The following is a 231,867-nucleotide window of genomic DNA, read 5'->3' as shown; positions in this document are numbered from 1 at the left end:
TGTAAACAGTAGTGACTGCTTTCTGCATCTGTCCCCCTCTTTCTCCCTGTCATTATCACCCTCAGGCACTAGCCCTCCTATTTTGAAATATGCCCCTTCTTTACCTTTTCATGCTAAGTAGCTGACTGAGAAATAATTTAGCTCCCAGGACTCCAATAACCCTGTGCCCTAATCCCCTTATGATGCTAGTCACCATTTGCTCGGTGGGAAGGGGTGTGGGGCAGCGATGCAGAGTGGGGATGTGGCACTTTCTAACGAAGTTGCCTCCTTTACTCCCAGCTACCTGGGAGGTATGACGGCATCGGGGTGGCTTTAGCCCGCCCTTCTGGAAGAACAGGAAATGATCTTTTTGAAAACTAACCTTTTTTACACAACTTACCTGTTCATGCCACAAATTAAGAGCTCCATGGGCAGTTTTTGAATTCCAGCTCTGAGGATGGTGTTGAGAATGTTTCAGCTGAGAATCATTAAGGGTTGTATAAAGGTGGGCATAACTATCCACCTTTTACAGGGGAAACAGAGGCATGCAGCGATGAGACTGTTCTTGTTATGTGTTTATACAGCATCCAGCCTGACACACACCTTGGTCCCCTGGGTGCTACTGCTGTAGAAACACCATCATCCCCAGATCCTCAAAGGTATTTAGGCTTCTAACTCCGATTGCAGAGTCTGGGAGGCTGTCATCAGTCTCATCTTCACCTCAGCTGGCCTTCGCTGTACCCATCTTCCATTGATTTAAATTGGACTGAAGGTGGAGGATGGTGTCCAACATTGTGTTAATCAGGATTGCCAGGTAGCCTCGCAAGGCTGCCTGTCTCTAGGCATTCACCTCCTCCCATGTGAGTCTGGGAGGAGGTGAATGCCTAGAGAAACAGCCAGCAAAGAAAATAGAAGCAAACTCTTTCAACCCCTCACCTCCTCTCCACCTCATGAAGCACAGTAACACTATGGGCCTAATCTGCATCAAGCATCAGTCTAAACAGTTCCATTTAAATCACAGAGTCAAAAAGCTTAAAGCCAGACGGGACCACTAGCACATCTACTCTGACCTCCTATATAGCACAGGCCAACAATACCATCCAGCACCCACGCACTAAACCCAGCACACGAAATGAGACCAAAGTATTACAGCCCTACTATGATGTGCCACAGGCAGAGATGCACCAGTGCCAGAGACCAAGGTGCACCAGTGCCCAAGGCCCCTGCAATGGCAGGGAAATGATTAAGTGAGCTGTACCCAGATAATCCTGGCAAGTGAATTGCACCCACATGCTGCAGAGGGAGATGAAAACACCCCAAGGTCCCTGCTAATCTGACCTGGGGGAAAATTCCTTCCCAACCCCCTCTATGACTTTCAGTTAGACCCTGAGCGTGTGAGCAAGAACCAACCAGCCAAGCACCTGAGAGAGAGAGAGAGCTTGCTTGGTACCATCTCGGATCCCTGGCCCTCCCCACATTGTCCCATCTCCAACCATGGCCATCCCTATGGTGTCAGAGGAAGGGGATTTTTAAAAAACCCTCCCAGAATACCCAGGGGGAAAATCCCTTTCTTTCCCTGGACGGTGGCTAGCTGAAACCCTGACGTGTGCGTTACATAACATAATAGTGAGCCACAGGGCTATTGAGCCCTGCCCCCTACCATCAGATACACCACTATCAGCAACTGCACTCATAAATTTGTCCAGCTTGCTCTTAAAAGTGAGTTGTTTACTCCCAGAACACCTATTGGGAGACTGTTCCAGACCCTCAGCTTTAGAAACCTTTGTCTAATGTCCATCCTGGATTTGTTCATGGCCATCTTAGTTCTCATTTGGCCCTTAGCTTAAATAGCTCTTCACCCTCCCTGGTATTTATCATCCTAATTTATTGATAGCCACTCTCAGCCTGCTTTTTGCGAGACTAAACAAGCCAAGCTCTTCCAGTCTCCTCGCAGAAGACAAGCCCTCCATTCCCCTGATCATTATAATAGCTCTTCTCTGCATCTGCTCCAGTTTAAATTCATCGTTGAACACGGGTGACCAGAACTGTACACAGGATGCCAGATGAGGTCTTCCCAGTACCTTGCACAATGGCATTAATGCTTCATTACTGGAAATGCCTCGCCCTGATACATCCTAGGATTGTATTGGCCTTTTTCACAGCCGCATCGCATAGGTAGCTCAGAATCATCCTGTGATCATCCCACGCCCCTAGTTCTCTCTCCTCCTCCTGTTACTGCCAACTGGTGAATCCTCAGCTTGGAAATTCTTATTATTGACCTCAATAGACTTTGTACTATTGCATTTCATCCCATTTCTGTCACTCCAGTCTCCAAGGCCAGCCAGCTCTGCCAGTGTAATGTTCTGCTTCTCCTCTGTTTTGATGATGCCTCCCCAACTTAGTATCATCAGCAAATTTCATTAGCACCCTCCTACTTGTTGTGCCAAGGTCATTAATCAAAATGTGGAGTAAGATTCGTTCCAAGACTGATCACTAAGGGACTCCACTAGTAACCTCCCTCCACTCTGATAAGTTGATGGAGCTATGTCAGTTTACACCTGCTAAAGATCTGGCCCTATAATTTTATGTGGGTGTCTGTCTGTTGTTATTGTGCAGAGGCCAGAGGGTAACAAAAAGCCAACTCGGCTTCCATAGCATTGTTTATGAAAGTCAGTGAATGCTGGAAACAATCAGACTGGGGCAAGCTAGATTGTTTAAGTTAGAAAAACCTGTGATAAGGGCTATTCAAGGCCCCTGATAAAATCATTGGCTGGCATAACAAATAAGCTGAACAGTTCTAGAAATGGGAAGAAATGTGTAGAGTTAAAGTCAGCAAAATGTAGTTTGCTTGATTCTTTTTAATGGGCTGAGATTGTCCCCTCCCTTCTTGGATACTGTTTGTCCAGGTGTCACTAAATGGGATGTTTGGGCTGGAAGACGCAAGCTTTACCATAAGGACTGCACATGCACGGTCTCCTGGAACACCAGGATTCACCATGACACCCTTGGGCCTTCGTTATTCTGATCCTGAAAGGCATCTTTACCAGACCAGGCCAGCAAGAGGGAATCAGCTAATATCACCACCTCCACTGGTGGTGGAGCTAAATTCTGAACAACATCCAGGATGTGTGAGTCATAGGTCATAAGCCTTCCCTCATGTTGTTTTCCTTCGATAACTTATTTTGTCTCTTGCCTTGCTTGGGCCTTTTGTCTTATAAGAAGAGGCTGGCTTACCTGGCCAAGACAATCTTTGAAGATCTGCTGTAAGCCTGTGACCAGAAAGGCATTCAAGGTACACCTCTACCCCGATATAACACAAATTCTGATATTACACGGTAAAGCAGCGCTCCGGGGGGGGAGGGGGGGGGCTGTGCACTCTGGCGGAGATCAAAGCAAGTTCGATATAACGCGGTTTCACCTATAACGCGGTAAGATTTTGGCACCTGAGGACAGCGTTATATCGGGGTAGAGGTGTAATACCTTAAACAGCCCAATACTGATAAAAGTCTGCCAGGTCTGCTGTGCTGATAAGATTGTGTGCTGGGCCTGTGTGTCTCCAGCAGTGATGCTGCAAGTGAAAGCACAAGACACAGATGCTGCACTTTCTAATTTTGCTATTCTTTTCCCTCCCCTTGTGTGCGTTTGCCTCATTTTGAAGAATGGACAAAGAAAATAGGATACAACCACCACATCAGCTCTGGGCCAGCGCAACTAACTTTTTCTATTTCCTCCCCATAAAAGGCCAGGTAATACATGAAGAGTACATTAAAGGACATCTTTAATACCATCTAAAAACCTGTCAAACTGGGGGCGGGGGGCTGTTCCCCTGCAAAGACAGTACATGACCAAAGGGAATAGGGGATAGTGTTAAAATGAATGCCTTACTTAATGCATTTCAAATGCTTCAAATCTATTTTTGTGTATTTAATAAAAAGGTTAATAGATTTGGAATGGTGGCTGTTACAATCGAAGTAAGCCAGTGATAACATAAAGCCCAAACCACACTAAACTATTGAACAGTTGTAACAGTGAACAGGGGGTTTATTAACATCTTGTCCCGAGTTGTACCAGAGACAACCCACATGTCTACACCACAGCGTGACACTGACACCTCCCAGGGCCGGCTCTAGGCACCAGCAAAACAAGCTGGTGCTTGGGGTGGCACATTTTTAGGGGTGGCATTCTGGCGCGGGCCATGCCGCCCCTAAAAATGTGCCCCGGCCACCCTAACTCACCTCCGCTGCTGCCGCTCGCGGGCTGCTGCTCGCCCTCCCTCCCAGGCTCTCAAACCCGGGAGGGAGGGGGAGATCCCGAGTGGCCGCGGCGCGCGAATCAGCTGGTTCACGCGCTGCAGCCACTCGGGATCTCCCCCTCCTTCCCGGGTTTGAGAGCCTGGGAGGGAGGGGGAGCAGCGGCGCGTGAATCAGCTGTTTCGCGTGCCGTGGCCGCTCAGGATCTCCCCCCCCATCCCAGGTTTGAGAGCCTTGGAGGGAGGGGGAGACCCCGAGTGGCCGCGGCGCACGCACTGCTTCTCCCTCTCCCTCCCTCCCTCCTAGGCTTGAGAGCCTGGGGGGAGGAGGCAGGGCTGGGGATTTGGGGAAGGGGCTGAGTTGAAGCGGCGCCAGGGGTGGGGTAAGAAAAAAACGGGGGCGGCCAAAATTGTTTTTGCTTGGGGCGGCAAAAATCCTAGAGCCGGCCCTGACACCTCCCCCCCAGACTTGATGGAGTCAGAAAGTTGATTCAGTTCCCTTCCTGGGCCATTTTCAGACTTATAGTCTCTAATTCATTTCAGTCTGTGAGAGTTACAATGCTGTTTCACTTCCATGTTTCCTTATTTGAAAATCCCATCTTGTCACCGCTCTGTGTAACTGCAGATTAAAAATGCATTGCTTCAGCAGACACAGAGAGAATGCTAGAGCTGGCTTTGATGTGTGTTAAATAAACCAAGAGCAGGCGTGGGTCCCATTGTACCCAGCTCTTGGGAGAGTCTGGTAGTTAGTTCTACCAGGTCTACTCAGGACCTATTATCTCAGGCTCTGAGTAAACTTTCCAGACTATGGAAATACGTGCTGTATTTTATCTGCCCATGTCAGAACAACTATCGTTGCGAGACTAATAATCTCATGCCTTAAGCAACAGTATATGTAGAAAGAAAATAATATATTGTGCAGGTGTGGTGAGTCAATTCTCTGTTTTGGATAATAGTTCTGGGATAGCAACAAATAACAGACCTAACTGCACAGTGCCCTGGGATTCAGATATTATCTGTCCACGGTTGTGCATAGTAAATCTAGAAATTAGTGCAGGTTAGTCAGCATACAGACACACCTGCAGCTCATTATCCAGAAATTACATGTTCTTCCCCAGCATCGGCTTACCCATCCCGGAAGCCTTTGGCTCCCCTAGTTTATGTGCTGAGGCACCTTTACAAAGAGGAGCTGCAAAAGTAGGGGGCTTTGAAATGCCCATCTGTTTTACAATAAGCATTTAAAGGACAAAGAAAATATATTCTGCTCTAAATGGGCTGGATTCTGCTACCATTCTCACGCCTCCTGCTAAATAGTATCCTTGATTTCACTGGGGTACTTGCAGAGTAAGGTACTACTTTAACATTAGTAAAGGGGGGGGGGAGGTAGGAAGTGGCCTATTAGTGATGGCAGCAGTCACCAGGGAATGCTGTTATACATGTGTGCCTTAGCATGTGAGCAGTATACAATTGTTGAGGAAATGTGCGAATTGTTAGTTTTGTGATGTAGTTTCTTCTTAGGTGGCCTATGGCAAGGGAGTTTTGCTCTCTGCCTCAATCTCTAACTGGAGCCAATTCTGGGGAGAGAGTCATTCTCTGGGAACTGGGCATTCACATTTGGGCTGAGAGTCTTGAAAGGAGAGTTTGTGTGCATGTTGTCTGTGACCACCTCTGTTCCAGGACTGATGTAGTTAACATAAAATAAACTGCATTAAAAAAAGAATACCCATACTCCACATCACTGATGTCTCCAACAGGAAGTCAATCTGCAAGGCCCCAATATCTGCTACCACGCAGCAGAGTAGGAATGATATATTTAGACTTGCACATGGAGCTTGAACATTCTGTGGAAAAAAGGTCTCAGAAGTTACTCTTGTGGAGTTTTACCTGGAAGTGTCCCCTTTGGTGGGAGGAGTTAAGGGGGCTGTGGATTTTGGAGGCTATGTCCTTCAGCCCAGCAGTTGTGTGTGAAGGGACAGGAGCAATCCTGACAAGATGGCTGTTGCGTTAGTGCTCCCCCCCACCTCTTCCATCTATGGTGGTATGACATCAGCAGAAGCAGCAATACCACTGGATGGGTTCATCAGTGGCTGCTCTGCAGTGGCCATGAAGGGGATACAAAGGGAGATGAAACAGCTCTGGGCCCTTTTCAATGTCCTCCCATTCTGGTTTGGCCACGTGATGTCTATGGAGCCTCAATCCCCTGTCAGAAAACAGAGGGAAGACATTCCTGTGCTAAAGGGGGAAAGCCCCACACAGATACACTTGGGAGGATCTGGCTCATGTTCTCTCTGAAGTGTAGTGCTGGGCAGTGAGCCAGGAAGGTCGATAGGCACAATGTTGACTTCTTGAGTGGTTTAGCCAACAAGCTCCATTAATCAATATTTTGCCACCTAAGGACTGAAGAATGTAAAGGGGTACATTCCGACTTCACAATGCACATGCAAGTTCCCTAAAGGGGATTCACACACACAATGAGGGCAGAACACAGCATAGCTTGTGCACATGGCTTTAGATTTTTGGGCTGATTGGAAATAGGCTTTCAGCAAAGATGCCTATTATCATCTGTATTGTGATAGTGCCCAGAGGCGCTCGTTAGCAAGGGGTCCCATAGTGCTAGGTGCTCTACAAACATATGCAATGGCCTGGCCATTGCCCTAAAAGCGGACAACCTCAGGCAAGAAGTTTAGATGAGATGAGATTCTATTTCCTGTTTTTCCCTCCTCCATCTCTTTTTCTATCTATTCTGTAGCCCTAAGCCAATCGGATACATTTCCTCCAGGTATCTCCTAATACATAAACCTATCACTCGTAGTAATGTGTTTATTAACAGATTAATTGTTGATGATGTTGCTTAAGTATATACCAGCTGTTGCCATTTTCCCACAGGCAGCCTTTGATTGTTGTCCCATTTGCTATTTATTATGGACCAGATCCTGATACTTCTACTGAAGAGCACGCTCCTCTATAAGCAGTCCCATTGAAGTTAATGGTACTATTTGTGCAGTAAGGTGCTACTCAGCAGAGTAAGGGGGTAGAACACGATCCTAAGTAAAAGAATCCATTGGTGGGTTATCGTAGGACGTAGGCGAACCCCACCTGCTAGAACAAAACCAGACACAGTAGTTTGTTTTCTCACTTTTATATAAAATAGACATTTACATACATTTTCTTTTGGAAAGACTTCTCCGATCATAACTCCAGTAGGCAAAAATGTATCCCACAGTGAAAAAGCAAAGGTTTTTCAAAATACTGTACTACTGACATACCTCCAGCTGCTTAAAAGTGTGAATTTAATTTTCAAACATTTCTAATTGGTGGGCTTTTAAAAAATAAGATATGCATAATTGATACAAACAGAGGTACGGAAATAAGAACTATATGAACAACAGTCAATGCATATAACTCCCACATGACAGAAGGAGAAAGCAGCATGACAGCCACTTGAGGCAAAGAGATTTCTATAGTAATAAATTTGTAGAAGCTGTAACTTTCGCAGAGGATGCTGCTGGGGCAAATTTCCCAGAAGAAAAGTTTTCAGCAAGTCAGTATAAACATGGCAAGGAAGTTTTGCACACGGTTATAAAGGTCACCTTACGCAGCTTTGCCACATTAAAACACTATTGTAGACCAAGCAATTTTTCTTTTTGCTGCTCCGCTGAAGTGTACATGAAAGAAAACTCCTACATTATAAAACTATTGCATGAGTCCCCATAAAGCAAAAATCCCTTAGGGCTAGATTTTCAAAAGGTTGTCATTGTCACAAGTGAAAAGCAGGAATAGGGTGTGCAATAAAACGCACAGAGATTTCAAGCAGGTGCAAACACACACATTGACTTCAATAGAATTTCAGCATGCACGAAGTGCTGAACCAGGGGCTTATGGAGCATATATAAAACAGCTCAAAGTATGAGCTAGTAACTAAAACCCGTGTGTCTTAAATCACGGGAAAAATTGTTTACACAATATTGGCCTGATTTTCAAAGTTGCTGAGCAGCTACAGTTCCTGTTCATTTTAGGTAAAGTTGTAGGTGCTCAGAATCTCTGAATGTTGGAGTTTATATGCATGATAGCGGGCATGACTTTGCGTGGGCGTCTGTGTGGTCCCTCGCTCTCTCATCTTTTATTTGTGGTCTATTTCAGTCTGAAATGAAAGCCATTTTATCTGATGCACATACGTGTTGCTTGGCCAAAATGACGTCCCTACCCATTTTTATAAAAATCTAGCCCAAAATGTCCACGTGAAATATAAAAGTGTCCTTCCTAAATCCTTTCTTTTGAGAGACGGCAGTCGGGGAGGAGCAAAGAGTGCTGGATTTTAAATAAGTAAGATGTAATAAAAAAAAACTCCAAACTTCCAAAAGACCCATTAGTTCAGAACATTATTTTGGGTGAGAAAATACAACCAACCCCTCCCCCCAACAAAACATAATGACAGCTTTTTAGTTTGCCATTTGAGATTGAAATGTAGTTAGCACAAAAGTCCTATCTTTCCAGCTCTGGGTTAATTCTCCACTTTGGATTAAGCTGATGTGCATCTTTAGAGGTGTGTTTAGATAATGCCACTTCATAAGGGAAAGAGCTAGCCACCACCTGTTAAGGTTTTCAGCAAAATATGCATTCATAATTTGTAGTAAGCATGCTGAGTACAGCAGTAGGCAGAAACCAAAGTATTCATAGTTTATTTTATGAACTACATAAAACCAAAGGGAGAGGATGTTTTCTACTATTAATTCGAATAAGATCCATTTCATCACAGGTTAACTTGATCTATTTGTCTTCACAGTAAAATTTCCTTTTGGCTGAGGTAACCTATTGCATATTATTGGGCCATTATTGTTCCTTACCTACAGTAAGCCTTTCACAAGATAAATGCCTTGATCCAGCAAAGCACTTTACAGAAGTAGTCCCATTGAAGCCAATAGGATTACTCGTGGGCTTAGAGCTATGCACATACTTAACTGCTTTGCAGCATCAGGGCTTTAGTCAATTCCCCAAGAACTCTGCCAGGATGCAGAATACACAGTTTCTACACTATTATTTGGCATGGGTTTGGACCATAAAGTGCTGGTTAGGGAAAGAGGGATTATTTAAATGAGCTCCTCCTCTCCCAAAGGTTGCCTTAAACCTGTTTTATGACACAACCTTTCATAGCTGTGATAGGCTGGGGTTAAACCACTTTGCATATCAACATGTTGCCAGCCAAAGTTACAAGAGCATTATTCTTGTGCGTTGGCAGGCAACTGAAATTTACAAGACCAAAGACACGCAGAGATGACAATACAATGAGCACAAACATGCCCTCTAGCCAAACCAACCATCTCATGCTGGGCTGGTTTCCCTGGGCTGCCCATCTGAGAAGCTAGCATTGTAACAGTACTGCATGTCTCCTATTGGTCAGGGCCAATATCTTTTCCTGGATCAGGGAGGGATATGAGAAATCTATTCTACATTTACACAAGTACAAGTTTTAGCAGGATGGGATGGCCTTGATTGAATGCTATTGTGATAATGATACAGCCCTCCTATTAGGTCAATCAGAAAGGACACACAAAACTTTCAGCTAAACAAACTCCCTTCCCCTCTCAAAGTATTGTTTAAAAAAATAAACTTTTTTTTTTTTCATTTGAAAAATAATATAATTGGTCACATTTTAAAGCCACACATGTGCGGGGCATGGAGAATATATTGTCTTTATTTCTGTTTGGCTTACTTTTCTGAGGCTCAGTGTCTATTTTATACTATTTTTAAAAACAAAAGATTCTCCCATCCACCCTCCCCCTAACACCTTCCTGCCTGCATTCTCAGCTGTCTTCGGCTAGGTCTCAAAGTGCTGTTGGGCTACAGGAAACTCATCTCGGAAAGCTTTGGCTCATGGGATAGCTTGCAGCATTGATACAAGCATCTTTATAAACAATAGCTCTGCCAATGTGCAGTACGTGATACTGTTCAATAGTATCTTTCTCACTCAGGACCCTAGCATGCCACGCGCAAAGGGCCCCTCCTGTGAGATGCTGAGTACACTCCTTAATTTCAGTGGAAGTTAATTGAGGGTGCCAAACACCTCACAGGATTGGGCGCTAAGGCCCCAGTTCTACAAAGTTATCCACACAGCAGCCCATTGCCCCTCATCCTGAGCCCCAGTGACTTCAGTGAGTCTCTGTGTGGGCATAAGAATGGAAATACTGGGTCAGACCAATGGTCCATCTAGCCCAGTATACTGTCTTCTGACAGTGGCCAATGCCAGGTGCCCCAGAGGGAATAAACAGAACAGGTAATCATCAAGTGATCCATTCCCTGTTGCCCATTCCCAGCTTCTGGCAAACAGAGGCTAGGGACACCATCCCTGTCCATCCTGGTTAACAGCCATTGATGGACTTATCCTCCATGAACTTATCTAGTTCTTTTTGCAACCCTGTTATAGTCTTGGCCTTCACAACATCCTTTGGCAAGGAGTTCCACAGGTTGACTGTGTGTTGTGTGACAAAATACTTCCCTTTGTTTTAAACCTGCTGCCTATTAATTTCATTGGGTGACCCCTAGTGTGTGTGTATGAGAAGGAGTAAATAACACTTCCTTATTTACTTTCCACATCAGTCATGATTTTATAGACCTTTATCATTCCCCCCCTTAGTCGTTTCTTTTAAGGATCTGCCCTTTGCAGGATCAGGGCGTGATTGAGCTTGAAGGGGAGTTGAGTGGGTTAATCTCCGTGCTCTGCTTTGAAAAGTTGCACTTCTAACGGGAAACCTTGGTGCTGGTGCCAAGAAATTAGGTTCTGCAGGGCAAAGGGGAGAAAGCTTCACCTATATTATGCCTCCTGTTCAACTCTTTCACATACCCCCACTATAATGGAGTCACTCCTTCCATGGTACATATCGATGGAAAACCAGTGGTTCTCACTAAATGGTAATCTTCCAATGGTTTAAAGTACTATGGCCTTCTATGGGTATATGCACGTTGTCTGAGCTCTGAAACTTTGTTATGAACTAACTATAATTCTACTGTGGGAGAACTGGTAGGCCTCAAAGACCACTTTAGCACTCATTTTGCCTGCATAGCCTTCCATGGGGCTTTGCCAGCCTGATTCCCAGGCAGGCCAATTCTGACTTTGTACCAAAAATTTTGGCTGTCCCATGGCAACTCTAAGTCAGAGAGCCTGGCAATTCCTTCACTATGTTAGGGAAAGCCTGACACGCTGTAGCTACTTCATGCAAATAGCCTCAGAATAACAATTTCACTAGGAATTCACCATGTAGGCCTGCCTTGACATGAGTAACTGGATATGGGTGAGGCCTCATTTCTTGGGAGACAGGATTAGGGAGGTAAATGGATCAGCAGGATAGAAGCAGAATAAGCTAAGATAGGGAGCAACACCTAGGGAACCATCTACAATGGGCAAGATAAGCCTGGAAGATTAGGTAAAGAGTCAGTCGTGCATGGACAGTGCGTGGACAGCGCTTGGTTGTACACGTATTGGTTCCTACAAAGTGACCAAGTCAATCCCAAAATGTATAGTAAATGTATATAAAGGAAGAGGCTTGCTGTGTAACTTATTGGATGTGTGCTATGTCCTATACCCATGCCATACGCTTGAGTCTGATCAACTCAGCATAGCTTTGCTGCCAAATAAAGAAACCTGAGTGACAAGACTGGAGTCAGACTGAATTCTTGGGGAGCCAAGTGGAAGATGTCTTGGAGGAAACCCAGAGGTCACATGCTAAATGAGTCTACAGCCAGGACCAGGCTGGGGAGCAGAATCATCCAAGGATGAGTGACAAGAGAACTGCTGCTGATCCGTCCCTAAAAGACAAGTATGAGCAAGAACGCAGGTAGAGGAGATAGAATGGCAAAATTATATTATTACCAGGTGTGAATGGGTCCCCAAATGCGAACCCAGACACACACTTGCAGTTTACTTAGCCCTGCTTTAAACTGTTCAGTTTATAAAGTGAAGATGATCAGGAGGTAGAAGCACAGGAATGTGAAGTCTCTATCAGTCCCCATCCAGCTTTTAGAGGCAAGCCCCTGGACATCTCCACAGTCCGAATGAGCTCCTGGAAAAAATAAAAACGCTTACTGATCTTCCATAACTGTTGTTCTTCAAGATGTGTTACTCATGTCCATTCCATGTTAGCTGTGTGCATGCACCACATGTACTGTTGCCAGAGATTTTTCCCTCAGTGGGCTCTAGCATCATTTGGTGCTGGGGTAGCAGGGTGGGTTGTGGAACAGACATGAGCAACACATCTCGAAAAATAACAGTTACGGAATTATAATTAAGATCAGTAGCTGTTTTTTCTTCTTTGAGTGCTTACTCATGTCCATTCCACGTTACATGACTCACAAGCAGTACCCAAGGAGGTGGGCTCGGAGTTCATGGACACGCATTCTATAACATTGCTCTCCCAAACTTGATGTCATCTCAAGCCTGTTGGGTGATGGTATAGTGGGATCAAGTATCAGAGGGGTAGCCGTGTTAATCTGTATCCACAAAAACAATGAGGAGTCTGGTGGCACCTTAAAGATTTATTTGGGCATAAGCTTTCGTGGGTAAAAACCCACTTCTTCAGATGCATCCCAACTTCTTCCATGCATCTGAAGAAGTGGGTTTTTACCCACGAAAGCTTATGCTCACATAAATCTGTTCGTCTTTAAGGTGGCACCAGACTCCTCGTTGTTGGTATAGTGGGATGAAAAAGTATGCATTGACGACCAGGTTGCGACCCTGCAGATGTCTTGGATCGGAACCTGGGCCAGGAACGGGGCCTGAGCTCTCATGGAACGAGCTGTCAAAATGGCAAGCGGTGGAACATTCGCCTGCTCGTAGCATGCCTGAACACAGGAGGTTATCCAGGATGAGATTCTTTGGGCTGAAACCAGTAGGCCTTTCATCCTCTCTGCTAGTACCACAGAGTTGCGTGGAGCTGTGAAATGGTTTAGTCCTCTTGATGTAGAAGGTGAGGGCATGCCTAACATCCAATGAGTGAAGCCGCCACTCTTCTGAATTCTTGTGTGGCTTTGGGAAGAAGACTGCGAGGAAAATGGCTTATTTGGTAGGGAACTGCGAGACCACCTTTGGCAGGAAGGCTGGTTGGGGGCGTAGTTGAACCACGTCCTTGAAGAACACCGTGTACGGTGGTTCTGACGTAAGAGCCCGGATTTCAGAGACCCTTCTGGCTGAGGTAATCGCTATCAGGAAGGCGACTTTCCAGGAGAGAAACAGCACAGGACATGATGCTAGTGGCTCAAAGGGAGGGCCCGTGAGTTTCGATAGGACCAAGTTCAAATCCCATGGGGAAATTGGTTCACGAACTTGAGGGTAAAGTCTCTCTAAACCCTTAAGAAAGTGGATTGTCATCTTGTGAGAGAAAACTGGCTTACTGCCCACTGGCGGGTGGTAGGCTGAAATTGCTGTTAGGTGCACCTTGATAGATGCAAGGGCCAGACCTTGTTGTTTTAGGTGGAGCAAGTAGTCCAGAATAGACTGAGTTGGAGAAAGGCCTTGTTAGGACGACCATATTGATAAACGCTTCCATTTGGTGAGGTAGGTAGCCCTAGTGGATGGCTTCCTACTACCCAGCAAGACCTGTCAAACTTGTTCCAAAGAGGCTTGCTCCTCCGGGTTCAGCCATGGAGCTTGTATGCAGTCGATGAAGGGACTCGAAGTTTGGGAGGAATCAACAGCCATGGTCTTGTGAGATCAGGCCTGGGCGGAGTAGGAGCGATAGCGGGGTGCTACTGATAAGTCTAGCAGTGTGCCAAACAAGAGTTGGCGTGGCCATGCCAGGGCTATAATAACTCTCGCCTTGTCTCGCTTGATTTTTAGAAGGGCCTTGTGTACCAGAGGAACTGGAGGAAATGCATAGAATAGGAGCTCTGTCCATGGAGCAGGAAGATGTGTGGGCTATGCCGGCATAGTGAGCAAAACTGATGGCATTTCCTATTCTGCTTGGTCACGAACAGGTCCACCTGGGGAGATTCCCACCTTTGGAAGATGAAACTGGTGACCTCTGGGTGAAAGGACCATTCGTGATGAGAGGAAAAAGATCTGCTGAGGTGATCTGCCATGGTGTTCCACGCTCCTGGAAGATGGGAAGCCTTGAGGTGGATGTAGTGCTTCATGCAGAAGTCCCATAGATGGATGGCCTTCTGAGGGCTGGTCTACACTAACATTGTAAGTCAAATTAAATTACGCTAGTTCAGTTACGTAAGTTCCAGAACTGAAGTTGACATAACTTAGGTTGACTTACAGTGGTGTCTACACTGCGCTATATGAAGAGGAGATGCTCTCCCGTCGACACAGCTTCCACCTCTTGGGGAGGTGGAGTACAGATATCAACAGGAGAACGCTCTGCCATCGACTTAGTATGTCTTCACCAGACCCGCTAAATTTGACACCACTGCATTGATTGCAGCAGTGACGATTTATCCGGTAGTGTAGACATGGCCTGACATGGGGGGAGGAGCCTGCTTCTCCCTGCTTGTTGATGTAGAACATGGCCAAGGTGGTGTCTGTCAGTACTTGAACTACCTTGCCTATGATGTGGGGAAGAAACACTTGGTAAGCTAAGTGGACCACTCTGAGCTCCCTGACATTCATATGCAGGGAGAGTTCTTCTTGTGACCACAGGCCCTGTGTCCTGAGGGGATTGAGGTAGGCTCCCCAACCTAGGTCTGAAGCATCCAACACTAGGGACACTGATGGCTGGGGAGTGACAAAGGGAACACCTGCCATTGCTCCACCCCCACTCCACCCCAAGGCCCTGCCCCACTCCATCGCCTCCCCCGAAGCCCCACCCTCGCTCCACCTCTTTCTGTCCCTGCTCTGCCCCTTCCCTCAAGGTCTCATGCCAGCTGCCTAACAGCTGAATGGCAGCCCAGCTGAATGGATGTGGTTGGTGGATGCTGACCATCCCCACTATTTTTTTCCATGGGTGCTTGGAATCAGTGCCTCGCTTGATTGTCTCCTTACTTGTAGCTGTGTAAATCAGGAGCGACACCACTGAAATTGGTGGAGTTACACTGGTATAAAATTAATGAACCACAGGTGGGTCCCCAGCCTGGGAAGCAGTCTAATGGGTGGCGCTGTGGTTCACCAGCAGATGTAAACCCAATCTGACAAGCCAGAGAATGCACGTCAGACTGGCAGTGCCAGTAAGAATCTGAAACGCACTTCTTGAATTGAAAGGGTACTAAGCAAGGGTGAGTCTAGCTGGCATAGCTATACTGCCAAAGGCACTGTAGGGTAAACAAGGCCTGCATTAACCACGTTTTTGGGCAGTTCATTTCCCTTGTTTCTTGAGGAAGAAGTTTTAGTGAGGGGGCATGATTGGAGGGCACCTGTGGGAAGGGAATGATCTGCCACTTTAGCTACCAGCTCTCCTGGCCCCACCATGCCCCTGGTAGGGCTGGAAGGGACATGGGAAGAGAGGAGGATGGTAACTGATGGGCTGTGAGGAGCACATCTACCAGCTGGAGGCAGCAAGAAGAATAGCAGGGAGCCCCAGATTTTGTATCTACTTCAGGGAGCTAGTGTAAACGAAGGGGCTCTGCACACCCCTCTGCAGTACAGGAGTACTGTTCATGTGTGGAATGGACCATTCACCTCAGTGGGGTATACTCAGATGAATTAGGATTCTCCAAAGAGATGAATAGTCTAACACAATAGCTCTGGGTGTGTGAAATGACCCATTCCTCTCAATGGGAGTTCCACTCTACCTCAGTTTTGGTTGTGGAATACCATTGTTCAAGGTAATCTCACTATGCATGTCAATTTTAGAGCAACTGGAATATTAAAATCTTCTTCTTATTGGGAGGGGAGGGCGGACAGTATCTGAGTAATGCCTGAACCAAATTACTCCAAACTTGCACCATTGCCCCTGTTGTGGCGTACCAATATCTTAGATAATCTCATTATGCATGTGGATTTTAGAGTACTATGAAAATTAAAAGAAGCTCATAATGCAGGGGAGGGACATATATTGGGATCCTCTTGATCAAATGGCCTAAATTTGCACCCTAGTCCTTGAATAGATTTTTAATTATTGCTTCCCCAAAAGGGAAATGGGTGGTGGAAATTATCCACGATTGATCCCGAGAGAATAATATCAGCATCAGAGCCATAGTTTGAGCCCCACGTATGTGTAAAAAAAAAATAAAAAAAAAATGTGGATGTTACATTATTGTTTCAGTCAGACTGTATCTCACTTAAACGACCACAAAAATCTTGATTACTAAACCAACCCTGTGGCTATTTTCAAGACAAGGTTTTTTTTGAGGGCCTCTTTCCCCTAATCAGCTTTCTCTTACCCTAACCTATTCTGTTGTGCTCCCAGCTCTCTGTTCTATATGTACATGCAACAGTGGAAAGGGACAAATTTTCACACCCAGATCCAGTCTTTCAGCCCCACCTAGTTGGCAGTTACCCTGATTTGGGGGAATTAGGAATGTAAAGGATCATTTCATTTTTAAGGGTCATTTGTAAAGGGGCAATAATTGAAACTGTGCCTTTGTTTGATTTTCTTCTGATGTGTAAAGAAGGCATGACGATTTGGGGGCCTAGGTGTTTTTTGTTTGTTTATATGTTTGTTTGTTTTGGGGAGGGAAGATACATTTATGTTGCCTCCTTTTATATTAAAAATCCAGGTCCTGTCTAGCCTGGGGCTCATGCTTTGGCTTTGTCTAGACTAGACTTGGTTGTCCTCTTATAATTTGAGCTAATTGATCATAAATGCTAATTATGTTAACTGAGGCTCTCCAGAAATGTTTGTTCTGGAGCGCACAGTTCTGTGGCTTGCCTGAGGCTGAGCCCCCATGTTCTGATACTCTGCAAATATTTGCGTCTAGATTAGCATTTACAGTCACATAACGAGCAAATTGGCAATCAGTTAAACAGGAGGACAAATGCTAGTCCAGACAAAGCCTACGATAACAGGAGAACTAGTGAAATGATGACATCACAAGGGTCAAGAGACAGAAAACTGAGCAATGGAGAGGGGAAGGGATTTTAAATCAAACATGGAAAAACTCTGTTTTGGCTGATTTTGTCAATGCCAATTTAACTTTATCCAAAATACTCATTTGGCACTGAAAGATGCAAGGGAGGGATGAGAGAGACAAATTTGCCCCTGGATTTTTACTATCCTGGGGGGCCAGGACAGCCTCCCTTCCCTCCCACCCCCAAATGGCACCCCTGGGGACAGACACTTCCCCACCCAGGCAGAGCAGAGCAGCTCAGCACTGGCAGAAATGGGGGAAGGCAGTGGCAGTGACGCCACATGCCAGCCTACCCCCCAAACTGTGCCCATGGTGGACTTCCCTCCCCTCCCCCGACACTGCAGTGGGCCCCTCCCACCCCCAGCCAGGCTCCCTCTGCCTGAACTCACCTAGTGGAGCCAGCTGGGAGCTAGAACTTGCCCAGGAGATCTACGTAGGAGGCGGGGCGACCCAGATGAGCAGGGTCTCACCGCTGCTGATCAGGCTGGGCTTCTGCAGACCAGAGGGAGCCCTGTGCTCCCCACCCTCGTCCACCCCTAACCCTGGCTGGAGAAGCTCCCTGAGCCTGCTGGAGGAGGGGCCCCATCCTCCACTGAGGGCTGAAGTAGGACTGGGTCAGCCTCTGCTGCAGCCAGCCCAGGAGTCGCAGAACAGCTGATAGGCAGGGGAGCCTGCCAAACAGCTGATTAGTGCAGCAGCCTACCAGCTGATCGGTGGAGATGGGGCTGCTCAGGAACTGCTGATCCATGGCTGGGGCTGCAGCACCACTATTGCTGGTGGGTGCTAAGCACCCACTAATTTTTTTCCATGGGTATTCCACCCCTGGAGCACCCATGGAGTCGGCACCCCTGCCAGATCACATAAGTGAACATGGCCATGTGTCCCAGGAGCTTGAGGCAAATCCAGTTTGTTGTGATTGGGTGGGCCCTGACCTTGGATATCAATTCCAACACTCTCTGGAATTGAGCCTCTGGAAGGAAGGCTCTGGTCTGGGTTGAGTTGAGCACTGCCCCATATCAACTGTATTCTCTATACTGGAATGAGAGTTGGCTTTTGTTTGTTTATCAACAGGCCAAGTGCTCAACCTATGTATCTCAAACCAGCAAACCAGCTGTTCTTTATTTGGGCCTCTGAGCGACCTTTGATCAGCCAGTCCCGAGATACTGACTTGAATGTCTCGCCTTCTGAGGAAGGCTGCTCCCACCACCATACTTATCATAAAAACCCAGGGGGCTGCGGACAGGCCAAAAGGGAGAATGGTGAATTGGTAATGAGTTCGGTTTACTATAAACTTCAGGAATCTTCTGAGGACATGGAAGAAGGAAATGTGAAAGTAAGCATCTTTTAAGTCGAGGGGAGCATACCAGTCCCCTGAATCCAAGAAGGGGATGATGGAGGCAGACAGACAATGTGGAACCTCAGTTTCTTGAGATAATTGTTGAGGCGACGCAGGTCCAGGATGGGACGAAGGCCCCTTTGGCCTTTGGGATTAAGAAATATTGGGAGTAAAACTCTTTCCCTTTCAATTTTTGAGGTACCTCTTCCACAGCCCTCACCAGTAGGAGGGTCTGCACCTCCTGGGCTAGGAGTTGCTCGTGAGAAGGGTCCCTGAAGAGGGACAGGATAGGGGGCGGGAAGGAACGGTGAATGAAAACTGAAGAATATAACCATACACCAATGTATTTAACACCCACTGGTCTGATGTGATGCGGGACCACGCTGGGCTGAAGATGGAAAGTCAGTCCAAAAACAAAGGGTAGGAAGGATCCGAAAAGCGGGAACTGGTATAGCACCCTCGGGCACACCTTCAAAAGGCCTGCTTGGGTCCACTGGAGTACCTATGCAACCTTGGTATTGAGTGGATGAAAGCAGTTGATGGCATTTGTAACCTCTGTTCCTTCATTTGAACAAGTCCTGTGTCTTGGTGGTGGAACCAAAAAGTGGGCTGGCTGTTGAGGCCTGAAGTGCTTCCTTGAAGTAGACGGAGCATAGAGGCCCTGGGACCTGAGGGTAGCCCTTGAGTTGTTCAGGCCATGGAGCTTTCTGTCCATTTGCTCCGAAAAAAACAAGGAGCCTTCGAAAGGGAGGTCCTGAATCGACTGCTGGACCTCCTGAGGTAGCCTCGAGGACTGCAGCCAAGAGCGTCGCCTCATGGCCACTGCAGAGGCCATTGTCCCAGCCTCCAGTGGTTGTCCCATCAGAGTCAGCGGTACTGGGAATGATAAGTCCCTGGCCGCTGCAAAGGCCTCCTGGGTTGAAGTTACTGTGATTCTGCTGGTGCCACAATGACTTCTTGGTGTCGGTGGGGAGTCCCGTACTAGACTCAACCTTCTGCATGGAGTTGATGGTTCTGCCATGGAACCAGGAGTGGAGGAGTGGCCCGACCTGGGTCGCACTCCACTGCCTTCCCCTTGCTTGCCTTTCTTTGGCACTGGCAAACGCCCTCTCTTGGAGCACTGCTTTTTATGTTTCTTCCTTGGCACTGGAGATGGAGAATGTTGCCGGGATACACGCAGCACCAAGGCCAAAGTGGTTAGTGCCGAATCTGAGCAGCTTGGCTCCGAAGCCGGTCTTAGAGTGGCTTCCTTTAAGATAGTCCTCAGTCTAGCCTGTCTTTCTTCATACAAGGCTTAAAGTTCTGACAAATCTCTTATTTGAGCCTCTCCTAGACACTTCAGACAACTGAAGTGTGGGTTTCTCACAGGCATAGGCTTGCCACAGGATGCACAAGGTTTGAAGCCCAAGGACAGGAGCATGCTCGGGGCGAAGGGAGCCCCTCAACGATAAAGGAGCGGTTCTAACTATCTACATTAGTATTATTTATACTACAACTATACTAAGACTAATAAACAAGGATACAGAGAAGAAACCATTGAAAAATGCCTTGCCGAACAAGAGGAGTTGTTCCAGCAACCATCATGGGTGGTAAAAAGGAACTGAGAGGGTGTGGCACCGGAGGGGACTATAGCTGGCCCGACAGATACCACTGAGGGAAAAAATCTAACGTGGAATGTACATGAGCAAGATCTCAAAAAAGAATCACCTGGCTACGTGCAGAAACCAAATTAATACTCTTCAGCATCACCTGGGTACTGAATAGAACCCTATGTGGTTATGCTTCAATCCTGCCATTGGATCCACTGAACCCACCCACCCACTGTGCTTGAAAACTGTTGATTTCTAGACTCTTATTTTTTGTCTGTGATTTTACCTACAAAAAGTGGCAATTAGAAATCAACCCCCTTAAATAAATCAGACAGACCCACAACATCATCACATGATTATGCTTAACTATGGAGACTTCTTTAATTTACTCCTGTGTGCATTTAGAGTTCACGATAGTGACACCCTATTAACACTGGTTAAAGCCATGGGCCATTGCCATGCAAGATTTCCCTGACAGAGCTGTATCAATGCACTTCAGTCCCAACCTGAACCACCCGCTATTAATTCCATGACTTGGGCTTCTCTTCAGCAAAGACATGGCAATCAAACTGTATGATGGTCTCATGATGGGGGCTAAGATGAAAACAATAAACTTGAGAGATGAGCTGCTGTCCAGAGTGAAAGGGCAGGATATCACTACACTGCCCCATCCAACCTTCTCAGCTACCTCTACTATTGACAACAGATCAAATGCTCATCTCAGCTGAACTGGTGCAACCCTACATATCAATGGGCGCGGCATTGCTGTAATGAAAATTTGGTCCAACATCCAATTGCTTTAGAAACATCAGCAGGGAGAATTATTCAAACACAACCTTGTGGTGCCGTATTTTCTAACTTTATACAGTAAAAGCAACAATCACAGGCCACATTGCTAGCTGTGAGGGATGTTGTCCAACTCTTATAAACAGAGTAAAATATATTAAACATTTTATTATAAGTTAAAAATAAATAACACTCAAAAATAAATGTCCATATTCTGAAGCAAACTTGCCTTTCCACTCAATATTTAAAAATATAGATTTTTTTTTGGGGGGGGGGGGGGGAGAGGGAGATGGACCCATTAAAGAATTCCACATTTCCATTGGACAGTTCCAATTTTTTCATAGAAATTATAATTCTGATTGGGTGAAAAAAGTCATGTGATTTCTGACAATTCTGTGATATCATGAATTTGAATAGTTACAAAAATGATTATCTTCTGAGTAAAACATTCAACTGAGGTTTTTTCTCAAAGGACTAGCATCCCTAGTCAGAGAATCATCACTTTCAGAGACAGCCATGTCCAGACATAATTCTCCATTTCCTTGGGGTCATTTTCAAGTCATTGTTGGAGATCTAAAAATGGCCACCAGTTCTCCCAGCTTTAACCCTGTAACGGCTTTTGACTCTCTCTGCTGATCATTGTCACTATCATCCTGGCTGAGGAGGACTTTATGGGGCATGCTTTAGAGACCATTAATAGTACTCCTTAAGTGGGTGAATGTTGACTAACAAGAGGCACTGCTCCATCCCTTGCCAGTGGATGAGAACTTTGCCTCTACAGCCCACCCACTTGGGAAGTGAGAGACCAGGACATCAAAGGTGCATCTCCCATTTACAGCACTAATGGCAGTGATATGCATCCAACCCAAACATAAATCTTGATTAAAACAGGGTTTTCACTCATTCTTCAGCATACCCTATAGAAATGAAGGGTCTCCAGCAACTTTGGTGATGCACAAATGTGCGCCCCAAATTTGCCCTCCTTAATTCTGAGTCACGTCCCAGCTCCTTCTGTGTCACTTCTGCCAATGGGCTTCCACTTCTCTTTCTTCTGCAAGGGGCACGAAGCTCCTTCCACTAGCTACGTCTGATCTTTCTCCTGGACTTCCTGCAATCGTTTCTCTAAGCGATCCAGTTTAGCCAGATTCTCCTTCAGCAGCTTGCTGTTTGGAACCAGCTGTAAAGCTTTCTTGTAATAGCTACGTGCATTGATGTAGTCTCCCTATAAAAGGGGGAAAAAGAGTCATTCATATTCTCTGACATTGAAACATCATTGCCGGAGACCGGCAAGCTCCATAATGGATGGAGAAAGCAATTTATAAAGTGCGTTTGACATGTTTTGAAACAGCAACACTCCACTCATTATTAAATTGGTCAACTGGTATTTCAGAAGAACTCACTCTGTGCCTAAATTAGATCAACAGGGACATGGCAAGAAGCAGATTTAAACAAGGCTATAATGTCCAAGTAGAAGATATGTATAATATGAGTTAAACTAATATCTTTAGGACATTCAGAATAATTATGCTACAGTAATCATCAAGTATGAAATCACATGTCTTGTCACCATATTTCCATCAACTGGTGTCAGTATTATGCATTAGACACTATCATCAAGTGGATTAGGTAAGGCGGAATTTAAAGGGCTGATTCTCGACTGCATAGACTGGGAATACTTACCCACCAGTTTAAAAACACACATTGTAGATTATGGGCTAAGCACAGCTTCGCTAATGAAGGTGCACCCCTTTCAAAAGACAGACTATGCTCCCAGCCTTTCCACCGCCAACGTTTTCCTGACCACTTCTTGAACTATCAACCTTTCTTGAAGGGAGACAGCCCTTCAGGGTTCCATATTGCTGCTGCTTTTCCCTGTGATGTATTGCTCAGTCCAGGTGCCCCCACCCCGCATGTCGTGTCTAGATCCACTGGATACTTGTGTGATGACAGCCATTTTGACCAACACACTAGGGACTGAACTAGAGATTTCCAGAGTTAAAGGCACAAATCTCTACAACTTGAGTTAGAGCCAGGATCTCTAGCTGGGGCTGTAACAGACTCGCACCCTCTTTGGATCCAACTCAGCGGGCGACAAAAAAAGACACACTGAACACGCACTTCTTAGCTGCCTGAGGGCAAGTTCAGCAATGTATTCGAAGGACAGAAATAGTCCCTTTACTTGACAGCCTGCAGAAAAGCAAGAGATTTTCCTACCTTGATATGCTCAATCCCTCCCATGTTCATCCATGCCTGAGCTTGATCTGGATTCAGCTCCACAGCCACTTTATAGCTCTAAATAAATATGAAATGTCTTCAGGTTAAGATGCTTGTGTCCCTGACTAAAAGCCACATTAGGGAGGAAATGACTCCCCACACCAATCCCTTTAAAAGACTGTTGTCTTCTTTCTTGATTTTTCTTACATACAAAATGTGCGTTGTTTCAGAGTCTTAAGTGGAGACAAATGAAGTGACCATTTCCCCTATTTGGGCCTATTTGGGGGAATTTGCTTTGTCTGCAGAGTCCCGCAGGGAATCAAGGCAACTTCCAGGACAGTGCATTCTCTTCTGCTGATCCTGACCTTCCGGGGTGCTCTGAGCTTCACAGCTCCCTTCTGCACACAGTATTTACCTTGTAAGAAAAGCATCTCCATAACTCCACATCAGCATGTATGTGCAGGGAGGGAGAGAACATTGGCAAGGTTTTAACATCTGAATGGCTGCAGTCTTTCTTACAACATGGATACCTGTGTGCAGATTTAACAAGGACTGTAGGTCCCTCCTACCCCTTTATTTTGCTTCTACAAAGGTGGGGAAAAATCATTAAAAGAATTTCTGGACTCTGAGGATCACCTCTATTTTTGGGACATCATAACTGAGGAGGATTCAAAGAGCGTCTGGACATTTATATGGATAACAAGTATACTCAGACTTCTAATTAATTATAACAGAATATTTGGACAGGGTGTTAAACTTTATGATTCAGGACTTAAACTTATGATCTCGAATAGCTAGAGAGCTATCCCTGGTTCCATAAGTAAATCTACCAAATTGGAGAGAGATTTTTTGTGTAGGAGTATTTCAAAAAGGAAAGGAGGGGGAGAGAACACTGTTATAACTTTAACTATGGAATTGATACTACCCTTCCATAATCCCAGCTGTCCTATATGGTGACAAGATGAGCTATATAAGTGAACAAGCACCATGTATGCTCTCTGCAGATTATTAATTACAGCTAGTGAGCTCAGTTCTTGAACTATAAACATAGCCATGTGCTTTAGAGCGGTTACTTGTTATACCTCAAAAGCCTTGTCAAGAAGGTTCTGTTCTCTTAGCTGATTTCCTTTAGTAAAAAAGAGCTCCGATATGACTTTTGGATCCTTTGGTTTTAGCTGCAGAGCTTTATCTATAGCTTCAAGGGCCTGCAGAAAGAGAGAGAGAGGGGACACAATATTCTATTCTATCCAGGTTCTTATGCTGTGCCCATCACTATGATATTGGAGCACATGAGCCACTGAGCAATACACAGCATCACCACCCTGCTCCCCAAATTTCTGTTTGCTCGTGGACTTTTACCACGTTCAGAAACCTAAATTCTAGCACCTCGCAGCCTGATTTTCTGAGATGCTGACCAGATCCCAGCAGCTGGAGTCAATAGGAACTGAGTACTCAACACCTCTGAAAAAAAAAAAAAATCAAGCCTTTGGCCTTCAATCCTATTTCCTAGACCAGTGTTTCTCAACAACCCGTCTGTGGGTTGGCGCCGGTCCATGAGATTTTCCTGACACAGTTTAGAAAGGCAGCACGCCAGTCACTGGGATCAAAAAGTTTAAGAAACACTGACCTAGCTGAACGGAAGCATCATATAAAGCAATCCAGCTATTGTGCATGCACAAACTGTATCAGTCATGATGTGGCTACACGCCCCTTGCTACACACATCTCAGGACAGGATCTAGCCTTTGACTGTACAGAGATTAAAATTCATCCCAAGACCTTTCATTGTGTGTGTGTGTGGGACAGCAGCACACGGAGTTCATGGTACCTTGCTGTAACGCTCCTGCTTGCTGTAGATTGCTGATAAAAGGCGGTAGCATTCTAGGCACTCGGCCTCTTCTGTCACAATATGGTTAGTCATTTTTTCAGCTTCCTTTGATTGTCCCATCATTGCTAAAACCTGTGCCTAGAGATCAATGGTAAACAGAGTTTTCATCCCTTTTTATGACACTCCTCTCTCGTCACACACTGATGTCAAAAGAGCTGTGAAAACTTAGGCTAGCCTGCTTGGCTGGTAAGATCAGAGTCAATACAGTGGCCCAGCTAGCATGCACTACTAAGCCCGGGACCCAGCGTCTAGTCCTGGCATCCTGCTTTCTGGCAAGGCAGGAGGTGGGAGTGCTAACAGGCAATGATTCAGCAGCACCTGGAGGACAGAAGGAATGACTGGCTGGCTCTGGAGCAAGTCACTTCTGGTCCTCCTCAGCTAGAATGTGGGGCCTAACAGTTTGAGAAGAAAAAAGAGTTGGAGGCCAATTTTCTGGGCTTTGACACAGATGAGGAAGACCCCTTCCTGCCTCAGGACAAAATTAAAACCAAGACATGCTCAGTTGCCTGTTCTAGGGAAAGCTCACAGTAATTATCATCCACGTGGAAAGAAAGCCAGGCTGAGGCTGAACCCCCTCAAACCTCCACGCCTTGGATAATATTTCTAAATACTAACATACCCCTGCCACCAACGTTCTCGTCATACACTCACCAGGGCCAGTCGAATCTCCTTGTTTGAAGGCTGCAGTGCTGCGGCTTCCCTGTAAACCTGTAAAGCTTCTTCATACCGCCCCGTGTTGTAGTAGAGAGCTCCCAGTGGGGACAGAATTTCTGCCTTCCGCGATACTTTCAACGCTCTACATGTTGGGAAGAAGGAAACGTCTTCAGGTGATGCTGGGATCAGAGCGTAAGACAAGAGTGGGATTGGCTGTGGGATTTGCCTTGAAAGGTTAATGCTCTGCACTGCCAGACCAGAGCCTGAGGTCCCATTCTGACCTTTTGCTCCAAGCCAGCCCTGAAGGGAAGACGGTAGAGGCTGCATTCATAGTCCCTGATGGGAGGAGGGAGTGCCCCCAACAGCAATCCCGCTGGCCTGTTAATGAGCAGAAGGGACAGGCTCTGAAGGGAATGGAAATCTGCAGCTGTGGTGCTAGAACTAAGGGTGCTGCCAGAGCCCCTGGCTTGAAGTAGTGTTATCAACCCCAATACATGGTTTCCGCCTTCAGCACCCTTACTATAAAAATCGTTCCAGCACCACTGGCTGTGGGATGAGGGTGGCAATGCAGGTAAGAAAAGGGAGGCGTTCCAACAAGGAGGCAAAAGAAAGTCCATCCCCTCTGACGCATTGGGAGGAAAATCTCCAAGAAGCTGTTTGTTCAGCACACAGTGCAGTGCTGTATTGCAGAACAGGAGATTCCCTGAAGAGAGCCTGGATTCCTGGAGGTGTAGGATTGCCTGGCAGTGACATACTCTAATACAGATGTGACCGTCCCTCCCTGGAATGCTTTTAGTGTCATGTGAACGGCATTAACGGATTACTGACAACGACCAGAAACCACTGAGCTCATAAACAGAACATCCCTGCAGCTGAAGGTAGCAGAGGATGTCCTGGGGCTGGGCTCAAGAGGAGCATAGCAAGGCACTTGCTGAACAGTCCAGGCTGGCTGATCGTCAACTGAAATATAGGGCGGTGCGCACTCTCAAATACCAGCAAGACAGCAACAATGGTGAACATATTCACTCCCTCCAGCTGAGTGACAGAAGAACCCAACATTGCACTGGAAGAGTAAAAGGCTAACAAATCTTCGTAAGGTCTTGTAACAAAGACTGGATGTGGGTGGAGACGAGTGAGGAGTTAGCCTCCCGTCCTGAATCACGGACTCAAAGGGTACATCTACACTGCGATAAAATACCCGTAGCACCAAGTCTTAGAGCCTGGGGTCAGCTGGCTCGGACATGCAGGGTTGGGGCTGCGGGACCAAAAATAGCAGTGTAGATGTTAGGGCTTTGCCGGGAGCCCAGGATCTGAGACCCTCCCCATTCACAGGGTCTCAGAGCCCGGGCTCCAGCCTGAGCTCAAACCTCTACACTGCAATTGTATAGCTCTGCAACCCAAGTCACTTGACTCGGGCCAGCTGCGGCCATGCAGCAGGTCTTTTATCACAGTGTAGATGTACCCATAGACTTTAAGGCCAGAAGGGGCCATCGTATTCAACTAGTCTGACCTCCTGCACATGACAGGCCACAAAACCTCACTCACCCTCTCCTGTACTAGGTACCTAAACTTTGGCTGAGTTTCTGACGACCTCAAATCTTGATTTAAAGACTTCAAGATGCAGAGCATCCACCATTTACTCTAGTTCAAACCAGAAAGTGACCCATGCCTCATGCTGCAGACGAAGGTGAACCCCCCCCCAGGGTCTCTGCCAATCTGACCTGGGGAAAATTCCTTCCTGACCCCAAATATGGTGATCCGTTAGAACCTAAGCATGTGGGTGAGACCCACCACCAGACACCAAGGAACAAATTCTCTGTAGTAACTCAGCCCTCCCCCTCTAGTGTTCCATCTCCCGCCACTGGAGACATTTGCTAATAAATGTCATGGATGAGCCATATGCCATTTTAGGCAACCCCATCATATCATCCCCTCCATAAACTTATCAAGCTCAGTCTTAAAACAAGTTAGGTTTTTTGTCCCCACTGCTCCCCTTGGAAAGTTGCTCTAGAATTTCACTCACCTGATGGTTAAAAACCTTCACCTAATTTCAAGCCTAAACTTATTGATGGCCAATTTATATCCATTTGTACCTGGGCCAACAATGGCTCTTAATTTAAAGAACTCTCTCCCTTCCTAGTGTTTTCCCTTTGATGTTTATTTAGAGAGAGCAGTCATATCTCCCCTCAGCCTTTGGTTGGTTAGGCTAAACAAGCTAAGCTCCTTAAGTCTCCTCTCATAAGGTAGGTTTTCCATTCCTCAAATCATCCTAGTAGCCTTTCTCTGCACCTGCTCCAGTTTGAACTCATCTTTCATAAACATGGGAGACCAGAATTGCACCCAGTATTCCAGAGGAGGTCTCACCAGTGCCTTGTATTATGTCAATAACACTTCTCTGTCTCTACTGGAAATACCTCGCCTGATGCATCCTAGGACTGCATTAGTCTTTTTCATGGCCGCAGCACATTGGCAGCTCATAGTCATCCTGTGATCGCGCAGTACACCTAGGTCTTTTTCCTCCTCTGTTGCTTCCAACTGATACATCCCCAGCTTAAAGGGAAAATTCTTGTTGTTAGTCCCTAAGTGCATGACCACTTTGCACTATTAAGTTTCATCCTATTTCTATTACCTACCGTTTGTACCAAGCTTCAGTCTCTTTGTTCTGCCCCAGAGAGCGGTAGAGCCTGCCCAGGTTCACCATGGCCACGTAATGGTTTGGGCTGAGCCAGATGGCCTGCTGGTAGTGGGACACTGCTCTCTCAGGAGCCCCTGCAAAGCAAAAGGCTGTTAGGCTGGTGCCTTATGGAAGTCTCAAAAGTTTCAGCACTAAATCAGGCTTCTGATTCTTTAGAATCATCATCATCAGTTGCAAAATACTCCTTTCATCAGTCTTCAGTGTACTTGGAAGGTGGGAACCATCATGAGAGAGAAATCCTGTCTCATCTCTTCTTGAAATTATGCACAAAGGGAAATTGCCATTCAAATAAAAGAGTAAGGGAAAAATGAGATTTAGGAGTTAACTTTAGGCACAAATTTAGCCAGCTGTAAAAGACAGAGGCTGCAAACAAATGTAGACAGGACAAACAGCTCCAGTTTTAAAATGAATTTGGCTACTGAGGGAAATAATTTTTTTCTGATAGAAAGTGGGAGCAGCAAGTGGCTACTGGGTTACAAGCAGCAGTTGAAAGGACAGTTAGGCTCATAGGATGGGAACAGAGACAAGTCGTCTCTCAAATCCAGGTAATCTGGAAAAAGAAAAATAGTAACTAAAAACTAATTTGACAATAAATATAGTCAAAACTTAGAGGAAGGGTATTTCAATCCTTCCCCTAAAGTGTTATCGCTTCTTTCCACTCAGAATTACTGTTGTGAAGGCTACATGGGACAAACACACATTTTTAATATTTGGCAAAAAAGATTCAAATCCAGCAGCCATACACAAATAACAATAACCTACCCCGCAGTTTGCAACAACGGTAGGCTACTGATTCCCTTTTGGGTGGCTGAGGGCACGCACAGCCTTTGCACTCAGGACTCAAAAGGCACCTGAGGCAGACTCCAACAGATCACTAATCCTCATGCTGCTGCAGTTATTTCCAGGGTTTAGAATGTATTGGTAGAAAATGCTTGTTTTGTAGAATATCATCAAGATGTCTATGTTTCAGAGGAACCATTGGGTGGCACTGTGTCACTGTATTTTACCTATCTACACACGAAATAACAAATGCGATTCTGAAATCCACTAGATCAAACACAAATACAAAACAAAATATTGTGCAAGTTACTTGAAAAACTATAATCATTCTTCTGTGCCTTATGTTTAAAAAAAATGCTGAAGTTCATTTTGTGCTGAAGAAAGGTGCCAGATTGCTAGTCCTGGGGAGTGAATTTGTATTTATACTAATTTTATGTCTAGCCTTTCATAATGAAGGATCTCACCATACTTTATGTACATACACACTGCATATTAACTACAAAATAAGCATAAGCATAGTTGAAATCATCAACATCCCAGCAATGCAAATATGAAAACTTCAGTAGATGTTAACTCAGCTATGTTGCATATCTTGGGCCAGATTCTCAGCTAGTGTAAATCACCGTAGAGGGAACTATGTCTATTTGCAGCTGCTGAAGCTCTGTCCCTTCACATGTTTTATGACAAACCATTTCACAATGAACAGCACTTAATTAAACTGCATTTTTAGCCAGAAAAAAAACAGAAATCAAAAACAGCACACATGTGCAACAGGGCTAGAACCTAAACTTAGTCACAAAAAGGTAGGGAATACCTATCTGTACCACATAAAACTTACATTAACATTTTTTTCTGTTCTATTTCCCTGAATTTTTAAAGGAAAGCAAGAGAGAAATCCATAGTGAGAGTCATAAGCACTTAAAATACCTCAAAGCCAGAAGAGGACATAGCCCTTCAGGATAGAATATTCAGTGATGGCCTAGCTCTGCCCCCATTGATGACCATCTTCAAAGTGCCTTAATATTTACAGTGGCATAAGTACTTAAGCCACAGCTAGTGAGAGAACTTAAGTCTTTAAGGCCAATTAATGCCTACCTATTAGGTGCACATTTAATAGGTTTACACAGGAGGGAGGAGTGCATCTCATTATCGGTGTGCCCACTGAGGGCTTGTCTTCACTACAGAGATAATGTGAGTTTTAACTTTAGTGTTGTCCCTAACTTGAGCCCTACCCACACACAAAAACCTGTGGTTTAAGGCCAGTGGTGCTTCTAATTTGAATTGGCTGGCCCGAGAAGGAGAAGTCAAATTAGCGCATCTCATCAGCTGCTAATCCAATCACTCTATGCAGCTCACATGTTATTTGCAGCCTGGCTACTCTCACTCAAGGTAGGGTATTTGGAGAGGAGTAAACGTGAGAGTAGATTGCTCAAATTAACTCTCAGTGAGGACACAACCTGTGACTTAACACAATTTTCCATTGCATAAGTGCAGTAGCCATTTTTCAAACATTCATAACTTTATTGTGCAGTTGTCTTCAGACTTGGTCATATCCTCAACAGAATGGTGTGTGTGTGTGTGTGTGTGTGTGTGTGTGTGTGTGTGTGTGTGTGTGTGTGTGTGTACATGCAGAACAGGAACAAGTTACCCTTTCCCCTTGCAGAATGAACAAGTGCAAAGAGAAATGGATTTATGCTAAATTGAAATGGAACCTCAAGAATGGAATAGGGCATTTTGGCAGCTTCATACAACAGTTTAGGACTGGAAGGGAAGTTTGAACTTTGCCAAAACACAAGGGTAAAATCTCTACTTCTGCACCTAACACCCTGATTTCTTTCATGGCCCCACATACTCAGCACTTTTGTTTTCTACTGGCAGCAGCACAGTGCCCACTAACATCAGACAAGAGTGAGGAGTCAGTACTATCTCAGAGAGAAGAACGCCAGAATCACAAACACCACTTCTTGCCAGATCCTGGCTTTCCAAGGACTCCCTTCCAAGTATTAACTGAGTCTGCCCCTCTTTAACTTTGAGTTGTGAAAACAGCATAGCCTGAAGCACAGAGTGGGTATCGGCTATGCCAGCTTAGTCTGCAGTACTTCATCAATGTCTCAACCCGGGTTCTGCAGGGACCACCTCTAGTAGCGAGAGGGTAGTTTAGTCTCTGTGTCTGTCTAAACTTGGCCTTGCTTCTAAAACTGTCAATAAAAGATCCAGTTGGGGTGGTGATTTTTATTATGTGGATGCCAGGAACTGCCTGGGGCCATGGAAGCTGGATTTGAACCAATAGTGTAGAAGTGAAAGGCTCTGTATCCCATTACCAATCCGCTGAGAAATCCATTCTCCCCACAAGAGTCCTAAGTTTGCCAAATGACTGTAGTTTCAAAGCTTTGTTTATTTTACAGCAGTGGCATTCAGCTTCTTCTAGAGCAACTTTGTCACTGAGCAGAGTCACAAACAGCCATGAAAGTGACATGGGTGTGTCTGTCTGTCTCTCTTTGGCTTTGAGTGGTCATGCGTTCTTGGGGAAATTATCACACGGTCGTCAGGCCACTGTGTAATGCATTGCTCATCCTCGAGAATATAGCTGCAGGCACTGGTATGGTGAGACAAATGTGGCAGGAAACACACTGAGAAGCACTGCTGTACAGTGTTAGCATTTGTTACAAATCTCTTCAAACCGTAACACTGAGGTCAGTCTCAAGAGAGCAGGGACAGTCTGTATTTATTTATTTGGAGTTTTACAAACTACAATGTAAGTGTGTCCATCCTCTGCTCTGGGAGCCCTTGACAATCTCTAAAAAATACCCTACTAAATAAACCAGACCCACTCAACACAGCAAATAAGCCAGTAACATAAATCTGCCAGTTCCATCTCACTTACCAGTATCAACTAAGAAAACACCATAGTTATTATGCAGATCAGAGCTCTCTGGACAATTCTCTATCCCAGCCTGATAAACCTCCTGGGCTTCTTTAAATTGTTCCTTAAACAAACAAAGATTTGTTATTAGTGGTAATACCAGCTTTGTTACTGCATACAGATATTTCATGGAAATGCCTTGTTATCATCACACCGAATTTCAACAGTCCATGTCATTTCATCTCAGTATTCAGGGAGCTGTGCACATAGGGTGAACTCTTGTCCCCTATTAAAGGCAATGGAAGTTATTCCATTGACTTCAGTGGGGCTAGGATTTCACCCACAGAGTCAATGTTTCCCAACTGTTACCTCACAGGGGTACTAGCAATTACCTCCACTTCCCCATACAGTCACAACAAGAGGTAGTTGTGGTAAATGTTGCCAAAAATCAATTATTCACTCAGTTCCAGTCCTGAATGGTTTTCTGGTGTCAGGGGCATGCACAAAGGGGTGGGCGGGAGGGAACCAGGGGCACTGCCCCCAGGTGTTCCTGCAGCCCCGGGGAGGGAGGAAGCAACAGGGCAGCTGGCTGCCAGCGGAGCTCCTCCTCCCCCAACAGCTACAGCTTCTTCCCTGCTGTTGGGAGTCCCAGGTGTTGCCTCTGCCTCCAGCCTCTGACTCACCTCACCTGCAAAGCAGGCAGTAGCGCTGAGACTCCAGCAGTAGGGAAGGAGAAGCCGCAGGCTGCAGCTATAGGGTGGGGGGAGGACCCTGCAGCCAGCCACCCTGCTGCTTCCTCCGTTCCCTGGGCTGCAGGGGCATGGAGAGGGCAGCTGCCGGGGGAGTTGCTGCCTCCTTGCTGCTGGGTGTCCCCGCCAGAGGTCTCCAGAGAAATGGGGGTGGGGCACATGAAACTTTCATTTGTGTGTGTTTAACATGTCCCTCCGAAAGTATTCAGATTGAAATCCCTGCAGTGCCTGGTGTGGATTGTTGAATAAAATGGGTTCCAAGGTCTAAGGCAGTGATACTCCGACCTCAGTGGTTCAGGAGACAAATTAGCGATCAATATTACCCCAAAGAGCCACAATAGTGTGAATTAATTTACTACAGTACAATTCATATTTCAACAGCAGGACAGGGGAAATATTTAGTTTTTGTACATAGATAGAATTCTCACAGCAAATAAGTGAATAACTTAGTGCAAGTTGATAACTTAATTGGTTAATAACATAGTAAAAGCATCCTGGTTGGTTAATAACTTAGACTGGTTAATAATTAAATCACACACTGTTTTAATATCATGTGCTGCAAAGAGCCACAGGAGACACATTAAAGAGCCACTTGCGGCTTGTGAGTCGCAGTCTGAGTATCACTGGTCTAAGGCATGGTCTATGCCTCAAATGTAGGTCGCTGTAGCTACATTGCTCAGGGCTGTGAAACAATTCACACCCTGTGTGATGTAGTGAGGTCGACCTAACCTCCACTGTAGATGCAGCTAGATCGATGGAAGAATTTTTCCATCGACCTAGCTACTGCCTCTAGGAGAGTCAGACTACCTACATCAACTGAAAAACCCCTTCCATCGACGCAGGAAGTGTCTGCACTATAGTGGCACAACTAGAGCACCGTAGCTGCGCTGCTGCAGCCTCTGTATTGTAGGTAGATACACCCTAAGGCTGCTCTATGTCATTGTTGAATACATGCTGCTATTCCGTCTGCACACCCCTGTAACTACATTACCAATATCAAATGACCTGAAGGAATATTTGCAGCTCCCCATAGATTTCAATGGGATCTGTGGGTAGATATTCAGCATTTCTGGAAAATCAGGCTATAACTCTTTGTTTTGTAATGCACCTGGCGACATCCTGCGTACGAAAGGCACTCTATTGCCCACACTCTAGCTAGTGTGAATTTCATGAGTATGCAGCCAGACGCTATGAGGGGAATAAGGTCTTTAATTCTGATCGAACAGCAATTATAAGGTTTTCCACTTCCCACAGCAGTCCAGCTGGCATGAGAAAACTACCTGCTTGCTCATACATAAGAGTGTTAAAGAATTACTGTTTTTCTCTACCCTCTCAGTTCATACATTTGCTGTGGGTGATATTATTTAATGCTTGTGAAAGGGAGGTATTTTAATGGTGAGAGCCAAACATGGTGCAGGCAGATGCTGTGCAAATTTCTACCACCCAGCTCTGTTGCTGTTCCTGCACCTTAATGATCTGGAACAACACTGCAATGACAGACCACGGCCTTTTCCTGAGACTCCCAAATGAGATCAGCTGTTTGATAATCTTGTGAGACCACCAAGAGGGATTTTCACAACCAGGATTTGAATCCAAGTTTAAAATAGCAAAAGGCTATTAACCCATTGCACCACTTTAGTCCCAATTATATATATATATTGCAAATAACTGATTATGCTTTGTTACAAGGATCTTTAAACCAAGATACTCATAAGTGACCAGCTATTTTGGGTGCCCCAGTTGATACACTCTAAAAGGGGCCTCATTTTGGGTGCTCAGGACTTTTCAAAATGAGGCCACTGTAGAGTGCCAAGCTGGGCACTGAAAAATGTTGGCTGTAGTATCTTCTTACAGATGAATTTCTTAATACCTGGAGTGGACCAGAATGGTTTTGCTTCTTAACACAGATTCAAATTCTGCTCTCAGTCATTACATCAGTGAATCCCAGAGCTTATTCACTGGACTTACTCTGCATCTAGAGTGGTGTAACTGAGAGTAGAATATGGCCCATTAATTTTTTTTAAATGCACCAGCTCTCCTCTTCATATTCATTTAAGAAATGGGAAGCTGAAATTAATGGCATTTGAAAAAATATGACTTGATGAAAGCAAATGACTGTCATGGTTAAGTGCTTTCACATTTACATGATAAAGGTCAGCCAGCAGAAAAGATAGGTTGTGATAACACACAAACACTCTTAAAAATGTTCAGTTTGGACAGTTTGCATATCCCTATATGGAATTACCACCCCCTTGTATTCTACCAGGGAAAATAAGGAGCACAGTTAGAATCATGAATTCTTAACTAAAACAAAGGGCAACTTTTGGAGAAAATCCTGTGTCAGGGCTTGGGATTCTTCCGTCCTAAGTGCAGGACTCTGCACTTCTCCTTGTTGAACCTCATCAGGTTTCTTTTGGCCCAATCCTCTAATTTGTCTAGGTCCCTCTGTATCCTATCCCTCCCCTCCAGTGTATCTACCACTCCTCCCAGTTTAGTGTCAGTTCAGTATAGACACTCCTTACGCCAATGGGAGTGGTTCTCCGGCGGCACAGGTAACCCACTTCCTCCCAAGAGGCAAATTCTTTTGTTGACCTAGCACTGTCTACACAGGAATTTAGGTCAGCTTAACAGATTTTTTCATATCTCTGACCAACGTAGTTAAACCAACCAAATTTTCTAGTGCAGACCAGGCCTCAGAGAGACATGCTTGTTTTTTGTCTCAACTGACTATAACTTTTGTTTTCTTTTAGAGTGGGGCAAGTTTTCCTTGTTGAGTTTATTGATCATAGAAGCAGTGTTTAAACCAAGAAGCAGTTATGTTATGCTAGATTAATGGGGTCTCAAATCAATCAAACTCAATGACATATACGACTATGGGATGTTATCATGTCTGTACTACACAGGTATCCATAAAGCATTGACAACTCACAGAGTCCTGTCCCAGCGTGCGCTGGGTTCACTGCACAGTTCTCTGGTGAGACCTCTTTGGCAGTTCCAAAGTCCTGGTCAGGAATCTGGAAGGGTATTCCCAGGGCATTATGCAGAACTTTCTCCCACATCGCTTATCTTCTCCTAAATGGTACCGCAGTGCAGTCACAGTAGCCTGATTGTCCATATTGCCAACCCCAACCCTTCAAAAATCACGAGGTAGGCCCCCCAAACTCAGGAGATTAACTGATAAATTTGTCAAGATTTTTATGAGATTTAAACAAAAAATTTCTGGGAGCTTTTTGTTTGCCTTCTGAGCTTTTAGGGTACGTTCATGTCACATTTTCTGGCTTTTCTCTGCAACAACAAGAGCTACAAATCTCCTTGTAAAAAAGATAAAAGCTGAGATTCTCACAAAACAACTTGACTCCGGAAGCTGAAGTTTGAAGAAGAAACACCAAATACCATGAGTCACAGGATAAAACCCATGAGAGTTGGCCACCCTGCTCAGACTGGAGTAAATCAGGACATACTCCAGTGAAAGCAGTAGAGTTGCATCACTGTAAAACTGGTGATATCACACTTTCTGATATCACAACCATTTCCATGGCAACATATCATGGCACAAACACCGAGCTGCAACTGAGACCAAGCAGAGGGAGGAGTTGGGCTCCCAGTGAGAGAGACATCCTCGCTTTAAAGGCACAAATATCTTCATAAACAGCAAAGGGAACCTAGGAAGCTTTGATTGAGTGAAACTGTGTTGTAGAAGTGTTCTCTTATTTAGTCTGCTCTGGTTTGAAAGTCACCTTGCAAGGGACTAGAAGACATTGAATTACAGCAGTCTGTACTAATTCCCTTGAGCATGAAACTTTCTTCTTAAGAGCATCTTTTACAAAGCCAGGAGCAAAGGAACTTTAAGCCCTATTTCAGATTCATAGCTCTCAAATTACTGGGGAAGATACTGTGTAGGACCAAGGCAATCAAGATGCCATCTCTTCGTGTCACTCCCACCTGCTCTCTCCTTCTTTAGCCATCACACACAACCTCAGACACAGCAGTTTGTCATAAGCATGGTAACTTCATGAGAGCTAATTAAGTGTGCAACTTCTAGCAACTCCAGCCCCCTTTTCAGACATGTGCGAGATAAAATTCTTGAAATACTCGCTCCCCACAGCTACACACAGTGTTTTTTTAAAAAACTGTTACTGGGATAAGTTTTGCATATTGTGTGTTAAAAGTATCCAACAGTGCAAAAATGTGTGATCTAAACTATGCTCCAATAGAAAGAATAAAGGCCATGAACTTAATTCCTTTTAAGAACTACAAATAATACATTTCTTTAAAAGGAAGAAATCAGACTGCAACTGAAAAACGAGATCTAGTTTCTCCTTCCCACACATATATCATCAGGCCAATGCTGGCAGAATTTCCTGTAATGTATTCCTCAAGGAGCTTTGCACGTTTAGGGTCTGGCTCTGCAGCCCTTAATCATGTGGAATAGTGCTTACTTGCATGAGTGGTCCCATGGAAGTCAACAGGTCTGTTTGTGTAAGTGGTATGCAGTACAAGGGCTGCAGAGTCAACTATTAATCTTGTGTGGTTTGAAATGTGGAGGTGTTAAAAAGCTCAAGGAAGTTGTTACCATCTGGGGAAACTGTATAGACCATTTTTTCCCCCTCCACTTAGTCAACCCACAAGACGATGGACAAACTGTATGCGGAGTAGATCAATTATTAGTGGAGTTAACATTTCTAAGTCAAGGGAACTACAGCTAAGGACATTTCCTTTGGACATATGGCCTTACACCACTATACTGTTTAATTGTCCTGACAATCTTATGACCAGTACTTCTAATTATTGAAAATTAATTAATATTAAAACCAGCTGTCACCATAGAATCATAGGACTGGAAGGGACCTTGAGAGGTCATCTAGTCCAGTTCCCTGCACTCAAGGCAGGACTAAGTATTATCTAGTCCAGTTGTTTGTCTAACCTGCTCTTAAAAATCTCCAATGATGGAGATTTCACAACCTCCCTAGGCAAGCTATTCCAGTGCCTAACTATCCTATCAGTTAGAAAGTCTTTCCTAATGTCCAACCTAAACCGCCCTTACTGCAATTTAAGCCCATTGCTTCTTGTCCTATCCTCAGAGGTTAAGGAGAACAATTTTTCGCCCTCCTCCTTGTAACAACCTTTTATGTACTTGAAAACTGTTATCATGCCCCCTCTCAGTCTTCTCTTTTCTAGTCTAAACAAACCAATTGTTTTCAATCTTCCCTCATAGGTCATGTCTTCTAGACCCTTAAATCATTTTTGTTGCTCTTCTCTGGACTTTCTCCAATTTGTCCACATCTTTCCTGAAATGTGGTGGCCAGAACTGGACCCAGTACTCCAGTTGAGGCTTAATCAGCGTGGAGTGGAGCTGAAGAATTACTTCTTGTGTCTTGCTTACAACATTCCTGTTAATACATCCCAGAATGTTTCCGTTTTTTTTTTTTTTTTTTGCAACAGTGTTACACTGTTTCACTCATATTTAGCTTGTGATCCACTATGACCTGCAGACCCCTTTCCGCAGTACTCCTTCCTAGGCAGTCATTTCCCATTTTGTATGTGTGCAACTAATTGTTCCTTCCTAAGTGGAGTACTTTGCATTTGTCCTTATTGAATTTCATCCTGTTTACTTCAGACCATTTCTTCAGTTTGTCCAGATCATTTTGAATTTTAATCCTATCCTCCAAAGCATTTGCAACCCCTCCAACCTTGGTATCATCCACAAACTTTTTAAGTGTACTCTCTATGCCATTATGCAAATCATTACCTCAAAAGGTAATAACAAAATGTTTTTTAAGTACATCAGACGCAGGAAGCCTGCTAAACAACCAGTGGGGCCCCTGGACCATCGAGATACAAAAGGGGCACTTAAAGACGATAAAATAATTGCGGAGAAACTAAATGAATTCTTTGCTTCAGTCTACATGGCTGAGGATGTTAGGGAGATTCCCAAACGTGAACCATCCTTTGTAGGTGACAAATCTGAGGAATTGTCACAGATTGAAGTGTCACTAGAGGAGCTTTTGGAATTAATTGATAAACTTAACAGTAACAAGTCACCAGGACCAGATGGCATTCACACAAGAGTTCTGAAAGAACTGAAATGTGAAATTGCAGAACTATTAACTATGGTTTGTAACCTGTCCTTTAAATCAGCTTCTGTACCCAATGACTGGAAGATGGCTAATGTAATGCCAATATTTAAAAAGGGCTCTAGAGGTGATCCCGGCAATTACAGACCGGTAAGTCTAATGTCAGTACCGGGCAAATTAGTTGAAACAATAGTAAAGAATAAAATTGGCAGACACATAGAAGAACATAACTTGTTGAGCAAAAGTCAACATGGTTTCTGTAAAGGGAAATCATGTCTTACTAATCTATTAGAGTTCTTTGAAGGGGTCAAAAACATGTGGACAAGGGAGATCCAGTGGACATAGACTCATAGACTTTAAGGTCAGAAGGGACCATTATGATCATCTGGTCTGACCCCCTGCATGCTGCAGGCCACAAAACCGTCCCTACCCTTAGTCTAATTAGATTTCCAGAAAGCCTTTGACAAGGTCCCTCACCAAAGGCGCTTACGTAAATTAAGTTGTCATGGGATAAGAGAGAAGATCCTTTCATGGATTGAGAACTGGTTAAAAGACAGGGAACAAAGGGTAGGAATAAATGGTAAATTTTCAGAATGGAGAGGGGTAACTAGTGGTATTCCCCAAGGGTCAGTCCTAGGACCAATCCTATTCAACTTATTCATAAATGATCTGGAGAAAGGGGTAAACAGGGAGGTGGCAAAGTTTGCAGATGATACTAAACTGCTCAAGATAGTTAAGACCAAAGCAGACTGTGAAGAACTTCAAAAAGATCTCACAAAACTAAGTGATTGGGCAACAAAATGGCAAATGAAATTTAATGTGGATAAATGTAAAGTAAAGTAATGCGCACTGGAAAAAATAACCCCAACTATACATACAATATGATGGGGGCTTTAAATTTCGCTACAACTAATCAGGAAAGAGATCTTGGAGTCATCATGGATAGTTCTCTGAAGATGTCCATGCAGTGTGCAGCGGCAGTCAAAAAAGCAAACAGGATGTTAGGAATCATTAAAAAAGGGATAGAGAACAAGACAAAGAATATCTTATTGCCCTTATATATGCCAGCAGATCGAGGGACTGATCATTCCCCCTCTATTCGACATTGGTGAGGCCTCATCTGGACTACTGTGTCCAGTTTTGGGCCCCACACTACAAGAAGGTTGTGGAAAAATTGGAAAGAGTCCAGCGGAGGGCAACAAAAATGATTAGGGGGCTCGAGCACATGACTTATGAGGAGAGGTTGAGGGAACTGGGATTGTTTAGTCTGCAGAAGAGAAGAATGAGGGGGGATTTGATAGCTGCTTTCAAATATCTGAAAGGGGGTTCCAAAGAGGATGGATCTAGACTGTTCTCATTGGTAGCAGATGACAGAACAAGGAGTTGCAAGTCTCAAGTTGCAGTGGGGGAGGTTTAGGTTGGATATTAGGAAAAACTTTTTCACTAGAAGGGTGGTGAAGCACTGGAATGGGTTACCTAAGGAGGTGGTGGAATCTCCTTCCTTAGAGGTTTTTAAGGTCAGGCTTGACAAAGCCCTGGCTGGGATGATTTAGTTGGGAATTGGTCCTGCTTTGAGCAGAGGGTTGGACTAGATGACCTCCTGAGGTCTCTTCCAACCCTGATATTCTATGATTCTATGATCCACAGTACGCCCACATCTTGAATACTGAGTACAGATGTGGTCTCCTCATCGCAAAAAAGATATACTGGCATTAGAAAAAGTTTAGAAAAGGGCAACTAAAATGATTAGGGGTTTGGAACGGGTCCCATATGAGGAGAAATGAAAGAGGCTAGGACTTTTCAGCTTGGAAAAGAGGAGACTAAGGGGGGATATAATAGAGGTATATAAAATCATGAGTGGTGTGAAGAAAGTGAATAAAGAAAAGTTATTTATTTGTTCCCATAATATAAGAACTAGGGGCTACCAAATGAAATTAATGGGCAGCAGGTTTAAAACAAATAAAAGGAAGTTCTTCTTCACACAGCGCACAGTCAACCTGTGGAACTCCTTGCCTGAGGAGGTTGTGAAGGCTAGGACTATAATAGGGTTTAAAAGAGAACTAGATAAATTCATGGAGGTTAAGTCCATTAATGGCTATTAGCCAGGATGGGTAAGGAAGGGTGTCCCTAACCTCTGTTTGTCAGAGGGTGGAGATGGATGGCAGGAGAGAGATCACTTGATCATTACCTGTTAGATTCACTCCCTCTGGGAGGCCTGGCATTGGCCACTGTTGGTAGACAGGACACTGGGCTGGATGGACCTTTGGTCTGACCCAGTATGGCCATTCTTATGTTCTTATTGATGAAGATATTGTACAGAACCAGACCCAGAATTGATCCCTGTGGGACCTCTTTTGATGTGCCCTTCCTGGTGCTTGACTGTGAACCACTGATAACTACTCTCTGCGAATGGTTTTCTAATCAGTTATGCACCCACCTTATAGTAGCTCCATCTAGGAAGTATTTCCCTAGTTTGTTTATGAGAAGATCATGCGAGACAGTATCAAAAGCCTTATTAAAGTCAAGATATACCACATCTACCGCTCCCTCTCCATGCACAAGGCTTGTTACCCTGTCTAAGAAGCTATTAGGTTGGTTTGATATGATTTGTTCTTGATAAATCCATGCTGACTGTTACTTATCACCTTATTATCTTCTAGACGTTTGCAAATTGATTGCTCAATTATTTGCTCCATTATCTTTCTGGGTACTGAAGTTAAGGTGACTGGTCTGTAATTCCCCAAGTTGTTCTTATTCCCCCTTTTATAGATTGGCACTCTACTTTCCCTTTCCCAGTCCTCTGAAATCTCTCCCGTTTTCCACGACTTTTCAAAGATAATCAATAATGGCTCAGATATCTCCTCAGTCAGCTCCTTGAGTATTCTAGGATGCATATCATCAGGCCCTGGTGACTTGAAGAAATCTAATTTTTAACTTGTTCTTTCCCTATTTTAGCTTCTGATCCTACCTGGCATTCACTATGTTAAATGTCCAATCACTACTAACCTTTTCGGTGAAAACTAAAAGAAAAACGTCATTTAGCACTTCTGCCATTTCCACATTTTCTTGTTATTGTTTTTCTGCTCTGATTAAGTAATGGGCCTACCCTGTCCTTGGCCTGCCTCTTATTTCTAATGTATTTGTAGAATGTTTTCTTGTTGCTCTTTATGTCTCTAGCTAGTTTAATCTAATTTTGTGCCTTGACCCTTCTAATTTTGTCCCTAAATACTTGTGTTATTTGTTTATATTCATCATTTGTAATTTGACCTCGTTTCCACTTTTTGTAGGACTCTTTTTTGAATTTCAGATCATTGAAGATCTCCTGGTTAAGTCAGGGTGGTCTCTTGCCGTACTTCCTATTTTTCCTATGCAGTGGGATAGTTTGCTCTTGTGCCCATTGAGGGGCTTTTTCAAAACACAGTTTCAATGCAACAAACCCACTGTATGTGTGTATATGCAAATATATTACTGATAGAAATCTAAAGGCCATACCTTGAAATTCCTATCATATCAGACATAATAGAGATTTTCATCTACCTGAACATATCTGGTAACATTTTACTCTCACCCACAGATGGAAGGAGAAGAAAATAAAATAGCAAAATACATTTTAGCAACTGATATTTATTATTGACGGGGCTGGTAACAGCACATATTAAGACTGCCTGACCCTTCCCATTATAAGACCCTCTTTTTATTTGCTTTCAAACTTTAACCATTTGGGCTGAAATTTTCCATGCTGGATGTCTGCCTCAAGATGACTCTTTTTGGAAAATTTCAGCTAAAATGGTTCAGATGTTTTCAAGAACAAAACTAGTGAAAAATATATTTTTTGGCCCATGTTAAAAATTTTGGATGATCTTTTCTTCGAAAAGCTGTAGCGCCCCCATGCTTTGTCGCAGGTACTTGAAATTTGGCACGGGGTTGCTTTTGTGTCAGGGATGTGCCTTGTGCTGTGCCCAAGAAAATCCTCCCACATTTGTCCAAGTTATAAGCCTCTGTAAAAACAGTTTGCACATGCTCAGAACATGCTGCTGCTTGTATCTGCAGAGGGCTGAGTAGGACTTTCCCTGCAATTGCAGCTTTGGGCTGCTGTGGGACAGGTTGAGGCTGGGCACTGGAACTGAGAGAAGGGAATTTATATCTCCTGTGCTCTCAGTGATTCCCCCCCCCCCCACCCTCCCCACACCCAAGCCCAGGTAATGTGGAGGAGGAAGTTGCCTGATTCAAATGCAGAGAGGACAAGAGCCAATCCTGGAGGAGGGATGCAGGTGAAGTAGATTGGGTCAAGGAGCCTGGAGGAGACATGACTGGAACTGGAGGCTGCCAGGGCAAGGGGAGAGGGGAACAACTGGGACTGGGAGCTGTGGGGTGGGAGGGAGGGGGGAGTGGCTGGGCAAGAAGGCAGGGGCTGGGATCTGGGGTGTGTGTGTGGAGACTGGGAGCCAGGACAGGGGGGAGGATTTTTATAGACGCATAGATTTTAACACCAGAAGTGACCATTGGATCATCTAGTCCAGGTTTGGCAACCTTTCAGAAGTGGTGTGCCGAGTCTTCATTTATTCACTCTGATTTAAGGTTTCGCGTGCCAGTAATACATTTCACATTTTTAGAATGCCTCTTTCTATAAGTCTTTAATATATAACTAAACTATTGTTGTATGTAAAGTAAATAAGATTTTTTAAATGTTTAAGAAGCTTCATTTAAAACTAAATTAAAATACAGACCGGACCAGTGGCCAGGATCCGGGCAGTGTGAGTGCCGCTGAAAATCAGCTCGCGTGCTGCCTTTGGCACGTGTGCCATAGGTTGCCTAACCCTGATTTAGTCTGACCTCAAAGGAGACCAGCACTGGAAGAAAGAGAGGGAAAAGTGAGGGGGAGGGAGAGAAGAACCAGGAAAGGAGCTGGTGTGGGAGACTAGAACTGGGAACCAGTTGGGCAGGAGAAACAAAATGGAGGGAGGGGACAAATCTAATGAGAAGTTTGGAGGGACAGAGTTGGGTCTGACTGGGCAAAGAGACTGGGAGATAGAGCTGGTGGGAAACGGGAGCAGGGGGCACAGAGAGGAGACTAGACGAGCAGCCCAGGGAAGGAGACTGGGGCTGGAAATCAGTGAGGATGGGGAATGGAGGGAGGGGAGGAGAGGGCAACTGAAGACCTGAGACAGGGGGAAGAGACAGATCAGATAAGAGCCTGGAGGGGGTGAACTGAGACTGGATGGGCAAAGAGACTGGGGACAAGGTACTGGTGGGTGGGAATGGCTGGGCAAAGCTGGGAAAGGCTAGAGGGAACAAAGCAGACTGGGTCAAGCTCAGAGAGAATGAGCAGAAGAGACTGTACCCACTAGAGAACACTTCCTTCCAGAGAGGAACAGAACCCAAGATTCCTGAGTCTCACCATTCCTCTGCTGTCAGCAAATCTCTGCAAAACCCACTGACAAAGTGTGTGTTTCATTTCCCCCTATTCTTGGTCCACATCAAGGACAACAATATACTACTGCTATCAGTTACTCCATTAACTCAGATGGCGGAGCTCTGTTCTGTGGATGTAAAGTATCCAACAATGACAATGACCCAGGTGGGTGTCAATATGATGTCACATGCCAGAATTTTTGTTTTTTTCAGTTTGCTTTAAAAAACAAAAAAACCTAGAAAATTACACACAAAAAGCTCTGTTAAAAGAACATCATTAAGGCTGCAAAGTCAATCACTCAAAAGTCAGGAAATGCCTGAATTAAGGCTGCCCTTTCAACCTTAATTTGCCCCCCTTTTTTGTACGCATTATGAGACAGTCTTTAATTGCATGGTCACAGGCTACTTTTTCCACAGGACCCCTGCTTTATTCAGTGCACAGGATGGACCTGCCCTAGGGATGAATGAGGACTGTAGAGAGAAGGAAATTGTTGTCTATTGTACCCTTGCCTTATTTGTTGCAAAAGTTGGAAGGTGTGTAGTGAATGAGGCAGGGGATTCTAGGAAGACAAAGGACAAGCTCATAGTTAAGGCAGCTGAATGCTGCCGTGGGGAATTATATTCTAGTCCTGTCTCTGCCACAGAGTTCATATGTGATGCTGAAGTCACTGAAACTCAACTTTTCACAGATGGGCACTAATTGCGTGTTCTCATTTTCAGAGTGTCCAACTTAAGATCCTGGGATCTGATTTGCAGAAGCACTGAGCACTCTCAGTTGCAAGTGAAATCAATGGGAGCAGCATTTTGAACATATAAAGTGATATATGATGCTACGTTCTCTAAAAAATCAGGTACTGAAAGTCTCAGATTCGGCACCCAAAATTAGTGGATACTTTTGACCTTAATCTCTTTGTGCCTCAGCTCCCCATATGTAAAATGGGGATAAAACCCACTCATGTCATAGGAGTATTTTGCACAAAAAAAAAGTAAATATTTGTGAAGCACTCAGATATTATAGTGATGAGCGCAGTAGAAAAGCCCAGGAGGAAATTAATAATTCTGTCTTCGGAACGGGGTTTGAACAATGTGCAATAAGCAGGCCTAGGACCACGCATTGGGGAGAAAACAAAACACTGAACAGCTGTGCATTAAGTGAGGACCATGCACCCTGTGCATTGAGTGAGGCAGGGGTCTTGTGTAAAAACAGTACGTGATCATGTATTTAAAGACTGAATCATAATACAGATGAAGAAGGGGGATCGAATTAAGGTTGCCCAGACTACCTTAATTCTGGCACTTCCCAACTTTTGAGTGCTTGACTTTGCACCCTTAATAATGTTCTTTTAAATGCTGTGGTTTTTTGTATGTAATGTATTATATAGTTTGCCTATTATCACACTCTAGATGCACTATGTAATAGATCATGATTTCTCTATAACTTCAATAACTTGGAAAGCTTTCAAATTACATTAAAAGAGTTCACATTGTACTAACATAACCTCAAATCAGCTCAATCAAATTACTATCTCAAAGTGGGTTTGCCATACTGAAGCAATTTATTCTAGAATACACCAGCTGTCATACCCAGATATTCACAGAATTACATTTATTTTAAAATAGATATATGATAGGGATGGGACAGATCCGGGATGCAACCACATGCTCTGGATGTCCCTAAACCTTCAGCTGCCAGAATCTGGGACAGGATGACAGAGGATGGATCACTTGAAATTGCCCTGTTCTGTTCATTCCCTCTGAAGCATCTGGCATTGACCACCGTCAGAAGACAGGATGCTGGGCTGGATGGACCATTGGTCCGACCCAGAATGGCCGTTCTCATGTATTGGTGAGAGAGTTTTTATTGTATTCAGAGGAGAATTAGACATGTCAAAAGGTAACATCAATGCATCGTGCATAGAAGGAATGAGCTACCCAAGTCTAAATGTTACTGGTTACCTGTTCAGCCAACAGGGAAGCAAGGCTTGAGTAAGCATCTGCAAACTCTGGACCGTATTTAATGGAATCTCTCAATAAGAACACAGCTTCCTCTTTCTTCCCTTGGGACCTGCAAGTCATAAAAGAAACAAAGTTCTTTTAACAACATGTTTAGGTCACCTATTGATTAAATACTTTAAAGAGACTTGAAAGTCCCTGTCTTGTTCTTTTCAACAAAGACTAACTAATTAACTCTGGCTTCTAGCCACAGTCTCAGTAACCAGAATCTCCCGAGGCAATATAGAATTCCATAGCCTCTCTGTCAGTGGGAGGAGAAGTGAAGAACTGAAGTTATCGGCTACATGGTAAGTTTGTACCTTGGCACCTGCAGATTCCTTGTATGGATTTCTATAGCTTGCTGGGAAATATACAAGTTCAACACAAAGATTCTTCTCCGCCTACAGCCCTTCTCTATATATTTGGGGTGGGGGGAGGCAGGGGAGAAGGGGGGAGACAACTCGTACGTGCCGTTGGGGGTGGGGGGGCAGAATGAGGGCAGTGACTTCACAAGATGTTACTGAGCACGCTCAGTCTGTGTGAGCAGCAAAAGTGGGGGCACATGACCCCGCATGCCCCCCCCCCAAACACGTTGCCTTTAGTAGGGCCTGTTTTCACAGTAATTGCTGACATCAACTGGACAAACCTACCAGGAAACTCTCCGAGGGATTTGAGAAGAGAGAAGAGAATCCCTTTAAGAAATGGAAATATAGGGTCTCACCTCTGCAACAGCCCTTCACTGGCAACTCCTGCAGCATTCCAGCTCTGGAGTTGGCAGGGAGGGGCATGAGAGTTGGCTGAGCTCTTCTGGTTATTCCCCTTTTGACAGGTGTGGAGTAAACCAAAATACAGCATGATGCTTTGTTAATCTGTGCTGTTTCCCCTTCCATGGTATAAAACCGCCTTCTCTCTTTAGGTGGGGTGGCCAGGGAAGGTTCTAGAACCAGCCATGATTGAGGAAGCCACGCAAAACACGACTTTGACTCTTCAGGAGTCAGCTCTATAAGGGCCAATAAGCCAGTGAGGCCATGTGGTAGAGGGGAGGCAAGAGGCATCCACTCAGATATCCTTTACATCATGTGTATGTTTCAAGATCTTTAGGTTAAGGGAACCCAACCTCTGGTTTCTTCCGTGGGAGAAGAAAATCGGCCCACTATGGGCAAAAATATTCCCGGAAATTCTGAGAGTTTCAACTCACAGCGTCTCCTCTCTCTGATGCAGGTTACTCTCATATAAGGGAGTTTGGAGCCAACAGGATTTTCCTTAATGGATCAGACCTTTGGCTCCATTACTGTGGTAGTCTGGCTTACAGTGGTGGCCATTATCTGATGCTTCAGATGAAGGCAAAACAGATAAGTCATAATGCAGATAGCCAACCCTGCAGTACTCTACATGGCATGAAAACATTTCACTCGGTCTACACAGTGATCAGTACATGCCATATTCTCAACTTGCAAAACTACAAACATAATTGTTTATAAAATTATGGAACTCCAGCCACATTTGTCTTTAATTCTGGAGTCTATGAAGAGGACAAATCTGTGAAACTCTGACTCATCCAGCAGAACCCTGGTCATGAGTTAGATACAAGTCAAAGGCAAGCTAATGAAAATTTCATCAGAGCACAATGAACTACCCCTGACATGGGATTCTCCCACAGAAGCCATTAGGAAGTCACTTGCCTTATGGGAAGAAATGTCTAGGGTTAGAACAGTGGGCTGCTAGTCAGGACTCTTGGGATCTATTCCCATGTCTGTCGCTGACTCACCTGGAATAGGTCACTTATGGGAAACCTCTCTGCTTCTGTTTCCCCCATCCACAAAATGGGGACAATAAAACTTACATACTCCATAAGGGCTTTACGAACCTTAAAGCTGTTTGTGCTTTGAGATCCTTAGATAAAAATGTGTTATATGGGCACAGTGTCACGATTTAATTAAACAACGTATACATTTTAAGTGGAATATATTTTCATGTTTTTGACGGCCCAATATAACTAACTCCATTCTCAAGCATCTTAACCACTACTGGGCTGGGGAGAGTCCCTGACTCTGCTCTTAGGAAGGGCATGGCCAGAGATGGTTGTGGAAAGCCTAATGTTGCAGTGGAGGGGTTTACTGTATTTCTCACCTTGGAAAAGGGAGCAGCTTCCCTGGGCGAGTGCTATGGATGTTTATATGGACTGAGCCAACAAGCTTTCTTTGTGTTGGGTGCACAAAGTAATATGAACATCATAGCCTTTGAAAAGAAACAAAGGACTCTGCAGTATGGGAAATATGTGAAAAGCTTGCAACCTTAGCCTTGGATTTCATCTGGGCGACATGGCCAAGGAAACAGATCTTGTTTATAAGGTGCAAATTTCAGCTGATAGTATTTGTGGCTTTTCAGATTTTTTTCCCTTTCTAGTTATATAACTGAGAGAATATTTTCCCTGTGCTTTAAGTTAAGTAAAAACAGTTGGGCTAGTCTTTTCCTTCTTAAAGTGGTACTCAATCTAAATTACCCAAATAAGCAAAACCAAATAAAGAACCACTTTCCCTCTCACTAATTAAAGGCTAGGTAGTTTGTCAATTTAGAAAACTTTTGGATTCTTTGGCTGGAGTTTCATGACACATTTATATAAATTGAAAACAGACGACTGCTTTGTAAAGTTATCAACGGTTTGGCAGGAATGTAGGAAATGCCAGATACAGAAATAAAAGGATTAAGTGATCCACTTGACAGCAGTAAAAAGTCCCCATTAACCGCAAGCATGCACTCTTAATTACTCTTTTTTTCTGAATAGCCCTCTTTTGTTTGATCCCAGAACAATGCGTCTCCTTAAAGGGGAGGCGGAAAAGAGTACAGAATCTTTTTATTGTGACAGACCGAATTATATTGAAAGAACAGATACAACAACCTCTAACAGGGCTCAACCCTGCAAGAAGCAGAGTACTCTGGCCCCGATGTAGCCAAGCATTTACACCTGCTTAACTTTAAGCACATGAGTAGAAAGTCAATGATGTGTTGAAATGCTTTCCTGGCTCACAGCCAAAGTGCTCAGCCTCTTATAGGATGGAGGCCATATGAGTTTTTTAATTTTAAAAATGATTTGTTTAATCTCATGTTGTACGGTGCAAAGGGAGGATTTTTTGATATGCTTATTTTCTACGCATTCGTTATCTATCACGGCAAAAGCCTGATGAATGGACACCTTCACTGCTATACAGAGAGGGTGAAATTCATCCCACGCAGCGGCCGAGGTACCATGTAAACCCATAAGATCGAGGGTAAGTGATTCATAGGGCCTTGTGAGGGGTCTCTGCACTGGGATAAATTTCACCGGCAGAGAAAAGAATAGCAGAGGGTTTGGTTTTCTATAGCACTTTTTACTTTCAAAATATCCCAAATGACTTTATAAAGTAAAGCATTAGATACTGGTAGAACAATGTCTGCACAAACACTGGATCCATTGTGCGCTCAGTAGGGGCTCTCACACAACCTTAACAGAGTAACTGGTTTTCCTCAATAGAAAATATACCAGCCAAGCCACAGAGGTTATCCTCTTCTCACCAACAAAATGCCACGGAATCTTTTAACTTCTACTTGGATAGCTACCAAAAGCCAGGAGAAAGGCTCTTGGTTTAGCATCATAAGCAAAAGACATTTACTGTCTCTAGCTGTCCTCATCTGTAAATAAATAACTAAACAAATTGGACGATGTGTGTTAAAATGAATATGGACAACTTACTCCTTTGGCATCCATCTACAATACCGAATCTTCCTGTTTCCAGTTTTAAAATAGCTATATTTTTCTGAAAGGGGTAAAACTATGTACACAGTAGTGTAGCCAACAAGTAATATATGAAACTTGGTTCAAGAAGGATGGTTATAGTGTCAGCACTATGTATAGTTTCAAATCAGAGACCCTACCCAAACTCTGGACTGATGTCCCTAAGAGGTAGCAGCATTTTGTTTGGTTGTTTGTTGGGAAGGGGAAATGTTTTAGTCTCCAAAAGGTATTAATATTGCAAAGTTTCTGATGAGTTTAACTTTTCCATGATACTCTCTGCCTCTTTCAGACAAACACACAGAGCTATTTCAGCACATTCACACCTATGACCCACAGTCTGAATCTGAGAAGTTCAGAAGAGAGGGCAGACTGACATCTCTCCCTCCTCAGGATAGGTGGTCTTGGCAAACCTGGGCTAAATCATTGCAATAACTGTACTAGACATCTTGTATGCTCCTCTATGTACTGTGTAGTCTGACCTGGGAATAAACATTAGATTTCAGTTAACAGGCCTCAAGGCATTCAATCTTTTCTTTGAAAGTGTAGCCATAACATACTTACAGTGCACAGAGTATGGAAGTGTTTATTAGACAGAAGTGCCGTACTGCCTGTTATAAATCCTTACATTTGAAGGGATACAGCAAAGAGGACAATCTCTCCTATTCTTCCTGATGCAACAAACTCAGGTTATGTGTGCACACGTGTGCTCATGCATATTCACTTCTCTGATATATTTACCAATTTTTTATATCCTTTTTTATCTGAATTCTTCATAAAATCTGTATAAGAAATTCTGGTATGAATAATCCATACATATTATTTTGATTTTTCAAGTTATATCTCACCAGTTCTGAATCCATAGACACGAGTTAAATATTTACATGATGCAGAGCTTTAAAAGAAATATTAAGCCCAAAGGAAGAGGCATTTTGAGCTACAAAAGGATGGGGATGTGATTTTTTCATTGGAGGGGAGTCTATTAGTGATTGCTTTTTTACTGAGAAAGCTGTTTGCACGGTTTAGCTATCCTCTGTCTGATATTTATACAAGGCAAGAAAATGATGCCATTCAAGTTTCTTTTAGAGTATGTAAACAAAACCAGGGGTTCATTAACTCATTGTTATCATGCAGTGCTTCCTGTGAAAATTCATCTTCTGGCCAAAACGGAAAATGGAAAATTTTTTTTTAAATGGGACTACTGTGAAAAACCAAAAGATTCCATCTTGTGGATTCCAAAACAAATTTACTCAAGTCCAGGTCACTAGGAACAGCTGGAAATAACCTGTTTATCCAGACAAAGGGGAAAGGGAGGCAGATTCCCACATGTTAACAGCAAATTTATTCCTCCAAAATGCTGAAGTTCCCTTTTCTCAAAACTCCAGCGGGAGTGCAATCTAATGAAGTGCACAGCAGGATTCCTCCAAAACAAGTAGATATAAACTTAAGGAACTCTGCAGAATTGACTCGGACTTCCCCCAGAATCATTTTTCAAATGTCCTAGTGTAAATAATACTATTAACGGCCATGTTTTAAATATTGCAGGCCTGGTTCTCCACCGATCTTCCCTGGTGTAGTCATTTATGCCTGTGCACAGTGGGCAGAAAATGTTATCAAATCTGAGTTCTCCATTATGCCAGTGGCAGAGTTTTGTACCCACTTTGCACAGGTTTAAATGTCTGTACTTCGTGCAAGGCAGCAGAGAATCAGTCTGTGTATCTAAGTGCAACTTTATTACAGGCTGCAATATCTCTAAGGCTATGGTCTTAGTAATAATTGTCTTTTTATAGCACTTCTTAACCTGAAGGATTCAAAAGCACTTTACAGAACTCACACAACCACTGCTTTAAAGCAGCTGCCTTTGGTATGGAACACAGCACCTGTTTAACAGCCGCACAGTGCAATGGTTTTTAAGAGGGGACGTGAACCACAACAGAAAGAATGTAATTACCCATGTTAGAACTTGGTCAGGATATAGGAGATAATGGGCTGACTTAGGGCATTTGAGGGTGTGGGGGCAAATGTGGCTTTATGCACCCCCTTGATCTTAGAGGCTGATTTGCGTGTCTCTATGTTAGGATGTTTAGGAATGGTCCCCACTAATTGGGGATCAGAGAAGTTCAGGAGCACTTCAGCCAACTGTAATGAATAATGCAAGAACTGTTTTTGCCTTTTGGATCAAATTTGTGCTTTCTATGGTTCTATATAATATTGACCTACTCTTTTATTTCTCAGGAATGACTTGTTCTCCATATATCAGTCCAAAGCAATGGCACTGACTGGTAAGGTTATCCTAGTGAATTCTCCATTACCAATAACGTGTAGCCGGTACAAGGCAGAATTTAAGTACTGTAGCCTTTTGTTACCTTTGATACAGAGCCTTATTCAAAGAAACATTTAGAACAGTACAGCTAAAATACATTTTGGTAAGATGATGTTGTTTTGTAACCAACCCAATACTAAGACCAGGTCTACACTAGAAAAGGTTTGCTGGCATAGCTATACTGGCAAACCCTCAGACTGTAGATGCAACTTACACGGAGAAAAAAAATAATGCTTTTGCCACTATAGTTTATACTGGTTCCTCAAGTGACACAAGCTATACTGACAAAAGCACTTTTCTGCTAGTATAAACAACAGCCAAACCAGAGCTTTTGCTGGTATAGCAAAGTTAAAAAAGAGTCACACTATTAACTGACGTTACTATATTAGCAAAAGTTTCTAGTGTTGGCCTCTTGGTTCCTAGCCTGTGTTCTAACGTGTCGGAGAAAAACACACACAGTTCTCACTCTCTTTTTGGGTTATGTAAAACATAACAAGGGGCCAGACTCTGAGCTGTGGCTGAGGAGCATTTGGTGCAACAAATGGGGCAAAAAATGGCCTTAAGCCAACTTTGCTCCCTTGATTCTGGATTCCCAGTTCCCTGGTGCAATTTAGAACAGCCTAGGGGCTGTATTAAGTTGTACAAGCGGCTGATAGCCCTACTGAGCTGCCCCAGCAGCCAAGGATGTCCCAACCATGCCTCCTCCCACCAGTCATGTCCCCCACAACTTGCTGACCACAAGGATGAGAGTGGGGGGACTGAGTGACATACAGATCATGACTGTCACTCTGTCACCAGAGGATCCTGCCGATGGATGGAGACACTGGGTTTCGAGCACCTCTAGGCCAGCAGGCTGATGTAAAGGCGTCTTAACAGAGCTGAGGATCTGGCCTAATATCACTAACTTTCTTTCTTTGGCTAGCTTCTTTGCAAGACTGTCTGAGTCAAAGGGGTGTGTCTTCCCAAAAAGTAAACTTGCAGCTAGCAAAAAAAGTAACAAACAGCACATCAGAACCAAAAAACAGCCACCACCCTTGCCCTAAAACCCAAAGAGGTCCTGCCTGCTGGTGAGAACTTAACATCACTCTTCATTACCATTGGGTAGACAATCTGCTGCTGTAACAGGGCAGTAGGGAGAGGAGGGGGGAAGTATTTTAATTTTATTGAAGCCATTTGACCTCAATGTTAAACTTACTTGAGCAGATTTCCAAGATTGAAGAGAGCTCGATTATGCTGTGGGTTTAACTGAAGAGCTCTTCTATAGTATTCCTTTGCTTCCACCAAGTCTTTGGTCAACGTGCCGAGGTTGTTCAGAGCACTCGCATGACGAGGATACAATCTGGGAAAGGGGACAATTCAAATCACAGTCATTCAGATACTGACAAACAAAGCTATCAGCTTTAATACTCTCTCTTCCCAACACCAGACGAGTATACTGCAGTTATTCTTCTTTCTGTAAGTGAAAATAAACCTCTGAACCGTGCTGATGTATTTCTCCTCCCCTGCAGCAGCTGAGAAAGAATTGGGAGTCTTGGAGCAAAAACATCATGTGCAATTTAGTCATTCTAAAGAGAAGATGATGAAGGTGTAAGTTTATTAATTATTATTATTATTATTATTATGAAATAAACAAACACCCAGAGGCCCCAATCAACTTCAGGGCCCTGTTGTGCTGGGCACAGTTCTTCCAGATAGTTTTTTCCTCTCATCTCTGACTATTTTTTCTGCCTACCTCCTCTCACCTTTTTGCCTGAATTCATAAGAATCTGATTCGGGAGCTTTAATCCAGATAAATCGAAGTTTAGTTTAAACAATGCACAACTGCTACTCCAGCCCTGCCCTCTCTAGTTCTTTCACAACTGATTTTGCTAGTGGGGTATCACTTATGAACCAGGGTTTTCATATTTCAAGTTCCCAAATAGAGGACGCTGCTGGAGGGAGGGTGAGCGGGAAAGGAGAAGGTACAGCAATACCATACCATGCCACCCTTACTTCTGTGCTGCTGCTGGCAGTGGTGCTGCCTTCAGAGCTGGGTGGCTTGCCAGCAGACACCGCTCTCCAGCCACCCAGCTCAAAATCACAGACATTTGTTCATGTTTCAAAAATTCTCCTGGATGGAGATCAGAGAACCCAAAAAGAAATAATATCAGGGAAAACTCGGACATATGGTAACCCTATTATGAATCCTAAGGAGGAAGGATGGTCCAAGGGTGAGGATGCTGGCCTGGGACCCAGCTCGAATTCCAAGTTCCACCACAGACTTCCAACATGACCTTGGGCACAGTGGTTAGTCTCTTCGTGACTAAGTTCCCTATCTGTAAAATAGGGGTAATACTACTCTCTAACTTCACAGGAGTGCTGTGAAGATAAATACATTAAAGATGTAGGTGCTCAGATACCATTGTAATGAGGGTCATATAAGTGCCTGAGATAAACAGAACGTTAACTTAAAGTTTAAGACTTTATCTGTGAATTTCCCTATTTTTCACCTCATCTTTTCTCATGATGTAATGAATGACAGCCCAGGGATTTTCTTTTCTTGAGTACCAGGAACATTTTTGTATTTTGTCACTGATTTTATATTCTAGTTTTACACCAGTCTCTTTCTGGGTCTATGGCATATGAACAGTTCTGGCAAGGGGCCTGTTTGTGGGAGGATCTGGAAAGGTATGAGGGAACTCAAACAACTAGGGATACGGTTCTGGTGGAAAACACAGGTAACTTTCTACGAATAAGCATGATCAAATGTCTCAAAATCATTTTATTCCTTCACCACAATCCCTAATGTACAGGTACTAATAGCTGTGTAATTGATCTCTAAGTATTTCCTGGACGCAACCATATGCATTTCTAAAACGTAGTCTGTCATTTAACTGCCACCATACTATAACTGATGGCTAAATATTCTGTCACCATTCCTCATGTTCGGATCAGCATCTTGTGTTCATCCATGAGAGACTTTGGTTGCTGCAACTACTCAGTTGCGAAAGTTTACTTGACAGTTCATGGATGTATAAGCCCTTATATCTTGCACAGCTAAATAGTCCATCGGCACCACCATTCACCAACAGTACATTTATTTACCTCTCATTCAGTTGGCTTTTTCCCTAATGCTTCTTCTAACATACACCGCTACCTCGATATAACGCGACCCGATATAACACGAATTTGGATATAACACGGTAAAGCAGTGCTCCGGGGGGGGGGGGGGGGGGGGCTGCGCACTCTGGCAGATCAAAGCAAGTTCAATATAATGCGGTTTCACCTATAATTCGGTAAGATTTTTTGGCTCCCAAGGACAGCGTTATATCGAGGTAGAGGTGTATAAACAATGAGTTACAAATGAAGGACCTAATTGTGGCTGGCCCTAACACAGCTGCACTGGGGCATGAAAGCCCATCATCTCCCCACACAATCAGCCTGGAGTTCCCCTCTGGGTGTGGGAGGAAGGGCAGGCTCCACCGAGCTGCTACATCCACCCCATGAGCAGGTGGGCAGGGATGGGGGGGGAGGGGGAAAACGAGTGAAACCCTGAGTCCATCCCCCAAATGTACTGGCCAGCAGAACTGAACGGACACAAGATGATAGATGCTGTAGGAAATTCCTCGCACCAGGAACTATGGGGCAGTAGGGATGAATCAAGTCACAGCAATTTTCTTGGGCTGCTTCAGGGATGGCACAGCTATGCTGCTACTCCATACAGGGGGCTCTGGGATAAGGTTCAAGGTAGCCACCAAACAGACAGACATTTTAGAGCTCAGTTTTGTTTCCATACGGGTCCATGGGAATTTTGCCACTGATTTCATTGGAAAAAAGTTCAGGGACTTTCTGGGTCAATTTTTTTTTTTCCTATTTCTGCTTCAAAACAAACCTGTGCATTACTTTATAGTCAGTACTCACGAAGCATGAGGCAGTTTTAACGCCTGACACCAAGTTGTGTTTGAGTTATGAGTGGGAAAAAGCACTTAAGACAATTATTGGAAAAGTCAGAAATATATTAATATTTTACAGCCCTTTAACTAGTGTTTTTCCCTCAAACTTTCAGAAATAAATTCTCCTCTGGCCTAGGAGTGTTCACATGAAATTTTACCCCAAGGGAATTTTCTGGGGAAATTTAGAAGGGAATGAAAACCCAAGTTAAAAATACAGAGCTGGTTTCATCCTTAAACTCTTTAACTCCTACCAGCGGCTCCATAAATAAAGGACTTGAACTCTGCGTTAAAGCCTCTGCCATCAAATGAAGTAAATTACAGTATGCATACACTTCTTCCAGCTGTTCTATGCTGTACTTCATGTGTTTTAGATTTACTTATGGTCATATGACCCTTTACAAAAAATAATATACCCTAAAGACCAGCTCCTGAGCCAGTGTGAATTGATTTAGCCCCATTAAAGTCAATGGAGCTTTACCAATTTATACCAGGTGAAGATTTGGTCCTAAATTTAAAGCACTTTTGTCGAAGCCATTTGTAATGTTACCAGCAATAGAAAACAAGAACTGTCACACACACCACATGCAAACAAGCATTAGGAGAAAAGACAGCAGCAGAGAAAAACCAACGTGTAGTGAGATGACATGGTATTCAATGGGTTCATGAGAAAGGGTCTGATCCTGCCACTCTTAGTTATGTTGAATACCTTACTCTGCAAGTAGTGCCATTGAAGTCAAGGAGTAAGGTGCTACTCAATGCAATAAGGGGGCAGGGAGGGACACGATGAGGCCCTAAGGGGACCGTGGTCTCACTCCATCTGACTTCTGTGCATGAACTCCAATGTTGTCAGTATCAATGTTAGGGGAGTAAAAGAGAGGTTAGAACATAGCCCTGAGCTAGACTGACAGAACACAATAAGCCTGCACTCAGGTTACACCTTATGGCTTAATCGATTAAAGGCCTTTAAAAACATTCCCACAAAGTTTGCAAATCATTTGCATGTACAAAAGGGTTCTAGGTTGGGGTGTTGTTTTTTTTTTTAAATTAAACAGACACCTGCATTTCTTAAAAAAGAAGATTTTCAAAATGTAGCCTAATGTCACCCTTTGTCTGTCTGTCTTGTTTAGAATGTAAGTTCTTCATGGCAGCGGCTTTCTCGTCCCAGGTGTTTATACAAGGCCTACAATGGTTGTACGGTGCCTACTCTCAGTTGGGGCCTCTCAGTGCTCCAGTAGTAGTAATAATAACGCACAGAACACAGACTTTGTTTTATAAATAGCTATCACAGTTTGAGATGCAGAGAGTCACCGGTTCAAATTTAGACACTGTCCTATAGCTTCTTTTATGAAACGGAGCGTTCCATCTGGATGGGCCCCTCCACCCACACGTCATCTGCAGGCAACATCCCTCTTGCGATGTATCTGATTAGGCAGAAATTCCTCTAGGCTTCACATAATCAAATGCAAGTGCTGCATTATTTATGAAAGAAAGCTGATTTCATTAAACTTCTCCCTACAACAAGCAGCTCAAGTGAAAAATCAATTTCCCCCTTCTTTTAGAAACCCTAAGTATTTTCTTTAAGAATCTGCTTTCGTTGGCAATTACAGCAGAAGTCCTGAAACAGCACAATTCACTTAAAACCTTCCCCATAAAAGTATACTTTAAATAAGGTTGGGCTTTGATTTCTGAAGAAAAAACAAGTGGGATGTTTTCTTGTGGCAAAATGAATAATTCAGATAGCTCCTCCAGTGCTGCTGCTGCAATTGTCAGAATAAATTTAAGCAGCCGTGCCTTTAACTATTACAGGTATACACTACATAAAATTCCTGTTAGTAATTATCCTCCAGTTCTTTTAGGCTAGCAATATTCCCTCTAATACAGTCGAACAAAAGCCTCATTGACTGGCACAGACAAGAGATTTCTACTTTCACACAGAAGACACAGAGCATAAAACGCAAACAGATTTTCAATCTTTAAATACCAATGACCATTTAATTTTGATTTAATGTAGTTATTACCTAGCATATTATTAAAAACTGTTCAGTGGCTCACTTATTTCTGTGGTAAAAGGCAGTGCTGAAAGGGAAGGGGGAAAATGGAGTTTGTTATCATGGATACAATCTATAATCCACCAAGAATTTTGATTTAACTTTTAATTCGAATATTGGGAAACCAGTTAAACACATGACAAGTCCTGTTCATGGTACTGCATTAAGGCTCTTGATCTGGCACCAAAGGTATTAAAGGGGGAAAGGGCATTAGCTTGACGACTCCCTACCCGCTTCTACTGAGTTCTTTATATTTTTCCATGGCCATAAGCCTGAAAGGGCAGAAAACAAAAGGGAATGTGACTATTCACAATTGCCCAAGGAAACAGACAATGAGTTAAGGGCAGCTAGGGGAATGGTAAGGCAGAAGCACAAGGGTCTCAGTGATCTCACAGCTGCCAGTGGCCTCAAGTATAACAAAGAGACCTGTCATAGGAGATCAGAGTCCAAGATAATTTCAGTCCCAAACAATGCCCTGGCCCTGCAGTGCTGTTGCAATAGGGGACTGCAGTGCCTCTTCCAGGTGATCAGTGGTCCCAACTACCCAGTTAAGTGTCTTTCAGCTGCAACTCTAGCCATACCTCTCTGCTGGCCATCTCAGCTTTCTTCAGAAGCACCTGCTAATAGCCCTGTGGAGACCCTGGGGTCCACCCTTTCCTTTCAATATCTAACTGCCCCCCCCCCCCCAAGCTAAAATTCAATCGAGTTCACAGAAAACCTTCCGGGGCACCTGGAGTCCTAGTGCTTTTCCATTTACCAACTTATTTACAAAAAATATTTCTTGAAAACATTTTAAATTGTTGGCTGACATGGACCTGATGAGCCTACATGTGACTCTAGAGCAGTGGTGGGCAACCTGTGGCCTATCAGGGTAATCTGCTGGTGGGTGGTGAGACAATGTTTACATTGCGGGAAGCGGCGTGGGTCACAGGGACGTGCTGGCCACCATATCCCGCAGCTCCCATTGGCCGGGAACGCCACTGCGAGCGGCCATGCCTGCGGATGGTCAATGTAAACACTGTCTCATGGCCCGCTAGTGAATTACACTGATGGGCCGCGTGCAGCCCACAGGCCGAAGGTTGCCCACCACTGCTCTAGAGCACTAGTGATTGTGTGACACCTATTTGTGTTGTCACAAAAAATATTTCAGTGGATTTCAGATTCAGCCATTTATCATGATAGGCAGTGGGAGAAATCAGCAACTAATTTCATTGGCTAATTCTGGGTTGCCCTGTTTTATATGCTCCTTTTGACTAAGGAACTTAGCAAAAACTTGAACTTTTCAACTTCAAAACAGCCATGATTAATGGATCACCACAACACTCTTGCGAGGTAACTAAGTATTATTACCCTTATTTTACAGATAGGGAAACTGAGGTAGAGTTTAACGGACAGCCGGTGGCAGATCACGTCTTAGATTTGCAGGATGTCCCGTTGTATCCTCTCTCCCAGTTCACTGGACTGGATTCTTCCAATCCACACATAACCTCCTTGAAGTCAACACTCAGCACAAGTAAGAATGGAGGGAGTACCACTGACTTCAACGTGCTTTAGTGTGGTAGAATCAGGCCCTAGTTAAATAAGCAAAAACATTTGCTGGGAGGATGGCAAGTCTTTTTAAACATGCTTCCCCCCCCTCCCTATACTCACCTTAATATTTTATTGACATCATTGTGCCAACAAAAGTAAAAATGTTACATTAATATATCAGTCATGCCAAATTTTTACATTACACATTTATATACACACCAGCATATTATTTCAAACCAATTCTATTACATCACATTCACTTCCATGCACCTAAGTAATTTCTTATTAAAACTGTGTGACAGATTGATTTAAAACTATACTGGATAAAATCTGAGAAGCAAGGGTACTACATGGAACAATCCTGTTCTGGCAAGGAGATGCTATATGACTAAGGCTAAGATTTTGTCATGAATATTTTTAGGCAATGTTAGACATGTCATGAGCAATAAAGAAAAATTAATGGAATCTGTGACCTGTCCATGACTTTTACTAAAAATATCTGTGACAAAATGGGGATCTGCAGGTCCCCACACAGCCTGCAGTGGGGCAGTTGCGGGGTGACTAGGAGCTCCGGGAGCCCCCACCAGGGGTTGGGTGTTGGAGCTCCAGGGTCCCCCGCTGCCCACGGCTGGGAGCTGAGGGGGCCCCTGCTGCCTGCAGCTCCAGAGGTCCCCCACCAGCTGCATGGGCCAGGAACTGCTGGGTTCCCCCACGGTGCCTGGGAGCTGTGCAGTACCCCCTCTGACTGTAGGGGCCGGGAGCTGTGGGTCCACCAGAAGCGGCGGGGATACCTGACAGCTCCTGGCCCCCGCTGGCGGTGGGGGGACCCTGCAGCTCCCAACCTCCGCAGGCTGAAATCACGGAGGTCACTGGAAGGCACGGATTCCATGGCTTCCACAACCTCAATGACTAAATCGTAGCCTTAAGTATGACCTAACACCAGTATGGTCTCAACCCAACAGACTGTCACATGGGCACAGAGGTTTGCAATTCACAGGATCAGGGTCTTTTCCAAATTTGTCTTCTAGGAACATTTTAATATTTTTGTAAAGGACAAAGGCATATATTGAAATATTCAGAGGTATCTTCTGTCTCTTTAACTCCAGTGCATTAATGGTTTTCCAAATCTAGTTCCTTCCAGCTTTAAAAAAAAAATCACTGCAGACCAGTATTCTCAAAGGAGCCTAAGGGAATTAGGCACGCAAACCCCACTGATGATTGTTAGCTGGGTGTCTAAAGGCTCCTTTGGAAATTCCAGCCATAGTTCTTTTCAGTGGATGTATTAAATCTGTCAGATCCTTGGCTGCAGCAACTGTGTGTGCAAAGGTGGCCTGTCTGCTCGCCTGATCCTAAGCCACGCACTGGTCCAGTCTCAGGTGTAAGTTACACCAGCCGCTGGTAGTTGCAAGGGAAAAAGGCTCTGTAGGTAAGGAACTGAACTCAGCTAGTGCAGATCTCTCTTCAACTGCCACAGGTTTCCTGTGTGACCTTGGATAAGTCATTACTCTCTGTCTTGGTTCCTCATCTTTCTCCCACTTTTTGTCTCTCTATGTAGAGTTCAAGCTCTTCAGGGCAGGGATTGTCTGTGTATTGTACAGTGTCCAGTACAATGGGATTCTGATAGCAGTTGGGACTTCTATGTGCTGTTGTGTTAAATTTAATAAAGTGCCAACATGGTAGCCGGATAGGGTGACCAGATGTCCCGATTTTATAGGGACAGTCCCGATCATTGGGTTTTTTTCTTATATAGACTCCTATTACCCCCCAACCCATCCCGATTTTTCACATTTGCTGTCTGGTCACCCTATAGCCAGAGATCAGTGGGGTGTAGAGAAGCCATGGCCATGCTGCCTCCCTCCGCCCCCCCAACCATCCTCTGCTATGCCAGCAGCAGGAAGTGGGGGTGGTGTAGGAATATTTACACTGGCTCTATGCCACCAGAAAATTCTTCTTTTCCTGGAATGATCCTTTCATGTCTGGCTATACCACATTTATTGGCAGAGCCTGCTAGCAGCCAGCACAGAACAGCCATACTGCACCCCAATATCCAGGGGAATGTTTTTCCCAAAAGAAAGAAAAGAGAAGAAGAGAGAAGCAAAATAGATGTAATCTAAATTAGGCAGAAGCAGCATGATTCTTCAAGCTTGGCATCCATGACAAGCATATCCAAGAGCATTAAATTACACAAACAAGTTTGTACTACACTAAACCCCATTTCACTTTATGAATTTTCATGACATTCTAAGAACCTGCTGGGGAAAAAGAACTTGCAGACTGAGTACAGAGGAGATAAAAAAGAAGGATTTTACGTCAAACAGTACTGAGGCTAAAAATAAAAACTAATTTGCTAAACTCTAAGTTCCCAGTGATGCTGAGCTATTAGGTATGTGCTATAACAAGAACAGTTCTTCAGGTCATCTCATTTGTACATAAACGACAAGAATGCATGCACATTACACTTTCCCACTGAAAATCCTAGGAGCATGTCTAACTTTTTTCTAGCCCCCTTTTTAAACAAAGTAATCCACTAAATGAATGAAAATGCATTTTTGATCATTTCCAGCTCCTGAAGAATCCATACAAAACTTCTAAAAAATTGAGCTCTAACAAAAGGCTGTGCAGCCATGATATGCCTAGTACAAAGAGAGAACAGTTTAGGTATCACTATGTAATCCAAGAAAACTATACAAATACAATGAAGTGCAGGACATTATAGGCTCAGCTACACAGCCAAATTATTGGGGACTATATAACAAACTGTAAGAACATAAGAACGGCCATACTGGGTCAGAACAATGGTCTATCTAGCCCAGTATCCTGTCTTCTGACAGTGTCCAATGCCAGGTGCCCCAGAGGGAATGAACAGAACAGGTAATCATCAAATGGTCCTTTCCCTGTTGCCCATTCCCAGCTTCTGGCAAACAGAGGCTAGGGACACCATCCTGGCCCATCCTGGCTAATAGCCATTGATGGACCTGTCCTTCATGAATGTGTCTAGTTCTTTTCTTAACCCTGTTATAGTCTTGGCCTTCACAACATCCTCTGGCAAAGAGTTCCACAGGTTGACTGTGTGTTGTGTGAAAAAAGACTTCCTTTTGTTTGTTTTAAACCTGCTGCCTATTAATTTCATTGGGTGACCCCTAGTTCTTGTGTTATGAGAAAGAGTAAATAACATTTCCTTATTTACTTTCTCCACACCACTCATGATTTTATAGACTTCTATCATATCTTCCCTTAGTCATTTTTTTTCCAAGCTGAAAAGTCCGTCTTATTAATCTCTCCTCATATGGAAGCCATTCCATTCCCCTAATCATTTTTGTTGCCCTTCTCTGTACCTTTTCCCATTCCAATATACCTTTTTTGAGATGGGGCGACCACATCTGCACGCAGTATTCAAGATGTGGGTGTACCATGGATTTATATAGAGGCAATATGATATTTTCTGTCTTATTATCTTTTTCCTAATAATTCTCAACATTCTGTTAGCTTTTTTGACTGCTGCTGCACATTGAGTGGACGTTTTCAGAGAACTATCCACGACTCCAAGATCTCTTTCTTGAGTGGTAACAGCTAATGCATATCCCTTCATTTTGTCTGTATAGTTGGGATTATGTTTTCCAATATGCATTACTTTGCATTTATCTACATTGAATTTCATCTACCATTTTGTTGCCCAGTCACCTAGTTTTGTGAGATCCCTTTGTAACTCTTTGCAGTCTGTTTTGGACTTAACTATCTTGAGTAGTTTTGTATCATCTGCAACTTTTGCAACCTCACTGTTTACCCTTTTTTTCAGATCATTTATGAATATGTTGAATAGGACTGGTTCCAGTACTGACCTGTGGGGGACGCCACTATTTACCTCTCTCCATTCTGAAAACTGACCATTTATTCCTACCCTTTGTTTCCTATCTTTTAACCAGTAACTGATCCATGAGAGGACTTCCCTCTTATCCCATGACAGCTTACTTTGCTTAAGAGCCTTTGGTGAAAGCTTGTCAAAAGCTTTCTTAAAAACTAAGTACACTATATCCACTGGATCACCTTTATCCGCATGCTTGTTGACCCCCTCAAAGAATTCTAGTAGATTAGTGAGGCATGATTTCCCTTTACAAAAATCATTTTAACTCTTCCCCAACAAATCATGTTTATCTATGTGTCTGACAATTCTGTTCTTTACTATAGTTTCAACCAATTTGCTTGGTACTGAAGTTAGGCTTACCAGCCTGTAATGTCAGGATTGCCTCTGGAGCCTTTTTTTAAAAATTGGCTTTACATTAGCTATCCTCCAGTCAGCTGATTTAAATGATAATTATACTAACTGTGGTATGTAACCTATCTTCTGTCTCTTTAATCACAGTGCATTAATGGTTCCCCATCTGGTTCCCTTCGTTTGACCCTTTGACCGCACTCCTGCCCCTATTATTTCATTAGTTGTCCTCCGTAATCATTTGGTTTCCAGGTCCTGTGGGTCCCCACATTAGGCTGGGGTGGGGGGTCCTTTAGTATTAATGGATCCCAATAGGATTAATGGTTTTCCAAATCTAGCTCCTTGCATCTTGCCTGTGTAGACACAACCAAATCATGACTGTCATGTTATGAAACTCATGTGACTTCACATGATGAAGTCCTGGAAAGACTTGGACTGTAGCACAGTTTTGTAACTTTGGTTAGAACATAGCATAGTCCCATCCACACTCCTATTCTATCAGTTATTCTGCACCCACTTCATCTCTGTGGCGTTAGTGTGGGCATCCAACCTATCCGGCACTGGTCCAGCTCTTACACCAAACAGACCCAATAGGGTAGGAATCCTATACACAGACAGAATTAATTCAACTTGACAGACAAGTGGTCTGACAGTCAAGTGGTCCTGCCTATCTGTTCTGGCCAGCCTACAGTCAGTGCTGGAACAGAAGAGGAAGGAAGAGGAGAGAAAGGTAAGCCACTTATGCACCTTCCCATATTCTGGGGCTGACTGGGGTCCTCCCCAGCCTGCCTTAGCATGAGTTAGAATATGTTGGAGCAGCCCTGGGGCTACTCTATGATACATACATCTCCCTAACCCTAACCTGGAAATAGCCAGGGTTGCTGACTGAGCCAAGTATCTGCTTAATACTGCCAACAGTGTTCAAAAGTCCCGACCCCATGTCCTCACAAGACAAAAGCTGGACAGGAAGCAAGTCTTCCATTGTCCCTAGAGGAGCCTTGGTAAGATTGGAGGAAGCAAACTTCTTCTATGATGATATAGTATGAATCCATGGCCACCCAGTGACTCCTGAAGAGGGAGTGTCCACTCAAAGACGTTACTGGGGAGTGATCCAAAAAACTTCATAAGGTAAAACACAGAAGTCTCATGGATTGTTGAGGGGGGAAAATATGATTGTGGGGAGCAGGGGAAACGCATGTGAACCCAAAATCACAAATGAACTTGAGTCTCTCCAAAATAATTGTTATCCATTGGCAATAATCTTCAAGAACTCATGGATAACAGGTGCAGTTTCAGAGGACCGGAGAAGGACAGACATCCTATCTTTAAAAAGAGGAACAAAGAGAACCCTGGGGATTATAAATCAGTCAGCCTAATTTCAATACATACAAAGTTACTGGAACAAATTTTTAAACAATCCATTTGTAAGCACCTAGAGGATAATAGGGTGATAAGTAATAACCAACATGGATTTGTCAAAAACAAATCATGCCAAATCAACCTCATTTCCTTCTTTGACAGGCTTATTGGGCCTAGTGTATGATAGGGAAGCTGTAGACCTGTTTTATCTTGATTTTAATAAGGCTTTTGACATAGTCCCACATGACGTTCTCATAAGCAAACTAGGGAAATATGGTCCAGACAAAATTACTATAAGTAATTATGAAATAACTTGCAACAGGTTAAAAGACCATACTGAAATAGTAGTTATCAATGGTTCGCTGTCAAGACAGGAGGACAGGAGGACATACCCAGCGGGGCCTGCAGGGGTTTACCTTGGGTCCAGCACTATTTAACATTTTCATTAATGACTTGGATAAACGAGTGGAGAGTATGCTTACAAAAATCTGTGAACACCACCAACCTCAGAGGGGTTGTAAGCATTTTGGAGGACAGGATTAGAATTCAAAACGACCTTAATAAATTGGAGAATTGGTCTGAACACAACAAGATGAAATTCAATAAAGACAAGTGCAAACTACTACATATAGGAAGAAAAAAAATCAAATGCACAAATACAAAATGAGGAATAACTGGCAAAGTGGTAGTACTGCAGAAAAGGATGTGGGGGCTATAGTGGATCAGAAATTGAATATGAGCCAACAATGTGATCCAGCTACAAAAAGGGTTAATATCATTCTAGGGTGCATTAACAGGAGTGTCTCATCTATGCCCTGGGAGGCAATTGTCCCACTCTATTCAGCACTGGTGAGGCCTCAGCTGGAGTACTCTCTCTAGTTCTGGGCACCACACTTTAAGAAAGATGTGGATAAATTGGAGACAGTCCAGAAGAGAGCAACAAAAAGGATGAAAGGTTTAGAAAATCTGACCTATGAGGAAAAGTTAAAAAAACTGGACATCAGTCTTGAAAAACGATGACAGAAGGAGGACCGGATAACAGTCTTCTAATATGATAAGGGTTGTTATAAAGACAATGGGGTTCAATTGTTCTCTATATCTAATTAGATAGGACAAGTTTTAGAGTAGCAGCCGTGTTAGTCTGTATCCGCAAAAAGAAGAACAGGAGGACTTGTGGCACCTTAGAGACTAACAAATTTATTAGAGCATAAGCTTTCGTGGACTACAGCCCACTTCTTCGGATGCATATAGAATGGAACATATATTGAGGAGATATATTGAGTTGTAAGACAACTCCCACCTGTTTATGCTCTCTGTATGTGTGTATATATATCTCCTCAATATATGTTCCATTCTATATGCATCCGAAGAAGTGGGCTGTAGTCCACGAAAGCTTATGCTCTAATAAATTTGTTAGTCTCTAAGGTGCCACAAGTCCTCCTGTTCTTCTTTTTGTAGATAGGACAAGAAGCAATTGGCTTAATCTGCAGAAAGGGAGATTTAGGAAAAAACTTTCTAACCACACGGATAGTTAAATACTGGAACAGGTTTCCAAGGGAGGTTGTGGAATCCACCATCACTGTCAGGGATGGTCTAGGTATACTTGGTCGTGCCTCACAGCAGGGGGATGGACCAGATGACCTCTCGGGGTCCCTTTCAGCCCTACATTTCAATGATTCTCTTATTTCCCATTGCCTGCACCCTGTATTTAAAATCAAATTATTGCACAGAGAGAGACTGTTTTATAGTAAGACGCCAGGAGAATGGAATGGTCTTTAAGCACCAAGTCCTAATATGTAGAGATGTTTACTCCACTGAAAATAAAATCAATAGAGCAGTGACATTTTAGTTTTTATTGCACTGCCACAAGGCAACAGGCCATTCCTGTACCAGATGGGGCCTTGCCATAGCAGAGGTGTTTGGAACGCTACATATCCTCTTACAGGGCCCTGCAGAAGGATCTTCTGTGTTGTTGTTCATGGTCCCATGTATATCCCTTTGTTCTGAATAAATAAAACTATGGCCTTGCTTGATACTTGGCCAGTACGAAGCAGAGCAAGAGTGTGGGGGTAGAATATACTGTATTGCACGCTTTCCACAAAATACATTTTAAAATAAACTCCCTTGGTTAAAGCAATGTGCCTAACACTCCATTGCACTTTATTGTGACATCCGTTAAGTCTATGGCTCAGGTTTTTATCAGGCATCCTTTTCGGCCAGCAAATGTTATTACATCACTCAGCAATTATCTCAAGTTATCTACATTTACTAATGCAGTCTATTAGTTTATTCTGTTCAAATATGGCTTCATCAAACCCCAAACAAAAGGGATCGCCACAAGTGACTACTCTGGGTGTCATAAGGACATTCAAAGCATCAGGAGTGAACACAACCATGTCTATAACAGGGTAGCAGTGTAAATTCTAACTCATTGTAAAAACAAGCTAACAAACGGTGTTGATATTGTAAATCATTCCAAAAATAAAGCGCAGCTGGTGTTCCAGGCCACCTGCAGTTTGTGCTGAAAAGAGTTCTTCTATATACATATTATATTTAAAATAAAAGGTCATGCGAACAAGATTTTGTTTTAATACACAGAGAGTACAATTTAAACACCATTTAAACAACCCCAGATACTGTTGATTTAAATATATAAAAAGTCAGTCGGTAAGACTGTGGGAAAGCTTAGCTAAAAAAACAGTGTCATTAACACTCCCTAGGGTTTTATTTTTAAGTGGGGGAGGGAATAGAGTTGTGTGACTGGCTAATGTCAACCCATCACAAATGATGTTATGGCACAGCTTTTTCTCAACATGTGGCAGCAGGAAATGTGGCTATGGCACATATACCTATGCCCCCTTTGTTTGAGCTTCTCTCCTGCAAGATCTCCTGGTAATGCAAGTCAGTATTTCCACTGAAACTTCCAGCTTCCATTATGTGAATGAAGCCTTAAGTGACTGCACTTGTGTTCTGCAAGGCCCAGATTCTTCCTCCCCTCCAATACTAGTATTTCCAACCAGTAAACCAGCCTGTTTGCCTCCTAGCTCTTCCTCCGCCGGGAACTCTCCCCCCAGGGCAGACGTTCTCCCGAAGGCCTATGGGACAACTGCCTCAGGAGACCTCTTTGCTCCCCAGATGTTCCCTAGGTGCTCCACTTGATGGGAGGAGATCAGAAAAGAAAGCCCAAAAGGGCTGTCTGACTCTCTCTCTCTCTCGCTCTCTCACACACACACACACACACACCATATGTGTATGTGTGTATATTCCCCATTTTACATTTATGTATACACACACACCCCTTCCAGGAGGGGGACAAGCTTGCAATGATCTGCAAATGGACAAAAATAATTATTGTATACACACACACACACTATGTATATAGATATGAATACTTTATATTGCAGGGGTGGCCAAACTGTGGCTCGTGGAGTCCCCCCCGCTCCTCCCCTCCCCATTCTCCACCTATCAGACTGGAGGGGGAAGCTCAGGACCTCTGCCCTTCAGCAGGGGAGTGGGGTAAGGGGGTTTGCCCAGTGGAGAGGGGGTTTCTGGGCTTCGGCAGGAGCTGGGCTAAAGCCCCAAGCCCTGTCAGGCCCTCCTGCGGGGCTGATGCCCTGAGCACTGGCCCCTGGCAGGTGTGCCCTGGCTCTCAAACTTCTGAAGATTGTCAGATGCGGCTTGGAGGGCTAGTAAGTTTGGCCACCCTTGTTATGTTGTATTATATAATATCAAATACCAACTATTTCATATACATACATATATGTAAAATTAAAGTTCAGATTGGAAACAGGAACCAATTCACTTCCTTGTCCACGTTTCCCATGGGAGATAGCAGCTCTGGATTGCTTCAGGATGCCTAACTCCCTATGCCTGCTAATATCATCTCTGTCCCTCCCTCCCCATTTTCTTCCCCCATTTCATTTTTGTGAGTATTCACCCAGCAGCAAAAATTAGTTATAAATAATGCATTCAATTATAAATAAATAATTTTTGTCCATTTCCAGATCATTGTATCATCTCTGACCCAAAGATAACTCTCTCCTGTGTCTATAACTTAATTTGAAAACAACAATATACTCTGTTAAAAAAGGGTAAGGACCAAATTTCAGAGACAGCCTCCAAATCTGAATGCCCCAAAATTTTGGTGTTCAATTTTGGGTGCCAAAATTGTTGCCTACCTCAAAACTTAGCTTGGGCTGCACAAAATGTAATTTGTGCAACCAAATTGAGCAAAGCCTCTAATTACATAACAATTCCTTAACACAAATGTGTTGATACACAAAACCCGAAGATTCAGGGGAGGCAAAACTCAGCCAACAAAAACTTCATGCCTAAAAATGTGTCCACAATTTTAGCCCTGGAAATACAGAGGATGGGATGAGGCCACTTTGAAAATTTAGTTTTGAATTACCACAATTTTTCAAGTTTGCATTTTTTCCTCTGTTGCCAGAACGCATATTGAAGCGATAATACCACTTTGCTGGAATTGATTTTTAAAACTCTGCTATATTCATCCATGCGCATCAGCTTACATTCATTCCTGATGAATAATAAAAAGGTCTCCTCAGTAACACAAGGCTTAGGAAGAATGGAAAAACACCAAAATTCAACAGCCATCAACAACAACAAGAAATATTCATTAGCACATTGTAAATATTCATTACATCAGCATGAAATTAAGTGTCTTGATATTCTCTCTCTCTCACGCAGGTGATAAGACAAGATTTATTTCATGTAAGACTAATATTTTTTGATTTCTGTCAACAGGGGGTCTCAAGCAGAACTAGCGGAAGTAGAAAATCTGCAACAACAGCAAGCCTTTAAACTAGCCTTAAGAGATAATTTTCTCTACCCTATTACCATATAGCATTTTTATTAGCTTAATTCTTTTTATTTTGTGAAGCAACACGTTTCTTCTGGGGCCACTATGGCATGACTGAGAAACTACCAAAGAGGTCGATTACAGTGATGTGTTTATTGTTCCATTGCAGGTCAGCTAAAAGGTTTAACACCCATTACTACAATTCCAGAATGCCAACGATTCATGAAATCTGGTTTATACATATTTTAGTTTGCACCCCAAAAGGCTATGCTTCCAGTTTAGATTTAATGTTCATTTCCTAACCTGACATAAAGGAGAGACTTTTGCACACTTATGCACACACAGAGTTAAGCTTTTCTTTAAAATGATCATGTTCCTCTATATTTTTACATTTGGTCTCAGTTTTCATGTTTCCCAGCCCTAGCACTGTATATAATTAGACTACCCTCTAATTCACAAAGCCAAGATAAACCAGAACATTTCATGATTGGTTCCTCCACATTGAGTGCTTAATGAGTTTTCTAAAGGGTGATCTGCCACCATTTCAAACAAACATTCATTTTAAGAGGTGATCAATGGGACTTCTGTCCTTTGGAAATATATTGTCCTGCAGGTTTATTATCAGAAAATACATTCTTCTGGGTCATTGATTAGTTGCATTGAAATCAATGGAGCAACACCAATTTATGCCAGCTGAGGATCTGGGAATAATAGGAATGTAAACAAATGGTTAAAGCACTGAGAGCTAGGATTCCTGAGACCTAGTCCTGACTGCCATCAATTTACTGTATGTCCCAGGTCCCCTTCAATCAACTCATCTGTCTAACAGTTATAATATTACTTACCTCACCGGGGTATTATGGTACTTAACTAAATGGTTGCACGGTAATTAGACATTGACTGAAAGGTGTTGTAAGTGTCAAGTGTTAATTATTAATTATTATTATTATTAATAGTAATTTTGTGAGTAGTTAAGACAGCCAAGTACACTGTGACATCATGATAATTTTTGTTTAGCAAATTTTTATACTTAATTTCATATTCATTAGAAATGCAACAAAAACTACATCAATTACAATTTGCCATAAAACTTTGAAAGCAAGCTAAAATGATCAATGGGCCACCAACACTGCTCCTTATGCGAAGGAGCTGCTGTACAGCGAGGTGAGGCTCTCCTTTTCCTACCTCCAAACAACAGCATACACAACCTTTGCAGTGCTCCCCACCATCGCTGACACAGCAGGAAGGGACCATGATTGCTGATCTCTCACTCTTTATATGGTAGCCTGCTGTGCTACCACTAGTCTCCTCTGTCATTTTGGGAGTGTCACTGAAGTCCCATGATAGCCTCTCTAAACCTCCTTCACCGCACTTTCACACACTCTGTGGTACAGCAATCTTCCCTTCTAGTGGAGGCTGGTTCAATGAGGCTCCTTTCTGAACCCCTCAATGTTGCTCTTAAAGGAGATTATTTTAAAGTGGTGTAAATTACTGGTAATTTCTGAATACAGTGGTCCTACAGGGATAAAAGATCAGTAGATAAATTTAGATCCATATGTGGTAGGACAGTGGATTACCACTAGACTGCCAAACATAACATGAATGGTCCAAATTCTCTGCCAATGTAAATTGTAAGAAACTCATTGGCCTCCATGGGACTCCAATAATTTACACCAACAGAGAATTCGCCCCAGTATCATTAGTATTACGGTCACATTGAGAGAAAGTGCTGGTGCCATAGCTGGGATCAGCTTGGGTGCTTTTGCTAACATTCTCTACGCTGGAACCTTGGGGAGCAGGTTATACTCACTAGAGGAAGCCTGGCGCTGGAATTTGCGTGTATCTATGGCATGTATCTAGGATCCTATACTGCATCCATCACCATGTTATTTACTTGCATTTTCCACTGGTTTAACAGAGCTGACATTTGTAGAATTTCAATGCATGGTGCAAGACCTACCTACTGTGGGGGAATAGGCGTGGCTTGCCTCCCTTGCACCGAGCAGAACATCCGCGAAGACTCATCTTATAGGCCCGCCCTGCAGGCCACAAGCCTGAACTAGGCTAAATGACACAGCCTCCTGCCAAACTCAGTCAAGTGTCATGACCAGAGGAGGGAGGGGGGGCCAAGGAGGGAAAGAATAAAAAGCCCTAGAAGCAGCACTAATGAAATATGTTCATGGCTGTGGAAATATGATAACCGCTTGTGATGAAATATAATATCTGCTTGTGTGAAGAAATTAGTTCTAGCTAAATGTTAACTTCTCCTGTAATTCCAGCTAAATGCAAAACTAGCCAATTAGATACCTTCTTTGGGCATCCTGTCAACCCCTTCCCGGTACACTGACCATAACGCCCCGGAAGGTACCATGCACTCTTCCAAGAATGTACCCTAGCTGGTGCCAAGTTTTGACCGCATCAGGCTTCTCGAGAAGCCCCTCACCCAATATGCACCCAATTCTCGGAAGAATAATGAGGAAGGTACTGAAAAAAAGGGAACAGACCCCCAACTCTTTTATTTTCCTATTGACGTATAATTTGTACTATGTTTGCGGTTTGTAAGAATAAAAGCAGCCTGCGAGCTGTGATCGTGGGTGTAGTTTCTGACTGCAACCCTCAACGCGTTGGTATGTATTGCAATAAACTGGCCTCAGGCTTGAGTCCGTGAACTAAAATCAATGCGTGGGTGACACCTCGAAAGTACCATCGAATCTGTGGCCATAAAGGCACACGTAAAAGTGCGAACAATCGCAGTGCTCCTTCCAAGCATACAGGCTGGTTGGAAGAATGTGGGCTCCCGCATACCAAATGATGTAGGACTTTTCACAACTGGGAGTGATTGTGCAGAATTTATAGTATGGCATTCTTGGTGGAAGTAGCTTTACAATTTTGTACCTACACCGCTTTATATTTTAGTATATAGGCCCCCAACATTCTCTGACATACAGTCAGGGAGCGGGTACTGGGGCAGAAGAGACAACATGGAGGAAAAGGAGATAGGAGAAGAGAGAAGATGGACAGAGAAGTGGAGTAGGAGTGGCACTATATAGATAAATATTAATATCCCCATTTTACAGATGTGGAAAACTGAGGCACAGAGAGATTAAATGATTTGATCAAGGTCACATTTCTAGTCAGTGGGAAAATCAGAAGCAGAACCTATGAGAGGCTACTCTTAGTTTGAGCTCCGAGCACTAGACAACACTTGTTTTCCTATGTATCTTATTTAGCCGGATTAGAATGTTAACGCTTCAGGATGAGCACCCGCAGCTTGATTTTCTAAGGTGCCAAGCACTGAAGTCAAAGGGAGCTGAAGCTACCCAGCTCCTTTGAAAATCCAGTCTTTTACATGGCACAAGCACTACAGCGATCATCCTCATCACAGGCTACATATCTAATAACATTTAATAAACATGGTCTGCAATCAATTCTAAAATAGCCTCTGTCTAACTGAAATACTGCAGAGCAGAAGACAGCACCATAATTATGATAAATGGGTGCTGCTGAGCTAGAGACACAGCTGAGCAAAATCTAGTCAGCAAATACTATAAACTCTGAGTAACACACAAGCAGATGCCTGCACTCGTGGCAGTGTCAACGTGGGGAGGAAGGAGTGGCTAAGCAGCCATGGGTACTAGTAAGTTCACTTTTACAGATGGGTAGCGTTTGCTAATACTGTTTAAAAAAAACCTGTGATGTCCTCAGTATCCCTGTTCATACCCAAAATGTTGTCCAATGCCTCTCACATTCATTTTCCAGACATGGTGGGTGGCAGCAAACACCATCCTTCCAGCTAATCGTGACTGGATGGGGCTCCGTTTCAGAGCCATCAATATTATTCCTTAGTTGGCCAGAGGGTATTAGCACAGACACAGTCTAATTGGACTGAGGTAATTTCTGTCCTTCCCCCACATTTAGGGACTAAGCAAGCTGCAGATCAATAAGAAAAAGTTCCCAGCCATTTTTCTGTCAGAACCCCTAGTTTGCAAGGGATGATACCCTCTATATGCACATGTTCCCTTGCACCAAGCTATGTCCTACATGCCTTTCTTCTGTCCCTTTTTTCTGTCCACCTTTTCTCTTTTTCTGTCTTTGTCTCTTTCCTCTCTGGTGTGATTTTTTTTTTTTTTTTTGTATCTTTGGTTATTGCTTTCTGTTTTTCTCTTGGTATTTTATTGTTGTTCTTTTTCTTGTGTTCACTCCTCTAGGAGAGGCTCCCCTTCCCCATTTCTACAACTCAGAAGAAGGCTACATGCTACAAGAGTGCCCGTTCATTGAGCTGTAGGGCCAGGCTGCACTAGGCAACAGAAGGAAATTGTTTTGGGGAGTTCTGAAATTCAGGAACCCATTGATCAATTGACCCCAAATTTGGATCATGAACACTGCCCCAGGCCTCCACGGGGCACAACAAATTTCCAAGCAATCCAAGTAACCATTCAGATTTTAGAGCACTAACAACAGTCTAGCTTGACAAGAATGTAAAAATTGGTGGGAATGGAAGCCCTCTATCCATTTTTCTGGATTAGTGCACATGCACTGTAAAAACATACCTTTTCTTAAATACTGTTCTTAGTTTGGGTCCCCAAAAGATTTAGCGGGCTCCACACACTACCTTTGGTAAAACTTGACAGATTGAGACTATTCTGACCGTCATCTTATCAATAGCCTGATCTCTAGCTCTGAGCACAAAAAAAAAAAAACCTACATACACCTGAGAAACTTTTTGAAAATCGGCTATCTGGAGAAGGGGAAGCATATTTCCACAATCCCTAGCTCAAATGACCCCAAATTTGGGTCAATAACCCTATCCTTCACCCTCCTGAGTGTCTTGACCCACACAGGTCTCAATCCCAAGATGACTACAGTTCATGGGAGCAGCCACGCTCCAGCCCTCCACCTGGCAACCTGCTGACAATAGCTTACCTGGGATCCACAAAGCCCAGCCCCAGTGTGAGGCTCCACCCCCTGAGGTCCAATTGGTGGAATCCCAGAACAGCCGATTGGCCTGCTGGCCCTACTTAAGCCGGCAGCAGGTACAGGAAGCTGTCTGAATAGCTGGGCTCCACTTTGCTCTGTGTGCCTTCTGCTCCCTCACCAAGTCCTGCTACCTGCTCCGGCTTCACTCATGGCATCTGATTTGTCGTGATCTCCAGTTTGTCTCCTACTTCTAACCTCCTGGTATCTCGACTCTGCTGACTCCGGTCTCGTGACTGCAGAATCTGGTTCTGACTACTAGGTCTGGACACCCATGACGCAGCCATGATGCTGAGGCACACCAAATTTCAAAGGAATCTGATCAAGCATGCCAGTTTTAGAGGATTTAGAAAGATGAATCTTTAAACAGAATTCAGGATGCAACCTAAACCACAGTGATGCTGCGCTGCTGCACCCATACCTACGGGCAGCGTGGTCTGTAGGAGTAAGTGTTGGATTGGGTGTCATGAGGCCATGGGTTATAATCCTGGCTCTGATATAAATTTACTATGTGGCTTTGGCCAAGTCAACTCCTCTTGCTGTTTTAGTTTCTCCATCTGTAAAATGGGGATAATACTATTTACTCACCTATCAGGCTGGGATGTTCTGAGGATAAATTAATAGCGAGTGTTTGTATGGTGCTTTGAAGATGTAAAGCTTTGTATAAGTGTTAAGTATTATCATTATCTACTGTGGTGATTACAGACTTACAGATATTTTTCATACATGCACAATTAATAATTTATTAATATAAATGGCCTTAGCACCTGCAAATACAGCTATGGCAACTCCCTCCCATTTACCAGTGTACATTCAGCCGAGTAAATGACACTTCACTGCTCAATGTGTAGCTATGGAAACTTCTGAATGCCACATACTTAACTAACACACACACTGTGGGAGAGATGCCAAATTACCTCATTTAATGACATAGAAACACTAAGTCAAAGAGCTTTCAAGTTAAGCTATAACTGCTACCAGGGAGCTGTCTATTGTTAGGAAAAGAGAAAACAGAGCACTTCATGTGCCAGAAGAGGAAAGTTTAAGTAAACAGTCTTAGTAGGTGTTTCAAGGAACTTACTTGAGGGCAGTTTTGTAGTGATAGATGGCTTCACTGTTACGACCCTGGTCTTTCAGAAAATTGGCATAGTTGTAGTGCACCTTGGCATTATGGGGCAGAGTCTGCACACCTGAGCTACAAATGAGAAATAAAAAATGGAAAGAGGTTAACTGTTAAGACAGGTCCCCACAGATTCAGAGCTTCAAATCAGTCACAGTTTTGTATAGACATCAATGTGTAGACGCAACACCCTCATCATAGAATCATAGAATATCAGAGTTGGAAGGGACCTCAAGAGGTCATCTAGTCCAACCCTCATCACAGGCTAGCACCAGGGATTGAACATGGGGTTTCTAGCACCAAAGACCTCTGCTGCTGGAGCTGAAGGACTAATACTTACATTTTCAAAAATGACTAGTGATTTTAGGTGCACCAATTTTTGGATGCCCAATTTATAGCATCTGAAGGGGCCTGATTTGCAAAGGGCAGGCACTTAGCAACTTTTGAAAATTGGGCTTTAAGGCTTCTCAAGTTGGGCACCCAAAGACCGAGGCATCAAAATCACTAGTCACTTTTAAACATCTCGACCTAAGTCCATTAGCTGGAAGTGGCAGTAGGTAGGTAGTCTGTCTGAATCAGCCACTAGAGGGGGATGCATGACGCACACTGCACTGTGGGTTACACAGGTATTTATAAATAGCAGAAAAACTGAATGGAGGGTACATGGGGCTGAAAAGGACCTGAACTATTCGCATTATCACTTAGAACACAGGAAGAAAAACACACACAAATGCCCACCCATTGCCAAATCAATAAAATGCATGACTCAGCAGCTGTTTGATGACCAGATTTACATAAGAGAGTGCAAAACTGTGCGACTCTAAGGCTACACTACAGAAATAAGTCGACCTAAGTTACGCAACTCCAGCTACGTGAATAACGTAGTTGGAGTCGATGTACCTTAGATCGATTTATTGTGGTGTCTATACCACACTGGATCAACAGGAGAAACTCTCCTGTTGACTTACTTTATGTTTCTTGTTCCGGTGGAGTACCAGAGTCAACGGGTGAGCGATTGGCGGTCGATTTAGCAGGTCTTCACTAGGCCTGCTAAATCGATCCCTGGTGGATCAATTGCTGTGCGTCAATCCCCCGGTAAGTGGAGACATGCCCTAAGAGAAATGCTGTAATGATGCTGGACACTAAAAGAAATAACAGAAGATGCATCATACATCATTTCTCCTACAAAGAGCTAGAGACTTAGGCACACTCTCGTTGTCACATAAAGCAGAGAAACACAGCTTCCAGATATCCAGAGGATCTCTAAGGGTTATCAGGAGTAGAGATGGGCGAATTGGTTCATGTCATAAAGAATAAGAACTGGCTTAAACCTCAGCCCTATTTCTTTTCACACAATTTGGTTAAGGTACACTTGTTTCACTGTTGCTTCCTCCTTCCCATCCACCAGATCAGACCCTCCTATCTATAGTAAACAATTGCACAGATCAGCACACCAGCCTTTCTGCCAGGCTTTGGCTTGTTCCTCCTTTCCAATCTTAGAGCGTGCTGACATATTAGTTTCCAAAGAAGAAGCCAAGTCTTGGCCCATCTGAGAGACTAAAGAGCTACTTCTGAGACCCACACCGCTTTAAAAGGTAATGGGATTAGGCCAGGATGGGACTGGGAGAGGAGCAGATGTAGATGTCTCATAGGAGGCCTGGATAAGAAGGGGAAGAAGACATATTGGGCGTTGGTGGGAATGAGGATGCGGCAGTATGACATTAGCGTGTGTGGAGGTGAGAGAAGGAAAGGCAGACGGATGTGCATGCATGGTAGGAAGGAGAAACCTAGGTTTATCCACCGTAACTTAGTGTTCAGCACAACAGATCTGTGCTTTGCCTATAGGACTTAGAAATGACTACTTGTTTGTTTTCCTAACCATAAGGTATTTCTAAATTATTTACCAGGAGGCACTAGGGCACAAGCCATTCTGTGACTAATCATTGAACTAAATCAGTTAATTGATGCTATTCTTAAGAGAATGATTCTCTATACTAGTTTTTATAAAGATATTGGGAGGTGGTGAAGTCTCCTTCCTTGGAGGTTTTTAAGGCCCGGCTTGACAAAGCCCTGGCTGGGATGATTTAGCTGGGAATTGGTCCTGCTTTGAGCAGGGGGTTGGACTAGATGACCTCTTGAGGTCCCTTCCAACTCTGATATTCTATGATTCTATGATTCTATGATTCTATGATTGTACACCTGCAGCAAGTAATGTGTGAATGCTATGGCTGCATTAATTTCCATTAGCCTTGGAAGCTATTAATTACCCACTTACAATCCTCTGGGCATTACTGGAATATTAATTCTTATATGGTAATTGTATCATTACATCAATGACTATGTTTTATGTGAAAACATAGGTAGTGACTCAAAACTGTTACCATCTCAGAGCTATTCAGTGGCCTAACTCTAATGTGTTGTTGATCTCATTATAGTCCCAGCCCGAACACAACACAATGAGTAAGTGGTGAGAAGTCAGTGGTTTGAGCATTGGCCTGCTAAACCCAGGGTTGTGAGTTCAATCCTTGAAGGGGGCCATTTAGGGAACCGGGGTAAAAATCTGTCTGGGGATTGGTCCTGCTTTGAGCAGGGGTTTGGACTAGATGACCTCCTTCCAACCCTGCTATTCTATGATATTTCAGTTGTAATGAACCACAGTTTTCTTAGTGAAACAGGCATTTTTAAATAGTATTTTTCTTTTGACAGTTTCCCTTTAAATATAATTAATCAATCACTATAGTTCAATTTATTAAGACCTCCCTAAATAAACATTCTGTGTGTGTGTGTGTGTGTGTGTGTGTTGAATAGGAAGGAAGGAAGGATATTTGTATTGGTGCTGTTTTTTTTGTTCTTTATTCCTCTGTGCTCAGCCATTAATTCTTGTTGACCTATTTATTTTTCTCATATAGAAACTGATGGGCTGATCCTGCAAATACTTATGACACAGTATAAGTAGTTTCACTGAATGCCTCAAGAACAGACACTACATCAGGTACTTGTAGGATGAGAGCCTAGGTAAATAAATAACATTTCTGAAACATGGTTCTTGATTAGTTCTCTAACTGAAAGAGGAAACAATCATGTTCATAACCAAAGCCAAGTGGGAAAGGGTGGAGTATAAATAACAAAGCAGCACACAATGTTTTTCCATTTCTGTTCCCACCAAGCCCCTCTCCCACCACTGCACACACATTTTTCCAATATGCATTTCCAAACACTCTCTCTTTTTTTCCCCTTCTCAAAATTTATTGTAACCAAGCCAACTTCAGAAAGAAACAGATCCACTGAGCATGAAATTCACTTCTCAGGAGGATTTTCTTCCCTACTGACTACTCTGGTACCTTTAACTGTCATAAATAAAAGATAAATGTATGCAAGCCATTTTGCACATATTTCCTCTCTGAGATAAAGCTATAAGTCATCCTGGTGGGATACAACACCCTCTTAACTCCAGTAGCACTCCCAACTTCAAATATCATCGTTAGCCAAATCCTACTTGGCCAATGCTTGGAAACAACTTCCTCTCAGTAGCCTCCATTGTGTCCTAAAGCACAGGTTCTATTCTTACAAGTCAGTCTCTCTGGGGCACCATTTTAATGCTTTTCAGTGATGCCCACATCAATTGTGCTCAGTTTATAAGCAAAAAGATTTTCTACTATCAGTCCTGCACACCCAACCTGGGCTCTGGGAGGCAAGCTGTGCTGAGTTCTTTCTGCTTTGTGAATCGTCACCACTAATAAAGCATCTCCAGGCCAATTATTCCCTCAGTGACACATGTGCAGCCCTAGCCCATTGATTTTCACAAGCGTAAATGCTTGGAACTTAAAACATGCAGTTGATGATGCACAAATGGAACAGAAGCCAACTCACTCTTTGCAGAATTAACAGGAGTAAAATGAATTGCTTTGTCCTTCTTCTTCTTTTTTACCTGACTAAAGTGATTTAAAGATTTTCAAAATCTCAGGACAAAGATTTGCTTGTATAAAAAAAAGTGCCATTTTTACATAGATGCTTTTCAGGATAGACCTCCAATTTAAAGCACTGTCCCAAGTTGTGGATGATGTGGAAACACTTTCTAGAGCCGGGGTTCTCAACCTTTCTCTCTCTGAGGCCCCCCTCGACATGCTATAAAAACTCCAGGGTCCAGTGGGGGGGGACGACTCGGGACAGGGGCCTTGGGCATAGATGTAGTTTGACTTCTATTTGTGGGGGGGGGCAGAGGCCAGCGGGGTTCGCGCCAACTCTGCATGGTGGGGTCCAGGGAGAGAGTGCCACCTCCGCCCCCTGACTCACCTCAGAAGGCCACCCAGCCTGTCTGGGTTTTGGGGCAGTGGTGTGCAACCAAAAATTATAACTCAAAGGTGGGGGCTTAGCTCAAAAATTTTGAAAACAGCTTAGGGTGCAAGGAGGGGATGGCTAGGGGCTGTGTGCGGGCAGGGGGTAGCTCAAGGTGCAGGGAGGGCGGGATGCTGGGTCTGTGTGCGGGCAGGGGGTAGCTCAGGACTGTGTGCACTCAGGGGGTAGTTCAAGGTGCAGGGAGGGGGTTGCTGGGTCTGTGTGCGGGCAGCGGGTAGCTCAGGGCGCAGATGGGGTAGCTAGGGGCTGTGTGCGGGCATGAGTGCAGCTCAGGGTGCAAGAAAGAGGGTATCTAGGGGCTGTGTGCTGGGAATGCTCCCCTGAGGTCCGTTCCCAGAGGGCTCTTCCAGCCACAGTCTCCCCTTCACCTACCCTAGTCAAGAGTCCTTTCCCCCCTTTCTCCTAGGACAGAATTTCCCTGTCAATGCACCTTTCTCACTTCCCTCTCAGTGCCTGCTCCCTAAAAGCCCAATCTGAACTCTTATCCCAGAATTCCATTCCCTATTAATGCTACTGTGTGCCCCTGCTCACCAAGCCTCAGCACAAAGATATCCTTCCAGCACCCTAGCACCAGGGAGCAGCTACCAAACACCTCCAGCCCCAGAGTAGACCCCATATCCATAAGATTGCCTCCCACAGTATAAAGGGAGATGACGGAGGAGTTCTGGCAGGCAGCAGGGAGGGAGCCTTTGTTGTCTCAAACCTACTTGCTTTAGGGCTTGCTTATGCTGGCCTGCAGATTCAATAGGGAGGAAGAGGCACTGAGCCTGCTCCCTAGGCCACTGAGAGCAAGGGAAAGAGGCAACATAAATCACAAGAATTTAGGAGGCAGGAGACTTGATCTTCCACCTTCTCAGACTACAAAAACAGCATTTTCTTTGAGAATAAGATGGTAGGGGGCCAGGTCCCCATTATCTTAAGTTCTTCTGGTTTTCTTTGCCTCTTCCAAATGTTGCCAATGGTAGATCTGCTTTGGCACCCAAATCAAGGTTGGCAGTGTCTCTCCAGGACCAGCTATCTCTGCACATATGGTCATACTCATGATCACAATGAAAGAAAAGCCGAAACTCGTGCTTGCATTTCCACTCAAAGGGGTGCAGATGCCAGGAGCATGTGCACCACGGTCTACTCAGCAGATTGGAACAATGCAGTTTTGAAGAGAGAGTATATAAACCACAAGTCATCGGGCTGCTGAAACCACATTGATAGGATGGTTATATGTGTTCTATGAGCAAATATTACAAACTAGAAGACTGTCAGGCAGGAATAGATGTTTCAATGCTAATGTAACCCCAATGAGTTCAATCCAGTTAAACTAGGAATGAATTCAGCTCATTAACTCTGCATATGAAATAGTCCAGTTCTTTGTTTTTCAGAAGGGGCGGGGGGGAACTGTCTATCCAGTCAACAATATCTCTTGAATCCATCTCATGTGCAGTGGCTACCAGGTGTTTTTTGAGCACCAAACAAGCAATTACAATCTCCCCCGACCTTCAAAAGGAAGGGAGTCTTCCAAACTGCAAGGCCAGGGCTTTCTTTTGAATTGTTGGCATTAACCCTGGGAGGTTTGGACTGAAATCCAGCTCTTAAAATGAGTTGGCATCTGAGCCCAGGATCTCATCACCATGGTTTCCATTGTTTAAGAAGTAAACATGTTTTAGGAGATAGGCAATGAATTGTGTTATACTGAAGCAACTCCTATTCCATATCTTTCAAAAATATCTCTCTACCAGAGCTCCATCTGCTTCTATAGCATGGGACTGATTTAAAGGCATATATAAAAAGGCTTAGCAGTAATGTCATCCCCATTAATAATGAGAAAAGGAAACTTTGCTTTGGTGAATAGCTTTGAAAATCAAGTTAAACAATTGATGTACAAATCACCTGCATTACCCTGACGACCTCAACTAGACAATTGCTGAAAAAGCATCAGGAAATAAATTGAATAAGTTTGCCAACAAAACTGAATACAAACTGGTCTGTTTCAATGAAAAATATATAAATAAGGCTGTAAAAGAGACAGATTCGCAAACAGTAGTCAAGTAGAACATTAAGTCTTTGACACTTCATGTCATACAAATCCACTCCGTCCTACTTCTTGTTCAGCCAATCGCTCAGACAAACAAAAGTTTGTTTACATTTGCAGGAGATAATGCTGCCCGCTCCTTGTTTACAATGTCACTTGAAAGTAAACAGGCATTCACATGGCGCTGTTGTAGCCGGCATCACAAGATATTTATGTGCCAGATGCACTAAAGATTCATATGTCCCTTCATGTTTCAACCACCATTCCAGAGGACATGCATCCATGCTGATGATGGGTTCTGCTCGATAACGATCCAAAACAGTGCGGACCGACGTATGTTCATTTTCATCATCTGAGTCAGATGCCACCAGCAGAAGGATTTTCTTTTTTGGTAGTTCAGGTTCTGTAGTTTCCGCATCGGAGTGTTGCTCTTTTAAGACTTCTAAAAGCATGCTCTACACCTCGTCCCTCTCAGATTTTGGAAGGCACTTCAGATGCTTAAACCTTGGGTTGAGTGCTGTAGCTATCTTCAGAAATCTCACATGGGTACCTTCTTTGCATTTTGTCAAATCTGCAGTGAAAGGATTCTTAAAAGGAACAACATGTATTGGGTCATCATCCGAGACTGCTACAACATGAAATATATGGCTGAATGTGAGTAAACCAGAACAGGAGACATACAATACTCCCCCAAGGAGTTCGGCCACAAATTTAATTAATATATTTTTTTAAACGAGCATCATCAGCATGGAAGCATGTCCTCTAGAATGGTGGCTGAAGCATGAAGGGGCATACAGATGTTTAGCATATCTGGCATGTAAATACCTTGCAATGCCGGCTACAAAAGTGCCATGCGAAGACCTGTTCTCACTTTCAGGTGACATTGTAAATAGCGGGCAGCATTGTCTGCTGTAAATGTAAACAAACTTGTTTGTCTTAGCGACTGGCTGAACAAGAAGTAGGACTGAGTGGACTTGTAGGCTATAAAGTTTTACATAACTGCACTCAAACACAAAACAATGTAACAACATAAATAAATAAATAAATCTACATCTGTAAGCTGCACTTTCACCATAAAGAGATTGCACTACAGTACTTGTATGAGGTGAATTGAAAAATACTATTTCTTTTATCATTTTGACAGTGCAAATATTTGTAATAAAAAATAACAATATAAAGTATACTGTTATAATTCAAATCAATATATTTGAAAATGTAGAGAAGCATCCAAAAATATTTAATAAATTTCAATTGGTATTCTATTGTTTAACAGTGCAATTAAAACTGCGATTAATTGCAATTAATTTTTAAAATCATGATTAATTTTTTTAGAGTTAATTGAGTAAGTTAACTGCAATTAAATTGACAGTCCTAGTTTCTACCATTATAAAAATGTTGCTAAAATACATTCTACATCTTTCCAATTGTGCTACCATGTTTTGAATCATACCTATAGAATATGATAGTATTTTTTAAATAAAGGCACAGCAATAATTATCATTGAGTCAAAGATTTTTTTTTTTAACTAAAACTTCTAAAAAAATAGTCATATTGCCAAAATCAAAGTTTGTTCATATGCAGATACAGTGTTGGTATCCGTGTTTGCACAATGATTTCAGACATTAGGAGAGAAAATTAAGTCACTTTCTTCTTTTATAAAACCTTTCAGTCTCCTCAGCAGTGTTCCATTTACTTTATTTGAGAAACAAAAACAAAACAATCCCACAAGGACATATTTCTTTACCTGTGTTACTAAGAGAAATGTAGCCTACTTAACCAGAAAGAATGTTAAAGATCACATTTCCTTTTCAGTATTTCTTTTGTTTACATTTTGCATTTCACTCAGCTTGAAGAGTTCATGTCACTTTTATTTCCAGGCAGTTTCACCTTCTGGTTCTCACACCGTAGCACATTGGTTCTCAATATCTTCCGGCCTGCAACCTCATAACTGAAAAAAGTTTCAGGACACACACCTCCCAGACCTGGTTGAGACCCCCTGCTTTAACATAATCCAGTTTGAGGCATGGTGCTGCAGGGGAATGTTCAAATCTACCCACAAAAACGGCTTTGACTTTTTTTGTTGGTAATAATTTCATTAAAATATTGCTCTTTATGTTAGTTTTATGTAAAATTCCTCTATCCACCCTTCTCTTTTAAACACCTATTATGATATTTAAAATGTATAATCTGAACCACTGTACTAGATCCTCAGGGCAGGAACCTTGTCTTCCTTCTCTCTATAAAAAAGCATGCACTTTTTGGCACTATATAATGGCAAGCCACAACATAATAATACAATAATAGTACAATTATTCCTTTTACTTAATAAAAATGATTTGTTCCATGTGACAATAACATGCCATGTGTTTCTTGTTTCTTTACAAATAAATTTAAAGACAAAAATATAGCAAATATTTTCGTGTGGCTGATCATACCTGAAGAGGGATTCTCTTGACAACCAGATTTCATTCTGTTTCACAGTTTTCCAAGAGAACAGCAGCAGCAGCAGCAAAGCAGAGAGGGTCAGGGCAGTAGCTCCCCATCTATTTAACCAGGCACAGAGCTTTTTCAAACCATGGACAAAAAGGATAAGGTACCCCATACTGGAAAAACAAACAGGAGGGGGGGAAAGTTGCTATTTCCAGTATTGTACTTCATGTACAAGATTATCTCAGCATTTTTATCTCTTGCACAATAAGGTGTTAAGCTAACTTCATTTTTCAGGTAAACAAATTCAAACTCTTTCTCCTCCTGAAATCAATTTACAGCTTCTATGAATTGACAAGCTCTAAATTATACACCCATCTACTATAAATATAGTAGTAACCAGAGTACCATATAGCATAACAGTTCATATGTGTACATGGCACTGTATGTGAAAGGCAGGTTATTTTTCTTAACCAAAAATCTAAGAAAGCATAACATAATAATACTCAGCAAGAATACAGCCGATTACAACTGAAAAGTGCTTCACAAACTAATGAATTCTCAAAACACCACTGCTAGGTAGCTTTTTCATGCCCATTTTACAATTGAGCAAGAGAGACTGAGTAATTTATCCAAGGCCACTGCAGGATTAGAAGTCAGGAGTTCACAGTTTTTAGGTCCTGTGCACAGATTATTTCCCTCTTACATGTAGGAATTTAAATGTAATTATTATTTTGGAAGCTTACATAAATTACAGAAGTATAATGTGAGTGATACCGTAAGAGTGCTGTAACATTAATGATACCAGATTATGGTTGAAATTGAGAACAACAACATATATAAAGTCCATGCTGCCACTTTCACTCTCACTAAGGCCATGTCTACACTTACCAAGGATCGGCGTTGCTGCGATTGATGCAGCAGAAGTCGATTTAGCGGGTCTAGTGAAGACCCATTACATTAACCGCAGAGCTCTCTCTGATCGACTCGGGTACTCCAATGGAATTAGAAGAGTAAGGTAAGTCAATGGGAGAGCGTGGCGTAGACACTGCTGTAAGTCGACCTAAGCTACGTCGACTCCAGCTATGTTATTCACGTAGCTGAAGTAGCGTAATTTAGGTCGACTTACCCCTGTAGTATAGACAAGGCCTTAAGTAGTATCTTACTCTGTAAGATTCAGAGTAACTAAGGGCTAGTCTACACTGGCAACGCTAAAGCGCTGCCGCAGCAGTGCTTTAATGTGCCTTGTGTGGTCGCAGCGCAGCGCTCTGAAAAAACCCCACCTTCACAGGGGGCTTGCCCAGCGCTGGTGCACTGTCTACACTGGCGCTTTACAGTGCTGAAACTTGCTGCGCTCAGGGGAGTGTTTTTTCACACCCGAGTGATAAAGCTGCAGTGCTGTAAATTGCCAGTGTAGACAATCCCTAAGTAAGGTGCTATTCAGCCTAAAGATGGCAGAACCTGGAGGCAAAGACTGTCTCTTACTATGTGTTTGTATAGCCCCTAGCACAACAGTGCCCCAATCTTGACTGCAGCCTCTTCACACAAATAATGATAATAACTGGACCCATAATGTTTAGAATTGCTAAAAAAACTGCTAATTGCAAAAGTAGAGACGTGAGATATGCTTCATCATGCACATATATTAACAACAGTGTGGTTACACTGTATTTACAGTACAGTTCTCATTTTTTACATGTAATTACCACTCTTTTTTTTTTTTTAAAGAATCCTGGTACACAAACTCCATGGTAACACTAATGTAACAACTATGAAGATATACATATTTACTATAAAATCTGAGACTCTGAAGTTTAATGACATAGTTTATACTATAATATCTTTGAATTGCCTGACCACTGCTATCTCATGGAATTTTCAGGTTCACTTTCCTGTGTGCTTACATGGATTTGTATATGCAATGGTCAAATAGCTCCCATATTTTCAAGTGAACCCTTATTCCTGTGTACTACCAAACTGATTCAAGTACTTAAGTATGCAATTAGACTCTATTATGCTATATATTTCTGAGCTGGGAATGGAGCATCTTTAATTGCTTTCTTAACATTCTGGTGATTACATGGAATTTTCAGAAATTTCCCCCCCCTACATATATTCATGGACCTGCACATGTAATGACACATGAAAAGAAATAATTTAATAATGAAGACCCCTCTACTCTGTCCAAGCCCATGTAGCTTCTCAGAAGAGAAATCAAAGTAGAGCATTCTGGAACTATAGTTACAGTCTATCCATAAAGGGAAGTAAAGCTGTTCCCAGTAGCGACCACATCCTCACTCTCACCCATCACAATTAAGTATGTTTACCTGGGAACACAGGAAAACTACAGCTCTGAGAACTCTCCCCTTCTTGTTTTCCAGGCAGCCCAGAGAGCAATACCCACATGGATTGTGCCTAGAATGCTTAAGAGGAAAGGAGCATCCCTGTTAAACTGCTTTGTGGTGAGGGAAATCACGTAAAAAAATCATCCCTTGTAATCCCAGTGGAAGAAATAGGATGGCAAACATCAATATATAAATCAGAATGGAACATGCAGCTTTCTGAGGAGTTCCTAATGTGTTTCATTTCAGATTTCTCAAGCTCTGCCCTCTTGAGATGCCAGGCACCATACACTGTGCAGATGTCCTAAATATGACTACGTGTGATCTGCTGAGCTCTGTGGACTTGGCTCCCTTTCTGTGGGATTTGGATACACGTAAGAGCTCTGCTGAGTGCTTTGACTTAGTTCCCTTTTAGTGAGGCTTGAATGTCCAAGGGGCTGTCTCTCGGCTATCTGAATTCTGCTTTTTACAGGATGTGGAGGGCCCTCTCTCCTCTTCTCTGTGTTTTTTGGCATCTCCAGTGGGTGGAGCTTTATTTGTGAGTGAAGCAAGTTTGCCTCATCAGCACTCAGAAGTTACAAGTGTTTTTCTCTCTCCCGCTTCCCCCCTGCCAATGTATCCCTGGATCATTGTTATGGAGCAGTGCTGTGGGCTATGGGTACAAACAAAAAACCATCTCGAAATAGACACTCCTCATTATGCCAACTTACACTGCTAGGGCTTTTAGTATACAGGCGCCCATGTCATATCAGTAATGCTTACTCATGTGCATAGACCCATTAACATGACCGTGGGCTTGTCTACACTATAAGCATAACTGTGGCAGGGGATGCAATTACAATGTGATTGTTCCAATTTACCTTGGCGCTGCCAACACTTAGACACATGCTTAAATTGAAGTTTGGCCTCAGTGGGATTACTTCTGTGCTTAAAATTAAGCATGTGCACACTGTCTGCAGAATTCAAGCCTTACTGCACAGATATGAACTTCCCACGTTCCAGAATGAAAATAGCATGGTTTGGAAACATGGTTAAGGTCCTTTCTATAGAACAAACTAGAAAGATGCTTTAACTGTGTCTGAGAATGGACAAATGCATTATAGCCAGGTCTCCAGATATAATTTAACCTGTAGCATTGCGAGTAATAAAATCTTCAGGATCAGACTGTTAGCAACTGCAACAAATTTTTTTTTTCAAAAATTCACTTCTGAAATAAAATTACACAGACGTAGTCTAAAATAGCTTTTTGAATGTCAAACATTTCCTTAAAAAGTGAAAAACCCTGGAAAAGAATTTAGGAAACAGAATATTTAGCATTGAAATTCACAATGCAACTTTTTTCAGAAACCGAGAGAAAGAAAAAAGAAAGTACCTCCCCAAAGCACAAAATATAAGCACTGCAATAGCTCTGCGCAACCACTGCAAAACAAATAAAAACAAAAAGAATGCCAGCTGCAATATTAGCATTCAAGTATACCATGGATACAATATTTTTGTTATATCTACCCTTTTCAGAGGTGGATTTGAATGCTTAGTTTATGCCTCTAATTTGTTGTGATACATTACTGTTACTTTTCTTATTTTCGTTTTCCACAAACTTTTTGCACTATGTTTATTGAATTGACACTATTTCTGTTTGCATTAATTGCAAAAAGACATTTGCAGATACAAACTGAATATCTGGTGCTTCTATTGAGCCAAAACATCCAGTCCATATGGTGACTGAACTGCGTTTTCAAGTCTCTGAAAAGTTAATCTCAATAATCAGGCCAACAAGAAACTCCTCAAAAAACCTGCAGACAGTTTCCACTCTGATTGATATATTGGCTTTCAGCAGTTTAATCCTGCCCTGGGAATTACCTATTTAACGTGAGCATTATTTAGTTGAATTTCTTTATCACAAAGCAGTATCAAAAGGAAGATCCTTTCACCTTTGCAGTTTTAGGCACACACCTTCTCCAAACAGCCTACTGCACGTGCCCAGAGAACAAGTGGAAACATTTGGGAAATAGTCAGACAGTTCCCATAGCTCATATTACAGAAGGGGAGAAGCAAGACGGACCCAGTTCCCAGCTGTTGGGAATTGTTAATATACTCTTGTTCTCACCAGCAGTATTCAGTATGCTTGTGCTGACTACAGATACAGTTGTATTACAGTTTATACAGCTGCTGGGAAGAGGCTTTTTTATATACTTTTGATTAAGCTTCATGGTAGTTACATGGATAAATGTGGTATTACACAGAAATAAGAGTTCATTTCAAAATACAGTACACATCTGAGGGAACTATAGGGGTAGTTACATCATAACACCTCCAAGTAGTTCTTGAATAGTGCTTTTTATTCATAGATCTCAAAGTACATTACAAGGGAGGTCAGCATCATGATTTTCATTTTACAGATAGGAAGACTGAGGCACTGGGAAGGGAAGTGACTTGCCCAAGGTCATCTAGCACGCCAGTGGCAGAGCTTGTACTAGAAACCAAGTCTCCTGAGCCACAGCCAAGTGCCCTAATCACTACATAGAGAGTTCCAGAGACATACAGTGAACTTTCATCAGGACTTTGAATTATCTACCTAAAAATTCCTTGTAACTCCATGAAAATGCAGTCAGAAGGTAATTCAAAGCTACACTATAAATCAAGTGCACCCATATAATTTAACTTCTGATTGTAGCTTTTTGTAACAAATACATATATCACAAAATAGAACTTCATAGTAATTACACTATAACAACAATGTGGCTATGTACCAGAATTCTACAAAATAATACATGTATTAAGTATGAGACTAAAAGGGGTAATACTAAGTAATGTAAGCTTTAAGTATAGCTTCCAGTTAAATGAATTAGTGGCAACTGTAACAAACTAGGACTGTTCTGTAACTACACTGTCATTAATGTATCTGTGTTAGGAAGTGTATCCAAAAAAAAATATTATTTTTTTTAAACAGAGCACTTGAGGCTTTTATAGTACAAAAATCATAAGAGTTTGACATAAAATTACAGACAACAATGTTCTGTCTCTGTTCACCAAACAAACAACAACAAAAACGGCTGGAGAAAGATGAGCTCCCATTATCTTGTCACAGAGTTTTCATTGGAGCTGTCTGTTACAGTCACATCTCATCACACAGCTTTTCTTAGTGGTTATTTCATACCCAATATTGCTTATTTCAGGGGTTTGATTTAAAGTTTCTAACTCCAGGTTCTTTACAGAGCAATGAGTATGAAATACCTTTGAACACTAACAAATCCATTCTCGCCATAAGCAATTTTATATTTTCTCCCATGCCACCTTTTATTTGTGAAACATCCCTTCCGACTAATCCTTAACCCCACTACCTTTAGCCTTTTGCACATCCCTCCTTAAGATTAATTTCTACTGTGATGCCTACAGCACCCTGCCAGAAGTTAATAGGGAAGCAGGTGGGGAGCTGAGACTACTATTAATAATCTGGTTATTTGTCTCCATTAAAAACAAAACAAACAAACTTCTACAATCTGTGCACAGAGCTATCCTACCAAAAGCAATGCTTGTACTACTGTTAACCATTCTCCTCCCCCCCACGCCACCGCATTTCTCACAAACACATACTTGTTTGTTCCACCAGTTATGTCTCATCTTAAATTAAACCAAAAGCTCCTGGTGCTGGGGTTTGTTTTCATGTTTGTACAGTGCTAGCACAATGAATTCCCAACCTGGTTACTGTAATGGAAATAGAGGGACAAGATGAGTGAGGTAATAACTTCTGTTGGACCAACTTCTTGAAATATCTCTCTTTCGCTAACAGCTTATAAAGAGCTCATCTTTAGGCCACCTAAAATATATCACCTCACCCACCTTGCCTCTGTAATAGCCTGGGATCAACATGGCTACAATAACACTGCATACTGTAATGGAAATGAGCACTGATCGCTCATAATGAGATATCAAACCTGTCCCTAGTCCTGGATTGAATATTGCCTGTCTTGTACTTCAGGACAATGGAACCTGGGGAGGGTAGAGTGGGAATTCCAGTTAGTGAGGACAGAAGGAAACATTTTTCTGATTTTTTTTTAAAATGTATGGGAGTTGTTTGACAGTGCTCAGATTTTTGGAATGTTAGAAACTGTCCAGGCAGAGATGAATTGCTAAGCAGAGTACAGGTGAAGCGGCTTACGGTTCCTGATGAATATAATATATCAAGGGACTCTAATTTATTATGAGAGTAGCACCAGCATGAGCAGGTATGCTCCTACACCCACACAGACCCAACCTCTGGAAAAATACTTCAAACTTAGGTACGCACAGAAAAGCAATGAGACTTAAGCTCCTGTTTCACTTAAGTGCTTTTGAAAATTTTGCCCTTAAATCCAAAATTAGGCTCCTGATCCTGCTTAAAAGAGATGCTGAGCATTCCCGGCTCACATTATCTTCAGCTGGAGCTGAGAAAACATCAGGTTACTAATTCAGGCAACTGACGTTATACTTTCAAGTTGGAAAATTTTGCCCCTTATGTGCAAGACAGCACATATGGATATAACTTTCAGTTGTGCCTTAAGCACTATGGAGGAGCTCTGCCCTAATTCTGGCCTGGGGATGGGTGCTGAGGGGACAGTGAGAGGGTAAGTTAGTGGTTCCCTGTGCTCTTTCCCCCTCACATATACTAACCTGGCTCCTCACTCTGGCAGAGGGGATAATTTTGCCCTTAACATTAAAGCTGGTTGGGAATATTTTTTCCTCCCTCACAAAAATGTTTTGAGGGAAAAAGGGGACTTTTCACAAAAATCTCTTTCCTCAAAAAGACATTGGCAGAATTTATTTATTTATTTGAGTATTCCTGCTTCTGAAGAAAAAAAATCTCTCTCTTGACATGCACACACTTACAGGTACGATCCACCCCTCGCCGCCATTCTAATGTTTTTTGCCAGCTTTTGTCTTTATCTTAATGAATCTTTGTGCTGACCATAATCATTTGGATCAAACTGTGGTTTTCCAAAACAGTTATTTAAGAGAAAAGCACCAGCTGTTTTTATTTTGAAGGTAATTTCCCTTCTCCCACCCAGCCCTAGTTTCCAATCAGATTATTTAAAAACCAAACCAAAACAGATTTTGCTTTCTCTTTGGGATAATGGAACAGTGACCATTTCCAACTGTGAAAGCCCCACCACAATCCTGTACACAGACTCAAATGTGAAGCAGCCCTCTAAGTAGGAACACAATTTAATGTTTAATAGCTTTTCCACAGGTTCAGGATGAGAACATTCATTATGGGAGAACCAGCGGCTACACAAATTCCTCAGCCCTGCAGGGGGGTATACATACGAGCTTCCTATTTGGCACATGCATCAACATGTTGACAGTTTCCTGACGCCTAGCGCTGTGGTCTCTTGCTGTACAAAAGTAGTATCTTAGGAATGCCCTGAATTATAACAAAGTCAGGGCTACACTTAGTAGGCAACTGTTGTGCACCATTCACATGTGTATTTTGGCAGAATTCACTCAGAAGGATGTGGGATGAATGATTTTCTTCTATAATTTCTGCAATTTGTTAACAGCACTTCCCTTGTGAGCAAGTGCGCTGCAGTGAGGCACAAACAAGAGAGGAATGAGATGACAGGAAGGCCACATTTCCCAGGGTGTAACAGACAAATTGCAGGGTTTAAATAAGAGCCAGAGTGCAGATATGTAATATTTGCAGCCTACTTATTCAGTGTTCAGTAATTATATCTAATAACTCACAGTCTTTTCTTTAACCACTGTGTCTAATTTCAGAAGCCAGAGCTACTTACTACTGAAAACATTTTAAACATTTTTCCCCTATGTGTGGCATCCCACTGCACCAGTTTACATCAAACATTAGGAGTGGTTTTGCTGCACTGGTTTCTTGATTACGTTGCTTCCTTTGAGACAGGGTAGCTATTGCCCCACCCCAACGCTAGAGCGTCATTACATTCTGTTATAGCAAGCTGCACGTTTGTGAGTACCCTGTACGAGTTACCTCCTTTGTAAAGCACATTGAGATCTACTGATCTAAAGAGCTAGGTATTTAATAAATAATAAGTTTGAATATACTTCTATTAGTCTCGGCACATTGGTCAAAGGTGGTTCCATTAATATTAGAACTATTTGGGACACAAAATAAAAAAAACTTGGGGCAGGGGTAGGCAAGTCCCATCTTTCTGGACAATCTAGGAGAAGTATTGATATGCTTTTAACCAGTGGAGGCTGGGTTGTAAACGGAGTGGAAGAAACTATCTGTGAAAGATGACCCCTCTAGCCCCCCAAATTTTTTTTGAAAGAATTTTCAGGATCTTAAAATTGTTGTGTTTCTTTTCCTGTGGATTCTAATCTAGATTACATAGGTGTAAATCTGGAGTTAATCCACTGACTTTCAATGGAGTTACTCCAGATGTAAACCAGTGGAACTGAGATAAGAATTTTGACCCATACATATTAATTAGGAAAAGTTCCATCTGAAAACAGTATGTCAGGACATGTGAGGGCTACTGGATCAGTATAGTGTCTATAAGCCAGGGGTTGTCAAACTGGGGGTTTGGACCCTTCAGAAGGTTGGGAGGCTATTACATGGGGGGTCGCGAGCTGTCAACCTCCACCCCAAACCCCACTTGCCTCCAGCATTTATAATGGCGTTAAATATATTAAAAAGTGTGTTTAATTTATCAGCGGGGGTTGCACTCAGAAGCTTGCTGTGAGAAAGGGGTCGCCAGTAAAAAAGTTTGAGACCCATTGCTATAAACAGAACAAAGGGATTATTTTAAAATCATATTGAGAACAGAAACTGCAGTTAACATTGCCATTTCACCCAGGAGGATTTTTCTATGGCTACTAACCTTGTTGATTTTCAGCACTTAGTTTAGATGACTCCATTTTGTTCTATTAAACCTTGCTCTGAAGCTACTCCAAATGAAGTTTAACCACTTTATGCATCACATCAATTAACTACACATTTTTATTTTGCTACCCTTCAGAGAGTAGTGAGAATAGTATTGTGAAAGGATGGAGTCTGAGGTCAGTATTGACTGACAACATGAGCATGCGCAATTCTCTGCTTTTAAAAACTTATTACAAGTTTCCAAGTCTCAGCTGCACATATTCGTTGCCAGGCAACATATGTTTTCAGATTTCCTAGTTATTTGAGATTATTGCAGTTTTACTGGATTTTTATTAAGCACCTGTAACATGCATCAAGGTGCTGTACATATACATTATATTTTATTTTAAATACACAGGGTGCACACATCAGTCCTCCAAAAAGTCCCCCAAACCTCAAGCATTCACATGGCCTGCCCAGCCTAAGGAATAAGGCCCAAAATCCAATAAAGCACTTTAGTGTGTGCTTAACCTAAAGCCTTTGGGATGCTTACACTGCAAAGAAAAAACGGTGACAAAAAAATCTCAGAACCCAGGCTGCAGGGCTAAAACCAGCCGTGCAGATGTTCCTGCTCTGGCTGGAGCCTGGGCTCTCAAATCCAGCGAGAAAGGCGGGTCATGGAGCACTGCTAATTTTAGACTGCACCCTGCGAACCTGAGTCAATTGACCCGGGCTCTGAGAGTCAGTGCTGCAGGTTTGTCTTTGCAATGTAGATGTACCTGTTGAGTGGTGCCACTGAGATCAAGGAGATCAGTCAAAGACTTAAAGTGCTTTGCTGGATCAGGGCCTAACAGACTTGAGCACGGACATCAAGCCTACATTTGAGCCAGGGTCCACCAATCCCGGTCTTGAAAAAACCTCTTTGCTATTCCAAATACAACATAGATAAACTCCTCTCCTAGTTCTAGAGCCTGAGCTGACATTCTATGTAACACACACTGACAGGAAGAATCAAAATGATTTAAAACACTCTGTTCACAGGCACAGCAGCTGTGTGTGTGTGTGTGTGGGGGGGGGACCTTTAAAGTCACTTTATCCCTATTGACATAAATGACTGTACTATCACTTTTCTAATGGGAAGCAACTGATTGTAGAAAGAGGGCTTGGCATGTCTTTTGAACTACTTCTCCTTCAGTATGCACTAAGTCAGACACAGAAGGTGGAAGGACTGGGAAACAGAAGCACACCAAGGCCTGGTCTACACTAGGATTTTATATCTGTATAGTTAAAAATCCACACCACTGGAAGGCACAACTATACTGATCTAACCCCCAGTGCAGACACCACTAGGTGAACGAAGGCATTCTTCCGTCAACCTAGCTACCCCTCTCATCGGCGTAGGTAGTGTCTACAGTGAAGCGCTACAGCGATGCAGCTGTCGCATTTTAAGTGTAGACAAGCCCCAAGAATGGATTCACTCTGCTAGAGAGGCTTTGAAAACACCTGACTGGGAGCATGTCTGTACTACAGGGGCCAAAGCAGCACGCTGTAACCCCATAGCGTAGACATCCTATGGTGACGGGAAGGGTTTTTCCATCGCTGTAGGAACTCCCTGAGCAAAGGTCGCTAGATTGACAGAAGCATTCTTCCATCAACTTAGCTGCGTCTACATTGGGGTTAGTATGGCACAGTTTTGGCACACGGGGGTCTGAATTATCAACACCCTTGAGCAACGTAGTTATATCAATCTAAATTTTTAGTGTAGACCAGGCCTGGGTTGCTGAATTGTCATGAGCAGAAAGGTGGGCTGGAAAAACTAGAGTTCCATTTTGTGAAAAAAATTGAGGTTTTAAAATTTGTTTTCATTTCACGTCAGACCAAAACTTGACTTTTTGAATTTTTTTCACAAACAATGTGTGAGAAAGAGATCCACCCCAGAAGAACTCACTTGGGATGTAGCACAGTCAGGTTCAAGTCCCTGTTCTGAATCAGGGAGAGTAGGGACTTGAACATGGGTCTCCTATATCCCAGCTTGTCCTAACCACTTGGCACGCATGCGTGTGTGTATCACTCTCCCTCATGTTGACCAGAAATCCCATCCTGATATGAGAAACCTTCCTGACTGATTAAACTTCAAAACTAATATGTTTCCACAAAGAGTTTTGCCTTTGAAGTCAACAGGAGCAGTCCCTGAGTAAGAACTGCAGGGAGTAGTACAAAGAGAATCCCAAACTCCAGCAGGACAGACCTAATTTGAAAAGGGACCTTCTGAGCAGGTGATTGATGACATAATTGGTCTTTATTTCCAAATGAAAAGCTGGTTTCTTATTTCAGGCTACATTAAGGGACCCCCAAAGGCACTGGGTCAGGTTTATGAGCTAAGCCAATTTACATTAGCGAAGCATCTGGTTCTCTATTCACAATATGAGACAACTAGATAAAATTTAATGAGCTCAAAAATCTATTTTCTTTGACAGAAAATGTGTTAACTTTGAAATAAGTGATTCAGCTAATCATTCAATGGTTGGTTAACATTTGGGTCCATTTTCCTTCTCTCCCTTGCTGTCACCATAAAAATAATGTACTGTACAGATTCACTTCATTACACTTTTTGATTCCAAGACTTCATTTTGAGCAGATTCCTATCTGAAGTGCTTCCAGATAACATGGACTTTTGCATGCCTTCATTACAGATATTTTGGAAAGGAAACAGTTATGTGTTTATTATTTAGCATTATAAAGAAAAAAGGCCTACGGAATTTAATAGGGATTAAATCAGCAGGGTTTCATAGAAATTACCCTAAAATATTATATAATTTGGCAGATAATTATAATTTCTATATTTTTTTATAACCACCTTGTAGAATTCTATAGTAAGGATATAATTTTACATTAAATGTTATAAGAAGATTCAAAAATAAACAAAATGTAGATCATTCTATATTAATTTTATATTCCTTTACAAATAAAAATTCCAATTCCAATCAATTTGACTGAGGCTATGTCTACACTACAGCCTATATCACTCCGGGGCGTAAATAAACCACTCCCATAGCGAAATAAGTTACACCAACATAAGTGCTGGTGTGGACAGCGCTATATTGGTGAGAGAGCTTTTCCTGCTGACATAGCTACCACCTCTCGCAGAGATGGTTTTATTATGCCGATGGGAGAGCTCTCACGTGTCAGCATAGAGCAGGGGTGGGCAAACTACGGCCTGCAGGCCGAGGCGTTTTAAGCCGGCCCGCGAGCTGTACCATGCGGCTCGGCCGTGCTCCAGCGCTCCATCCGGTCGCAGGGTCGGGGGCCAGACCACGCGGCTGGGCCCCACTCTGGACGGGGCACAGGGTCGGGGGCTGCACCACACGGCGGGGCCCCACTACGGCCGGGGCACAGGGTCGGGGGCTGCATCATGAGACTCCTGGAAACCGCGGCATGGCCCCGCTCCACTCCTACGCGCTCCAATGGGAGCTGCAGAGGCAGTGCCTGTGGATGGGGCAGCATGAAGAGCCGCCTGGGGCGCGCCTCCGCATAGGAGCCAGAGAAGGGACATGCCACTGCTTCTGGGAGCCACTTGAGGTAAACACCACTTGGAGCCTGCACCCCCTGAGCCTCTCCCCACGCCCCAACCCCCTGCCCCAGTGCTGATCCTCCTCCCGTCCTCCAAACATCCTCGATTCCAGCCCGGAGCACCCTCCTGCACTCCAAACCTCTCATCCCCAGCCCCACCCCAGAGCCCACACTCCCAGCCGGTACCTGCACCCCTTCCCACACCCCTGGTCCCCCTCCCGTCCTCCAAATCCCTTGGTCCCAGCCAAGAGCACCCTTCTACACCCCAAACTCCTTATCCCCAGCCACACCCCAGACCCCACACCCCAACCCCAATTTTGTGAGAATTCAAGGCCTGCCATACAATTTCTATTCCCCGCTGTGACCCTCGGTCCAAAAAGTTTGCCCATTCCTGGCATAGAGTGTCTTCACCAGAAGCGCTGCAGCAGCACGGATGCATTGGTGCAGCTGCACCGCTGCAGCACTATACGTGTAGACAAGCCCTGAGTGGATTATTTCTATTAAATTACACTTTTTAAAAAAATTTCTGATTTTTTTCCCACCTCAGTTAAAATTTCCATACATAATTTGGACCTCCAGATTATTTTATTTAAAAATCATCTTTGATCACAATAAATGTTTTTTTAAGATTTGTTTCTTTAACCTAATTTAGCACAATAACAATAAAATAAAGCTTTTTAGCTTTCCCATTAAAGTTAACATGCAAGTGGTAGTAATCATAGTAAGTTCAGTCTTTCCCTGAAACCATCTGTGTGTGGCCAAAGTGCAATGTATTTTTCAAAGGCATGTTTCATATTCAGTTAAAGCAGCTAAGACTGCAGTCTAGACCAAAAGCACCATGAGCTAATCTTTTTCATCTTTGCAAAATTACTTGGCTCTTATTCCTATATATATATTGGCTTTCACCAAAATATTTGGCACTAGCATCTCATCATTTCTTGCTTGTGCTTATTTTGATTTCTCGTCAGAGTGTTTAATAGTAATGGGCAAACCCCGAAAGTTAGGAGTCCAGATTTGGACACACATCTGAAAGGTTGAATGCTTACAATATTTAGCATTTTATAGCACCTTATTCACCCAAAGCACTGTAAAGACGTGAAGTAATTAATACAACACCCTTTTGAGGTAGATGGTAAGTATTATCAACATCTGACAGATGGGGAAAATGAGAAAGAAAGCTGGAGTGACTTGCCCACAGCTACATACAGAGTCACTGGCAGAGTCAGGATTAGAATTCAGGACCACCAAAATCCCAACCCTGTGCGTATTCCTCCAGATCACAGCCTCCACTGAAATCCTGGAGCAGTTAGCATTGCTCCATTAAAGTCAATGGAGATACACCAATTGAGATGGAGGATCTGGCCCATTTTCAGATTACTTGCTTGTCAGTGACACCTGTGCAATGCCACTGCCTTCACACGGTATAGAGAGGTGTATCTGACTGGCCCTTGTAATCATGTTGACTGATGAATCACAAGGAATAGAATCCAGCTCACTCACTTTAACTTTATCAGCTCCGTACAGCTAACAGGAGCATAAAAGCACTAAAAACGTTTTTTTAAGTAAGTAAATTAAACAGATACAGTTGGGAATACACACTACCGTGGTAAATCGATCTAAGCTATGCTATATGTGCTGCCGAAGTAAGCACATATAGCATGGCTTAGATCAATTTACCGCGGTAGTGTGTATTCCCAACTGTATCTGTTTAATTTAAATTGATCTAAGCTATGCTACTCCAGTTACATGAACAACATAGCTGAAGTCGACAAGATCCACTTGTGTCTACACTGCGCTCTCCCGCCGACTTACCTTACGCTTCTCAGGGAGGTGAAGAACAGAAATCAACGGGCGAGTAGGCCTATTGAAGTCCATGGGACTACTTACAGGCATAAAATTAAGTAGAAACATGAGCCTTTGCAGGATCAGGACTACAGAGAATATTTTTCTCTTTAGGCACTGAAATGCTTAACTGCTTTGCTGAATCAGTTGGGTGAAACTCTGGCCCCACTGAAGTTAATGGGAATTTTGCCACTGATTTCATTGGGGCCAGGATTTGACTCTAATTGGGGGGGGGGAGGAAGATCTTCTATTAGCAGAAGTTATATCAACACACACAGTATCTGATCTAGTATTAAAGGAATGTGAGTCAGGTAAGTGGGAATTCAGATCCTCAAGCTTGAGTGACATATAGGTTTAAAAAAAAAGTGAAAAAGGGTGGCAGGGGGAGTGAAAATGCATAACATTACATCCAGTGAAAAATGAATAATGCCAAAGGCAGGCATATTATAAAACCCTCTCTTCAAATTATTGCTTTGTGGGGGAAGGTAAGTTCTCTTCAGAATTATTCAGGGTCACAATCTCACGAAAATTGCAGACTTCATTACCATAATATGGATCAGTTTCTAGTGTTTAATTAGTATATTGCAAATGTTAATGGATGGGGTTATATTAAGTGAAGTGGATACATTAGCAAGGATAGGCAGCAATTTGCTGTTTTGTTGTTTAAAGTACAGCATGTAAAAACAAAAGCTTCGTGGGGCACTTGGTCTTGTATGAATTTTTAAGAAGAAGCTGATACAAAGAGATTGATCCTTTTGAGAAACCTAGACCATTTTGTCTAGATACTGACTTTCTTACTGATTCCTATTTAGAAATCAAGTAAGGTGGCAGAGACATTTACAAGTATTGATCTTACAACTTACCATGGTGTACTTCTGATTCACTAAACAAACGTGGCTAAAAGCAATGCATAGGCTCTGGCAGAAACACGCAACCTGCAAGGCAGAGAGTGCTGCTCTTTAACAGACAGCATCATATTGATTCACCGCTACAGGGATAAGGGGGTATAGTTTACTCCCTGCTGGGCATTTATTTATAAGGGGGTAGTTTACTCCCTGCTGGGCCTAAGGTGGTATTTGCAATGGACGGAGGGACGCATAGAGGGATGCATAGTCAGATGGCAGTAATTCTGCCACTGTGCTGCTGGGGTTCAACCATTGGAGAGCAGCTTTTATTTTCATCTTGGGCTCCCTAGGACCCCAACACACAGAACTCCACTATCAAAAGTTGCCTGGGAATGTACTGAATCAGTGATGTAATCAAAATCTGCACACAGGACGCTGTTATTATAATTGATGCATCAGGTCATAGGACTTCTCCCTTTGATGTAAAAGGTCAGTTTCCTGTCCTATCATCTGCATTCCTCCTGACTGGCTATATGGTTTACTTCTAACAGAACTTTCACCACTTAAATTTCTGCAAATATATGTCTGAAAGCAAAGCACATATACAGGAACTAGTGGTGACCTGATTGACCCTTAGTTGATCATATCACACTCTCTGCAATAAATATGTGCAACTTTCATTTAATTTCATCTTTGTTTTTGTCAGTCATGGTTGCAAAATCCATGGACTGTTAAACTGGGAAGGTTTAAATAAGGTAAAAAGGTAAAAATAAGCAGTGACATAACTATCTGAGCCAGGAAGAATAACGGATTGCTTCTGGAGTTTAAACATTGTAATATTTAACACACAAGCACTCGATCCGGAAACTGTGCATGCACTTAGCAGGCTCAGGTGGTTGGCTATTTTTAGCAGGGTGGTTCTCTAAAAATCTGGAAGTAAATTAGAAAACAAATGCGTAGTAAATAAATAAAAAAACAAACCAACAGGCAGGAGCCACTGAAATGGGAGTTGTGCAAAAAGTTGAGCAAATCAGAGAAATAGCTCCTACAATAAGGGTCCAGTCTTGAGAGATCCAGAGAACCCCCAACTCCCATTACAGTAAATGGGAGGTCAGAGTGTTTAGCATTGCATCAGAGGTGGTCACCGTCACACTTTGTGTGTTTAACTGTTCCCCTGAGGAGCAATTGCAGTCAGGAGCTAAAGATCCAGGTTATGTTCAGTTAGGTTCTAAGAACAATGAGATTAACTGTTCTTTTCATTTGAAATGCAATTGTGATGTTTTGCACTAAGTGGACCAGATTTTCAAAGTGGCCAGCACCTGCAGTTAGAGCCAGATTTCCAAAAGAGGTCAGCATTCAGTGTCCTGAATCTTCTGAGAATCTGGGCACTTATTTTGGTGCCTAAATGGGAGCGGAGCTTTTTTGAAAATTTGTCCTATGAATTCTATCCTGCCCCAATCTCCACTTATGTTTACAGCTGGTTGGGAAACTATTATCCTGTGAAAATTTTTAACAAACATTTAAAAAATCTTTTTGATTTTTTTTCAGGCTTTTGAAGATGTACACAAAGTCCTGGAAGGCAGGGTCAAGTTCTACAACTAGTGCATGATCAAAAGGTTGTACAATTCCCTATTTTTCTAAGTCAAATTAAATTAATGTGGGGGTAAAAATCCTAAAACATTTCCTTTTTGGTTTACAAACCTTTTGCTTAAATCCTCAGGTCTTTATTCACTACACTTGAAATTTTGCCCATGTAAGGACTGAATAAAATGGAGTAAGGAGTTCAGGATGCGATCCACAGATTGCAATGTGCACAACTGTGACATGCACACAAATATTTATAAAAGGCTTTCATTTCAAAAGGGGGTGGAAGAGCACCTTTAAATATAACCAAGAATAACACAGTCATCAATGTGTTAAAGGGGGTGGAAGAGCACCTTTAAATATAACCAAGAATAACACAGTCATCAATGTGTTTTCCACACATTGAGTCAGCTTTCTCACCTCAAAAAAAATCTTTCAAATGGAGTGAAATATTCCAATTTAGTAATTGATGTTAGAGCAAAAATAGAACAAAACTCAAGAAAAGTATATTGCATTTGGCAAAATGCAAGCAATGAAACAGTTGCTAAAGAATGTTCCAAATAAAGAACACTGCCCCTCCTTCTCGTATATCCTCAATATCATGTGCCAAGTTCCTCAGGGGGGTGGAGATGGGTGGGAATAAAGAGATGTCATTGTGGTTTCACAATAGTTATGAATGCTCATGGAAGGCTAACACTCCCCCACCCAATCTGTTTTATAGAGAGAGACAGAAAGAGTGCTCATTGGTATTCAATAACTTTGCAAGCAGTAAATTTAGTTCTCAACACTCTTGTGTATATAATTTTTTGAGCATCCCTCCTTCTCCTACAAAGAACCTGGTGACAGAGAGTGAGAGCTGTCCACACTCTTTCTTTGACATGAGAATTAATGGCCATGTTAGTTTTTAATTTTAAATTTCAGTTCAGTGGCCTGCCACGCTGGGGTGAAAAAAGGTCATGAATGAGGAAATGAATGGTCTAGTGGTCTGAAAACAGAACAGGACCCAGGGACTCTGACACATAGTCACTCTTAGCATTTACCATTTAACCTCTCTGTCTCAGTATCTCCTCCTAAAAAAGGGAGTCACTTTAATTACCTATTTCACAGGTTGTATGTTTGTAAAGCCCATAGAAGGATGAAAAACATTATATAAGCAGTGTTCCTGTGCACATATTAAATATGTTAATATTCCTTCCACAAAGTCCTCCTGGAGCATTGCCCATTTTTCCTCCTTCATTACCACCAACTTCAAAAGGCACGTTGTGATATCAGTAACCTCATCTGGAGAAGAGCTAGATGCTGGCGTCTGCAGCATTCCAAGTCTTTGCTCTTTCCACAGCCAGAAAAGTGAGAGAACACCAAGCAGTGTGTTAGAAGCTGGGCTGGCTGTTTCTCAATATCTATTTTAACAGCTTTGATGTGTTTCTCCATTTAAAATGATGGACAGTAATGAGAAACACGAGCTGTGGTGATGAGTCTCAGAATAACTCAGAGGGCCAAATCTCACTCACCTTACTCACGTGAACAGTCTCATCGAACTCAAGGGGGTTGCTTCTGTGAATAAGGTAAGCAGGATTTGGTCCATAAAACAAACTGATATAATACGAGGCAGGAATACATCTCAGCTACATAAAACTATAGACTCTGGTCCCAGTCTAGCGAAGACCAGAGAGTAGGCCTATTGAAGTCCATGGGAATACTTACGGGCATAAAATTAAGTAGAAACATGAGCCTTTGCAGGATCAGGACTACAGAGAATATTTTTCTAGGTTTTCTGTTTTTGTTTGCTTTTTCAGCAATCTAATTTTAAAAAGTAGGGGGAATAGAGCAGTTATTTCAGACAGCATAAAGCAATTTGGGGTGAAGCGTAGGGCCATCAGCTCTAAGTTCAATCATCATGAAAGATAATGGGAACTGAGTATGCACCTGATGGCAAAACTTAGTTCTTAGAATGGAAACATGGCTACAGTGCTATGAAAATGTAATTATATTTATGGCTGGATCAAGCAGGCAATCACCAGTTGAATCTTGGATGGTTGGCCTTTCCTACTGCTTCAGCCTTAGAGCTGGATATGATGAAGATACAAGGAGCAGTTCAAAACTATGCTGCTTGCAAGAGCAGCAAGAAGCACCAGAACCCCCTAGAGGGCTAGTCAGTCTATAATGTAAATGGTATCTAGGTGAAAACTAGGGTGAACTCAAATTTAGAGTTACAGTTGAGGAATGTGTGGAAGTCTTTCCCCACCCCCACCAACTAGACTATAAACTCTTTCATAGGCCTTGATCCTGCAATTGATAGTGCACGGGCAATGGGACTGTGTGGGTGAAACAGTCCACTTGCAGAATCAGAGACTTGTCAACTTTTTAGGAGATGGACCTTGTCTTCCTTTGTGATTGTACTGAATCTAGCACAATGGGTCCCCCTTGGCTATTAATAATAGATAAACAGTAATAATAATGGTTAACCCTATAAATACTGTGCTTAAATTAGAGAACATGGACAATTTACGTTGACAATATTGCTTAGGGAAACAGCAAGATTCGTACAAACATGAAAGGACAACGTACAAGAAACAACACACTGCTTCCCTTTATACAGATACTTTCAACCATATTCAAAAAAATTCATAATAATGGAATGGAACTAGCTTTGATTCTGCCAAGTAGTCTGCCTTGACAAGCTATACATTTTCTGATGTTGCTGCTCAAAAATTCAAAGGCATATTGTGTTTGGACGAAAAATAAATAAAATATAATGTCTGAATCACAATAACAGACAAAAAATTAAAAAAATCTTACCTGCTTTTACAAAATGGGTGAGAGGGTCTCATTATAAAGGAATTCAATTGCAATAATTACCTTGGCATGTAAAGGACTCGCTCTGCCACCACAAACCCCACCCTGAAGAAGAGGTTGCTGGCTGGGATAAATGGGAAAACCAGGAACAACAAGCCAACTAAAACTTCTCTATGTTCCAGTTTCTGCAACAACACAATAGTGAAACGCATGTGAATGAAAAAGAAATCCAACTTCCAATCAACATTAAGTTGCCCCTCCTCCATTTTCAGATTTTTATTAATGAAATAAATTAATCAGATTAATGATTGATCAATATACTGCATTGAAAACAGGAATTATTCCACACTGCAGTTCCTCTGCATTTACATACTGTTTGTGTATTGTACATCTGACATACCCATAACACATGTTTATTGTTTGAATTACACAAGCATCAGATACAACATAGTGTGAATTACTCTTGGCAACTTTTCTGAGGTCAGTTTTACTATACATAGATACTTAAGATTGTAACTATCTGAGGTAATTTACAGGAAATCTGCAACTGAAGTATTATATATAAAAATAGTGTGGGTGTACACACAGACACACGTCTGTGTTCAGTCTCAAGTCTTTACAATTAAGAAGCAGCAGCTAAATCTGTGATGTTCTATATGAAGAAAATTAACTAAAAACTGCACATTAATATAGTCTTTTTATCCCTTTGTAGAAAAGATCTAAAATTTAAATTATACTTTATCACACAAGATACTTATGTCCAATACAGTGTTCAACATTTGAGGCATTCCGTACATTAATATATAATGTCTTTGGTCCATATTGCTGTTTATAATGTTTGCTTGCTATGAGAGGAGAAATGAAATTGTCACATGTGGTTTTGTCAAAACTATTGTGATTTGCACAGCTGCTCCAAATATTGCCAGACTGCAAAGGCCTCAGTCCTCATCTGGAGGGACCACAGCCTTTAGAGATGAAAGTTAATTCCATTTCTCTACTAGCTCCAGTCCAACTGGATGAATCGGTTTGTAATGTCTGCTGTTGCTCACTACAGATCAAATTAAGGTAATCAAACTCACCATTTAAAACCTGAGAATTTAGGTTTCTTTAGATGAAAGAACAGCATTTAGTTTGTTAAATCATCCAGCCTAGACATCTGTGCTTTCTTGTGCTGGCCAATAATACCCTAGTTTAATCAGTCGTTGTTTTACCATGCCTAAATGATGGGGAATTCATTTTGAGAGGTCTAGCTTTGTAACATTTAAAGGCAGATGCAAATTGACTCACTTAATCTTTTCGGCTTTTCTAATCATTTTGGTCTATTTCTCAGTGCTGGAGAGCCTATTTGCCTTACAAAGCTTTACATGAAGGGATCTAAAAATGGAAATATCAAACAAGGCATAGGTAGCAGCATGCAGCCCAGCAAAAGACGTAAGGCCAAATTCTGCTCTCACTTACACCAGTGCAATCTGCTTTGGCACTGCACTGGTGTAACAGACATTGGCCCACAGCATAACAATAACTGCTAGATTTCACCACATATGCATTATAAGTATCTTTATTGAGTGTATAACACTTGCAGAGCTACAAATAAATTGACTGCAACGGTTCCTTATGTTAAGTGCCTAAGCTCCCATATACAACAATACTAGCAAGTAGAAGTAAACACCATGTCAAGCACAATACTGATTACACTTCCCACAGACTCTACCTTTTACAAAAAAATTAGATTCATGAAATTTGCAGTTACTACACTTCGCAAAACTGGTGAGAAATCTCTGAAGAAAGAACTCCCACAGGACTAGCATGCATTGTGCAATGCAGGAGGAAAAAAATAAACACTGTCTAAATAAGTAACCCAGAGGAAGATGAGGAGTCTGAATTATACACTTTTCCTTGCCACAGATGCAAGAGAAAGCAGTACAATATCATTACTTTTTTTAAAAAAAAATCAAGTTTTGTAAAATTTTTCATATTAGAAAAAAGTCCATTTATCAACAATAAAACTTTTTGTTTGAAAAATGCTAACCAGCAGCAGTTGCCACAAGGATGTTGTACAATCACAAATGGGAGGGGAAGTGGTCTGTGCAGTTGTCCACAGGATGGAAGGTGGTCCATGAGAACCTCTCCATCAAGAGTTTTCAATTATGAAAAACATCGAGAACCACTGAATTAAGGTTCACAACTTCATTGTAGGGAAGGGAAATCTTGTTATCCTCATTGAACAGATAAGACACAGAGAGGTGAAGTGACTTGCCCAGGTTCAGAAAGGAAGCCAAAGGCAAATTTCAGAGTACAACTCATATCCCTGGCCTCAGCTGTAAAAATAATCTCTAAAAACTAAAGTGCACACTCATCTTACCCTCTCTTTAATACACTTAAACAGACACCACCACCATCCTGCAAGAACTTTGCATAGGACCCACAATAAAACATTATGAATTTTCTTTGCAGCCAAGCAGCAAAGTAAGATAGACTGTTCACAGAGCTCAGACTGAGATCAGTCCATAAAGTTGATGAACAAAGAGATGTATTGTAAGGACATGGAATTACAAGAACAATCAAATTCCATTCAAACCACAGGAAGAAGAAAACAAATAAATCAAACGTACGTTGAACCGAAAAGGTTAAGATACATAAATTGGTTAGGCTGAAGTGGGGGATCTAATCTCCTCACTTCTCTGTATAAAGTATCGCAGCACTATCCAGATGCCACAGAGCCTGGGACATTCAATCCCTCTGGCAGGGTTCACAAAGAGTGGCAAAACAAGCATCTACCATCACAGAGGGGCACAGCACATGTGCAAAAGAACCCAGTGACACTAGCATTAATATCATGAAAACACCATGATGCTAATTACTTCTAAAATAAACAACATTATTCGACAGCTGACAGTGCCCTTTTTAAGGAAGTCAGCTCAGGCTGAAGAGTTCATTGAGAGGCTGGTTCCTGAAGGCCTTCAGGTCTGAAAGTATCAGAGTCAATGTTATTTGACTCCATCTGAACACTCTCTTTACAAGGCAAAACATAGGGTCAAAACTCTTTTAAACTCTTCTACTCACTTGTTCTACCCTAGTGTTGTGGAATAACACCCCAAAGGCAGTAATGAATCAGTCTACTTTTCTGCAGAGGAACCGAAGAACATTTTTACTTCTCTGTCAGCATGGCACTAATTTAAAAAAAAAAACAACAAAAGCAAATAAGAGGAATAAGTCAGAGTAGACTTAAGGTGGTCTAATGGGCTACAGCACTGGCTTTTCACTTTTGGAAATTTTGGTTCAAATCCTGAATCAGGGTCCAAAGTTTGATGTGATGGTCCTGTCTAGAATACAGATTGCCAAATATTGGAATAGTTGGTATGGCAGCAAGCCGTCTGACATGCGTTAGCTTTGTGTGGGCTAAGCATAGGACTCATTGCCTGGCTGTACTCGGTCTATCTTAAAACAAACTCACCATTTAAAAGCTGAGAATTTAGGTGTCTTTAGATGACTTTAATGAGCACTAAAATTCTCTTACAGACTTAAGGAAAAATGAAAGAGGAAAGAGAAAGAGAAGGAACACAATAAATAGCTAAAGAACTTGAAAGGAACTTATGTACTATGGGTGATATCCTGGCCCTAATTAAGTTAATTGGAAAACTCTCACTGATTTCAACAGGGCCAGAATTTCAGCCTCTCTCTCTTTTCCAAGCAAGTTTATTTAGTATGCCCAGCCGTTATCCTCTCTTCCTCAGGAGAGGCTGCCAGATTTATTGGTGAATCAACAACTGAAGACAGAACTGAGTCAGAGGATTCAGAAATCAACACTGCAGATCTTTAGAAAGTAGGAAGAGAGGGACCTTATTTCAAGAACAGTTCTTAAGAAATTGCCCCCAAAACATAATGAATTGCAAAAGAACAAGGAATTTGTTACATTTCTGAGCTGGGAGACTTCAGATATTTAGACCATTTATTTGGCTGACGGTTTGTTTAGAACACACAGTTTTTATTACTCTGTAGCATGGGCCAATTTAGGGACAAGCTGGGCTGCAGAACATGGTAGAACCCCCAGCTTCACCCATGTCCCTAGAGCACTATTTGAAGCTTCAGAAAAGGGCAGATATGTGATCCTTTATTTTTCCTGTTTTCTTAAAATGCAAACTTTGGGCTGGACATTAGCGATCACTTCGTTCTAACAAGAGCCAGCTCTTTCTGCCTGGATAAAGACATTTCATCCGTTTGGAAATATAATGCCGAGGTCTTTATAGGCACTCCAAATTACTTTCTTTGCATGGAAGAGACCTTTGAATTAACCTTAGAACTCCCTGGTTTGTTGACAACACGCCAGATTTCTTTGAATGAAAGTAATATCATTTATCCAATGTGATTTATTATTCTTCATATGTCTGCCTATTATTGCTACTTGAAGGTTTGGTCTCCTTTACTCTAATCAAAAATCAATAAAGAAGGATTTTAAAAATCTGCAAAGCTTCACTCTCTTATCAAAGATTCAAAAGATTTAAGCTCTTTTCGTATAAGCGAGACAAGAATTAGTCACACTCTATCAAACAAAATTGAAGAGAATTCTCTGACTCATTCCGAGGCCAAAATATATGAAAGGAGAAATAAGTTTATTAAATTGCTAGTCTGGCAACTTTAAAAAAAAAAAAAAAAAGAGGGAGGGGCAGAAACTACTAGGTTTACTCCTGAGACTGAACTTCCAGAAGAATCTGAGGAACTGTCACGGATTGAAGTGTCACGAGAGGAGGTTTTGGAATTAATTGATAAACTTAACATTAACAAGTCACCGGGACCAGATGGCATTCACCCAAGAGTTCTGAAAGAACTCGGCTTCTGTACCCAATGACTGGAAGTTAGCTAATGTAATGCCAATATTTAAAAAGGGCTCTAGAGGTGATCCCGGCAATTACAGACCAGTAAGTCTAACGTCTGTACCGGGCAAATTAGTCGAAACAATAGTTAAGAATAAAATTGTCTGACACATAGAAAAACAAACTGTTGAGCAATAGTCAACATGGTTTCTGTAAAGGGAAATCGTGTCTTACTAATCTATTAGTAATTCTTTGAAGGGGTCAACAAACATGTGGACAAGGGGGATCCAGTGGACATAGTGTACTTAGATTTCCAGAAAGCCTTTGACAAGGTCCCTTACCAAAGGCTCTTATGTAAATTAAACTGCCATGGGATAAAAGGGAAGGTCCTTTCATGGATTGTGAACTGGTTAAAAGACAGGGAACAACGGGTAGGAATTAATGGTAAATTCTCAGAATGGAGAGGGGTAACTAGTGGTGTTCCCCAAGGGTCAGTCCTCGGACCGATCCTATTCAACTTATTCAAAAATGATCTGGAGAAAGGGGTAAACAGGGAGGTGGCAAAGTTTGCAGATGATACTAAACTGCTAAAGATAGTTAAGTCCAAAGCAGACTGAAGAACTTCAAAAAGATCTCACAAAACTAAGTGATTGGGCAACAAAATGGCAAATGAAATTTAATGTGGATAAATATAAAGTAATGCACATTGAAAAAAATAACCCCAACTACACATACAATATGATGGGGGCTAATTTAGCTACAAGTCAGGAAAAAGATCTTGGAGTCATCGTGGATAGTTCTCTGAAAATGTCCATGCAATGTGCAGAGGCGGTCAAAAAAGCAAACAGGATGTTAGGAATCATTAAAAAGACTGAGAAAATATTATTGCCCTTATATAAATCGATGGTACGCCCTCATCTCGAATACTGTATACAGATGTGGTCTCCTCATCTCAAAAAAGATATACTGGCACTAGAAAAGGTTCAGTAAAGAGCAACTAAAATGATTAAGGGTTTGGAACGGGTCCCATATGAGGAGAGATTAAAGAGGCTAGGACTCTTCAGCTTGGAAAAGAGGAGACTAAGGGGGGATATGATAGAGGTATATAAAATCATGAGTGATGTGGAGAAAGTGGATAAGGAAAAGTTATTTACTTATTCCTATAATACAAGAACTAGGGGTCATCAAATGAAATTAATAGGCAGCAGGTTTAAAACAAATAAAAGAAAGTTCTTCTTCACGCAGCGCACAGTCAACTTGTGGAACTCCTTACCTGCGGAGGTAGTGAAGGCTAGGACTATAACAGAGTTTAAAAGAGAACTGGATAAATTCATGGTGGTTAAGTCCATTAATGGCTATTAGCCAGGACGGGTAAGGAATGGTGTCCCTAGCCTCTGTCTGTCAGAGAGTGGAGATGGATGGCAGGAGAGAGATCACTTGATCATTGCCTGTTAGGTTCACTCCCTCTGGGGCACCTGGCATTGGCCACTGTCAGTAGACAGGATACTGGGCTAGATGGACCTTTGGTCTGACCCGGTATGGCCTTTCTTATGTTCTTATGTTCTTAAGGACATACTCTGTATCCTCAGATTCCTGAGCTATTAAATCACAATACTCTTCTCAACGCGAGACCTCAGAGGAAAAAAGTAGGGTCTCTCTAAACTGAGCTTGTGCTACCTGTCATAAGACACAGCATGATGAATCTGTGTCCTGGCGTAAGTATTGCACTTTGAAAGTCCACATCCCTTCACTGAGAAAACTCTTTAGAACCCCTTTCTGGGCATGCACAGCTAGAGTTGGCAATAAGAGAGCGGCTGGTTAGCAACTGCAAGAGGTTTTCCATTCTTTCTTTCTTCGAACATTTCCTGAGTTGTTTACCCATGTTTGCTTATTTGAAACTCAAGATTTGCCTGTGGCTATTAAATGGATGTCTCTTTCTCCACTCTATTACAGGGACAAGACAAGAACCATCTCACCTCCTTTTTAACAATCTGTGCCGTCTTAACAAAGACCTGAATCATTCTCTGTCAGTGAGTCTCAGATGACCCATGTTTCAAGCATCTGACTTCAGGCACAGAGAAGTTAGTACCATTAGGAGGATGGATGCATATGACTGTAGCAATAAATGCTATTCATCTTCAAAGTGCTTACAATCCTAGGAGGTAAGTAAATAATCTATCTATGAGCAGAGGGAGGTACAGAGAGGTTAAGTGACCACAAAAGGAATCAGTCAAAGACAGGACAGGATTACAACTCTGCAGTTTATTTTTGGCACCCATGGATGTGTTTAGACCTCTAAACCATATACAAACTCAGAAAGTAACTTCACATGTGCTTATAATACTGGTTGCCTCATCACAATTCTCAACAATCTTTTAACTTCACTATTCACCAGGCCTATACCAAGTCACTGTCAACATCACACTCCTTAACATTTCATCACACTGCATATTGCAAGGGGGCAAGATCTGCAAATGTCTAACTGCACCTTCCATATGCAACAGTAAAGAAAATTTTTCACTTGACCACTAGTACAATCCAGTTGAAACTGCAAGTGAAATTTTCAGTGAAAATGTAGTTACCCAAGTTAAGCTTGGTGTTCTAGCCAAGTTCTAACAGCCCTACATTTACAGAAAGCAGCATGAGTTCTTTAATCTCCGGTCAGGAACTCTGTTTTACTTTCCATCCAAAGAGCACAATGCCCCTTAAATATCAGTCCTCGATTCAGCAAGTCACTAGCAACACCCGCCTTCAATAATTAGGCTCTCTCTGACTAACTCCCTTCTAAGTACTAATAAAAACATCAGTATTTTTTATTGACTAGATGTGGGCAAATCTGACATGGAACCACTGAGAAACCATATGTATGGAACCACACAGTTGTCTTTTTACAGTTGCTATTCAGTGCACTTTAACTGCCTAGTAGTGTCTGTCCCTGTTCCTAGCATTCAGTAACATTGAGCAGCACCAAAAAACTACTTCCCTGTATTTCAGCAGAACAAGTACACATATAAAGCTGGAATCAATCCAGCATCATTGGCTACCTGACCAGGGAGTGCCCCTCAGGAAATCTTCAGCACTGATCACAGCCACTGGGAACTAGTCTGTTGCTATTCACTTTCTGCTTTAAGAAAGGGGAATTAATACGCCATAATGGAAACTAGGGCCTGATTTTCAGAAGTGCTAAGTAGGTACAACTGCTACTGAAGTAAATGGAAGATGTGGCTACATGGCACCTCTGAAAGTTAGGGTCTTCAGTATGGAACAAAACAGTATGCAGAGCATTTACAATTCAATGACCCAACAAAGAGGCAGAAATTTAACTTACTGAGATTTCTTTTTATTTTAATATTGTTTTTTCCCCCCAATAGGCTATATCTATCAGCTTCCCTTTCATGTTTACACAGCCAAATGTGTTTTCTTATAGCTAACTATAAAGGTACATTCAAACTCAGGGCAATCCATCACATCTGAGTCTTCATTATTAAGTCTTCCAATGGCTCTTTGAAGCAATGGGTTCATTTTATCTGCCTCAACCCCTATATCCTCGAGTTGCACACTTTATGGCCTTCTCTGACCAGGATGCAAGAGGGTGTGCATCCTTTAAATAGCCTGGAGCATTCTGAAAGGAAATACAAACGAATTTGGCTACAAGAATTAAAAAAAATAAAAAAATAAATGTTGACCTTTATGAATTTATTTTTTAATTCAGACCCCACGTTGCTATAGTAAATGAAGAAAGAAGGAAGGTAAAACTTAGCCTAGACAGTGTTTGTTATATGTATACAGGTAATCTGGTTTGGAGAACTGACACTGTTCTCAATATAGGGTGGAATGATTTTCCCCCTAAACAAGTGAGAAGGGGAATCCCAATAAAAATAATGAGACAGACCCTGAAACCCTATCGCAAACCAACTCAAAACGGGAAACATTATCCCATTAGCCTGGACATTTCTTAATCATTAATCCATCTGTTTTATTCATTTCATTCACTGTCTGAGGCCCTGATCCAAGGCCCACAGAAGTCAAGAGTAGTCTTTCCAGTCACTTTAAATGGACCTTGACAGTCTACATTTTTTTCCTTCAGGTTAATAAACAAAGAGAAGACCCCTAAAACATAATTCCTGAGTGCAAAAAAGGATGGAAATGCCAAAACTATTTACATGCATGAAAAAATCCTGCAGGAGGTAAGGATTCTGTGCTGTGACGTGCTGAGTATACTCATATGTATGAAAATTAATTTGGGCTATATCTACCTAGCACATGTCAAGCTTGCTTTTCCTTTCAACTAAAGCTACCACCATGCATAAAAGAACATGGACAGAAAGTATTTTTACAAGTTTGGCAGCTGCATACAGAGAGATTACAGTCATGTTCTTCTTTTGCTTGCATTTTCTGGTTGACATACCTATAACCTCAGGAAGGGTTCTATGGTATTTTCCATCAACAGCAAGGATACTTAGCTGATCAGCCTGCAGCTTTCCATACTCCTAGAAGTCAGACAGCAAGACATGCAGAGTTCCTCCAAGTGCTTTTTTTTCTTCCCTTTCCTTCATTTTTAGCTAAGCAGGGTCTTTATGGCTTATTGCTCCCTCCCTGAAGCAAAAGTTAACAACAGATGAGGCATAGAAAACCTCACTGCTAAACATTAAGAACATCAGTACTGACCTTAACTTGGTGTTACGAATTCATGGGGGCCCTCAGGAAAGTGAAAGCAAGATTTATTTAAATGGACCTTTTATGAAAACGACTGTGGTTTCCAGCTAGTCAGATATATGCAGTCGATAAATAGCCTTATTCACCTTGCAGTGTCTTTGAAGCACTTGGGAACAAAAGCATTGTTCTGGAGGGTTGAGGCAGAAGAATTTTGCTAGACATACTTTCAAAGACTGTGCTGTTAGCATTAGAGGATATTTTAAAAGGTAATTGCTCTGAGAAAGATCTGCAGACAGTGATTTACTAATGAGATGCCAAGCATGGGAAACCATGCAAAGGCCTCAAAACCTGTAGACTAAGATAAATAGCACAACAGAATATACTCAACAAGTGCCGGTGAAAACCATAGAAAATATATATATAAAATATGAAGTTATTAAACATTTAGAGCCAGGGAATTCATAGTTTGTGGGATGACTGAGGAATCTCCCTGGCTTTTCTCCCTACCTATAAACCACTGTGTAAAGGGCAATAACATGCAATTTACTGGAAGAAATAAATAATTCTGTATTAAATATCTTGCCATAACTAAGGAACATACATACAGAAATGTGAGAACCAGCTCTATTTTAAGATTAGATGTGAAGTAAAAGCCACCGGACAACTATATATAATAAAATGGTTTGATAATAATACTTTGCCTTAATTGCTTACAGTACTTACAATCTGAAAAGCATCAAGCCCTCCTGCGTCATATGTAGCTATATTACATATAGCAGCACTTCAAATACTCTAAAAGCAACACATAGACCATGAGAGATGTTTAGGTTTTAAAAACATAAATAATGCTTCCTTCTCAGCCAGGGACAAAAAAGGGGGTTTACTCTTTAGCTAATATTTATAACACTTTATGCTTGTTTGCAGCAGAAACTGCCATAAGGTGCTTTGGCAATGTTGTCATGAGTATAAAGGCCAAGGAGAATTCAGTGGTAAGGCAGAGAGAATAAAGTCAGTGACAAGGCACGTTAAATTCACCCTAAAATGACCGCCAACTCTTTCAGGTCTGGTATCCTCAGTTTTGTGATTCTGCTGTCCACATTCATTTTGTGAATGACGCCCCTACCCGGTTCTTCCCCCACATCAACATAGGCCCAATCCTAGACTTTATTCAGGCTAAGTACACAAGAGTTTTGCTTGCATAAGGAGCATGGAATCTGACCCATTGTATGCTCTGCAAATTTTACAGTTAGAAGTAGAGGACAAGTTGCAATTTAATCATACTACTAATAAAACAATGGCCTAAAAATGCCAAGGAGAGTGGCAGATCAACCATGTAAAGGGTATTCCTTTCATGCTCCCTGAATAATTGTGATACACCAATGAAAAAGTTGTCATCCTGAAGTATGCCAGGCTTCCTTTCTCCCCACTGTCTCAGCAGGTACAGTTCCCTTCTGCATGGAAAACCAGGAACTATAAGTAGTTGCTTTTGCTACTGACCATTTCTAGCATCAGAGGGACAGTATGCTTTGACTAATTTAGTTGGTAGCCAGAATTTAAAACTGGATAATTACTTTCAGTGACTCTCTTGTAATTCACCTAGCCCCAAATCTAGAAAAAATAGCAGGTCCTTTCTTTGTCGCTAAGGTTGGGTTTACAGTGTTCTATTCCTGCCTCTGTCTCTTTTCATTACGTTTTATATAAAATGTAGGAGTTAACAATAGTGTTTCTGTCTCTCTACCCTTCCCCTCTGCCTCTCCTCCCCTTCCCGTACACACAGACTTCAATCAGTTTCAATACCCTTTTTAATTAATCTGGTTGTTTATAGAAAGTTCTTCTCTCTAACAGCCACTCAGGACACTTCCACATTGGGGACTGGAGTTTGGGGCCAAGATTTTCAATAGTGACTAGCAATTCAGGGTGTCCAGTTTGAGACAGCTGAAAAGAGCCAGATTTTCAGAAAAAGTTGACCACCTCCCTTCTGAAAACTAGGCCTCATTAAGCAGTCTCAAACTGGGCACCCCCAAACAGATGCACCTCAAATCACTAGTCACTATTGAAAACCTTGGCCTGCGATTGTAGCTGAGTCTTTCTTCACTCGCAGTACAGGGGAATCCAGAAGTACTACAGGAGACAAGCCTATTAAATCCCATCAGGCATTATTTACTATAGTCATTGGCAGCTGAGTGTAATGGGACAGATTGTGACAGCTGAAAAATGAGCCTGCAGATATAAAGGGTATAGATGGAATGGCAAGTCTTACTTAGGTGGTGGTGCAGTTCTTTCTGTCCTTGGAGGCCTAGACAGCATGCTTTCCAGAAAGAGGAACTATGGTCAGTGTGTAACAGAGTCACCAGTAGGTTACAGATGCGCAGAAAACAGGAGACCTTATGTGAACCCATTTAATCAAGGCTATTAGACAAGTTATTAGGAAATAGAGTTTACTGATGCATTTCCTTGTTATGCAAGAAGAGTAGCAAAGTTGAAACCAACAGGAGCAAAGGAAAAGAGAAAGAAGCAGTGACACTCATTCTACTAAACAAACAAACACTGGACAGCTGCCTTTCCAATTCGTGCAGTTTTCATTGTAAAACTCTCTCCAATGAAATGCGTGGCCCTGTTCCAAGCTTGGCATATGCAAAACTAGTGAGAAGAAACCTTAGAGCTATCAGTCTATGCTCTTTCTGGGGTATAAATATAGAGCATTTATAAAATTAAATGGAACAATCAACCATCATGGCTTAGATGTCCTTTATCAGCAGTGCACATATATTCCAACAGTGTGATTACCCTAATCACAAGCATCAACAACAAATTAGTCCTGTTTAAAATTTAGTGGCAACAAAGCCATCAATCCAACACATGCATTCTGTAATTACAGTCCATGTAATATATTCTATAATTTTTCGTGTGTGCATGCCACATGAGCACGCACCCCTACAGACGCACACACACACACCCCAGCACCACCACGGAAAACAATTCAACATTTACTGTGCTGATATCTTTGATTCTGCCACAATCATTTGCACACCGGATTTTCTATTCTTAGTACCGCAGAACAGAAAATTCTACTGGCAACCAGAGTGTATATATGTGTGTTTGCACATGTGATAAGAGAATAGCAGCTTTCAGCATTGTTGTAGCCGTGTTGGTCCCAAGATATTAGAGAGACAAGGTGGGCGAGGTAATATCTTTTATTGGACCAATTTCTGTTGGTGTAAAAGACAAGCTTTTGAGCTTACACGGAGACTTGAAGAAGAGCTCTGTGTAAGCTTGAAAGCTTGTATTTTTCACCAACAAAAGTTGATCTAATAAAACATATTACCTCGCCCACCTTGTCTTTCTAGAGATTAATAGAGCATATATATAATCCTTGCCTTATTAACGTTAAACCCATTCCTTAGCAAAATTGTAAATTATCACTTTCAGGTTATACTATGTTATGGGAAGAGGAGAAAGGGCAACAGATAGTTCCATGAATTCACATTTTAATTATTTCAAAAACAAAGCCGAAGATTTGATTCAATGTGAAATAACTTGATATGCCTCATGCTAAATAGCGTAAGCAAACTAGTCAGGACAGCCTGCCACTTGTCTGGTAGAACGATGGTCTTTGCCTTTACAAGTGAGTAGTGTCATCTTAAAAAATCACTGATTTCTCATTTAGAAATGCGATTTTTTAAAGTCTAATAAAAAGAAATTGCGCCTGCAAGTCATGTTCTCTGTACTCCTTTCCCACCTCTCTGCCTTTACAAATAGTAACATACAAATGAAAACAGGGTAATTTGTTTCTACAAAATTCATCTGCTCTTATTGTTTGTTCCCCACCTTAACTCTTACTGCTTGGGACATCATAATCCTCTCCACAGCAGGTAATGATGCAAATTTTTGCGCAAAAGCCAGTAAAAAACCCGGGAAAATTGTTTATCAAAAAATCCTTTTTTCTTACTGAAATTCAGAATATTTCAGCCTTCTCTAATTATGACTAGAACTGTGTGAAGCATTCACAATAAAACAAATTCACATGTGGCGCCCCTTAATCCAGGATTCATTACTAATGCCAAGTTCAGAGCAGGTTTGCTATAAGGCTGGTAAACCTTGTTCCATGTCAAACCTCTGACATTTACAGTTTAACAGGGATTGGACATGAAACCAGATAGTTTGAGATGCATTTTACTTTGTGTTTTGTTGTTCATTTGAACCAGGAACTCCAAGCAAAAATAGGGGTACCGGGGGGGGTGGGGGGTTGGGGGTGGAAGGGGAACCAACTACACAAGGCTCAAAGTAGCAAATAAGCAAATTCCTGGGAAATGAAATCACTGCATTGCACACAACCCTAATTTTGACAACTGGTAAAAGATAAGAGGCTAGTGAAACCTCAAGGAATAAAGGGTGGGATTCCAGAAGTGCTCAGTGTTGAGCAAATGGGAAATTTTATTATTGCCTCCAATTGCAGCAGAGTTAGATCAAAGCAGAGCCCTTTTGAAAATCCTCTCCAAAGATTCTGATTTTACATCAAAGTAGCTAGCAATAAAAAATACACAAGACATATGACCTGTAGCCAGAACTACAGCATCACTAAATAGACTGATTTCCCATGTTTTCCATATGGCATCAGTTGACATTTTAAAGAATCCAAATTAAGAACTCAACAGTCCAAAAGTCTTTGTCATTTTTATCCTCTTATCAAGAGCACATACAGAACTCTTGGCATGCAGGCAGTATGTGCGGGACCCGCGCTTTTTAGCATAATTCAAGAGCTGTCTGGTACCATATAATGGTTTTTCGGCTTAGTTATCTATACACTTAAGGAAGGAACTCTTTTAAAAATTATCAACAAACCACTAGGTAATTATTTCTTCTCACTTTTATCACAAGATATGACTTCACTGGTTGTAACTACCCCTTATTACCGGGGGTGCCTCTTATTTTAGACATTTATTTCATCTCTGTCCCACACAAATCCAGTATAATCTCATTTACACATTTGCAGTGCAAGTAACGTGTATCTGCAATACTGATCTGTGAAAGTGGATTTAAATAACATTGTCCAGGGCCGGCTCCAGGCACCAGGCACCCAAGCACATGCTTGGGGCGGCACCTGGTAAGGGGCGGCGGGGGGGAGCGCCGCGCGGCATTCTGCGGGGGGGGGCGCTCCGGCGGCGCGGCGCTGCGGGGGGCGGGCTCCGGTTCCACGGGGCTCGGCGAGGGCACGGCGCTGGAAGGGGGTTCCGGCGGCGCTCGGCGGGGGGCGGGCTCCGGCAGCGCTGCGCGGGGCTCGGCGCTCGGGGGGGTGGGTTTCCGGCGCGCGGCGCTCAGTGGGGGTGCGGCGCGGGCGCAGCGCTGGAGGGGGGTTCCGGCGGCGCTTGGCAGGGGGCGGGCTCCGGCGTCGCGGCGCTCGGCGGGGGGGCGTCGCGGGGCTCGGCACTCGGGGGGGGGGTTCCGGCGGCGCTCAGCGCAGGGGGGGGTGGGCTCCGGCGCGCGGCGGGGGGGGCGACGCTCTGGGGGGGTTCTGGCGGCGCTCGGCGGGGGGTTGGGGGGCGGCGCTTTTTTTTGCTGCTTGGGGCAGCAAAAAAGCTAGAGCCGGCCCTGACATTGTCCACAATATGGTTGTGGTCATGTTGTCCCAGGATATTAGAGAGACAGAGGTGAGATAACATCTTTTATTGAACCAACTTGTATTTAAACATGTCATTTCCCAGATCATTTTCAACTTACTACACTCAAATTTGTCCCTCTTATTGTGTCTCATCTGTATGTTTTAGTTGGTTTAGAGGAATAGATAAAAACATCAACTTAACCCTCAAAAGCTAGTGACCGACACTTGAAGCCAATGGCAAAGATCCCATTGACTAATGGCGATTGAATTGGGCCCTTGGATCATGATCCAAAGCTCATGGAAATCAAGGAGAGCTTTTCAATTGACTTCAATGGGCTTTGGGTCATTAATAGTAATTCAATACAGCACTTTTGGCTAACTTCTGGTCTCAGACCAAATGAATGGGAGCAGCACGCATACATCCGATGGCAGCATTTAACCTTTTGGATTTGCCTGTGAGAGTTATAGGGAAGAATTTTTCCTCTTACTGTCTATTCTGTTTGGGGGGAAAAAAAACACCTCAATTGTTTTTATTGATCACTTCCTCAAAGATTAGGTAACAAAAATAGCATATAAACGATAAGATTTTAGTGTACTTTTTTAAAATTACCTTGAATGCTGTTATGCAATGTAAGCTGAGTAATATCATAACCACCACCAGGAGAACTGTAGCTAAATTCCTCACATCCCATATCGACTCAATTAAAGGAATACTCCCAACCTGCCAGTCATAGCACAGAGTAATTGGTGCTAGCAGAAGCCAGGAATTGAAGGCCAGGAGGTACGAATAAGTTAGAAATCTGAAAGATGAAATGGAAATACAATACTTAGAATGTTCTCGATTCCATGCAAGTTTCTTCTTATGTTGAGAGCAGAGTGAGTTCACGCTGATCCAGGATATAGTCAATTATTGTCCCTTATACTAGAGAAAAAAAAATATATATATATATATGAAGATAGCAACACATCGTTCTATAAATATAAGTTTTCAACATGTGTTATTTATAAACACCATAAAACTTTAAACCAATTATCTCTATATGAGAATTGTACATCAAGTTTTGAGTGGCTTGACTGTTCTGCATGTATTATTGGAATGTTATATTTTTGAGGTGATTAATTATTTTTTTACCTGCTTTAATTCTATGTAATGTTTTATTCCTACAAAAAAAGTAATTAAAAGTTAAAATTATATACATAAGAGAGACCCACCCATCAGTCTCTTACGGCAGTATTGCTGGACTCCTGTGATGCAATGCAACCCTAATTCTGGCTTAACCAGCCATTTGAAGATTCCCTCTGTGCAGAGGAATTCATGGGTAGCTTAGAGCTGCTGCAGCAGTCCCTACATCAGACCTCCTCCCTGCTCTCTGGCACAGGGGGCATGAAGCCCAGACCAAAGTTGGTGATTCCTGGCTCCCATCATAGCCCTTGGGGGGCACGAGCAGTTGGCATGAGGGGGCTGCAAAAGTGGAGGGGGAGAGAGTCTTCTAACTTTGTAATTTGGTATTTGTAATGCAGAGGGGATTGGGAGGTGGGCGCATGGGAAACATGCTACTTTTTGGGACACGTGAAAGCGTCTACGGACTGGAACAGGAGCAATATGAATGCATCCAAGTAAATAATTTGACCCTTAGCCACTTGGCAGCTACTTATTTTCAAACCTGAAAGCTGCTCTCTCAAACTATGTTTACAGAAGAGTTTAAATACATTTCTCTGTGAGCTGCTGAAATTGGTCGAGTGCTCACAAAGTTCATTGAGGGGAACTGTGAGATTCATAGACTATAAATTTTCATTGGTTAAAAAAAAAAAAGGCAAATATATAGAACCAGAAAGCACAGAGATTTGCATATAAATAATAAATGTATACAATACAGCACTTTTTCATCTGTGTCTGCCTCTGTTTTTGTATATTACACTCTGGTAGCTTACAGATTTATTAAAGTGATTCCAAAGGACTCCCAAGACATGTACAAACATATATAAAAGATCATTTCATCCACCATTTACTGTGAAAACAGAGCAATTACTCAGCAGTATGCAGAATACTATACAGAATTTTAGGACAGGAGGTACAGGACACTGTATCTAACAATGACCTTAGGCAGGCAGAATGGAATGACTCATTGGAATTTGGCTAAGTCCCAGGGACTAACAACCTTAACTTTTGTGTGGAAAAATATTTAATAACCACAAGTGGTTGGGATCTTGATTTTACTTCTCATCCCAAAGACACTATCTCCAGCAGCATAGTGTCCCAACACCTGAGCTGATCAAAAAGTCGTAAGGCTGTTTCACTGGGAAAATTTCCTTTTCAGGATAGTTTTTCAAAGTACTTTTTCCAATTTTGATATAAAAATTGTAAATCCCACAATTTTTAGGTTTTTCCCCCAATTGTTTTCCTCTTTTTTTCATTTTACCATTGTGGGTGCATAACTGGCTGGATAACCATACTCAGAGAGCTGTTGTTAATGGTTCCCAATCCTGCTGGAAAGGCATAACAAGTGGGGTACCGCAGGGGTCTGTTTTGGGACCAGCGCTGTTCAATATCTTCATCAACGACTTAGATATTGGCATAGAAAGTACGCTTATTAAGTTTGCGGATGATACCAAACTGGGAGGGATTGCAACTGCTTTGGAGGACAGGGTCATAATTCAAAATGATCTGGACAAATTGGAGAAATGGGCTGAGGTAAACAGGATGAAGTTTAACAAAGACAAATGCAAAGTGCTCCACCTAGGAAGGAAAAATCAGTTTCACACATACAGAATGGGAAGAGACTGTCTAGGAAGGAGTACGGCAGAAAGGGATCTAGGGGTTATAGTGGACCACAAGCTAAATATGAGTCAACAGTGTGATGCTGTTGCAAAAAAAGCAAACATGATTCTGGGATGTATTAACAGGTGTGTTGTGAGCAAGACACGAGAAGTCATTCTTCCGCTCTACTCTGCTCTGGTTAGGCCTCAGCTTGAGTATTGTGTCCAGTTCTGGGCACCACATTTTAAAAAAGATGTGGAGAAATTGGAAAGGGTCCAGAGAAGAGCAACAAGAATGATTAAAGGTCTTGAGAACATGACCTATGAAGGAAGGCTGAAAGAATTGGGTTTGTTTAGTTTGGAAAAGAGAAGACTGAGAGGGGACATGATAGCAGTTTTCAGGTATTTAAAAGGGTGTCATAAGGAGGAGGGAGAAAACTTGTTCACCTTAGCCTCTAAGGATAGAACCAGAAGCAATGGGTTTAAACTGCAGCAAGGGAGGTCTAGGTTGGACATTAGGAAAAAGTTCCTAACTGTCAGGGTGGTTAAACACTGGAATAAATTGCCTAGGGAGGTTGTGGAATCTCCATCTCTGGAGATATTTAAGAGTAGGTTAGATAAATGTCTATCAGGGATGGTCTAGACAGTATTTGGTCCTGCCATGCGGGCAGGGGACTGGACTCGATGACCTCTCAAGGTCCCTTCCAGTCCTAGAATCTATGAATCTATGTAAAGGGAAAGAAAAGGAAAGGAAAAGAGTATAAGGAAGGGGATTTTTTTCCTCCCATAGGAAAAACAATATGAAAAAGCCAGTTTTTCATTTGAAAAAGTTTTGAATAAAAAATGTTGATCAGTTCTACCCATCGTCACATTGGGCCATTGGCTCGTTACTCTAAATGAGGAATGCCACCTTCTAAGCCAGCAAAATCACTTCCTGCAGTATATGGGGATTCCTCAGAGATTCACCAATTCAAAAAATGATGTAGCTCAGCCTTGATCAGGATGCGGGAGCTGATGGGTTTATACAGCACAATGTCGTATGGCATGACTTGCCATATTTCCAAATGAAAACCATTCACATCACTCAGTGAATAGTGTCAGTCTGTAATACTGTTATAAACGTGGCTAAGATTTTCAGAAGTGAAGAGTAATTTTGGGTATCCAACTGGAAATGTCTTAAATTTTCAGAGAATGAGTTATCGGAGTTAATAAAAGGGCCCTTAGTGCAACTTGTGTATTGGTATGTTCAAAAAGCATCTCAACAGTCATCCCAGATGGAAGATGCATCAAATTACCAGGCAATTCTGAAGCCTCATCACACTTCGACTATTTATCTTCCAGAGAGGAAGAGAGAAACGACTTGATACAAACGAGCAAAATGCTAAAGGGTTTAGATAACAGACAGGTTGGCCTTCAGCATCCACTCTCCAGGATACAAGAGGTGATAAACTTTATGCAGCATGTAACAAATATGTGAAATTTGTTGTTACAGCAATTTAATGTGATTTAAAAAGGAATTCCAAAGACATATATAGGCAAGTGTAATACAAAGCTCTACACTCTGCTGGGAAGTTAGTTCAGTGCGGATGATGAAGGGTTTTATGAATGGATCTATTTCCCCCCTCACTGAAGTGTTTTTGCCTTCCCCATAACCCTCAGGCACAGTCCACTTCTGGAGGCAGGTTACCAAAGTAGGCAGACAATTATTCCGTTCAGTTATGGCAACACTCAGGTTCCTTAAATGCAATCTGCCAACAGCAGTGAACTATTTCAAAGCCTACAAAAAACATTATGTACCATACATAGTTGACTGGTCCACGTCTCCGTACATCAGAATAGAAACCCGTTGGCCATTTCTCCTGTTGTCAGTCCTGAGAGCTCTCACTTAACTTACTTAGTTTAGAATGCATGCACCACGTATCCCAGAATGGCAAAACAGAAAAAAACTGATTGATTTTCCAGCAAGTCTTTTCGAATTGTAAAAATTCTACTAGTGATGTTTCTTATCACCAACAATTTGGACAGTCTTTCAATTTTGGTAATCTTGAATGTTCTGTCAGTTGTGTACCTAAAAATGTTGGTGGTTTTCAATTTTTATATCAAAACTGGAAAATTTATACAGTTTTAGCAAAACTGCAGAATATCCATGAAACCCTACATGAATATGCATGAAACTCTGCAGAATATCCAGGCCTAAAAGATTTGTTTTCCACAAACAGTGGATAGCTGTTTTATCATCTATACTTCAATGTCATCTCTCAGACTGATAAAAGCAAATGTTTCTGTAAGAGCAATGTAGGATTCAAAACTTTTCTCCAAAGCCTGCAGACAGACCAATGAGGCGAGAGAATTATCAAGATAGAAAGGAACAGTGCAGCATTCTCTGTTATGTTAAGCAAACAAATTTTACAATGTATGAACCTGTACCCCAGCAAAATGTATTGGAAGGTAGGGACTAAATATGCTACGGGTCTTAGATAAAACATAAATCTCTTGAACTGATTTTGAATTTTCTTATATTTAAATAATGGAAGCAAAAAATAGAGGGGATGGGCAGGAGCCACATTCAGGCACCCATATGATTTCCTGTAAATCCAGCATTGCATCTCTTACCTTGCATGCTTGAATAAAGACAAAAGTTCAGTGCAGGCACAACCTTTCAAAAATATTATTTCAAAAGCTGACATAGGATAGAAATAATTTGCAATTTTAAACAGAAATGAAACCTCCTGGAATTATTCCAAGAGCTAGTTACATTTTAGGAGCCAAGCCATAGTCAGCAACTAAAGTATTTCCTTTTAATTAGCTGACTGACAATAAATTACATTTTAAATTAATCATCATCCCTGTATTACTACTCATTTCTGCTGGAATTTCAAGAGGGGGAAAAAGTACAGTGCTTAAAACATTTTCTTGTCAGGCCTGCTGCATTTCAGCCCAGATAACAGGGTAACTTGTCATGGTGAGGAGACAACTGGAGGAATTTGCCTCTTAATTGGCATCACTTAGTGTCAATTGACATGTCCCTCCCACCTTCACCAAGTCAGTTAACTGGGTTTGCATTGAAGTGGAGATCAATTTTTAATTGCGCATTGAACATGGAAATACAAGTTTCAACAGTTGTCAAATGTGGCTTTCCCAGTCCCCCAGTCTCTGAAATATTCAGAAGTTGCAAGCTTTCTTTAGCTCTTAGACGTCGTCATGGTGACCCATACTTTCAAATTCTCTAAGGCTAGATTTAATGTCATGTGCTTTATTTGGCACAACATTTATTACATCTGTTGCAGAAAACAGGAGCATGATTCCACTATCTAAACAGGTTGCCTTTAGTGCAGAGAGTGTTATTTTAGGCCACGGTTTAAACTCAAACAATATAGGACACAAATACTTGAAGAATTGTCTGTTACCCCAGGCAGTAATTGAGAATGGTTTAGAATGGAAAAGTCACAATCTCCGTATTGCCAACCCCAACCATGCAGAAATCATTGAGTCTGCTAAAAAAAATCATGTGTGGGTGGGTGTAATCTGCCTTCTGGACTGGCTTTTGAACCTCTAGGGTTCACGTTTTCAGGCTTTTCTTTGCAACAATGACTTTAATTTAAAAAAAAAAGAGAGAGAGAGAGAGAGGGCTGCTCTCCTTGCCTAGTCACATGCGCTGGGGGTGTGGCTTTAAGAAAAACACCAAATATTGTGAGACATGATAAAATTGTGAGTTGGCAACCCTGAATCCTGAGAAGGCCTTCTCTACTAAGAGCCTGCTGCACTTGAATGCTCTCCTCTCCCCTACAGATGCAAAAGGACACCCAACAACACCCCTGGGGTTAGGCTAGGGTTGCCAACCCTCCCGGTTTTGTCAGAAGTCTCCCGGAATTGGGCTTTATTTCCCGGAAGCTACTGAAGCCAAACCGGGAGATTTTAGGCTGCTAAAAGTCCGATGGTGCAGCGAGGCTAAGGCAGGCTCCCTGCCCTGAAGTAAGCGCAGCCCAGCCGAGCCAGCACCCTGAGCCCCTGCCCCAGCCTGAGCCCCCTCTCACAGCCAGCACCTGAAACTCCCTCCTGCACCCCAACCCCCTGACACAGCCCAGAGCCCCCTCCTGCACCCAAACTCCTTCCCAGAGCCTGCACTTCTCACCCCATCCCCACCCCAATCCCTCCCTGCCCCCGCCCTGAGCCCCCTCCCAGAGCCCACACCCCCTCCTTCACCCCCGCTCCAGCCCAGTAAAAGTGAGTGAGGGTGGGGGAGAGCAAGTGATGGAGGGAGGGGGGATGGAGCATGGCGGGGTCCCAGAGGAGGGGCAAGACAGGGCAGGGAAGGGCAAGGGTATTTGGGTTTGTGTGATTAGACAGTTGGCAACCCTAGGATAGGATCAGGATTTCTTCTGTTTGTAAAATTTTGTTGATTTCTGCCCCTCTGACTTGATTCCTCTGAAGTTCACTCAGGCGTGTTTCTGACTGTAGCTGTCCCCCTCCCTACAGCCTCGCCCACTATTGCAGGCAGTGCATGAAGGCCAGGGACAGTCTCCGTGCCTGCAGCTGGAAAGTGCAAGGATTGCTCCCTCCAGGCACTCCCCTACAAAGAGTATGGGAAGAAGGTAGGGCATGACCCCCCTTCTTTTTGTCACATGAGATTGTGCAGTTTATTCCCCCACGCCAGCCCCCAAAGGGATGGTGTAACAAACTGGAACATTGTTAAGTGGCACAATTTAATCCTATGGATTACTTTTGTTATGGCTCCCAGAAGCAGTTGGGCCTGGGTGCCTAGGAATAGAAGTACCCTTTATCCCTACATTTTAGCAGAAGGGTTGGGGGAGAAATGGTCTCATAAAGGGCACCAAAAACGGGAAATATCTGGAAGAATGGCAATAAATAGTTTATTTTTATATCATCTCAGATGAACCTAGGGTTGGGGAAAGAAAAAAAATCAGAGGCTCTCAGGGAAGGGATGGTGTAGAAAACAGAAGCATAGAGGAGGGTTGCTGCCATTTCAGGGAACCCTGTAGCTCATCACTCCTTTGTTTAAATAACCCATACGCTTTGCCTGGTACTCAAGGGGGGTTTAGTTCTTTCTAATGGTGACAAGAATTCATTTATGTCCTTTATAAGGAGAAGAGTTTCTCACTCACGTATTAACAGCAGAACTCATTTCAGCTCTAGGCTCTTTCCACCGTTTGCAAAGCCCTAAATCAAGCGTGGATAATGAGCCACTTCATGATAATGTTGTAAAACACATGCTGCTGCAATTATAACCAGGTGATGTTATTTAAGGGTATTGTATTTTAGTTATATTTATTTGCATATCCTCTAAGGCACATATCTCAAGCAGTTTATCAGTCCAGTCATATCTTCTGCAGGAATTTACTTGCATCTTGTCAGCCTATGCCATTTTCTTACGATAACCATAAAATAATATGTTCTTTCTCTGCCAAGTACATTCTGTGTACATAGAGTAAAATCACATTTGTTTAAATAAATAAAATGATAGATTGGTCTCACAAAGTCCAATTTCACATCATCAGTAGAAGACAAGATCTAAATGTCAGCATAAACATTAATGGAGGGGAAAAAGCCCTCTCAACTGCAAAAAATATAATGGCTCCATATTCCCTTTCATCATCACAGAGCTGGGGCAACTAGAAGAAAAGCTGCCTATTAATACAGTGCTGGGTACACAGAGTACAGAAATACAGAGCTATACAAGCAACTGCAGCTTGCTGAATAGTAAGATGTACCTTCTACTACAAGGTGGAGGAGGATGCTGTATAAACTGTACTGATCTTTCTATTCCTGAATCCAGTAGGTCTGTTTCCGAGTCTCCTCCTAAAATTTGCTACTAAGTAGTTGAAAATATCAGATTTTTAAGAATGAGGCACATTCAAATGAGACATTCAAACAGACTGACCTGCCAATAAAACCTGAGCTCTTGGGTATTATCCTGATAATGCTGCAATACGCAAAACCCTGGGGCTGTTCTTGTTCTCCCCACACCAGTAAGTCCCTGAGAGTTTTGTGTTCAAATGTGATCCATTTTCCTAGCTAAAAAATGGTAGCAATGGATTTCAAGGAGCACCTTAAGCCAATCTAACAGGTTGGTGGCTACATACCAGGGCTTCAACCAAAGTTTACTGTGGGGGGAAAACGGTGAGCCCCTGGGCAACGACTGACATATTGATTACTGCTCCCCAGGAAGTTAAAAACATAGATCTCTTGGAAATCAGTCAAGATAGAAATTCTAAAATGGTCTAAAAAGTCCACGTGACCCCAGAGAAAACAGCCTTATCTCTACCTATCCAGTGCCAACAGAAAGTGGAATGAATACCAAAAGGATACTGGCTGTTTGCCTCAAGGGGTCAAGCTACTTTCTCCAGCCCTGTGTTAGCCATGGATTTAAAAAGTGAAACACACATGGCTCAGAGGAATAAATGTCCGATGCTAATGTTTAAGCTGTGCCTCTTTTCCCAAAGCTATCTTTGGGTGCCAGGTATTTGCATTCACAGGATATATTCTGTTTCACAACCAGTGTTTGTAATTGGTTCCACAGCCCCATTATAAATACCTATTAACAACCAATATTTCAGGATAGCAACATTTATCAGGGTTTGCTCATTAAACCGTATAAGATTAAGTAAGAGACATGTTCAACTCTTTGGCATGGGGTAGGCAGGTTCCCACGTCAAGAGAGAGACCTGTGCTTTGTAATTTTACCTTTAGGGTTCCTCCCCCCGTTTTTGAAATGAAAATATATTTCAAAATTTAGTATATGGACTGGGGGGTCCCCATGTTAGTACGCCAGGACTTCTTGCTATCTCTGCATTTTCCTGCCTTACCCAAAAGTGAGCACCGAAGTAAAAAGTCTACTGAATATATTACACTGAAATGCAGATGAAATGAAACACACTGAGAAAGCAGCAAGAGCTCCTAAACTCAGAAAGTGTGGCCAAGAACCAGAATGCTCTGGATGGCTAATTAATGGGCTGGTATATTGCAGAGGTTGGTTTTAATAGTGCTTTACTAGCCTAGGGTCTAGTGCAAATCCCACAGGGGTTGTTGCAACTGACTTCCCTTGCCTTGCCAGATCTAGCTGGCGCAGCGATCTGCTTCCACAGCAGAGGTTTGCCCCTTGAGCTCAATAGCTCTATTCCCTTTGAAGCCTCAACAGTCACAATTAAATGCATCACTTAGAAAACAAACATAAATCCAAATTAAGTGTAAAAGAAGGAAACTTTGGTGGATGAGTGTTTCTTTGGGTTTCTGAATTTCCACTGTGTTGAATTCTCATATACCTGATTGAAACACTTAACACACACAAAAGCCAAATTACAAAAAGAATAGTTTGACCACATAAAAAATGCTTGCTATCAAAGCAGTCATATTGTAAAGCAAATTAAAAGACACAATTAGGGCTCATTCATGGCTTCAATAGATGGATTTATGGCAGTCACACAGCCAATGCCAGCAATGGTTAATATACAGTTACACTTGGAGAGAGACTTATTTTTTAAAATATTTGTATTTGGAACTTACTGGTGTAAGCAGAGTCAGGATGAGCTCTACCCTGACATCTGGTGGTGAATTATGGCGAGGGTGGAAAAGAACTCCAGGGGCTGATCTTGTTTGCATAGGCACACCCACCCGCCTGGCATGAGACAACAGCAACTGATAGTGGTTACTTTGGATGGGGTGGGATCCCCAGTTTCTCTGTTATTGGGGCAGGAGGAATAAAGTGTTGTTACCCTGATTATGTGAATCAAGGACAATGAAACTGTTTTATGACAGAGGATCTCACCATCACCTCAGGAGCACTCGCTAGACAAGGGACATGGGTTCCACAACCCAGTGAATTGAGAGAAGATGGGGACAGGTATTTGTACTTGATAGCATAGGCCCCCTTTGAGGGCCTGAAACACCAATTGCACCACCTTCTCTCTCCACTGTTGAATGTCAGAGCTAACTTTGATTCCATTAGGAGTACAGACTGCTGAGCTGAATTCACTTTGGGCCAATGGTGCACCAGCACTGGGGCTCCCCTATTATGAGCTGAAATCACTAAGAGCTGAAAAAACAAAAGATCACTGAGTGCTGTGTTAACTAGTTGGGGAGCCTGAAGCTATATTGTTAAGCGGCTGGTGGAACAGTTTGAAGGAGCAGCAAGCAGTGCGGAGCCTTGGGGGGACAGTTGGAGCGGCCCAAGGAATGGCAAGCGGAGCTGTTTGCAGGGATGGCTGGAGCGGCTCACAGGTCGGTAAGCGGAGCGGAGCCATTTGCGGGGACAGCTGGAGCGGCTCACAGGTCAGTGAGCGGAGTGGAGCAGCTCGTAGAGCAGAGCAGTTCGTGGGACGGCAGGAAGTGGACTCACTCGTGGTGAAGGCTGCGGCGGAACCCCCCGGAGAGATGGCCGGTTGGCCTCGGATCACGTAAGGTGCCCCTTAATACCCTGTGTGCCCTTTTACTCTGGGGCTGCACCGACCAGGGACAGACACTTTGGGGGTTGTTGGACTTTGGGGGCTCTGGGTGATTTTTGGGTTGCTGGATTCAAGAACCAAAGGGAAAGGACACGGCCCAGTTTGCTGGGGTGGGTCTTTTGCTCATGGTTTGTGTTAGGAATCCTGTTTATGGTGTTTTTTTCCAATTTAATGCTGATGTTGTTTACCTCATGTTATTAAACATTTTCTGCTACACTCAGACTCCGTGCTTGCGAGAGGGGAAGTATTGCCTCTTAGAGGCGCCCAGGGGGTGGTATGTAATTGTCCCAGGTCACTGGGTGGGGGCTCGAGCCGGTTTTGCATTGCGTTATTGAAACGGAACCCCTAGATACAGAACCTGGCCCTTGTTGCTGCCAACTTAGATGGGCAGAAGGGTTATACTGGTAAGATTGCTGCTGTTATCTGTCTCTTACATTATCTGTGAGACATACTTTATGTTGGATATTTTTCCTCAGTCTTAACAAGGTGTTCGTAATACAATATGTACTCATCGTTATTCAGAAGACTGAAATATTTTCCCTCAAGAACAGCAGAATAAAGAAACGTTGTGCAGAATGTCTGAAGCATAACAAGCCTACTGCTGAATGCCCTGCTAAGACTAACTGCACTTCAGTAACATGTTTGAATCAAGCTTTGTATCGCTCAATACCTTCATAATTATTACAACTTTGCTCCATTTCATCCTAATCCCATTAAGCATGTTGTCACAGAGGCTTGGCTGAGGTTCGTTGTGCTGCAGTTGCTTATCCATAGCAAAACTTGTGACAGCAACTTGCACCGACTTGAACTCAAGTTTATGAATTTTATAACCAGTGGTTCATTAGACCGGGGTTCCTTGTGTGGGATACAAGAGGTCCCATTTCCCATCTCTAGTGAGTCTTCAAGAAGAGTAGGACTTCCCATACCTTTTATTTTCTGCCTTGGCTGAAAGATGGACTCAATGACATAACAGGCCTATTCGGTCATTCTAGCATTACCTCAACTGGAGGCCATTGTTAGAGGCACAGGTCATCATAATGGAGCATGCTGCAGATCTCATTGCAAGTTTAAATTCTTTTGGTGACACTGGAAGACAGACTGTACAGCAGGGTCTGCCAATTAAAGAATTCATAGGACTTGTCTACACAGCAAGTTACTATGTGGCAAGCCAGCGTGAGAATCTACTGTGCACCAGTTTTCTGTGCAGTAATGTTCCATGTGGGCAGTGATACAGTGCGGTGAAAGACCCAGAGTGTGATTAAGAGTAATACTGCTTCGAAGTGCAGTATGGTAAGCTGCACTCCGGGACTTTCCCTGCCCTGTAGCAGGCTCCACACGGCGAGTTAGTGCGCAGCAAGCTGGGGCACTGTAGATTACCACATAGAGAAGCCCATACTCTGACCTTTGAACTACTTGTTTGTACCCCTGCACATGCAACAGAATTGCAGAAACTTTATCAGGAGGTTGAACAAACAACAGATTCATTTTTAAAAGATTTCAAAAATTGTCACAATTACAGGATGCATCTACTTCTGACGATCAGGAAATGTGGAAATATATTTTTAACTGAGGTTAATGCACATGCTTGTGTTATTGAAGACTGGGAAAGCCATACCAGTCACACAATAAATATTAGGCTCTGGTAAATTAGTTTATGGTCCATGTCCAGCTCACAGTGGATCACATTACAAAAATCTAGATCTTAACAAAAATTTTCCAATGGAAATTTTCCATTGGAAAACGCTGATTCAAATATTAAAATGTTCCATAAGAATGTGTCGATTGCAACAAAACTTTAGGTGGAAACCAGACAGGCAGGCTGGCTGGCTCTCTGGGCTCCAGACTGATGGGCTACACAACAAGCAAGCGGTCTGCTTGGCTCCCCAGCGGGGCAGCCAGCTTGCCAATCCAGAAATTTTCAAAAAAACTCCATTTTGGTTCTTCCAAACTTTCAAAAATTTCCATCCCACAAAAAAATTGTGTATTTCTGATTTGCAGTGGGAGAAAAAAAAATCTGAAACACAAAATTTTCTGTGGGAATAAAATTCTGGTTCTTGCACAGCTCTACAAACAAAACATGTTTACGACGGGTACTCTTGTTGGCAGCTATAGCATAGGCTAAGAACAGAATGGGGCCTGGACAATGAACTCTTCTTTCCTTCTAAGGATAGTTACTTCAAGTCAGGGCTGACACATATCAGTGGGACAGCACAGGGAAGGTCGTCCTGCTCTCTGTACCATACCTGTCCTTCAGATAAAGAGGAGCTCAGTCTGCAGTGCTATCAATTAGTTGCCTTTCAGAAGCATGCCACTAAAAAAAGCCCTGTGCTATTATCAGGTAAATATTCACTGTTATACCAAATAATTTAGTTTTTCTTTTAAAAGCTATCCCAGTCATTGCAAAAAATGTAAAATGTTAATTGCAAATATAATAAAACATTTTCAGTTACAGAATAATAAATAACTGGAGTCATACTGGGTTGGTTTATATTATATAATCTTACTCTTAGGATAAACATTAAATAGAGGAACAAACAGCTAAGTCTTTTATACTATGATTTAAGAAATGTTATTATTAGACACTTCAATGTAAATTCTAAACATGTATCATAAGTAACAATTTAGAACTTTCCAAATTAGCTAGCATGTTCCCTGGAAGCAATTTTAGTATTGCTAGTAATAGGAAGCTCTTGGCACATTATTAGAGTAGTTTCTCAAATGAGATCCAGTTCAATTTTGCTCCAGATGTTGAACAACAGCTTCTTGATCTCAGTCTGCTAGTCTCAGCTGTGTTTGAGTTTTAGTCTTTAAAAACAACAAATCAGCATTCCAGGAAAATGGTATCAAACAGGACTGCTACCCCTTTCATTTGGAATCAATGGGGACATTGGAACAAAAACCTTTCAATTACTTTCACATCCTTTCTTCAAAACAACATCCCCACAACTATGATTTTTTTTGCATTATCAAGCCATGCATGTTCTTTGTTTTATCAATTAAAGCAAAGCCCCTGAATATAAATCAGCTCCCCATCATCATCCTAAAATACTGGTTTGGTCAGACTCAGAGGGAAGAATGTCATTTTCTGCATCATAACAATATTTCCTGAAGCTCCAGTGTGACCTCAAATCCAAGTACTGACTTAGCCCAAATTAGGTTGTGGAAAGTGACAACACCCCAGCTTTGGTTTGACTGTGGGGGGCAATGAAACATCATCGCTGCTATATCAGCTTTTTTATGCTATTTCACCAATGAATCTAATGATAACATAAATTGTAAGTTTCAGACCATTACTTACTTTTAATTAGTCCCTGGCAGCCAGGCCCACCACCTAGAGAGATATCTTTGTAAGAGCAAAAAGAATAATACCTGATACCCCTATCTTGCCTTATATCTTCAAAGTGCTAACTGTTCATTAGCACGCCAGAGGGATTATTAAGCACCATTATTTCCAGTTTAAGACTCTGCATCTGAGACAAAAAGGTCAAGTAGGGTGACCAGATAATAACTGTGAAAAATCAGGACAGGTGGTGGGGGGTAATAGGTGCCTATATAAGAAAAAGCCCCCAAAATCGGGACTGTCCCTATAAAATTGGGACATCTGGTCACCCTAAGGTCAAGTGATTTGCCCCACATCACAGAAAAAGTTAGCATCAGAGGTGGGATACCTGGACTCCCACTACTGTGCTTAAACCACTAGGCTACAAATCTTACCCTTATAAAGATAAGCTCATTGGTTTCAACAAAAAAGCATAAACAACAACAACAGCATAATACCATAGGCATTGTTGCATGCTTCAGTGATTCAAATAATGCCAACTGTTTTCTAATCTTGGGAGAGCAATAAGGAAACGCAGTTATGTGTAGAAGTTAACCAACAAAACAAAGATCTGTTTGTTCCCTGACTAAAACAGTTTCATTCAAGAAAACTACATGTAGTTAATAAGTTTGTGCAGTTATTGGTACTGTACCTTGTAAGTAAGTAAGGTGAGAATGAAGCTGGATTGTCCTGTTCTGAAAACATTGGCATGGAACCTCCCATTATCCAGAAACGGAAATATAAAACAAGAATCACCTTCAGAGAAGAACAACATCTATTGAAATGGTTACCACCATTTGAGCAATATTATACCATACATGGAAATCCAAATCTTTAACGTGCAGACTCTTAATTTTTTATTTTTTTTAAGATGGCTCTTTAAGATTTAGCAAACACTGCAGGGAAATCAACACAAACTAGGGCTTAATGTCGAATCAATTTCCAGGGCAATTATGGAATCAATTCCTATTAGTATCAGTGGCATAGCAGGGTGTTAATCCTTGAACATCCACTAAAAAATAAACCACGTTATGAATATACATAAAAGGAATTTCACAAATATTTATCTGGATAATTTTCTAGCCTTTTCTGTCAGAGTGTCGCGCCACAGAGTAAGTGTGTACTATTGCCATGGACTGTATGGGATATTAAGCCTTCTCAAAACAGAGACAATGTTTGTGAGTATGAATGTGTTAATACCTTTCCTCATGCTGAGTGATACCTCACACTGAGAGAGTTCCACTGATTTATTTTTGAGCTGGTTTCAAGGGGATTACTAGTGTCATTAACTACTGTTACAGGTAAGGGAAACAGAATCTGGCCTGTAGTGGGCAACAGGGAAGTTATGCTTTAAAATGAGCAACCTTTTGATTTCTTCTTACTACCTGTCCCACTGGCTGGAGCAGCATGGTCAACTGCTTTCTGGAGATGGGGTTCATTCTTTACACTTGCAGTGATTGCCATTGAAAAGTCAGTATTTTCCAGCTAACCCACAGTGATGTATTTTACTCTGGAGATTTCTCCACTATTTAGAAAAGGTGGGATATTTGCGAATGTTGATTTTTAAATGACGACCTATGTAAACTAAAAAAGAATTTGAGGTGGAAAAGAGCAGCATTTTCATCTAACTGTCCAGCTGAAATTTTATTGGACTATCTTTCAAGATTAACTGTGAGTTAATACCATCTAGTCAAACCACTTAAAATAGAACTTCAGCTGCAATTTCAGCTTTCTAGTTCTGTTGGTGAACTATTCAGCAACATTTATGTTAATATTATTTAGATGTACACCACCACATTTTTAAAATCACTCATACTTACATAACTTATTACTAAAGCAGCCCTCTTCAAAAATGGCCTTGCAATATACAAGAAATTCTGGTTGTTACTTGCCGTCAGGTAGCTGAAATGCAAATGAACAAACACTTGCTTAAATACTTAGTGGAAAGTAGCTTGTTTTTCACACTGAAAAATCACTGGCACAATGCTCTAACCATCCTATGTCTATTAATGTGTTAACATTAAAGCTATAATGATAAGCATTTGTATCATTTTCCATTTTCAAAGCATTTTCTAATTAGAATTAGTCAACATTTTATTTCTAAAATTTAACAAAATTTCAAATGAAAAAAATTGCAGAAATTATCATAATTGTTTCCCCAACCAGCTCTATTTACAACCACCAACTACTTAATGCTCACAAATCTCCATGTATGACTTTCCCAGCACAGAAGAAGTCACTATCAGGCCATGATTAAAACTCAGAAGCTCTTTAATCCAATTTTGTGCTCAAAAACTAGAGAGGGAGGCATAATCAGGAAGAACTGAGCTTCTTTAAAGCATCTCTCTTTTTAAGTAGAGTTCACATGCTCCATTTCTATTACAAGTCACTTGACTAGTTAGTTATGATTATTAATTGAAGTGTGTCAAATATACAGGATGCCCTTTGTCTGTGCAAACCCTCCCTGCTCCACAGGCAGGTAAAATTAAAGGCTTGAGGTCAAGCATTATAAAGCTCAAAAACTGGATCTCTCTAAATTATTTTTAGAGAGATCCAGTAAAGAGAACAGTAAAGTGTTCTCCAAATTCTAATACCCATTTTAAAATAATTAATGACTGTCACTATGGCACTAAAGTAACTAAATACTAAATATGCTTATATAGGACCCTACAAACTTTTCGTTTTTCTGAGGAAGAAAAACAAGTAGAACATAGGAGAAGATAATTGAGGGGGGTAAGTATGTAGGAGGTGAAGAATGTTTTTAACTTGGAGAAAATAGAAGAAACATTATCGTTGAGCTTTTGAGAACGTGTTAAAAATAAGGAATAAAAAAAAATTCAGTTTATACAGTCTCCGAAGATTATGAAACAGGTTACAGTGCTTGTATTCAAAGTCAGCACTCCATGCAAGGAAAGAGTCACAGTTTTTCCTGTGAACATCTAGTATAGAAATTTAATTTTGATTTCCTCCAAATCTCTCAATACACAAGATCCTCTAACTACCTTTAGCCCTTCAAGTCACTATAAAAATGAGGTCACAACACTTCCGCAAGAAAGAGAGATTCTTAATTTGTGGCTATTTGTTCAACTTTTCCATAGCAGGAAGTTAGTGATGCTAGGCCCCTTTGAAATATGAAGAAAAGCTTTCACTGCTGACAAAAGCAACAGAACCAAAACCTGTATGAGAAGGAATTCGAGTTTAACAACAACAAAGAAAAGTGAGTGCAGCTGGATGCACTCTAGAAAATACAATCTCTTTAAAAAAAACCTTCTGTAAGCATCGTGCCTAAAACATAGTAACCCAAACTATGTACGGTAGAGAAAGCTGTATAACCTCAGGCCCTTGTCATCTACTTATTTATAAATGTTGACATTTAAGAGTAGGAGGTGACTTAAATGTCAGACTGGTCTTCAAGACCCCAATCCTGCAAGGTGAAAAGTTTTCTGAACTCCTACTGATTTTAATCAGGCCCCAACTTCCCAGAACAAGGAAGCTCAGACTAGTCTTCAGGTTTTATACTTCATGAAAGGTCAGACTGGCCTTCAAGTTTTCACTATGGCCCTGATTCAAGGCCCACTGAAGCCAAGGGAAAGACTCCCAGTGACTTCAACAGGGTTTGGATCAGGCCCTGGACTTTTGTGCCAGTTGGAATGTCTCATGAAATTCAGACCTCTTATGCTTTTTAGTAAGCAACAGAAGTGGTTGGTTGTATTTTGTTTACATTATTATAGACAGGGTCGGTAGCGCAGCCTACTATTAAGGTCGCCTAATACTTCCCATTATAAGAGCCTGTTTACGCTTGCTTATAATTTTGACAGACTTTAACCATTTAGGCTGAAGTTTTCCATGCCCAGTGTCTGCTTTAGACTGATATTTTTCTGGGAAATTTCAGCCAAAATGGTTCAGCTGTTTCTGAGAACGAAACTAGAGAAAAAAATATGTTGTTTTATCCATTTAAAAAATTCTGGTGACCTTTTCTCTCAAAAGCTCAAGCACCACCAGCTTCTGAAGCAGGAAATTGAAATATGGCAAAAAGGGGGTCTTTGTGTTAGGGATGTGCCTTTTGCTGTCCCCATGAAAATCCAACCAAATTTGGCCAAGTTATAAAACTATGGGGGGAGGGGGAAAATCACAGTTGGCACATGCTCAGTAGAGACTATTTAGAGTCTACCTGATAAAATCTCCTGATCTCCAAAGATTCCATCTACACTATGCATGCTCCAGTCTGGAATAACTATTAGGCGTGATCTGCACTTAAAAGTTAAGTTGCCATGGGTACGGGACTCAGAGGTGTGAAAAATTCATGCCCCAGAGCACAGTAGCTAAGCGGATGGAAGAATTCTTCTATTGACCTAGCTACTGCGGCTTGGAGAGTGGATTACCTGCGCTGACAGAAAGGCCCCTTCTGTTGTTGCGGAAAGCGTCTATCCATTGGCTCTACAGCAGCATAGCTGCAATGCTGTAACTGTGCCACTGTAGCATCCGTACTGTAGACATGGCCTTAGAAACAATATACTAATTAAAAATAAGGAAAAGCATAACCTAATCTTGGACTGTGAATTGTCTGGAGCAAGAGCTGTTTTTGTGTTTTTTCTTCAGTGCCTAGTACAATATGGTCCTGATCAAGGTCTTTAGCTGCAACCAACCAACCACCACCTACCATCCACTTGTTCCATCTCAGTTACAGTCTAAGGATAAATATTTTTAAAAAAAGGAACTAGATCCTGAAATTTCAAGAAAGGTGACAGTTGTCTTTGATTATTGGTCCCTTCTGGTGGTGGATGTTCCAAAGTACACAGTATGGGAGTCTGTTGAGTATAACAATGATTCAACTTTTTGAAAGGAGTACGTTAGTCTGTCCAATTCTATAATATTGTGGATGTGTTTTAAGATGATCATAGTAAGATGGAAGAAAATGAAAAGTGCTTGATCTGTCCCATGCTGAAGGGCCCAAATCCTACTTCTATCTAGTATTAACGGTTTAAAGCTCCTTTCTTCTCCTTTCAAGATATCCCACATACTTTTTAAGCTTATTGATTTTGACATTTTGGCCTGTAACATGTATAATTAAAATGCACTTTACAACCCACACTCTCATTCCCATCTTCATCAAGCCAAGCATAATCAAACATTTTATCCAGTGTTGTGTCAATGCATCACTGTTTAAAAGCAGGAATTAATTACAAGTGCCCCACAACGTTATGAGAGGCCCAGCCCACCACAGAGCAAGCCTTATCATGGCATTTTACCAAACCCCATCTTCCTGATGTGCCTTCATGCAGCATTTAAGTCATTCAGCACTAACACACCCAAAGGAAAGTAACCAATGTATTGAGCCTGGTTGTGGTCAGCACTGTAACCTGCAGAACAGATTTAGCATCAAGCCAGGATGCACCAGAAGGGATGAGAGGGACAACTGGGGATGGGCAAATCCAGAGGAGTTCAAGGGTTTCTGAACTTCATAATCTCTTTTCCAAATGTTTTTGGCATTTTACAATTGAGGCAGAGAAATTTTCTTTTCTTGCAGATTCCATTTGGAAATGTTTTTCTGACTTAAAAAGAGCTTGCGCTATGAAATCTACAAGGAAAACTATTAAAATTAACATCATACTCTGCTTGTTGATCCAGAGATGGCATATATGAAATACAAACCCATGGGTAACCATATGGGTAACTCAGTTCATCAAAATGTTGTTTTGCCAGAATCCTGGTATATTCTGGATGTCTTATGGGTGGTATTACTGGTCTCAGAAAGACTAACTAGGAAGACATCTTACATGTGGCCAATGTGAGCAAAGGACAATTCAGCGCTCCTGTCTTAAATTCCAGTGAGCTGCAGATAGAGCAGGAAAAGTATGTTTTCTAAATAGTAGTCATGCACAGCTTGCAACATATACAAGGTAAAATTCCAGCTTAGAGACACAACCTGGATCAGGTTTGTTTTTCTAGTGCAGCTTGCTTGTTCGGTTTGTAAGTTGCTAAATTCTTATTTGGTAAGCTAACCAGGATATTTAAAGTAATAAATGTAATTATTTTGCACTTTTGCAAGATTTCACGGTTTTGTACCTTTATAAAAACAACTGCCTTTTATACTGAGTCAGTCCCAGAGCAGAATTCTGTTCATTTGCAAGCCACACAGCCCCGTCAAACATCTAAGAGTATGTCTGCACTGCAATTAGACACCCATGGCTGGCCCATGCCAGTTGACTTGGGCTTTTGGAGCTGTAGATAAGAGGCTGTTTAACTGGGGAGCAGATGTTCCAGCTTGGGCTGCAGCCCGAGCTGTGGGATCTGTCCACCTCGCAAGGTCCAAGAGCCTGGGCTCCAGCATCACAGTTAAACAGCTCCACGAGCCCGAGTCAGCGGGCACATGCCAGCTACGGGTTTTTAATTGCAGTGTAGACATACCCTAAGACACCTCTCTGTTCAGAAGGATCACTCCCCATCATCAGCTCCATCCACATATGCACAAGAACACAGATCCTCAGTGCTCATGCACACCCCATACCGGAGTCGGGGTGGGACACAGAGAAGAAGAAAACTATATATTGCCAGTAGCCCCTGTGCAACAAAAAATATGATCTCACAAAATATTAGTGCCTCATCATAACAATATGGTAAACATTTCAAGATGTGGATCTCACTGATTTGAATGAACAGAGCAAATTGGAGCAGGAAATTCAGATTGCCAAGTCTGCTAACCACGTGTGAAAAAAGAACATTTGGACAGAAGTTTCTATTTGCCTTCATGCCAACTCTCCCACATAGCAAAATCCACTGCATAACTGGCTACTTGCTGTCTTTTAAAAGCCTGAGAGGAATACTCCCTGAAGCAACACAAACACACAATAAATCCAAAAATGTTTAATAATGCGAGGATTTCTCTTACACACTTCGAACAGAGGCCAAGACAGATATTTGGCAGTTTTGGCTTCCTGAAAAGTACAGCTCATCCCAAAATCAATTCCGTTATCACAGCATTCAGAGATTTTATAACTGAGGACAGCAGGGTAGGTAGCCTAGTAAAACGCAAAACCGTGCAGTTTATAGCAACATCAAAATTGCTGGTACCAGATGGACTTTGTGTTAATCAAAACAAAGTTCTCTAAGGAACAGACCTTTTTTCTTTTCCTTTAACATTTGAGGCATCCCAAGTTGTCATGACACTATGATAATTGACACCAGCTGAGGATCAGCCCCAATCTGTAAAGTAATTATTTTCTGTATAAAACATCAACTCCTTCTCTCCTCCTCACCCTCCCCATCACACTGGGCACTACAGAAATACTGTAAACAGTTAAAACATTAAAAAAATACTGTAACATCAGGGATCCCAGAAGGAATGAGGTGAGAACACATTGCTAAATATATATATATACACATATATATATATATATATATATATATATATATATATATATATATGTATACACACACACACACACACCCCTTTAGTGTCTTATTCTTCTAGAGCTGGAGAGAGGAGACTCCATCCCCAGAAGAACACTGTTTTCCATTTCCATTCCCACAGCCTCTCTGTCAAACCAAACCCCCTCTCGCCCAATTTCAGGGGAGGCAAAACAATCACAACACTATGAAAACCACATATACCAAAAAGCAAAATAAGAGCACTATTAGGAAACGGGTGGGAAGTTTATATCCAGTGACAAATCCATCCTTTCAAAATGCAGTTTTCTTGTGGGGATGGTCAATATTCCTTCAGTAAAAAAAACATGGTCTACTTTTCTACCTATTCACATCTTCATCATAATCTACCCAGTCAACTGAATTTTGTATTCAAGAAGTATCTTTGCATCCTATTCTGCCTTATTTTTCCTGTATGAAGAGAGCCATTGTGGGACAGGCTGTAAATGACATTCCAGTGAGAAAACAAGAACCAAACACAGACACAGAGTGAAGTTGAAAAATAAACAAATATATTCCAGACGCCTGCAGGTTTTCAACTCACTTAAAATACCTGTCAGTGCCGGGAAATAAAATATCAATCACAGCTACAAATTTAATGAGGGGGAAAAGAAAGGTCTCCTGCTTTCCTCTTTAGACTTGACATTCCTTGCAGCACATGTGTTGTATCCCTGCTCCTTACCTCGCTGGAGACTGTTAAACCCCAATCACCACCACACACACACACAGGCAGGTACACAGAAAGTCATTGTTGGCAATTTAAAGGGACATGGTCAGCTTTTAAAAAATTCACAATTATTATTTTTACTCCGTTCTCTTACTAACAGCTAGAACTCAATTTTCAGAAGTTACTAGTGATTCTGTGTGCCTCGGTTCTGGGGTCCTCAGTGTGAGACACCTTAAAGAGCCCTGATTTTTAGAGGGTGGGTGCTCAGCACTTTCTGAAAATCAGGCCCTTTCAAAATTGCATCTTAACTCAGCTTGCAAAATGAAACTTGTCCGTTACAGTTTAACTTTTACTGGTGACTCTCATTCACTAATGAAATCTTTGGGATGTCAATATTGAAAGAGAACCCTTTAAAGTTTGAAAACTTATCATTGATTAGTTTTTAATTCTTGAAAACATTGCAAATAACCCTCTCAACATCTAATATTAATAGAAAAGTTTAAAAAAAACATGAAAACTAAACGTGTCCTGATATACAAGGATACTGAGCACCTCTAATTCCCAATGGCATCTCAGAGATTTGGGGGTTCTCAGAACCTCTGGAAATCAAGCCACCAGTGCCTACATCACCTGGAAATGTCCCAACCAGTAGGCTGCTCTTCAGCACTGCACATACTCGCTCTCCTCCAGCTACTCACATAACACAGGTTCAAACTAGAGCTCAGCAGCTACACCAAATAGAAGACATCCAAAACAGCCCTCACACAAGGTTTGAAAACAAACTGCATTGCCACATGGAGACTTTCCCCCTTTACCCATGACCATTCTATGATATTTTGTATAAATTCCATTTCTTGCCAAGGCCCTCAGGGTGTGTATGGAAGAAGGGGAAGGAAGGAGATTTGAAGAGGGAAAGAGAGAAAGAGAGAGCGAGACAGACATATAAGCCAAAGATGTGCAGAGGATGAATAAGAAGTTCCCTTCATACCAGACATATCATAGACATGATGAGTAGACAAGGAGGAGCATAGTTAAGAGGAAAAATAAACTCCCACCACACAGACACTTATATTCCACTGAAGAGAGGAAATCTACTAGCATCTATTAAGAACTGGTGATCCCTTGTCACGGGACAATTAAGGGCTCTTAAATAAATTTAAAATGGGTGTATAATAGGTAGCGCAGGTAGTGTTGCCTATAGTTAAGGCTGTCTGACATTTTCCATAAGTAGTCCCAGTTTCCAGTTGCTTATAACTTTGTCAAACTTTGATCACTTGGGCTGAAATTTTTCCATGTTGGATGTCTGTCTCTAACTGAATTTTTATTTTTGATTTTTTTTTAATGTTTCAGCCACTGATTCAGTTAAAACTATTCAGCCATTTCCAATAACAGATTTGGGAAAAATACATTGTTTCACCCATGCTAAAATAATTCTTGGAACCATTTGGCTGAGCCACTCCAGTACCTCCAGTTTTTGGAGCAGAGACTTGAAATTTGGCAGGGAGGTTGCCCGGGGCATCATGGATGCACCTTTGACTGTTCCCAAGAAAATTCACCTAACTTTGGTCAAGTTACAAACCTCTGACAAAATCTCAGGTCAGTAGAGACTTAAGAGTTTGGCAGATAAATCCTCCAAAGATTCCATGTGCAGTGAGCATGCTCCAACTTGGGTCTGGAGGGGCTGAGTAGGGCTTTCACTACAATTGCTGCTCCTGGCTACTCGGGACCACTGAGGCACTGCACTAGGCACGGAGAGCAGGGAGATTGTCTCCTGTGCTCTGTGTTCCCCTGCTGGCACCCAGGCAGTGTAGAGGAGATGGAGGAAGTTGCCAGACTAGAGGGCAAAGAGCTGAGAAATTACAGTTGGAGGGGGGGGGAGAGTAGGGTGCAGGAGCCAGAGGGTGCGGAGGAGCAGAAGGGGTAGTATCCAAAGGATGGGGCAGGGTGTTTCAAAACTAAAAAAGGAGGGAGGGGTCAGGAGCTGGAGGGGTGAATGGGAAGCAGGGTCCAGGGGGTGCGGTGTAGGAAAGGAGCAGTGGGGAGCCAGGAAGGGTGGGGTTAATAGGAGGAGGAGGGCAGGAACAGAGAGGGACAGAGACAAGGGAAGAAGGGCCTATAACAACTACAGCCCACTCCCCTCCAGAACTTGAAACTGAACTCAGGATCCCCAAGTCTCTACACTCCTCTGCTGTCAGCAAATAGCTATGCTCAGTCTGTAGAAGAAGCCAGAGATTCTTTTCTCTCATGGGCTCCCTGTGTTTGGTAGGGCAGGAGACTTGCATGGCCTCATCTGCTCCCTGTGGTTTCTAGCGGCTCCTGATGTGCATGTGCGCACACACTCCCTCTGTTACCCATGGATTGGGTTGTTAAGGAGCCTTCCTTTGCTAGACATATTTATTGATGGAATGTGTTACTATTCACTCAGTCCCTACCCAAAATGGTTCTGCATGCAAGAGAAGTGGTGCCCGCACAGCACCATTTATTTGTCCATAGGAATAAGCAGGCTGTCAAAATATGACAGATTTTTTTCCCTCCCATTCTTTTGTGGCACTCAATTTATATCCTGGATGGTTGAGTGCTATTAGAGGTTTAGTGTATTATTTCCTATTTATACCACTATATCTTTCCTCTCTTACACTGTGCATGGGGGGCTAACTCTAAACACAATGAAGCCTTCGCAGCCACTGATTTTGGTAGCTTTATTATGGCATTTCAGACTGTTGAGGGGGGATTCCCCCCATGCTGAAACAACCACAAGTTTCTCTATATGCATTTTTTAAAAAAAGCTTTGCCTTTTGAATCTGAGATCGGGATAGGAAAAAATACCAAAATCATTATTAACCAAATGCCGACTACTTGCTTTTAAGTTCTTGGGGTTACCTGTGCGTAAAAGAGGGCAGAATATGATCCAATGGCTTGATTCAGTCACAGTACTTTGTGGACTTTATGAAAAGCAACAAAAAACAAATGCAGTAAGCCCAGACATTTTCAGTACTATTTATCTTGTTTATAAATATTTAGTTGGAGAGTTGTCTCACAGTAGTGGCACCTACATAAATTCCATTCACAGTAACGGTAGCACTGTGCGTGACCAAAAAATATACTCCCAAAAGTTTACAGAAAGTAGATTAGGCTAGCTGTTCATAAGTAGAGAAACTATTTTTAAATGCCTAACCACAATGGTTATTCTACAAGCTTCCCCCATAAAGTCCTTTCCATCAGTGTGCATTAATCCTGAGCTGCAAACTGCATATTCCAGTCCACACATTGGACCCCTGTATGAAGCTCAGCTCTGGCACAGAGAATTTCAGCCCATTGCCTCGCCACTGAGTCTGAATTTCTTATGTGACTGGGCAGGGTGGAGAGAGGAGCAGTTATCCCAGAGCAGCAGGTAGGCTGGGCTTCCTGAGTAAACAAAAATGCGCTACATTGATGACATCTTCATCATATGGACCCACAGAAAGGAGGCCCTTGAAGAATTCCACCTGGACTTCAACAATTTCCACCCCACCATCAACCTCAGCTGGACCAGTCCACACAAGAGATCCACTTCCTGGACACTACAGTGCAAATAAGTGATGGTCACATAAACACCACACTATACCGGAAACCTACTGACCACTATACATACCTACATGCCTCCAGTTTCCATCCAAGACAGATCACACGATCCATTGTCTACAGCCAAGCCCTAAGATACAACCGAATTTGCTCCAACCCCTCAGACAGAGACAAACACCTACAAGATCTTTATCAAGCATTCGTAAAACTACAGTACCCACCTGGGGAAGTGAGGAAACAGATTGACAGAGCAAGACGGGTACCCAGAAATCACCTACTACAGGACAGACCCAACAAGGACAATAACAGAACACCACTGGCCATCACATACAGCCCCTAGCTAAAACCTCTCCAGCGCATTATCCACGATCTACAACCTATCCTGGAAAATGATCCCGCACTCTCACAGACCTTGGGAGGCAGGCCAGTCCTCGCTTACAGACAACCCCCCAACCTGAAGCAAATACTCACCAGCAACTACACACCACACCACAGAAACACCAACCCAGGAACCAAACCCTGTAGCAAACCTCGTTGCCTACTCTGTCCCCATATCTACTCTGGCGACACCATCAGAGAACCCAACCACATCAGCCGTACACCATCAAGGGCTCATTCACCTGCACATCCACTAATGTTATATATGCCATCATGTGCCAGCAATGCCCCTCTGCCATGTACATTGGCCAAACCGGACAGTCCCTCCGCAAAAGAATAAATGGACACAAATCGAACATCAGGAATGGTAACATACATAAGCCAGTAAGTGAACACTTCAATCTCCCTGGTCATTCTATTACAGATTTAAAAGTCACTATCATTGAACAAAAAAATTTCAGAAACAGACTTCAAAGAGAAACAGCAGAACTAAAATTCATTTGCAAATTTAACACCATTAATCTGGGCTTGAATAGGGACTGGGAGTGGCTGGCTCATTACAGAAGCAGCTTTTCCTCTCCTGGAATTGACACCTCCTCATCTATTATTGGGAGTGGACTACATCCACCCTGATTGAATTGGCCCTGTCAACACTGGTTCTCCACTTGCAAAGTAACTCCCTGCTCTCCATGTGTCAGTATATAATGCCTGCATCTGTAACTTTCACTCTATGCATCTGAAGAAGTGAGGTTTTTACCCACGAAAGCTTATGCCCAAATAAATCTGTTAGTCTTTAAGGTGCCACCAGACTCCTTGTTGTTTTTGTAGATACAGACTAACACGGCTACCCCCGATACTTAATAAGAGGGAAGTGTGTGCAAAGTGAACATCACAAGGCTTAATAGGCAAGAGTTAAAATTTACTTAACAATCCAAAGTTGGCAACCAGTATAATTAAAAAAACAAAAACCAGGCAGGAATTGAAAACAAGTAACAATAAAATAGTAGCCACAAACCAACCAACAAGCAATGCTTAACTAGAGGGGTAGGTGTGCATTCATTTGTCTATTGTATCCCCTTCCCTCCTCTTCTCTCCTTGTAGATGGTAAGCTCTGCAGGGCAGGACTATGTCTTTCTATATTATTATTATGGCTGTTAGTATTACAGCAACAGCCCTGGGCCCCAGCCAAGATTGAGGCCCCATTGTGCTAGGCACTGTACAAATACATCTGTGCAGTAGCCAGTGCATTTCATAGATTCATAGAAATGTAGGACAGGAAGGAACCTCAATAGATCATCTAGTCCAGTTCCCTGCACTGAGGCAGGACTAAGTATCATCTAGACCATCTTTGAAAAGTGTTTGTCTAACCTGTTCTTAAAAGCCTTCAATGACAGAGATTCCACAACCTCCTCTGGTAATTCGTTTCAGTGCTTAACTACTCTTACAGTTAGGAAGTTTTTCCTAAAGTCTAATCTAAATCTCCTTGCTGCAAGTTATGCCCATTGCGTCTTGTCCTGTTCTCTGTGGTTAAGGAGAACAATTTATCACTCTCCTCCTTATAACAACCTTTTATGTACTTGAAGACTGTTATGTTCCCCCTCAGTTGTCTCTTCTCCAGACTAAACAAACCCAGTTTTTTTCAATCTTTCCTCATGGGTCATGTTTTCTAGACCTTTAATCATTTTTGTTGCTCTTCTCTGGACTTTCGTCAATTTGTCCACATCTTTCCCCAACTGGACCCAATATTCCAGCTGATGCCATAGCAGTGCCCACTCAGCACTGATAAAATAGTAATATTCATTTGTTTATTTAAAAAAAATCCAATGTGAAACGCAGAAAAGTTTGTGTGACTTCTCCTGAACAATGTTTAAGTCAAATGAAATATTACCTCACCAAAGGACGTCATCAGATTTACATTCAGGGGAGGGAGGGTGAAATCACATTGTTTGGCTCCAGACATGACTGCCAAAAATGACCAACAAAAGTAGTAGTGGCCCCACATTCACTTGTATTGTTTAAATTGAAGGGCCTGCCTGTTTTCCACAAACATTTCCTTTATCAAAATAATACCCACTTACAAGTCATTTCAAAAGTAGTTAAATGAATGCCAATAATGTTAAACCCATCAGGAAAAGTTATTTCCTCTCCGGAAAAATCCTAATCTGACATTTTGATCTACTGTGCTCCTAGATCCCTTGTTTCTGTCAGGTTAAATAAAGCAGCCCATGGACACTCCACAGCAATATCTAAATACAAAAATAAAGGGTAACAAGTTTCCTCTCTCTTTCTTGTTTGGAAGTTCTGTGCTATTTTTAACAGCGTCTCAGTAATGGCTTATTCTCTTTTAAATGACAGCTAACACTTCCCAGATTGCCAACAGAGTTGTAACAATTATTATTTCTTGGTAAAGAGATCATATCTTTTCACTGAAGCTTTTCTGTATTTACAATAAAATACAGCCCTGCACCAATGTTACACTGAAACCTGGTAACAACTGAGCTGAAAGAAAACAATCCAAAAATTGGCCTTTTATCAGCAGCACTTTGTGTCAATTCTATTTGTGCTGTTAGTTTTGGCATGAAGAATCAAACAATACATTTTCAACAACTGTTTATCTCTTTCACTCTCTCTCTCTCACACACACACACACAAACACACACACAGATCCCCAAGTTCTCAGATTTAAAAGTGTACCAGTTATTTCATCACAGTTAATCATAGTTTAATTATGACAGGGTAACTTTTAAAAATTATAAACTAGAATCTGCAATGACAGGTAAAAGATTAGAGCTCACTTTAGATGATTTTATTTACAAAGCCATCCTCTATATAATCACCTAAATAGATAATATATGGTAAGGACAATAGCAACATCAAAAAAGAATAATTAAAAAACTGGGTTATATTAAAAAAAACCCTAAAAATAATTACACTTAATCCTGTTTTGACCACAGTTCAGTCTCATCTATTGTCAGAGAAGCAAAGCCACATATCCTCCAATATTGTCTAAAGTGAGTAAGACCTTTTTGAAATCTTCCTTTACATCATTTTGAATCTGCATATTATTTCACAGATGTGTGAATAAAAAAATTACTGTTCATGATCTCAGATTGATTCTTGGACTATACTAGAGGGAGAAAAGCCAGTGGATCATCAAGGTAGTCTTGCACCTCAGTGAATCTGAGTTTGAATTCAGACATTTAAAAGTACGACAGACATGAAGGAGCCTGCACATCTAGCCCCATAAAAGCTTATCACACAAGTTTGAAATTATACAAATCAACAAGTATATTTTCTGGTTTGGGGATTTAGTAACAGGGGTAATCAATAGGCAGACCACGGGTCAAATCTGGCCTGCCAGATGCTTTTGGACGGACCCCGAAATCTTTTTATTTTGTTATCATCATCATTATTGTTATTGCGGTGTGCAAAAATTTCTCTGAGTCTGGACCTTGACTATACCTTGACCAAGAAATTTGGACCTTGACAAAAAATACCTTCTGTAGGGCATCCTCTGAGGACACCAAACCATTTACGGAAAGATCACAGATAGAGGAGCTTGGATTCGTTTTAGCAAACTTTTTTCCACATGAACACACAACTTTGCATAACTGGCAGCCTCTCTTCTGCATGTTGCCTATCTGGCATGAGGCAAATTGGCAGAGATATGTGGTTGAAGTTTGCAGAATGCTTGTCCTCATTATACTCCACTTCAGCCAGTACTATTTGTCCCGCAGTTTCATAGCAATTCAATCCAGTCAGCTTTTAAAAAAATAAATTGCGCTTGTTTCTACCAAATTTAGTTGTAAAGGTATCCCTGCACACATGGGTTCTACACTGTGCCCAATGTATAACAGGCTAAAAAGTGTGATCCAAAGGCATTGCACATACTCCTATTAAATTTTACACCAAAGATAGACCAATTTTAAAAAAAGATGGATGAGCTAAATATTTGTACTTTGCAATTTTTAACGCTAGTATGAAATAAATGGGCTGACAATATCTTGTTAACTACAAAGTGCATTTGTGCATATTATTGTATTGAGTTTCTAAGCAGCCTTGTTTCATGGGCCCTTGCAGGCTGAATAATGAAAGTTAACCACAGTAGGTTACATGTCCAGCTAGGATTGGAAACAGACAGCTGTTGAGTTATTGATGAAGTGTTACATCTGTGAAGTAGTGATCTGAGTTGCTATTCCATTAACATTCTTGGAGAAATAAAGCCTTGCTTAGTCCAAGTGCCAGTCATATATCCTGTAGTGGCTTAAACACAATTAAACAAGAAAAGCATCCAATATACCCACAAGCCAAACAAAAATAAATTATAGCAACCTGAACTGTGGGGAGACAGTAGAGACAATATTTCAAACTATAATTCGACATGAAAGTGTCAGTATGGTCTTTGTAAAGTTGGTCAACATTTTTCGAATGAAGGTTTGCTTATAGAAAAGGCCTTTTTTTCAAAATCAGAAATGTTTGTGAAATCTTTTCATTTTTCCCAAAATGTGCTGATTTTGATTCCAACACCCTCCACCCCCAAAACATTTGGTTCTTGCTTTTCTCTGTTTCAATGGCAAAATGGAAAAAGGAAGAGTTGGTGGGTGGAGGAAAATTTTTGAACAAAAAAAACCCAATTTTCTCTTCAAAACCTGTGAAATGAAAATTGTTGTGAAAAATGTAGAGATTAAGAAAAATATCAATCATTTCTACTTGTTGATTAGTCCAACAAGAATGATCACCAGAAATGACAGTACAGTAGAACCTCAGAGTTACGAATACATCAGAAATGTTCATAACTCTGAACAAAATGTTATGGTGGGTTTTTCAAAAATTTACAGTTGAACAGTAACTTAATACAGCTTTGAAATTTTATTATGCAGAAGAAAAATGCTTCTTTTAACCATCTTAATTTAAATTAAACAAGCACAGAAATCGTTTCCTTACCCTGTCAACTCTCTCTTTTTAAATTTCCCCTTTTTTAAGTAGTTTACGTTTAACACAGCACGGTACACTATTTATTTATTTATTTTGGTCTCTGCTTCCTGATTGCGTACTTCTGATTCCAAATGAGGTGTGTGGTTGACTGGTCAGTTCGTAACTCTGGTGTTCGTAACAGAGGTTCTACAGTATCAACAAAAGCAGTGACTACTGCATGCTCACCAGGAAATGCCAGCATTTCTGAGAATGTCCAACCTTTGGTAGAAGCAACAGCAATACCAACTGGAACAATGTGGGACTTTTGGAAGGTAATGGTATGTAAGATAGTGGACCCTACATACAATGGTGGGTCTGGATACCACAATCAGGCAATGTAGCATGTCCTATACCATGTACAGCAAGTCTCACCCATTAAAGAATAGGAGTACTTGTGGCACCTTAGAGACTAACAAATTTATTAGAGCATAAGCTTTCGTGGACTACAGCCCACTTCTTCGGATGCATCCGAAGAAGTGGGCTGTAGAAGAAGTGAGCTGTAGTCCACGAAAGCTTATGCTCTAATAAATTTGTTAGTCTCTAAGGTGCCACAAGTACTCCTGTTCTTTTTGCGGATACAGACTAACACGGCTGCTACTCTGAAACCTGCCATTAAAGAATGGAAGCCTCCATTTTGGAAGAGGACCCAGCATACACCTTCATATATAAACCGGGGTTTCAATTAAGTTTAAATTATTAATCCCTGTGGCTTTAAATGAGGAATGGCTTCAAAAACAATAGCAACTTCTGTTATGTTTAGGTGGTCCCTCTCCTTCTGGGGTTTTTAGGGTAAAGGCAGTTACTAAATGAAACTGTTTTAGAGGCTGCTAAATGAAACTGTTACTAAATGAAACTGTTTTGTTCAGGACTGGCAGCTTCTAAAACAAAGTTACATAGTTTGCTGATAAAGCGTCCTCAGTGCAGGGGCTAATATAACGATACTTTACAAAGAACAGTGAAATAGTAGATAGAGTGAAAATCCACACAAGTGGCTGCTGCTCAGACAGACGCTTCCTACAGAGAGATTGAGCTTGTGCAGGTGCAATTTACTAAGCAAGTCTACATCCCTCTGGCATTCTCAACTCTTACTCCTTTTGCTGTTAAACTGATCACTCGGGGATATAACGGAGGGGGCAGTTTTCAGGTAGTGCACAGAAAATCCACAGACCCAGAAAGCGTGTTTTGAATAGTTGCCATGCACCAAAAGAAAAATGATGGTGAACATGCTGTGCCTCAGGGAACATTAACAAACTGCAAATCCTCTACACAAGCTTAAAACCCTTAATGAACCATACATGCTACATTACCCCTATAGGCTGTATGCCTCAGGTAAAAAGAATCTGCCAAATTGAATGGCACCTATCATAGTCTAGTAATCCACAACTTTTCCACCTCTAATGAGCTTATTTTAATAACCTGATCAGACCCAGAAGTCTCCATTTCTTGAGAGCCTTTTAAAAACAGTTCCCTGACAGCGTGCCAGAGAGAGTGTCTCCAGGATAAGGATGGAGGCTTTGAAACATGCTGAGGCAAACTGATCCAATCCATCTCTGGGAGTTGGGAAGCATATGGTCCTTGGAGACCTTTTATTTTTTTTTTCCCCTCTCTCAATCTGCAATGAAAGGGGCTGGAAGAAAACTGGAGAGAACCAGTTTTACAAGTTTGGAGGGAAGCAATTAGAGAACTATGGCAGTTGGAGGATCTTGCAGTCATTTTAAATGCTTTGGCTTTTTTACCAGCACTACCGGGCTGGAGGAAGGAGGAGGAGGGATCCTGAAGATCTGGCCATGAATGCTACAATGTATGAAGTAGAAATCCCAGTTTATTCCCAAACAAATTACTTTTGGAGGGGGTATTTTATTGCATCCGTAATTAAGCACTGATTAAAGGTATGAATACAAAGTCTTTTCTGACTATTATTTTAAGTGTCATATAACCTGTACATTGCGAAGGCATAATTTGCTCATTTAGCACCCAATTCAGGGAACCATTCTCATTCATGAAATCACTTCAGGATATGCTGAAGTGCTTTCCTGAATCAGGGCCTTAGGTTACATAATACACTTCCCAAATAGGTTACATAATACACTTCCTCTATCATTTAAATCAGCTTCTGTACCGGATGACTGGAGAATAGCTAATGGGATGCCAATTTTTATTAAAGACTCCAGAGGCAATCTTGGCAATTATAGGCTGGTAAACCTAACTTCAGTATCAAGATGGAGATCTTTTTGAAACTAGTAACAAACAGAATTATCAGACACATAGATGAACACAATTTGTTTGGGGGAAAGGTCAACACGGCTTTTGTAAAAAGGGAAATCCTGCCTCACCAACCTATTAGAATTATCAGAGGGTGTTAACAAGCAAGTGGACAAGGGTGATCCAGTGGATATAGTGTACTTGAACTTTCAGAAAGCCATTGACAAGGTTCCTCACCAAAGGCTCTTAACCAAACTAAGCTATCATGGGATAAGAGGGATCCTCTCATGGATCAGTAACTGGTTAAAAGACAGGAAACAAAGAGTAGGAATAAATGGTTGGTGTCCACTAAGGATCTGTAGTGGGACCAGTGCTGTTCAACATATTTGTAAATGATCTGGAAAAAAGGGGTAACCAATGAGGTGGCAAAGTTTGCAGAGGAGACAAAATTACTCAAGTTAGTTAAGTGCAAATCAGACTGCCAATAGTTACAAAGGAATCTCACAAAACTGGGTGATTGGGCAACAGAATGGTAGATGAAATTCAATGTGGATAAATGCAAAGTAATGCATATTAGAAAACAAAATCCCAAATATACATACAAAATGATGGGGTTTACATTAGCAGTTACCACTCAAGAAAGAAATCTTGGAGTCATTGTGAATAATTCTCTGAAAACATCTGTTCTATATGGACCACCAGTCAAAAAAAGTTAACCATTAGGAAAGGGATAGATAAGACAGTAACGGTCATAATGCCACTGTATAAATCTATGGTGTGCCCACATCTTGAATACCGCGTGCTATTCTGGTTGCCCAATCTCAAAAGATATATTAGAAATGGAAAAAGTACAGAAAAAGGCAACAACCAAAAAGATTAAGGGTATGAAACAGCTTTCATATGAGGAGAGGTTAAAAAGATTGGGATTGTTCATCTTGGAAAAGAGATGACTAAGACATGATAGACATAATAGAGATCTATAAAATCATGAATGGTGTGGCAAAAGTGAATACACAACACAAGAAGCAGGATTCATGAAATGAAATTAATAGGCAGCAGATTTAAAACAAACATAAGGAAGTACTTCTCCACACAATGCACAAACTGTGGAACTCACTGCCAGGGGATGCTTTGAATGCCAAAACTATAACTGTGTTCAAAAAAGAACTATAGCAGTTCATGGAGGATAGAGTCATCAATGGCTATTAGCTAAAATGGTCAAGGATGCAATGCCATCCTCTGGGTGTCCCTAACCCTCTTGACTGCCAGATGCTAGACTGGATGACAGCGGATGGATCACTTGATAATTGCCCTATTCTGTTCATTCCCGCTGAAGCAACTGTTGCTGGCCATTGTCGGAAGACAGGATACTGGGCGAGTCTGACCCAGTATGGCTGCTCTTATGTTCGTAAGTTCTGTCGTCTTGGAATAGAATTGTGCTTGGTTTCATTTGTCACAGCTCTGGCTGTGCCCTTACTCCTCTGAGGAAGATGGGGAATTTCAGCAGCTTCATTAAAAAAGAAAAAAGAAATTTCTATTTCACCATCTAGGGCTGGATTTTAACCCTGTGATCCAGCCCCAGGAAGGGCAGCGCACAGCTGTGCAGCCTCAGGAGCAGAGCAGGAAGCAGACAGCAATTCTGAACATTACAATCTGGTCCCTGGTCCCCTTTGTTCTGGGATCAGAGGGAAGTAATTGGCACTAGTTCTTCGTCTGACACAGATTACTTCCCCGTTAGCCAGATCTCGTGTGCTAGCTGGCACACTGAAGGGGGACAGAACTAAGCCTCCAAACACTGCCTGATGATCGGCGTAAGAACAAGATTAACAGTCTGCAAAAGCAGCAACTATTACTACAGCACTGTTGGTAGCAAGGGGGCTTCTCTGCATGGGCAGACAGCAAGACTCATGATTGAGTCCATAGTTTCCATCAGATAACGTGCACACATGCATGACTGATTGGGGTCCTGTAGGTGTACCTCTGTCAATGTGTAGCGTGAGGACAATTGTATTACCCTCAAATAATCACAGCCAGAAGGAGAACGGATGTACACAAAGACACTTTGGAATTCTAGAGCGTCAGGTGCCCATTCTCTGCTTGTTTCAACTGCCTTCTTGAAACTCATTGTTCATATCAAGTAAGTTCACATCAATAAAAAAAATAACTCAGGGCATATTTTATTCCACACCTCCCTTACTCTTTGGATATATGTGTATCACATGTATAACGGATATCTGTAAATCTGACAGATTCTCTTTCCACTTTATTAAAATAAAGAACTTGAAACCACTAGTGTACTAAAATCGTAATGACAAACGACTGGAAATAAGTGGAAGGAGAGTATTTCCATAGCTCCTGTCCTTAACAACTACAGCATAGGGATAAGCTTCACTGGCTAGTAAAGAAAACAGAGCTGGTAGCATGAAGTACACCTTCTTCTGTGTCCGGTATTTTCTGGGCAGAAGGGTACAGCAAGTACAGGACACTGTCATCCAGAAACAATCCTGCCCTTCAGTATAAAGTAGTCGATGTTGGCTTTGATTGAAAGGAGTGTTGGGTGGGCTCAGGAAACAAAAGGGCTAGCCCTTTCATTTGTTGCCCATAAGTCAAGGTGGATCCAAACTCTTCAATATAATGGAATCTGTAGTCTTGCCATTGCTGTATGTGCACAGCTTGTCTCTGTCTGAAAAAGGGCACTACCAATAACGTTGCTACAGTAATGCTTGTTTAAGGCCACCGAGGAGAAAGCCATGGTAGAGTTAATTCAGAGACTGCATTGCCAGTTGACTTATGCACTTAGACAAAGGCACTCAGTGGGAAAACAAGGTAGGGACATCTGCTTTATGACTGTCCATGTGCCTCACTCACACGAAGCCCTGCATCAGTCATCTACTCTAGCAGGAGCCCAAATACCAAGAGTTACTGTGAAGTTGAATTCAGACAGATACAGCTCATGAGGCATTGCTACATTGAGCAACTCAGGCATGAGACAAGAGGTCCCAGCTATTCCCATCTACAGAATTTCATTAGGAGACTCATTTCTATCTAATCACCACTGAACAAAGGCTTTTTCTTGAAGACAAAAATGTTGAGATAAGCATTTATCAGTATCCCTTCATGTACAGACAAGCCTTGTGCCCTGCAGCAAAAGCTAATCATCAGATGGATGGATCTCTGTGGACTCACATGATCATACACCCTTCATCAGAGGTGTCAACAACCTGGCCTCTGGACAGATTTAATCCACTCTACCAATAAATTCATATTAATGCATCCATCTGCCCAACACATAATAATTTCCCAGTGGCATCAATGCTGGGAGTGGGGAGGAAATATCTACGATGCAAACTTCCCCGCACTTCTTTGCTGGTGATTAGGTTTGGTACAGTGAACCTTTCCCAACATACATTCACATTTTATTTAACTACAATATAAAGCCTTTTAGACGTTTCCAGCCCTCATCCATAAAACTGAAAGGCACATAGTGGGTATGTCTACACTGCAATTAAAAACCTATGCCAGCCGACATGGGCACATGGGGCTCGGGCTGTGAGGCTGTTCAATTGTGGTATAGACATTCCAGCTTGCACTGCAGACCGAGCTCTGGGACCCTCCCACTTCGCAAGGTCCTAGAACCTGGGTTCCAGCCTGAACCCGAACGTCTACACCTCAATTAAACAGCCGTGCAGCCCGAGCCAGCTGGCATGGGCCAGCCGTGGGTGCTGAACTGCAGTGTAGACATACCCTGTGAGGCAACCAGGGCTGGGGTTGGGTGGGAGCGAAAGCAGTGCTAAAAGGAGGATGGTTCTCAGGACTCCAATAGGGATTTGGATGATTACCAACTTTGGGTGAAAACACCCCATTTATTTAAGTTACCCGGTTCTGTATCTAGAACCTCAGAGTATAGGTTTCACAGAAATTTATTTTTGTTGAGGGGGAAAAAATCTCTTGCCCCGTTAAATACTTTTATGTCAAATCTATTATGCTCTGATGCTTGTACACTCTATAGCATGTAAGCCTTTCCCCTAGGAGTTTGGATCACTGTAATAAATAATAATAAAGTTTGCACTTTTATAGTGCCCTGCCTCCCAGGATCTTAACATGTTACAAAAACTTTGCACAAACCTCACAACACCAACTAGAGGCAGGCAAGTGCTTATCCTCATTTTATAGATAAGGAATCAAACAACAAAAGGAGGTTCAGTAACTCACCCCAAATCAGTAGCAGAGTCAGGAACAAAACCCAGTAATACCAACTCCCATTCCATGCTATAACCACCAAGATAACACACCTACTTTGCAATGCTTTTCAGGATTTGACTATCAACTCCTTAAAGCAGGGAGATCTAAAAGCCAGCTCTCCCAGTTCTGGGCCTCCCCCAACACATCTACATTAGCACCACATCAAAATGGCTAAAATGCATACCACCAGCCTTGCCCTAAACAAAGCTGTTACTAATTGCTGTACTTCGTTATCAGGGTGTTTCATTTGTACGTTTATTTATGCTAGAATAATTATTTTCACCAGTTTCCCAGGATGGTTTCCCATTCAGTTGTGGGAAAGTGAGCTCTTAAAATGCTATTTGTAATACAGTCTATATGCGTCTGCACTTACAAGCAGCCAGTGGCACAGCTGTACCGATAAAGCAGTAAGAGTGCTCCTGTAGCCGTGGTATGCCGAAGGGAGAGAACTCTCCCATCGACATAATAAAACCAGCTCAACGAGCGGTGGTAGCTATGTTGCTCCCCCTCAACACAGCGTTGTGCACATGAGCGCTTATGCCAGCAAAACTTATATTGCACGGGGGGGTGGGGTTTTTTCACACTCCTGAGTGACAAAAGTTTTGCCGATGTACATGGTAGTGTAAACATCAGTTTTTTACAATCCTCTGAGAACATTTCCTTACTTTGGGCACACCATGCATAAACATACATCCTTTTGTTTACTGAGTCTAGGAACCGGACAGGGAACTGCATCGCCAATTTAGTTTCTGCTAACTAGCAACATAAAAAGCATATCCTATCCAGGTGAACTTTTGAGACAAATCAAGTGGCAAGGCTAAATAGTAAAGATGAGGCACTAACATTCAGAGAGGACATGCTTACTCTTTTTATACACAGTTACATCGATTAAAAAATACCCGCAACAAAACCCAATGTAAGCGTCAATCGATCAAGATTTTAGAAATGGAAAAAAAAACATCTGAAAAGCTCTGGCTTCAGTACTAGGGGAACACTACTTTACCAACAGGGAGAAGAGAGAGTGACAGTATTTCAACCTATTCAGCAGGAAGGCCCTTGAAAGTTACAAATAGCTGAGATTCCTGATACAGAGCACAATGCTTATCTTTTCTTTACAAGGGGACAAATGTTTTGAGGAAATATCGTTCTGATCTGAATAGTCTGGAGGCATACAACTGCCTGTAAGTGAGAGAGAGAAGGAGCGCAGAATAGATAAGGAAGCATAAATCCATAGCTTGCCTTAACCCACGTAAGCCCCCATCTGTCCCTCTTTCTTACCATAATGGAAAATTGTATAATACTTCCATGGAACTGGGAAAGTAGAAAGCTAAAGAGAACAGCCTGAAACCATTCACGCATGCATTTCCAGCTTGGCTGAATCCTGACACATGAACTGGCAAAGTATTTTACCAGTAACCGCTATTCAGGACAAAATGGATACCACCTTGAGTTACTAGCACAATACGCATGGAGCCCCTTATCTACTAACGCCATGGGCACACAAGGTTCTACCATATCACCTCTTTTTGTTATGAAAAAGAACATTTCAAAACTCATTTTAAAGATCCAATTTCCTTTCTAAAAGAGAAGTTCCTTTTACAAAAGATTGGCAAGGAGGGAGGGGGAGGGAACAGCCTTCCCTTCCCCCCACCCAGGAAATGATGGTTACAGGCCTGGGAGTTGCAGAGAAGCCACATCTCCTCACGGGCCCCAATCCCGCAAGGTGCTGAGCACTTCCAGTTCTCACTGGAGTCAAAGAATGTTGAAGGGGCTCAGAATCAAGTTCTTGAAAGAAACATAGTGTGTCTCCTCTGGATTGTAGCCCTTAAGGGTATTAACTTATATAACACCAAAGTTATTTTATTTTTTAAAAAGGTGTCCAGCACAGTGGCTAAGCAATTAATGCTCTGCACTGCCAAGTGAGACTCATGTTTCACAGCTATTCCTCCCAGTCTTTTGCTTCCCCGGATAGTAGGAATTGGAAACACTACAGTGGCAACATCTCAGCCCCTGCAGCAAGGGAAGTGCCTTTCCTCATTCAGTAACAGCCTAGGCTATAGCCTATTAAGAAACAACTTTGATGGACGCTAAAGAGAAGTGACACCTCTTCCTCAGGGTATGTCTACACTGCAATTGGACACCCATGGCTGGCCCGTGCCAGCTGATTCTAGCTAACAGGGCTTGGGCTGCGGGGCTGTTTAATTGCCCGTGACTAGACAACAATGAAACAGCCTTGCAACCAGAGCCCTGCAAGCCCAAGTCAGCTGGCACAGGTCAGCCACGGGTTTTTCATTGCAGTGTAGACATATTCTCAGCTGAAAAAACAGTAGCCACAGTTTGGGACCTCTAAAATGGCAGCGTATCAAGCCACAAGGAGGGAAAGGATTCACAGACTTCTAACAGGAATTGAGAGGAATGGTGGAGGTCCACACCATTTTGCCAGAGATTGTAAAAATCCTGTAAGACGTTTAGCAAAACAGCAGGATCCTTATAAGTCATGCTGAGCCCAGGCACAGAGTCTATTTGACTTCACGCCAGTCTGTCTTTACCATGCTGTTTCATGCCATGGGGGGAGGGGAATAAGATGACCTAATAGGCCTTTTTCACCTGTAATTTCTATAATCTACCTACAAAGCAAATCACTTTCACACCAATATCAAGTCTTAGAGGCAATGGATAAAAAGCATTCCATGAATAGGCAAAGCCAAGCCCACGGCACCCTCATTAAAAGAAGAATTGTAATCTCTGAAAGGTTTGGCACTGTGGTGAATAAATACCTCTGGGGATTAGAGGTGGAAAGGGAACAAAAGCAAGTAAGTATCTTGACTTGAAAACATAAAATAGTTGAGGAAAATCTTAAGAATTCTGGAGTGAGGGTTAGAGGCCTTATTCTGGTCTCAACTGTTTTTGCACTGGTGTGAGAGAGCAGAATCCAGCCCTACACTCTTCCTTCAGTAGAGAAATCTAGATCTTTCTATTGACAGAACTTAAATACATTGAATGGGGACATTTTTAACTGCTATATAATTAAGATTGCAGATATTTTAGATTCCAGTCTTCATAGCTTTTTATAAAGGCTCTGGGTCAGAAGGCAAAGCATAAAAGTTATATTGGAGAGGCTGTAATTCTTGTGGTATTATTTGGCGCAAAAAGCAAAAATTCTTCAAACAATACCCTTCCTGCTGGCAAACTGCAAAGAACCTTCTCTTGAGAGGCTCCGCCCTTCTTAAATGAGATGCAGTCAGGCCTTTAATGAAATGGTAATAAGAAGAATATTAGAGAATTGCCATAACCAGTCACTGAATTATTTATTTTTACAATACTGTATGTAAGAAAATATCACAAAGACTTACTGCTAAATTCTGATGCTTTAACGTGACTTTTACATCTGGCTTGATTCTCTTACCAAGAGTGTGTTTATAATAGATAGATAGATAGATAGATAGATAGATACACACACACACACACCCCTCAAAAGAAAAGAATGAGACATGCGGACAGAAACACAACTTTTAAAAGTCACCACTGTAGCTTATTTTCCAAATATATATTATATTATAATTTGGACAGTATAAATCGCCTCTTGTACATGCACATAAACTCTCATTGCATGAGCTGAGGAAGAGGATATACCTCAAATGCACTGAAAAACAATTTTTACATCAATGTTTAATAATATAAAAATCAAAACAACAATTTAAAAAAGTTAAATAAAAAAATTACATTGTTGTCAGCCTTTATCTGCTGAATACCCCGAATCAGACTAAGCGTGGGGGAATCCAGATCATGAATAATTAAAACTTTAGTATTATCCTTCCTTTTTCCATAAATTTGCAAGTGACTGTCTCATGGGCGTAGATCTTTACAGCTGCATTGACTTCAATGGAACTATGACAGTTCACACCAGGTGAGGATCTGATCCCTGCTCTGTTGCAATGCATCATGATGATGTGTCCCTGTTACTATGGAACTCTACTAAAGCCGGATCATGATCATCAGGTTAGTCGTACTCAAAAGGCATTAAAAAATTAGCCTCCAATGTTCGAAAAAAAGTGTTATTTTTGGGCACTTCAATTTTTAGGTGCCCAAGTTAAGATATAGAGGGCCTGGTTTTCAGAGGTGCTGAGCACCCACAACTCCACACAGCTTTAATGGGAGCTGCTGGCACTCAGAACCTCTGAAAACCAGGCACTAGGCTGAGCATAAAAACTAAAACCCCAAAAAACCTGAGTCATCCCAAATCATTAGACTTTTTTGGCACTATTCTAAAGTAACTTGGGGGGTGGGGAGGGCGATAATAGAATAAACTAAAAACCCTGGACTTACCTGACTTGCCACCTTCCCCGAAGCCTGCTCCATGCCCTAAGCAGGACTACCTGACAGTTGATGACATAACAATGGTATTATGAGAGCAGGAGCCAATGACACCCCACATTGAGTGGTGATGATGATGGCAAGTTTTTTGTGGTTTATGGTGCTGAATACCTACCTCAGATTTGAAAAACACACCGATCACCTTTAAGAGTTAATTTTGTTTTCTTGCCCTACATTTTTAAACAAGGCATTAGCAGTAAGATTTGCCATCTATTAAATATAAATTTACAAGTCACAAGTACTTCTTTTGCAATTATTCTGAGATTCTCACTACGTTTTATCATATTTGGATTTATAATTCTTTCCACAAACATGTACACTTCATTAGAACAACAATTGCTCTCCTCAGTTTTGCAAATCACACCTCAAATTTGTAAGGGGTTTACGAGGAGGTAATGATATAAAAAGAAATGCAATTAAGTGAAACCTGTTACATGAAATATTACGCTGCTGACAAAGTAGTCTGCTAATGGGGCCAGATCTCTAGCTGGTGTCAATCAGCTTCAATTGAGTTATGCCAATTTATACCAGCTGAGCATTTGGCCCAGGATATCCAAAAACATACTTTAAAAAAAAAAACTTCATTAAAGCTGTAACTAAAGTTACAGACATACTTCCTTGTGCTATGATCCAGTAAGAGCTCACAAAACTAAGCAAGGCTGAGTTAAGTCAATATTTGGATGGGAGACTCCCAAGGACCATTTAGATAGTCTAGTGAGTGCTGCTTGTGATTCAGGACATGATTTTCTTTCCTCTGAGACAGTACTTCCTGATAAGGAGATATATTACAATGTGAAAAAATAAGCTACCAAGCCACATCCGTCGCTGTTTTTAAAACTCGGCTGATGACAACCTAGAAAATGTACCATGGGGAACAATCCTATATTGGAGAGGAAATGGACTAGATGATCTAGCAGGACTTTTCCATCACTATCTTCTCAGGCTCTATTTTAGTCAACAAGGGTCAAGTAGGATGTTAGGAAGCACTGTGCAGGCGAAGGTGCAGTCTGGAGGCTCTGAACACTTGCAGTCATTAAAGATTCCATGACAGTGTTCATAGGAATAGGGATCGTATTCTATCCAAACATCACCTTTGAGAACTAGATTCTGCCTTCTTAAATTTCCCCTCACATTTGACTCTATTATTTCTAATCAGGACACACATCTCGAAGAACCATCATTACTGCACAAGATGCGTAACTTCCTCTTCTTCTTCGAGTAGTGTCCCTATGGGTGGCTCCATTGTAAGTGACTCCCAAGCAGTACCCATCACTGGAGGCTGGGACTTCAGAATGGAGTCTGTTACTACAGAGAGTAGTGTGGAGTCAAAGATGGCGTTGGGGGCCAAATCTTCAGTGATCGCATAATGTTCTGCGAAAGTATGGGCTGAGGCCCAAGTTGTTGCTCTACAGATTACTGAGATAAGGATATATTTAAGGAATGGGACCAAGGTAGAAATTGACCTCGTGAAGTGCGTATGGACTCGGGACAGAAGCAGGTTGCGCCCTTGATAACAGTGATTAATGCAACCAGAGACCCATTTGGATAGCCGATATCACAGAGCTTTTGGATCTTTCTGTGGTGGACAAAAGGAAGAGTTTAGGGGATTTCCTAAAGTCCTTATTCCTGTCCAAGTAGAATGCTAGTGTCCTTCTAAACATCTAGCATATGCAGAATTGTCTTCCTGTTGTCACAATGTGGCTTTGGGGGAAAAAAGGAAGATGCATCTGTTGATTCATATGGAAAGTGCAGAGAAAGTATGGAGAAACTTAGGATATGGCTTCAGAGCGGGGTGGGAAAACTTTTTGGCCTGAGAGCCACATCTAGGTATGGATATTGTATGGTGGCCCATGAATGCTCACAAAATTGGGGTTGGGGTGAAGAAGGGGGTGAGGGCTCTGGCTGGGGGTGCGGGCTCTGGGGTTGGGCCAGAAATGAGGAGTTCAGGGTGTGGGAAGAGGCTCCCGGCTGGGCAGGGGGTTGGGGTATGGGAGAGGGATCAGGGCTAGGGCAGGGAGTTGGGGCATGGGAGGGAGTCAGGGGTGCAGACTCCTGGCAGCGCTTACCTCAAACAGCTCTTGGAAGCAGTGGCATGTCCCCCCTCTGGCTCCTATGCGGAGGTGTGGCCAGGCAGCTCTGCGCGCGCTGCCTCATCCACAGGCACCGCCCCTGCAGCTCCCATTAGCTGCAGTTCCCAGCCAATGGGAGCTGTGGAGGTGGCACTTGGTGCAAGGGCAGCGCGCAGAGCCCCCCGGCTACCCTTAAACGTAGGAGCCAGAGGGGGGACATGCTGCTGCTTCCGGGACCCTTGCCAAGCCCACTCCCTAGCTGGAGCACAGGAATAGGGCAAGCCCCAGACCCCACTCCCCAGCGAGAGCTCGAGGGCCGGATTAAACAGGCTGGAGGGCCAGATATGGCCCCTGGGCCATAGTTTGCCCATCCCTGCTTTATATTTACTTTGTCTTAAAAAAAAAAAAAAAAAGCCATGAATGGTGGGTGTGCCATCAGGACCGCTATTTCTCCTATGTGCCTAGCTGAGATGATGGCAATTAGAAACGCTGTATTCATGGACAGGTGTAAGAGAGAGCAAGTTGCCATGGACTCAACAGGAGGTCTAGTCAAAGCCCTGAGAACTAGATTAAGGTCCCAGGCTGGAGCGGGTGGTGTCACATGCAGGAAGAGATTCCCGATGCCCTTAAGGAATCTACGCGTCAGCAAACAGCAAGTATCCGTCTGCCTGGCAGTGGAAAACAGTTTTCACTGCAAGATGTACCTTACGGGAGCTGAGTGAGAGTTTTGACCTCTTGAGGTCTGAAACTGTTCCTTTTGTGTCTCCAGTAAATGTTCTAAAAACGCACTGAGTTTCCCCATAATTAATAAAATTGTATTTGTTGCTTACTTTGTGCGTTAACCACATCCACTATGATGGAGTTGGGTTGCGGATGTTGAAACAAAGTCTGCCTCTTTGGGAGGGATGTAGTATTTTTATTTAGTTTTGGCTCTGTTGCTGCGGCTGGTGTCTGCCAGATGACTCTGGTACGATGTAGAATTACCTCATTAATTGGGAGGGCAATTCTGGATGAGGAGGTGGTGTGCAGAATATCCACCAACTTGTGATGTGTATCTGCCACGTCCTGTAGGGGAATCTGCAGCTCAACTGCCACCCTCTTGGTAAGATCCAGAAAGTTCTTAAAATCATCACCTTGTGATGGGGGGACGACTGCTGGCTCCATTTGAGGCCAAAGGCGATTGAGAAGGTAGTGAGCAGGGTTCGCCCGCGCAGTGCTAGATAGCCTCGAGGCAGACCACGAGGGAGGGAGAGAGAGCACACGTGCAGGCTCAATGGACACCGCTACCAAAAATCTCCAATTAGAGGTGCAGGGGCGCACATACACCTACAGTGGAGCACCCATAGGGACATTACTTGAAAAAGAAACTTTAAAATTTGGTCATTTTTAATTTAAGGTTGAATATTGTCATGTAATAATGGCAGAGAGCAGAAGGACTATTAGGCAATAATCTTGTTTATGGATCAGCAAGCTCAGAAAACTGCTATATTCTGTATTCACACCTCATCACTGACTACCATACAGAGACAGGATGTTGCAGTATTAAATTTTTCTTTATTATTAGAAAACTGTTCATGTGGTCCTGGGTGGCTGAGGGCTCTTATTGGAGTCTGGCATTTTACAGCAATCAGAATTGTAATAAAATGGATTTCCAAAGGGGAAAAAAAGGTACAGAGTATCTCTGGACTATTTTAAAAGCACAATTTTCAAGAAAACCATCTCACCTCTTGATTGCTAGATTGCTGCATGGGAACTTTTTTTTTTTTTTTAAAGGGTATCTAAATGTGCAGTTAAAGGAAGTAAACACTGTTCTTTTAACTAATTTACATTGAAAAGCTGTTTTTTCTGGAGTGAAAAGATCAAGTCAGATCACAGTAAATAATGTAACCAGCTATTATGTGAAAGACCTGGGATAAGGAAGGAGCTAAAGATTATCATGGCTTGGGTTGTCTGGATTGAGGTGCTAAAACATGAGGGGTGGTGAAGCGCTCAGCTTCTGGGGAAAGACACAGCATGCACTGGGTTTCTGCATTTCTAGCAGCTGTTTAGGGAGGAATGTTGCCATCAGTGCCTCTTCTGATGGTCCAGTGGTTAAGTACACTAGCGAGGGTTTGGAAATCTGAGTTCAAGTTCCTGCTCCATGACAGACTTCCTGTGTAACCTTGGGCAAGTCCCTCGGTCTCTCTCTGCTTCTTTAGTTCCTTGTCTGTAAATGGTGATAATAGCACTTCCCTATCTCATAGACATGTTCTGAGGATAAATACATTCACAACTGTTTGATACTCAGATACTATGGTAATGGGGTCATATAACTATGACGGAGAGAGCACAAGGTGACCACAGCAATCATAGCTGCTTCTAGAGAATAGGTCCATCAGCGGCTACTAGACAGAATGGGCAGGGATGGTGTCCCTAGCCTCTGTTTGCCAGAAGCTGGGAATGGGGGACAGGGGATGGATCACTTGATGATTACCTTGATCATTCCCTCTGGGGCACCTGGCATTGGCCACAGTCGGAAGACAGGACACTGGGCTAGATGGACCTTTGTTCTGATCCAGTATGGCCGTTCTTATGTTAACGAAGAGGGTGGCATTTTTGCCGGGGAAGAAGAGCACCCTAACAAAACAGTGGGCAAAAGCCTCTGGACTCCATCCTTACTGATCAGGGCCTTGCGTTAAGCGAACAGACTGCCTCAGCATTGTAACACTTACCACAAAATTTGGCTATTTAAAAAAGTGTGTAGAATCCTTCTCCATGTATTTGTTAAAAGGCCAACAGGCACCAGGTACAATATCAGCTGAATGGTTTTCTTTGGCTCTGGTAATATCAGCCTTGAAGTGCACATTTCAAGGTAGATCAGCTTCTCTTCCAACTCCTTCCCTGAAGCTGAGGCCCAAGAGACTAGCCAACCCAATGGCATTCTTCAGCCAAAGCCAGCACCCACATGCCCAAAAAAAAAAAAAAAAAAAACAACCCACAACCACCACCTTCCATCCAGCTTTTGCTGTCTCTCTCCTTCAGAGCATACTTGCATTCAGGACCCCAAAAAAAAAAATGCAGAGGCAAATTCTCAAGTGGTGTAAAACTGGCCTGTTATATTTGTGTGAAAATATTTAATGGACAAATCTTATTGCAAAGAAAAAAGATGAAGCATGAATTAAAATGGATTATCGAAAACGCCCATTCAATGATCACATGATGGACATTTTTTTGAAAGAGCCCTTTATAGTGCAGTAGTGGCATGCAAAAATTCCTGTGTTCGTACATGCCCCTAAACCAGATGCCTGAGCAAATGCAAATTTGAACGTGCAATTACCTGATCTACCTAAGCAAATGCAGGGGTTTATATGTGCAGTGGATATGGCCTTCGGTGTTCTACGCACATGAAGGACATACAATTTGTGTTCTTTAAAGGGGACTGGTAGGAAATCTGCAGGAAGTCATCAGGGCCCAAGGACAGAAAAACTGCTAATCTATAATTGACTAGAAAGATTTCAGAGAGGTAGCCGTGTTAGTCTGTCTCAGCAAAAACAACGAGGAGTTCTTGTGGCACCTTAGAGACTAACAAATTTATTTGGACATAAGCTTTCGTGGGCTATAACCCACTGCATCAGATGTGTGGGTTATAGCCCACGAAAGCTGATGCCCAAATAAATTTATTATTCTCTAAGGTGCCACAAGGACTCCTCGTTATGACTAGAAAGACTGGCACTGAAAGCCATTTAAGACATCACAGGCCAGATAAAAAGCTTTCTAAAAGATGAAAATCCCTTCTCCTCCTATCAAATAAAATTTGCTCTTTACACCGATTTATCTTATAGAAGAATCTATATGACTTGTAATTAGCACTGGAAAGGGGATTGGGGTGGAGAGGAGACAACAATATTGAATTGAACTTATTAACAAAATACAGAAGAAACAACTCTACATCACAACATTCCAAACGTATCACTGGGCACAGCAGGGATATAAACTGCTACCATGCACAGATTAGGCAGAGATTAGTGTTAAATGCAGTTAAAATCAAACAGTGTCAAAATATCGTAAGGGAACCATAGGACATAACTTAACAGCAACCCTGTCTTCGCAGAAATTCCTTGCATAGTTTACCAAGTATGATATATGTAGTGGTGTTGCCTGATCAAAGCAATACTGAATGAAAAAAAAAATGCCAACATTTTGTTCCCCACGGACTGATGATTATTCTCTCCCTGTATTTTATGTTCCTGTTTAAAAAAAGAAAAAAGAAAAAGAAAATAGACAGACCTGCTCCTTATGTTCTCTTTCCAAAGCCAGTGCCTGAGAGGTTTGTTGGCATCTCTTAAAGAATAGAGGGAAGTGTTTTTTTCATATATGCTGTACTAGGGCAATTAACGGACAATCCCATTTCATTAGAGAATACAGTCTAGGTTTAATATGCCCTTAACTCCACAGCTGGTTTGCAAAGACAGGGAATTAACAGCTCATAAAAGGAGAGCTTTTAGTAGATTTTAGCACACAGTCACAGAATGGAGGCTCTATAGCAAACATCATAAAATGACCTTATAGTGGAAGCTTTATACAGAGGAAATTCTGTATTGTTCAGATGGTAAGTGATGCTGCTTTTCTGAAACTGTTTAACCTAGCATAAAAGGGGAGGTTAAAAATTAATTACAACATATTTTAAGACACGGCTTTTTTTAAGCTGTCTGGTGATCAGCTGTGACAGGTAATGAGAATTCATAAGGCACAGCAAAGTGTTGCCAGATGCTAGGAGACCTGTCAGACTTGGAGAGCAAACAATTGATAGTAGTGTTCCAACAGCATGAGCCCAAATGTTGTCTTTCAAGGCTCACTTGGGTCATTATCTGAATTTAGATGCAGATGTTGGGAACGTGGAACGCATTTACCAGATTCCCTTCTGCACCCCAGCCTTCTGGACATTCACAGTCATAAAAGCTTCATTTCAAGTGTCTGCTGTTGAGAGTTAAATTTGTCTTCCAACATTTTCAAAGACTGCATAAGCTTAAGGCTTTTAATGCATTAGTTGGAAGAGGATATTGGTGCAACTGAATTAGAAATCTGAAATTGGGTTTACTGTTCTTTCTCCTCAAGTCAAGATGCAAATTAAATGTATAGCCAAAGGGAGAATCTATGTACCTTGTAAAAATCATACAGAAAAAGATGGGAGAGACATTAGGCACACTAATAGATTTTGCCTTTGTAAAATAAATTTAAAGTCTCAGGCCACGTCTACACTTACCAGAGATCAATGCTGCTGTGATCAGTGCAGCAGGGATCAATTTAACAGGTCTAGTGAAGACCTGCTAAATTGATTGCAGAGCACTCTCCGGTCGACTCCGGTACTCCACCGGAATGAGAAGAGTAAAGTAAGTCGATGGGAGAGTGTCTCCCATCGATGTGGCACGGTGTAGCCACCACAGTAAGTCGACCTAAGCCATGTCGACTCCAGTTATGTTATTCACGGAGCTGGAGTAGTATAACTTAGGTCGACTTACCCTGGTAGCATAGACAAGGCCTCAGTTGCTGCATTACAGTAAAACCCTAAATATTTCATGTCATGTGACTCCAGCCATCTGTCTAAAGACATGGTTGATGAGATTGATGCCCTTCTGGTTTTGGGGGGGAAAAAAAATCACTTAAATCATCCAGAGGAAACCCAAATCTGTGCTGCTTAACCCTCAGAGTCCATCATTCTCCACCCAAAACAACCCTATGGCTATTAGGCACACAATGGAGTTATTAAACAGTTTCCAGAACAACAGCCATCAATGAAGTGGGAAGCTATACCTGGATTCTTCCACTAGTGAGAGCAGTGCCAACGTTTTTGCCAGGTGTCCCAAAAAGGTGACTATTAGAAAAGCATGGAAAGGCAAAGTTGGACAACTTGAATAGAAACAGAGATATAGCCCATAATAATTTGGGTGCCACTTATCCCTGGTGCATCTTTATTTTCTGAGAGAGGGGAACAGTCCTCTCCAATCCTTACTTTAACCCCTACACAAAACTGGCCCAGTTCACTCAAAAGATAACTCCTCTGTCCATGCTATTCAAGCATTTATATTTCTCAGACACCATTCATTCCTTGACACTGAATTTCAGTAAGTCTAGTGAAGCTAAATGAAAATGAACATTGAATCTATTTCCATATCAATTTAATGAGACTGTCATGTACAATGAAAAGGCAGGCAGTGCTGTGAAGTGGATGGAATACATACAGCCTCCCACAAATCAACACTGGAACACACAGACTGCACTTACAAGTTAGAGATTTTCACTTAGTAACATTATACAGTAAATGCCTGCACTCAAGGTTTTAAGTGGGACTTCAGTGGCGTACAGGACTTGTATTGGTCCTCTGAATGGAGTGAATTTTACCCTCGGTGTTCAACATCCTTCAGGAGGGGGAAAGAAAAAATTCCCTACACTTGACTACCTTTGCCTTCTCATGCCGTTTTGTTCAACGTGAGGCTTTTCCCTAGATTTTGTTTCTTTGAGTATATTGATATTTTAAAAGTTAGCTAATGAACCATCAACAGGTAGGTAAACTAATACCAATCCCAGTGCTGCCCTGTTATCCTGGCATATAAACCTGTGTGAGGTCTAACTGATTAGTTCACTTGCTGCTAACTGGAAAAAAACAGGGCCTCTGGACCCTGTCACTCATGGCTGACCAATGAGTATGTTATTTACTTTCCATCTCTTCCTGAAAAAAAAAAAATGTTTTAATCTCTACAAATAAAGATAAAATAATTATCCTAAAAGCCAATGCAAATTACCTAGCACTAGAGGGGCACATTTTCATTGAATTCCTTATGCTGGAACATTTGCATGTGTAAGGGGACTGTTGCCCCCTTACTAACACTCAGTGGGGGTGTTTTGGTTGGCTAGCTCCCAGCACTAAAAGGGAAAGGGTCGATGGCAAATCAGGAGCCTGAGACTGACTGTCGCCAGGAACAATGGGGAGAGGCCAATGCTCCAGATCAGCCTGATTGACAGGGCGGGCAGGCTAATCAGAAAGTCAGGAGGCCGGGGGTGTCCCGTCCTCCGTGTGAACTGGAATTGCCTGGGTCAGACTGAGTGGGGCCGAGCTAAGGAGAGAGCAGGGGCCCAAGCTGAGCTGGAGAGCAGAACCGTGCCAGATCCAAAGCCAGAGACGCAGCCCAGGGAGAGCAGATCCTGTGCTAGGAGCAGAGCTGCAGCCGCAGAGCCAGAGACGCAGCCCAGGGAGAGCAGATCCTGTGCTGGGAGCAGAGGTGCAGCCACAGAGCCAGAGACGCAGCCCGGGGAGAGCAGATCCTGTGCTGGGAGCAGAGGTGCAGCCACAGAGCCAGAGACGCAGCCCAGGGAGAGCAGATCTTGTGCTGGGAGCAGAGCTGCAGCCACAGAGCCAGGTGTGGTGAGCAAGTGGGGCCAGCCAAGGGGGAACCTGGGCAAAGGGCCCAGCACAGAAAGACACCCCCAGACAAGGGCCCTTGCAGGCCAGACCGGGAGGGGGACCTTAACCCTACGGGGGGCTGACGCTGGGAAGAAGGGTCCCACCGCTCAAAGCCCGAAGGTGTGTGGCCACCACCATTGCAAGTGTCCAACCCGCAGCGTCTCTGCAGCATGGCCTGGGCCTGAGAAGGAGGCCTGGGACCTACAAGAAGCAGACTGTGACCTGCCCTAACATTCCAGAGACACTGGTTGTGATGTTCCCTGCCACAGAGCGGGGTAATGTGTTTTCCTTTAACCTTTCCCATTTTTCCTTGTTCTTTTCTTTATATTAATTGTTAATTAAACAACTTGTATTTGCTTTAAATTGTATGGAATAATCAGTGGGTCAGGGAGGTGCCCAGTGCAGAGAAAGTACCCCGGAGTGGGGACACCCTAGCCCCTGTCCTAGGTGACCACAGCAGGGTTGGGGGTCGAGGCCCCCAGGAATCCTGGGCCCAGCCTTGTTGGGGTTACGAGAACTCAGCCAGACAGGAGAGTGGAAGGGGAGCCCTCAAGGGCAGGGAGGCCTCTGGGTAAAGGAAGTGGGAGCGGGGACTCAGATCCTTTCGCTAGCCCACCTCACCGGGGTAGTGCAAAAGTCAGGAAATTTCCCCACAATAGCGGGACCATTCCCCCGCTTACATAATTGGCGTCACGAACAGGATCCTATCCACAGGGTCCATCCCATTGGTTTTCTGGTTAAGTTCTAGTAGCATGGTCCGGGCCTAGTTGAGCACCCTACCATGGCTGGAATTGAAGAACTACGAACCCAGTTTGCTGAACTTCAGCGCAGATTATCAGACCAAGCGGAGGCATTACAGCAAGCTAGAACTGAACAGAGAAAAGCCTTATCGCTGGCCAAGGCAGTAATAGACCAACAGACAGCAGAAGCTAAGAAACCCCCTACTATTTATGTCCCACGGGAGCGGAAGGTCACGGAGTTTGGTGGCTTCCCGACTAGACCAGGAGACATTACAGTAAAGGAGTGGGTCAAGTCTGTGAAGGCGGCTCTGCGTGTGCTAAGAGTACCTGAAGAAGATCATGTGGACTTCATAGAGGAGCACCTCAAGGGCCAGGCCAAGGCCACAGTAAAGTTCATGGCAGTGGCAGACAAAAAAAATGTGGAAAAGATATTTGAACTCCTCCTAGAAGTGTATGGGGACAAGGTACCTATTGGAACCCGACTAAAGGAGTTCTTTGAGAGAAAGCAGGAGCCCGGTGAAACTATCCGGGCATATGCATATGACCTCCAGGAGAAAATGAGCAGAGTGGAGCGGCGAGACCCTCAGCGAGTTCCAGACCCAGATACGGTTCTGAAAAAGCAGTTAGTGCTGGGGCTCCAGGATGATTTCCTCCGCCGTGAAATGAAAAGGAGGTTTAAGGAAGAGCCCAGTAAGAAGTTCCATGAACTCATGCAGGCTGCTATTATGTGGTCAGAAGAAGAGGAAGTTCCTGTGGCAGAGACAGCAAAGACTAACCCCCGTACACGAAGTGGCGGCCTTGTGAATGCAGCTGCTGGGGAAAAGGCCCTGCCCCAAACACAGCTAACATTGGAAAGCTTGAGTGAAGCTGTCCAAAAACTGGCGGTCCAACAGGGGGAGATGCTAAAAGTAATGACCGAGTTGATGAAAGAAAAAAATCCCATTAGTATGCCAAAGTATCCAAGGGGACCGGGATCCCGAAAAGCCCCACTGAAGGACGAGCTGGGAAGATACATTTGTTACACTTGTGAAAGGCCAGGACATACTAGCCGAGAATGTCCACTGAGAAGGAGAACAGAGTCCCAGGCACTCGAAACCAATGGGGCACCAGGAGCAAGTGGTCCCTCTACAGTAGAAGGCCAAGCAGTGGCAGAAGAATTCCTAGGCCTGTCCTTCGTGGAAAATCCCTCTGCATACAGTGTTGAAAGGAACATGGGCAGTGCCAGCATATCTAGCGATTTCTGTAAGCGAGCATTTGGAAATTGTCTAACTGCTAAAGTATGTATAGCAGGGGTGAAGACCAGATGTTTGTTAGATACTGGCTCAGAAGTCACCACCATTACTGAGTCGCATTTTCAAAAATATCTGAAGGACAAGGACCTGACCATGCACAGCACACGGTTTGTACGTCTAACAGCTGTTAATGGACTGGCAATCCCAGTGGTGGGGTGCCTTGAAGCAGACAAAGTATATGGGCCAGACACTGCCAGGAAAATGCATCTTCATCCTGAAAGACAAAGCCTCAAAAAGGAGCCATATAGGAGAAGGAGTCCCAGGGATTCTAGGGATGAACATCATTAGTGAGCTGAAGGAGCTACTCTTACCAGAAAAAGGGACCAGGAGGATGAACTGTCATAAGCAGTCTATAAAGAATGCTGTGCTGAGTAAAGTACTGGCTCGAGAGGAGAGGCAGAGTCTTTCCCTGGGCCCCACAAGGCATATGGGAAATGTTAAAGTGGGCAGAGAACGGAAGACCATTATTCCTCCTTGGAGAGGGAAAATCCTTGACGAACACAGCTGTGTACCAGGAAATGAGCTGCAGGTGACGAAGGAGAAGGGAGGACGAGTTACCTTTCTTCAAGAAAGATGTGATGGGAGACTGCCAGTTCCAGTTCAAGTGGCACGTCAAGGGCTGATTCCTGCACATGTGGCTAACATAAGGGCGTTGCCAGAGAAGCATCAAGAAGTCTTTTCTAAGAATGAGGTGACCAATTATGATGACTGGGTCAAAGGTCACCATGACAGGCTGAAGATAGCCTGTGACGTTGCTCTCAATACGACTAAAGACACAGCCCGAAGTAGGAAAAGGACTTATGATCGCAAGTCCAGTGGGGCTCTCATCAGGCCTGGTGACCGTGTACTAGTTCGTAACCATAGACACCGGGGGCGTAATAAAATACAGGACAAATGGAAGTCAAATTCCCACATTGTAGTCGCTCACAACAATCCTGAGCTACCAGTTTACACCATCCGGCCTAAACGAGAAGGTCCTAAGAGAGTAGTACATAGGAACCAGTTGAAACATTGCACCCTTAGTCCAGATAGGGACCATAGAAGGCGTAGATCAGTACACCCCGAGGAGGCTAAAACCAATTGGGAAATGGTTCTAGTCCCACAAACCGAATATAGAGAGGGACAGAGTGGGGCAAACCCAAACCCTAACGAAAATGGCCAAATCCTTCAAACTAACCCAGTATTACCTAAAAATAGAAAAATAGAAAATATGGGTAACGAACCACCAGTCTTAAGAAGGTCCCAAAGGGCTAATAAGGGTGTACTACCTGTTAAACTTAAAAATAATTATGTTATTGGTTCTATGTAGTGTTTTAATAAATATTGTTATGTATGGTATTAAAAAGCAAATGTAAAATGTTAGGTATGTTAAATGTTCTTTTAATAATTGTTAATGGGTTTTTAATGTAATATAATGTGGGTATATGTTGTTATTATGGGGCCTAAATGTACCAATGTAAATATTGTGAATGTGGCGGTATTTTAGCAAGGGGGAATGTAAGGGGACTGTTGCCCCCTTACTAACACTCAGTGGGGGTGTTTTGGTTGGCTAGCTCCCAGCACTAAAAGGGAAAGGGTCGATGGCAAATCAGGAGCCTAAGACTGACTGTCGCCAGAAACAATGGGGAGAGGCCAATGCTCCAGATCAGCCTGATTGACAGGGCGGGCAGGCTAATCAGAAAGTCAGGAGGCCGGGGGTGTCCCGTCCTCCGTGTGAACTGGAATTGCCTGGGTCAGACTGAGTGGGGCCGAGCTAAGGAGAGAGCAGGGGCCCAAGCTGAGCTGGAGAGCAAAACCGTGCCAGATCCAAAGCCAGAGACGCAGCCCAGGGAGAGCAGATCCTGTGCTAGGAGCAGAGCTGCAGCCGCAGAGCCAAAGACGCAGCCCAGGGAAAGCAGATCCTGTGCTGGGAGCAGAGGTGCAGCCACAGAGCCAGAGACGCAGCCCAGGGAGAGCAGATCTTGTGCTGGGAGCAGAGCTGCAGCCACAAAGCCAGGTGTGGTGAGCAAGTGGGGCCAGCCAAGGGGAAACCTGGGCAAAGGGCCCAGCACAGAAAGACACCCCCAGACAAGGGCCCTTGCAGGCCAGACCGGGAGGGGGACCTTAACCCTACGGGGGGCTGACGCTGGGAAAAAGGGTCCCACCGCTCAAAGCCCGAAGGTGTGTGGCCACCACCATTGCAAGTGTCCAACCCGCAGCGTCTCTGCAGCACGGCCTGGGCCTGAGAAGGAGGCCTGGGACCTACAAGAAGCAGACTGTGACCTGCCCTAACATTCCAGAGACACTGGTTGTGATGTTCCCTGCCACAGAGCGGGGTAATGTGTTTTCCTTTAACCTTTCCCATTTTTCCTTGTTCTTTTCTTTATATTAATTGTTAATTAAACAACTTGTATTTTGCTTTAAATTGTATGGAATAATCAGTGGGTCAGGGAGGTGCCCAGTGCAGAGAAAGTACCCCGGAGTGGGGACACCCTAGCCCCTGTCCTAGGTGACCACAGCAGGGTTGGGGGTCGAGCCCCCCAGGAATCCTGGGCCCAGCCTTGTTGGGGTTACAAGAACTCAGCCAGACAGGAGAGTGGAAGGGGAGCCCTCAAGGGCAGGGAGGCCTCTGGGTAAAGGAAGTGGGAGCGGGGACTCAGATCCTTTCGCTAGCCCACCTCACCGGGGTAGTGCAAAAGTCAGGAAATTTCCCCACAATAGCGGGACCATTCCCCCGCTTACACATGCACAAGTTCTTGGGTTTGTGCACGCAAATAGGCCAATTGGGTTAGCAATTCAAATCCAAATGTGCAATTACTGTAAACTGCCTGAGCAAATGCATGGCCAAGAGGAGCGGAAGTAAAAGAGAATTCCATCAGCAACAGATTTTGGCTGTTGACGTTAATATTATTATAGCTGTCATCTTAGGGCAGGATTTACCTGCTCTGTTTCTAATTAAAATAAACTGCCAGCATTAAAAATAGCCAATAAAACAGTGAAATAACTGTAGTTATGCTGGTCTCTTTTTAAACTGTTATACTGATATAGCTCCCATTCCTTAAGAGCACAGAAAAGCTATGGCCCTGAGTCTCTCCTGTTAAACCAGTTTTGATACCTATTGGTGTTACATCAACATAAAAACAGTGGAAGAGAGTGAAGCATCAAGCCTCAGCGTATGTCTACACTACCCGCCGGATTGGCAGGCAGCGATCGATCCAGCGGGGATCCATTTATCGCGTCTAGACTAGACGCGATAAATGGACCCCCGAGCGCTCTCCCGTCGACTCCTGCACTCCAGCGCCGCAAGAGGCGGAGGCAGAGTCGATGGGAGAGCAGCAGCAGTCGACTCACTGCAGTGTCTAGGTCTAAGTATGTCGACTTCAGCTACGTATTCACATAGCTGAAGTTGCGTAACTTAGATCAATCCTCCCCCCTAGTGTAGACCAGGCCTATGATTGTAAGATCTTTACTAAGGCTCTGATTCAGTCAGAGACTTAGCAAATGCCTTTTTCCCTGCAATTGTATCTCTGGGCTGCTGTGCGCCAGGCTGGGGACAAGCATCAAAACTGAGAGCAAAGCGTCTGTCTGTCCTGGGCTCTCAATAAACACCCCTCCCCCTATACCCAGGCAGCTGGGAGGAGGAAGCTGCCTGATTCAAAAGCAGAAGGGACAAGAGCCTGGCCTGGGGGAATAGATTGGGACAAAGGGCCTGGGGAAAGCAGGGGAGTGGGAATCTAAGTCTGGGGCTGGCTGTGCAAAGAAATTAGAACTGGGAGTGAAACCAGGGTGGGGACAGACAGACCAGATGAAGAACAAGGGGAGAGACTGGGAATGTCTGGGACCAGGAACCAGTGGGGCGGGGAGAAGGAAGACAGATCTGATGATGAGCCGAGTGCAAGAGAAGAATTGGGACTAGCTTGGCAAAGAGCCAGAGACAAAGAGGCAGGGGGCACACAAATTGGAGAAGAAGCTCAGAGAGGGAGACTGGGACTGAGAGCCAGTGGGGATGGGGAACGTGTCTAAGGCATAGAAATGACTGGAGAGTAGGCGGGTGACGAGAGACAAATCAGAGGAGCAGCTGTCTGGGCAAGGAGACTGAGACGGAGGGTGGGGGGGGATGGACAAACGAATGGGTGTGAAGTCTGGAGGGATCAGACTATGACCTGCTGGGCAGGGCAGTTAAGACTGGAATGAAAAATCTTGAGAAGTGGAGAATAAGATTGGCTAAGTGAGGAGAATGGGAGCTCATTAAGTGAGCATCATACATCTCATGGACTGAATGAGGCAGGGGTCCTGTGGAATAAATAGTATGTGACTGTGTAATTAACACTGTACCATAATGTTAGGGTGACCAGACATCAAGTGTGAAAAATTGGGATGGGGGTGAGGGGTAACAGGAGCCTATATAAGAAAAAAAACCCGAAAATCGGGACTGTCCCTATAAAATCGGGACATCTGATCACCCTACATAATGTGTACACACAAGAGGGCCAAATTAAGGTTGTATCGTCAACCTCATTTCTGGCATTTCCTAACTTTGGACTGCTGATGTTGCAACTTTAATAGTATTCTTTTAATGCACTTGTTTTGTCTAAAATATCTCATCTTCATACTGAAAATGCTGAAACAAAGTGACACTGAAACAAAAAAAAAATTGCTTATCTAGGTTTCCAGACATTAGTATTATTTTTGCCAAACTTTATTTAGCAATCAATTATTTCATTATTAGTTGTACTGAAGTAGCAACTAAAGGCTCCAAAGATTGACACCCATTGTTCTATATACTGTACATTCAGATAGCAAGACAGAAGAAATTAGTCTTAAAAAACACAAGACAAATGGTGGGAGAAAGAAATAATTATATTATTCCCACTTTACAGAGCAGGAACTGAGGTAAAAAGATTAAGTGACTTGTCCAAGTCACACAGAGCGTCTGTGGCAGTGCCCGCAATTGAGTCCGGCTTTCAGAGTCCCAATCCTACACTTTAATCATAAAATCATCCTCCATCTCATCTTTCTAGACTATAGTAATGCTCAATCCTTTCTATTGTCTCAGCATAACAAGGATAAAAACAGACACCATTTTTTGAAGGGCAAAAAAATGAGAACTAGATTCAGATGTTATTCCTAGTGCACCATTCCTTCCTGAATATGGACTATAAAAAGACAGATCAGGTGCGAGTGTCAGCAGCCAGGGTCAGAGAAGAGATTCACATAGAGATTGTTTTCCCAATAAGATGCCTCTCACTGAGGGAGGTTGAACCTGACTCAGAGCCTGAGTAAGTGCCTGGCAAGCCAGGGTATAAATCACCAATGCACTAAGTCACCGTGTGGACTCCGTTATTGCACTAAAAGTTCTGCAGTGCTCTTCAGCCTATTGCTATTTCAAACAGCAGTAGGTCAAAACACAGAACGCTTGGTGAGTGGTAGCGGGGTCCGCACGGCCAGTTAGCGTGCAGCAAGCTACTGCACTATAGATTTACACCCCAGTTTGCTGTGCGCTATATCTCCATGTAGGCAAGCCCTCAGCAGTCACTAAAATGGAAAGAAGAGCAGTGCTACTGCAACCTAGCTACTGTAAAAGGATTACATAACACAACAGGGGAAACATGTCATGATTTCAAGGCTAACTGCACTTCTGACCTCTCCTGATCTCTGAGGGCATCCCCCTTCTGGTCTTGGCCCTCAAACCATCACCTCTCCTGGGGTGGAATCATGCGATTCTCCCACTCTCAGACAGGGTCTAGGTCTGCAGTCCCCTATGATCAACTGTGATTACCTAAGCAGGCCTGACTTACCTTCAGTGCCTGCAGTTCTGCTCCATCTGGGAGCAATGACAGTGATAAACAGTAATCAAACAGCCTCTCTTAAGCAAAGTATTATTTATTTAGAGTCAAACCATCCAGGAGAAAACAGATCGCAAAACAATACACCAGTGTATATGTATGGTCGCCTCTCCCTGAGGCTTACCATTCCCTGGGTCTGGTGAAGGGAGACAAACTCTCTCTGCAGAGCCCCTCTCTGGGTCAAACTGGCTTTTTAATTGTTGAACGTCCTTTTGATCGCTAGCTCGTACCCTGGCAAAACAGCTGTGTCACTTTGGGCTGGGGCCTAGAAATTGTTCTGTAATTGATTCCCCCTTCTCTCCCAAGTGTTTGCTCAGATGTTTCTTATCTAGATCCATCATGTTGCTTTTCTTCTTGTTTTTCATGCAGCCCTCCTATTAAACTGGAGCAGTACATTTCATACAGTAACTTCATCTCGCTGACCAGGTCATATACAGTATTCATAAAATTATCTCATTACTCAGATTACATAGCAGCTCCATGTCCATCACAATGTATAAAAGTGTTGAAGCCAAGTATAGGGCAGAGGCACAATTTACTTTTATACAGCTGTCCCTGAGCCCCACGTAACTTTACAGACAGCGGGCTAAAATGAACAACAGCCGTTGTATACTATGACCCTGCTCCTGCAAAGCATTTAACACATGCAAAACTTGGCTCACATGAATAATTCAATTGACTTCAGTGGGACTATTGAAGGGAGCAAAGTTATGAGTGTTCATAAGTGTTTGGCAGGTTCAATATCTATGTTGTTTTTTCAGTTTTATTTTCTTATATTAAAATATCCTGTATTAGGATATAAATCAGTTACTGCGATAGGCCTCACTCCCAGAATTTGATCCACATGGACTAGGAAAACAGTGGTTATCTGGGCCTATAAAAAGTTAAAATTTGAACCCAACAACCTTGACAGGGTCTCTTTAAACTGTCTAGGTATTTTTGTAGTTAAACATCCACAAAAATATCATATAATCACTGTAGCAAGGGCACTAGGAACAAGTTATTATGAATAACACTCTGGCAACACCTCTCCCAAATGTATTCACTTAAGAGCTAGGATCTTTGCTTCATACAAGGTTGTTATTATTCCCATAACTTACAGTTATGGCAGATAGGTATTTCACAAGAAAAGCTGAATCTTGAAGCCTCAATTATAGAAAAATATGCAGCTGTATAGCTACTTATGTACATGTAGTTACATACTTTCCATATCATTTTCATTTCCCTCCTCTGCTATTTTGTTGTTGCATGGGCAAAAACCCAAAATGCTTTAGAGGGTAGAGTCACACATTTGGGTTTTTCTTTTTACTTGTATGCTGGGCACCAAAAACAATGAACACTTTAAATAAAAAAGCACAGTGTATAGTGCATCTCATCATGTAAACCAGTGTTTCTCAAACTGGGGTCGTCACTTGTGTAGGGAAAGCCCCTGGTGGGCCGGGCTGGTTTGTTTACCTGCCCCGTCCACAGGTCCGGCCGATCACGGCTCCCGCTGACTGCGGTTCGCTGCTCCAGGCCAGTGGGAGCTGCTGGAAGCGGCGCGGGCCGAGGGACTTACTGGCCGCCACTTCCAGCAGTCCCTATTAGCCTGCAGCTATGAACTGCGGACGGGGCAGGTAAACAAACCGTCCTGGCCCGCTGGGGCTTTCCCTACACAAGCGGCGACCCCAGTTTGAGAAACACTGATGTAAATTAAAATAACCAAATCCCATTTGCTCCCAACTGAACTCAATGGAATTGGGGGGAGGGAGGAGGGCAGGGAGGGGAGAACTATAAAACCTATATAACTTTATATAAAAGGGAGCCTAGCAGTAATTATATTCCAAGCACTTTCATAATCACTATTCATTGATCAATATGGGCTATTTTATGGTCCCATCTGTTTGTGCTAAAACATGACAGTCAGACGTTCTAATGCAAACCTTGCTATAAAATTGCTTTCTGACATAAAGGAATTTCATTTTTAAAGAAATTCAAAAAATTGCAAGAGCAGTTTAAAAAAATGCCTGGAAATAAAACATTTCATTCTGTTCAATCTTATACAAAATTTTCCCAACTTTTTCAATTCATGAAAAATTCAGAAAAGTTTTGGTTTTGGTTCAGTCTGAACCATTCCCCCCCCCCCCCCCCCGCCCCACTACCACCACCACCCCAATTTCTGGAATTGCCAGCAAACTGAAAAATCACTTATTCTCACAGCTCTAATTGCAACACTGGTTTTCAATGCAAGTAATAAAATAGTGAATAGTAAGTGAGGTTTCTATTTTTCAAAATGAATGTAAGCAAGAATTTTATGTTTAAGTAGAAACATGTTATAGTCTTATTTGAGATGAACTATGGCTACATATGAACTGCAAAGAGAAATACCACTTTTGTACCTAATTAGGAAAGGCCAAAATAACCACAAGCAACTGATACACCTTTACGTGCACTGTCACTGGTTTCCCTCTCCCTTCCTTCTTTGCTGCATGCTGGAGATCGGCATCTGTTTGAATTGAAACAGAATCTGCAAGCTTCATTGGGCTATAAAGGAAAATACAGTATGACCTCATCATACTTTTCTTGATAGGTTGGATTGCTGATTGATACACTAACACTGCCTGGTATACACAATACACTAAAGCCTGTTCCCAGTTTGCTTACATGGTACCGCAAGAGCGAACAACACTGCTGACAATTTATTTATTAGCTCAAATGCATCTCTGGAGTAATCAAATTGACTTAATTGAATTTGGACCCGTCTTTTTTGTTCCTGGATCCCCCAGCACTGAGACGTGAGCTAAAGCACACACATTCAGCAACTCTAAATGAACACTATCTGTCTGATCCTAAGTTTGACCAACCTTGGAGCACAGAGGTGCCGGGAATATGAACTGCCAAGCCTAGAGGTTCATAGCTCCTGCACGGCCTCCCGGCCAGCAGCTACCACTCTGCAGGAGCCCAGCTCTGAAGGCAGAGCCGCCACCAGCAGCAGCGCAGATGTAAGGGTGGCATGGTATGTTCTCCAGCCACCCACAGCAGCATGTACAAGGAAGACTTTCTGAGCCCAGCCATACATCACCTGACCACTATACCCGCCGGAAGGGGGCGACCCAGGGACTGGCCCACTGGCTCCGCAAGGGTAAGCCCTACTGCCTGTGCCTCTCTGCCAGGCTGGCAGCTCTGGGCGGTATTGCCCGCCCTCCACCCAGCTGGCTGGGCAGGGCTCTAGCCCCAGGCTCGCCGGCACTCACCTCCACTCCGGCAGCCCAGGCCCACCAGTTTGCAGCACTTGGACAGCACCCCCACCTCCCAACCATGGCACCCTCAGCGGTCACCTAACCCTAAGGCCAGTACTGGGCATGGAATGTATTTTAGGGGGCGGGACGGGGAGCGGGAAAAGCTTTGGTGGGGGGGAACAAACTTACTGCGCACATTCAGAGCTGGGCAGCTGGAGAGCAGTGGCTGCTGGCCGGGTGCCCAGCTCTGAAGGCAGCACCGATGCCAGCAGCAGTGTAGAAGAAAGGGTGGCAATGCCATGCCATATCACCCGTACTGGGCACTCAGCCAGCAGCCGCCATTCTCCACTCTGCCTTCAGAGCTGGGCGGCCAGAGAGCAGTGGCTGCTGACTGGGTGCCCGAGGGGGGGGGAGGGAGGGGAGAAGCATAAACTATTACAGACACAAAGAAGGGGAGCACGATCAAATAAGTTTTAAAACCACTGAGATAGATGAAGAGAGGAGCAAATGAAGATAAAGAGAATCTATTCTCTTTATGTGCTGAGATTTACATAACTACCTCTAGTTATTGCTAATTATACTTTTGCTCATAAATTTCACCACTAAAATTTTTCAGTCAGCTCTATCAGTAATATATATGATAAAGCTATTAATAGAAAGTTGACTGATGTACATTTAATTACAGTACACAATAAGCAGTGCAAAGCTGTTTTATTCCATGAAAGGGCCATCACTAACTAGAAACCTAGCCCATTTTGAAGAATAAATTAAAAATAACTTCAGGTGCCACATCTATGCCCAATTCCCCTTGATTGTTGTGAAAAAACACAAAAATTGTCTTTTCCTTCTCCCTGTTGTTGTGTGAAAGACCCATTCAAACCAAAGCAGACAATGACTATGCAAGAGAAACAATGGAACTGGCTATATGCTAAGTGCTGTCAAAAGCACAATGTTAATTTATTCCTCAAATCTTTTTAAATTATAACAGGGATTTTCAATGTTTTCCACAGTGTAGACAACATTTTAATACACTGTCTCATGGACACCTCCCAAGTCATGGTCATGAAATGTACCTATGGCAACTAAAGAAAAATTGCTTATATGGAGAAGTATTTCATGTATTTTATCTGCATTTTAATGGGATTTAGCAACTGGAAACAAGAAAGAGAAAGGCTGGTACCATGTGACTGGCCAGCTCTCTAGCAAATGCTAGACACAGACATCCCAAATTGTACAGCGCACCATGCAGAAGTGGGGAGGAACACAAAAAGTCTGACCCTCCTTGCTTTGAATGTGGTGCAGTCATTAACTCCAGTGCATAGTCAATGCAAAGTGGATGTAAATGTTGTCATTCTGATTTAGCAACATTTTACACTCACTTTGCACTGGTGTAAAATTAACAAAGGTGCAAGGCAAGAGAGAATCAGGCCTTTAGTATACCAAACTGCCCATGTAGGACAACTGAATATAGCTGGTGTCACAGGCAAACGAGCCTCTTCTTCATGTAACGTGTCAAAGTGACATGGAGGGGGAAAGCTCACGATTAGGTGTGTACCGGTGTATTAGGGGAATGGGGGAATTCATAATAAAATATTAGGATATATTGAATCAAAGTAGCTTACACTGACCACTCCAGTGCATTCTCCCGAAGTTCTTAGATAATAGATCTACCACACAAATGCATACTATAAGGCTTTCAGCTACCGGGCTGGCTGTACCATGAGCAGCAGACAACTGGCCATCCTCCGTGGTCAAAACTGTGCATCAGCTCCTGAGAGCTTTACACACAGCCGGCTAAAAAGGGAAGCTGGCAAGGGTCACGCAATCATAGCTGTTTTTCCATTAAAAATGGTTATGTACATAGAGCTTGATTCATTATGCACAGAAATACTTTAAACACTCAAAAGGGCAGCTGAGGGAAACTGATGCTAATTAACATACTGGACAGATTCCCTCTGCATCCATTCTCTATGTAGAGCACCACCGCTTGACTTTTGCAGCTGCCCCTGCAGAGAAAGAGAAAAATAGAGGCTTCCCCCATATGGAAGGGAAAAATGTTCCAAAAAGGATGTTTTGGGGGAGGGGAGAGGTAGTTGAAGTTCAAGAAAGGTTGAAGCAAAAGAGAAAGACAGAACACAGGGAATAAAGAAATGAGGAAACACAGCAAAACAGAGGAGAGAGAAATAAAGAAGAAATAAATCTATCTGGTTTCTTACATTGGTGGCTTTCACCATAGTATTTGACAGAGAAAGGATGAAATAGACAAACACAGATGGAGAAGACAGACCAAAAGAAAAAAAAAGGAGAAAACAGAGGACAGAAAGAGTGGAGGTCCCAAGACAGGATATCGGACTGTGTATTTGGGCAGCCCATCAGCCTGCCGTATCATAAGACATTATGGTCACCTGTGCTTAGTAAGCAACAGAGGGTCCTGTGGCACCTTTAAGACTAACAGAAGTATTGGGAGCATAAGCTTTCGTGGGTAAGAACCCCACTTCTTGCATCTGAAGAAGTGGGGTTCTTACCCATGAAAGCTTATGCTCCCAATACTTCTGTTAGTCTTAAAGGTGCCACAGGACCCTCTGTTGCTTTTTACAGATTCAGACTAAGACGGCTGCCCCTCTGATACTTGTGCTTACTAGTTGTTCTAGACCTTTTGGGATGCAGCAAAAAAACTAAATTTATAAACCAATTTTGAAGGCAGTTTCTCACCACCACCATTTTCTGTCCCTTAAAGCACCTGGCACTTGGCCAATATTTACCCTCATCTTTACCAAAAATCCTGGAGTCTTCCTCAAAGTTCTATTTTCCTGCAACTCCTCTGCTCTAGAGATGGCCAGATCAGAAATAGCAGAGACTGGCCAACTGCACTAATTTATTTTGTGGTTTTATCACATGAAAGATCAATGCTAAGCGAAACTGGGATGCAGTGCATTTCCACTTGAGAGAAGGAAGAAATTAACTAGTTTCCATAAATGCAAGATTACCAAACCCTCACCCCCTTTAAAGCAAAACACAACCACAGGCAAATTCACATTGTCAAGGTAGACCATCAGGACTCTGTATCAACCTGCATCCTATAAGTTCTCTAGTATGGGACCATTTACCCTATTGATTATGACACAGAGGTACCATGGACTGTCATATTAATGATTTGCATATAATAGCCTGTACTTACAGTGGATATTGACACAACACTCAAGAAAAAAAAGTCAATGATGCTTAATGAACTGGCTAATAAGGGATGCCCAACGAGAGAACAGTATCCTCTCTTACAGGCTTCAGAAACCGCTATATGGAATCAGTTCTGCCCTAAATACAGATCGGTTGCAAGTGTCAGCAAACTGTTTAGTGACTGAAGGACTGGGAGAGAGAATTTCTAGCTAGTTTAGGGAGGCAAAACATATAAAAGCCAGCAGTGACTCCACAAAACTTTCTCCAGGAAATGGTCCGCATAGGACTTCCATCCCAACCCCTCATCACTTCTAGTCAGCAGGGTTTCACATTCCAGGTGTATCGCACAGTATTGTGAGACTTTAATAATTCATCTTCATTCTGCTATTGTCCTTCACACAACACTATCAATTATTTAATTTCAGGTACACAAGCTTTCTCCTGCAAGTGAATCAGTCAAGTGGCTGAGTGTGTGTGTTGGGTCATGATTCTTCACATGTTGTTAGGGGCTACATTCAAAGGGTCAGATCCTCAGCCAGGGGAAAAATCAGCATCGCTCCACTGACTTCAGTGGAGCTAAATCAATTTACGCCAGTTGATAATCTGGATCAGCGTAGGGTACAAATTAAAGTGACCTGTAATTTTGTTAATGTGGACAAAATATATTTGTATTGAATTCTCAAAGCAGGAAAGGATTAAAGGGGCATGCCATACAAAAATTATTTTAAAATGTATCCTCCTCCCCAGAAGTCCAGATATGTGAGTTGTGGCTCTATCATAATGCCTCTGAGTGTAAACTAGGGAGCCAGAACATTCTAGGCAACCTGGTGGCAAGTGGGGTGGAAAGATAGTTTTAAAATAATGTATTTGTTGAATGCGCCTTTAGTTCTTTACCTCTGTAGCATAAAACAAATGGAAAAATACATTAATGTTATCCATTAATTAAAATTACATATACATTAATTAAATTAATGAATTAATTGTAGGTGTTTTGCAGCACAGATTGTGTCTTACTAAGTGTTTACCCCATAGGGATTCCGGATTCTGACTGGGGTCTCTAGGCACTATTACACCAGAAATATATAGAATACCAAAAAAAGAGAGACATTTACAGATCGTCTTCAAATAATAAAACACTCAAGTAATCCAGGCAGAGTATTTTGGGGCAATTATAGCTGGACATAAATAGTATTAGAAGGCACAAGATCAAAGACAAAGACTGGTCACCTGACCTGACAATACTTCCCCCGCCCCCCTTATGGTCATATACCCTGGAATCTATTTTTGCTATTAAGACATGGAAGTTTCAAATAAATATAAACATAGTTGTGGACTATACAGTTAATGAGCACTGCTGACATGATTTACATATTGCTGACAGCCAAACATAAGTCTCCATTAGTGTCCTGTTTTCTGGGACCATTTCATAATTATGAAATATTTCTTGCACACAAGTTGCCAAAAGGACTTAGATGGCATATGATCTGATGTAGGAACTGTCTGCTGGAAGAGTCTGGCTGGCCCTTGCTGGTCTAAGTACTACCAAAAAGCCTTACCTGTGTCTCAAGCTTTTGGGCACTATTTCAAAAACAGCCTAACTCCCATTGACTTTGGATGGCACTCGGGTGACTAGGTCACCGAGTCTCTTTGAAAATTTTATCCTTTATTTAAAAAGCATAAATTGCTAATTATTTTTCCTTTTATTTTAAAACCCAGAGAATATTTTGCAGTTAAAGCAAGAATCACAACATACTGCTTCTAAAAGCAGCTGCTTTTTATAGCAGACTTTTTTTAAAAGCCAATCTGCCTTAGAAGATTGCAATTAAAAGGTACTGCAGAAGTCATCATCTGTTCAGTTTGGGGAAAAAGAAAAAAAAACACTTCAAACAATTGTATTCAGGAAAAAAACTCCTTTCAAAAGTAAACCACTGCCTGGCTCTCTAATTATTCAGATTTTCAGCTTTGGAGTTTCATGTGCCTGAAAATAAACATTACTACATTACCTCATTTGCATTATTCTTAAAACCAATGATGCAGCATGTAATAACATCAGAAAAAACTATGGCTAGGCAGGATCAGTATCCTACTAAGGAGGAAAAGCCATTAAACAAGTTTCTAAATGCTATTAGAGACTGGAACATTTAGAAAATGACACACTTAAGTATTTAAGAGAGAATGTTGAGATGCATCTTGCTATACCCTCTTACTGACTGACTGCCATTCAAAGGATGTCAGACTCTGGCCCTAGGTCAGAGTGTGGTTCAGTCTTAAAGAGGCTGCTTGGCTTGCAGAAGGGGTCCATTGGGAGTGCACTGACTACCTCACTTAGTGCTGGATATAAAACTGTTCAATCATTCCACCACCCCTGCTTTCTCCATGTATCATTAGGCTTGGAAGGATTAGATTTTTAATTGTTAAATTTCTGTAAAGGTTGATTTCACCATACACAGACACAAACCATTGAAAAAATATTTCAGCTGGCAATAATCAAAATTTACAGACAGGCTAAGTAAGAAAAATGCTGCTTGGGAAATTATTAGCCTTTGATTTAAGGATATTTTGTACATGTGACGTTGACAATTTGTGTTTTAATGGTTCAACTACTTGAATCTCAACATCTACTGCTCATTACATAATTATTGTCTGACCCTTGCCCCCATAATTTCCTCAAATTGTGAAAATTTAAGTAGATACATTTTTAAATGCTTACAAATAAAACTGATATTACTTTTTGAAATTATAAAAAATAAAAATAGAATTCTGCCAAGCTTATATATAATCTTGGGCACAAGGCAGGGCAAAAATTGGAAGTTAATATTTAGATTGTTTATATATGGCAGCTCTGCTCCAAACTATGCACCTGTGCTCACCACCAGGTTTTAGAGGTAAAAGGATCTGTGCCTCCCCTCTCAAACCATCATCACAACCCCATCTTCTACCTCTGGAAGAGGAAGGGGAGGATAAGAAACACAAGGAAGCACTCCATTCCACCAGATAAGATGGCGGAGGGACAAAGCCCTCTCTCTAATGCCTGGCCTTCTCTAAAAATACCGATTCTTCTCAGCTGTGAAATGACATCAATCCTTTCTTCTTCTCAAGCAGCAGAAATGTACTCGTTTAATCCGTCCTGGCCCCTCACCCTGTTTTTATCTCACTCAACAATTATACTAGTTTTTTTTTTTTTAAATAAAAACGTTTAAAGAAAGTAAAGTGATTCTTGTCATTAAAATATACAAAGATATAAAACAACCTGTTGAGAAAAAAAGAAAAAAAAATCAGAACCACTTGTGGTTGTATAGTACCTAAGAATAGCCCACATGGCTTTGTTTGAGACAGAAAGGCTGCTGCTCCGTTGCTCTTCAGGTGATGCAGGGTGGCATGAGTTCCAGGTCCCTTTGTGAGCAAACCGGTGCTTCCCATTCTCCCTGCTGGATGGAGGAATCTGCAGCGAAGCAGATGGAGAAGCCGCAGGCTGCCGTGCGAACCTCTGATGCACCCCTCCATTTCTCCTAATTACTCATTGAATTGAGAAGCACAAGGGGGGGGTAAGAGGGGGGAAAGAGGCCTTTTAAGATATGGTTCTTTTGTTTCATGTTTACTTCATTAAAAAAAAAGGAGTATTGGAAAGTTATCCCGAACTGCTATCTTAATACAATAAATGACATTTCCTTCAGTTCTCCATGCAAAGATCTGACATTTACTTCACTGCTACTGGGCATGATGGAGGGCAGAATAAATGGATTCTTGGCTATTGTACAAACTACAGTATTAAAAATATGTAAAAGAACCTCACAGTATATTATTAGTCTAATCTTTCTTACAGACCTCAAGAGGGCTTACAGTGGTGAGAATGATGGGGAGTCAGGAGGGAGAAATTGCATAGTATATTTCATTAGACAATTCTCCTTTGTGGCAGCTCACTTGTTAAAAAAAAAGAAAGAAAGACGGTCTGGTTCAAACAAACAGGGGGTGCGGGAAGGAGTCTCAGCAGCACTTGGCTGCAGGTTCTTTCCTATCCCTTAAAACCAAGCAAACACAAAGACAAAATTCTGAGCACCATAAACAGCTACACTAGTGCACAATAAATTAGAATGACTATTGAAATGCAACACATCTGGGCCACAGAGCCTCTCATTACCGTAAGGTCTCTGGCCCAGGCATGACCATTATTTAATGTCACTGAAGCAAGGAAACAGAATGTTCAGAGACTGCTGGAACATGAACCCAAGGAAAAGAGCGATATAAAATAAGTGCATGGGTGTTCTCCTGAATAATTAAAGATTCCTGCTACCCTTAACCACAGAGTTCCTGCAACTCCACACAATCCATTGTAAATGTACGCATTACAAGCATTCTCACGGCCAACCCCAAAGAAGTCCATAGCTTGCCACTGGCAGACCATTTGTGAAGTTATGTATTAGAATCAAGACAGAAGAAATACCCTAGTGATGTATCATAGCTTACCACTGATTAGTACTACTTGTGGGGGGAGGGATTGTTTTCATAGGACCATATCTAAGTCCCGTTAAAGTCAATGGAAAGAGATAAAATATGAGAGAGGGGACAAGGATGTAGAAAGTGTAAAAACACTGAATGTTTGGGGGAGAGATGGATGTAACAGGCTCTACATGTTGTTAGTGCCTATCAAAAAGAGAAAAACTTAACACTATAAGTAAGGAGCCATATAGCTATCGGCAGAACTAAGACTGTGATAAGTCCCCTTGAATGGATTTGATTTTTCTGAACTAAGTGTTGATAACTGCTGAATTCTCCAGCTGTGGAATTCTTGAGCCACCCAAAAACAGATGAAAAAAATATTTCCATATTTAACAAATTTAGATTTACAGAGGGGAAAAAAGAAAAAAAACATTTAAAGATATTGCTTGAGGGCTCAGAAGAGTCCCGATGTAAGCATCATTCATGTTACAAATAAAATATTAAGAAATAAATGAACAAATCTGATTTTATTACTAAATATGATATAAAACAACTTCACATGTCATCACATTTTGAACAAACAGTTATGGGGTTTTAGTTTGCTGCTACTGCAGAAATTAAGCCAATAAGTTTTAAAAACCATTGATACCACTAGTCAAAATTCACACAAAAATAAAAATCAAACCCTTTCAAAGTTAGCTATAACTGAGTTGTGTTTCTGTAGATCATTTCTTCACCCTTTGCTAGCTGTCCACCCAGCAACAGGATCAAGCAAAACATAAAATAAAATATAGGATGAAATCCTAGCTCTACTGGAGTCAATGGGAGTTTCCCATTAACTTCAATGGGGACAGAATTCCATCCATCATACTGTATATAATAATAATAATAAATGGAGATATTCTATCTCCTAAAACCGAAAGGAACCCTGAAAGGTCATTGAGTCCAGCCCCCTGCCTTCACTAGCAGGAGTAAGTACTGATTTTGCCCCAGATCCCCCCTAAAGAATTGAACTCACAACCCTGGGTTTAGCAGGCCAATGCTCAAACCACTGAGCTATCTCTCTCCACCCACCTACCCATTATGCACATAAAAGTTGTCAAGGTTTGAATAATATATTAAGTTACTTACAGTGTAAGTCTATTGTAGGACAGGAAAAGCAAGTCATAAACCAAGCACACACCAAACACAGTGACTCCAGTTTCCTTCACCAGCATTGCACAGGTCCCAAGAAATAAACTAAGCAGCAAGAAGAATGGAGAGGCAGTGGGAGGGAAATGTTCCCCAACATAAAAATGATCCACACTCCTGCAAAATAGATTTGATGTAGAGATTTTAATTTAAGTTATTTTCATATTTATTAATTAGTTCATTAAACGTTTTCCAAGAGCATGTCCATCATTTTTAAAACATTAAAATATTCTCAATAACCATGGACCCAGTGCTGCGAACACATACTTGGGTGAGCACTCCCATTAATTTCAGTGAAATGACTGTGAGTAAGGATCTGCAGCAACTGGCTACTACACAATAGCAGATTTAAAGGTAGCCATCCTGCAGCAAAACAACTTCAGGAGCAGACTTCAAAGAGAAACTGCTGAGCTTCAGTTCATTTGCAAATTTGACACCATCAGCTCAGGGTTAAACAAAGACTGTGAATGGCTAGCCAACTACAAAAGCAGTTTCTCCTCCCTTGGTGTTCACACCTAAACTGCTAGAAGAGGGCCTCATCCTCCCGGATTGAACTAACCTCATTATCTCTAGACTGATTCTTGCCTGCATACACCTCTACCTCGCTATAACGCAACCCGATATAGCACGAATTTGGATATAACGCGGTAAAGCAGCGTTCCGGGGGGGCAGGACTGCACACTCCGGTGAATCAAAGCAAGCTCGATTTAACGCAGTTTCACCTATAACGCGGTAAGATTTTTTGGCTCCCGAGGACAGCGTTATATCGAGGTAGAGGTGTATTTATACCTGCCTCTGGATATTTCCACTATATTAATCTGACAAAGTGGGTATTCACCCACGAAAGCTTATGCTCCAATACATCTGTTAGTCTATAAGGTGCCACAGGACTCTTTGTCGCCTTTTACAGATCCAGACTAACACGGCTACCCCTCTGATACATATATTTATTAATATCCCTGCAAGTTGTGTGCATGACTGAAAGAAGGGTTCAAAAGCACTTTTACACAGAGTGAGTGACTTAAAAAACAGCATGGGTTGAGAGGACTTGCTTTGTCAATTTTTAATAAAATTGAATAGTTAGGATTTTATATGGATTCCTTCCCCCCCAAAAAACTCATGTCTCAACATCTCATAACATTTAATATTAAATATCCATACCTATTATAGGAGAGAAAAGCCAACAGAAACAGTAGACAGGCTAAGACATCCGCTCTGCCTACAATACCTGTTACCTAAGAGGAAAAAAAGAAGAAACATGAAAATTACACTTTAAAAAAAACCTTTAGAGACTGTTTCAATGACCCATACCAATTGCCTTTGCTTTATGGGTTTTTCCCCTCCTTTCTTTCTGTCTCTCTCTTCTTCCCCACATCCTGGCACCCTAATCAGTAGGAATTTGGGTATTTTTCTAATATAGATATAGAGTAATTAAGCTATTTTGTGTAACAACAACAATATACGGACTGACTAAAACCAAAGTTAAATTATTTTAACAAGCATTTATAGAAACAGCTCAGAAAATAAAAACATAACTGTGGTTGGGATTTTTATGAAATAATTAAAATGGGGATCAAAAAGAGAAATGTATGCCTGATTCACTAAACTGTGAAGTTTAATCATAGTCTTTAATACTGTGAGAACTGATTTTAGATAAGAATCCTCCCCAAAGACTAAAAGTCACTCCTACAATAAGAAAGCTTATTACTCAAATGTTAGTTAATAATCAGTTCAGACAGACAATAAATTGCAACTGCTAACTTAGTACATATGAGAGTTTTTCAGACTCTAATTGGCAAGTTTCTTTATAATTATTCAAATTACAAAATATTTCAGCATTCCACTTAATAAAGATTCAGAAACTGCACATAAAGGAAATTAAAGGCCCTTTGAAGCTTTTGCTGTTTTAAGATAACTTAATTATGTAATCTTCAATGCTTTGGCATTTGCTTTAAACTCCCCAAATTCTGATCTAGACAAGAGTAAATTCAAAGCCAGCCTCCTCTAAAACCTCGCTTATATTATAAAGCAGCATTATGTAAAGGAGCCTGGCTGATTAGCTTACAGAGACAACACAAGGGGTAACTGTAAAGCTCATGGCTCTTTTGTTATTAAGGCACTCTCGCCTCAAAAGTTCTCAGCACTGGCAGTCATTTCACTCTCACTAGTTTACAATAGGTCATAACAACAAAATACAATGCTGACAATATCTTAACTAGACATACACTTGTTGTCTACCTGGAAACAGAAGAAATTGCATCCCCATTTGAAAGAAAACACACAACTATTTTATCTACATGGGAATTAAAATAGCCGTCATTTTAAAACAAGGTATCTATATATTTTGATATCTTGCATTTTCCTGTGATTAGTAGAAAAGCAACATAAGCTTATATACTGCAACTTTGCCATGAAGTATACTCAAAGAAGCTTTTTTCCTAGATTAAAAAAAATCCATAGTTTCTAATTAAGAGCTATGTGAGTAAATTCATGGGTCAATATAGACCTACGACCTGTATCAGCATTTTTCTATTATCTTGTCCAGAATGCACACCAAGTTACATTATGAATTACAGGGGCCCTTTTCTGTTTAGAAATTAAAGACTCTGTAAAAAAGATTTAAGAAACAGAACAATGTCTCAGCAGGACAGATGCCTCACAAAGTTTTCTGGTTTTGAGAGATGGTGGGGATCCACATTTTCTTCAATCGAAACATTGTGTAATTATTTTTAGCATTGCTGGTTAGGATGGCTAATTGGAATTGCAGCTAATATGAAGTGGAAAGACAGCAAGTACGAAGTTTATTCTTAATGTATGTTATTATTTTGAATGCAAAAGGTTTGAGGTTCTTTAGTTTGTTTTTCATTTTTGTTATTTTACTGTTGACTCTTCAAAGCAAGCACCACATTGAATCACAGCAAATGGTATGTTTTGTATTAAAGGTTTATTTTTTAAAAAAGTTATAAACATGTATTTCTTTTAGGTACTATCTCAGTTTTACATATGTACTTACAGCCTCACTGTGAATAGGATGCACAGCAAAGAAGAGAGCCGTGACAAAAGCCAGTCGACCATCCTTGAATACAGCTTTGTCACAAGTATACATCAGGACAAGAGTCACTAGACAGTGTAAAATAACATTCACTGCATGGAAATAGAATGGGTTCATACCAGCCAACAATATGTTTAGCCTGTAAGAAAACAAAACAGAACCATAATAAATATAATTGGGCCATGGAATCCTTGCAATGGCAGAACATCATTCACGCACATTAAAACCAGATGAAATACGTAATTTAGAGTATAGGCTGTTAAATTAATTAGGGTAAAATTGCTCAGAACATCTGGTTAATCTTGATAAAAAGAAACCACTCCCTGCTGCAGCCTCCTCCCACCACTGCCTTTTGAAATGTGTGGCTGAATTTGGCAAGTTTCACTGCAAATGAAGTAAGAGGCTAACAACACAGACTTGAGCTAAGCATCTCATAGATCGATGCTTTACATGCTTACCCCAGGGTAAATCGTGCACTTCAACATGAAAGCTGTGACATTTGTGCCCCTTCAACACTGACACTTTCCACAGAAGTCTAAGCTATGTGATAGGGTTTTTTTCCTCCAAAAAATCAGTTACTCACCTTTCTGTAACTGTTGTTCTTCGAGATGTGTTGCTCATATCAATTCCAGTTAGGTGTATGCGTGTGCCACGTTCACGGATGTTGGAAACTTTTTCCCTAGCAGCTACCCGTCAGGCCGGCTGGGGAGCCCCCTGGAGTGGCGTCGATATGGCGCTCTATATAAGACCCTGCCGGCCCGACCCCCCTTCAGTTCCTTCTTGCCGGCTACTCCGACAGAGGGAAAGGTGGGGGGGAAATGGAATAGATATGAGTAACACATCTCGAAGAACAACAGTTACAGAAAGGTGAGTAACTGTTTTTTCTTCTTCGAGTGCTTGCTCATATCAATTCCAGTTAGATGACTCCCAAGCCTTACCTCAGACTGAAGAATCGCTCTGCCAAAGGCCGCATCATCACGAGAGTGCTGGACGATGGCGCAGTGGAACATGAAGGTGTGCACTGAGGCCCACGTGGCAGCCCTGCAGATTTCCTGGAGGGGAATGTTTGCCAGAAAGGACGCTGACGATGCCTGAGCTCTCGTGGAGTGAGCCATGACAACAGGTGGAGGGAGATTTGCCAACTTGTACCAGGTACGGATACACAAGGTGATCCATGAAGATATCCGTTGGGAGGAGACCGGTGCGCCTTTCATCCACTCCGCGATGGCAATAAACAACTGGGTTGTCTTACGGAATGGCTTTGTTCGGTCTATATAGAAGGCAAGCACCCTCCTAATATCCAGCAAATGGAGGCGCTGTTCCCAAATGTCGAGGTGTGGTTTTGAGTAAAAAACCAGTAGAAAAATGTCCTGACTTACATGGAAGCAGGACACCACTTTTGGCAGGAAATCTGGGTGAGGTCTCAGCTGAACTTTATCTTTATGGAATATGGTATAAGGCGGTTCACATGTGAGAGCCCGTAGCTCGGACACCCGCCGTGCCGAAGTGATGGCCACTAGGAAGGCGACCTTCCAGGAAAGATAGAGGAGTGAGCAGGAAGCCAGCAGCTCGAAAGGCGGGCCCATAAGGCAGGAAAGAACCAAGTTAAGGTCCCATGTAGGCACGGGCTGCTTCGCTGGAGGATGGATTTTTTCCAAGCCTTTGAGGAAACGCCACACGACTGGTTGTGCAAACACCGAGCGTCCGGCCGCTCCTGTGTGGAACGCAGAAATGGCTGCGAGGTGAACTTTAAGGGATCCAAAAGCTAGGTGCTGGTCCTTAAAAACATCAGGTAGTCTAGGATACTCAGGATTGAAGCCTGGAGCGGGAGCACCTGCTGCTGAGCGCACCAGCTGGAAAACCTTTTCCATTTAGCTTCGTAAGTAAGTGTAGTCGAAGGCTTACGACTTTCCAGGAGCACCCACCTTACCGAGTCCGAACAGGCACGCTCAGCCTGGTTCAACCACGGATCCTCCAGACCGTGAAGTGGAGCAACTGAAGGTCTGGGTGTAGGAGACGACCGTGGTTCTGCAAGATGAGGTCGGGGCTGAGAGGCAGACGCAGGGGAACCTGAATTGACAGGTCCAGCAGGATAGGGTACCAACACAGATGTCCGCCTTGTCCCAGCGGACCTTGAGGAGCACCTTGTGGACCAGCGGAAATGGCAGGAAGGCGTAAGGTAGTTGGTTCGATGATGTGATCAGGAAGGCGACTGCGATCGAGCCCGGGCTGTGACCCCGGAAGGAGCAGAAGGCTGGGCACTGCCTGTTGGTCCGTGAAGCGAACAAGTCGATTCGGGGAAACCCCCAGATGTGGAAAACAGAATGAATGATGTTCGGGCGAAGCGACCATTCGTGCGTGAGAAAACACCTGCTCAAGTTGTCTTCCAGTACGTTCTGGACACCTGGCAGGTATGAGGCTTGAAGGGTGATGGAGTGCGCTAAACAGAATTCCCACAGAAGAAGGGCTTCTTGGCAGTGCGACAATGACTGGGCTCCATCCTGTTTGTTCAGATAGGACTGCTACACAATGGTCTTGTAAGCGGGGAAGGAACACTTGGCACGCAAGGCGAATCGCCCTGAGCTCCTTGATATTGATGTGCAAGGACAGCTCATTTTCGTGCCATAGGCCCTGCGTTGTCAGGCTCCTGAGGTGGGCCCCCCCATTCCAGTGCAGATGCGTCTGTAACCAGGGTCAGGGTGGGTTGAGGGGGATGGAACAGGACCCCGGCACCCACCATACGGGGATCCAGCCACCAACGCAGGGAGTCGAGTGTGCGGCTTGGGACTGTGAACACCATATCTAGATTGTCGCAGCCTGGTCGATATACCGATGCTAGCCACGTCTGGAGAGGCCTGATCTTAGCCTGACATGTTGCACCACGTAGGTGCAGGATGCCACGTGGCCCAGCAACCTGAGACACTGCCTCGCTGTGGTGGTGGGAAACCTGCAGATGTTGGTGATTATGTTTGCTAGAGCCAGGCGCCAGGAGGAAAGCCCGTGCTTGGTTTGTGTCCAGGACTGCCCCAATGAACTCTATTGTCTGGGTAGGGGAGAGGACAGATTTGCTGACATTCAGCATGATGCCCAAGCGACTGAACGTGTCCATGACCAGCTGCACTTAAGACCGAACTTGTTGGTGAGATTAGCCCTGTATAAGCCAGTCGTCGAGGTACGGGAAGACGTGCACGTGATGTCAGCGAAGAAAAGCTGCCACGACCGCCATGCACTTGGTGAAGACGTGAGGGGCTGTGCACAAGCCGAATGGGAGGGCTGTGAACTGATAGTGCGTCTTGTTCACCACGAAACGGAGAAAACGTCTGTGGGGTGGGGTAATTGAATGTGAAAAGTAAGCTTCTTTCATATCGAGGGCGGCATACCAGTCTCCCGGGTCCCGTGAGGGGATAATTGTGGCCAAGGAGACCACGCAGAACTTCAGGTTGACGATGTACTTGTTGAGCTCCCTGAGGTCCAAGATGGGCCTTAGGCCTCCTTTTGCCTTGGGGATGAGGAAGCAGCGGGAGTAGAACCCCTTGCCCCTGAGCTCTCGAGGCACTTCCTCCACTGCCCCTAGGGCAAGGAGGGTTTGTACCTCCTGGATAAGGAGTTGCTCATGAGAAGGGTCCCTGAAGAGGGATGGGGAAGGGGGATGGGAGGGTGAGGTGGAATGTAAATGGATAGAATATCCCGCCTCTACCATGCGGAGGACCCAATGGTCCGATGTAATAAAGGACCAGGCATATTAGAAACTGGATAGATGGTTCAGAAAAGGATAACTGTCCGGGATGTGAGCTGTTAGTCCGTCCTCGACCGTATCTTCAAAATGGATGCTTAGGACCCGGAGGTAGCTTGGATTGCCCTTGACCCTGCCGGAGGAGTTGCGGGGGGGAGGGCGGGGACATAATGGTCTACATCGAGGGTACCGGCTTCTCCAACGGGAGAAGTCCTGCCTGGGTCTAAGTGGGAAGGGGCGTTGTTGGGTGGTCTGGTTGTTGGGGTTTAAACAGCTTCCTTTGAGTAGCTAGGGTATGCATGCCCAAAGATTTAATAGTATTTCTTGTGTCTTTCAGGGTATGCAGGCAGGAATCGGTTTGCTCTGCAAACAGGCCCTAGCCATCAAAGGGGAGACCTTGTATGGTGTGTTGCACCTCAGACGGAAGACCCGATGACTGGAGCCAGGCGTTTCGATGCTTGGCGATGCCAGAGTGCGTGCAGCTGTGTCCGCGGCATTGGGGGAACCCTGAAGGGAGGTTCGAGCTACCAACTTGCCCTCCTCGACAATGGCCCCCAGTTCTGTACGAGCCTCCGCTGGAAGAAAGTCTTGGAACTTAAGGACCGCAGACCACGAGTTGAAATTGTATCTAGTGAGGATCGCCAGCTGGTTCGCGATCCATAGCAAAAGGCCACCAGTAGAATAAACTTTTCTTCCAAAAAGGTCCAGCCGCTTGGCGTCCTTTGATTTTGGGGCGGGCCCTTGTTGGCCTTGTCTCTCTTTTGCGTTCACTGCAACTACCACAAGCAAACATGGGGCGGGGGGGGTAAAAAGGTATTTGTATCCCCTGGTGGGGACAAAGTACTTTCTTTCCACCCCTTTGGCTGTGGGGGGGGGATGGAGGCTGGAGTTTGCCAGAGAGCTTTGGCATTGGTTTGGATGGTTTTGTTCATGGGGAGGGCCACCCTGGAAGGTCCTTCTGGGCCTAAGATGTCCACCATAGGATTCTCCTCCTCCACAACCTCCTCAACTTGGAGGTTCATATTTAGGGCTACGCGCCTAAGTAGTTCTTGCAAGACTCTAAAGTCCATGGGGGGTGGGCCAGACATGGACATGCCAGCCACGGCCTCATCAGGGGAAGACGAGGACGACGCAACCGGGGGAGTCAGATCGGAAGTAGCCCCTTGGTCTGCTGTGGCCAGATCTTCCTGGGCGCCTGGGGTAGCTTCTACCACAGAGGCTGACTCCACGGGTTGCTCCGAGTCTGGAGGAGGGTGGCTGAGGGTCGCCTGAGGAGGCTGGGTGCCTGATCGTGTTGACGGGCGGGCAACGGAACGGGCACCCTGGGCTTGATAATATGCCCAGGGGTTCCAAAATTGCCACTGGGGTTGCCAGTGGGACGCTGAGGGGTCATGACCAAGACTTCCCGTGCTCGACTGGGGAATGTCCGAAGCCCCTGAAGCTCTCCCCAATCTACTGGAAGGGGATTGGGAGCGTAATGGTGAAGGGGGAGCAGTGCATGAATGGAGCGAGGGGGGCACCCAGTCCCTTGACAGATGAGGGTTGTACGGTGATCGGGGTCGTAATGTTGACCGTGATCACAACCGGTGCCGCTATGGAGACAGGTGCCACGCCAGGGAGCGGTGCCACGGTGGATACCGGTGCCACGCCAGTGAGTGATGCTGCGATGGAGAGCGGTGCCATGAAGAGGATCAGCAATGAGTTGTGGGTCGGTGCTGTGGTGACAGCCGGCATGGGGATCGGTGCCCCAAGGTTGCCGAGCGCAATCTGGACCTCAAACGGGACCATGTTCTGGCAGTGAATGGCGACCTCGAGCGTGAGCAGCTCCGAAGGTCGGGGCTACGGGACCAGCGCCGTGAGTCTAACCGGTGTCATGAGTCAGACCGGAATGTGGAGCAGTGCGGGACTCCGAACAACGCCGGGACTCAGAGCGGCCTGGAGATGCTGGTCTGGGAGCTGACAGTCCGAACATTGCCGGTTTACCCATAGACGGTACCGGGACTTGGGCCGGAGACAGTGCTTGAATTGGAGACACCGGTGCCGTCATTTCGATGAGCCCTCTGGCGGCCTCGAAGGTATCTGGAGTGGAAGGCAGTGTAACCTCCTCCACTTGTAAGGTCCCTTGTGGCACGGGACTGGCTTGAGCAGACCAGGGCCTAGCAGCTTTGTCAGGTTTAGAGGCCTGGTACGAAGTTTGCTCAGTTGGGGCCGCAGCGACCGCTTTGGGCCCAATGGAGAGTCCTCCCAAGGCTTGCTTTTTTCGAGCGACCAGGGAGTGGGAGCAGTGCCGGGGTGGACGCCTTTGGGGCCCCAGAGATCGTCAGTCCCAAGGCGGGTGCGGGATCTTCTGCGGTGCCATGGCCAGTACCACTGGGGGAGCACTGCACACCGAGACGCTTGGTCCCACGTCTTGGGAGGGCCGCAATGCGGACTCTATGAGGAATTGCTTGAGACAGATTTCCCTCTCTTTTCTTGTTCGGGGCTTGAACGCTTTGCAGATCTTACACTTGCCTGATAGGCCCCCCCCAGACACCTAAGGCAGGATCACCCGTGGGCATGGGCTTGTTACAAGATCTGCAGGGTTTGAAACCCTGGGCCGAAATGCCCCAGAGCCCCACAGGGTAGTCGTTGAAGGGCAGAACTGCCCCCAACTACTAAACTACACTTAACACTAAGGTAACTTTCAACAATTAACTAACAAAGGTAACTACTAAGATAAGAGAAAGCTAGGGATTAGTGGAACACTTGATAACAAGAGACCACTGTTCCAACAACCGTCAGGGGCGGTAAGAAGGAACTGAAGGGGGATCAGGCTGGCAGGATCTTATTTAGAGCGCCATATCGGCGCCACTCCAGGGGGCTCCCCAGCCTGCCCGATGGGTAACTGCTAGGGAAAAGTTTCCCACATCCGTGCATGCAGCGTGCACATACCTAACTGGAATTGATATGAGCAACCCATCTCAAAGAAGAACTGGTATCTTCACTTGTGACCAATTAAAGCCAGGATTCAGCAACCTTTCCTGTTTCACATTAAATCATGTGTGTCATATCACTGAGGTCAAACAGGAATACTCGTGTTTAACTTTAAGCCTGAGTTTATGTGTTTTGCTGAATCAGGGTCTACACCAGGAATCCAGATGCAATAGGAACCACTCTACCATCAGAATTTGTTTTTGAAGAATGTTCAGCGACAGGACACATTAGTTGCTATCCCTTCAAGTTCTCTCCTGATGAGACAACAGCACTACTCATTATTTGTGGCTGCCACAAAAGGAAATAGTGACAGATTGCTAAGAATTTCTTTTCACAAGATATTCATGAACTTGTCTCCTCACTGTACTTACTGCCAACTTATTTAATAGTTTTTAACAGGATTTGTTTTACATACAGTTGAAAATAGAATTAATCATATTAGTCCGTTTGATTATGTCTTCTAGATCAGTGTTTCAACAACTGGTTCATGGACTGGTGCCTGTCCCTGAGATCTCCCTGACACAGTTTAGGAAGGCAGCAAGCCAGTCCCTGGTATCAAAAAGGTTTAGAAACACTGACCTAGATGCCACATACAAACAAGAAAGAGTTGGAATTAAAATGTTAAAGGAAATTTTTAAAAAGATGACAAAAGAAATCACACCCAATAAAATCAGTTCAAATATTTTGCATGTAGACTAAACCATAGGGCAGAAGGATAGCTCAGTGGTTTGAGCACTGGCCTGCTAAACAGAGGGTTGTGAGTTCAATCCTTGAGGGGGCCATTTTGGGATCTGGGGCAAAAATTGGGGATTGGTCCTGCTTTGAGCAGGGGGGTGGACTAGATGACCTCCTGAGGTCCCTTCCAACCCTGATATTCTATGAAACCACACATTAAGGAGCAACAATCCCTATATTTGCTTTTACTAAGGCTCAAATTGCAGTTCCCCATGGTTTACATGGCTTGAGAGCAATGCCCTTGACTTGTTATTACTATGTAAACACCTGGGTTTTTCTAAATCAGCTGAGAATTGGCAAGTTTGTGAAGCCCAGACGACATATGTTTTTTATAAATACTTCCTACAGCTTACAACTGATAGAACTTTATCTACCCTAGGCTGCATTTTGACCAGTCAATCTAACTTTAATAGGGAAGGAGTCTTACTTGTGTATTCCATTTTTGTTCCCACAGGAACACTTTGGAGGTAGTCCCTGAGCTAAAGGAGTTTGGGAAAAATACAACTTTGGCATAACCTAACCCTGGACTTTGAAGTAATGCTTTATTCAGCTATATTTTGACAGGACTTCAATTCATGTGAATGATCAAGAACTCTTTTTTCCCTCCCCTGTGAGATACGTCCACCCTGAGCTTCATCTGTGATACAAGCTGCCCTCCCACCCCCATTTCCACCATCACAAAATGAGAAAAAAGTAATACGTTCAAACCAAATTTCAGTCTAAAATATACAGTAGCATCATGCTCCGCAGGGCTAAATGGTACTTGCAATGCACAGAGCAGAGTGAGGGGCAGTCCTGCCCTGGCCCAAGGGAGCATTCTATTGTAGAGTGGCAGTCTTCTTGAAATCCCCAAGCCTACTTTGTGTGCTTTCATGGCAGGTCCGGCTCTAGGTTTTTTGCCGCCCCAAGCAAAAAAAATTTTGGCTGCCCCCCCCGTCCCAGCCCTGGGCTCCTTGCCGCACCCCCCTGCTGACCCAGCCCTGGGCTCTCCCCACCCATCCTGCTGCCCCAACTCTGGGCTCCCTCATTCCCCCCCACCATTGCCCCCCACACACACTTCCTGCTGCCCCAGCCCTGGGCTCTCTTTTCCTCTCCCCGACCTGCACCCTCCTTCTGCCGCAGCCTGGGTCACTGGTAACTCGCTCCCACGGCAGGTCATTCAGCATGAATTTTAGATGTGCACAGAACACAGAGAGGATTGGTTCCCATATGGTTACAGAACTGCAGTAAAGTGGAACAATTTTCAGCTTGTGTGATTGGAGGATATCTGGATGCATATTATAAGACTGTCCTACATAAATAAGGAAAAGTTGAGGTGCCTTTATTATTCTTTTCTTCCGCTCTTTCTTGCTAGGGGGAATTTGCCAATGCAATATCACTGTCTTCCTTTTAAACAAACAAACAAACAAACCAAACAAAAAGGCAATGGCTGTTGAAAATAGCAATTCCAGTCCTAATAACCACTGGGAAGCATTTCTTGCTCAATTTTATCCTACTTTTTCTACAGCAAGTTACAGTGGATCAGTATATTTGATTTGGGAGAAATGAAGTAACAGCTGCCCAAACTGAGCTTGAGCACTCCTGAATTTTGATGTGTTCAAATCTGGAAGGCAGGTGCTGGGGGGAAGGGGGGAAAGGGGGCTGTGGCTCCACAGGGGAGCACGGCAGCATGTATGCAGCAGTGTGTCTGGCACTGCACGCAGCCAGACATGCTGGTCTGAGCGGCACGGTAAGGGGATTGGATGGGGCGGAGGTTTGGGGGGGCAGTCGGGCAGGGAGAAGGGGAGGTTAGATGGGTCAGGGGTTGGGGGGGGGCAGTCAGGGGACAGGCAGTGGTTGGATAGGCATGGGAGTCCCAGGGATTTGTCAGGGGACAGGTAGGGGGTGGGATCCTGGGGGGCAGTTAGGGGCAGGGGTCCCGGGAGGGGGTGATCAGGGGACAGGGTGCAGGGGGGGTTGGATGGGTTGGGGTTTCTGTGGGGGGCAGTTGGAGGAGGTGGATGGTGGCAGAGTGGGGCTACCCTCCCTGTGGACTGTCCTATTTTTGAATGTTAAAATATGGTATCCCTACCCTTCAGAGTACAGCTCTCCATTCATAGCAGGCTGCAGCATGAGGTCTCACCTACCTCACTCCCTCTCCCTCTTTCCTGTTGATAGTGGCCAAGGGAATGCTGGGAAATGTAGTTCTTTCCCTGCTCCAGGGCTGGCTCCATAGGCAGGGAGCTAACCAAGGAACTACAGCTCCCAGGGCCCCCTGTTGGTTCTCAGCTCCCATGCTGGATTCCTGCCGCCCCTGCAAATGGGCTGCCCCAAGCACGTGCTTGCTTTGCTGGTGCCTAGAGCCGCCCCTGCTTCATGGGGAGGTATTTGTCCCCCACCACCATCTGTCATTCCCACTCGATGAGACAGTGCTAGTGGTGGGAACCAAGTGCCCCCAAGGGAATAGGTAATGTAGTCCTTGCACTGAGGGAAGTGCAAAGACAGTACACCAGAACCTGACCATTAGGCAGAGTACACATTGGGGAGGGAATACTCCTTGTATTCATTCCATTGAATGCCCAGCGAAGGACGAAGCATCACTGGCCTACAATAGGAGAGATTTACCTGATGTTGTCTCCTTAGAGTAGCTACTATGTATGAAATAGCAGTAACCTAATAGTCTGGCTATTCCTTTTTAAAAAAAACAAAAACAATACATTACTAGGATAAGCCTTCCATTAAACTGTAAAATCTGAGTAGGAGTATGCATGTGTGTGTGTGCACGTATTATATATAATTTGCCGTCTTTGGTGGTCTCTGAACATTAAATGTGAAAATGTGCAGGTGTTGCTTCATTTCTGCTAAGGCTATTATCTGTCATAACAAATTAGGCCAAATGGTGAAGGAAACATTCTTTTGTCCTGAAACAATTTCACTAGAAATCTTTTGAAATGTTGATAGTGGTTGTGATGGTTATACACAGTATGTGTGCACAAATATAGCACTTCAGTCAGCCAAAAATCCATCCCTGGCCTTCCAAGCCATACAAGCTTCACAAGGCTACGCAGTAGGGTCACCTGCTGTCCAAGGGAAAGGGCAGCCTCCTATGTAAAGACAAAAAACTCCATAGCAGAGTGCTGCAGAGTAGGAATGGGGAAGTTGACAAAAGTGCCTCCCCTCCCAACCCACCATCCCCTAGCCTGGGTCCAGTCCTCTCTTCACTTTTGGCATTGGGCATTATTATACTATTAAGTATCCACTGTGCATAGCTCAATAAGTGGGAGAGAAAAGGGGTGGGAAGGTTAAAATAAGAGACAGATCCTTGTAGTCCTTTGAAATTAACTTCTAGTTGAAATGAAGGGCTCTCCAACCCCAGCTTAATGGAAGAAGCATCTGGAAACCCCCAATCAACAGTAGCATATAGGTGTGCGAGGTTTTCTCTCTGACTTATCCAATTGTAGACTGGCCTTCAACTGAGAAACCTCTGATTTCATTCACACTTTCATAGTTTTTTTAAGCTAGGAAAGACCATTAGGGTCTAAGAGTCTGACCATCCTGCACATCACAAGCCAGAGAACCTGACTCAGTAGAATTCCTACATCAAGACCATAACATCTATGGTTGAGCTAAAGCATATCTTTTAGAAAGATATATCTCCAACACTGTCTTCTCCTAGGCTGAGCTCTGAAAGGGAACTCCAATAAGGAAACTGTGTCTTCGGGCCAACCAGACCCTCTCAATTTTTCCTCCTTACCAGCCAAGGAAGGTGTCCCCTAATGGCATTCCAATGATATAGACTGGATGAAGAGGGTACACAAAAAGAGTACCACCACCATGGTATCATCCCTCCCACCCTGCAGAAGACCCTGTGTAGGATCTCTGCTACCTGACCCTGTGGCTCTGGAGTAGACCAGCTCATCTGGAAAGCTCTGACTAATCCTTCTCCCCTCTTAAAGAAATACATAGAAGAACCCACTGGAAGTTACTGGCAACATAGGGCTTGATCCTTCACCACTGAAGTCAATGGTGCTTTGCCAGTCTACTAAATAGAAGCAGAATCACAGCTAAAGACTGCAGTAGTTTACACTGCTACCCATTCTGCAATTCGGAAATACACCTGGGTACCCCTCATGGAAGAGGAGGTTCAAGGGTGACTGTTAGGTGGGGGATTTATGCCATCCAGGTACTGGTGAACAGCAATTCAAGAACAAAGGGCCTCCAGGAGATTTTTGGGGTGGTGGGGGGGGGGGGGGGGGAGGGAGAAATCCACAAGCATGAGGAGGTGTAACTGCTAGAATCTTCTATGGGGGAAATGGCCTCCCACCCCATCCCTAATGAGAGAACCCACTGGAAAATTCATGAGCAGGGACTCTCTGGTGTGGGTACTCCCCCACCAAGGAGAACTGAGCTCCAAGATAATTCCATGCTGAAGCAGAGACTCTGACCTCAACTCATCCCTTTGTGTCTAAGTATTGCAGCATATGTAGTTCATAGCGTCACACACTGCTCAGAAACCATTGCCAAACCCATGCACAGGAGGACAAGGAAAAGCAGCATTTGATTTTGAAATTCCTTGATTTGTTAGTGTAATAAAATCTGTTCAAGAACATCATTAGAGCGGGTGTATCCCTTTGATTTGGGGACAGTTTCCAAAGGATCCCTTATCATGTAAGTGAGCCTGGTAAGTTACAGATCACCATGTTACTGTGTGGTGTGGATGGACCTTTGTCCTTATGGCCCTGTCCAGCGGAATCGGAAAGAGCACACTCTTGCCCTCAGGGAAAGATATTCTTTCCCATGCAGTATGATGAAAGCGCATGAATCCTACTGTTCAGCTCCTTACTTCATGGGGAAAAACAGAAAAATCTGCATAACCCTCTACTTGCTCATAACTTTTGTCCCCAGTGTTCAGCCTAGATCTCTACGAAACATTGCAAAGTTAAATAGAATTCAGCAGATTAGCACTTTTTTTTTTTGACACAGATCTAATAGAGACTTGAGTGACTTAAAAATGGATTTGTTTGAGAAAGCTAGTTATGTCATATATAAGCACCAATGCTATTTGGCACTTATATAGTGCTTTTCATACATTTAGACACACACAAATACCCACTCCGCCTTTTCTTTTTTTAAAACTCTCATGATTTAAAGATATTGTAAACCATAATTGGAGAGTTTGTGTTTTTATGGACCTTGTTATTTTCCCTGGACAGCTTGTGTTTAGTTTAATCTGTTTTATTATTTTCAACAGACTGACAAAAATACAACACTGTATGAAGTGGCAATGCATAGCATAATGATGATAATTTGTTACAGCAAATAATTCTTAATGAAAATTCTCAGTTATAGGATCCCAAAGCTCATTACAAATCTTGGAGAGATGGAGATTTAGATGCAGGCTTTTATATGTTTGTACAAATTAATGTAATAGGGGATGCCAACTGAGCAATTAAGCTTTTTCTGGTTCTCCATTTTCTTTACATCTTCACATAAATCATGAAGTTATATCTGAAAATGGTATGCCAGTGCATGATTTCACTATACTATAAAGTGGAACCTGCTTACAATGAACTCTAAGAATGCATCTACCATATGCTAAAAAAAAGTGCACCTGTATTCCAACAGTGGTCCAACTGCACCAGTGCTAACAACTGTTAAAGTGTTAAATAGACAGGGTTAAAATATTGTCCTCCAGCATGCCATGAAAACCCATAGTAACCAAAAAGTGCCCAAGCCCTACTAGCATTTACACCAGAGGTGAGCAAACTACGGCCCGCGGGCCACATCTGACCCGTGGGACCATCCTGCCCAGCCCCTGAGCTCCTGGCCCAGGAGGCTCACCCCCGGCCCCTCCCCTGCTGTCCCTCCTCCCCCGCAGCCTCAGCTCGTCCTGCCGCCGGCACAATGCTCTGAGCGGCGGGACTGAGCTCCTGGGGCAACACAGCTGCACAGCCCGGCCTGACCCGGTGCTCTGTGTTGCATGGCGGCCGCGGCGTGGCCCGCCTCCAGCCGGGTGGCGCGGCTGTAGCGCCAGCAGCCACTGGTGCTCCAGGAAGCACAGTAAGGGGTCAGGGGGGTTGGATAGAGGGCATGGCAGTTCAGGGTGGTGGTCAGGGAGCGGGGCAGGCGGGGGGGGGGAAGAATAGGGGGCTAGAGGGGGCAGGGGTCCCAGCGGGGCAGTCAGGAAGGAGGGGGAGTTGGATGGGGCAGCAGAGGGCAGTCAGGGTCAAGGGTTCCAGGGGCAGTCAGGGGACAGGGAGAAGAGGTGGTTGAATGGGGCAGGGGTCTCGGGGGGGGGGGCCGTCAGGAATGAGAGGAGGGGTTGGATGCAGCGGCTGGGGTCCGGGGGCAGTCAGGAGACAGGGAGTAGGGGTGTGTGGATGGGGCAGGGGTCCTAGAGGGGCTGTCAGGGAACGGGGGGGTTGGATGGGGCAGGAGTCCCGGGGGGGCGGGGGCACATAGGAGGTGGGGGCCAAGCCACGACCCCCTCCCCTAACCGACCCTCCACACAATTTACGAAACCCGATGCGGCCCTCAGGCCAAAAAGTTTGCCCGCCCCTGATTTACACTGTGGCTAGCACTGATGCAGTTGCACTATTGTTGGAAGACAGGTATCATTTTTCAAGTGTAGAACACTCTGTCTTAGTAATTCTTTAGTGCTACTCTACTTTGAGTGTAGTGGAGTGTAAGCCCCAAAGGGCTTCTTCACCACCACATTTTCAGTCTTTTATAACTGGAGGCAGCCACACTAATCCTCTTGGAATGTAACAGCTACCATGTACCAGACAGGTACTGAAGTTTGTACTCCAACAAAAACAACACTTTCCCCTTCACCTCTACTCTGTTTTAGGGAAGAAGAACAGAAGTTTCTACTAAGCTATGGAGGTATGGTTCATCAAGAGTGACAAACATGAATGTGCAATGTTTATAGGTCTTCACAGGCAAAAACAGCAGAAAATTTGGACTGTTTTTGATATTCACCAAACTAATGCAACCAACATTCACATGGTTTCAAGTTTTGACTCCACATAATGGCCTAGCAATTAAAAAAATTGATCCACTGTGGCAATGTACAAATTGACAATACAGTGGAACACTTTATAGAGGTGTTGAACAATGAAGAAGAGGGCACCACACCTCAGAGGCTACCTCTAAAATTATTCTCAAATAAGGTCAAAATCACAACAAATGGCAGTGGACAGTCAAGTACAGCAAAGCTGTTAACCAAAAGGCTCTCTATCTTTCAGGACATATCACTGCACTGGTAGAGAGACTTCCAAAAGTAGATGCTTTCCAGCCCCACCAGGCTACTTGTCTCCTCACTTGAAAGAGGACCAGAATCAAAACATATTCAAAGGACTTAGTCATCAGCAACAGCAGACAGCACTAGTGAAGATTACACTAGTTATTCTGCATGATCAAGGATAGATTTCAAACCAGAGGGATGTTAGAATTTTTAATTGAATTTGGAATAACTTATTACATAATCTTTCAGCTCTGACTTCCAGTCTCAGCCTGGTGGTGAGAGTGTAACAAGTGAGAGCCAGACAAACTAAAAGGGGGAAAAGAAGCCCTGGCATAACAGTCCAAAACACAGGAGGCCGAATGCAAAGAAATGCCATTAGACAATCACAGTACCATTCATTTTAATGTACTCAAAAAGCATTGACAGGGGTCCTCCAGCTGGGAGAAAAGGTTGGTCCAAAGCTCAGTTTTTTAAGGAAAGGAAGGAAGAGGGAAATAATCGGTGAAATTGGTATGAAAGGAATGGAATGACAGGGAGGTCAGAGAAAACACCTGAAAAATAAAGCTAACCAGAAAACGCACCAATGAAGACAGCACCAAATATCTGCTACTAAATATTAAACATTCCACTCTGGTTCATTTTCCTCTCAGAACACAAGAACTAGGGGTCACCAACTAAGTTCCCTGTAAGCTGTGCGGCCATGCAGCAGCCTATTTAGCGCTGCGCAGGCACTCAGCGAACCTGCCTGGCTGGGACCTGCCACGGCCGGGGGAGGGGCACCTATCCCGCAGCTCCCACCCCAGAGCTGCCGCAGTGGGAGAGGCGCCTCTCCCCCCCAGCACAGGTGCTGCTGCAGGAAGAGAGAGCTGGAGCCCCGGAGTACCCTTCTCTCCCCACCGTAGCCCTGGAGTACCCTGTGCACCCCAAACACCTCATCCCCAGCCCCACCCCAGATCCCACACCCTCAGCCAGGGCCCTCACCCTCCCCCCCCCCACACACACACCCCAACCCTCTGCCCCAGCCCTGAGCCCCTCAACTCCAGTCCCACCCCAACCCTCTGCCCCAGCCCAGAGCCCCTTCCCACACTCTGAACCCCTCAGCCCCACCCCCACCATATGAATTTTGTTATGCACACCAATATGAAAGTGATGTGTCACACATCACCTCCATATTGGTGCACATAAAATTCATTCTGCACGTGTGGGAAAAATTAGAGGAAACACTGGTCACCAAATGAAATTAATAGGCAGCAGGTTTAAAACAAACAAAAGGAAGTATTTCTTCACACAACGCACAGTCAACCCGTGGAACTCTTTGCCAGTCAGTCAATGTTGTGAAGGCCAAGACTATAAAAAAAGAACTAGATAAGTTCATGGAGGATAGGTCTGTCAGTGGCTCTTAGCCAGGATGGGCAGGGATGGTGTCCCTAGCCTCTGTTTGCCAGAAGCTGGGAATGGACAACAGGGGATGGACCACTTGATGATTACTTGTTCTGTTCATTCCCTCTGGGGCTCCTGGCATTGGCCACTGTTGGAAGACAGGATACTGGGCTAGATGGACCTTCGGTCTGACTCAGTATGGCCGTTGGTGAACAACAGTTTAAAATGTGCATCAATTTCAGGTCATGTATAATAAGTTTCAGTACAGAGACTGATTTTTATAGTCAAATTTAAAACAACCGAAATAGGATGTGTAAAGAGAACACGGACATAATCCTAAGTGTAGTAGCGCTGCTATGAAATGGTTGTACAGCAAGTCATAATATCTGAGAGCCTGAGTATTTAGCCTTATAAATTACAGCTCACTGTGTTACTGTGTGGTGTCAAACCGTAACACAATAATACATTGTTACAAAAGTAAAACAAATCAAACCAAATCTGGGGACTCCATTTTTATTTTATTTTATTTTTAACTCCCTAACCTTAAAGTCCACCCCACTGCCATGGTCCCCACCCATCCACCTGGAAATCAGAAGGGTTTACCTGTAGATAACTGGACAGTCTGGGGGGCTGGTAATGCATTACTTAACATCTTACCTCTTGGCTGTTGTTTAAATGTAACCCAGAGGTTCACAGTCACTAAAGGTCTGATCCAAAGGAAATTGTAGTCAATGGGAGTCTTTTCATTGACTTCAGTGGGCCTTGGATCATGCCCTCCTAGCTGCTGCTGACAGCAATACAGTGCTCTTTGTGAAAAGAGAGGATGTTCTCAGTCTCACTCCCAAGTGTCCATGTCTCAAAAGCCAACACTATTAGCCTTTTTGTTGGTGCACCTCAGCAGAAAGACCAGTGAATGAATGAGCCAAGATTTAACTGCTCTTCCACCTAAGGAAGTGATCACACTAAGTCAGGATAAAGGCATGTTGGTGTGAAGGAAGCATGCACTACTGCCTTCTTCTACACCAGTTCTGTGGGAAGAGAACTTCAATCTCCTCATCCATGGACCCAGAAAGTCCTGTGACTTCCTTGTCCATCTCCTCCTGGCATTAGCCAAGATGGCCAGAAGGAGGAAGCAGAACAGGGGGTTGTCTGCAGTTGCAGGGCCTTCTTCTGTTTCCTTCACACATCTGAGAAGAGTTCCACTAACTCCTGCTAAGAGAAATGGGTGTTTTGAAGTTTCTGTGCTGGGTGTCCCCCCCTCTAGATCCTTTTTTTTTTTTTTTTGGACCCTGTGAACTGCACTTCCAATCCCTTCCCCCCCCCCCCATCTTTTGTCCCAAATAATCTGTTGTCTTCTGTGTCCCTCTCCATCTTGTGAGAGGGTGAGCCTTTCATTAGTTTGATGGGATCTCAAATGGGCTTTAGGGGCATGCCTTTCATTTTCCTTACAGGCTGTGTTCACCAAACCAAAGTTAAAACAGGATGACATCTGTTTAATGTCCTTTGAAACTTGTTTTTTGTTATTTCTTGAATTTAGAAGAGACTTCTTTCCAAGCCTGTTAGTGCTCGTACTTAAAGAGCAGTTCTACTCGGACGACTATATCAAAGTGCTACTTAATTACTCCACAGATTTGCTGTCTCAGTCATATCCCATCTGAGTGACAAAAGCAAGTTCTACTGTTTTTTGGTTACTAGCTTTGCAGAACAAACAGTTAAGAGAGAGTGAGCTGAGGATTTTATTTTGTCTTTTGCATCAACAATATTGTTTACTAAGTTCCAAATCAGCAACATTGTGCAAATCCATGAGAAGCGAGGGTGTGTAGCCTAAGTGCCACTGAGGACATAACTGGTCTACAGAACCTCTGTTACCAGTGACAATGCACAAGATATATTTAAGCTGGGTGCTTTCTAAGAGACCAGGAGGAATCAAAGGACTGGCTGTTAGGAAATTATACACATCCACACACACTTATTTGAACACATTTTACTTGTTTGTTTGTAAGGCAAGAAAGACAGGGCCAGAATGAACTGTAGAAGATCAAATAAAAAAAAAGTTTAAAAAAACACTAAAGTTAAGAACTTACATTCAGGAGGGGGGCAGGGGGACGCACCTTGGTTGTTGTTTTTTTCTTGGGGGGTGGGGGGAGAGGTTGGCTTGCTGATATCCAGACACACACAAAATGCACCCAGAGTGTGATTATTTTATTTTTAGCTCAAGGTTCTAGTAACATAGGCCATTCAACTCTCCTCTTACTGTTCATATTGAGAGCATACACATAATAAATTATATCCATGATATGTATTTATTAATCTGTAACTAAAGATTTTTATTTTAAATTTTTATTTTAGTCTTTCTGCTATAATATGAATTAAGTCAAATAACTTTTTGAAGTTTTTAACTGCTTGGTTTTAACACTTGAGTCCAATGTATTAAGGACTGTCCTTTTAAAATTCTTCTAATGGATGGGTGGGGGGAAGGTTGTTTTTCAAGCAAAATCATTTTCAGAACATGATAGTCGCTGTCATAGACTTTGTTTCAGTGTCAATTCAAAGTCTACAGGGCATCCCGAATTGTTCCTCTTGATTTCATAGTTACAATAATGGCATGGCCATTAAAGAATGAATAAGAGATAGAATAAAATGAGAGTTGCAGATATAATCCCAAAAGATTTCTTTTGAATCTTGCTATAGTATGATCCAAAATCCATAGGGTCTCTGAATTATGTGCATAGAACAAATTCCATGGTTGGAATTATAACTTTATTCCAGAGGAGGATAATGAATGGTGCCTCACACAGGATCTTGCTACTGTTAAAACCCCTTGATCTTCACTTAGACAACACAGTGTGGCTGAATGGGTAGCTCAGCCATTACATTCCATCTTCAATCTAATCTGCAAATACACACAATGCACCATTTTCTTAAGCATCCTAAGTGGATGCTCTCATCTCTGGACAGTATTAGGATGCTATTTTTATTTCAATTTTGCTAAAAAGTCCATTTCTATTAAGCTTTTTATTGCCAATAGGGTAAATCCATCCCTTCCTCCAGAGGAAAAGTGTGCCTCTACACAGTGGAGCCAGTGATGTTCTGCTGAGCAAGGGGGAGACTGGATGTTTATGCAGGGAACATGCATCCCGCACATGGAGTGGAGTGCCACTTGGAGAGAGCCCTTATGCACAATTCTCAGGAAGTGGGGCCAGAGAACCCACTTCTGCTCAGATCCCATCATCCTCCGCCTCCCCTACTGCTGGCAATGGTGAGGAGAAAAAAAAACCCACAAAGGTCCCACAGAGACTTCTTTGAGCTGAATTAGTCTTCACTCTGCAGCCAGGTATTAAAGTAGTAAAATGATTCCTTCCCTATCCAACACCCAGCCCAGGTACTTATGAAATTAAAACTGTACAGTAAACACTTTGAAATGAATATACTTCAGGATCAAATCCTGCAAACAAAACTAGTCCAACTAACTGTCAAAAGAACTACTTGCATAGGTAAATCAAGCATGATTTCATCCTAAATATGTTTTAAATTAAACAGTATAGGCAAATGCCAGTTCAGACAAAGACAAAAAATGCATACTGAAACATTTATTTTCAGGTACTCTGTTAAGTTCAAAAGCACTTCACTAATTATCTCCTACAATTTAGGCCCTATGCTGCTATCAGATCCATGCATGCTGATCCTGGCACCAATGAAGTCAATGGGGCTCCATGTAGAAGTGGTTTTGTCTATGCAAAGCTAGTGCACCTCTTTAAGGCAGGGTTCTTGTCTTCAGACCTGCCTGTAAAATACCAAGAACACTTCTTATTTTTATTTGTAAAAAGCTGGAAATTTTGTTTTCATTAATTTATATTAAGGTACCATTTTCAACTACTTTATGCAGATTTTTTATAAATGATTATTAGCTGATTTAATTAATGGTTATTTGTTAGAGTCCAACAGGTCAATAAATTGATTATAAGCATGTATAGAATACCTTCCACTGATGTGCTTATAGCCATCTATAGCACATACTGCTTGTCTGTAACATGCTTATAAATCTATTATTTATAAACATAACCTTAAAGTGTAACCATAAGTCTTCTCATAGCAATACTGAGTTCATGACCCCCAATTTTAAAATGTGTTTTATTACAATATATCAAATATTTTATATTATCAAGAGTTTTATCAAAACAGTAAAAAAAAAGGAATAAGATAACCAGGACATTGGTTAATTACAAGCACTGATACTAACTCCATCTGCTGCCCTTTTTTTAAAAGTGGGGCAGCTTTCCCTTCCAGATTAGTGGGGCATAACTGTCAATTACTTTGCTGCTGCCCAACTTATCTTTTGTTTTGTAACAGAAAATGTTCCCTGCCTATTCTGCATGTGATATAAGGGCCATCTAATGCAGAATAGCTGAGTCTGAATTCAGTGACTGACATGAGAGTTGCAGCTGTCAGACAGTAAGAAATGTAGTATTTAAGGCAGACCCTTTAAGTAGGGTTCTTTTAAAGAGTGTTGCTAATATATTCCTCTCAGAAGAGTAACTGAAAGTGATCAGTAGACAAATGTTACATTCCTTTCCTTACTGCAGAAAAGGAGATTTCAAAAAGGCACTGGAGTTTGTTTGATTTCTTGAAAGGGGGGGGGGGTGGAACAGGAATTAGAACATTTAAATGACCATTTCAGAGACAAAGCACTTTCTAAGCTGTTTTTATTCTATTCTTCTTGTATGGACACAAAGCCAACAAACAAGGAATAACGGTGGGGGTATGCAGATGCTGCGGAACCAGCCAGCCACATAGCTGGTGCACCTGCCAAGACACCCTGAAGTTCTTGCAAAAGCGGTTTCCCCACAGCTGCCTGTCTGTCGGAGAGAACGAGTCCCCTCAGCACAAAGATTCTGATGCCAACCCAGCGTTGTCCCCTCGGCGCTCCCTAGGCGGATTGGAGACACGACAGCCCCGGGCACAAGGGCTGCACAAGCCTCGCCCCGGTGCTCAGGGGAAGGCAGCCCGCTAGGCTTCGACTCGAGCTCGCCTCCTCTCTGCGCACCCCACCGGGGTCTGGACTGCTCACGCGTTCCCTTCAGAAACGCTGACTCACGCAGCTCGCCTCCCAGCCCCAAACATGCCCGGGCCAGGGCGGGCAGCTCTAGTGCCCCAGAACCCCGCCTCGCCCTCTGCCCCCCGGGGCACGGCGAGCTTCGACCGCCTCGGGCCAGCGCCGCCGGGAGCACTGCAGCCAGCAGGGGCACGCACAGTCCGCGGCTCGCTCATTGGGGACAAGCCCCGCGCAGCACCGAAAAGCCCTTTGCTTCCTCCTCCACCCAGTGCGGCCCCACAGGCGCCCCCGCGCTGCCCCAGCCGCCAAGTAACCCTCCTTCCCCCTACATAGCCCCGCAGGGAAACCCGCCAGCTGGGCGCAGCCACCAGCCCTCCCTCCCCTCGGGGCGCCCTGGCGGCTGCACCCCGCGAGTCACCGCGGCAGTGCGTAGGAAGGGGGCGTTCACAGGTGCAGCTGCCGGGGGATGCGCGGTTAACCCGCCTGCTCCCATCCCGCTGACGCCCCAGCCGCGCTCCGTGTCCCGCCCGCAGGGTTAACCCCGGGTGCTCTGCGCGCCCCGGGAGCCAGCAGGAGGCGCCAGGCTGCAGCCGGGCACGGGCGCGCCGGGAGGTTGCGCTGGGCGCCCGGCCGGGGCACTTACTTGAAGGTGAGGACGCAGAGGGGGCGGTAGGACTTGTGGCTGGTGTTCTCGGCCATGCCCTTGCCCCAGAAGTCGTTGGCGAAGACGCCCGCCCAGGGGGCCGCCGCCCGCACGTCCGGGTTGTTCACGATCGCCCACACGTCGTCGTGCACGAACTCGCCCCGCAGAGAGTTGCCGTAGCACAGGGCGCACAGCCCGGCCAGCAGCAGCGCCGCGGCCGCCGCCACGCAGCTGCCGGAGCCGGGCCGGGCTGGAGCAGCAGCCCAGGCTGCGGGGAAAGGAGAAGGCGACGGGGACGGCGGCAGCAGCGCTCGGTCCCGGCTCCTGCCGCTGGCGGAGGCTGTCACCATCCTGCCGGGCTGGCTCCTCGCGGGCGCGGGGCACCCTCCTCCTGCCGGGCGCGGGCAGGCAGCGGCGCTAGCATGGTGCCGCCGGGGCAGGCAGGAGCCCGAGCCGCTGCTGGCTGCTCGCGATCTGCCGCTGCTCCGCCTGCCCAGCTGCAAATAAACAGCCGCCGCCTCCCCCCGCCGTCCCTCCTCCCCCCGTCCCAGCACGCATGCTCCTTGCTGCGCTCCCCCCAGCCCTGCACCTGAGTTCTCCGGGGAGCGGCTGCCAGGGAGGGGGCAGAGGCCCGGGGCTCATCTGCCCGCTGCACCCCTCTCTGGGGCGGGGGGGGGGGGGGGGGGGAACAGCGTCAACCTGCCAAGGAAAAGCAGCAGCTTCAGCCCGCCTGCCCTGAGTGGGGAGGAAGACAACGTTTGAGCTTCGCAAACAGTGCTCTGTACAGCACCTTCCTATCCTTACCCCCATTTTATTGATGGGGAAACTGAGACATGGCCTGGGCCAGGGACCATGGTCACACAGCAAGTCAACAGAGCTGGGACTAGAACCTGTCTCAGATACATCCTAGCCCCATCCGCTAACCTTTAGAAATGCTGCCCACATCTTGATCTTTTTATCACTTTATCCGTCTCTATAATGACCTTCTCCCGTGTCCCTCCCGGGGCAGAGGCACAGCACGGTCTGGATATCAGCTTCCTCAGCTGGCATGTTCACATCTCCCTTAACCCAAACAAGCTGCAAGATACATGAGAGGGTGGAGGTATCAAAAGGCAAGGCATCCTTCAGTTATCTAACCTTTTCAGCACCTGGCACAAGAACAGAGCCCAAGAGATTGAAACCTGTAAAGTAACATGTCAAATGTGAGATCCCACCATTCTCCCTCCCTATTGGCTATCATAAAATATTAGGTTTTCTGTATAATTACACAAGCTAGTTCAACAACCCAGTAACAGGGACAAGGGGATACTGCCAATGAGTTTGTGTTTCAACATCCATCACTTTAAAAGGCCCACTTACATTGGGCCATACTTGAATTCACACTTTTCAATGTCAGGAGCCTCCTCTGCTGCTGAGGTCCTTTCTTTATGTCATGATGATGCCATGTTGTATCCCAGCCCAGGATAAACCTCATTTTCCGCTGCATTTTCTGCTAACTGTTTTTCTTCTAATTTCTCCTGACTAAAGAACAACAACATACAAAAGCTCCTTGTAGACTGGTATTTGCATTGTGACACCATCTGCCTTTTAAGGAATTCCACCATAGTTTCTTGTTGGCAGATGAATGATCGTCTGTTGTGATGGCTTCTAGCATATGGAACTTGCTTTCACTGGACATCTGCTTCAGCCCATCCCTCTGAACATAAGAGCAGCCCTACAGGGTCAGACCAATGGTCCATCTATCCCAGTATCCTGTCTTCTGAGAGTGGCCAGTACCAGATGGTTAAGAGGGAATGAACAAAACAGAGAAATTATTGAGTGATCCATCCGCTGTTGATCAGTCCCAGCTTCTGCAGTTGTACGTTTAGACAGACATCCAGAGCATTGGGGTGCATCTCTGGCCATCCCAGCTAATAGCCATTGATGGATCTATCCTCCATGAACTTGGCTAATTCTTTGTCAAACCCAGTTACACTTTTGGCCCTCACACCATCCCATGGCAACAAGTTCCACAGATTGAATGTGTGTTGTGTGAAGAAGTACTTCCTTATGTGTGTTATAAATCTGCTGCCTATTAATTTCATAGTTACCCCTGGTTCTTGTGGTACGTGATGGGATGAATCATACTTCCTTACGTTCTCCACACCATTCATGATTTTATAGACTTCTATATCCTTCCCCCCTCCCCTACTTAGTTATCTCTTTCTAAGATGAATAATCCCAGTCTTTTTAACCTCTCCTCCTATAGAAGTTGTTCCATACCTTTAATCATTGTTGTTACCCTTCTCTGTACTTTTGCCAGTTTTACTATATATTTTTTGAGATGGGGTGACTAGCGCTGCATTCAAAGTGTAGATATACTCTGAATTTATAGAGTGGCATTATGATATTTTCTGTTTTATCTATCCCTTTCCTAAAGGTTCCTCACATTATTAGCTTAACTGTTGCTGCACATTGATGTTTTCAGAGAACTATCCACACTGACTCCAAGATCTCTTTGAGTGGTAACAGCTAAATTAGACCACATCATTAGGTATGTACAGTTGGGATTAGGTTTTCCAGCATGTATTGCTTTGCTCTTATCAACATTGAATTTCAACTGCCAGTTGTTGCCAAGTCACCCACTTTTGTAACTTTGTAGTAAGCTTTGTACTTAACTATCTTGAGTAATTTTCTATCTGCAGATTTTGTCATCTCACTCTTAACCCCCTTTTCCAGATCATTTATGAATACTTTGTACAGATCCTTAGGGGACCCCACTATTTACTTCTCTCCACTGTGAAAGCTGACCATTTATTCCTACCCTTTGTTGCCTATCTTTTAACCAGTTACTGATCCCACGACTGCTTACTTTCCTTAAGAGCCTTTGATGTGGGACCTTGTGAAAGTCTATGTACACTCTATCAACTGGATCACCCTTGTCCATATGCATGATGATACCAATCTACTAGAATTATTTGGGGGTGAGGCATAATTTCCCTTTACAAAAGCCATGTTGATTCTTCCCCAACCTATTGTGTTTATCTAGGTCTCTGATAATTCTGTTATTTACTGCCAATTTGCCTGGGACTGAAGTTAGGCTTATGGGCCTGTACTTGGTAGAGTGGCCTCTGGACACTCTTTAAAAATCAGCATTATATTAGCTATCCTCCAGGCATCTGGTACAGAGGCTGATTTAAGCAACACATTGCAGAATTATTAACTGTGGTATGTCATTTCATATTTGAGTTCCTTCAGAACACTTGGGTGAATGCCATCTAATCACAGTGACATATTACTACGGTATTTATCAATTTGTTCCATTGACAATCTAAAAAAACTCCTGCCATATTTTTTTTAATTGTCATCCTATAGAACATCTGCACTCTTTCAATAGACCAGTGATATGCTGACAATATTTTAAGATGGGGTCCTATTAAAATTCTCCCACTTAGCCTCTGAGACAGACACACACAAGGCAAAATACTAGTAATTATTAATTTGTTTTCTTATTTAACCAAAGGCACTTTTCCTATCACAAACAATCAAGCAATACCAGGTAGGAAAACAAAGTTAAATTAAATGCATGGACATATTTAAGCTTTTGTTATTGAAAAATATACGACTATACCACAGCATTCAATTTGTATAATTTGAAAAGTGTGTGTGTGCGCGCACTGAGCCATCCAGAACTGCCCTCCTGCAGGATTCATTTTTGCACTAATACTTGACATTTGGTGCTATCTGGTTGTAACAGGGTGCTCCCTGCACTTCTGTCATCCTGTGTGCACACAGACTACTTGCAGATTCTACTCATAAACACCACAGGTGGTTTACTTACAGTGTTCCTCCATCACCTTTACACCATTGTGCAGCACCTTAGGTATAATAAATGCAAGTCTTCAGCCCCTTGGAGCAGTGATAGATGAGGGAGAAGCTCTCTCACTCCCAAATTTCTCTTGCCTCTGGCTCTCAAACTCTGCCCCCTCCCCCACCCACCCCCGAATATTGTCTTCTACTTGCTGCTGCATATTTGCTTGCTCTTGTTTAAAGTCCTGCAGACTCTTCAGCTACTCCGCCTGCCCGCTGAGTGATGCCTGTATAACTTTAGCATCCTCGTGACCAAGATGGAGTCTGCTCTGCAGGCAGCTCTGGCCAAGAGACAGCACGCACAGGAATGCAGCAGGAAAAATCCCTTCCACCCCCAGGGCACCTGTTCCAAACCCTCCCTCCCCCGAGTGAACACCAACAGGAAAAGTACAATGGATATAACAAAGGGAGATATTTATTTACAGAGGGATGAGAGGAGAAAAACAAGGGGAAATATAGGGAGAGCAGTAGAACAGGGTTGCATCCAAGCCGAGGCCCAGTGGTAGCACAGTCTGGAAGGGCAGACACTGAGCAATGTGTCTGCACACAGAGTTCAGGAGTCCTGAGCAAAGTTCCAGTCCAGTGGTGAGTCTTGGGTGCTCCTGGTCATCTTCAGCGCCAGTGAACTTCCCCCAACAAACCTCTCCAATCCCCTGTTCTGCCGCTCTCTGCAAAGCCACACAGAGCGACTACCTCCCCACTTAACTAGCTACAGCCTCCCTCCTTGTTCCCAGTGCAGAGTCAGAAGCCCCAGTATTCACAGCCCCATGCAGCTCTGAGCAGCAGTGATACTGGGTCCACCTCCAGCCTGTCCTTCTCGAGCAATTCCTCCATGGCACAGTACTCCTCCTGGCTCCTGTCCTTGGGTGTCCCCAATCGGTTCTCTGCTGCTTCACTTTGTGAGGGCCTGCGGCTGCAGCCCTTCTCTCCCCCAGAGCTCCAGAGCCACACACCCCGAATTTCCCTCCTTTCTCTCACTGCTCCCCGTCCCCCCCCCTAGGAAAAAGATTTAAAGGGGCTATGCTCTCTAAAACCCCAAAGGGGTTACACCTACCTCACCAGATGGTGTGACTGCTGGAAGCTATAGGTCTTCTGCATCTCCTTTTATTATTCCGTCAACCATTGCAGGGTCTCTGCCATCATCCTTCACACCCACCCCTCCCTGGGAGGTTCTCCCTCTGCCTGAATCAAGGCAAGACCCCAGGCAGGAACCTAAGTTTAACTTGGCACCCCCTCTGCTCCAATTATCTTCTGTGCACACAGTCTGCTTGGAGACTTTCTGCTTGTAAACACCACATATGGTTTATTTACAGTGTCTCTCTCTCCCCCCCCCCCCCCCATCTTTACACCATCATGCAGCACCTTAGCTATAACATAGAATTCCTCAGCCACTTAGACCAATGATAGGAGAGGTAGGAGCTCTTTCCCTCCAAGTTGTGTCTTGGCTCAGACTCTCAAAGCCTGCCTCATCCTCTCTCTCTCTCCCCACCCCTCTTCCACTTCCTTCCTGTATTGTCTTCTACTCCCTGAGCTAATGTGCTCATTAGCACTTGAGTTCTCCCCAAACCATTCCAATCTGTCAATTGGAGAGAGTTTTGCCTATCAGGTTTATTCTGGGGCAATTTAGTTAGTGAAACAATGATCGGAATACTGGTACAGCTGCTGTTGCCCAGCACTCTGTCCCACTGGTGCATTTATGAGCCTGGGGAGCAATAGTCAACTCTAACTCCAACCAGAAAAGAGGAAAACACCATCAGCAAGAGTGGCATCATCCAAACCTTCCCTTCAATTTGGTGATGGAATTTTAACAAAGGGCTCCCTGGAGCTCCTGACAGCACCTTATTTATTATGGCTTATTGGTATTTATTAAGATCAAAACTCTTGAGACTGGGTACTTACACTTAGGCTCCTAAATCCATGCGTCAGCATCTAAGTAGAAATGACCAAATTGTCAGAGGTGCAGAACTATTGAAATCAATGGGTGCTCAGCATCTCAGGAAACTATTTATCGGGGTACCTAACAATGGATTTAGGACCTTTTACACCAGAGTTAAACTTTTGACACTTATAAAGAAACAAATAGGACAATTCACAAAAATATTATTTAAAAAAAATTGAAACTGCAAGTGTGTTCCAGTAGAATCCAGCTTAGTACTAAATACACCCTAACTTACTTATTTCAGAGTAGCAGCCGTGTTAGTCTGTATCCACAAAAAGAACAGGAGTACTTGTGGCACCTTAGAGACTAACAAATTTATTAGAGCATAAGCTTTCGTGGATTACAGTGAAGTGGGCTGTAGTCCACGAAAGCTTATGCTCTAATAAATTTGTTAGTCTCTAAGGTGCCACAAGTACTCCTGTTCCTAACTTACTTAGTTTTTTTTTTTTAAATAAATCTACAACTTAAAAAAGTTAAAGTTCAGTCTTCTCACTCACTACCTCCATGCCACTCACCTAGTGGCTAGTCGGGGAACCCGGGCCCATCCTCTTCTTCAAGTTCCAGTCCAAGGACCCTCAGCTTAGCAGTCTAGGCCCTCTCTCTCTCTCTCTGGTCCTACTTCTATATCCCTGGGCTGCTTCCAACAACTGGTTCCCCTTGTCTTCCTGGGCCTAGCACTTCCCAAAGCCTCCTCCCAGGGAGTGGCTGCAACCTCCACTTACTCCTCCCTTTCTCCTGGGAGTGTCTGCCTTTTCCCAGCAGCCTCTTCTGCTTTCAGCTCCTGGGCTTTATAGGCCCCACCTATTTCTACCCAGTTGGACCTCCTTCATTAGCTGCCTAATTGGTCCATCTGGACTGCATTAAACACTGCAGGGTCAGTGTGGGGTAGACGTCCCATCACACTTGCATATGACATGAAAATTGGGACCTTCCAAAGGGGAACCACCTCTTCTACGCCCTTGGATACCATCTGTCCTGTTTTCTGATTGGATTCTCAAATTTGGATTCAACAAAGTATGCCTTTTACATGGTCTCCTATAAAAGAACCTTGTCAAATCATAGTAAGCAGCACTCCTCAGCTCTGAATAAAAGTGCCTATCTGGCCTTAAAACAATCTTTTCTTAAATAACCACTGGGGAGAGATCGAGTAACTAAAGAGTCAGCCACAAATGAAGCCCTCTTGTGAATAACACAAAGACCTGTGGAAAAATAGTCACATCCTTCAGCACTCTCTGTCTCTCTCTTTCAGTCCATGGGGAGAGAAACCACTTTCATTACAACAAGTCTATAGCCTTCATGACATCTTGAACTGAAGAGTCTGTCTATTTCTCAAAATCCCAAATGTCTATCGACAAAGCAGGAGATTTCATAGACCTAAGGAATGTACATCTGACACATACAGGGGTACAATCCAGACCAGTCAGCTGCTGTGTCACCCCAGTCCTGTAACCTGGAGTGTCTTGCTTCTGTAGCCTCCAACCTGGGCTGCTCTCAAACAGCCACTAACATGCCAGTCACACCCAGATGCTTGTGTGTGTACTGCAGCCTGCCAACCACACCTTGGCTCTCCCCAGCCTTGGTTACCACTACAGGGTGACCCCAACACACTCCCAAATGCAGACTTTCCCCAGAAATGTATGTTCTGCACTGTCCAGTCCTCTCCCAGACAGTCCAGAAATATTAAGTTTGTTATTCCATTGAGGGAATAATATACCCCAGCTCATCATTATAAATTAAGTTACCCAGACACTTTAAACACACTGAATTAGATGAAACAATAAAACAAGTTTATTAACTACAAAGAGAGAGGTTTTAAGTGAGTACAAGTAATGGGGCATAAAAGTCAGAAATGGTTACAAGAAAAACAAAGATAAGACGCTTTCTAGTGCCTAACTTAACAAACTATATTTGAGTTTAAGCAAAGTTTCTCACCACCTAGTTTCAACTGCATTGCTGACCAAACTCTTTAGATTAAGACCTTTTCCCCCAAAGTCCAACAGCTGTTTTCCTTTGTCTTCTTTGGTGTGATGCCAGAGACAGGGAGAGAGATGGGTGTCTTGGAATGTTTACCCCCTCCTTTTTATAGTTTTTAGTTCCTCTTTGAAAAGTATTTCCAACTGAGAACGAGGAGACAGTCAGTCTGCTGGAGGAAGGAGATTCCATGCTGTTTCTTTGCTAAGATGCAGATCTCTTTGGCCATACCCCCATTTCTTGCCAAAGAATGGCCACTTAGCAGGTAATGGCCCATCAGCTTTGTTTACACCTGGCTGAGGCATCATCTTGCCCTTAGTCTTTGAGAAACAAGTTTAACCAATCCCCAGACTTATCTGGGAAACATACTTCAGTCATGATTTCAGCTTATGTTCATAACTTTACATATAATATTGCTGTGTGTACTTTACCATGATCAGCAAGTTATGAGGTCAAATGATACCTCACAAGGCATACCTTGGGCAAAGATTATTACAATAGTCAGTATTGTGTGAACACAGGGGTGTATTCTGTCACACCATTTAACACCTGTTTTAAACTGTTAAGTATGAAAACTGTTATAGATGTATTTTATATATAGTTATCCCTGCAATGAATTATTTCTCAAAAAATGTACTCAAGTTACAGAATCATGTATGTAGCTTAAGCACTACTGTTACTTGACTGTCTGTTTACCTGTGTTTGAACAAGTTTCATCCAGGTACATTATAAATAGTGTTAAATCAATAAGTGAATGTTAAGAGTGCACGTATCAATTTGACTATGGGCTCTCCGTGCCTAGAAAAATATTTTTGCATTGAATTGACATTTAAATGAACTAATGATTCAAATGATTTCTGTTCCAATTTAAGTCATTGGGTGTTTTGCAATTCATTTAAATGGCATCAGGCCCTATATGTCTCACATGTGTAATCTTTTGATTAACAGATCATGCAGCACCTTAGCTGCAAAACAGTTAAAGTATCAAACAACAGCCAGCTACCGAACTCCCTCAGTTATTAAAGGATAGGAGGACTTTACCTAGATCTGGATTTTAAGGATTTGTCTTTACCCAGGGTGCTCCTGTACACCTTTTTTTCTACCTTGGAAGAGACATGGAAAGACACTGAGTGCACTCTGTGTTCTCCAGCTCAACTAAGTAGATCAGAGCCAATTTCATCTATCTAGCTGAGTAGGACTTAGACTGTGGAGTTAACAAGAATAAGGGACAGAGCACAGCTGTCCTTCTCAATTCAACATTTCATTCATTTCATTTTAAGAAATCCTAGTCATGATCCTTTTTTTGTCATCAGCCAGGATTGTGCCTAGGTCTGTGTAAGCCACAGAAGGTTTCTCTTTGTCAAAGTCTATTTCAAGCTGTGTGAAAGTTCATATTTTCTTGGTTTCTCTCTCAGTTGTTGCCAAGTTACCAGCAAAGTTACAAGAGGGGGAAAAACAACTCCTCAGCATCAGTAACCTTGTGACTCTTTCCCTGACCCTGTAATCATCAGGAGACATCACTCCTACAGAAAAATGAAAAGCACAAATGGTAGTTAGGTGCCTAATTCTTACTGCAAGTCAATGAGAGGTAGGCTTCTCACTGCATTTTGTGCTTTTGAAAACATGCCCCTTACACGTTTGTCCAAGAACAAATTTAATTGCTATAGAGCTCTAAAGTCAGACCTTGGACTGCTAAGGACATTTTGTCAAAGGCACAGCGAAAAACATATGGTTGAGGTAGAGCACCTCCACATCTGATCAATATCTAATGGGTGGTTGGAACTCTCTGTTTGAAGAACATCAGCAATTAGATTCTCAAGAAGAATCTGATTTTTTGAGACAAAAGGAGACTTTTTTTCAGCTGGAGACTGGATCGGTATCTGTTTAACTTTCCTTGATATTTAAGCTTCAGAGCAGGCTATACTTTCCCCAACACAAGCATCCGCTTGTAAGTGTGTCCCTTGAATTAAGTAGGGAGGCAAAAACCCTGATCTTATCTACTTGGACTTGGTCGGTTTTGTTGTGCAGGCATCTTTAACCTGGAACTTGGTAACAGTTCTCTCTTCAGAAGTTGTTTTGAATTACACATAAGATCTTGCATCATCCATAGCTGCTATTGAACTGAAGCCTACAGAAATGGTGTACATTTATTCTCTGGTTATCAAGGAAGCACAATGTTACCACAGTTGATTGAGTGATATATTTTACTATCAATGATGCAAGTTTAAAAAAAAACATATATTTGTATGTCATAACATTATTAATGAACAAATCAGCACCAAATGCAGTCAGGTCTTTTTACCATACACTTCTTAATGTAATAAAGTTATTCACATCTCTGTGATTAATAACAGCTGGAGTAAATTTTAGTAAAAATACTATGACTTACAGTGCAGAATAAGCTATATAGACTCATTGTAATATGAGTAAGGTAAATCTTTCCATAAAAGCTACTGAGCAAGGAACATGGTATATTTCTTTTCATATTCCTTTCTTTTTTTAGCTTTTATTTTGCAAGCATACAGCATCTTACTTTACAACTCTGTCTCCACTGTTTATGTTGCACAAACATCCCAGGTACACCTGATCAGCCAGCCTCCCTGGTTCACCATATGATCCTTGCTGCAAGTCCTCTGACACCAACATGCACAGAGCATATCAATCACAGCCAAAACAGAGATTTAAAAAAAGTTTTCAGGCCCAGTTACAACAGCTGAACCCAATTCCAATGCTACATTAGTTGGAGAGCTGTTACTTGTGTCTGCTTTCCCTCTGCAAACATTACCACGTGCTGCTGCTTGTTTTCACAAAGTAATTGAGAGATTTGTTGGAAGCCAATAGATCAGTTGAAATTAAAGCAATAAAGCTCTTCACACAGCTTCTAAGATTAAACAACTATAGTGCATCAAAACTGTAACCCAGCTGTTGTATGCAGTTGTGCATGTAATTTATCTGGGGAGTTCCACATTGGGCCAAAATGAAAGTTGCAACATATAAGAAATCAATTTTATTCAGCACAGTGTATTCCAGTTCAGTGGATTAGGGAGCATTGGAGCAGAAGGAAGAAGTTGGATGGCTTCTGAGAGCCCTACAGTTTTCTCTCTACCTGGGCCCCACAGGCCATACATTATAGTAACCCTCTTTCTGGCTGAGCCAAGATAAGTGGGGCTCCCTCCACAATTCAATGATGCTGGCCCTTCAAGGCTTATCCATACTCCCCTAGGGTTTACATTGGCCAGAAAACACATATTATAATACAATTTGCTCTGTGGGTATACTAGAGCTAGAAATAGCATTGACTAACACTGTCTTATAACCTTTTATCCTAGTATGGACAAGCCCTCATTTGGCCTGAGAGGGTACTTCTACACAGCAAAAAAAAAAAATACCAAACACCCTGCAGCAGTGAGTCTCAGAGCCTGGGTCAACTGACTTGGGCTCACGAAGCCAAGCAAAAGAGAGAGGTGTAGACTTTCAGGCTTAGCATGGATTGCAGGCTCTGAAACCTGGTAAGGAAGGAGGATCTTGGAGCCCAGGCTCCAGCCTGAGCCCAAACGTCTACACTGCTGTTTGGAGCTCCACAGCTCGAGCCCATGTCAGTTTATCGGGGCTCTAAGACTTGCTGCCACGGTTTTGTTTTTGTTGTTCAGTGTAAACATACCCAGAGATACATAAGGTCTTTCACAATTTTTCCTCCGGGGCTGAGTACACGCTTAGGAGTTCAGCATTTTGATTCTACCTGCTAATAGGGACTGAGTGGCTAAGGTTGGTCCTGGACTTGGAGACACAATCACTAGACAAGTTGGTCAGTCTCCCACATCTACTCTGTCTGACCCTCCTCCATTCAGGTATCTCACCCCACTTCATTTCCTGTCTGTTTCCAAACCAATTTTCCCCAGTTTCAGTCTGTAAGAGTTCACACCCTCTGGATTTCATCCTGAGTTCAAACAAATTAAACCTCAAAATTACTAAGATTTGTCTGGTTTCAGACCCATAAAACTTCATACAGCTTGTGCCCAAACCCCAAAATCAGCCAAGGTTAACCTGAAATATCCTCAGGGTACACACAAGTCATTAGGGTAGGGACCTGGAAGATCTCTGGAGAACTAAAGAACATAATTGGTCAGTTCAGTCCATAGCTTAGCAGTACTCCTAGGTTCCTCATGGACACTAAGCTCATGTAGCAGCATCTATGAATAATACTTTTCTACCATCTCTGTTTGGTTAGGAGATACTATCCCATCCTGGTAGATGATGACCTGGTCTTGATTATACTCATTACCTCCCTTTTGGATTGTAGCAATGCATACCTGGACATGAAGCCATCAGTGCTTAGGAAACTCCAACTAGTACAGAACATTGCAGCACATTTCCTCCACAACATGGGCTACCACACGCACATCAGACCCATCTTCTGCTCTCTACACTGGCTTCCCATAAAATGTCAAATCAAAGGCAAGGTCTTGGTCCTTATCTTCAAGGTTCTCAATGGCCTGGGCCCAGGATACCTAAAAGGCCATCTAAAGCTCCAGGATAAGGACCATGGTCGACAACTCCACTCCTCAGGCACAACAGAACTTTCTACCACAAGGGTAAAGCTCATCTGTGTGCATGAGACAGAGCTTCCTTGGGAGCATCCAGACTGGGGAACGAATTCCCGCACAAACAAAGGACCAAAACAAACCTCACCACCTTCCATCCCGAGTGCATGGTGCACTTCTTTGACCTGCCATCTCTAATAGAAACACAGCGCAACATGTACACAGAAAAATAAAATAACTCTTCCAAACCAAGACACACCGCTGCACACAATTCTCCGCCAGGGGAGAGGATGAGAGAAAGAATGAACCACATATGAGAGATGTTATTAACCCACTTAATGCACTATTGGAAGGTGTTTGGATACAACAGTGATGAGCACAGTATAAGAACCTTTGCAGAATAACATAAGGTCTTTCTCTAATTAGTGCTAGTGTTAGAGATGGGTTTAACAAAAACCGATTCAAACACCCTCAATCTTTAGGGAAGTTCAGATCCAGATCTGTGCTTTGCAGGATGGATCCATCTCTTATTAACTCCATATTTAGGAAGTCTAACCATTGCTAGGAACATGAAGTCGTAAAGACTGGGTTAGTCTTCATGGCATGAGGCTGGTGTCTGCCATGGGAAATTAATCCATTCTCAATTGTAGTAAACTGAACTGCCGAGTTTGTATTCATGTCACTGAGACTGTTTATGTTCACAACCAGTCCATAAACTGTTATTAGTCAGACTTGACAGTGGATTATGTCTTGGTGAAAAGAATAGTCCATAGATCAAGACCCGTTAGATAAAGATAAATAAAAGAGAGATTAAATGAGACATTTTTCCTAAATTCACACCCCAATATATTTTGGGGAGATAAATAAAGCAATAGCAGGGGGAGTTGGAGAAGGGTGGGCCAGAAGACTCCATGGCACTGTCTCACTGAAATAACTACATCTGTCAGCTAAATGGGCAGTGCTATCATATATATATATATATATATATATATATATATATATATATATATATATATATGTAGTTTCCAGAGAGTGTTATTCAGATGTTAAGGCCTTGGATACTTTCCAAATGATTTACTCTCTGGACAAATGAACTGAAATGTAATTAGTAAGGGAACCAAAAACACCCTAGTCCACTGCCATAGCTAACATTTTAATTCTTCAGTGTGTCACATGGTCTCAAATGCTGAGGCAAAAAGAATGGCTTATGGGAAGTGACTTGACAGGAGTTGTGTTTTAATTTCCTTTGTAAAATCTTGTGATCCACATTTCTCCAGCATTCCCTTTCTGAGGGCCTCACACCATTCCCTTCAATTCTGAGAACAGATTAGAGAATTCTGTTACAATTTTCAATGTGTTTAAATTGCTTCTAATGTCTCAGACTGTTATCATGCTGTAAAACTACCTGACGGATGAATGACGATATGTTTCCAGATTTGTCCTGGGGTAATACGAACCTCCAGTGCCTGAAAACAATAAAATTGAAATTTTCCAAGAGCTTGCTGCTTGGAAAAGCCAAGGTTTTCTAAGATACATGTTAGCCCTGTCTCTAGCATATCTTGTCATTTTATTAGCTTTGCGAATGCCGTAGTTTAGCAAATTAACACTGAATTCTGTTGCTGTTTCTATCATTAAGAGAATCCACATGTGCAAGTAGAAGAGGTAGCACAAGATCAGCTAGGAAGAAAGTGGATGACTGCCACTCAGCTGACTTGCTGTGTGTATGAATGCACATAGGTGCTGCGTATGGGCACAGTCAAGCTCAGACAGGGACTCTTATGGCATATAAGAAGCAACTATTTCAGATGAATCAAAAGAGGCTTCCCCCCTTAACTAATCCAGCTGGAGCAGCACCTAGCTTTTTCCTGCTGGAAGTTGTTCTGTATCTTCAAATGATATGTTCTCATATCAAAACACTGTGGGTTGAAGCAAACAAAGTAAGCCTGTCATTATTGTCGGGCTTTCTGTTATTATTGTCCCAAACTAAGTAAAAAGGAGGTAATGTAATCCTATTTCATCTCGCGGTCATTCATTGTATCCAGACTGCCCTAAAAGAAGGCTTCTTCAAAACTCAAAACGTTATTTCTCTGGCTTTCCAGGTAAAACTGACCCAGATCATGGTTCCTTACAAAATCATCATCCTGCAGATCCACGCAGAGACACATCTAAATACTTTCAGACTGATGTGCTTTCTCAAGAGGAATCATATTAGCAACCTCAGATTTTTGTCACATCGAAATTCATGAAGAACAGATCCATCCAGCTGAAAGTGTCACTGAGATACTGGAATATCAGTATAAATTAATCATTGTCAATCTTTTCTGGTAACTATGACAGTTCACCAGACTAAGAACTCAGCTGTACCAACCAGTCCTGTTGCCTCCTTTTCAATGGTGCACATGCTAAGCTACAATGGAACTTGGGGTGCACCAGGCCCCAGTCTTCCTGAAATACGTAGATGCCCCCACTGATATTAGAGCCCCATTGTGCTAGACATTATAGCTACACATAGTAAGACAGAATCGCTTGCCCCAAAAAGCTTAGTCTAAATGGACACCACACACAAAGGGTGAAAGAAAGGAAGGATTATCATCTCCATTTTACTGATGGGGACCTGAGGCACAGAGATATTAAGTGACTTGCCATGGGAAATCTGTGATACAGCCAGGAACTGAAACCAAATTTCCTGAGTCCTTTTCCCTAACCACGAGGCCATCCGTCCTCTGAGCATACACATCTGCGCTGGTGAGGGGCAGCATTGTGCACATCACAGAAGTTATCCATTATGAATTCCTTTCCGGCTTTTACGTCACAGTGCACACTGAGGGAGGTGTGGGAGCGTGTGTGCGTGTGCGTATGCCTACAGGTGTGCAGCCCTCGTGACTAATTCTGGAGGCAATGTGCCAGGGGTAGGCACAGTACTTGTGGGAGTGCATTCAGCAGCGGCCACCGTTACACCCTTTAACTGGAGGCAGCATACTTCTCTACAGTGATTGAGTGTCACTAGGTGGTACAGGAGGA

The 231,867-nt window shown here is 43.0% G+C and overlaps 1 protein-coding gene across 7 annotated transcripts; it reads right to left on the bottom strand.

Annotated features, from left to right (window-relative positions):
• Positions 1–7,351: 7,351 nt before the first annotated feature.
• On the bottom strand, positions 7,352–217,052 carry TMTC1 (transmembrane O-mannosyltransferase targeting cadherins 1). Of its 7 annotated transcripts, XM_005308732.5 has the most exons (20): positions 216,547–217,051; positions 194,766–194,943; positions 192,914–192,987; positions 191,693–191,869; positions 189,427–189,633; positions 136,366–136,447; positions 135,198–135,301; positions 120,621–120,810; positions 105,008–105,129; positions 85,160–85,327; positions 76,304–76,417; positions 53,543–53,686; positions 46,220–46,328; positions 32,050–32,152; positions 28,324–28,459; positions 25,688–25,832; positions 24,977–25,114; positions 24,232–24,354; positions 23,150–23,227; positions 7,352–22,157 (listed from the first exon to the last, which is right to left on the bottom strand). In XM_005308732.5, exons 1-20 carry the CDS (start codon positions 216,894–216,896, stop codon positions 22,017–22,019), a joined length of 2,883 nt encoding a protein of 960 aa, XP_005308789.3. In that variant the 5' UTR covers positions 216,897–217,051; the 3' UTR covers positions 7,352–22,016. The 7 variants fall into 7 exon arrangements, with proteins under 7 accessions (XP_005308789.3, XP_042705820.2, XP_042705823.2 ...); XM_042849886.2 differs by lacking the exon at positions 23,150–23,227 and having other exon boundaries at positions 216,547–217,052; XM_042849889.2 differs by lacking the exon at positions 24,232–24,354 and having other exon boundaries at positions 216,547–217,052.
• Positions 217,053–231,867: the final 14,815 nt, after the last annotated feature.

Source organism: Chrysemys picta, chromosome 1 (genome assembly GCF_011386835.1).
Source record: "Chrysemys picta bellii isolate R12L10 chromosome 1, ASM1138683v2, whole genome shotgun sequence".
Classification (NCBI taxonomy): domain Eukaryota; kingdom Metazoa; phylum Chordata; order Testudines; family Emydidae; genus Chrysemys; species Chrysemys picta.
Note: the sequence above shows the minus strand (reverse complement) of the source record. Positions and strands in the feature narration are given on the sequence as shown.

Excerpts from the sequence above, each read along its gene's own strand:
- TMTC1 (XM_005308732.5), bottom strand. The coding sequence starts at position 216,896 with ATGGTGACAGCCTCCGCCAGCGGCAGGAGCCGGGACCGAGCGCTGCTG. Across the intron at positions 192,988-194,765 it reads ATCCTATTCACAGTGAGGCT|GTAACAGGTATTGTAGGCAG; the intron begins GTAAGTACATAT and ends TTTTCCTCTTAG. Across the intron at positions 46,329-53,542 it reads AATCTTGGAAATCTGCTCAA|GTCCCAAGGGAAGAAAGAGG; the intron begins GTAAGTTTAACA and ends TATGACTTGCAG.